General features: G+C 41.5%; 1 protein-coding gene and 1 long non-coding RNA gene across 9 annotated transcripts; one reads left to right on the top strand and one right to left on the bottom strand.

The window, feature by feature from the left end:
- Positions 1-9,819: 9,819 nt before the first annotated feature.
- On the top strand, positions 9,820-10,801 carry LOC135982638 (uncharacterized). The gene is made up of 2 exons (XR_010600117.1): positions 9,820-9,987; positions 10,219-10,801. It is a non-coding gene; the product is annotated as an uncharacterized LOC135982638 (long non-coding RNA).
- PHACTR2 (phosphatase and actin regulator 2) lies at positions 10,235-218,319 on the bottom strand. Of its 8 annotated transcripts, none has more exons than XM_005280397.5 (13): positions 217,987-218,319; positions 84,392-84,559; positions 65,821-65,901; positions 61,758-61,916; positions 52,677-52,910; positions 44,112-44,664; positions 41,252-41,448; positions 40,038-40,194; positions 34,365-34,420; positions 24,200-24,261; positions 21,761-21,898; positions 17,308-17,384; positions 10,235-11,113 (listed from the first exon to the last, which is right to left on the bottom strand). In XM_005280397.5, exons 1-13 carry the CDS (start codon positions 218,144-218,146, stop codon positions 11,098-11,100), a joined length of 2,058 nt encoding a protein of 685 aa, XP_005280454.2. In that variant the 5' UTR covers positions 218,147-218,319; the 3' UTR covers positions 10,235-11,097. The 8 variants fall into 8 exon arrangements, 7 of the variants coding, with proteins under 7 accessions (XP_005280454.2, XP_042704146.2, XP_005280457.2 ...); XM_005280399.5 differs by lacking the exon at positions 217,987-218,319 and adding an exon at positions 172,811-172,979 and having other exon boundaries at positions 10,237-11,113; XM_005280398.4 differs by lacking the exon at positions 217,987-218,319 and adding an exon at positions 128,409-128,680 and having other exon boundaries at positions 10,238-11,113.
- Positions 218,320-231,837: the final 13,518 nt, after the last annotated feature.

The following is a 231,837-nucleotide window of genomic DNA, read 5'->3' as shown; positions in this document are numbered from 1 at the left end:
CAGTAGGTGTCACCAGAACTTCATAAGCTTCCACATTTTCTCTCTTTTTACTCTGTTGATACTTTCTGAAGTCTGGAAGCTTTACCATGATTTAGTATGCAATGTGCTCTCTTCACCGGGAGATTCACTATTTCAGCATAATGGAAATTGATTAGCTAATTTGATTTGATACTGTGTGTTGTCTGGTAATGATTTTATAATAGCTCCTGTATTACTGTTATTTACTGGGAGGTGACTATAGTTGATGCTATACAGATCATGGAGGAGACACAGGACCTGCTCTCAAGAAGCTCACAAACTGGGACCTGATTCAAGTCCTTGGGCAAGAATTCAATAGGACTACTTGTGTGAATAATGACTATTGCTAAAATAAGGATTGTCAGGCTCACACACAACAGGAGCAAGTGCAACCCACCTCACTGTTGCTGCTTCTCAGCCTCATTATCGTAATATGGCTAAATGTTCAAAATCATGACTTAACCCCCAAAATTATGGTCTAGGAGGTAGGGTGTTGTCTTGGAAGTTAGGAGAACTGGGTTCTAGTCCCTGCTTAGCTTGTAACCTTGAGTCACATTTGCATCTTGGGCACTTCACATCTCTGTGTGCCTCCATTTCCTCTTCCACGCTTTATTTGGTCTTATAGTGTAAAATCTTTGGGGCTGGAACTATCTCTTACTATGTGTTTGTATAGCGCCTAACACAATGGGAGCCCAATCTTGGATGGAGGCTCTGGGTGAAACTGTAATCCAAATAATGTTAGATTTGTTTTGAAATAATGAAATAGAAATAATACTTAAATTGCACTGGTGTTTGGGCTGCCTTCTAATTGTTAAACTTTAGGGGGAATTCAGCTGCCTCCGCCAGTGTGTGGTCATATGAGATTCAAAATTCAATTTTACATGTACACAAAATGCACATGCAAAAATGCAGGCCTCCCTCCTGCCTGCTGGGCCACAGGCTCTACTTATGCTCACTTAACCCCTAGGGTGTGGAAGGCGTCATTCCTTTCTTCTCCAGTCCCTTCTCCCAGTCCCAGCAAGTCACCCTTCCCTCATCTGCTTGCTGTATCCACCCCTTTATATTTTCCTTTCCATTCTTTTTAGTTTCCTAATGCTCACATTCGACATCTCCGCCTCTTCATCCCAAGCCTGCCCATCGGTCGCTCTCCCACACCACACATTCCCCTGTCTCCTCAGGCCCCTGTCCGATCTGAGACCCACAGGGAATGCTGGCCTTATTCAGCATGGTGGCCATGGTGAATAAGGGCAAAAGCTTGCAAGAGAAGCCTCACAGTTTTTGAAATGGTAAAAGGCTTTAAAAAACCCAAACTCCTTCTCCCTGCCAAAGTCTGTTCAATCGTAAGACTCCCAATAATATTGTCAGTGTTGGCAACTCTGATTTAGGTGCCAACATCTAAAGCAGATATCCTGGTATAACAAACAGAAAGGAACCTAGAGCTGGAGTTGCTGGAATGGAGTGTGCTGGTTCACACCTGAGGAGTTTTTTGCAACTTCCATACGAACTTTTCAATTCTCAGTGTCCCAAAGAGTTCAGCAAAGCAGCCTGAACTCATGGAGACCTTGTCCTTCCCTAAACAGCATCCCTTCCCTAACAGGCTCCTTCTCCTCCTTACCAGTAGTTGTCTTTTTTTTTTTTGGGTGGGTGATGGGTGGTAGTGGCTAGTGACGTGCCTTCTCCCTAGCTGCAACATCTTCAGGGAGGAACAGCAGGTCCATCTCCCACAAGGTGTCGCCGGATAGCATATCCTGCATGCTCTGTAGCAGCTGGGCCTCTCCTGTTCTCCCCTGCAAATTGGGGAGGTTTAGGATACGCCACTGCCACCCAATCCTTTGTGTAATCCCTGCCCATACTCCACTGTCTCCCTGAGTGTTCCCCATCCCCATTAAATCACTCTCCCCACATTCACGGTCTCCCCACTGTGTTGTTTCTTCTGCATCCAAATTAACTGTCTCCCCTTAATAAACCCTACCATTCATAACTGCCCTGCAACTCAATCTCTAGCCAGCCAGTCAGGACCATCCCTCCAAATAGTGTCTTTCTACTGTATGTACAATAACCCTACCCAGCCACAACCTTTTGAAGCTTGAGTATTGATACTTATGTTCAAATCACTTTACGTTTCCCCAGGATTTGCACACAACCCCCTTCATTTCCTGGGCTACTCCTAGAGCTCTGGCTCTTCAGAATTGTCCCAAGAAAATGTTAGAAGTGTTAGCAAATACAGCCTTGCTGCCTGTATTCTCTACCAGCGTCTTCCCTGACTGCTGGCTCTCTTTGGAGCCTCCCCTCATAATGGGCATTGGGGGTGTGTGTGTGAAGGGGTGTTTCACAAAGTAGAAGAGGAAGCAGTGTGCTGCAAGTTACTATAGTAGTTACATTGGGCCCCACTGATGAATATCTAGACCTGCCAGCATCACTGTGCCTCCTGCCCCCCCATCCTTTTTCTGTCACCAGTTGCAGTCTGAACCCAGCACAGGGGGTTTCTAGAAGGAAGGAGCATGCCACTGATGTGGCACTATGCTCTTCCTGGCCTTCTTTCAAACACGATTTGTGGGTGCAAGTTCCCTTCTGCTTAACGGTGCAGAAGGTTGAATATTAAAAGCAGTCTAGCTGTGGAGGGTTTCCCAACTGTAACAGTGGCTTGTAAAATAACATTTTGGGGCAGTTCATATGCATAATTTTCTATATTTTTTAACTTGATACATTACTTAAAAAACCTAAACTTTAAATATATACATAATTAATAGGAGGAGGAAGATGACATTTCCTCCATTGTATGTATTACTCCTTATGGGTAAAAAAATATGTACTATTAGTATAATAAAAAGACACCTCAAGTATACTGGCCTATTTTCTGATTTCAGTTAAATTCAGAGAAACTCCTAACTTTATTATAGTTTACTTCAGTGCAAAGGAGATGAGAATAAGGTTGCTAAACATACATTTCTCATATACATAATCAAGGAACAGCCTAGATGTTCTGAGACAAATCCATTTAAGAAAATTGTTTTGCTAGGTAATTGTTTTGCTAACTCTTCCAATAATACGAATGCTGTGCTCATAAGCATAGAGTTGTTCTTTCTCTTGCAGTACTCTAATGAATGCTACTGCTTGTGAAATGTCAAGAGTGACAGGCATGTGGTGGCCTTCTGTGAGCTCTTATGCAGTTCAGATAAACATTGCCAAGTTAAATACCTGGGGCTTGATTCTGCTTTGACTGATATAAATCAAGAGTTACTTCACTGAAGTCAGTGGAGGGAGTCAAATGGATATAAAACTAGTGAAACAGAGTAGAATCATGCCCCTCAATTCAGTTGAATATAACCATACAATCTAAATATTAACTCACCAGAATGACTGAGCACAGCTCTTAATGGGCCGCACTATCTACAGAAGAGCTGTCAAATCAAAGATGTGCGAGGAGCTTCCAAAAATTAAAATGGAGACCAGAAAGCTAATTTTACTTAGTATGTGCAGGAAAATGAACCCCCATCTGCAGTAGAGTCACTTTTAAGATAACCATCAGAGGTAAACTTCCTACAAAGTAAGGCCTGTCAGAAACCAGATCCATTACACTTGCATATGTACTTACTACAAATTCAAGAAGAAAATGTTTGTGTTTTCTGAACAGCTTTATTGAGGTAATTTTTTCATTTTATATATATAATTAAGAGCTAAACAGTTTTCTAAGGCACTTGAAACTGTGCACAGCAAAGTATCCTACAACATTGTACAACTAGGCAGAACACATTTTTGCTTGTTAAATAACAGCATAAACACAAAGGAAAGATGGGTACTGTATAAAAAAAAAAGGTAATACATACTCTTTTCAGATGACAGTAGTGGAAAATATGTGCAGAACAGATCAAGAACCAAGAAGAAACTGTGCTGTTAATTAATGTGTAGTTCCAGTTATTTACATTCACAGATCTCAATACACCTGTGTAATATGGAGTATCGGATTAGTCACTGGAAATTATAAACTCATTCATTTGGTCTGATATTTTCATCAAAGTTGCCATAGTCAGTCACTAACTAAAGCTGTTACGATACAAAGGGAGGCATACAGGTCTTGTCTTTACAATCACAATTATATAAAGTACACTGTATAAGTTTAAGACTTGATTGTTTGATTCTCCATTGCTTTGCACTTTGTATGGTCTCCTATAGCTGTGCAAAATGAGTGTAAAATGCCACAGTTATGAACTGGTGACATTTTACACCTACTTGGCATAGATACCAATGACTACACAACTGGCAAGGCAGCCGAAAATCAACCCTGGAATGTTGTTTGCTTCTTTCTTTTGAGTTTTAAGTATGGAACTTTGGTGAAATTCAGGCAGGATACTTTGAGCACAACTGAGCATGTTTTGTTTGTGTTTTTAATCCAACTAATAAGAAAGTGAAACTGTTCTAGTGCCTGTTGATATATATAACAACCTTGATTGTTGCCATATAATGACAACCTCGATTATATTCTGCAAGAGAAATCCTGATCCCAATGAAATCAATGACAAAACCTTCAGTGTAGCCAAGATTTAACTCTGGGTGACTATGGGCCCTAACCTGCTTATAGAGAAGCTGATGGCAAAACTTGCATTGACTTCAATGAAAGCCTGATCAGCCCCTATAGGAATTCTATCACTAGCTCTAGCTGGATGTTGTACATAGTGGGTTTTATTCCTTTCTATTGTTTTAATGCTTGGCTAACTCGGCAAACCCCTTGCAAGGGAGGCATCCCTTTGAAGTGTCCCAGTGGACTTCAGTGGAAAGAGTCACATGAGCAAAGATTTGCAGTATCAAGCCCTAACTGTGGTGCAGTTCAATTCTGCATCAGAGAATACTTTTTCTTGAAAGTCCAGTGTACTTCTAGGTCTGCAACACAATGACATATTGATATTGTCAGGGTATGCCAATAGCCAGAGCAATTGGTCAGTAAAGAAAAAAACTGGCAAGTGGCAGAAAGCTATTGGTTCTTCAATGTACAGCAACGTCTGTGCCGATCCATCTACTTGCCTAGATTTAACATTTTGCTGCAAATAGAATTCTTTTTCTCTTTAAGAAAAAGAAAAATTCATAAGCTCTATTTTAATGGATCTATTAAATTAGCTTTTGCTATATCAAAATCCAAAAAAACCTGGTACACCTAGCTGTCCATCAAAGCAATGCATTTAAGTCACGGATTTTGTTGTTTGGCTCAAAATCATACCAATTAAAATAACTGTCCAAAACAATGTTTCTTTAATTCCAAAATTTATACAAATTTACAAATCAAAATACCACCACACAGAATAGCAAAAGGAAGAGAAGATATGTTCAGCATCATTTTACTCTATTATAACAATACTTAACCATGGTTAAATTTGACATAGTATTGCAAGATGGTGAATCAAGAAATAATGATAGAGTAAAGACAGGCATAGAATATCATTAATTCCTTTGTTCCTACCCAATACAGTATTTAGCTTCTAGATGGAAAAACAAATAAAAAACAAACACACAAACAAACCTACTGGTATAAAAACAACTTTCTTGCGTTGCTACAGTAGCTCACATGAGCTGTATTTTCATTAAAGTTCTGGAGCAAGATATAGAGATTGACATAATAAAACATGACCTCATTCATTAAAATTAATAAATAGAAACCTGCCATAATATTACATTGAAGTTTGTTTTTTCTACTGCATCTCTCCCTCTTGATCTATATCTATACTTTCATAAGATTTTTCAGATGCCTATTTCTAAACAGACGATTTAAGCTATTCAAGGGGATTTATTGTCTTTCCTTTTTATTTTATTCTCAAAATATTTCACTAGCAACCTAAAAACATTTTTCACAACTGGTTTCCTAAATACCATTCTTGTCCTCCAAAAGCTAGTTTTTAAGTCCCAGCAGTGAGTATTGCACTGTGCTTTGTACAATAAAAATACCAATATCAACAACAGTAGAGCTAAATCTGGTGGCTCCTAAAGGCAGGAGGCAAATTTGTTTTTCACCCTGAGAACATCTTAATTTTGATTTACAGCAGCTGCACAGGTTTAACTCCTTGAGATACAAATAAAAAAGGTGTTAAAGTATTAAATGATGCACTGTGACGTGCCAGGACAACCAGTGTGCTGATGGACACAGCATAAGCCTTTAACTCATGCTACCATCTGACAAAAGTACTAAAGTGGAAATTAAGGACAAAGGGCCAGATTGTGATTTCTGTTTACAGCACCATAAAGTTCTATATCTATACTACACACAGACAGTCATGTCAGGGCATCTGATTACAACTCATTTGGTCACTAACCTGATTACAAACATGGGGCCTGATCCAATGCCTACCAAAGTGAAGGGAATTCTTTCCATTGATTTCAATGGATGCTGGATTGGGGCTATGGTTCCCCCATAGACTGTAATATAGACTTCGCTGTAAATGCGTTTTTATTCATGCTATATCCTTGATCAGACCAGGTTTGTAATTAGGTTGAGGGACAACCATGTTGTAATCAGGTTCTTTAAAATGGATGTAGCATAAATGTTGACAAGACTTGTATGTGAAGCAATTCCATTGAAGATGGAGTACTGATGAAAGTGAGTCAGAAAGGGCATCTACCTTTGAATTTTCAGGATTTTTTTAAGTTTGGGTCACAGCTTTCATTTGATTTTAAAGAAAAACATTCTTTAGAGTTGATCTGAAAAGATCTGTACCTGCCAATGAGTGAGTTCAGTATTTCTTCTGTAATAATTGACGTAAGCTTCACTAAAGCAGGGCAGGGCGTGGCCTTAAATTTTTGCACTGCTTTAGGAGTTAGTAGTGTCATCTATAGGAGAGCACACATGGAACTTTGAACTTTGGTGTTTCTAGATAAGTGCTTGATCCTTCAAACACTTACAACCCTGTAAACCCACTGTATGTTTTATTACGGCAAGTAAGCTCATTGACTTCAATTAGACTACTCCTGGCAGTAATCTCTGTCCTTGGTAGTGCTGTAGGATCGGCCCTAACAGACTTAGGCCTGCAATCCCTGTCCAAAATGATTTTTAGCTACTGGTATCTTGTCTTAAAACAGGTTTAATTTTTAAGTCTACATGTATTTCCTATTAATTATTTAGGATTTTATACAATTTTTATAAGCTTCTCAGTTCATCCATAAGGAGATACAAATGTCATCTAAGAGGTCGGAGTGACTCCTTCAGACATTTCAATCTGCTTTGTACATAAGAGTTTAGGATTTTATTAAGGACCCAATCCTGTGTACCCTCAAGTACAATACAGTGGGATGTCTGGGTGCAAGACAAATGCAAGATTGAGACCTGAGCCTATTATATGTCCAATAATTTTGAAATGGTTACTCCAGTCTACTGAATGTGTCTATATATATATATTTATGTCCACTTGGATTGCTGAACACAATACAGGTAACTAAGCCATGGTCAAGTATCCTAAAATAGGAGTTGAATTAATTGTCTATCTGGACAGAAGTTCAAACTAACATTGATCACATCACCCATTTCAGCTAATTGGATTGTGTTTGGCACCAGGGTGGGAACTTTTTCACCTCTTTTCCCTCTCATTTTCTGCCTTAGGGACTGCCATGTTGACCCTCTTCAACCAGTTTTTCCTTCTCTAGGCCTCATGTTACAGTACTTGTGATTATTTCTTGCTGAGTTGCATGCTGCCAGCCCCTCTGGGGCTTAGATACGCATCATATTCCTTTCCACTACAGCAATTTGAAAGACTCTGAGGCAACCTGTACAAAGGACCAAGAGACATATCTGACATCTGAAGCTGTGTAGCTCAGCAAGAAAAAGCAAACTTGCCTCATCAAGCAGTACAGTGTATCACAATCTCATTAACTTGTCTATCGCTTGGTCAATACTTTACAGCTTTTGTCCTCCAAACCTGTTGCTATTTACAATATATAAAATATATGTACAGGCTTAAACGTGTATGTATATTATACATAAACAATTTGTAAGTTCTAATTTAGCAAAGCACTTCAGTGTGTGCATAAGTCCTACTGAGGTCAACTTCCTTTATCCCATTTTAAGCATGTGGATAAGTGCTTTGTTGAATTAGGGCCATAGTTTGTACCTTATTTTAACAGTGGAGGCCACGGTAGCTTCTATTAGTTGTCAAATATATAAAATGGCATATGTTCTCAATGGCAAAGCCCACCATTGATTACACTGGGAGTAGAAGGGGGCCCTAAATTCCCAGTCCTGCTGGCTTTAATTTACATGGGTAGTCATTACTCAGACAGTGATATAAATGGGACTTCTATCTGGCATAGCATTTCCAGGGTCAGGCCATACATTTGTGAAAATTTTTACAGGGCATATATCATAGCCACTTTTCTAAATTTAATCCCTTTGTAATTTTTTTTAAACTATCAAAGTGATTAGGTCGTATTAAGGACCTGTCAGTTGTCCCATTTAATTTTTTTGAAACAAAAACTCAAATTGTATGGTTCAGTGTCAAAATAGTAAACTTCTACTTTATTTTGCACTCCATATTTTCTTCTAAATTTGGCAACAAACAAACAAAAAAACAGTCTCAGGAGAAGAATTGTTTTGCCAAGCTTTAATCCCAGGTACATTATTATGGCTGGGTTTTAAACCCTGAAAATAAGGGATTTTAATAGGAATGCTGTCAAAACTATAACTAATGGCTTGCACATATCTGTATGATTTAGTGTGGCATACATTTTCATTGCTTCGTTGATGTAAAAATGCTGCTTCCATCGTTACAAAATGATGGCATTGCAGAAGCTAAATTGTTTCCTACTAATTCTATTTTTAATACACCTAATTGATTCCAGTAAGAGGTGGAACAATGCTGATTATTTTTATTTGCTACAAGCTTGTAGTTGGCTGTTTTACTAGTTATTGATATTTTTGGGTTCTTACACTGCATTTTGTAGGATTTTTACCAAAATTAAAGTGATCTAAAAGGTTCTATCAACCTATTTCCTTAAAATGTTTAAATCAATCTATATAAAAATAAACAGAAAGCCAGCTCATGGAAAGCACTCTGCTATTACTTGAATGCCCTTTACAAAAATAATCCATCCCATTTATGCAAACCTGGTCTTGTTGTAAATATCAGTAAAGAGATAGATCTAATTTTAGCCACTAAATTGCATTCCGCCTTTAGGCTGACATCTAAAATGACAATCTTCAATTTTATAAATTAAAAACACTCCACAAGAACCTATTGCAGAATCTGAGGTAAAAATCACTCTGCACAGACCTTTTATTGCCTGAAAAAATACCTACCTTTCATAATTAAAAACTAAACAGGGCACATAAAAGACAAAAATAAATTGTAATTATGTACACATATAAAAAAGGATAAATAGTATATATACTGTAATACTGCATTACATATATGCTTATGTGTACTCCAGGCCCAGAAAAATCATTGTGTACATAAATCAAAGGATAAATAAGTGCCAATATAAGACAGAGAATTTTTTAGTGTAAACAATGCCAAAGGCTTGTAATAGGCCTTAGGGCTGACATAACAAAAGCACATATTGCCTTTCACGCTCCATACCATTTAATTTTAATAGTATTGTATTCATAAATACAATTTCAGAAGTTGTGAGTTAATAAGCATTCTTTGCATACAACAAAAACAGGCTGTGGACACTAAGGATTTTCTGTAGCTTTTACAAGGCCCTTGATGAAGATGTACTGATCCACATGTTAATTCTTTCTAGAAGCAATCCAAGGGATCCATCTAATGTTGCTCTTAAAGTTAAAGTCACATTGTTAACCACTTTCCAAACCTACTTATATGCAAATTCATGGCCGATTTCAGTTCTAATTTTGGATTCAAATTAGAATGTCATGATTGTCAATACTGTCTGCCATAGTTCACAGAGATATTGGTGCCACTACTTTGACAACAACGTGAGTGACAGACAAAAGAAGAGTGTTTCAAAACCTGAATCCTTTCATTGCACTCACAAGTTTCAGAGTAACAGCCGTGTTAGTCTGTATCCGCAAAAAGAAGAACAGGAGTACTTGTGGCACCTTAGAGACTAACAAATTTATTAGAGCATAAGCTTTCGTGGACTACAGCCCACTTCTTCGGATGCATCCGAAGAAGTGGGCTGTAGTCCACGAAAGCTTATGCTCTAATAAATTTGTTAGTCTCTAAGGTGCCACAAGTACTCCTGTTCTTCTTATTGCACTCACAGTGTCTTATTTGTCCTTTGAAACCTACTCATGTAATTCTGATGCATCATCATGGAGAATCCAAGGTGTAATTGTATTAAAAAAACACCAACCATATTTAGCTGTGCTATATGAATACTCAATGTATTTTCTTTAAGCATGCTTTTCAGAATTTTAAAAAATACATCTGAATTATAACAAGAATATTTTCTGGCAAGTAGGTTCACTGGCACCACAAAAATTACTGTACTTCACTAAAGTACTGATGAAATGAGGACTTGGCGGCTTACTGTCTTGCTAGGACAGGCTGACGTCTCTAGAAAACACACACACACTTGCTCAAACTCTCAGATTTACAAATTTTTTCCTCCTGCCATCCAAATATATAATTAAACCAGTTTCATAAAGAATTTACTATCAGTTTGTTCTAACTTTTTTCTGTTAACTGACAGGTGAAATCTCTTTCCCCGCCCGCCTCTTTCTGTGTTCCCACTGTACCCACAATTACCCTCAGTCACAATTACCCTCAGTCATGATGTAAAGTCTGATGAGCTCCTGGCCACAGGCTGTCAAACGATTGTCTTCAGCTCTTTCTGTCTGCTCAAGCTTTGATTGAAAAAATATCAACGTATCTGTGTGAGCTAGCCACAGAACCACAATCTCTCTTACCATCGAGACATTGCTTAGTTAATATGGAATGCTACCCCACTTTCCCTGGGTTCTGGTCCCAGTCAAATCTCTTGTTCTCCAATAAAGATGAGAGCCACATTCTTCATTAACCTCAGGGTAAGCTGCAACACACACTCACACTCGTTCAAGTTCCAGTGCAATCTCAGGTCTTCATGATGCAATGATTTTCCCAAAGGAAACTGGGGTGTGAAGTATGGGATACTGTCAAACAATTATGGACGATGAAACCTGAAACATTAAATCAAATAAAAGTTATAAGTGTTATTGTTTCATTGGATAATGGCATTGGGCCGGGTTCTGATTTCACACCTATTTTAAATGACTAATTCATTCTCTGCCCCAGAGTCACTTGTCCGCGATACTATTAGACCTAACCCAACTTTTGCTTTTTCAGTCCAATGTTATTCGTGAACTACATGAGATATTCCTTTTAACAACAGGACCTTGAGGAGACTAAAGCTCTTTCCTTTCTCCCAGAATTGCAATCCTACAACATCTGTGCCTGATTCTGCTCTTAACAGCAATGTTTTTTCTCTGGTGTTACACCACTGACTTCAGTGTAATTACTCCTTCCTGCCACAGACCAATCAGAGAGAACAGAGGGAACTGATTGGCAGGATCCCCTGGGAGGCTAATATGAGGGGGAAAGGAGTCCAGGAGAGCTGGCTGTATTTCAAAGAAGCCTTATTGGGGGTTGCAGGAACAAACCATCCCGATGTGCAGAAAGAATAGCAAATATGGCAGGCAACCAGCTTGGCTTAACAATGAAATCTTCAGTGAGCTTAAACACAAAAAAGGAAGCTTACAAGAAGTGGAAACTTGGACAGATGCCTAGGGAGGAATATAAAAATATTGCTTGAGCATGCAGGGGTGTAATCAGGAAGGCCAAAGCACAATTGGCGTTGCATCTAGCAAGGGATGTGAAGGATAACAAGAAGGATTTCTATAGGTATGTTAGCAACAAGAAATGGTCAGGGAAAGTGTGGGACCCTTACTGAATGGGGGAGGCAATCTAGTGACATGATGATGTGGAAAAAGCTGAAGTACTCAATGCTTTTTTTGCCTCGGTCTTCACAGACAAGGTCAGCTCCCAGACTGCTGCCCTGGACAGCACAGTATGGGGAGGTGAGCTGCTCTCAGTGGTGAAAGAACAGGTTAAGGACTATTTAGAAAAGCTGGACATGCACAAGTCCATGGAGCCGGATGCGCTGCATCCGAGGGTGCTGAGGGAGTTGCTGATGTGGTTGCAGAACCATTGGCCATTATCTTTGAAAACTCGTGGCGATCAGGGGAGGTCCTGGACGATTGGAAAAAGGCAAATATAGTGCCCATCTTTAAAAAAGGGAAAAAGGAGAATTCGGGGAACTACAGACCGGTCAGCCTCACCTCAGTCCCTGGAAAAATCATGAAGCAGGTCCTCCAGGAATCAATTTTGAAGCACTTCGGGGAGAGGAATGTGATCAGGAACAGTCAACATGGATTCACCAAGGGCAAGTCATGCCTGACCAACCTGATTGCCTTCTATGATGAGATAACTGGCTCTATGGATATGGGGAAAGCGGTGTACATGATATACCTTGACTTTAGCTAAGCTTTTGATATGGTCTCCCACAGTATTCTTGCCAGCAAGTTAAAGATGTATGGATTGGATGAACGGACTATAAGGTGGATAGAAAGCTGGCTAGATTGTCGGGCTCAACGAATAATGATCAGCAGCTCGATGTCTAGTTGGTAGCCGGTGTAGGAGCAGGATTTTATATTGTACTATGAGAACTAATGTATGATTTGATTTTATCCGGTCAGCCACTCTTTTTGAATAGCAGAAAGGAATGACAGACCAGAACAATCCTTTTGACTGATTATGATCACATTTCTTTGTTTTAAGGTAAGTAAGAGACAGGATCTTGTACTGTATCTATGTTAAGGAGATTAGAAGAATGTTGAGGGCCTGAAGCCCCAGTGTGAATCGTTTTAGTTATAAGATTTAGCAAGGCTTGATTTACAATGTATTCTGCTAAATATACAATACTGCTGTCTGTATACCTTTGAAGGTTTCTGTAAGAGATTGTTTGTGTGAATGAGGAATGCCTGCATCAGGAAAAGATAAGGCGTGAAAGCCATCACAAATGTCCAGATGGTTAAGAAGAAGTGAGAGACTTGGAAAGACCAGAAGACAATCAGAAAACATCCATTGTATCCGATGCTAAACATGTTAGCAGCATTGACAACCTCAGAGGTGAGGCAGGCACCCCCAAAGGTGAGACAATAAATAGGAGATAACGATGGGAAGCCTGACAATAACCATCAAATGATAACACCACTTAAGGACTAATGATTACAGGATGACATTGCAAAATGCATGAACTCAAATAGAAATTTACAACTATAAAGCTGGGGTGTTTTGCCATGGAACTCTGGGTTCAGTCCTGCAAAGCCTCGGAGCATTGGATCGCGACCGACAAGAGCCCAGTTCCACACTCATGCTCAATCTAACTAGTCATTAGATTGACTCGAGCCACAACAGACTGGTAACTATAAACATCATTGGCAGGACTCTGTGTGTATGTGCGTGTGACTGAAGAGCATATGCTAACTGTTGTATTTTCAATAAATGCTGCGTATTTGCCTTCCTCTATAAAGATCCTGTGTGCTTTGTATGAGCATAACACCGGTATCAAGTGGAGTGCCCCAGGAGTCGGTCCTGGGGCCGGTTTTGTTCAACATCTTCATTAATGATCTGGACGATGGGATAGTTTGCACCCTCAGCAAGTTCGCGGATGACACTAAGCTGGGGGGAGAGATAGATACGCTGGAGGGTAGTGATAGGGTCCAGAGTGACCTAGACAAATTGGAGGATTGGGCCAAAAAATCTGATGAGGATCAGCAAGGACAAATGCAGAGTCCTGCACTTAGGATGGAAGAATCCCATGCACTGCTACAGGCTGGGTACCGACTGGCTAAGCGGCAGTTCTGCAGAAAAGGACCTGGGGATTACAGTGGATGAGAAGCTGGATATGAGTCAACAGTGTGCTCTTGTTGCCAAGAAGGCTAACGGCATATTGGGCTGCATTAGAAGGAGCATTGCCAGCAGATCGAGGGAAGTGATTATTCCCCTCTATTCGGCATTGGTGAGGCCACATCTGGAGTATTGCATCCCGTTTTGGGCCTCCCACTACAGAAAGTATGTGGACAAATTGGAAAGAGTCCAGCGGAGAGCAATGATTAGGGGACTGGGGCACATGACTAATGCAGAGAGGCTGAGGTAACTGGGCTTATTTAGTCTGCAGAAGAGAAGAGTGAGGGGGGATTTGATAGCAGCCTTCAACTACCTGAAGGGGGGTTCCAAAGAGGATGGAGCTAGGCTGTTCTCAGTGGTGGCAGATGACAGAACAAGAAGCAATGGTCTAAAGTTGCAGTGGGGGATGTTTAGGTTGGATATTAGGAAACACTATTTCACTAGGAGGGTGGTGAAGCACTGGAATGGGTTACCTAGGGAGGTGGTGGAATCTCCAGTCTTAGAGGTTTTTAAGGCCTGGCTTGACAAAGCCCTGGCTGGGATGATTTAGTTGGGGTCAGCAGCGGCTCCAGGCATCAGCGCTCCAAGCGCGTGCCTGGGGCGGCAAGCCGCAGGGGGCGCCCTGCCAGTCCCTGTGAGGGCGGCAGGCAGGCTGCCTTTGGTGGCATGCCTCCGGGAGGTCCGCCGGTCCTGTGGATTCGGCGGCAATTCGGCAGCGGGTACGCTGAAGCCGCAGGACCGGCGGACCTCCTGCAGGCAGGCCGCCGAAGGCAGCCTGCCTGCCATGCTTGGGGCGGCAAAAAAACTAGAGCTGCCCCTGGTTGGGATTGGTCCTGCTTTGAGCAGGGGGTTGGACTATGACCTCCTGAGGTCTCTTCCAACCCTGATCTTCTATGATTCTAACAGGGAGGGGACACTTTGGGGCTGAATCTTCCTCAGGCAGTAGCTCCTGAAGGACCATATGGACTCATTGGTTACGTGTACCATGGATAGGATTGGCATCCCTGTTTCAAGCCCCTCCCCTAAATAGTTTTCTCACTGAGTTGCTGCAGTATTGGATCGCCTCAGACCTCTGGGCCCAGCTTCTGAGAATCCTACTGTAATCTGTGTCCATCAACTGCTGTTTTCAATGTTAGTGAGAAACGCTTCCAAGTTCCTTTTTGGTGTCTCTTGTACAAATATGTGCTAATTTTGCCATATAATTTGTAATGATGTAATCAAGGAGTTACATTCCAATTGTATCAGTTCATAGCACAGAATATTCTCTCTTGCAATTTACTTTATATTGCACTTTGCTAAACCTGTATTTTTATATATCCTAAAGATTAACCGAAGTACAAGGAATACAAGACACAAGGAGCCAAATGGAGATACACTAGTTATGCACTTGGCCTAGTGATCTGTATCCATATTCGTGAGGGGCATTTTCTAACAGTCTAAGCAAAACACTGGGTTCTAATCCATACCTGCATGTATAGTTATAATCCATGGCTCCGTTTTTCCATTTGTAAAAATGACAATGTTTTCTTACCTGCTTCGTGAAGTGTTATGAGAATCAATTAGTTCATGTTTATAAACTGCATTGAAGTGCTAGGTATTATTATAATTATATTAAAAACCTTTTTAAAAAAGATGATTAAAGTTGTAAAGTCAAGCACTCAAAAATTAGGAAATACCAGAATTAAAGTTGATCATCTAGCCCAATTCTGTCTCATTGCGAGTATGCATTCTGATACAGGCTAACTACAGGATCCCACACAATCACGCAGTTGTGGCAGCAATAGCAGTAGGAGGAAGGGACCCAGTTATGGATCAGTTTTTGTATGTGTCTTATCTGAAGGTTCAGTTTTGATAGAATCATAGAAATGTATGGCTGGAAGGGACCTCGAGAGGCCATCTGATCCACAACCTCCCTTGATAACCTATTCCACTACTTAGCTATCGTTACAGTTAGAACGTTTCCCTAATATCTAACCAAAATCTCCCTTGCTGCAGATTAGGAGAGCATGGTGTATGCAATGGTGAATGCAGTGCTTAATTTGTGCTAGAGCTTGCCAGGGCAGAGCCCCAGCACCCCTAGGCGTGGCAGTTTATCGCCCAAGCACCTCTGGGCTTGCTGCATCAGTTATGAATGTAAAAAAATTGCTTGAGCCCCGGCATCTTTTTAATTACAAATCAAGCACTGGTTGAATGATTTTAGCAGCAAGATCTACTGGGCATAATGCAGACGGCTAAATGCAATCTTCAGAAGCTTAGAATTTGGATAAATCAGAACAGATTTTCATGGGGACAACAAAAAACACACACCTGACCTCCGGAATAACCCTCTGCCAAATTTCAAAATCCTGCTGCAAATCATAGAGACATTACAGCGCCTCAAAAAACTGTCAGAAAAAATAATTATAATGGGAATTGTTAGGTAACCTAAACCTAGGCTACCACTTTCCCTGTAGTGATCTATTTGATAATTATATAGTGGTTTTAAAAATATCAGGGCCTTGTTTATTATTAATACAATAACAATATATTGAGTAATCCTTATGGAGTTGCAGTAGCTTGAGTGGAAAATTGATTTCCACTATTAGTACCTTCTGATTCCTAATTTAAAATCCACACTAAAACTCCTATTAGCTTCACATTTATTTTGTTTGATCTGTAGCCAGCAAACTATTTTTAGACCAAATTTAAGGTTATTTGGACATGCCCTTTTAAAGATATGGGATTTAAGAAAGACAGGTATTAATCATAGTTTGGAAATCCTTTTAGTTCTTTTTTGCCACATCCTAGCTGCAAGATAACTTATCCTGAATACTTCAAACGAGGCTTATTTGAAATATCTAGGTGAGATCTATGGCACAGGTCCAAACAGAGATGCATATTATAATGTTATTTGTGTCAAATTAGGAATGTTAGAATGGAATGTCTGAATCTGGCAAATTTCCGAAAGATTGCTAGGAGCTCTGGCGATTGTTAGGAAGTTCTCCAGAATGGGGATGGACTTTGTGAAGTTTGCTAGACTGCTAGCTTGATTCCAGTGCCCCAAAGCACCCACTAACACATACTTTCATATGGTTTTCAGTGGTTCTGTGGAAGCAGGGCTCTCCTCCCACACATGCAGACTGTTAATTTCATCTGGGACATGCTGAATCCAATAAAATGTATGAAAGGATTATTTCTCAGATTTCATAAGCAATCTTTTCCATTTAAAATCTATTCAATTCTGGTTACCCTCATTGCCATATCAATTATATGGTTTCAGTGATCACATCAGCAACACTGGGAAATCCCACCAGCTAAGGGTCAAGGAATTAATTACAGTACAACTCTAGAGGACTTGGGAAAGGCGGAGACTAATATGATACATTCACCTCTCATTGGCTTTACGCCAAAAAGTACTTTTACTCACCTTGTAAACTGTCGACTTTCCTCATGTACTTCCATTTCTGTGCTTTTAAATTCATTCAGTTCTTTCCGTATTGCTGCCTAATTAAAAACACACACAAACATCAGAAAGATGAACATCCCGTAAAAATACATTAACAGAACAAGGGCCCACTCCTCTGAGGTGCAAAATACCCTCATCTCTATTGTTTTCCGTTTACTTTTCACTTAAATCCTTTAATTTAATCCATCACTCTTGCACACTTCTGATCCCAAGAACATAATGGCTCTTACAGTTATGGTTATTTGAAGTAAAACTATTTTTAGGAAAGCCATAAGAAAATATCTGGGCCCAGAAAATCCCTCCCCCAAAACATGGCATTTGCTACAAAAGAAGCAGGGAAAGGGAATTTGTCACCCTCGACAGCCACCTGTTTAGTATGCATCTGCAAAGAGATTATCACAGCATACAGCCCTGGAGGGGAGGATGAGTCATACTTCATGCATAGCAATTGCATAAACTGCAAGATTCCTATAGCTCCCGACTGGAGACAAGATTTTAGGAATGTGAGATGAATGCCACTTTTCAAATGGAAATTAGTCACTCGGTTTGATCAATTTTATGTAACATTCCATGAGGTGTTTGGACATTCCAGGGCCGTGTTTTCAGCTGGTAGATACTAAAGAACAGCAGAAATTCGGCACACTTTAAAATGTCAGTCCTTAATGCCTATGTAAAAATAATGGTAATCAATTTACTTCACTATATAATTCATATAATTTCTTAAATGGCCAGCACTCTACACACACAGGTATTGCTATAAATGCTTTTGGTTCAAATCTATAAACATTTTAAACCACTGCTTTCAGACCCTGCTGTTCAGTGTAAGGTTTATTCTCTCTTTCTCCTTTCCGTGTTTCTAATACAAGTAATACCATTTGAGTAATCCTTTTAAAAAGCAGCTCATTAAAGAGCAATGTCTTTCAAAGCAGGACAGAATTCCAGTGTGATAAGTTTACGCTGTGTCAACAGAATGCCATCTCCTAAATGATAAATCTCACATTCCAGCAGGGGACTGTCCTGCTTAACCCCAATGATACACAAGGCTGCTGCAATAGTAAGGAAAGACACACAGCTCAGATATTGCAACCCCCCCACCTTGCTTTTAAGCATATGCCTTATTGATAGACAAGATACTGGAGTCCTGAATCCACAGAACTGGTATAGCGCTGACTTTATAGAATTATAGAAGATTAGGGTTGGAAGAGACCTCAGGAGACCTCTTTTCCACTGATGTGCTTCAACTGGACCTAGAGGGACTACTTCTAGGGAAAAGAGGTAATGGAGTCTCCAGACTCACTGGACCCTTTGCTTCTCTGCTGAGACTGAAAACATGGGGACCAATTTGTGCCAACTGTGCTGTGGAAACCTGTTCATTACAAAATGTATTGAGCCTAAAAATGTATTTTAGGTGGGTAATAATGTATGCAGTGTTGTTGTAGCCGTGTTGGTCCCAGGATATCAGAGAGACAAGGTGGGTGCGGTAATATCTTTTATTGGTCCTTGTCTCTCAGGTGGTGATAATGACTTTCAGCCACTATTTGCTAGACCTGAGCAGGTGACCTACAAGTGAAAAAGTTCCACTGCTATCATGAACAATCAAGCCCTTCTTGTATCATTTCTAAATGTGGCACTCTGATTTACTGTGACTTGAGGCCTCGTCTACACTGATTTGACCTATCAGCGCTAGCTACCAGTGTAGTTTGCTTGGTGCAACTCCCGGTGCAGATCGATAAAGTCGCTATTTGCACCAGGACTGCGCACCTCAATTTCCTGCAAGGTGCTGAGTGCACTTAGCTCCTGAAGACTTCATGGGGAATAGAGAATGTTCAGCACCTGAAGCCCAGGGCCCTGAGCCTCGCCACTGGGGGATGAAGCTGAAGCCTGAGCAATGCAGCTTTGCATGGGCCCCTGTGGTATGGGGCCCCAGCAATTGCCCTGCTTGCTACCCACTAACGAGGGCCCTGGATTTTATATACAGAAAACCAGCTGTTGTGACACAGGTGGGCTGTGGAGTTTTTATAGCACGTTGGGGGGGAGGGGAGGGGAGCTCAGAAAGAAAAAGGTTGAGAACCTCTGCCTTACTTGGTATTGCAGGATCTTGAATTTTCTATACAATTTGGTCCAGAAACAGCGGTTGGTAAACCACCCATTTCTAGCAGCGAAATCCTGCAGGTATCGGGGGGGGGGGGAGAGCGGGGTCAAAGAGGGGAACGGGACAGCTGAATAGATTTTTTCTGAAATGCCCTACTGATTTGTTTAAAAAAAAAAAATAATAATTCTCTCCAGAAAGACAGAGGAACAAGCAGCTTAACAGAATTGCACCCAAACAGTGTGCTGTACTGTGTAAGGTACAAACCTCCCGAAGAAAACAGTGCTCTTCACAGTATGTTCAATAGTAACGGGAATGACCAGCTCTTTCCTCGTGGGCTAACGTCGTAACTGGATCCTGCACTTTACGGCCATTTCACAACAAAAATCTGAGGATTCAAGCCAGCTTCTCTTGCCTCTCTTCCCACCCCTACATTCACCTCTCTCAACTTGCCCCCTTCTTTTGTGCAGGTTAGAGATATCCAATAACGTGAAGCACCCGGGATTCCTTCAGACCTGAGCATGGCATGGAAACACCATGGCTGAGGATCTCCTCAGGAGACTTAAGGCCAAATGTCTTTGATGACTCTACTTGATCTTTCAGAGGCCTTTAAGACAGTTGATTATGAGGCAGTGGTTCTCAAACTTTTGTACTGGTGACCCCTTTCACATAGCAAGCCTCTGAGTGCGACCTCCCTTATAAATTAAAAACACTTTTAAATATATTTAATACCATTATAAATACTGGAGGCAAAGCAGGGTTTGGGGTGGAGGCTGACAGCTTGTGACCCCCCCTGTAATAACCTCATGACCCCCTGAGGGGTCCTGACCCCCAGTTTGAGAACCCCTAATTATGAGAGTCTGCTGAAGTAACTGCAGGCTGGCAAGAGTAGATGGGATCACGTGATAATTCATCCACTCATTCTTTTCAGAGGAATAGTGACGGGATGGTGTTGGGCGACTGGTCCTCTCTTTCAGGGCTTTCAATAGTGTGGTCTTGCAGGGCTCAGTTCTGACAGCCCTATTGTTCAGCCATTATAAAACCACGAGGGGAGATTCTGAGGAAATATGGGCTACAGTGAATTCAATGTACTGGTGACTTTCTGCTCTAGGGCCCCTTTTCATCAGACTCAGATGTACCAGTCTGCATGCTCTCCAATATTTGGCATATATTGGGCCTGAACAAAAGCCAGTTGACCTAAACTCAATTCTGAAAAAAGTGGTAATGCTGGTTGAAAGTATTGTGAGGATCTGGCAAGGTATATAACTGCTTCCTCGTTTGAGGGTGTCCCTCAGCCTGTTGTGAAAGCAGAAAGTAATATCAGGATTTAATTAGTGACACCATTGCACACAGATGCTCAGATGGCATCAGTGAGCACAGTCATCTTTTTTTCCACTTGTGGCTGGCATGGACTGCCCTTTCCTCTCTGATGCAGATGCTGCTACAGCCCCTCAGGTCTTTGTTCCCTCTAGGCTAGAACAGTGTAACTAACTGTACTTGGAGCGAACTGCTAAAGTCACTTGGAAGCTGAGACTAGTAGCTACCACGGCCTTCTGAGTGGGAGCTGGTTCCTTATACTCGGCCCTCTCAAGTTATCTGCAGCCACAAAGAATGAAAACACTTTGCTAAAAAATGGATTCATGTCCGAGAACAGAGTAAGCCTGAAATATTTTATGACTTTTCACCAAAAAAGCATGATCTTTCTTCTGAATTATTTTACCTACTTTTTAAAACTCTACTTATATAAGTAAATAAGCAACCCAGTAGCTTCTCTCACTGTTTAAAGTTCTCTCTACTACCTAGTTAATCTCACCGCTCTGTTAAATTGCAGGGTAAAGATGCAGGATTTTGACGTTGAAGGCTGAGTTTATTCCCAATGGTGCATGCATGCAGTTGGTCACCTGACAACTGTAGTGATGGTGTATTCATGTGGTCAAGCATTTTTACAGTAGTGGGAGAGCCCGTTACATTTCACTGTAATTAGTTTTAAAAGCAGCACTTAAGGGCCAGCATGTAGGCCTCTGACTGCAGAAACTTTGGTTGAATTCCAAGGACTTCAACTAAAAGCTGATAGCAGTGATGTAACTGGCCTAGGAGGGATTTTAAAAATGTGAGAAATTCATCTCTGAACTGCCACAAGTGAGCTGGTAAGTACAATTTTAATAGGCACCTGAGTGGGTTCTGCTATGTGTGGGCAATGCATGGTACCATGACAATGTCACCGCCTCAAGAAGATGTAATTAATGATACTGGTGTGGAGGGATGAAAATAAGACCGGAGAAATATTTTGAAATTTATAGAATTCAATCTCTATTTGTCCCTTGCCTTGTCTGCAGGAGTTAACCTTGCCCAAGGCTTGTCTGCTCGGCGATCATAATCCGGGGAATCCGTTACCTCCACATACTCATTGAAACGTAGGATTCTTCTTGCCTGCAGTTCAGCCACTGTAGGTCTCAGACTGAGCTGTGAACAGGAGGTGGAAAAGAGTAAATTGAATAAGCCAAAATAAAACCTAGGGTATGATGTAACCTCAAGAGAACATTAAAGGTATTTCTAATCAGGGTCACTTTCAGGTGTCTAAAAAAAGGCACCATCTTGGGAACATCAAACAGGAACTGGAAAGCAGTGCAACCTAGTTTCTTAGAGTATAAAATTAATCTTTGTCAGACAGGCCACAAAGAATCTTGACAGATCATCTCCAGAACATTAATTTTTACTTTGCTACACTGGTGCTATTTACCCTCTTAGACAATGCTAGTATTTACATTAATACCTACAATCATCTGTTTTTCAGTACAAAAAAAAAGAACAGGTTTTTGATGGGTTTCTCTAACTAAAAGGAATTTGTGAATCAGAGAGTCTATCTTTATTATGATATTGAACCAAATGATCTGAGTCACCCCAATCAAAGTACAAATTAATGATTGTCACAGTAAACAAAATTCTCCTATTGCACATATATTTTTGAAAGTGTAGGAAAATTCTATGTCATATTATGGGGCTTCCTCATCTCAAAAAGGATATTGCAGAACTGGAAAGGGTACAGAGAAGAACAATGAGAATGAACAAGGGTCTGGAAAAAATTCTCATATGGAGAGAGATTGTAAAAGCTAGGACTGTTTACCTTAGAAAAGAGACCCATAAGAGGGGACATGATAAAAGATAACAAATGGAATAGAGAAGGTAAATTGGGAACTTCTATTCTCCCTCTCTCGTAACCCAAGCGCACGAGGATATTCCATGAAATTAAAAGGTCGCAAATTCAAAACCGATAAAAGGAAATACTTTCACACAGAATGTTTGATTAAACTGTGGAACTCATTGCCATAGGAAGTCACTGAGGCCAAAAACTAAACAAGATTTGAAAAGGGATTGGATAGTTATATGGATAGCAAGACTATCCAACATTATTGCAATTAATAACACAATTTTGGAAGGGATATTAAACCTTCTGCTTCAGGGTTTAATCTGTAACTATTAGGGACCAGGATGAGCTCAGGGTAGGGGGCAGATAATCCCACATCTGTCTACTATGGGGTTCTTACACCTTCCTCTGAAGCATCTGGTGCTGGCCATTGTCAGAGACAGGATATGAAACTAAATGGACCTTGGATCTGATCTAGTATGACAATTCCTGTATTCCCAAAATCCAGCTGAAATTATTGGGGTTGCATTGGTTTAATGGAGAGCAGAATATAGCCCTAATCTGCATAACATGCACATGTGTACAAGCAACTTAAGACACAATTAGAAAAAAAATAAATTTTTATGTGCTTGTTGCTTCAGAATCACATATATATGTGCACACACATATATAAAATGTGTGCATTATATATATATATATAATTTTTTTAAGGTTTTAAACTTCTCATTATTCAGAAAAAAGAGACATTCATGAGATTAACAGGAAGATCATAATCAAAAAAGTCAATTTAATAATTGACTTGGGCACAATGATAAATATTTTGTATATTGTGGTTCTCTCTTGTATTGACTAGACTAGGAAAGACAAGCGAAAAGGTATACATTACCTGTTGGGAGAGTCTTGCATTGCAATGTTTTACCACTTTGGTCTTGATAATCAATTTTAGTGATTTAGATACACTCGATGAATCAGGACTGTGCTGTTATCCCACTAAGAGCTCTGAGAGACACTGTGCGTCACTGAGGCACTGTGGGTGGGATTTTCAAAAACCCTCAGTGTTGGCTTACGTCTGCTACCATTGAAGTCAGTGAGAGATTTACCATTGATTTCAATGGGAACAGAGTTAGGCCAACCCTGAACAGGAGAATGCAGTATGTGCTCCCATCTGTGATGGGCAAGCTCTACTGGCTTGTGTATGGGATAGTGGTGGAGGGCTGTTCAAAGCCTCACACCTCTTCCAGCACTCTCCTTTTCCAAAAGAGGCAAGTACCTACACCTGTGGTTGCACGGGTGTGTGCACGCGCACTCGGGAAAGCTCCTGGTATTCACACCCCCTCCTTGTACACACATGCAAAGGCTAACCACAGTCGGGCCCTACATTTCCTTCAAAGGTGGCAGTTCTGCCTTGTAAAAATGCTAGGGAAAATTGGACAGACTGCATTTATACCAAGGATGACTTTGGCCCATTCTATCTTTTAAACAGGGTTTACCTTTTGGGGAAATGGAAATGGGAGAGGGAATTTTGTCAGTATGTCTGAATATACTTTAGAATAGTATAAAGAAAAATTCTCATCCTTTATTATACACACAAGTATATTACACATAAAATATTTTATCACCTTTCTGCTGAGGCTGCGTTTTAATTCCCTCCTGGCTTCCTGTTCTTCTTCTTCATTCTTCTCTGGTTTTGGAAGAGAGAAATAAAGGGGATGACTAGGGGACTATAACTGTATATGGTAAATTTCTCTTGGCAGTAAGTTTCAGGCCTTGGAATATTGCTCATGCATACTTATATTTCTGAGCTATCCTAGTTTTTGTGTGTGTGTGTTCTCATTGCCTTTCTCTGTCCTCTCTGATTCCCAACTCTGCAGCCTTCTGTAGTTATCACCCTGTGCCTGGAATATAGCAGAGAGGCTACAGTCATTTCCACTCTGTGAAATAAAAAACAAGGAGTTGCACAGCTGCTTCACCTACCTGCCAAGAGACTAAGATCATCATTGCCTTTATTCCCAAGGTCCCCTTTACCTTAGTCTAGAATCAGAGTTTAATTGTGAGAAGAAAATTGCAGAGAAAATAATTGGCAATGAATAACCTATCTGATGAACCTAATCTCTATTTTTTGCTCCCAGAATATCCATGAGCAGAGAGCAAATTCCTCAAATTTGTTTGTTACTGGAAATTAGTCAGTGACTTGTTTTGTTGTTGATTTTTGTTAGATTCCATGGATTGATCATTAATAGTTCTCAGTATGTGATTTTCATTATTTGAGCTGACTTTGGTTAACTGTGTGATTAGTCAGACCAATCACAATTTATGATTTCTGTTCTTTGGTCAGATGGGGCAAATAATTGCCTATGCAACATTAAAATTTCTGCAGATATTAGTGCATGTAACTGAAATTTGTTTTCCAGAAACTTTTGTGCCAGTGAAAACTGATTGCCTGAATGTCTGTGGAAAGCAAATTAAAAAGGGGTACAAATATGAGTGAAGCAAATTGTTTTTAACTGATGAATGTTTGCAGAAAATTATTTGTATGATTTGCCCAGCCCTGTTGCTTATGTGTGAGTGTATCTTTACTGTGGATGAAATATTCCAATCAGAGATGTTGGCTGAACTGCAAAGTTCAGATCTGGATCCACATTTCCCCAAGGTCACAAGTTTGGATTGAGGGTTTTGGTTCAGGACCAACTCTAGTTCTAAAGGAGTTTATCTGTCCACTGTGGATGTGACCAAACTGCGTTAGAAGAAGGTGAGAGCACAGTTTTGAACACTTGTTCATAATGATTTGCTCTCATCCATAATAAATGGCCAAACTGTGAACATACAGTGTGGCCAAAACTGAGTTTGAATCTCGCGTAGGCATTAGGCTTATGGTTGTTCAACAGGTACACCTGTTGTACATGTTTTCACTGGGAGTGGCCCGGGTATCACTGAAGATATTCAGTCCTTGTAAATTTCCTTTGATAAAGCATGAGATGGAGAGAAAGAAAAACAACAAAAGACAGCATCAGAAGAAATCACAGCAACAGAAAGAAAGTGTCAACACCAGCCCTGCTCCTCAAAAAGATTTTGCCACCAAACTTCAAGTGAGATAAAATCTTGCAAAGACTGCCAAGGCTAGATTAACTCTATGATTGAAATTACGTTTATTGAGATACAGAAGTGAATATTTTTCATATGACTTCTTTAAGTAATCTAACTAAAGCTCTCTTTCCTTTACTGTATTTCATAGAGTTTAGCAAGATCACTAACCTTTGCCCATTTAATAGCTGTTTTAGTATATTTATGATAACTCACATGGAACTGACTTACTTTTAAACAAACTTCCCTTTGTAATCAATAACCATAATATCTAAGGTAACTAAACAGGATCTATTAATTTAGGGATTAATTTACTTGGTTTTAGGTCATCTAGAGAAGACTGCCCCCTACAGGAACTGGATCTCCCAGGTGTAATCTCTGTTGCAAGCTCTTCATGAGGGGGACAGCCCAGAAGAGATTGTAAGTGAACACACACATTGTACTGTTGCCTGTTTTTGTTATTTTCTTTCTAAAATTAATTATTCATAACTTTGAATTCTCTTGCTTGTCTAAATCCCTGTATGTCCTAAAGCATGGTAAGTATCTTCACATGAGAAATACTGGGATCACGTCTCTGAATTTATATCACAAGGAACCATTATTAATCAATTTAGTCTTCCTGATCTTTGTTTCTCTAGACCACAATTCTTTTAAATTTGGGGATACAATTACTTGGCAGTGGGCACAGGATGTGCTGGCCTTTTAAGGGGGTCAGAGCTCAGCTGCCCCCTGTGCCACCAAGGCGAAGGGAATAAATCCTGGGGTCACGTGGTTGAAGATTGTGACTCAGAGCCAGGCCTGTCGGGAAGCTTGAGTTCAGGGAGATGGCTAGAGATGAGAAAAGAGCAGAGAGTTTCTCCTTAGCAACCAGGCCTGGGAGTGCGCACCTTGAAGGGAGCAGGCTAGAAAGGCTGGCAGTAGAACTGGCCAGAAAGAATTCCATTTTGTGAATAATTTTGAGATTGGGATATTTGTTTTGCATCCGAGTAAAAATGAGACCTTTTGAATTCTTCTGTGAAAAATTACTAACAGGAGAGAGACTGTCCCCACTAGTAATAGCCCAGTTGTTAGCGATATGGGAGATCCAGGTTTGAACCCCTACTCCGCCTGATTTGGAGCAGGGACATGAATACATGTCTCCCACATCTCAGAGCTCTAATCACTTGGGTATTGTGTGTGTGTGTGTGTGTGTGTGTCTGTTTCTCTCGCTCTCCCCCACCACCCTTGTTCCTTCACCTGAAATTTCATCCTGGACCAAAGAATCTTCCCACTGCAATTTTAGTTGAAACAGACATTTCCACAAGAACGTTTTGGTTTTGATGAATCCAAAGAAATGTTTAGTCAAAAAATTCCTGAACAGCTCTAGCTGGAAGCCACTCTGTTGGAGGAAAGCTGCAGCAGAAGGGACTAGAGACCCTCCTTTATACCCAGGCAGAGGATCTGAAGAGTGAGACCTGCATTGAATAGATGAGCTCCATCAAGAGACCCTGCGGTCAGGGGGAAGGACATGGCTTATATATTGAATTTATGTTGAACTGTTTTATTTGGAGAAATAAAACTCAAGCCCTAAAGCACAAGGACTGAAATCCTGTGGTTACGTACAGTTCTTTGACACACTGCCTGAGGAGCTGGCTCACTGACTTAAGGCACTCAACCCTGTAACTCACACATAAAACACCCTTTTCACGCTGTAACAGGGTGGCTTGCCCCTTCAGGGCTGGAGGGCTACAGCTAGTCAACCCTGATTACAGAATGATCCCCATCTGGGAGATTAGGGATTTGCCCTACAAAGAGCAGCACTGGGCTGCTCTGCAATGAAGGGGAGAAGCTCAGGAAGCTGTGGAGTCTGCAAAAGGTTCTGCGAGAAAGACCCTCAGACTATGGGATTTGACCATAGTAGGGACCCCTGGGAAACATCCAGTCTATGCAGGAGAGAGAATGCAAAAGGCCCCAGGCAGGAAGGGCTGGGGGAGGAAGAGAAACCTTGTGTTGTGTGGGATTATGAATGGACTTTGTTTGGGATTTTAAGTTTTATTTAGAGTTTATTTTATATTAATAAACCCAGACTCCAAGGAGGGATCTTTCTGACCAAGAAAATGCCTGGGTGAAGTTTTATTTGAACAGTCCAAGAGGGAAAAACGGAGACAGGCTGCCCGTAGCAGGACCCTAGACCACAAGAGGATGCACAGGCGATGGTTGGGCAAGAAGACCAAACATTGTTTTATTGTAATTCCTACATAAATACTGTCCTTAAAACAGTTCTCAGCAGTAGAGTAATGTTTTTGTTTTCTGTAATTTGCCATTCAGGGTGAGATTTTGAAAGATGCCTAAGTGATTTAGGAGCATGATCACCATTGAAAGTCAGATGTGCTCCTAACTCCCGTAGGCACTTTAGAAAATCCCTCCTTGGTGCCAAATTCTGGCTGCAGGTATGAAAGTGGTTGACTTGCCCATGAACATTCATGCTGCAAAAGAAGTGTTCATGGAACCACAGCTTGACTGCTCTCCACCCTAGGAGCAAAAATCTGTATGGGGCAGAGTGTTAAATGCACGCAGCATGCTCACAATCTGCAGGCCCTATCCTGGAATGTCCCTCTGCAGCTCCACCTATGACGACCTACAGAGTCATCTCCTCTGGGTTGAAGGGCAGCTGGAATTTGACCGGAAAAACTATTCTATGGTTTCCTTCCTCTCCTGGCTGCTGCTTCTGGAACATACATGAAGGCACTGCCCAAGCCAGAATTTGATCCTAGATTAGAGGAATTTTAAATTGAAGTCAATTATGGGATATTTTGGTGTCTCTTTAAATCAGTGACCTTGGAGAAATAAACATCTATGCCACTACCATGAGAGCAAATACTGGCATTTTAGCCCCTGGCATCATTATGGGACATTTAATTCACCACAGAAAGTCAGGAAGAAAAGAGAGAAATCTTTCTGCATAAGGACTGTTCTGTTTTCAACTATAAAGTAATCCAGGAGCGTAAAACTGAACTTTCCACTGAGTCCCTGTGGGGATTAGCTATGTTTAGATTACTTTGTAGGATTGCTAGGGAAATGAAAAAGAAGGCAAACAAAGCACTAGGATCCTGGAATGCTGTGGAAAGCAAAAAGCAGTTTCTGTTTTCTGTTTTCACATACAAAGATAATCATTAATATTCCCTAACTAGCACCAAAAGCTACATCATGTTTCTAAAAAGCCAGGCTTGGCAAGAGGACAGGCACACAGTCCAGAAAGCCTTGCTATTCTTCACAGCTACAGAAAAACACAACGGCTGTAAACTTGATTCCATGTGAGAGCTGAAAAAGCTTCCTTGCTGTAATGCAATACTATAATTGATTCAAGGGTGCACATCTAAAATGTTTCAGTCAGCATGCAAGAAACCAGTCTGTGTTAGAACTCATTCAAGTTACTGCTTAACTTTTTATTTTTAATGTGGAAGGGTACAAAAGTCTGGATGCTTATCCACACTTATCCAAGGCTCTGTGATCTAGAAATCAGGCTAGAATCTCTGTCACAGGATTTCCAGTACTTCCTGGTTTAGCTGAAACTATAAAAATAAAAAATATCTTTTGACATAATAAATCCTTGCTTTAGCTAGAGGTGCAAAAAACCAAAGTATTAAAACTTTTTTGAACCTTATGAAAGGTTTGGATTCAACTTAATTTTGGGGCAAACATTTGGATGAATTTGATCTGTGCATCAGCTCATCTATCCCAAATGTATGCTAAAAAATAAATCAAATCACAATTTTTCTCCAGCTCCAGTACTGCTCTGTTTATGGGCAGTTCTAACACTAACACAACCCATGACAGCAGAAAGGAAGCTTTATGAAAGAAATTCTGACTCGTTCACAAATCCTGCACACAGCAACAACACAGGAATGTGAGGGATGTAAACATTTCAGAACTGTCCATGGGAAGTGGGCAGAATAAGCCCATAAACAATACATTTGATTTAAGAGCTAAGAGAATTTCAGAAAACCTACACTGGTAATGGGCTACGAGCACTGTCAACATAAACAACACACCTATTTGGCATTTAAAAGACCACCATCGACTTGAAATGTAGTAAATTTTAAAAATGAATAAAAAGTAGTTTCAGATACTACATGTGCTCTTGAGTGCCCACGCCACCTTTTACAATCAAATTTTCCTAAATTTTTGAAATGTTTTTCTTTCTCCTGCTTCTCTGAGCAAGACTCACACAAATACCACAGGAAAATGAGAGAGACCAGGTAGGTGAGGGTATGTTTACACTTAAAACACTACTAAACAGTAGAAGAGCACTTCAATCTCCCTGGACACGCAATAACAGTCTTAAAAATGGTCATTCTTCAACAAAAAAACTTCAAAAACAGACTTCAACGAGAAACTGCAGAACCGGAATTAATTTGCAAGCGGGACACCATCAAATTAGGCCTGAATAAAGACTGGGAATGGCTGGGTCACCACAAAAAACAATTTTCCTTCTGTTGATACTCACACCTTCTTGTCAACTGCTGGGAATGGGCCACATCCATTCTAATTGAATTGGCCTCGTTAGCACTGACCCCCCACTTAGTAAGGCAACTCCCATCTTTTCATGTGCTGTCTATTTATACCTGCTTACTGTATTTTCCACTCCATATATCTGATGAAGTGGGTTCTAGCCCACGAAAGCTTATGCACAAATAAATTTGTTAGTCTCTAAAGTGCCACAAGGACTCTTTGTTGTTTTTACAGCAGTGTAGACACTCATTACAGCAATGGAAGGGATTCTCCCATTATTATAGTTAAGCCACCCTCCCTGAGGCCATGTCTACACTTACAAGCGTACAGCAGCACAGCTGTACTGATACAGCTGTGCCGCTGTAAAAGCACTCATGTAGCCGCGTTATGCAAACGAGAGAGAGCTCTCCTGTCGACATCATAAAACCAGCTCAATGAGTGGCAGTAGCTATACTGGTTGGAGAGTGTGCCCCGCTGACATAGCGCTGTACACATGAACGCTTATGCCGGAAAAAATTATGTCTCTCGGGGTGTGTGTTTTTTTCACACCCCTGAGCAACAAAAGTTTTGCCGACAAGTTTCTTTGATAGAATAACGAGCCTTGTGGATAAGGGTGAAGCGGTGGATGTGGTATACCTAGACTTTAGTAAGGCATTTGATACGGTCTCGCATGATATTCTTATCGATAAACTAGGCAAATACAAATTAGATGGGGCTACTATAAGGTGGGTGCATAACTGGCTGGATAACCGTACTCAGAGAGTTGTTATTAATGGTTCCCAATCCTGCTGGAAAGGCGTAACGAGTGGGGTTCCGCAGGGGTCTGTTTTGGGACCGGCTCTGTTCAATATCTTCATTAACGACTTAGATATTGGCATAGAAAGTACGCTTATTAAGTTTGCGGATGACACCAAACTGGGAGGGATTGCAACTACTTTGGAGGACAGGGTCATAATTCAAAATGATCTGGACAAATTGGAGAAATGGTCTGAGTTAAACAGGATGAAGTTTAACAAAGACAAATGCAAAGTGCTCCACTTAGGAAGGAAAAATCAATTTCACACATACAGAATGGGAAAAGACTGTCTAGGAAGGAGTACGGCAGAAAGGGATCTAGGGGTTATAGTGGACCACAAGCTAAATATGAGTCAACAGTGTGATGCTGTTGCAAAAAAAGCAAACATGATTCTGGGATGCATTAACAGGTGTGTTGTGAGCAAGACACGAGAAGTCATTCTTCCGCTCTACTCTGCTCTGGTTAGGCCTCAGCTGGAGTATTGTGTCCAGTTCTGGGCGCCGCATTTTAAAAAAGATGTGGAGAAATTGGAAAGGGTCCAAAGAAGAGCAACAAGAATGATTAAAGGTCTTGAGAACATGACCTATGAAGGAAGGCTGAAAGAACTGGGTTTGTTTAGTTTGGAGAAGAGAAGACTGAGAGGGGACATGATAGCAGTTTTCAGGTATCTAAAAGGGTGTCATGAGGAGGAGGTAGAGAACTTGTTCACCTTAGCCTCTAAGGATAGAACCAGAAACAATGGGTTTAAACTGCAGCAAGGGAGGTCTAGGTTGGACATTAGGAAAAAGTTCCTAACTGTCAGGGTGGTTAAACACTGGAACAAATTGCCTAGGGAGGTTGTGGAATCTCCGTCTCTGGAGATATTTAAGAGTAGGTTAGATAAATGTCTATCAGGGACAGTCTAGACAGTATTTGGTCCTGCCATGCGGGCAGGGGACTGGACTCGATGACCTCTCGAGGTCCCTTCCAGTCCTATAATCTATGATTCTCTATGATAAGCACTAGTGCAGACCTGATCTGAGATGTGGTAACTAGGTCAACGGAAGAATTCTTCCATCGACCTACCGCTGTGCAACAGGAGGGTTAGTTCAGCATAGCTACGTCACCAGGGGTGTGGATTTTTCACACCCCTGAGAGACAAAGCTATACCGATGTAAGTTTTCATTGTAGACCAGCCCTTCTTCAAGTCTGGGGAAGGTAACCTGAGTGTTCAAGCTAAATTCAAGGTGGGAAAGATTGTTAAGCATAACAATCCTGCATAGACACACTGTAGGAGACCACTTAAAACAAAGTAGGCAATTAACACCTCTGCAGTTGTAGAAAAATGGAGTGCTAGCAGGCAGTAGAGTGTATTACAAATTGTAATGAGCCATAAATCCAGTGTCTCTGTTAAAACCATGGGTTTTAGTGTCCAGCAGAGTTATAAATTTAAGTTCCCAGGCTTGTCTTTTCATGGAAAATGACTGTTTATACATGAAAACAGTGAAAGTTACTATACACAAAGTGCTGTCAAATCCATAAGATAAACAAGCTGAAACGACAAAGAAAATATTTATCTTCTGCTAATCTCTATCATCTATATTCATCTTTGGTGTTACATGTAACAGTAGTAGGTCAAAAATTAGTTCTAAGTGTGATTTTTAGTTTGATTGTGTACTTTGACATGTTGATAGATCATGTTTATTAGACCTGAACAGGGAAAGTGTAACTGGTGTCCTCAAAGTCAGCAGAAGTAGTTTGTGATATACTCGTACGAGTTTTTGGAATTATCTTTCTCATGTGGTCAGGCTTAAATTCAGCTGGAGCTGTCCAGAGTGGAGGTCTGGTAAATATTTTCAAAGGCTTTAGGAAGAAGCTCCGAGCCCTGGTGTCTCCCGCAGGGCAGGAACCCTGAGCCCCTGCAAGCCCCAGCGCGCCCCTTAGGACAGGAACTCTGAGCCCCGGTGTGCTCTGCAGGGCAGAAGCACCAAGCCCCAGTGTCCCCTGCGGGGCAGAAGCCCCCAGCCCTGGGGCTCTGGGAAATACTATATGAGAATTTAAACCTGGTATGTGGTCCAGTGTTTGCTGACTGGTTATCAGATTAATATGGTTATACTTCACAATTTATCTTTATTACATTTGATAGTGTAATGTACAGATTCCAAATTTTGCACATTACAAAATTTATTGCAGATCACCTCTTGGCTAGGACTTTGTTGAACCCTCTTTTATGTACCACAGTGCATAGAAGATAACCAGAAGCTACAGTTTTAGTAATTATCCTAGTTAACTTTTGAGATGCTGGATGACACCAATGGTTGACTATGTGCTTGAAAATGTAGCATTTCACACATAGTATCATTTATGTGATGGTTAGAAAATTTCGACACATCAGGTCTAGATGATGGGTTTTCTTGGTTGTAAATGGACTAATTTTCCTATTATTATTGCTGTCATTTATTACTCACTCATAGGCTCGTAGAACCCATAATATGGTAGGTATTGAGTACTCACAAAGGAAGACACAAGTCTCTACCCCCAAGAGCTTACCCGTTTGAGTAGGCGAGCAACATAAATAAGGGGAAAGATGGGCAAACAATCCAAGTATGTACAATATACTTCATACCCATTGGTTTTTTCAACAATTAAACAACACATCAGCTATACTCAGCCTATTCAGGATGACTGGCCAATTTCTTGTAGCTGTCAGGGAAGGTGTGAGTCCTGAGCAATGAGTGGCAGCTTTATGGATCAGTTGAGTGAGGATATTCCGTGCATAGGGGCAATATGGAAAAATGCACAACTATAATTATGGGAGAAGCGGATCTGAGGGTGGGCAGGGCTGCCGTCACTGGCGGCGTGCTGCCTCTCCTCCTCCCTCCCCATTACACAGGAACCCAGCAATACTAATACAGCTTTAGGGAGGCAATGGTTTCTTTGACATCTACAAGAAGCTGGAATGTATTGTCTCCTCTCCTCCAGGACGCTTCACCTCTCTTTTGCTCTTTGTACTTTACTCATTCATATCTACCCTTGTTTGGGGGGCACAGGATATTTCCCTTCCTCCTTATAAAAGTTAGTGGGGAGTGATTAAAAAGTATTAAAATACCTTTAAGGAGTACCTGTCTGACTGATTTTTATAACAGTAAGAGCAGATTCTGTGCTCAGTCACACTCATGCAGCTCCACTGATGTCAAGGGAGAGAGTATGGGTATGACCAATGATGACTCAGTTTGTCTCCCTGAATACAGCCTGTATTTACTGCTGCCATTACAAATTTATGATGGGTCTAATGTCAAGATGCTACTTCACCAAGCATCATTTCTCTCCACGCATGAATCTAGCATGTTATATTAACTGTCAAGGTTCCTAATGAATCCCACAGTTGTGCTTTTTTGCTGAATAAATAATTACACTAATCTGCATAGAATACTTACGCTTCAGGATATTTCTCTGCTCTAGCTCTTCAGTTGTGGGCCTTTGGCTAAGTCTCCTGTGAGTACAAATTAAATGACCATTTATAAGCCAAGATTTCTCAATCAAAGGTTAACAATAAAAACAGTAGGTTTCAGAGTAGCAGCCGTGTTAGTCTGTATCCGCAAAAAGAAGAACAGGAGGACTTGTGGCACCTTAGAGACTAACAAATTTATTAGAGCATAAGCTTTCGTGGACTATAGCCCACTTCTTCGGATGCATATAGAATGGAACATATATTGAGGAGATATATATACACACATACAGAGAGCATAAACAGGTGGGAGTTGTCTTACCACCTCTGAGAGGCCAATTAATTAAGAGAAAAAAACTTTTGAAGTGATAATCAAGCTAGCCCAGCACAGACAGACAGTTAGATAACAAGTGTGAGAATACTTACAAGGGGAGATAGATTTCAATGTTTGTAATGGCCCAACCATTCCCAGTCCTTATTTAAACCGGAGTTGATTGTGTCTAGTTTGCATATCAATTCTAGCTCAGCAGTTTCTCGTTGGAGTCTGTTTTTGAAGTTTTTCTGTTGTAATATAGCCACCCGCAGGTCTGTCACTGAATGACCAGACAGGTTAAAGTGTTCTCCCACTGGTTTTTGAGTATTTTGATTCCTGATGTCAGATTTGTGTCCATTAATTCTTTTGCGTAGAGACTGTCCGGTTTGGCCAATGTACATGGCAGAGGGGCATTGCTGGCACATGATGGCATATATCACATTGGTAGATGTGCAGGTGAACGAGCCCCTGATGGTATGGCTGATGTGATTAGGTCCTATGATGATGTCACTGGAATAGATATGTGGACAGAGTTGACATCGGGGTTTGTTACAAGGATAGGTTCCTGGGTTAGTGGTTTTGTTCAGTGATGTGTGGTTGCTGGTGAGTATTTGCTTTAGGTTGGGGGGTTGTCTGTAAGCGAGGACAGGTCTGTCTCCCAAGATCTGTGAGAGTAAAGGATCATCTTTCAGGATAGGTTGTAGATCTCTGATGATGCGCTGGAGAGGTTTTAGTTGGGGGCTGAAGGTGACAGCTAGTGGTGTTCTGTTATTTTCTTTGTTGGGCCTGTCTTGTAGGAGGTGACTTCTGGGTACTCGTCTGGCTCTGTCAATCTGTTTTTTCACTTCAGCAGGTGGGTATTGTAGTTTTAAGAATGCTTGATAGAGATCTTGTAGGTGCTTGTCTCTATCCAAGGGATTGGAGCAAATGCGGTTATATCTTAGAGCTTGGCTGTAGACAATGGATCGTGTGGTGTGTCCTGGATGGAAGCTGGAGGCATGTAGGTAAGTGTAGCGGTCAGTAGGTTTCCGGTATAGGGTGGTATTTATGTGACCATCGCTTATTAGCACAGTAGTGTCCAGGAAATGGACCGCTTGTGTGGATTGATCTAGGCTGAGGTTGATGGTGGGATGGAAATTATTGAAATCATGGTGAAATTCCTCAAGGGCTTCTTTTCCATGGGTCCAGATGATGAAGATGTCATCAATGTAGCGCAAGTAGAGTAGGGGCGTTAGGGGACGAGAGCTAAGGAAGCGTTGTTCTAAGTCAGCCATAAAAATGTTGGCATATTGTGGGGCCATGCGGGTACCCATAGCAGTGCCGCTGACTTGAAGGTATATATTGTCCCCAAATGTGAAATAGTTGTGGGTGAGGACAAAATCACAAAGTTCAGCCACCAGGTTAGCTGTGATATTATCAGGGATACTGTTCCTGATAGCTTGTAGTCCATCTTTGTGTGGAATATTGGTGTAGAGGGCTTCTACGTCCATAGTGGCCAGGATGGTGTTTTCTGGAAGATCACCGATGGATTGTAGTTTCCTCAGGAAGTCAGTGGTGTCTCGAAGATAGCTGGGAGTGCTGGTAGCGTAGGGTCTGAGGAGAGAGTCTACATAACCAGACAAGCCTGATGTTAGGGTGCCAATGCCTGAGATGATGGGGCGTCCAGGATATCCAGGTTTATGGATCTTGGGTAGCAAATAGAATACCCCTGGTCGGGGTTCTAGGCATGTGTCTGTACAGATTTGTTCCTGTGCTTTGTCAGGGAGTTTTACACCAATATTCCACACAAAGATGGACTACAAGCTATCAGGAACAGTATCCCTGATAATATCACAGCTAACCTGGTGGCTGAACTTTGTGATTTTGTCCTCACCCACAACTATTTCACATTTGGGGACAATATATACCTTCAAGTCAGCGGCACTGCTATGGGTACCCGCATGGCCCCACAATATGCCAACATTTTTATGGCTGACTTAGAACAACGCTTCCTTAGCTCTCGTCCCCTAACGCCCCTACTCTACTTGCGCTACATTGATGACATCTTCATCATCTGGACCCATGGAAAAGAAGCCCTTGAGGAATTTCACCATGATTTCAATAATTTCCATGCCACCATCAACCTCAGCCTAGATCAATCCACACAAGCGGTCCATTTCCTGGACACTACTGTGCTAATAAGCGATGGTCACATAAATACCACCCTATACCGGAAACCTACTGACCGCTACACTTACCTACATGCCTCCAGCTTCCATCCAGGACACACCACACGATCCATTGTCTACAGCCAAGCTCTAAGATATAACCGCATTTGCTCCAATCCCTTGGATAGAGACAAGCACCTACAAGATCTCTATCAAGCATTCTTAAAACTACAATACCCACCTGCTGAAGTGAAAAAACAGATTGACAGAGCCAGACGAGTACCCAGAAGTCACCTCCTACAAGACAGGCCCAACAAAGAAAATAACAGAACACCACTAGCTGTCACCTTCAGCCCCCAACTAAAACCTCTCCAGCGCATCATCAGAGATCTACAACCTATCCTGAAAGATGATCCTTTACTCTCACAGATCTTGGGAGACAGACCTGTCCTCGCTTACAGACAACCCCCCAACCTAAAGCAAATACTCACCAGCAACCACACATCACTGAACAAAACCACTAACCCAGGAACCTATCCTTGTAACAAACCCCGATGTCAACTCTGTCCACATATCTATTCCAGTGACATCATCATAGGACCTAATCACATCAGCCATACCATCAGGGGCTCGTTCACCTGCACATCTACCAATGTGATATATGCCATCATGTGCCAGCAATGCCCCTCTGCCATGTACATTGGCCAAACCGGACAGTCTCTACGCAAAAGAATTAATGGACACAAATCTGACATCAGGAATCAAAATACTCAAAAACCAGTGGGAGAACACTTTAACCTGTCTGGTCATTCAGTGACAGACCTGCGGGTGGCTATATTACAACAGAAAAACTTCAAAAACAGACTCCAACGAGAAACTGCTGAGCTAGAATTGATATGCAAACTAGACACAATCAACTCCGGTTTAAATAAGGACTGGGAATGGTTGGGCCATTACAAACATTGAAATCTATCTCCCCTTGTAAGTATTCTCACACTTGTTATCTAACTGTCTGTCTGTGCTGGGCTAGCTTGATTATCACTTCAAAAGTTTTTTTCTCTTAATTAATTGGCCTCTCAGAGGTGGTAAGACAACTCCCACCTGTTTATGCTCTCTGTATGTGTGTATATATATCTCCTCAATATATGTTCCATTCTATATGCATCCGAAGAAGTGGGCTATAGTCCACGAAAGCTTATGCTCTAATAAATTTGTTAGTCTCTAAGGTGCCACAAGTCCTCCTGTTCTTCTTTTTAATAAAAACAGTAGGTTGCTTTGTTAAAGTGTGCAATGCAACTCCTTTAATCAGTCTTTTAATGCTATTCATTTACCACTGAGGGGTAGGTGTACAACTGCATAGTTAATCAGAATGCAATTTCTACAACTGAGCACATACACGGGGTACTGAGCCGGCATATGTCTAGTTTGAGGCACAGTTGGCCACTTAGGCATGCCAATGACCAATGTGTGGATGCAATCATGGTAACTGTGTGTGCAAACCTTTAAAAAAAAGGCTCTAACATACTCCATTTTGGGATCTAGTTTGAAGGAATAATCTGTACAAAAACTCTCTGTACTGTATTGTAATATACTGTGCAACTGTTGGAATATTTTCATGCATTAATAAATTCTTTCAATTTCATTTGTTTTAAACACAGCAAAATGCACACTACTGACTGAGTGCTACATAGATGCAAAGTCTGGAGATTTAAATCAAAACTATTTTAGTTACCTACCCAAAAAGTATCTGAACATTTTAAAAATGTCTCAAAGCTACTTATTTTCAGGCTTGTATCCTATAAAACATGGCTAATATTGTCATAAATTTACTAAAAAAATTCACTTCTGGGCTGCAAAGAAGCAGGAGACATTTCAACAGGAAAGTTAACATTGGGTATCTGTGAAAGTTAGAAGATTCAGAGGCAGCTTCTCTGTCTAGTAAACCTCCTAGGATTCACCAGGGAGCATCACTGGCATAATTAATCTCATCATGTCCATCTGATTGGGAACCTGCACTAGATAATCTTAGCAGGTCTGTGGGAAAATGGAAGGAAGGGGCAAAGACAGGGTGGGCGAGTGCACGAAGCTTCAGTGAGGGGCTGGAGCCACAGAGGAAGGCTGGAGAGTGGGGCTGAGCAGCTGAGCTCTGCAGGATGGACTTTCTGGTAAGAGAAGCAGGAGAGATGTAGCTACAGGGGACTGGCATTGAATAATGGAAGTTGCCCACAAACACATTGATTTGCATTGTAGAGAAGAAATCTGTTAAGGCAATGAGCTGCACTAACTGTATATACATATTAAAGTAGCCTATGTCAATGGAGGACTGGTTATGTACAAATTTTCAAGTGTGCACATGACTATTTCCAGCTTATAGAGTTTGAACAAAGTCAGATAGGGTTAAAAATGAGTGATTTTAATCTGTTTAGCAATCACTCATTGTGAAAAGTACATAGAAAATGTGGACCTGATCCAAAGCCCATTGAATAATAACAATATTAATAATATAAAATAATATAATACCTAGCTCTTATATAGAGTTTTTCATCAGTAGTTCTCAAGACTTTCATTGACTTCAATGGGTTTTGAATCAGACCCTTAAAGTGCCAGGTGCTGACTGAAATGTTAAAAGTTTGATAAGAATAAGTGTTAAACTTCATAGTGATTTCACAGGTTTACACTCCCCTTTGAGTGTAAAGCTCTACATGAACATAACCATGTAGCCACTAAGGTGGCTTAATAATCTATTATCCATGGCCAAAATGCAGCCACCTCTGGAGTGGAGCACGTCAGTACCACCAATACTAAGCAAGGCAAGAAGTTAAGGACAAGAAGTTAAGAACAGTGTATTCAGTTTAACCTATGGAGGAAATGTAGGTAAGCACAATATGATTACTGGAGTTGGAATTTGGCCAGGACAGCAGTGGCAAGAACCACACGCCTATATTATTATTAAAGGGATCGTGCCCCATGAGTTCTACACACATGATGCACCACACCTACCGTTAAGGAATAAAATGTTTTTTATCTGGCTCTCAAGTGCACAAAATAATTTAGTTCACATCATAAGAATATATTAGGTGCTCACAGACCTGGCAACCCAGAATATCTTGCACCAAATACCGTGGCTGCATTTAAGATGTGATGCCAATGTTCTTGTTTTTTTCCCTACCTCCCAAACCCACCCTCAGATTGCAATGGATACCTCACTAGCTTCGTTCCAATCTGATGTCGGATTTCCTGCCTCTCCTCCTCAGAGGTACGCTGCAAGATGTTTTTGTCTTCCAATTCTTTTTTAGATGGTCTGTTGCCAAGTTTGATAGCAAGAGTATCCCTACGACGGATTTTACTTGCCAAAGAGCCTGAGGAAAAAAGGAGGGGGATAGACAGTTCATTCACACTCAGGTTACAGCTGCAAACGATCAGCAAGAACTTTTAATACATTCCCACAACAGCCTTTTTTTCCACATGCAAAAGAGGAATTTTAATGAACACCAGAAGAAAAATAGTTTCAACTTGGCTCATGACGATAAAAGGCTGAAGGACTCAGAAAAGAACAAGCTGACAGCTAAGATGTTAGAAGATAGTGAGTGAATTTACAAGCTTCACCCATCTTCTGTGAACTGATATGATAAAAATGAGAAATCTGGGCTTGAGGTTCCCTGAAATCTGATACATTACAGGTTACTTTATTTCCTTTTTTAACATGTTTAGCAAACTGCTTTTCTTTTCTTAAGCCTTACACTGTTCAGTCTAATTCTCCTTTTCTCCCTCACTCCCCCTCATTTTTTTAATGCTACTTAGCACTTTTATAGTGCTTTTCATCTTCAAAGCACTCTGCAGACATTACCTAATTTGTTAAATTATCACAGAAGAGAAAATCCATTTTTTAAAAGTGCATTTAGTGCTTGTAAAGTATTTTAGATGGAAAGCTGTGGGGGCTGTAGTCATCTATTCATCCAAAAACCAGATACAGCATGGACAATGACAATGCATGCCTCCCAACACTGCCCCACCAATATACTTCAATTAATGGTGGGACCCAATCTCAGTACAAATCCACTGAGCTACACCGGACCCCTATAAATAATATTTTTAATACTGCTTGCCTTGTATTGGACCAATGGCCAAATGAATGAAATACTCAAGCAATCGTGTAACCGAGACTGCAGTTCCCCTGCATCCCAACTCAGCACGGTGACAAACAGCTTCCTCCTGATCATTCCAAGATAGGTCACTCAGATGAAATTTCAAAACTTTCACACACACAGTGTATCATCTGTGCTAAGAGAGTCAAATGCCTGAGAAGTCCATAACCAAAATAGCTGAGTTAAACTACCTGCTCACTGATGGGTTACTTTTGCCATTCATATAAAGTGACCATCTCTCCCCCACACATCCCTCTTTAAATTGTCTTACTTTCTGCACTTGTGTTGTCGTCGTCGTCATCGTCATCATCAGTGTAGAGTATTGGCCCATCTGAATCGGAGTCACTGGTGTGGCTCTCTTTGCTGCTCTCACTTTCCAGACTGGCCATAGGCTCAGGAGGTTCTTCTGTTGGTTGAGGACTTGCTAGGTTAGGAGTCTCCTCTTCCTGATCTTCTTTGGTAACTGAACTGTTGATACATAATAAAGACACTGTAACATTAAGGTAAGCAACACAACACCAAAAGGAGACTGCCTGGATAAGCAAGCATGAAAATACAAGCTATTTTATTCAGACTGACTTAATCTTATATATAAAGAGATGTGAATGGTCTTGATGAGCTGCACCAGTAATACATAAAAAGTATTAACAGCCAACAATTGGAGATGTATACAGTATACGGGAGATTCTCTCCTGAGCCAGAAGTCTGCTTGATGTAGGGGGATGGGATGATACAAAAGGGTCAGTTCCAGCTCCCTGATCTGAAGGCAAGCCTGACTCCATCACTTACTGCTGCTACCAGATAGTTCTAAGTTACACCACTTGTGTAACTTAATGGAGCCTAAATCAGTGGAGCACTGGGGCAACTGAGCACAGCTGCCCCATGCCCACTGCCCTTCTACCCTCCGTGTGGGATGAGGGGGAAGGGCAGAGGCACAGGGGCTTGATCATGGCACAGATGTGCTATCCGGGAGTTCCTCTATGCCAGGGGAATTCTTTGCTGGTGATTAGCATCTGGATTACAGCCCCTTTATGCCACCTAAGTGCAGAAACTAGAACTGCTTAGTGTGGTTGTGAATGATGTTGATTTCTCTTGCGAGGAAAACAGAGCACTGTTGTGAAAATGGGGCTGACAAGTTTACCCTAATTGTGAGCTCAGTCCATAAGATGTTACAATAACCTAGAATAACAAATGTTGATGAAAAGTTGGTCAAGTTGATTTTAGTAATGAATGTTATAAACAAGTGCAAGAGAACCAGACATAGACACTAAATTAGTCCAAACAAAGAAAAGACCACATTGATATGATTCAAGAACTCTGTTGAAATCATGGTTGGTAAAAACAGAAGCTGTAGAACCAGAAATTAATTAACCAAAATTGGTGTGTCGGATACTAGGCCTAATTGGTGGACAAAATAATGAAGGGATGGGCTATTCCACCCATCATTCCCCCTTTTTTTTAAAAAAAAAAAGAAAGACTTGGGGGCGGGGAGGGGAGAATGGAAGAATAGATGGAGGTTACTGGAGTGAGCTTTACCCTCATGGGTGCCAACTCCACCATATGCTGGGACCCCCCCAGATCTTCTTCATCCTAATCCAAAGGGATATTCTGACAAGACTGGGCCAGAGAGAGGGACCCAGATACATCACCGCCCCAGATGAATCCCAAACACCACCTGAGATGAAACCGGATCAGACTTTAACAACAGGAGCTACAACAGCAGCTTCAGCCCATCTCAGCTCACTGCTTTTCCTTTCCCCAGTTTTGGACTTTAAAAATAGCAATACCAACAGCAGCTCCAGCTCATCTCAACTAACTTCTCTTCTCCCCAAATGGACAATTATTGCCATCTTCGATACCATCTCAGAGACTGTCAAACAAAGGGTGGGGAGGTTGAGGTTTCCTTCTAAATTTTCTCCAGCTAAAGGGAAAGGGGAGAAGAGACGTTGTTAAAATGAAAGCCTTTCTTAATACTTTACATCAGTGGTTCTCAAAGCTGGTCCACCGCTTGTTCAGAGAAAGCCCCTGGTGGGCCTGGACGGTTTGTTTACCTGCCGCGTCCGTAGATTTGGCCGATCGCAGTTCCCACTGGCCGCGGTTCACCGCTCCAGGCCAATGGGGGCTGTGGGAAGGGCAGCCAGCACATCCCTCGGCCTGCGCCACTTCCCGCAGCCCCTTTGGCCTGGCGCGGTGAACTGCAGCCAGTGGGAGCTGCGATCGGCTGAGCCTGCGGATGTGGCAGGTAAACAAACCGGCCCGGCCCGCCAGGGGCTTTCCCTGAACAAGCGGTGGACCGGCTTTGAGAACCACTGATTACATTTCCAGTGCTTTAACTGTTTTTCCTTCTTCTCTGTATCTTTGATAAAAGGTTGAATGATTTTTAATGGTGTGCTTGCCATGGTACTAAGCAGGCTAAGGTTTCTGGATACCAAACCACAGACCTTGTTTAACACTGTTTAATGCTGACAGTGACTGGGTTCAGGGGCACCAGAACGGGGGGCAGCGGGGGAGGGGCAGGGGGCCATGGCCCCATCACTTTTAAAAGTTGGGGAGCTATGGGGGGGCAGACAGGAGCGAATGGGAGGTGGGGCCTTGGGGTAAGAGGTGGTGCAAGGGCAGGGCCTTGGGGGAAGGTTATTTAGGGTTTGGTATTGATGCCCATCACTGTAATATTTGGGCCCCTTCCTTTTATGCAGAATGGCAATAGTGAAGTCCCTTCTGGACTTTATAGTGTCTCTGATTCTTCTTCCTTTCTGGTTGATAGAAAGATCTGCTCGGGTATTATTTTTTTATATTATTATTCTTATAAAATTCTTATAAAAGGGTGGCAGAGGGGAGCAGTTGCTATTGCAAATGTCGTTCTGGTTATGTTGGGAAAGCATTTTTGAATTTTGTTCATATATTTTGCCACTTCTACTTTTGGTTGTGCTTGGGACATGGAAGTGTAAAGGCAAGTGAAAATGAATAATAATGAAAAACAAGTTAACTAAAGTTTTGGATCTGATAGGTTTAATTCAAGTATTAGGCAAAGGTACAAGACTGAGAGCATTCCTTATTTTATCTGAATAGTTTCGCCACCCCTGGCAATGCGCTGTGTACCTTATTGCTTATAAATGAGAGCAGAGTCTTACCATGTTGTATTTTCTTCACTCCTATCCAGGCTATTGTCTAGGGCGATACTGCTAAGGTCTTCATTGTCTGTTTCATGTTCGGTCTGGAGAAGAGGATTAGAATCTGAGCCTGGGACAGACAGGCCTGCTTCGGTGCTAATGGGTACATCTGGTGTTTCTGAGGAGTCAGTGGACTGACTGGCTGAAGGAGAGGAAGGCAGCAGCGGCGGTGGAGGAGGAGGAGCAGTGGGAGGAGGAGGGACAATCAGTGTGTTCTGCTGGTCTGTAGCTTCAGATTCAGAAATTATGATGGGAGGTTGCTCTGGCTGAGAGTTTTCCACCTTTGTTTCTAAACTGTTTGCTGCTGCATTGGAGGTGGAAGAAACGTCCCCATCTGCACGGGTTCGTGGGGTTGACTGCTTCCCGGGTTTTTTCTTGCCCCTGGAAGTCCCTGATGTGCCCGTTTTACTAGGTGCTGTCTCCTTAGAGGCTTTTGGATGAGATGATGTGGATGAAGGAGATTGTGAAGAAGATGACTTGGAGACGGGTAATTTTTTTACGTGAGAGGAGCTAGCTAAAATGAGAAAAGACAAACATTTTACAACCTCAGAAATGCAGTTTTTCTTAAAACCATTTGAACTGTATCTTGAATTGATATTTTAATAATAAAATAACTGTACTTAGTACTTCTATAACTCTAAGCATTTGACAAACATCAGCTAACTAATTGGTCCTCACAAGTCCCCTGTGAGGTAGGTAAGTCTTATTACTTCTAGTTTTAGAGGTGGGTAGAGGCAGAAGGTGTAAGTATTTGCCCAAGGTCGTTGGAGCTGAGGCTAGAGATCCTGACTGTCATCACTCTGTGGTGACCACTAGGTCAATGCCTGGTAATAATCTTAAAAATCCAGTTGTTTAAAATAATAACACAGTTGTCCTGACTGAATTGCTAGCTACACATCAGGACAAATTTTCAGAAGTGCTTGGGTGACAGAAGCCTGTCTCATTTTCAAAAGTGACTCAGAGACTTATGAGCTACTGACTTTCAGTGGGACTTAAGCATATCAGTGCTAAGTCACTCTTGAAAATGAAACGTAGTTTCCTAAATCGTTTAGGGGCTTTTGAAAACGTTACTATGTCTGTGTATAAGTCTTGTTTCACAATCATTAAAGCATGATTGTACATCCTCCTGTAGATGTACATGCACATAGAGCATTTGTGAGAATTAGTTGCATGCATTCTGTGGAGAACGAGCTCCAGTGAAAACTTCCCTAGTCCCTCTTTTCTAAACAATGCTGGCCACCAAAAGATACAAATAATCCCAGTTAGTCTGCAGCTAAAGTTAACAATCTTTACAACTAACCTTTCCTATTAAGTTTTTTTGTCAGAGTATTATAGACTATCATCATTATTGCCATTCCATAGCACCTTTCATATGAAATATCTAAATGCACTTTATCAATATCATCCAATTATGTCTTGCAATGTTCTTGTAAGGCTTTTCTCCCCCACTTTACAGATGGGGAAACTGAGGCACAGCTAGCTGTTTTGCCCAAGGTCTCACAATGAGTCAGTGGCTAAGCTGGGAGAGAATACAAGAATTCTGACTCTTATTTAAAAAAACAACAACATACAATTAAATCCTTTTAATCAAAACACTTTGATTAAAGTGAAGTCAAACACTTTTGTTGTCAAAGGAAATGCATTAAAATTAAGACAGTGAATGGGAGCATTTAAGAAAGAATCACATAACAGATCAGTGGATTAACATTCCAAGTATGGAATGGGGTCAACAGGCCCCACACTGAACCAGGGAGGGGAATAGAGCAATACTGTTCTAGGAGGCCCTGCTCCTCAACAGATGCAAAGCATGTTCCCAATGGAGGAACATTTTAAGGACATTGGCAGCCCAGAAGAAAGGGGGTGGGAGAATTAACTGCACTGCATGTGGCACCAAGAAACAAGGCTGATGCTGAGAACTGTGCAGGGAGTGGCAACAGCTTTGTGAAGGGGGATTTGGGTTCCCTTGCTCTTTGAGAGTTGAAAGCCCTGAAACAGATTGACTAACTGAACTGAACACTGAGGACTTGTCTACATTGCCGTTAGACACCCAGGGCAGGCCCATGCTAGCTGACTTGGTTTCCTGGGACTCAGGCTGAGGGGCTGTTTAATTGCAGAGCTTGGGTAAGCTCTGGGACCCTCCCACCTCACAGGGTCTTAGAGCCTGGGCTCCAGCCAAGGCCTGAACATCTATGCCACAATTACACAGCCCCTTAGCCTGAGTCAGCTGGCACAGGTCAGCCGCGGGCTTTTAGTTGCAGTGGTAGACATACTGTAAGAGACTGAGGACAGTCTGCTTAGTCCACAACCATGCCCCAAACTGAGGAGCATCAGACTGATAGGAAATGACCGGGGGGATACATACTTTGGGATAACTCAGTAACTGGGCTGGCCACATTGAGAGACTCCTGGGGGCCCTGCACTGATACCTGTTGGAGTGGGGGGGGTCCCCCCATGTTGCCTTCCCCCCCAGCTCCTTTATAGTGATGGAGCAACTGGAACATGAGGGGGTAATGAGGTTGCAGCTGGGGCTCCCTCTGGGATGACTAGACTGGCAGAACTTGTAAAGTCATGAGCTGACCACTAGGCCAGATGGTCACCAGACCTTCCTTCTACAGCAGACGGGGGCAAACTATGGCCCGCGTGCCACATCCGGCCCGCAGGACCCCTCTCTCTGGCTTCCTGTCAGGGAGAGGGGTGAGAACAGGCTCGCGGAGGAGCCAGCCCAACTCCCCGGCAGCATGGTGGGTGGGGCAGAGGCTAGCCCCTAGCCCTTCCCCTTCTGCTCCCCTCCCTCCCTCACAGTCACAGTTCCCCCAGCGCCTGGGCCGCGTGGCTGCAGCTCCAGCCGGGCGGCACTTCTATAGAGCCACCAGACCTGGTGCTCCAGGATGGTGCGGTCAGGGGACAGGGAGCAGGGGGTGTTACAGGGGTGTTGCAGGGGGGCGGTCAAGGGGCCTGGGCCCTGCTGCCGGGGACAGGGGCAGAGAAAGCCAGGCCCCTCCCCCCACCCCCAGCATGCTTGGCCTCTATCCCCAGCAGCCTAGCCCAGACAGGGAACGAGCCCTGCCCGACTGCCAGGGAGAGCAGCCAAACGAGCTGGGGAAACGCACAGGGAAAGGACTGAGCCCCCTTTCCCCCACGCCACAGGTAATGTGGGGTGGGGAGAGCAGGGAGGGTTGGATAGGGAGCGGGGGGCCCCTGGGGGCGGTCAGGGGGTGGGGATTGGATGGTGCATGGGCCTCCTGGGGGAATGCTCAGGGGGCAGAGAGCAGGGGTGTTTGGATAGGATGCGGGAGTCCTGGGATGGTAGTCAAGGATGGGGAGCAAGAGGGGTTGGATGGGGGTGGGGGCTTTGGGGGGCTGGATAAGGGACAGGGGCCAGGCCATGCCTCGTTGTTTGTGGAGGCATAGCCTCCCCCAGCCTTTCCTACCCGGCTCTCTATACAATTTCTGTACCCGATGTGGCCCTAGGGTCAAAAAGTTGCCCACCCCCGTTCTACAGAGTAGAACAGAAGGCTAACAATGTGTAACAGAAATTCACTTAACTGTATCTTTAAAACAGCAGATTATGATGGGAACCAAAATACAGCTATTGACCAAACTTATTACAGTGAAATAAGCTCATGATACAAAAACTGCTTCCATGCTTAGGCTGTATGAAATCTGAAACAGGAAAATAACAGAGAAAGCCTATTAGGCCATTTTCTCCTCTAACACAATTTTATGGGGTAAAGACATTTAGAAAGTTCTCTGGTATAGGGTGATGAGCAGTGCATCTGGAAAAATCTGCAGAGACTCAGCTTTGTGACATTACACAAATCACTTGCTGCTTTTTTTATGTCACAAACTAGCTGTAACATGCATAAAAGCAGGATCTCACTGTAAAGCAGGTATTGCATATGAGCAGAGCTTTAGGGGTGACTAATTTACAAATCAATCAATAAAAATAAAAAAAATTTAAAGGCAGAAGTGGGAACTTGCAATGGAAACAAATAGTATCTTATTCCTGCACAATATTTAGTAGAAACCTCTCTGTGACGGTGAGGAGTGCTTACAAAGGGCTTAATCCTGCAAGATGCTGAGATCCAGCAAAGGGCTTGATCCAGTAAAGCATTAAGCACAGGGTTGAAATCAGTGAGGCTAGACACATGCTTAAAGTTAAAAATCCCAACATAATATACAATCAATCTATAATTGTCACTGGTTAATAAAGGTGAGAGTATTGAAAAATCTTCTCTTTCTTAGAACCCCTCTGGACTTGAAATCAGGCTGGAAAACCTGCAAGAGTGTTTCCCTGTGACTTCTCCTGCCCAATTTCAGCTGGGTCAGAAGTATTACCATTCTTGTTATTGTTAGGGCTGGCTGAAAATTTTCCATCAAAACTATTTTTTGGATGGAAAATTGGCTTTTCAACTAAGTACATTTTTGTGTGTGTGTGTGTGAAAAATGTTTGCTTTCCATGGAAATTTTCCATTTTTCATCAAAAAAACAAAATAGTTCAGCTAAAACCTGATTTTTTTTTCCAATTTGGAAATACTGCCATGGTGCCTCATAGGAACAGAAGTTCAGTTGACTCATGTCCCCATTCTCCTCCATGGGCCGGGCTCCCTGGCTGGACTATATATTCTAAGATGTATCGTAGCTGGGGATTCCCATGATGCATTGCCTCTCCTCTCCAAGAGGCATGACCATGGTTCCTCATTGGAGAAGTAGTCCAACCAGGGAACCTTACAACTCCCATGAGGCACCACATTAGCACTGCAATTTTTGTATAAGATATTTCACTTTTAAATAAATTTACATTTTCCATGGAACATTTAAAAGATTTTTTTTTCTATTTTCATCATAATTTGTGATGGAAAACCCCCTATTTTCAACCAGCTCTATTTATATGTATTGCCGTAAGTGTACTTTGGGCCTAACAATAGGTATAGTGTGCTAAATATTTTCAAAACCACCAGTGTAAAACAGATAAATTAGTATCTACCATCTTTTAAAGGAACATGATATATCTAATGTTGAAATAAATTATTAGCACACTATCTTTTGTAATTGCCAAAAGATCAAATGCATCTTTCAGTTATACTCATGCAATCCCAATAATTTTATGGAGTTACTTACTCCTGACAGATGGGCGCAGAATTCATATGGCCCGCATATTTCTGTGGCCTCCGTGCAGAAAAATGCAAAAGATCTGCGGGGGGACACGTGTCTGTTCCAGCATGCCTGGAGCAGCTTCAGAGACGCAAATCACTGCAGAGGGAGGGGGACTGGGCGTGTGTGCCTGCAGGGGAGATGTTGATCACCGTCAGGGGGCGGGGCTGGCCAACAAGCAAGAGAGACTCTGTCCCTCTCTCTTGATACTGCGGCTCGAGGGGCGTGGAGGAGGGTAGATCTTTTTGTTATGTAGGAGGAAGGCTCTGTCCCCGAGGCAGAAGTGTAGCAGCCTGCCTGCCTAGTAAAATGTAACTTCTTGAGAACTGAAAAAACACTTAATTAAATATTAGTATCATGTTAATGAAAATTGTTTGTTTTTAAGTTAAAGAAAATAGCTTTTGTAAAAAACCCCATATTTTGTTAATGTTCCTGTTGATGGTTAATTGAGCTCATTCTCTGAAGCAGAAATGTAGCAACCTGTGTGCACAGTAACATTGTTAATTATTCTATTGTTAGTTAACTGTTCCCATTCCCAGTCAATTCCCCCAGGAACATAAAAACCTGTAGAAGTTTTAAGGCCCCTACATTGTCAGAATGATGTAAAGCCTTATAAATGACAGTAAGAGTATGTCTATACTTGCAGAGTTTTTGTGCTGTAAATTTCACTGGTGATAGGGAACCACTGAAAGTAAAGCGCTGGTTTGTGTACTCACTTAATTCCTCAGGTGTCAGACAGTGTTTACATTAGCAGCACTTCCATCACAGTTGAGAGCAGAGCTCTAGGGCAGCTATCCCACAGTGCAGCTCTCTCCAGTTTGAGGATGGGTCTTGTGGGAAGGGAGGGGGTGATCGCGGGGCATCCGGGGTCCCTGCACAGCCTCCTCTCCCTAAACATTGATCAGCTCCAGTTACTCAGCATTGCTCCAAGCAAGGGATCATTTGCTCTGTGGAGCAGGCATTGTCACCTGGCCAGATATGTGAGCACTTGCCAAGAAAACAGGAAGGGGAGTTTCAAAGTTCCTGGGGCTTTACAGGGGAAGGGGTGGACGTCTGTTTACCTGGCATCAGAGCAGCAGAGCTGCTGGCCAGAGTGGTCACGTAGGCACTGTGGGATATCCTCCAGAGGCTAAAAGCTGTGTAAACAGGAAGAACATGTCTTCACTTGCACATCACCGCAAAAGCATCACTGGTAAGAGCTGTATGCAGGGCCGGCTCCAGGCACCAGCTTGGCAAGCAGGTGCTTGGGGCAGCCACTCCGGAGACGGGCGGCAGGTCCAGCTATTCGGCGGCAATTCAGCAGACGTTCCCTCACTCCCGGTCGGAGAGAAGGACCTTCCGTTGAATTGCCGCCGCAGATCGCGATCGCGGCTTTTTTTTTTTTTTTTGGCTGCTTGGGGCAGCCAAAACCCTGGAGCCGGCCCTGGCTGTATGCCTCTCATGGAGGTGATTTTCTTTTTGCGATGAAACTTCTGAATTTCACTGTAAAAAGTCATTGGCAAGTGTAGACGCTCCCATGGTTTTTGTGCAAAAAAAGGGATTTTTTCCGCTTTAAATGGCAAGTGTAGACATGCCCTAAGGGAATGAGCTAGGAAGATCTATGAGCTTTCTCACTTTTTCCTGTGCCAAAGTGGCACAATGGGGTTAGATTTTTACTTACCCATTAAAAAAAAAAGGGGGGGGGGACTTTTGAGGGCAAATAAAACATTTACCAAGCAGTCAATAAAATGTCAGGATAATCAGAACCAAGCAGTTCCCAAAGTACCCAGCTAGGTCCAGGACAATGATTAGCAAAACTGTATGACTTTCATGTGTGAAAGCCTGAGCGATTTAAAATGACATTCTACTTTTTTTTTTTTCCTGTTTGGTGTTCTGTAATGTAATTTAAATGAAAATCCAGGATTATAACTGGAATGCAGGGTATTAGTTACCAAGTTTTGTAACTTAACTTTCATGTGTTTAGGAAATGCTGAATAGTTATTGTGACCTTTTTCCTGTATTGTAGTTTAAATAACTTACCCAAAACAATTGAAACTGGTGTGATTATATTGCATTATTTTGACAACATTTGCAGAATTTTGCCGTATTTTTTAATTTTTTGGCTCAGAATTTTTAATTTTTTGGCACAGAATCCCCCCCCAGGAGTAGGAGTACCACCACTGAGGACAGAATCCGGCCCCAGGATAGCACCTATTTTAAGTAAACAAATAAGATAATTATTATTTACCTAAATTCAAAATATGGATCTAATCACCTTCTTCACCTGAATCCCCTGCTTTATTTCTATAAAAATCTATTTGCTTTACCTTTTCAGAAAGTTTCTCAACCCTGTAAGAACTTAGTTTTCCACCTGAATGTGGAGTACAAGCAATGCATTCTGGGTTAACGGCAAAAGTGAACATTTAGGTAACTGGTGTAGTTAATGTCAAGTTCATGAATGAGACATTTTCTGGCAACATGACTATCAAAACTTTAGCAGCTTTGTAGTGTCTTCAATAGGATTCTTCTTTCATGCTTCAAATACAAAACCTGCCAACATTTGCAATCTATCAATGGTGATATATTTGGAGAGAAAAATGCAGGCATTGGATGAGCTTTCCAGTTGGCCTAGTGCATAAACAAAGTGCACTGATTATAAACTCACTAGTGTTTTAATTGCCTTCTGGTGGTTTTAATTTTTTTTGTCATCCTATAATTTATAACCACTCTCAGTCAAAGGCTATTAGGGTTGTAGGCTTGACTGCTTACAATATCATTGCTAAATGATAGCTAAGCAGTATCCCAGAGGGTAGGTATATCTGTGATTTATCTGGCAGCATATTTTGTCGTGATAAGGGTATTCTGTATCTTTGAAAACTATCAATCAACTGAGGGAATAGTTGGCCTTTTTCAATGAGCTGTAATCCATTCTAGCACCTAGAGGCAAATATATTTGACAGTCTTTAGGGCTAATTTAGTGGTTTTAGATTCTGCCCTCTTAAGAGAGCTTGTAGTCTTGTAAAATGTATTGAATTTAGTTATTTCCAGGAGAAATATGTAGTGATACATTTCCCAGAGCAATATTTTTGGGGAGTAACTAAGATAAATTTTGTCTTGGAACTCACCCTTTCCCCTGCAGCTTCTCCCAACACCTCTACCCTCATTTTTTGCTGTTAACTGGGTATTCTACATCACCTCTGTATAACACTTAATCTTACATATACAGAAGTTAGACAGCAAAGTGATTTCTCCATTTTCAGAGGAGCATGAGCCCAATGGAGAGCTAGTAAGGTGTAGATTCATTAGTAATTACAATTTACACAGAGAATAATTAGTACAAGCATCCCCATGCACATGCACCCACCATTCTGGCACTGCCTATCCAGTACTCACCAGCTCCTCGATTTGAATCGTGACCTGTTGGCTTGGGAGGTGGGACAGGGGGCTGCTTAGCAGGAGCCTTGACTTTTTTTTTAACATGAGGTGCTTCATTACTCTTATGGCTGGTGGCGGTGGCAGCAGCAGTAACAGTTTTTGGAGGTATTGATGCTTTTTTAGGTTTAGGCTTAGACTTAGGCGGCGGTGGAGCATGGGATGCCGGTTTTTCAGGACAGTTAACAGTGCGCTCTATAAAGAAGAAAGTGAACAGAAGCCGACTGACACGGACATACACAATGTAAATGCAATGACAAGCTAGATGCTGCTGCTTAACCTCTTGGGAATCGGAAGAGAGTTCCTCTTCTCTTATTTAATAACAATGCACCACCCCAATTAAATGTTACACTAGGTCTCAACTGAAGACCTTTTTATGGAGGATGGGGCACTTACCCTGCTTCTCTCAATTTTAATCTATCCCATAGTTTTCTGAGTTCTACCCTTGACTTGCAGTAGCACTGATTGGCCTGCTAACTAAAGCTTGGTCAGTGTTAGAATCTAGGAGCTCCATTTTCCCCTCAAACAAATTCCCTGAGGTTCTTTTTCCTTTCCTTGAGAGCAGCAAACCATATAGTCCTGTATTAAATTTGTGACTGTTCTGTAAACTGGGTCATTTCCACAGTCACAGGTTCAGTGGTTACCAAACCTGGCAGTGGCTGGAAATTTCAGCTGCAGCAGCTCCTTCTCCTGTGCCACAGCATGTTTACTAGAAATGGGTATCTTCCTCACGGTACTTCTATTCTTCAGGCAGAACTGAAGCCAAACTAAATGGAATGTTATTTGGCATGGGAATATTCATCTGCCCTTGCACTGACTCTGATTGTGACTGCCAGCACTGACAGTATAGGAGCAAAATGCATAGTTAAAGTATTTCTGAAAATAGCTAACTTTGACATTGGAGGTAACTATTTTTGGTAATCAGTACCAGCTCTTACAATTAAGATCATATTAAAACCACACTCTCTGCAGGTCAAGTGGCCATTTCTGGATCTCTTTGTCCTGCCTTCCACCCTCTAGGTTACTACATCTCTAATCCATTCCCAAAAGATGAGCAGCATTTCTTCACTGTAAAGATTAGTAGATGAAAGACAAATAAAGTGTTAGACAACAATTACACTGCTTTATCTCAGGATTAGGACCAACGCTATGGTCTAGCAATGGTGAACTTGAGCCCAATGTGTCATTGGTCATCATTACACACAGCATGCACACTTATCTGTTCTCACATGTTGTGGGAATGAAAACAAACAGTTTATTCCTTTTCACTTACTGGGTTATCTAGCACAATCACTTTACACTAACTGTTGATTTTGTCATTCTTTATTTCCAGCCTAAGCTTACAACATTATGGACTTGGCTGTTCTTGCTAATGCTTTTGATACACTATTATAACAACCTTTTACAACTATTAAACTGAGGGCTACTTCTGCTCACTGACCCCTTGAACTATCTCTCTGCTCTCTTGCTTCTTGTTCCTGGATCAGACACACTCAGGGAGAAGGAGATATATTTATTAAACTTTCCTCTCCTCTTTTATAGTACATTTTCTGTGCATATCTATCTAGTCCTTACAGCACCTTTGCATCTGCCTCAAAATTCTTCCCAGCTTCCCTCTTTGATGATGGCTTCTGCTTTGATGCAATGGACGAAAGTATCAGGACAGCAGTAGAAGATATATGAAGGAAGCCCACCTATTTTTAAAAGGCAAGATTATGACAGAAGCTGTGGATGCTGTCAGTGGGAGAGAAAAATCAGATGAGAGATTTCAGTCCTATGGCTGCTTCAGTGAAACTACCAACTGGACCCTTTCTGAAGTCAGCCATTTAAAAAAATCATTAGTTTCTCTTCCCCCAGCTCTGGACTAAGGGTGCAGAACTTAAATCAATTAATAAAATATCTTCCATTAGCTCCATGCTGCCTTCAGGAAGCAGACAAACAGATTGGTCTTTAATACCACAGTCACTGGTCAGCTTTTGTGGTGTTTATCTTATGATTGATAAGAAAAACTGATTAGCCAAAATTAGATGTGATCAGCATAGGGAGGTTTCCAGTGAGCTGTGGCCAGACAAAATCTAATATACAGGACAGAAGGATGGTACCCCTTCTTCTCAAATTGCTTCTACACTGACAGGCACATACACGTAGATCTGTGTCAGGCAACCAGTTACTCAGGTCTGTAACCTGGACATTACCTTCACCCACACAGCCAGGCTATATCTAAGCCTTGCAGATTCATTTTGGACACCATCTCTTAGATATGGCCTTTCCTATCCAGCCACACAACTAGAAATCTCATTGTCTCACATCTCAATTCCTGCAGCATCCTTTTCTCTGGTCTTGATGAGTGCAATCTTGCCCCAATCATATCTATTCAGAATGCTGCTGCAAGGATCATTTCTCTAGTCCATCACTTTGACCATGTCACATCTCTTTTTGCATACAGTAGAACTTCAGTTACGAACACCAGAGTTACGAACTGACCAGTCAACCATACACCTCATTTGGAATTGGAAGTACAAAATCAGGCAGCAGCAGAGACAACAACAAAAAAAGGCAAATACAGTACACTACTGTAATGTAAACTACTAAAAAAAGTGGGGGGAAAGCTTAAAAAAATACATTTTACAAGGTAAGGAAACTGTTTCTGAGCTTGTTTCACGATGGGCAGGGATGGTGTCCCTAGCCTCTGTTTGCCAGAAGCTGGGAGTGGGCGACAGCGGCTGGATCACTTGATGATTCTGTTCTGTTCATTCCCTCTGGGGCACCTGGCACTGGCCACTGTCGGCAGACAGGATACTGGGCTACACGGCTCTTTGCTCTGACCCAGTATGGCCCTTCTTATGTTCTTAATTGAGTCCCCCAGTGTGATTCTGCTTGTACATTAGCCCTTAATCTTCATGACTATTCATTCTTTGACACTCAGCTGAGACTGACAACAGCAATAGCCATCAGAGCCAACTCTATCTGTTTCTCCATAACCATCTCAACGGTATACCAGCACCAGCTAGGAGGTGCTGTTTTCTGATTTGGACATCTGTCCACTAGGAACTGGACCAAGATGACCAACTCATTTTATAAAGACAGGTTTCAGAGTAGCAGCCGTGTTAGTCTGTATCCGCAAAAAGAACAGGAGTATTCGTAGCCCACGAAAGCTTATGCTCAAATAAATTTGTTAGTCTCTAAGGTGCCACAAGTACTCCTGTTCTTTTTATAAAATGACCTGAAACAGCCATCAGATGGGAGTAACTTTTAGTCACTATCACCTTGTAACAGATTCGGACAGTGAGCAAATCACTTGGACCAAGGCAATCCACCCATCAATTATCCTTTTAAAAACAAACAAAAACAAAGCAAATGTTAATGCCTCATTCAGAGCTTCAATCAATACTGCATTTATATTTAGAATAGATTTTCATAAGGGCCAGATGTTCAGATGCTGAGCACCCACAACTAGAGCCAGAGAAAGCTCTGCTCCTGCTGTGTAGACACCTAAATGATGTCCAGGTTTACAAAATGTTCACCATCCAGCAGCTCTTACTGTGACACTGTGGCCTGATTTTCAAAAGGACGTGATACCCAAATATGCTGAGCTCTTATGAAAATGTGACTATTTATTTTGAGTGGTAAGTGGTAACTGAAGTCTTTTTAAACCGGGGTCCCAATGGTGGCTGTTGAATCCTTCTGAAAATTCTGGCCATAATGTTTAGAAACAACTCCCTGCATATTCATAAATTTACTGTTAACTTGTTGTTAATTGCTAGGGATATTTACTAATGAAAGACCAATGTTTTTCTCAATCTATCACAGCATTATCTCATACTGTTCTAGTAGTATTATTTCTAATGCTACAGGAGCACCACAAGGAAACAACAACACAGCAGGCTCAGGAAGAGAGAACAGATAGAGCTGCAACTCAGGCATCTAATCCACATCAACAGCAAAGTCATCCCCTCCAGGAAGAGAAGTGTAACTGGGTGATGCTATGGAAAATGAGTGTTGCAAACAGCATATGGTTATCACAGCTTACTGCAAAAACGAAACTGCTGTGAGAAGAGGGATTTTTCCCTATGACTGCTTGTGTACAGAGCATTGACATAGTTAATTAAGAACATGGGGGTAGCCACTTGTGGACCTCTAACTCTTTGTCACCACTTGTATCAGCAGCACAGCGTGCAAGAGGCCTTGTGGAAGGAATCTGCAGGAGTCTTTGGGTCAGGGGAGAGAGGCTAGTTTACATATGCCTCTCAGTGGACTGGTCTGCAGAGTGTAATTCTGCAGGGAGCAAGTTCTGAACGAGAAGGAAGCAGAGAGGCTCGCCTTGACTCAGGCTCCGCAGGTCTGGAATCCCAAAGGGTAGATAGGCTCCTGCAGAAGTCTCTGGGAAAGGGGGAAAGGATGTGGTTGATATATTGAACTTGTGTTAAATAGTTTTATTCTGAAGAAACCAAAGCCCTGAAGAAAACAGAACTGAAAATCTGTGGCTGGAGAGTGTTTTTTTTCATGCCTGAGCCAGAGAGTTAGCCCACTGGCTTACATGCTCAAATAAAAGACTAAGTTAAAGGGAGGTGATAGATCGGTGGACAAATAGAAGGGGTAAGAAGCTGCATCACAATGAGTTAAAACTTAGAGCTTGGAATAGAATTCTCCGTTGGAAAAAGACCCACAGATGTTGTGAAATCCAGCTGGAAATCAACATGCAAATTTCCTGCAGTGGGGGACATGCAGAAATCCACCAGAACACACAGCATTGTTCAGCTGATCTACTGTAAATGCTTAGGAACATTTCAGAAGCTTGTGCTCAGTCTCACAGCATCCAGAACACAGCCCTGGCTTCCCACATTACTATTCTTTTTCACAGCACTAATAATCACGGCTGGCTACCAGGCTGCAAAATTAAACTTCTCAGCTCCCATTCCCATCACTATCTTGCTCCTGGGTATTCAGCCAAATATTTCCTCAAGCCCAAGATAACCATGAAGTGTGAAATTAACTAGCTGAGATAAAAACAGATTGCATCAGTTTTGTAAACTAAACCGAACGGTATGCTTAAGGGTCTAAACTAAGCCAGTGAGCCAGAGATGGAGAAGAAAGAGTAATCCTGCCAGGGGCACCGGAGGTATTATGCTGTGTAGTGAGGAGTAAGCACACTGCCTCAGGGGTGCTTGGGGAAGGGAAGGGAGGATGAGGATCATCCGTAGCAGTTACAATTCTGACACTTTTTCTACAACAAGTGTAGCCTGTGCTCTCCCTAGTGCTGCTCCCTGTCCAGGGGTGGGACAGTGCACATGAAGGGGAGGGGAAAGCAAATCCATGGCTATATCCCTCCTCCAGACCGCTGCCCAATCTGGAGCACACTGGCAATCTCCCTGCTTAGCACTTCCATAGCTTCAGCAACCCAATTACATCTACCTTCTGTGTGGGTGAACTGGAGTGGGGAGGTACTTAGAAGCTCCCTATGCCCTCTTCTCCACTCTAGTGTACCTACACAGGACAGCCATAATTAAGCTCTTCATTTTCTTTGAAAGGTGCTGGGTCATTTTCCTTTTAAAAAACTTTGGAATTCACAGAGTAAATAAATGATCTATAACAAGATCCAGGTTTCTCATCTGCAAAGGCTGAATAATCAATTACCCGTTGTATGTAAAAACTGTCAGCAGCTCCTCATTATCCTTATGCCAGGGAGGAATTTCCTTTTAAACATGCCACTTGGATGACTGACACCACATCATTATTTCAAATAGCAACAGTTACATTATTAAGCTGCCAAAGGGAATTTTTTTTACAAAATGTGAGAAGCATCTGTAAATTGACAAGCAGCAGATGGGTTTATAGTTTAAAGAATTGTTTGGCAGCACACAGGACAGCTTGGAAGTTTTATTTTGTTTCACACACTTTTGCTTAACTCATTTTACATTGTATGTTTCAATCTATTGTTTGCCCCTGTTTCTCTAACTCTACACATCACCATGGGATGGTTCTTCCTTTAACTCCTAACATATTCCATTTTCCACAGTGTTGCCAACTCTTGCAATTTTACTGAGAGTGTTGTGATACTTGTTGTTTTTCTTAAAAGCCCCAGATCCTGGAGTCATATAAGAATCTCACTATTTATTTATTTATTGATTGATTGAAAAGTTCCTAGCCCTCCTGGTTGTGGGGAAAACTTGAAAACATGAACTTTACAGGCTCAAAATCCAGAAGAACCCTCCACATTTTTTTTAATCTCATGATTTTTTAAAAACACTTTGGTCTGTCAATATTGATTACTGAAGTATGCCCTGATACTAAATGAAAGGAATTAATCCTGCCTCCAGTCCTCAGATGCATGTCAAGTGGGCAAAAACTCTCTTAAGATTTATTCACATGTACAGTACCTCTAAAATGCTTAAGAGCATCTGCCATGGGATTGTACTTCCTGAACACGTTACCCCTGAATTTTCTAGCTAACTCTGACTCTCTCATATCTTGATTCTTATGACGGAGTGAGAGTTGTGATCAGAGAGAGTGGCATGTTCCATGACCTGGGCATAGGACAGTGAGCCAGGAACTTCCGCATTGCAATTCCAGTTCTGACACAGGCTCTTTCTGAGGCCATGAGCACGTCATTTGCCTTAAACTCCTACTGAAATCAATAGGCCCAATTGTCCTCTCACTTAATGTGGTGTAAGTCAAGAGTAACTCCAGTGAAGTGCAATGGGCTTATAGACTGCTTTTGCTCAGAGCGTTCACCACTTCTTGCAGGATTGGCCCTCTAATATTTCCATCGTACTATTCAAATTCAAAGTGCTTTATGTCCCCTATGTAATATTACTAAAACTTTATTGAAGCTAGAAGATCAAAATCCCACTTTTCTTGTTATTATTACATCTCTTCCCCAATGCATTTCAATTTCTCAGAGGAATTGGAGAGAAGAGGTATCATAATAACTTATTCTTCTATTCTCAGATAGCTTTTGTGGCAAGGGTTTGGAGTGGCTCTCTACAAAGCAGTCACAGTCGGTACAGAAGGTACCAAACATATGCAGACGTTGAACCTTCCATTTTAACTAGAACTCTAAATTCTGCAGGACCAGCCATGTAGGATCAAAGCACAATTAAAATAAAATGTTCTTTTGCTCTTAAATGTTTCACGGGAAACCCCGGAGTAGGAAAGGATAAAATAATAATTGACATAATCTTCAGCCACAAAATCAACCTGAACTCTTTTTTGACAAGTTTTCCCTTCCCATTATTTTCCATTCTACTGAATCTACGTATTCCTAGTCCTGGCTGGGACCAGAAGCTGGATGTGCCAAAATGCCACAAGAAAGGCTGGTCTTGTTTTTCTGGCTCAACTGAAGGCAGCAAGTACTGGAAATCTCACAAGAAAGCCAGTTCTTAGATTTCCAGCCACATTTTGCAGCTCCAAAAGGTTTGCACAGTTTGGAGAAGGATCCAAACTTTTTGAGTGATTAGCTGAACTGACACACTCAACCTTCTGAGGAGCACTTCTCACTAGAAAAGCCTACCAGAATATTTTGGAAAGGCCGTTAAATCGAACAGCCAGAAATAAATAGATCCTGACCCTTTGCATTCCTGATACTTTTCAGGAAAGTCCAATAAACAAGTTGTAATTCAAGAGTAATTTTCCTGACAATGTAATAGCAGTGTGCATTACCAAATATGTTAGAAAAGAAACAACAATTACAGGACAAATCCTGTGACCCTCACTCAGTGTTCATTCTTCCTTATTCCATCAAACTCTTAACGAAATCAATAGAAGTTTGAGTGAAGACAGTATAAGCTAAACTGACTTCAGGATTTGGCCAAATAATAATGTTTAGCATGTATATGTTGCCTTCTACAAAGTACCTTACAGACATGGGATCAAATTTTCAAAGCTCGTAAGTAACTTAGGAGCCTAAGTTCAATTTTCAGAAGTGACTTAGGGTACATCTACACTACAGAGGGGGAGTCGATTTAAGATACGCAAATTCAGCTACGTGAATAGCGTAGCTGAATTCGACGTATCGCAGCCGACTTACCCCGCTGTGAGGACGGCGGCAAAATCGACTTCTGCGGCTTTCTGTCGGCGGCGCTTACTCCCACCTCCGCTGGTGGAGTAAGAGCGCCGATTCGGGGATCGATTGTCGCGTCCCGACGGGACGCGATAAATCGATCCCCGAGAGGTCGATTTCTACCCGCCGATTCAGGCGGGTAGTGTAGACCTAGCCTTAGACACTTAGGTGGCTGAGACGCATTGAAAGTCTATGGGACTTAGCTTCCCAAGTTACTTATGACACCGAGACATAAGCTCATAAATCACTTTGGGCACTTTTGAAAATTGTACACATGAACTAATTTCTTCAACAATCCCGAAACGCTAATGAGTGTGTATAATGGGGCCTAACCACCATCAGCTGCAAGGCAAGGGGAAGAACCCCAATTAGTCACGCTCTATAGCAGGGGAAGTGATTAACTAATTACCTCCTGCCTAGAGAAGGCAACATTAGGCCTTATAAGTAGCCTGAGGGAGCTCAATTATGGAGAGGTCTCTCTAGTCGGGGGGAGAAGCCCTGGGTTAGGGCTTAACAGACAGGATATAACAGGGGAACTAGTGAGAGGTATGGAAGGGCCATTCGTTTGAAGACTTGTTTGAACCTCCATTTGGACTTACTCATGCTTCCTTAGAAACGCTTTAAACTTTTATGTGACTTGACCAGAAGGCCAAGCCAAGAATGCCCTGCAGGGCAGTTAAACAGTTGCAGATTTGAGGAAAAGCTTTATAGAGGGTGCAGGAGACAAGGACTCTGTACAATGCTGTGATAGGCAATGAGGGGGTACCCATGAGGTGAGGATGCACTCTTACACTATCTATTATTATCCCCATTTTACAGAAGGAGAATCTGCAATAAAGACTTGCCCGAAGCCAGAAATGGACTCAGCACTGGAGTCAGGGATTAGAAATCAGACCTTCCTGGCTCCCACTTCTGTGCTCAGACCACTTTCCCCTTTATGACCCATAAAGGTTTGTGAGAATAAGAAGGATTTGTTTATTTACCTTTTTTATCTTCTTTATTTCCTTCCACAGCTGAGGCTTTGGCAGATAAAGAGCCATTGTCTTCTGTGGTCTTTATTACATTCTCTTCCTGGATGGTTTCTTCACTGATAGTTATGGTGTGCCCATTTGAGGTTTCAAAATTTACTGTTACATCACCAGCTAAAATGAAGATTAAAAAGCTGTTATCCAATTTTACAGCCCGCTCAAGAGCTAGTTCTCCATTTGTTGTCAACTCAGTGCTTTTTCAGGTTTTAAGTTTCCACGAAAGAAAAGCACAATTTCACATTAATTTATTTTATGTATAAAACATTTTGATGAAGTTCTACTCTAAGTGACTCTTAGAGTCACTTAGTAATACAGGGGTAGGCAACCTATGGCACACGTGCCGAAGGCGGCATGCGAGCTGATTTTCAGTGGCACTCACACTGCCCGGGTCCTGGCCACCGTTCCGGGGGGCTCTGCATTTTAATTTAATTTTAAATGAAGCTTCTTACGCATTTTAAAAACCTTATTTACTTTATATACAACAATAGTTTAGTTATATATTATATACTTATAGAAAGAGACCTTCTAAAAACGTTTAAATGTATTACAGGCACGCGAAACCTTAAATTAGAGTGAATAAATGAAGACTTAGCACACCACTTCTGAAAGGTTGCCTGCTGTAATAGTATGTTTTAAGGCTCCCCATTCACTGAGTTTGTGACTTCCAGATCACATGTGCCCAGTTAACAAGTAACACAGATTATTATCATCCAACTTCCAGCCCTTCAAACTGAACTTTGAGAGACGAGATGAATTCTAAGTCATGCATCAGACAAGTAATAAAGATTATGCAGACCAAATTTTGCCCTAGCTCTTACAACAGATTATCTTTACTTACTAATATTTAACTATGGTTTCCTCAATCCTCTTAAGAACCTTCCCTTAACACACACACCCTCCCTCCAGTGCATCTTGCACCACACTCTTTGCCTCCAAACATCTGGAGGATGTTAGCTACTTATGCTGTCCTTGACTAACTACAATCTCATTTCCACTCCTCCACTTCTGTCCTTACTAAGATCAACAACAATGTTCTTTCTGGTCATTTCTAAGACCTTTCTTTTACCTTTCTTCTCAGGTGTCTGCTGCCTTTTTCCTCCTACTGAATTCTCTCCCTACTAAGATTCTATTACTCTTTCTATCTCAGTTCTCTTCTTCTGTCTCCAAATGCTGTTTTGTTGACTTTTTCAATAGCTTCCTTTCCTCCACCTGCTCTGCTGGAGTCTTGTGGCATTCAGTTCTTGGCCTACCCTGCCTTCCCTTTATTTCATCCTCTTACATAGCTTTTCTTACCATCCTTATGAATCTCAAATCTTGGTCTTTATCCTTGATCTCTCCCATTGCCCAGTCTTATGACTCTGATTGTATCATTCTGGCTATCAAAACACCAGCTCCCACTCAACATGATAAAAATAGAACTCCACTTTCTTAAATTCTTCTTCCTTTCTTGTTCATTACTGCGGATAATTCCACAATCTTCTTTTTCACCATGCTGTCATAGTTGACTCTTCTGTCTCTCCTTCTGTCCTTCTTACACGGAGACTGTCACAAAAACCCATCCTTGCCTCTCCACCTCCAAAGTTAAATACCTTCCCCCACAGGCTGTTCACCTGCTGCCTTCACTGCTATAAACTTGTTCTGGCTGGCCTCCCACTTCCTCCCTCACTCTTTAAGCTACACAAAATGCCTCACCAAAATTATCTCCCTCACTGATTGCCCTTATCATGCTGTCCCCTCCCACCACCACCACCTTCCACGTCTGGTTCAGACTTCTCATTCTCACCTTCAAGACCTGGCAATTTCTTTAACCTGTCTACATCTCTGTGCTCATCCCTTCCTCCTCTCCATCCTGCTTAACCATTCCCTTCCTTCCAACTTTTACTCTCCTGTCTTTGTGTGCCTTCTTTCTCAGAACATCAAGCGTCTACCCTGTCTTCTTTTAGATTGCTCTTTAAAACATACATGCTTATCACATGTAAAGCAAAAAGCGTTCTAGGAAGCATAGAAATGGACAGATGCCCCTTCTTAAACAGGGGAGAAAATATTTCACCTTCCCATCCTTTTCTCTTTTTGTACTGACCCAATCTGAATGAGAATACCAAGTACTGTGGGGTAGGGGGAAGGAAGGCTAAAGAAATAACTGCCATTGTATGTCCATTTTTAGCTCATTTATTTTAAATCTGGTTCTAATCAAAGATAGAGATTAAAACATTGCACTTACTGCCCTTTCCTACCAAAATGCAATTTAAAAACATCAATCAACTAAGCCTCACAGCACCACAAAAGATGTATTTTTAAAAAATCGGTTTTACAGATGAGTAAACTGATGCACAGAGCAATTAAGTTCCTTGCCCTAAGCCACAGAGCAAGACAGTAGCAAAGACAAACTTAAAACCCAGATGTGCTGAGTGTCATGCTCTGATACACACACACACTGCAATGGTGTCTAGAGACACGCCTCAGCACTAGCAGGTATCAAAATAACCCCGTTTCTAAATATTAATGTATATGAAACTGCAGGGAGTATAAATATTAAGCTATCCCTGACTTCACATCTAACATTCACTACACTGATTCCTTGGGTCAGTCAGAGTCAAACTTTTTTTTTTTTTTGTTAGTGGAAATCTATTTTTAGAAATATTATCCGAAACTGTCCTCTAAGACTTTTATATTCCACTAGATTCTTAGTCAGTGCCTTTTACTGTTGTCTTTTTAGTCTTCATGACAAATGGATTAATTTTAGGAAATGGAAAAGCATTGCAGTTACTAAAATTATATTAGACTAAGATTTTATTAGATCTAGATTTTTTTTTATTAAATCAAGAATAGTACAAACACTACCACTGTGAATAGCAGAAACAAACAACATTTTAAAGAGAGATGTGCATACTGATGAAAACCTTCAGGTATAGTTAGGGTGACCAGATAGCAAGCGTGAAAAATTGGGACAGGGTGTGGGCGGTAATAGGAGCCCATATAAAAAAAAGCCCCAAATATCGGGACTGTCCCTATAAAATCAGGACATCTAGTCACCCTAGGTATAATTGGACTTGGGTAACAATGCCTTACACATGCTTTACATAATACATCTTGCTATGTTTACCATTTACTAAACCTGGTTGTGTTTTTAAACAAAAGGAGTTTTCCCCAAAGCTCCTTATGCCTCTGTTATTTGAATGTAGCATATGTGATGGTGGTGGAGTGTGTGAGATCCTACACCTGCTACCTCTCAATATTGGAAACACCAGCTGTTGAGTTGCTTGCTTTGGTTTACACTTGTGACACATAGGGTATTTCTACTCTGCAATTAGACACCCGTGTCTGGCCCGTGTCAGCTGATTTGGGCTCACAGGGCTCAGGCTAAGAGGCTGTTTAATTGCCATGTAGACATTTGGGCTTGGGCTTCACTCTGAGCTGTGGGACCCCTAACCCCACCTCGCAGGGTCCTAGAGCCTGTGCTCCAGCCTGAGCTCTAATTCTACATCACAATTAAACAGCCCCTTAGTCTGAGTTAGCTGGCATCGGCCAGCCATGAGTTTTTAAGTGAAGTGTAGACATACCCCAAATGGTAAGTGGCAGGGACCCAAAGCCTTTAGTTTTCTCATCCATAATCGCCATATCCTCCTCCAGCTGTTTTGGAAAGAACTGCTCAATTCAAAAATATAATCTGAATCACTGATTCCAAAAAGTAACAATAAATACTTGGCACTTTTCATCTACAGATCTCAATCTGCTTTACAAAAGTGCTAAGTATTACAGAGACCACAGAAAGGTTAAGTAACTTGTCCAAGAACACACAGCAAGTCAACAGCAGAACCAGGAACAAACTCCAGGTCTTCAGACTCCAAGTTTGGTGCCCTATCCACTTGGTCAAACAGCCTCTCCCACTTGCTGCCAGTGTTTCTCCAATCTGCCTTTTGATAGCTGGATAGCGGATATTCATTATAAAATGGAACAACATGATAATAATGCCCATGCTTAGAGTTTAAGATTTAAATGTTAGGTTATTTGTCATCACCTTGCTCAGGCATTTCCTTCAGAACTCCCTTTCTTATCAGCTCTTCTCTGCTTTGTCTTGTCGAAATCTTCCTTTCCAACACTTAGAAAAAGAGAAAGCACAGTTAAGAATACATCCATTCTGGTACTGAAAAAAAAAAACACCACCACCACCACCACCCTGCACACTCCTTGATTTTGCTGGAGAAGAGGGCTATTTTTTCAGATCTCACACACTGGGAAATATTCTTTATTTTATTAGTCAGACAGTAACCAATATCCTCAGCGATAATATTGCTTAACATAACCTGAGAGGTGCCCTAACTGTATGGGAAAAACAGCTTTAAAAGAAGTTAATATGGCCTGTTATAAACAGGAACAAAATCATCATTTGTCACAGCAAAAAAATGCAAAGTCATGTTTTTAGGTTGGGAAAAAAATCATGGCACACATTTTAATTAAGTTTATTTTTCATTAAAAATAAACAGCTTTGTAGTAATTTAAAAACATATAAAGATAGCAACATACCCACACAAACAAAACACACACCAAAATAGAGCGTAGGGTAAAAATTGATGGAGACATCTTGTTAACAGCAGACAGTGCAAGGTGAAAGAGACCATGAGTGAAATTTTCAAAAGCACCTAACTGACTTATGAGCCTCAATTTCATTTTTAAAAGTGCCAGGCACTTACAGCCAGATTTTCAAAGGTATTTAAGTGCCTAAAGAAGCAGATAGCATCTACTGGGATTTTCAAGAGCACCTGGGCACCTACTGCAATTGAAATCAAATTAATTAGGTGCCTAGTCACTTTGGAAAATCCCACTAGACACCTATCTACATCGTTAGGTGCCTAAATACCTTTGAAAATCTGGTCCTTTGAAATCCTAGGTCTCACTGAAAGTCAATGGGACTTAGGCACACAGGAGTCTAAGTCACTTTTGAAAATAGAACTTAGGTTCTTTTGAAATTCACAAAAATCATGGCCATGACAAACATACAGACTAATGCCCAGTTCTTGCAAAGAGATGTGTGTTGGTGGACACTGCCTCTGAAGAGTATCATTAAAGTCAATGGGACATGACAAAGAAATAAAGGCCCACCTGTGCACATACTGTTGAAGGATTGGGGTCTTAATCATCATAAACCATCAGGTTTATTTATGATGATAGTACTGCATTGAATGTATCATTCTATCACATAGGTTCCAGGGACAATAAAGAAGGTATGTAAAAGCTGCTTACCTGTTTTACTAATAACAATTTAGATTAAAATAAAATTCTTGCAGTTTTCAAAATCTAATTCACTTAGTTCTTACCATTTATGCTTACTGCTTCCTTTTTGCATTTCACTTGCCCTGGACAGTGAAAGTAGACTGATCATTATCATTTTCTGCTTACAGGGCCTGATCCAATCTCCACTGAAATCAACAGCATTCTTTCTACTGACTTCAATAGGCACTGGATTGGACCCATAATCTGGTTTTACTCTCCAGTTCTCATGTTGTTTTTCCAGTGCTACTGGGTAACACTTGAATTAAAAATAGTTTTAAATGAAAAATTAAAAGAACCATGAAACACTTCCTTTCATATTAGGATGTAACTCTTTACACTTTCAAAGCACTATACTACCATTACTACACATACTACCTAGAAGATGATAAGGTGATAAATAACAGTCAGCATGGATTTGTCAAGAACAAATTGTGTCAAACCAACCTGATAGCTTTCTTTGACAATGTAACAAGCCTAGCAGATAGGACGGAAGTGGTGGTTGTGGTATATCTTGACTTTAGTAAGGCTTTTGATTCTGTCTCGCATGACCTTCTCACAAACAAACATAGATAGAGCTCCTATAAGGTGGGTGCATAACTGGTTGGAAAATCATTCCCAGAGAGCAGTTATCAGTGGTTCACAGTCATGCTGGAAAGGCATAATGAGGGGGGTCCCACAGGGATTGGTTCTGGGTGCGGTTCTGTTCAATATCTTCATCAATTATTTAGATAATTGCATAGAGAGTACACTTATAAAGTTTGCGCACAATACCAAGCTGGGAGGGGTTGCAAATGCTTTGGAGGATAGGATTAAAATTCAAAATGATCTGGACAAACTGGAGAAATGGTCTGAAGTAAATAGGATGAAATTCAATAAGGACAAATGCAAAGTACTCCACTTAGGAAGGAACGATCATTTGCACACATATAAAATGGGAAATTACTGCCTAGGAAGGAGTACTGCGGAAAGTGATCTGGGGGGTCATAGTGGATCACAAGCTCAATATGAGTCAACAGTATAATGCTGTTGCAAAAAAAGCAAACATAATTCTGGGTTGTATTAGCAGGAGTATTGTAAGCAAGACACAAGAAATAATTCTTCCGCTCTACTCCACGCTGATTAGGCCTTAGCTGGAGTATTGTGTCCAGTTCTGGGCGCCCATATTTCAGGAAAGATGCAGACAAATTAGAGAAAGTCCAGAGAAGAGCAACAAAAATTATTAAAGGTCTAGAAAACATGACCTATGAGGGAAGATCAAAAAAATGGGTTTGTTTAGTCTGGAGAAATGAAGACTGAGAGTGGACATGATAACAGTTTTCAAGTACATAAAAGGTTGTTACAAAGAGGAGGGAGAAAAATTGTTCTTCTTAACCTCTGAGGATAGGACAAGAAGCAATGGGCTTAACTTGCAGCAAGGGCGGTTTAGGTTGGACATTAGGAAAAGTTCCTAATTGTCAGAGTGGTTAAGTACTGGAATAAATTGCCTAGGGAGGTTGTGGACTCTCCACCATTGGGGATTTTTAAGAGCGGGTTGGACAAACACCTGTCAGGGATGGTCTAGATAATACTTAGTCCTGCCTTGAGTGCAGGGGACTGGACTAGATGACCTCTTGAGGTCCCTTCCAGTTCTATGAGTCTATGATTACGTAAGCTTCACATCACCCCTTAAATAAATTTATCATCATTTTACAGACTGGGAAATTCATGCATAAGAAGGCTATGTTCTTGATCCTTCATCATTCCTAGTATTAGCTGACAGTGTTTTATAAATTACTTTGAAGAAATTATGTTCTGTTAGCCCAGCATGATAATATAATTTTCTCAATTTATTTGATTCTTGGAAAGAATATTAGAAATCACGTTAATATTCGCTATGAATTTAGGGTTCCTATGAACAAAAAAGGTTGCATAACAAATACATCTGACCAAGATTCTATACTCTTGTATAAGAGTTATATTATGTCTACTTATGTTACCTTAATATGAAGAGACGCCAGCATCTAATAAGGTTGAATCTTAATAATAATTTATGGCATATCACAGATATTAGATTATACATTACACTGCATTTCACAATCCAGTATTTTCAAAAAGTAAATGCACTTATGCTGGGATTCATTCACTTAAGACAATAATTAAATAAAAAAAAAAACTATGTTAGAAGACTGTTAAGAATGCACAAGTCAAGCACTCAAAAGTTAGGAAATGCCAGAACTAAGGTTGCCTGTGCCTTAATTCAGCCCTCTTGTGCCTATGTGCTATGACAAAACCTTTCATTACATGATCACATGCTATTTTTTTCCCCATAAGATCTCTGCCTCACTCAGTGCCTGGGATGAATGGTGCTTACTGAACAAGTGGTTGTTCTTTCTTTTTCTTTTAATCCTTACTATTCAATGTGTGGCCCCAAGCCTTGTTTACTGCACACCATTCAAACACTGCTCTGAAAATTATTAATTTCCTCATGGGCATTTCTATGGTGATCTCACCACAGAATCTGAGCGCATCCGAAGAAGTGAGGTTTTTACTCACGAAAGCTTATGCCCAAATAAATCTGTTAGTGTTTAAGGTGCCACCAGACTCCTTGTTGTTTTTGTAGATACAGACTAACACGGCTACCCCCGGATACTTCACAAATATTAATGAAGTTACCTTCACAACACCCCTGTGAGGTCAGATGGTATTATTGTCCTCATCTGTAAAATGGGGAAGAGAAAACAAGGCCAGAACTGTCAAAAGAATCCACTGATTTTGAGAGACATTTTTGAATGTAACTTCCTAAGTTTAAATATGCAAACTGAAAAAAAAAACAAAAATTCTGTCATGTGGATCCCTATTGATACCCACATGGTTCATCAGGGTCAGAATCTTTAGATGCATTCACAGACCTCCACCATTAGAGCTAAGGGAGTTACTGAAAGAGGTATCAGGCTGTTGTCTATGTGGCCCAGGCACTAGAGGCGACAGGATGAAACACATTTTCCCAGTTGGTTTTGCTATTTGCTGGTAGCAGAGAAATATCAAGACAAAAATCTCCTCGGTTCAAGTTCAGATTGTGGAAGGCGGGCATGGTCTAATAGTTATAAACCATTTTGCCCCATCTCTAGCTCCTGCCCTTGGGCCCCCCTGCTCCTATCCTACTTCCTACCCTAGTTCTTACTCCTGTCTCCCTCCCCGTTGGTTCATTCAGCTGGCTCCTACTCCCCTCTACTCGTTTTCCCTCTTCCCATCCCCCTTCCATCCATTCTCCTGCACGTGTCTTTCCACTTCTGATCCCTGCCCCTTGTACACACTGCTTCTATCCTCCCCTATGCTATTTCCCTCCCTCATGCTCCTGCTCCCTACTTCTCAGCTCTTGTTCCTGCCTGCCCCCCACTTCTCTCACCCCTCTGCATGCTAGTCAGGTTTCTTCCTTCTTCTCTTCCATGATGCCCGGCCGCTAGTGTAGCTCAGTTTCTCTTTGGGGATGGCACAGATCCAGTTCAACCGGCACACAGGCATTTAATAGGCAGCAGGTTTAAAGCAAACAAATAAAAGGAAGTATTTCTTCACACAATGCACAGTCAACCTGTGGAACTCCTTGCCAGAGGATGTTGTGAAGGCCAAGACAATACGAGGGTTAAAAAAAGAACTAGACAAATTCATGGAAGATAGGTCCATCAATGGCTATTAGCCAGGATGGGCAGGGATGGTGTCCCTATCCTCTGTTTGCCAGAAGCTGGGAATGGGCAACAGGGGATGGATCACTTGGTGATTACCTGTTCTGTTCATTCCCTCTGGGGCACCTGGTATGGGCTACTGTCAGAAGACTGTATACAGGGCTAGATGGACCTTTGATCTGACCCAGTATGGCCGTTCTTATGTTCTTACTGTGAGAGGATGGAGCATGCTCAGTGCAGATAGACTCTATGGAGACTGTATCTGCCAAATTTCAAGAAGTCTCTATTGAGCATGTGCAAACTTCAATTTTCAGGGGCTTATAATTTGGCCAAATTTGGCTGTTTTTTCATGGGATGATAAACATTCCTGACATCAGAGTGACCTCCCCCCCCCCCCCAACACACCAAGTTTCAAGCTCATACTCCAAATCACAAAGGTGCTAGAACTTCTCAATGGATAGTGGTAAGATTTTTTTTTTTAAATGTGGGGAAAACAATATATATTTTCTCATTCTCGGAAATGGCTGAATTGTTTTTGGATGAAATTTAAAACAAAAAGAAAAAGCCCCCACACAACTCAGACTGAGTCAGATACCCAGCATGGAAAATTTGAGCCCCAAACAGCTTAAATTTGGCAAAGTTATAAATAATCAAAAATAGTGGTCTTGTAGTGGAATGTGTTAGGCAGGCTAAACTATAGCCTATGCGATGGATGCCGCTTACAATACACCAAGGGAATATGGACACAACTAGAAGTCTCATTCATGCCTGATCATTTCCTTTCTTGATTGTCTTGATTACAACAAGGCTTCCCTGATACTCAGTCAATTAAAAATGCAGTGGCTAAAATTATAGAACCATAGAAATATAGGGCTGACAGGGACCTCAAGCGGTCATCAAGCCCAGCACCCTGCGCTGAAGCAGGACCAAGTAAACCTAGCCTATACTTGACAGGTGTTTGTTCAACTTATTTTTAAAAACCTCCAGTGAGGGGAATTTCACAACCTTCCTTAAGCGCTGGAATAGGCTAATTACCCTTCTAGTTAGAAAGTTTTTCCTAATATTGATCCTGAATCTTTCTTGTTGTAGATTAAGCCCATTACTTTTTGCCCTACCTTCAGCTGACACAGAGAACAATTGATCACTGTTCTCTTTATAACAACCCTTAACATATTTGAGGGGAAATCTGATAACATTAAGTCTTCTTCTTAAGATTAAACATGCCCATTTTTTTTAACCTTTCCTCGTAGGTCAGGTTTTCTCACCCTTTTATCATTTTTGTTGCTTTCCTCTGGACTCTCTCCAATTTGTCCACATCCTTCCTAAAGTGCGATGCCTAGAACTGGACACAGTACTCCAGCTGAGGCCTCACCAGTGCCAAGCAGATTAGGACAATTACCTCCGGTATCTTAAATGAAATCCTTCAGAATATTAGCCTTTTTCACAACTACATCACATTGTTGACTCTCATTCAGTTTGTGATCCACTATAACCTGTATTCCTTGGCTGTTGATTTAACCATGTTGTTCCCATCCACACCTTTCAATACTTCTGCTGGCTCTTTCTCCTTCACTACATTGAGCTTAAATTTCTTAAATTTACCTTGCCACAACAGGGGTACCCCTAACTCACCCAGCAATATCGTCAATTTATCCAGCTACACACTCAACCCAGCAGAAGAGTCTGTCCTATCTCGGGGACTCTCCTTTTGCCCCAGCACCCCCACGAATATGATACAGTTCTGTGGTGATCTGGAAGCCTACTTTCGCCGCCTCCGACTCAAAGAATACTTTCATGATAACACTGAACAGCGCACTGATACACAGATACCCTCCCACCAACAACACAGGAAGAAGAACTCCACATGGACTCCTCCTGAGGGTCGAAATGACAGTCTGGACCTATACATAGAATGCTTCCGCCGACGTGCACAGGCAGAAATTGTGGAAAAACAACATCGCTTGCCTCATAACCTAAGTCGTGCAGAACGCAATGCCATCCACAGCCTCAGAAACCACCCTGACATTATCATCAAAGAGGCTGATAAAGGAGGTGCTGTTGTCATCATGAACAGGTCTGACTACCAGAAGGAGGCTGCCAGACAACTCTCCAATACCCAATTCTACAGGCCGCTTTCCTCAGATCCCACTGAGGAATACACCAAGAAACTGCACCATCTACTCAGGACACTCCCTACACTAACACAGGAACAAATCAACATACCCTTAGAGCCCCGACCGGGGTTATTCTATTTACTACCTAAGATCCACAAACCTGGAAATCCTGGACGCCCCATCATCTCGGGCATTGGCACTCTCACTGAAGGACTGTCTGGATATGTGGACTCCCTACTCAGACCCTACGCCACCAGCACTCCCAGCTATCTCCGTGACACCACGGATTTCCTGAGAAAACTACAATGCATTGGTGACCTCCCAGAAAACACCATCCTAGCCACCATGGATGTAGAGGCTCTCTACACAAACATCCCACATACAGATGGAATACAAGCTGTCAGGAACAGTATCCCTGATGATGACACAGCACAACTTATTGCTGAGCTCTGTGACTTTATCCTCACGCACAATTATTTCAAATTTGGTGACAATATATACCTCCAGACCAGTGGCACCGCTATGGGCACCCGCATGGCCCCACAATATGCCAACATTTTTATGGCTGACCTGGAACAACGCTTCCTCAGCTCTCGTCCACTCATGCCCCTTCTCTACCTACGCTATATTGATGACATCTTCATCATCTGGACCCATGGGAAGGAGACCCTGGAAGAATTCCACCATGCTTTCAACAGCTTCCACCCCACCATCAACCTCAGCCTGGACCAATCTACACGGGAGGTCCACTTCCTGGACACCACCGTACAAATAAGCGATGGCCACATTAACACCACCCTATACCGAAAACCCACCGACCGCTACGCCTACCTTCATGCCTCCAGCTTCCACCCCGGTCACACCACACGATCCATCGTCTACAGCCAAGCACTGAGGTACAATCGCATCTGCTCCAACCCCTCAGACAGAGACCAACACCTACAAGATCTTCACCAAGCATTCTCAAAACTACGATACCCACACAAGGAAATAAAGAAACAAATCAACAGAGCCAGACGTGTACCCAGAAGCCTCCTGCTACAAGACAGGCCCAGAAGAGAAACCAACAGAACTCCACTGGCCATCACCTACAGTCCTCAGCTTAAACCTCTCCAACGCATCATCAGTGATCTACAACCCATCCTGGACAATGATCCCTCACTTTCACAGACCTTGGGAGGCAGGCCAATCCTCGCCCACAGACAACCTGCCAACCTCAAGCATATTCTCACCAGCAACCACGCACCGCACCATAACAACTCTAACTCAGGAACCAACCCATGCAACAAACCTCGATGCCAACTCTGCCCACATATCTACACCAGCAACACCATCACTGGACCTAACCAGATCAGCTACAACATCACCGGCTCATTCACCTGCACGTCCACCAATGTTATATATGCCATCATATGCCAGCAATGCCCCTCTGCTATGTACATTGGCCAAACTGTACAGTCACTACGCAAGAGGATAAATGGACACAAGTCAGATATCAGGAATGGCAATATACAAAAACCTGTAGGAGAACACTTCAACCTCCCTGGCCACACAATAGCAGATGTAAAGGTAGCCATCTTACAGCAAAAAAACTTCAGGACCAGACTCCAAAGAGAAACTGCTGAGCTCCAGTTCATTTGCAAATTTGACACCATCAGATCAGGATTAAACAAAGACTGTGAATGGCTATCCAACTACAGAACCAGTTTCTCCTCCCTTGGTGTTCACACCTCAACTGCTAGCAGAGCACCTCACCCTCCCTGATTGAACTAACCTCGTTATCTCCACACTGATATATACCTGCCTCTGGAGATTTCCATTACTTGCATCTGAAGAAGTGAGGTTCTTACCCATGAAAGCTTATGCTCCCAGTACTTCTGTTAGTCTCAAAGGTGCCACAGGACCCTCTGTTGCTTTTTAAATTTACCTTGTAGACCCAACATAAATCTATCCCCTCCTGCTCCACTAACATCACCAGCCTCAGTGCACCATTCAGCTGATCCTGCCACAAGCATTTCGGTATCTTTATTCATGCTGTCTCTCATGTTTGAAATGTCTCCCTTTTCTGATTTTCCAAGCTACCACCTTCTCCTCATTCAGAAGGGTCATAATATGAAATACTATCCTTGCAAATGCTTTTAAACTTAACCACGAGGATGTGCACATGACTAGCTAAGTGACCACCAGATCGTATTGCTGTTACCTTTGTTCGCCCTTAGATCCCTTCTGTACTGTTTTTTATCCCCACCCCATACACTATGTCTGATACTAAAGCCCCAGTCTTGCAAAGGGATCTGCCCTGGTAGACCTTTACACTGACTTGGAGTCCTGTTGAAGTCTAAAGGACTCCAAGTGGACACAGGGGTCCACATCACTGAATCTCTTTCCAGGTTCAGGGCTTTAAATTATACAGTTTTTTGGGACAAGACACCAGGGCTTTCTACCTGTACTGTAAGCCACTTAGCACATTCCTGGAAGCTGTAATGCAAACCACAGTAATTCTTCTATATTAAATTCCATCATCAAATATGGTGATTTTAAAATAATATTAATGTGAAACAGATATGGTAATATACAGTATTTTAATATAGCATGTTTTATATACTCATGCAGTACAACTAAATCAGTGTTGTTTGCTAGTCTAACTGACCTTGTTGACAATAGCTGCCTTTTACTTGATATTACGATCCTTGTGGTTTTACAGAAATGTAAACTCAGTTTGGAGCTCTAGTAAACTTGATAGCATTGTGCCCCATACTCATGTTATGAAATGCAACCAATTCCATAAGCACAATGTGCTTGCCTGCTAAGAAATGCTAATGTGATACAAACTCAGTTCCCAGAGGCCCTTCTCCAACAAGTTCAAAAATCTTAGGGTGAAATCCTGGCCACTGAAGTCAATGGCAAAATTTTCACTGATTTCAATGAGGCCAAGGCTTCATCCTTAGATGGGAAGGGTTGGGTTTTGTGACACAGTGCGTGAATATAGCATATTTTGTGTAAGCCTAATCCTGCAATCGCCATTCACCCTGGTAAACCCTACTCGTGCAAGGGATTTCACTGACTACTGTATTTTTTGCAGTAGCCCAATTCAACATAGGACTTACTTTTCATGGAAAGGTAAAGAATCAACGTTATTTATTTATTGCAAAAAGAATGCTTCGTGCCATTCAGTAACGGTAAGCCTCAAGCAGTCTTAAAATCCCCATTCTTCCATTTAAAAAGTAATCTGAGAGCCTAGATACCTGCCAATTTTTTGTTTTGGTCTTTCCAAGATGAGCCCCAGCTGATTCTGATTTAGTTTTGAGTTTTTCTCTGGGCTTAATCCTGATCTAATCAAACTAAAAATGGTTTCTGGCCCCAGTTCCATACACTCTTACCATGGGGCTTTGAAGTGGCAGCTGCTTCATGCCAAGATATGAACTTCTGCCTTCTTTTCCTCTACAGCAAATAGACACGGAGAGGAAAAATCTTGAGTTGATGCCATTCACTGTTTGTTTTTACATTATTTTAAAAGCCCTTTATACAGAAAGTGCACAACTGGGTTCACAGTGAATGGATTTTATGAGATACAGCATGGAAAATATGTTGCTAAAGGGAAAAATTCCAGCCATCATTCCCACATCAGTACAAATATTTCCATATCTGGTTCTCCATCTTTTTAAATATTTGCACCATATGTTATGTAGATTTTTCAGCTCTTAGTACAATACAATTACGTGAAGATTTTGTAAGAAAACTCCATGGTACAGCCCGGTCAAGCCTATACACCAAGGCCCTATTTCAAAGGACTGATCCAAAGCCCAGTGAAGTCAATTGAAAGACTCTCTGACATTCTATTTTCTGACTGAAAACAAAAGTCTTCTCCCTATACACGTATTTACCAGGGTAGGATATTTGTTAGGCCTTTAAGAGAACAAGCTAAAAACAGGACAATAATTCTGCTAACAATCTTAGGCCAGGTGCTACCTTCGTAGTTGTAACACACACACACACACACACACACACACACACACACACACACACACACACACACACACACACACACACACACCCCTCTCTGTCCAAAACATAGGTAAATCTCCCCTCCCAGCTGTTTGGGGAAGAGGCCCTTCTGCCCTGCACCTGTGAACTCCCTGCTCCTTTTCCATCATAGGTCAGCAGGTAATGTCTTTCCTGCTGCATTAATTGGTGGGGCAACAAGAGTCACCTGCTAAGCAAATGCAACTTTTTAACTTCTGCTTGTCCTGGGAATCTCTCTTCAGTAGGTATAAGGATGAACTTTTTATCTCCAGGAAGTAGCTTGTGATAGGATGCATTCAGCCCAAATGGGGTTTCACTTCAAACCCCCTCACCCCCTTTAAGGGAAAGTACTATAGAATTTAATATGAGTCTATAAAAGTTACTCTACATATTTAGAGAATTTAAGAGCAAATCAATGCTTTCCTATAGGTCTTCTGAGTGTACACGTCTTGACAACAGGCTCCATAATAGATAAGAATATTTCTTCACTGCAGTTAACTTCAGTGATTGGCACCTGGGCCTGAGCACCCAGGTTAGCCTAGCCTGGGTGGGAGCAGCCACATTGCTAAGCCCTAGCCGAGTTACTAGGTCCTCATTGGTGCTGTGCTCATCTAGGTGTTTGGTTGCTAGGACTTCTGGTAGCATGGCCTAGGGTTCTTTGTGCTGCAGTAAGCTGAGCCGCTCTGTGGTTCTTTCTCAGTGAATTGTGGGAGAACTTGTCCCTCCTTCTGGGCACACAGGCGGAAATGTGGGAAGGCACTGGAGTGATTTAGCTTGTGTCCTTACTTCAGATTGGGTGGGTTACTAGCCCGAGTGATGGCAACACCTGAGTTCTAGCCTGCAGCTCTCAGACAGGCCAGCTAGCCCAGATTGAAAGCACCACCACACTCAGCTGAAGAGGTTTTGTATGTAGACAGGAGGGATGTTAGGGAAAACAGTTGAGTAAGAGCCTGAGGTATCTGTGCAGTGAAGAGAGACACTAAGATTCTTCAGTGTAAGGAGATGTGGCAGCACTTAGGAACAAAGTAATTAATGTTAAACAGTTTAATACTACTTTACACTTTCAAAGTGCAATACAAACAACAGAATGGGTTTAAAATGGTCTAGGTTTAGACACGCTAGCTTTGCCTCTAACTCCTTTCTTTTGTGCATTTGTTCGACTGTTACTGCTATCTGAGTAGTGGGAGGAGGAGGAGGTTTGCAATCCTATTTTCCCTACTGACATTTCTTTAAACAACAACAGTGTGCCTGAGCCACAAAGTTCAGCTCTAAATTTGGTTCTAAATTTTCCCATATTCCATTCCAGAGGTTTATTTGGGCTCATCTCTATTAAACATCTTAAAGAAAAGGGAAAAAATAAGAATATCTTGTCAATGGATCAATTTATGTGAATCAGAGTGGAGTGTTTTCTTGACAGGGCTCTGATGGAGGCAGTTTAGCATGGGGGCACCTCTCTTAATGTACTATCTTGTTGTCCAGAATCTCAGCTTTCATTTTTTTTTAAACAAAGCAAGTCTCTCTAGCTGTTATGGTTGTGAAGAAAACCTCAAAAATGTAATTGATGCAGAAATGTTTTCCTGAGCCTGGAACAATAGCTCCAAGATGTGAAAGGGCCCAGTCATCACAGGGAAGTGTTAATTCAGATGCCTAGTGATAATTTAAATGTTCTGATAGTTAACTAGCTCATTCCTCATGCAAAAGAACAAAAATATCACAAATCTGTGCAATTTACTATGAGTGAATATTCATTTGGTATCATGTGCGGGTAGCATTTGAGACACTATCACCCCTCATTTTCTGCCCCAAATCAAGAAGCCAAGCCTAAGGACTGTAGCAGATCCAAGGGGCATAATCAAGCCATTCCAAGGGGGACTCAAGCTGAAAGAGCCCAGAGATCATGCATGGTCATATTTTGACATTTCCACAATGTACTGTGAGCAGCATCTCATTTTGGTGATTGGCAAGGGTGTACCTTATTTTGTACGCAGAGGTTGGAAGTGTACCAGCACCAGTTTCTCCTCAATTCAACCCCTGCTTCTTGATATGTTTTGTGCTGTGAAAATATATTTGCAGACAGTAAAAACCTAGAAGACTATGTAGTGTATATTTAAAGATGTGCACTATTTGATTATTTAGTGCTGCTTAATCAAGCAAACACCAACAGAACCCAATGAGAGTTTTGCTTGAGTAAGGACAATAAGATAGGGCCATTAGGTAATCTAAATTTGCTACCTTATGATTATAGATTTATTAAAATTGTATGCATATTATAAAGTATTTTATTAATGTAGACGGATAAATAAAAAAGTTAAATATTTCAGGCCAGATTTTCCAAAATTCACACACCAGTTTTTGTGAACCTAACTTAACAGCACACAAGCTACAGTACTGTACATGTGCAGTATTGCAAAACCCAAGCATTCAAAATCATGAGTCAGACTCCCGAAAATCATGGAATGTATTAAATTCAACTTTTTTAAAAATTGGGGTTTTTAACTTTTTTGAGCTTTTCAGGTTCACATTTTCAAGCTTTTCTCTGCAACCAAGAAGGCTAGTAACTTAAATTTTCTTTAAAGTAAAAGCTGAGAGTCTCAGGAAATAACATGACTCCAGGAGCTTGGGCTTTAAAAAAAACAGTAAATATTGTGAACATTGGCAACAATGTATTTTTGTGCATATGTTCATTACAAATAAATACAAAAAATATATTTAAAAATCTGGAACTTGATCCGCCATTCTATCATAATGGTGTAATTGCATAGAAGTAAATGGAATTTCACAGTCATAACATCAATGAAATAGAGTGGAGAATCAGGCCCTTAGTCTTTAATTAAAATAGAATATATGTACTCACTAGGAAAAGTAAAAAAATTAACCAGTCTACTAAATATTAAAGCAAATACCACAAGTTCCTGGGTCTGCTGTTTACAATGTCAACTTCATTTTCTATAGAATATTCAGAGAATTTTCTCTGTTGGCACTTTGTGAATAAGAGAGGCACTGAAATATTATAAATTGTATAACCCAACACTTTAGAAAAACATTCGCTTTTAGCATTATTTTTGGTAAACATTCAGTAAAAAAAAAAAAAAAAATGGCCTGAATGCTGTATACTGGCTTGAATTGCATATTGTAAAGGCTTGTAGTAGGAGGCCTTAGCCAAATGCCAAGTTAAGATAATGAAATAAAAGTTAACAAAAGACAACTCTGGACCATTTCTGAAAAATTCTATGCACCTGAAAGTCCTTTTGGGAGTGGAGAAAAACTTAGTTCAGAAGGTGCTTTACAGTCAGGTCCACTATTTGGTTGTGGCTAATAAAGCCAAGTTATTAGGGAAGTTCAGCTGCCAACCTTGTCACTGAGGGAAAGGGATTTATATCCATGCAGGTGCTCGATCCTAAACTCCTTTCTATTTCTGTCATTCCCTGCTAGAGGGATCTTTACATTAGCATTGCCTTGTTCACGTCATTAATTTCCACAGCTAATTAGAACGCATAAAAAGTCTTATAAAATGGATTTGATGAAAACAATGATCCAGTTGACAGAGCTCTCCAACAAGAGCTCTCAGATCCATGTAATTATCTGCTAACACATACCCATGGTCTATACTCCTTCATTAACAATGACATTGTGTGTCTGCCACTTTTTCAATGTAAAATCTCTTAACCTGTATGTGAGTTCTGCCTGCAGAATAGAGCTCTATACTGTAATCTGAAGACAAAAAAGTTAAAAAATTGAAATCCTGAAGAGGCAAAACATTAAACCTAATCTATAATACTGTTTTGGTCTCTCAGACCTGAAGGACTGTGCTGTGAAATCACTGCTGAAATGAAGAAAACAGTTTGCATGATTTAAAAGTGTTTCAGGAAAGTGATTCTGCTTTTCCCTTCTCCTACACTCTGCTATATCAAACAAAGCCAAACTGCCAGAATAGAAGTCCAAGAGGTGGTCTTCATAAAAAGATGTTAGCTTACCTATTTCAAACCCTCTCCTCTCTGCCCTTAAAAAAAAGTCTGATAGATTACTTTTATTTGTCCTAATGTTTTCCCTCTGCAGCCAGTGTGAGCAGAGTATTCAAAATCACAAGTAATGTGTAGAACATGCAAAAATGTTATAGAATTTAACAGAAATTGATTTACTTTCCATGTGTTTTTTTGCACCATGATATACAATACGATAGGGAATTATAGTCCTTCTATAGAATTCTAAGAATGATTAAAAAACTACTTAAAAAAGAGATCACCCTCTGTTTTGTTATATATGTTCTGTGTTTGTACAGCGCCTAACACAATGGGGTTCTATTCCATAACTAAGGATCCTAGTTGCTATGGAAACACAAATCATAAATGATACATAATAATAAAAACCCTATTAATTTTTATAGTACTCCATACATTTAATTCCCGGGCCATTCCGTAGACTTTTTCCATATGGGGCAAGACAGGCCTTTCAGTCTCACAATGGCCTTAGCCACAATATTCCCAATTTTTTAGACCTTTTAAATGTTAATCATAGTTTCCATTTTAAGACAAGTTACAAGGATAACTTCCAAATATAATGCATCTGCCTTACCGGGCTCATCCTTACAAGACAGCCTTTACATGGTAATAATTTACTGTCACTGCCCTCCTGGTCTGGAGTCAAACCACTGTCACAGAAATTAAAGGTTCCATATCCAATTACCCAACATTTGTGCATCTAGATCCCTGTGCATTGTGTTTACTGAATGTGATGTATGTTTGTGTGGGGTTTTATTTGCTGGAATATCAATGATATGGGTTTAACATATTAAGGGATCAGATAACATTAAAAATAAATCTTTGGATTTCTTATTTCCTGCTTGTTAAAGAAAAATGATACATACACGTAAATACCCAATTTCAACAGTAGCCATCTTACAAACAGCTCTTATGTCACTATCAGATCAAATCTGAATCAAGATCTGACTAAGCAGCCTCTGCTTTCTCTCTCAAGCTGGACCAGAGCCTGGTGTTATGGTTGCTGGTGCCTCAAACTTGGTGCTGTGCCTTTGATAGCCGCCATCTGTCCTAGTTATCAGCAGACTGGACCGATTTTAATGGGACTGTCGTATATCCTGCATGTTGGTTCAGTCCTGAAATGTCTTTGGGCAGGTGAAATGCCATCACATCGTAACATCATGTCACGACACAATACAGTGATGTTCACAGCCTGACACATCCCGTCCTGGCAATGCACTCATATACTCAGGACAGTTCCTAAAAGGCACAATCTATCTCTACATAAATTGGACACAGGGACAAGGAGAAGAGTTCCTCCAACTTGGCCACAAAAGGACAAATTCACCACTGAAATAACTCAGCTGAAATAAATGAAGTTAAAAGGAAAAATAGTTTTGGCCAAAGTAGGTTTGTAGGAATAGAAATATCCAGTCATTAAAATATCCTCTCTTTAATCGGTAAGGTTTGGGGAAAGAATGATTAGACTGTTTAGATTTTAAAACTGTGTAATTGTTAGGATTAGGTTTTAGGTTAGACCCAGTTTAAACTTTAACTCTAATCATGGGGTAAACAGCTGCTTTGTATTATCTGTTTGATTAAATCCAGACAAGGAAGGCTTTTAAAACCAGAAGTGCCACAGGTCAGGAATTAAAACTTAAAAGTTAGGTCAAGTGAAAATTGATGCAATTATCCTTTACATGAACACAGCAGAATTAGTTATTCAGTATTTAAAATGGTCACTGCTTCATAATAATCTCATTATTATTAATAAATATAGTTGTTAATCAGGTAATAATTATTGACATATACATAGGAACAGAACCTGAATCTGAAATGTTACCTGTAGTGTAACTTTAAAACACAATTTTAAATTCTAGTAAATATGGATTGCTCATTATATCGGCATGATAACTAAGTTACCTCATATCCTAGCTGTACCTTTACCATAGTATAGTGATATTTCTTATTTGAAATAACAGTTATTTGAAAGCTGTTTTAAATAATCTATAGGAAAATAGCCCACTACATACTAACAATCAAAGTAATTTAGAAATAAAGGGAAGATTTGCCCTATTTAGATGAAAGTTTCAGAGGATGATAGGTCTCTGAAATTTCTATGATTCAAGAAACAAGGAAGGCACTTAGAAAAAACATGACACCTAGGAGTGAAGTGAATTTCAGAATTCCAGGGCCCTTCAAGGGAATGAACTAGTAACTGTAAGAAAAAATAAATTGTGAGCAAATGTCCATGAAATCTTAAAAACAAACCAACAAAAACAGAAAGTTTCCATTTCACTCCATTTATAGCTGTGTAGAGCAGAACCTGCAATGTTTTGATGGTGTGAACTCTGGCCCTGGTCCTGAAAACACTTACACCCAAGAGTAACTTTATGCATATATTTGTTCAGTTAGGGACAGAGTTCATGCCATCAAAATATGGCAGACTTTGTTCTACATGGCTATAAATGGAGTGAAATAGGAACTTATTTCTTTTAAGATATATGTCTGCCAAGCATCTCATCACCTTGCAGGATCAAGCTTTTGAGGCAAATTCTCTGCCCAGCAACTGGCCAGGCAAGACACGGCTCTGATTTGCACTCAATATTAGGTATTTGCGGTACATAAACTGGTACATGTCAGATTATGAACATGCTTTTGAAAAATATGTGCATAGAGCAACATTTTCAAATACCCACTGATTTTGGGTAATTGAGTTTACAGACATCCATCTTGAGATAACTTGGCTCAGGCCCAACCTAATGGGAATCACAGGTCTTAAACACTTTGGAAAAACTTGGCCCCAGGTATCTCAAGTTAGGCCCTCAAGAACTAAGGAAGCTGACTAAGCAGACACTATTGAAAATGTTAGTCTTAACTTCTGTGCCTCATTTTCCCTATCTGTAAAATGCGACTAATAATACTACTTATCTATCTTGCATGTGAGAATTGATATTCCATTCTTGTAGAAGTGGTTTGATATAGAATACAAAATGTTATTTAATTACAGACGTATTAATAGTATGAATTTGTGAAAAATATCTGCTGAGGTACATAGTGTGTATTAAATCAGTTGTTTGCTGATGATGAGGACTTGGTCATTTATTACACATTCTGTCTGGAAGCAGCTACAGAACAAATCCTAGAGTACAGAGTCACTGACTGGTAGGGGAATATTTTACCTATCCATCCCAAATTTCTCTGGGGGAAGATAGCACATGGCCCCGTGTTCATCAATAAACATATATTTTCTATGTTAAAAGAATATGAAATGCGGTAGGTAAAAAAAATTGCTGTTTATTTAGCAAAGTTCTTAGTGACAGAACTGATGATAGAATTTTAATTAGGTTATTCCTCACCTGGTAAGAATCAGTTAAGGTATGTCAAATATTGGGCCTAAAACTCTTTACAATGTCTCTTTAGCATCTTATAAACTTCAGTACCTTTTGAAGTATTACCATGTAATGGTCACTTCTGGCCTTAAAAAAAAAATCGAGCAATCTATGAAAGCAATTTTTACAGTTAACAAATGACCATACACATACCTGCTGATGTTTCTTTAAATTTGTCACTGGTCTTCTTCTTCCGCCATTTCCAAGGTTTAAAGATTTTGCCAATGGTAGAGAGTTTGCCTTTTCTCTTGAAAGGAGGGGTTTGGGATCCTGGGGTTGGCCCATCAGAATTTGCAATTGAAGCCTTGTCTAATCCATCAACTATATAAAGAAGAAAAGTAAAATGTTACTGAAACAAGCAGGACAGGGAAGTCATATTCTAAATCTAAACCTGCACGTTATTAGATTGCAGAGTGCAGGGTGGGTGGACTCGCTTCTGAGTCTAGATTGAGATTGTTTCAGTGGACTCAAAGCAATCATCATTTCGGGCCCCTTCGTTCCATAACTATTCAATAGCCTAGTTAGAACTGGTCAGAGCTTTGTTATAAAATATTTCTGATAAAAGCATCAACATTTTTTCAACAAAAATGTGTGATTTTTCTCCCCCGGTAGCTTGAGAGCCTAGTCAGAACATTTTATTGGGGGGGGAGGGGGGAATATTCCACTGCAAACTGGAACATTTCCCATAGTTAAAATTTTAGCTGAAAAAAGAAATCAGTTTTTCACCCAGCTCTAATATTAACAATTCTGGCAATGGAATGGGACACTTAGAAATAGGTCAGTTTGATATCCTTCATATTCATTAATTCACAGTGGAGTCTGTCATGACTAAGGCTCCTTATTAACAAACAGAATTTAACACTAAGCTTTTGGGGCTGAATCCAAAATACTGTAGGCAAATATGCAAACAAGAATTACTGGGTTTGGTCAGCAAAGATTTACTGACAATATCAAAGTCAGACCCAATATTTACCACAAGTAACCTTAATGCTGGGGTTTGTGGACCCAATTAGGAATAACCATTCTGCAGAGGGGGATGGTGTAGAGTTAAATGTATAGTGGTATGAACTTCCATATGATATCACTTTGAAGTCTATTATTATTTTTTCTTATTACAGTAGAGAATCAGAAGACAACAGGTAGAACATTCTAGCCTGATTCTGCAAACACCTAAATATGTGCTTAATTACGCTATGTGAGTAGTTTAATTGAAATCAATGGGATTGTTTATGCATATAGAGTTAAGCACATGCGTATTTATGGGAGAATGGCTTCCGTTAGTACTTTGGTTTATTTACATATTCCAGTTATAACTGGTCAAGAACACACTTGATGCCACCACTGACAATAATAATAATCACAGTCTGTACATCTCAAAGTTCTCTACGAAGGGGAGAGGGAGTAGTGCTATCCCCATTTTATTGAGAGAAAAACTGAGGCACAGTACAATTAAGTGCTTAGTTCTAAGATTGGAAAGTGAGCCAGTGGCAGATCCTGGAAAAGAACCCAGATTTCCTGAAAGCTGATCTTGTGCCTTGTCTACTGCCCCATGCTGCTTCTGGCCCATCACATCAGTATGGACTGTTGACATCATAGTTCCCAGGCAATCAGTGTTTGTTTGATAAGATCTATACTTGCCCTAGACTTCAGTATTGACCTTGGATTTTTAAAAAATTCCTTGCTGTAAGAGACTTTTGAAACACTGACATCAGCCAATCCGAAGGCAAGAAATATTATTCCCAATATTCTGTAGAAGATACTTGGCCAAACTGATCCCTCGTCCAACTATATTGAAATCTATGGAGTTAAAAGCAAGGATGAATTTGGCCCAATATGTAGCATTTAATCAATAAATCTGAACAAATTGGGTCATAAAATGCAATAAATCTTGCAGGGGCAGGAAGATGGAGCAAATAACATAAAAGGGCTTTTCCAGCTTAATTGCTGTTATTTAAACTCTTCAGAATAGTAATTCTATACTCAGTTTTTATTTAAGTGTTATCCTTGGTCAACCTGAGTATTTGTAAAATAGAAAGGCCACTACAGTTGGCTTTAACGAATCTTGCGAGCCTTAGAGCTAGATTGTGACTGGCACTTGCATAGGGCCACAGGATGGGCGGACACAAGTGATCTCCCCACTTGGCTATCCCATGCAGCCAGTCACACTCTTTCACTTTAAGGAGAGTTGGGCCCACTCATAGTCAGTGACTAATCAGCTGCCTCTCAGCTGAGGCTGCAGGCTAGGAATTGCTGGAAGATCAGATGGTCCTCATAAAAAGCATTTCAGAATGAGAGCAGCAGGGAGTAGTTAGGCTCCTACAGGAGTTTCCAGGGCAGAGCAAAGAACCCAGTTTATGACTCTCAGGTGAATGTAACCCTGCAGGAGAACCTGGGTCAGGGAGGAAAGGGCACAGCGATATGTTAAATAGTCTGAAGAAACAGAACTGAAGTCCTGAAGAAAAGGGACTGGACTCCTGAGGCTAGAGAGTGGTCTTTGGGACTGTCATAACTATAAAGGGAAGGGTAACCGCTCTCCTGTGTACAGTACTATAAAATCCCTCCTGGCCAGAGACTCCAAAATCCTTTTACCTGTAAAGGGTTAAGAAGCTCAGGTAACCTGGCTGACACCTGACCCAAAGGACCAATAAGGGGGACAAGATACTTTCAAATCTTGGGGGGGAGGCTTTTGTTTGTGCTCTTTGTTTGGGAAGTTGTTCGCTCTTGGGACTGAGAGGGACCAGACATCAATCCAGGTTCTCCAAATCTTTCTGAACAAGTCTCTCATATTTCAAACTTATAAGTAAACAGCCAGGCAAGGCGTGTTAGTTTATCTTTGTTTTCTCAACTTGTAAATGTACCTTTTGCTAGAGTGTTTATTTCTGTTTGCTGTACTTTGAACCTAAGGCTAGAGGGGGGTCCTCTGAGCTCTTTAAGTTTGATTACCCTGTAAAGTTATTTTTCCATCCTGATTTTACAGAGAGGATTTTTACCTTTTTCTTTAATTAAAAGCCTTCTTTTTAAGAACCTGATTGATTTTTTCCTTGTTTTTAGATCCAAGGGGGTTGGATCTGTATTCACCAGGAGTTGGTGGGAGAAAGGAGGGGGGATGGTTAATTTCTCCTTGTTTTAAGATCTAAGGGGTTTGGATCTGTATTCACCAGGGAATTGGTGAAGGTCTCTCAAGACTACCCAGGGAAGGGAATTAGCTTTGGGATGGTGGCAGCGGACCAGATCTAAGCTGGTAGTTAAGCTTAGAAGTTTTCATGCAGGCCCCCACATTTGTACCCTAAAGTTCAGAGTGGGGAAGCAGCCTTGACAGGGACATGGGCCAGTGAGTAGCTCCTTGGTTTATACAGAGTTAAGTGACTGCAGGGACAGCATCCTTCATACACCCAAAGTCGGCAGGGAGGAGGTACAACCATGGCCCTGCTCTTTTCTTCACTAGCCTGAAGAACAGACTGGGCTCATTCCAGTGAGCAGAGCTCATGGAGAGACTGGGGCTCCTAGAGCGCCCTGTAGGACAACATAGTTCTGCACTGCCCCCTACATAGGGCTGTGCCTACAGGGCAACATTTAGCTCTGTAACACAGCTTTACCATCAGCTTTAACTGGACAAATCTCTCTTCTTCAAGTGAGAAACCATTTTTCATACACAAATAAGAACATCAATTTAGCTGCAAATACTATACAGGAAAAACCACAACTTTTGAAAACAGGATTCAAAAATCAAATATTTTTGAAGATATATGGAGAAGACTTTCATTTAATAAACAATTGCCCCTGTGTTCGTTCCTTCATTTTGAAAGCAACCCATCAAAGAACTGGCTGCAACAAACAAGAATGGCCAGACCTTGCAGGCGGTTTCTAGAATTACCCCATGATGAGGTATTTGGTAAAATTTCTGGGCTAAAGAAAATATCAACATTCCAATTCAAAAGTAATAATAAATTAATACATTTGATTTCAAACTAACGGACCACCAGGAAGAAAACTATTTCACAATGAAATTCCAGAGCATTTATGGAGAATTTTTTCCATAACTATTTCTCTTCAACTTTGTAATGCTTTGCAGGAAATTGGTGTTTAAGATTTACACTGTTTGCTTTATAGGTCAGGCATCAAAGGGTATAATTATACCTCAAAGTGCCCATGGATCTTCTATTAATCATTGTAAACAGTACATTTATGAGTAGGTGCTTAACTCTCCATGACTGGATGTTGTTTGGTTACTTAGCTCTCTCACTTTTACTCTGGAACCTTTGCCTTCTCTCCCATTGTCAAAAAGCCAGTGAGCAACTCATTTGTCCTCGATAACTGTCATCTATTAAGTCTGATGTTAGGATTTTTGACAATACAATATGCATGGATTTAGTTTGACATCATTTCAATTGTTTACCCCAGCTACAGATTTTTCATCTGAAGGCTTAGGTGGCAAATTCCACTGAATGCAGGAGAAAATGAAAGGCAGTTCATTTTAAATTAAGGAGCTGGCAAAATAGTTTTATTATGGGAGAACTAGATGCACTTAAACATTTTTATGCTATTTCACTGAAATTCATTTCTGGAAAACAGTAATGCAAGGAAATTCCCTCTGTCTGGCTCTAGTGCAGGAAAACACCTAACAATATGCTTAAATCTATTCAGGAAAGCACTTAAGCATATCCTTAAGTGCTTTCCTGAATAGAATCTCTACTGGGAAATTCTAGAACATGTTCGTTATTAAAGAGCACTTGACAAACATTATGGACACAAAGTGGTTGCCATTAAAAGTCAACTGTTAACCATGTTACTAAACAGCAGTACTTTAGGCCCTGATCCTGCAATGAGCTCCACAAGGGTAGATCCCTGAGCTCTCATGCAGCCCCACCAAATTCAGCAGGGTGCTGCATGGGCCCATGGGTTGCCTGTGCAGAGCCACTTGCAAGGTTGGGGTATCCGTTACAGTGGGTAAATGTTTACTTTTAATGGTGCACCAGTGCGACAGCCATCTGTATTTGTGCATTTCAATCAGTGATAAGAAAGACATAATTTAAACCAACATTATCAGGAACCTGTCAACCCAGTGAAGTAAAAGATTTAGGGCTATTTACAAGGGAAATCAGCGTTATAAATAACATGAATCTCTACACATATTGGCTATTTCAAAGTGTGCCAAGCTGAAGTTTGCCATCCTAAGCATTTTCTATTTTGTTAAGGTTTGTAAAAGGTCAAATTGTTAAAGATCAACTAAAAGCCCGAATCACCCCTGCACTGGTGATGAGCTAACTGTAGGAACCAAGAAGGGAAACAACGCACCTCCCTGAGCCTGGTGCTGCCAGCGCACATTAGAGCAGCCTCAGGGGCTGCCCTAACTTGTACCTCAGCTCTAATGGCCCCTATAGGCTGCTCCAGGGAGAGCCAAGGCCAGCCTAGGCACACCTCCTATGCTGGGTAACAGAGAGCCAGCTATGCTGTTCGTGCAACTCATCTTTAATATCTGCTGCCAGGATGAGTTTGTTTTGTTTTTTTCCTAACTGCTAACACTACAAAACCAAAACATCTTTTTACTTATAAATTGAACCAATTTTATTTGGAATAATTTAGGGAAATATGGAACAGCCCCATGCCATATTTACAGTCACTGTTTAGAAAAGAGCCACCTTTTAGTAGTTAACTGAAAATTCCTTGGTTATAGTTTGCTTTTAGTAACTTGAGTTATTGCTTACTAAAAAGGAATATAAAACAAGAGTAATGAAGTAGCTAACAACAATAAACAGTGTACACAAAGCATTTTTTCTACATAAAAGAAGGCTATTGAACTTGCATAGTCCTTGCTTTTTATAATCCTCTTCTTCTCCACCTAAAATAGCAATTCCATATTAATATGAACGGAACTTTGAGTTACATGGGTAACATCAGTGCATGTTTGGATGTCATTTTAATTCAATCCTACAGAGACACGGCATTACCAAGATAATAGTAAGCAAAACTTATAGTACGCAAATATATCGAGATTTCATTATGCATGTATATGTTGAGCTACAGGAGCAAAACATATCTATATAGACTGTAATATGATGTCAAATTACAATTACATCAGTAATAGTCTAGTGGAGCATAAGATTGGGAATCAGACCTTCTGAATTCTTTTTCTGGTTATGCCACTGACTCTAACCATGGACAAGTCAGTTAAGCCATTTCTGCCACAGTTTGTCCATCTGCAAAATGGGGATAAGATTTACATAGATCACAAAATCATTGTGAGCCTTAGTTAATTAATGATTGTGAAGAAGGATTTTGAGATTCTGAAGTGAAGGCACTTAATGGTAATAATACTTAGCATTTATATGCTGCTTTACAAAGCATTTACTAAACTAATGAATCTGTGTGGTAGGGTAGTATTAATTATGATGATTATTATTATCAATAGGAATACAAACACTAACGCTAAGACTTCAGCCCACAAAAACAAAGAAGTAATTCTGAATAAAGGCTGCTACAGCACCTTGAAGTTTGCCCCATTTGTTTAAGCATTATTGCAGAAACGCAGCTTGCTGGAACACCTCGTATATGGACTGGATTCATGTGGTCATTCCTGGTCCCACTCTATTAGACTCATACCGCTCTGTTAGGTCAACCGCTATCAAAGAATTCATTTCAAAAATGGAAATGCACATAAATAGTTGGTGCATTCCCTGTGAACACCACACATGAAAAATCATCCATGCACGGTGTGATGGGGCGTGCACCCCACACTGTCCTTGCAAGAGTTGAATTAAGCCAGGTGGACCCAATCAGCTAATTAGGCTGCAAACAGAAACTTTAGGCTGGAAGCAGCTAATTAGAGAGAGGCTCACCTAGAAAGCCAGGTAGTGGGCTACAGACAGGACTGCTAGGAAAGGCTGCAGGAAGGCAGGCAACAGCCACACCCTGGGAAGAGGGTTCTTTGAGCTGGTACACCCAGAGAGAAGGGGAACCAGAGCTGTAGGAAGCAGTCTACGGAAGGTGCAGTGAAGGCGGATAGAGAAAAGCCAAGAACTGCTGAGCTGAGGGTCCCTGGACTGGAACCCAGAGAAGAGGGTGGGCCCAAGTTCCCCTACCAGCCACTGAGGGTGTGGCATGGAGCTGAGGCAGTGAATGGGAAGACTGCCTAGGACTGATGCTAGACTGTATTCCAGAAGTGGGAACACCGAGTGACCTAGTACCTAGCTGAATGACGTATCAATTCAGTGTGGTGAACTTTTTTTTTTTTTTTTAAACCGATGATCACAGACACTACTATGTCTAACCATAAAAGGGTTGAGATAAGCAGGGGAGGATGTGCCAGCCTGAAATCAGACTTACTTTATTTTTGTGGATTTATGACTTAGTATTTTGTATATTTATTATTTATCAACCAGTCTGCTAGAAATCCAGTTTTGAATGTAGTTCTCTCTCGCTCTCTCTTCCTCTGATCTTACCCTCTCTCCCCAAAAGGATATGCTACAAAAGCCATACTGGTATATTGAGACCTCAAATCTTCTTTTGAAGATGTTGTGACTTCACATACAGCCTTGCTAGAGGGTGCCAGAGTTTGACGTCATGGTCTCTAACCCTGCAGAATCAACATGTTTATGCAGCTGTATGTTATCCCAATTCAACGACAAGAACAATAACTCCTGGACTTGGTACAAAGTAAATGATGCTGCTTGTTTCTAGAGCTTATTGGAAAATCCTTTTGAATGGAAAATGTCTGAGCCTCTGGTTAAAAGGTTACTTTTGAGATTATCAATGCAATTTTAAATAAAACTCAAATTCTATAACATCAGTTCTTCCTGAAGCAAAAACAGACTGAAAGATAGATTTTTTCTTCCTTGTTGTTTTCTTACTTGGGAAGAAAAAGAATGCAATTAATCCCTAATAGATAAACTGACAAATGGGGGAGCTGTAATGCACCTCTGAGCAACCCAATCAATTGGCATTGTATGCATTTGCCTTGCCATACATCTGGTGTTTTAACTTTGGGAAACAATCATGATGTAATTGACTTGATTGTATTTTAATTAAATGGAAGGGAACAACCAAAGTTTTAATGTGGGTGGCTGAATGGTAGTTTCCATACCGGGCTGCCAGTACTGCAAAATGTTAATTAGACCTCCTGCTAGCAATGTGCTCAACAAGGTGGGTAGTGGCTACCTCAGATTAATTCTGATTGCTGTCTGAAAATAACCGAAGTGGGTAGTGGATATATTCCCTTGGGATAGCCACAGCTGGAGCTGAACACCTGAATGTCACCATCTTGCCACAGGGACAAAACTGCACACTGGTCAGGCTGTCAGCGTGATGGTCCTGCAATGCACAAGTTCAGAAAGGGTTTCACATGGCCGATTCACGCCTCTCCACCTCATGAGAAGCAAAGTGAAATCTTGCTGCAGTAAGTCCAACTCCTAACAGAAGAGGCAAATTTGTCTACGTTTTTTAAAACGCCAAACAAAAAGCCAAATTCTGCTCCTGGATCAGCAACTGCATAGGGCTGCAAAGTACCCTTAGTAATGCACATGTGCTTCACAAGCACTTAGCAAGGATCTACTGGAATTCTGTGCTTCCTTGACAGTGCTACTACAAATGTATATGGCCTCTATGCTGTTATCCAGACATCTCAGAAAAAGTCATAGTATCCAAAGAGGTGGGCAGAGTATATTACAGACATGATTTACACTATCCTCATATCCCCTCGGTCTCAGGAGTACGTTACACAAACACACTTCCTGGCTCTTTTGACAACAAAATGTTATGTACAGCCACAACAGATGCCTTTCACAGCTGTACAGGACATGAGCATCTGCAGAGCCACATGTCTTAGGCATGAATATAACCTGAACAATGGTTCCGTCTTCCACATGCACTTGCTACCATTTTCTCTCTCTCTCTTCTAAAGCATAATTTTTCTCACTATCTTCAAGCATGTATTTAGAGTCAGCGTTAGAAAAACCAGGTACCCTTCTGTGGTATGGTGGGGAGGCCTCTTCCTGGCTGCCCGGAAGAAGTTAACTTCAGCTCAGTTTCCCACTACTTTGCACAGTTGCCGTGGGGAAGCTAGAATGATGGATGTTCCAGTGGTTTGGGTGCCAGCCTGGGACATGGAACCCACAGTTCCAATTCCCTGCTCTGCCAGAATTCCTCTGCAACCTGCAGTAAGTCACTGAGGGGTTGTCTTCACTGACAAGTTAACTTAGTTTTGTCCCTAACTCTAGTCCTGCCCCACACAAACTCCTAACTCACATGTGGTGATGCTTTTAACTTGAGCTGACTGGGTGTAGGCTACCGCATGAGTTATTAGCAGCTGACAAGTAGTGCTACATCTAATGTCACTAACAGAATCACTCTGTGCAGCCCAACTGTAATTTCACAATGTAGTTGGGCTCATGTGAGCTCAGCTCATTTGAGTATAGAAAATTCAAATTATCTTTGCAGTGAAGAACTACGCTGAGTCTTTGTGACTCTGTTTCTCATCTGTAAGATGGGGATAGCAGCACTTCCCTACCTCAGAGGTGTTGTGAGGATAGATATATTAAAGATTATGAGGCACTCTGATACAGTAGTAATGGGGTCTATATAAGTAACATAGATAATGAAGCTGGGCTGGAGAATGCAGGGTAATCAAATAACAGAGGACATTGCATAAGAGCTACTGCACTGGCTTGGAAGACAGCAGCAAAGAGGGCTGTGTAGTGAGTCAGACTGGGATTTTTCCTATTATGTTTCCAGGCAATAAAAGACCAGTCTGTCTTGTCCTTTTGTAAATACTTCATCCTGAAACCCTCAGGAAGGAAAAAACCATGAGGAAGGATGCAGGAGGCCAGAAACACTGTTTTGTTTCATCTGTCCCCTCAGCTGATTTCCACATTCAGTGCACTGTGCAGTATGTTGCTGGTGGTGCTCACGAGGGCATCCTGACTGATGACATTCTTTAAATTGGAAAATAATGAGCAGACAAAGAAACAGGTGTGACAAGGAAAACCTTGAGCACCTTACTCAGACTTGTACTTTGTCCTTGAACAGGCAAACCCGCACTGAGATCAGTAGGAGTTTGCCTAGGACTGAATACAATGCACCTCCGGATTCGACTTCATAGTTGTAGTACTCACACATACCAACCTATCACAGACTAGTTATTCGCATTCCGGAACCATCCTGTCTTCATTAGAGCATCAGATTGTCCTACATCCTCATCACTTACTCCCTCTTCAACCAACTGTTCAACTTCTGTCCTTTTTGGCTTCTTTCATAAGGAACGATTAAGAGCTTATTGTTCCCAGAACACAGACATTAGAACCCAATTTGGATGAAAATTAATAATTCCCACCTGTTACTTGCTCTCTGATTGGAACCCAGTTGGCTCAGATCGGAAAAGAGTAAAGTTAGAATCACAATAAACTGTATACTTTCCTTTCCTCCCTCCAATGATTTGTTTAAAAAAAGCAGATGGAAAGCTTCCAGACAGTAAAGTTTTCCAGATGTAATAAACATCAAGATAGATCCTAAATTTGACCTAAAAAACTACACCAAGCAAGCAAGCATCCATAGTAAGGAGAAAGGGGGATGGAAAAAAAAGAAAAAACAATTGCTGCACACATGAAATCACAACCCAACTGCTTTGTTTAACTGAAGGCTGAAAGTTATTGTACATCATGTCAGGAAATAAATCTCCTCACCCTGAACCACAGTGATAAAGTTTTCTAATATATTGGTGGGGGGACAAAAAGAGAAAAATCTGAGAGAATTTTGTGATTCAGCCTAAAAATAAATTTAATTTTACTTATCCTGTTGAATTTTATAGCGATATATTTCAATGCCACATCTGAGAACAAATACAGTACTGCAAAATCAGAAATGTTTCCTTAAATTGATATTTCTTGCTTTATTCCAAGATGAGAGAAAAATCAGTGACGATTAGTTTATGGAAAATATATTTAGCAACTGGCAAGTGACAGAAATTCTCATCAGAGACTGAACAGGAGTGTGAAAATAATTTGAAGTAAGTATATGGCCACCCTACTTTTGTGCTAAAATAAACAGGAACTAAAAACAAACAGTTCTGGAGTAAATGAAACATGTTTTACAGACGATAAAATGAGACCAAGTCAAGTGTATCACATGGAAGCCTCTGGACCCATTCCCATTTCTCAAGCTAGTTCCAAAATTACCTTCCAGCTGCACAAAATACAGTGGAAACCCTTCAATGGCCTGTCAAAACATGTAGCACTAAAGCAAGGAAAGATGGGAGAGAGCTGAGACCCTCAAACTGGGCTGGTCTTCCAAGAGAAAACACATAATAGATACACTATGTAATTTGCCTAAATTAGGACTTCCTATCCCCTGTAGTTCACAGAAACCTGAAAAGACAACATAAGAAACACAATATGCAGAAATTAGTTTAAAAAATATTGAAATGAGTAAGTCAAGTGAGCACCTCCTAGCAACACAGCACAGGTGCTGCTCATAGTCATTCCAAAATGCCAGATCCTTCCTGAGTGCCAGAGTCCTAAACCTCCAAATACAAGATTTTCAAAAGAGCTCAGAGCCAGATTATCCAACGCTCAATACCCACATTTGGGTCCAGATTTCCAAGAGAGCTAAACTCCCATTTAGGCATCTAAATAATGATGATATAGTTTCACCATATGGCAATAACTCTTTCAGTTCCACTAGTATCTCTAGAGGATGTTGACCTGCAGCTACTAAAGTCAGACATTTTAAAATCAACAGGTATAGACAACTTGCATCCAAGGGTATTAGAAGAGCTGGCTGAGGAGCTCATTGGACCATTAATATTGATTTTCAATACGCCTTAGAGCACTGGGGAAAGGGCTGTCAGCGTGACACCAATCCTAAGTAAGATAATGGAGCAGCTGATACTGGACTCAATTAGTAAAGAATTAAAGGAGGGTAATGTAATTAATGTGAATCAAGATGGGTTTATGGAAAATAGATCTTGTCATACTAACTTGATATCTTATTTTGATGAGATTAGAAGTTCGATCAATAAAGCTAATAGTGTTGAGATAATCTACTCAGACTTCTCTACAGTATTAGACTTGGTACCATAAAAATCCAACGATATAAAATTAACGTAGCACTCGTAAAATAGATTAAAAAGTGATTAACTATAGGTCTCAAAATGTAATAGTAAAAGGGGCCCTAGCACCTCCAATCAGGGATGCCCTGGGGGCTCATATATGTGCTTGTCGAAGTACGTTATCCCATCCCACATGGACTATGTCCCTTGGGCAAGTGGGTCTTTTTTCGAGGCAGATCAGATGAAGGACAGCAGGTCTCACTAAACTGTGGCATTGGCAAAGTTACCAGGCTCGAGGAGGTAGGGGGGCTTGGAAGCCGATTCTTCGCTTGCCTGGTAGTATTCCCCCTTCCACGATAGAGCATTGGCTTTTCCTTTTCGCTTTCCTGGGTAGTCGGTAATTGTGAAATTGAACGAAGAAAAGAACAGCGCCCACCTTAGCTGTCTCTGGTTCAATGCTTGGGTCTTGCAAAAATACTTAAGAAGTTATTCAAATACCGTTTTTATAGCAAGAGGCTCCTTGTCCAGTATTTTGTAGTTCATCTCTGGGGGGATAAAATTTTTGAGAATAAAATGTGCAAGGGTGCAGAACTGACTGGGGTCCAAGTCACTGTGAGAGTACTGTCCCTATGGCCACATTGGATGCATCTGCTGCCAGTATGAAGGGATGAGTCAGGTCAAGGTGTGCCAGGATTGGGGAAAAGTGGTGGTGAAGGCAGCCTTTAGCTGGTCAAAAGCAAGCTAGGCTTCAGATGACCAAGTGAATCACATGGCTTTGAGGAGGAGGGAAGTCAGGTGGGTTATGAGTTGGGAGTTTGGTGACGAATCTCCTATAAAAATGTGTAAAGTCCAGGAAGTGCTGAAGTTCTCACAGCACCACTGGGGTGCTGTTCAGTTGCAGATGGCTTCCACCTTCTGTGAATCATCTGGATTCCCTCCAGGGAGATGATGCACCCAAAAAATTCAATGGTGGTCTGGTCAAAAGTGCACATTTCCAGTTTGGCATACAAACCATGCTTCCCTAACCTCTCCAAGACAGACCGAACATGCTGGTAACACTGCTCCAAGTTTTTGGAAAATACCAGTATATCATTGAGATAGATGATCATGTACTGGTCCAGGATATCCCTGAACACATCATTTATGAAATGCTGAAATGTTGCAGGGGCATTAGTTAAGCTAAATGGCATTAGCAAGTCTTTGAAGTTTCCATATCATGTACGAAAAGTGGTCAGGCCACCTCCCCTTTCCTTCTTCCGCTCATGCAGCAGAGTCTCGATGCGTAGGGTGAGGTCAATAACAGTGCCTAGACAGGTGGAGTTTTCAACATGGGCTAGCTCGTCTTTTATGTCATCACTGAGCCTCCACCAGAACTGGTGAAATTGGGCTGCTTCATTCCATTCAACGTCAGCCATGAGCTGTCAGAAATGGCCAGCATAGGAGGTGGCCGGTCCTTACCCCTGGCAAAACCTTCCAAAGGGCAGCCTCTGCAGAGCAGATACAATGTGGGTCATCAAAGATGGTTGCAAAGGCTTTCAGGAAGGCTTTCCAGTCAGAGAGTTCTGGGCTGTTCTGCTCCAACAGAGGGAGGCCCAAACAAGCGCTTCGCCAGAGAGCAGGCTGACAACAAGCCCTACCTGAGTCTGGCCTGTGGGGTACAGTTGATGGCAGAGCATGAAGAGCAGCCCCAGACTTTCCAATGATCCCCACTGAACCATTTGGGCAGCAGCACAGTGAGGGGTGGTTCTCCCTATGAGTGTACAAGCTGCTTGTGTAGGGTTTATGCTTTAGCAGTGAGCTGCACCACATGAGCCTGCAACGGGGCTAGTTGCTTGTGCAGGGTCTGTGCTTCGAGTGCAGACTGCATAGCATGGTCTGTAGTGTGAGGTTCTCTGCCTGCAGATGAGTGACTTGGTCCTGTGGACCCTCGGGGAGCTGCTGGTTGGAGGGCAGCCAGCCCCTTCCATTGTCCGTGGAAGGGTTCGATGGATGCAGGGGGAGAGGGGGACCCAGAGGTGGTCTTAGAAAACTCTCATGACTGTGACGAAGGTGATCAGACATAGTGGTCAGAGAAGGAGTCAGGCCGAGTCAAGTACCCGTAGGTCAGAGTCCAAGACAGATCAGAGGGCAAACCGAGTGCCAGGTGTGAGGAGGCAGGCAGGGTCAGGCACCAGTTGCAGACAGCAATCCAAGAGCAAAGCCAAGGACAAACCAGGATCAGAAGCCAGAGTCTAGGGTCTATCATGAGCAGGGTCTGGAGCAAAGACTGGCATGCAGTCTGTTGTTGCTCAGACAGCTTCCCATCATGACTTCCTGGTTTAAGTACTGGAACCATCCAATCAGTGGGCTGCGAGGGGCTGCCACTCAGGTCCTGCTGGGCGGTACTTTCTTCCAAGCCTAGCCTCACATGGTCATTCTGTGGGAGCCCAGACTAAGCCTTCAGTGGCAATGTGGTGGTACCAGCAACACAGAACTCCCAGGTTCCAGCCCTGCAGGTTTTTACACTTATAGTGATAGGCTTAAAGAGTTCAATCTATTTCGAGAAGGTTAAGAGATAACTTAATTAAAGTTATAAGTATCTACATGGGGAACAAATATTTAATAATGGGCTCTGCAATCTAGCAGAGAAAGGTATAACACAATCCAATGGCTGAGTTGAAGCTTGACAAATTCATATACATTTTTAACAGAGAGGGTATTCAACCATAGGAACAACTTGCCGAGGTTGTGGTGAATTCTCCATCACTGGCCATTTTTAAATCAAGATTGGATGTTTTTCTAAATGAGATCTGCTCTAGGAACTACTCTGGGGAAATTCTAAGGCCTGTGTTATACAGGAAGTCTGACCAGATTATCATAATGGTCTGTTCTGGCTTTGGAATCTATAAGGTCCAAGATTGTCCATAGTGTGCAGCTCCTTCTGTGACACTTTGGGCCATACTTTCAAAAGAGTTCTGTACCAATGTGCTGAACTATTTGAAAAATCTGGCCCCAAATGTTTTGTCTCCTGCCTGTTTCTTAATGCTATAAGAACAAGATAATTCATCCAAATAAAAAAAAAAAAAAAGGGGGGGGGGGAAATGCATGGAAAGAATGGGCATAACCCCCCCGCTTCTTCTAGAAGGAATAAGAGACACAATAAAAGCTCATATATAGTCATCCTTCCCATGAAAAAAAGGAATATAAGATGACTGTTGGTTATGAAAGCAGGACTGGAAGAGGGAAGAGGAAAGACACCTCTGTCAGCTCAACACGTGATGTTTGATGCCTCTTCCTCAGCAGACTAATACACGTGACAAGTCTTGGGTTGAACGGGTACAGGGTAGCATAAGTCAAACCTGATGCAAAAGGTTTCATGTTGTGCCCCAGTTGGCCACAAAAACCTAATGAGGAGGTCAAGGGGAGGTTTAAAATCTCACTGGTCAATTTCTGAGCTTTGTTATTGCAAATGGTTATGGAGCCTATTAGCTCTGCACTCATAAAAAGGACTACATTTAATTTAGTTTAGTTCTTTAACTCCCTTGAAAATGTCTGTCTTCGTTGCTAGATACTACCTTGGGTAAATGGTAAAGTTTGAACATGATCACAAGAAATTTATCAGTTATTAATCACAACTCTTCTTGGTCTAAATCCCAATTTGTCAATATGAGGCACATGTTCTAAAGCGATACAGTTTAAGATCATGTTTTTCTCCACAGTAATATCAGGATCCTGGGTAAAACCAAATCACTTAGTTGCTGTGAGGAAATCCAAGCCAACAAGTTGCAGATGGCTTTTATTCAGCATCATGTTTCATTGCTCTCATCATCCTTAGCTGCATGGCAAACAGCTGTTGTATTTACTGTATCTAGCTCTTCATTAAGGAAAGGGGGAGAAATTGCATACAGGATGAAACATTCTTCAACCCAGCTGCTTCTCCTACTCTAAGCACACATAAAAATGCAGCCTGTGAAGGGATTCAGTTCTATTTTAAAGGATTATAATAAAAAGTTTAATGTGCTTTTATTTATACATAATAACGCAATAATAATTCCATCAAGGGATTCTGGTGACGTCATGAACCATGAGCGCAAAGCTCCAGCTCTGCTTTATGCTGATTTGAGGAGTGCATTAACGTGAGATGGTTTAGGTTTTTTAATTTTGCTATGGAGCTGGTGGTTATGAAAGTGGGGGGCTAACAACTAATACAACCAACACTGGCTAGAATATATTGCAAAGCAGCAACTGCACAAGCTTCCTCCACACAGCTGTCAGTGCATCTCGATCCTGTCCTCCAGCACTTTCTGTTCTTCCATTTCAGGTTGCCCATCCTGCCAATTAGCATGGTAGTTTTATTATGTGGAGCACAAATGACAAGGCATTTGGAGATCTTAATCCGCTTTCTTGTTTGGAAAATAGATGAAGATCTTTAAACCCACTGTTATTTGGGTCTTAAAGCAGGATTTGAGTATAGATCCCCAAAGATAAAAGGCTAAAGGACTAACCATCTTGCCACCTTCTATCCCTTTTTATTTAACATATCGATGTGGGCTTTAGGCTAAAATAAAATCTAATTATGTACCTTTCTTTAACATTTTAAAGTTAATTTAGTGCTTCTGTTAGCCTGGTGCTGGATTGGCAACCCTGGCAATCCAAGATAGCTACCCACTGAAGCAACGCAATATAAACAGCTCATCTTTCTCCAGTAATGTAGCCCTAATGTGTTTCTCTCCTATCTGGGAGCCCACCTCCAGGGGTGGCTCCAGGCACCAAGCGCGTGCCTGGGGTGGCAAGCCACGGGGGGCGGTCTGCAGGTTGCCGTGAGGGCGGCAGTCAGGTTGCCTTCGGCGGCATGCCTGCAGGAGGTCTGCCAGTCCTGCGGTTTTGGCGTCAATTTGGCGGCGGGTACGCCGAAGGCGCAGGACCAGCGGCCCTCCCGCGGGCATGCCGCCAAATCCGCATTACCAGCGGACCGCCCGCAGGCATGGCGCCGAAAGCTGGCTGACTGCTGTGCTTGGGGCAGCAAAATACATAGAGCCGCCCCTGCCCACCTCTTGCAGAAAGTCACCATGTATATTCAGTCAGAGACCACTCACTCGCTCCAATATAGATCATCAGATGGTAACTTTTGGTCATTACCAACCTGGGCCAGCTTCAAACCTGGCAATCTAGAGGTCACTGTATCCCATTGGCAATCTCTTGGGAACCATTTCAGTCCTCCACCAAGTTTATTCAAATAAGTTCTAAATGATAATAAGTTTTACTTATGTTTACACAAAAAATAAGGATCTTTTTAACAGACTTCAACAGTCATTTAAAACCTACTTTGGCCAAACTATTGTTGCCAATCTCATGATTTTATTGAAAGTGTCATGATATTTGATGTTCTTCTTAAAGCTCTAAACCCTGGAGTCATGCAAATACATTAAAATCCCAGCTTTGATTTAAAAAATGAAAAGCAAGTTTCTAGCCCTCCTGGTTGTTAGATAATCTTGAAAACAGAAACCCTAAAAGTTCAAAAGCTATTAGGCAAATCGAAAGAACTCCAAATGTATTATTTTAAAAATCTCATTAATGTTAAGCCAATCGTCATTTTTAGGGCCTGACTCATGACTTCTGAATGCCTGAATTCTGCACTCGGATGCAATAGGCTGCAGATTTTGTGGCAGCTTCAGGAAATGGAAGGTTTAGTTGAATTAAATATGCAAATGAATAAAACAATCACAACAATATTCACTGTTATTTTATAGTACAATTATTTATTAATTTTCTGAGTGCTGCAGAAACTTGCATTGAAAATGGATAGCTTCATTACAGAAGTTGATAGGGGAAGCTGGAGGTTCTGGCACAGGATACAGTTGGGGTTCTGGGCACGCAATTCAAATAAACTGGGACATCTCACATCTCTCAGAGCAATTATTTCAAGCTGTCTGCGGAATCAGGAGGACAAGACTATGAGTTAACACTCTATTAATGTTTGCAAGGTGTCACGATTCAGGCCTACTAGCAAAGGCACCGACTCTGGGCTCCCAGCCTCTCAGCTATCACCTCTCTTGGGAGGAGACCCCCCCCATCTCTCCCTCCTGACTCGGGTTTTTCCAGGCTGCACAGTTCCTTGCCTATGCTGCGAGTTCACCAGCAAGACAGACTGCCTAAACAAGCCTACTTTGCTTTCTCCTTGGAAGCTATACACAGTGTAACTGCCAGCTGCAATATATTATCACAATAGCCCTTTCTACAGCACAGCACATTTTTTAAGGTGAAAGCATTACAGAGAAAACACATTAAAAACAATAAAAGAATCTACCTTCATGCTTATAAGCTTACCAGAGATCACCCCAGCTCCAACAAGGGGTCTGGCCCGTTTTTCTGTGGTAACTAGTTCATAACAGCAGTTAGCTCAGAACAAGCACCCCCATAAATCTGACAGTCCCTCCTTTATGCCTTTGATCTTGGGACTCTGAGAACAGGTGATCAGTAGACAATCTCCTTCTCTCAGGGCGTAGCTGGGTTCTTGCATAACCAGAGGGAATACATTTGCATCTGGCTAGAGATTACTTGGGAACCCCCGTTTAACTTTGTTTGCACCTAGGGTGACCAGATAGCAAGTGTGAAAAATCGGGACGGGAGTGGGGGGGGGGGGGGTAATAGGCCTCTAAGTAAGAAAAAAGCCCCAAATATTGGGACTGTCCCTATAAAAATCAGGACATCTGGTCACCCTATTTGCACCAAAAGTTCATTCTTGTCTGTCATATTTAAATTTGTCCTTTGAAGCTCATAACACTTCTTAGGCTTTACATTTAGTTGGGGTTGGTCCTGCTTTGAGCAGGGGGTTGGACTAGATGACCTCCTGAGGTTTCTTCCAATCCTAATCTTCTATGATTCTATATCTGCCCCCTAGGGAAGTTACATTCAATCTGACAATAATACATAAAACTTGAATTTACAATACAATCGACTCCAAAGCTATTTAAACTTAATCCAATAAGACCTCCCAAAGATATTGCAGGAAATTGCTATTTCTGTCACACAAGGTTTACTTCGCCACCAAAAGGGTTAGAAATGTATTTAAGTGAAATTTACATTTAGGAGCACCATTCTGTGTCAAAGGGTCGATTCTGCAACACAATCTATAGCAGCAGAATTGTAGAATTTGGATTTTTTTTTCTTCTTTGCCTTAGCTTACAGGCTAGTTAGTAGTAGGCTGACAGAACATGACTGAGGACAAAGAAAAGGTGCGAGAACAATATTATGTAGCTAATTCTTAGTTGCATGTTTAAAAATACCTTAATAAAGCTGTGATAATAAGAGGTAGAGACAAAAAGGCAGAATACTGCTCAAAGGCAATGGACTTTTTAGCCACTTGCTGTTGTACAAGTTAAGAATAAGCTCCTCATCCATAAAATTCAGGCCTAACAAATTCAACTTTGGCTTTAATTTAAGTTTTGTGAAGTTTTCTTTTTTAAAACTACTACCAAATGGTTTCCAAAAGAGGGAACATTATGTGACAGAGCAAGTTTCGGTTTCCAATGTCCCTGGGAAAGTGAGCCACGGCTCAGAGAATAGGAATACTTCAAAAATTCTGGGTTGCTAGTGTTTTGCCTGTCCTAATCTTTTTAGCCTCCTCCTGGTCTTTTATGTAAATGGTCTGGCAGCTCAGCACAAAAGAGGAAAAGATTTAGAAAAAAATAAAATAAAATGGGCTGAGAGCCATATTGTGCCCTGCATAGGATATTGCCCCCAAAATCACTTGCAAATCCTGAGTTTCCATGGTATCTTTCTATCAGCAATTTGCCCACACTCCCACACACGGAAGAGAGGGGGTAGCCAACACCTAGAAGCAAGAGATCTCTGGGGCTACTGTGCCGCTTCACAACAACCTTATCAGGCCTTCCCTCTAGCTGGCAGCATGGCTCCTCTAGGAGTCCTGTTGCCATTCATCGACTCCTTAAATCATGACCAGATTTCTGACTTGGAAATGTGCAGGCTCATCAGGGAAGCAGACTGTGGAGATCAGCTACTTTCTGACTGCATTCCATCCCACCCCTTTCCCTCAAAAACAGTGTAGCGGAAACCCTGCAGGGGAGTCTTTTTACAGGAAGACAAAAAACCATGGAGACTGTGCATCATGGATGATCTTGACCTCTGCTCATGGAAGCAGAAATAAAACTATAGCCAGGTGTTAACAGTAACAAGTGAAATTTTGCGCTGTATTAATTTTGCAACATACAGCTTCTTTTCCAGCTGTTTCTAAGTGCTACCCTTATTATGTTATATTTGAAGCCCATCCAATACCACATTTCATACAGCGTGGACTGACTAGAAACCTTCAAATAATCAACCACAATTTAATTCCCCCGAACACATACCGAGAAAATATCTTTTCCAAAATTACCTTCAGGTAACTAATGATAAATGTATTCCAAACATGAAACTACACGGGCTGAACACAGATGACGAGTAATTAGATTCTGATATAAAAGCATATTTTGACATAAAAAAGCTAACAATTATTTTTGAAAAGAACATTTACAAAACAGCTTATAAATGACTGCTTCTTTCCAGTGCTTTAAGGAGTGGTTGGTGACATTTTTAAAATGCAAAGGACTGAGGGAGGCGAAGTCACTGCTTTTGTAGCTTGGAAAATGTTTATAATTTCTCAAACTTCCCTCCCATTCTTGCACACATTGCTCAACACACATTCTGCATTTTAAAATGCTGCACTCAGGCTTCATTTCATTCCATCCCTAATGAGTGACAAACACAAGGAAATTATGGCAATTTTCACCCCAGGAGCTGCCCCCAAAGACTGCAGTGTGCCATTCTATACCACCCATTCACCACGCACAAAATCCTGCCGTACCCACACAGAAGCCTGCAAACACCACCACGGGGAACAAACAGTTTCTAACCTGATGGCAATGTAATGCAACAATCCATTTTGTTATGGTAGAAAGGACAAACGGGTAGCATTGTTTAATTATATTTGATTCTTTCCAGAGCAGTGCTTTCTTGAATTAAGATATTTCAGTGTAAAAAGGTTAGTGACCTGGACAGCCAGAGGCCACAGTACAGTAAGATAGAAGTTGTTTTGTTTTGAACTAAAGGTTATGTCTTAGACTGGAGGTAGAAGGTGTAATATCTAGCTTGGGTAGACATGGTAGTGCTAGCTACAGTGCTAAAAATAGCAGTGTAGCCGCAGCAGCAAGGGAGGTGGGACAGGCTAGTCGCCTGAGTACAATCCAGGGGTGAAAGTAACTTACCGGTACGCAGGGTGGTCGTGGTCCTGGGCAAGGTTCAGGGGGTGGGCAGCTCTGAGCCCCCGGAAGGGGCAGGACCTCAGGCCAAAATCCCCCAGCCAGCCCTTCAATGCTGCCTGGGGCTCTGGCCGCAGGCACGGTGGCAGAAGCAGCAGCCAGGAGCCCTGGGCCCTTTAAATCACTGCCAGAGCCTTGGGGCAGCTGCCCCTTTTGCTCCTCTGCCTCATCAGTGGCCCAGCCGGTATGGTCGGCACTTTTTTACCGGTACGCCATACTGGACCGGCTTACTTTCACCTCTGGTACAATCCCATCTGACAGTATGTCTACGCTACAAACTTTGCCAATGCAAATTACAATGGCACAAAGCTGCCACAGTTTATATGTTGTTTATGTGCATGCATACTTGGCTCCTTGCGTTGGTGCTGCGCGTACTAGGCAGGAGTGCTTGTGTTGATGCACAGTGCGGTGCATCATGGGGAGGTATCCCAGTGTGCAACTCACACCATCCAGGGCACTGTCTTTTGGGAAGTTTTGGCAATTCATGGTGGGGCAGGGGTGAGTGTGTGGTGAAGTTTTATGTTCATGTTTCTACGACTGGTCAGTAGCTGTGCTTGAACAGCCTCTCCTCTCCCCTGGCCAGGAGCTCCAGTATCTCCTGTCTATTTCAGGCTGGAGCACGTCTGGAGCATGTAGCCGGCCTGGTCAGCTGAGCAGTTGCTCACACCAATGAAGATCTGATAGGTGTGCTCGCCAAGATGGACAATCAGGAAAAGGCATTTCAAAAATTCACAGGGAAGAGGGACTTCTGGTCTCCATGACCCCGGGGCAGTGGAGTTCACAATTGTGACCAAAGCGGTCAGTGTTGAGCATTGTGGGACAGCTGCTAGAGGACTGTTAGGGTTGACATAGGTAACTCAGTGTCTACACTTGCTCTGCATTGACTGCCACACATCAACTTTGGCTCAGTGCCACTCAGGTGGTGTTACTATGTTAGCATAATGGAGAGCTTACATCGGTGAGAAATAAATTTCAGGTGCAGACATATGCACAACTAGGTTGATGCAAGGTGGCTTACGTTGACCTAATTTTGCAGTGTAGACCAAGCCTGAGACATGGACTCAGGCAGCTAGTGCGAGCAGCTGCCTGCATTGCCATGGTTACATTATTTTTAGTGCACTAGCTTGATCAAAGCTAGCACTTGTACATCTACCCAAGTTGGAAATTACACCTCCAGCTGCATTGTAGATGTAACCCCTGTGTAGCTGCACGAATGTAAACCCCTACTGTAGACAAACTGCAACAGTGCTACTTACTCCAGGTAAAAGAGCATCAAAAGTTGCACACTATCCTTCAATCAATAGTTCCTTGCTCTGGAAAAAAACTATATTCAATTAAAACTTGTTATTAAATCAAGGATTTATTTTTAAAGTAAAAAATTATTGCCCCAGATTATAATAGTAAAATAAAACTAAACAGCACAGTCCCAGTGGTGCCATCTCTTGAAAAGTTATTGTGAGTTTCAGGATACTAGGTGTTGTTTCAGCTCCTGAAGTCATGCTATTATGTGAGAATCTCAGTTTTCATTTAAAAAACAAACATTTGTAGCCCTCATGGCTGTGAAGAAAAGCTGGAAAATGTGATTCCTAAAGGTTCAAAAAGCAGGAGGCAACAGAAAAAAAAGCTTCAAACTTTATACCTTAAAATCTCATGATTTGGGGGGCATGACTCAATTTTTGAATGCTTGGGGTTCACAGTATTCCAGACATGCAGCAATATTTCCATGGCCAAATAAGACTTCACAGTTATTAGCCGAGTTATCACTGGTGTGGCCACAAAGATATTGCAGTTGTCAGCAGGACAAGAACTGAAGATCTTCTGGCTCCACATGTTCCTTGGGCTAAGGAGAATCTCCATAAGCTGCACTACTATTAAAACATGTATTGTAGATCAAGATAGTAAAGAGAGAAAGGACCCAAACACTTGAATTGGTCCACAATCTTCTACAGCAGGGGTCGGCAACCTCTGGCACGCGGCTCGCCAGGGTAAGCACACTGGTGGGCCGGGACACTTTGTTTACCTGCCATGTCGGCAGGTTTGGCCGATCGTGGCTCCCACTGGCCGTGGTTCGCCGTCCCAGGCCAACGGGGGTGGTGGGAAGCCTCCGCCAGCACACCCCTCGCCCGCACTGCTTCTCGCCGCCCCCATTGGCCTGGGACGGCGAACCGCAGCCACTGGGAGCCGCGATCGGCCAAACCTGCCGACACGGCAGGTAAACAAACTGGCCCGGCTCGCCAGGGTGCTTGCCCTGGTGAGCCGTGTGGCAGAGGTTGCCGACCCCTGTTCTACAGTATAACCGATCAGTGTTAGTCCACCTCTTACAGAAGTGCTTATTTTATTAATGTATTTCTGCTTCACTACATGGTGGTTCCATCTCCTAATCACAGTTATTTGTATCTGAACTGGTTGTTATTTTCATGGCACACGTACAGAGAAATGGAAGAAAAACATAACTATGCTTTCTGGGAAGTTTTAATGCGACACTACTTTATTTCTCAGAACCTAGAACTCTAAGGGTATGTCTACACTACAGCTGTTACAGCGACTGCACTGCAGATGTGCTGCATTATAGATGCTTCCATATCCACAGAAGGGATTTTTCTGTCAATGTAGTTAATCCACCTCTCCAAGAGGCGGTAGCTAGGTTGGTGGAAGTAGTCTTCCATCAAACTAGCCACGCCTACACTGGGGTTAGCTCAACCTAACTACACTTCATATGTTGCAGAATTTTTCACAGCCCTGAGCGATGTAGCTAAATTAAGTGTAGACCAGGCCACCCACCCACACCAGGCTGCTTATTTAAGGCAGAGATGCACAACACGACCCACCTTGCCCCAGTCTGGCTCTTTTCAGTCATCCAAGATGACTCAGGTCACATGGCTTCTCTCAGAGCCCCTTAGCCCTGGAAGCAGGACTAGGAAACCTTTTATAATTTAAGTGATTTCTTGTAATTTTTATCCAGTTTCAATACATCACATTGTAATTAAAAATCTACCAACAACAAACTCTTTTGAGCAGTGACTGATTTTCCCTTATAAGTTCTGTACAGCATTGAATAGTAGTATCCTTTGCACTCAATCAATAGTCATCAGCTAATATGTAGGTAGGACAGTACAGTGGTACACATGTACAATCCACTCAATTACAATTAATGCCAGACACTTGGAGCCAGGCTCTGCTTTCAGTTACTCCTGTATTCAGTTGGTCAAATTTCAAAATATAAAAGGGAAAATTTTCAGTTACATTTTGGGAATTTTTATTCTGTTTTTTGATCAACACCAAAACTAGTTCAAGTGTGGAATTCTGAAAATAAACACAAATGCATTTTTAAAAATGAATGATTTCTCCCCCTTTCCCCGCACAAATAAATCTAATCTTTTGGAACTTTACTGAACTCAATAGGCAGAATTTGTCCCATACTCTTTGTATTCAGTATAGTTGAGGGAGAAGAAAATCCCCAACACACAGGTGCTGAAGTTCACAATCCAAACTTTTCACTCCTTAATCAGCTCCATCACTACCATTAGCGTCCCTCTCTAACCTACATTTAGGCTGAGACAAACAGACCAATATTCAACTTTCTTTTCTCCTTTACTTTTTGTAAAACCAAAAAACTGCACGAAACTTAATTTTGTTTTATTTGTAACTTTTAAGGCATCATTGTACTAAAAGGGAGGTTTATAAAATGGGAAAATTAAAAACAAACACTCATGTTTTCTTATACCAGTTTTAAAAAAGCACGTTAAATACTTTAGCATTTACAGGAAGATAACGGTAGTAGGGTTTTATTTACTAAACCTGTAAGTTTCATGATCAATATTCTAATATTTTCAAAAATTGGTAAATACTGTATCTGGAACGAAAGAAACCTACACAAATGATACAAGTCAATAGCTATGACTCACTCAATGAAGGCTCTTAAACAAATCTAAATCTCCACTTCAGTGGTTACAGAAACAACTGTGCAGTTTCCTTTTCCCATCTGTGACACGCATTAGCAGAATGCTGGCTTCCTGGGGAAGCAGTAGGGTACAGAAAAACAAATTTAACATAAGGACTGTTTAGATGAGAACTTCGTTACACTAGTTGCGGTGAACTCCATATCCTACAAACTGGCTTTAAAGAAGGGCCTTACCCTCCAAGAAATACTTTTACAAGGATATATAGGATTATGAATAAGACTTGGCACATACTATATATAAAGATCCAAATATGGATTTATATTTGAAACAGTTCAGGTTTCAGAATATAAACATCTGTTTGCCTCCTGTACACAGTTCAAATGATTGTAATATAATCTGATTTAAAATACTGCATTTAAAAAAATTGTTTGTTTGTTTGTTTTGGCAAGCATAATGTTACATTCTAACTATAGTGAACTATCTCAGAATGATATCAAAAGAAAGCTAAGTCACTTCCTGTGACCAGATACAACATCTGACTCATCCTCATTTTCTGGCCCTTATCTCTGAAGGCCTTAGTTTTCTTTCAAGTCCACAACATGTACAGTACTTCCATAACAAGGTGCAGTTTGAATAGTCCAGTGGTTAATTCACTGGACTATGGCCCAGGAGACATGTGTTTAATCGTCATTTTGCCCGTGGCTCACTGTGTGACCTTGGGCAAGTCCTTTTAAGTGTTGCCATCTATCTGTTTCTTTATATGTAAAACAGAAGACAACACTGACCCACTTTGTGAAGGGTTTCCAGATATTCATATGTTTGCACAGTATTATTACTACACTGAAGTACCTTGAAGAAGCAAGAGCTTTTAACCGACTGGAGAAAGTACATAATTTCAGAATACAGACTTACTGAGCAATTGGACTCTCTCCTATGGTCTGAGAGGGTCCATAACAGAGAGTGAAATAAAATCCAGTTATTCTATATCCCAGTCCCTTTCCTGGAGCTTAATTTTGGCAGACAGATGACTAGTGACTGTACATTTTAAGGTTCTGTCCAGTTGGAAGCAGAACTTTTCACTCTACAACGATGTTTAAGTACAGTTGTTGCTAGCAGAATTCTACCTTTAAAAAAATTTATATATATTATAGGTAAGGGAGTACTTTGAGAAATAGCATATCGTTTTCATAAGACCCATACGTCAGTAGATTCTAGCACAGGGATCGGCAACCTTTGGCACGTGGCCTGTCAGGGAAATTCGCTGGTGGGCTGGGACGGTTTGTTTACCTGCAGCATCTGCAGGTTTGGCTGATCGCAGCTCCCACTGACCGCGGTTTGCTGTTCTAGGCCAATTGGGGCTGCGGGAAGCGGCGTGGGCCGAGGGACGTACTGGCCGCCACTTCCCGCAGCCCCCATTGGCCTATCTAGATTTGCAGCCTCCTATCTAGATTTGCAGATTTTCCCCTTGCTGACATCTGTGCTGACAAATAACTGCCTAAGCCAATAAAAATGTTCTACACATGCTGGTATTTTTGTGCAATATTGAACTAAGTTTGTCTGGTGGTTTTGTTGTGTTTTGTTTTAGAAGCCACTAACTAAATTTCCTCTCTTGCTTTCTGTTCCTCCAAGTGTGGGGCTTGCAATATAAAAAGGACAGGGGAAAATGCAATTGGGAGGACTGTGATGAGAATTCTATGCCCAGAGGTATCAATCCTCACAGGAGATGGACAAGGCTAAAGTAACCTACCCTGTGCTGTCAGACACCTCTCTAGTCATTGTCTGCGGAGAGGAAGAGTCCCCTAAGACTTGGAACATTCCCTGTTGCTGGTTTTATATCCCCTGAAACACCCCTTTAGGGTGAAGAAATAGGTTACCAATTATGCTAAACAGTAGCAGCTCTCCCTTCGGGGGATGGCTGCTGCCTAATTAAGTTATCAGCTGGACTGCAGGCAGGGGCGCTGGAACAATTTGTATAGAGGGGGTGCCAAGAGCCTATTCAACCAAACTGTAAACCTTGTATATGATGGAAACCACTTCAAGCCAGGGGGTGCGGCAGCATCCCCAGCACTCCTAGTTCCAGCACCTATGACTGCAGGCAGTAAGAGTCTTCGGTAGCTTTCCCATCTGAAAATTAACTCAGTGCCTGTTCAGAGTAAGAGTTTAATTTACGGGCTACCCCAGGCCTCATTCAACCACCATGATGAATTCATCTCACAGGGGACCGCCTCTATTTGTTCTCATTTGCAGTTTTCTGAGGCTGGTTTTTACAATGTTTTTCCTGTATGGCTGTGCATGCTTTGAATGCTCTATGGGGGTGGAGAGGCCAGAAGAGAGAGAAGTTTAATATACAAAATAGGGCTGTCAAGCTATTAAAAAAAGTAATCACGATTAATCGTACTGTTAAACAATAATGGAATACCATTTATTTAAATATTTTTGGATGTTTTCTACATTTTCAAATATATCAATTTCAATTATAACACGGAACACAAAGTGTACAGTGCTCACTTTATATTTATTTTGATTACAAATATTTGCACCGTAAAATACAAAAGAAATAGTATTTTTTAATTCACCTAATACAAGTATTGTAGTGCAATCTCTTTATCCATGAAAACTGAACTTACAAATGTAGAATTATGTACAAAATATAACTGCATTCAAAAATAAAACAATGTAAAACTTTAGAGCCTACAAGTCCACTCAGTCCTATTTCTTGTTCAGCCAATTGCTCAGACAAACAAGTTTGTTTACATTTGCAGGGGATAATGCTGCCCGCTTCTTATTCACAATGTCACCTGAAAGTAAATGTAAACAAACTTGTTTGTCTGAACGAGTAGTAGGACTGAGTAGACTTGTAGGCTCTAAAGTTTTACATTGTTTTGTTTTTGAGTGAAGTTATGTAACAAAAAAAAACCATCCTACATTTGAGATTGCACTATGGTACTAGTATGAGGTGAATTGAAAAATACTATTTCCTGTGTTTATCATTTTTACAGTGCAAATATTTGTAAAAAAAAAATATAGAGAGTGAGCAGTGTACACTTTGTATTCTGTATTGTAATTGAAATCAATATATTTGAAAATGTAGAAAAACATCCACAAATATTTATTAAACTTCAATTGGTATTCTATTGTTTAACAGTGCAATTAATATTTTTAATCACGATTAATTTTTTTGAGTTAATCACATGAGTTAACTGTGATTAATCGACAGCCCTAATATAAAATTATTAGCCCTGGTGGACAGAATGGGGGAGGGTAGCTGAGAGGAAGGGGGACAAAAATTCCTGAGCTTAATTCATTTATTTTTGCTTAGTGTAGGGGTGGGCAAACTTTTTGGCCCTGGGCCACATCGGGGAATAGAAATTGTATGGCAGGCCATGAATGCTCACAAAATTGGGGTTGGGGTGTGGGAGGGGGTTCGGGCTCTGGGGTGGGGCTGGAAGTGAGAGGTTTGGAGTGCAGGTGGGTGCTCTGCACTGGGGCAGGGCGAGGGGCTTGGAGAGCGGGAGGGGGATCAGAGCTGGGGCAGGGCGTTGGGGTGTGGGGAGAGGCTCAAGGGTGCAGGCTACAAATGGCACTTACCTCAAGCGGCTCCCAGAAGCAATGGCATGTCCCTTCTCCAGCTCCTGCGCAGAGGCGCGACCAGGCGACTCTGCGCGCTGCCCCATCTGCAGGCACCGTCCCTGAAGCTCCCAATGGAGCACTGGAGTGGGCCATTGGAGCATGTAGGAGCTGGAGCAGGGCCATGCCGCGGCTCCCGGGAGCTGCGTGGTGCAGCCCCCGACCCCGCGCCCCGGCTGACAGAACATCGAAGTCCCAAGGGTTCTATGGGTACCATGGCACCAGCCACTGCGCTTGGGGCCATGGACAGGTTTCGGTGCTGATAATGTAGTCGGCACCGTCAGTACTGGGACTTGTCCCGCAGTCAGGGAACCTCGCCCCTAGCTGGAGCCACCAGCAGAGCAGTCGGTGCCAGGTGACCATGATCGGGCTGAGCAGTAGCTCTTGTCCGACTGGTGCCAATCACTGCATCCCAAAGCCGATCTGTTTGAGTGAGACTGTCTTGGTCGGGCTCTCGGGGACCAATGGCATTCGGCGGATCTGCGTTGGATACCCAGCGATCCACGCCTTACGCTACTCAACCAGTACCGGGAAGTCGAGCGGGACTGGGAGCTACTACGAGCCGGTTGCCAGGAGGATCGTCCTGAGTAGGGCGACCTTCCTTTTGGAGACAGGCAATGACAGCCCGGTGATCAGTGGTCTCTGGTGCCCGATCACTCCTGGGATCAGTACCGGGCCCTTGAAGATGGTTGGGGCCGGTCCCCGAGTTCTTGCCAGGTGGTGCGTGCCTCAGAGGGTCTGCGCCAATCTACCGGTGAGGTACGAGGTACCTGCCTCGAGTCCCTCGATCGATGCCCCTAGTGCGAGGACTGAAGAAGGCTCTGCTGAGCCTGCCTCTCCTGTCCTGAAGCATCACGGCTGCAGGTGGGCAAACGCTGGTGGGACCTCCCTCTCGCTGGGGAACGGTACTGCTAAGACGGGGACATACACATAGGTCCCAACACGGGTTTTCCCCGAGAGCAGGGTACCGCAGGAGCCGTTGAGGGTGGCACAGGAAGCATCAGGATCTCCTGAGCTGCTTGAAGGACTTTGGGTGTCAATGGCACCTGAAGCTGGAGTCGCAGGCAAGGCATGGGATGGGCTGCACCGCTTGACTTGAGCTGGGGCCCAACTTCCCAAGGGGAATGTTGAGTTGCCCTACACGGGTCTTGGCTCTCCCACTGCCCTCTCTTTTCCCTACAGAAGGTAGGAGATCTTCCCCTCACAGTCTTTTTCAGCTTCTTGACCGGAGCCATGGAGGAAGACCGGTGCTGGCTTGTGGATGGCGCCCAGGGAGCAGTGCACACACAGAGGCCACGGTGCTCCGGTGCCGGAGTGAGTGCTAACTCCATTAGGAGCGCTCTTAGATATCGCGCTTCTTCTTCATCCTAGGTTTGAAGGACTTGCAGATACGGCACTTGTCACTTATGTGCCCTTTGGCTAAGCACCTTAGGCAGCTGGTATGTGGATCACTGACGGGCATAGGCCCGCATAAGCGATCGCAGGGCTTAAAGCATGGGGACCGGGGCATGCCCCGAACCCCAGCTGGGTCCCGTTCGGGACTAATGGAGAGTTTGAGAATTACTACTATGGGTAACTAAGAAAACTACTAACTACTTATAGCTATTTTACAGGATTTCAAAGTTCGCAAGAACAGAGAAGAAATCAATACTAGCTGAAGCAGCAGATGTTCCAGCACCATCACTGGCGGCAAGAAGGAACTGAGGGTGGGGAGAGCCAGTGGCGCCTCTTATACCACGCCATGAGGGCACCACTCCAGAGGGCGCCAGAGCCGGTCCCCTACAGATACTGCTGAGGGAAAAACTTCCGGCACCGGTGCATGTGGCAAGCACACACACCTAATATGGAATGGACATGAGCAAGCACTCGAAGAAGAACCAACACTTTCCTCCACTCAAATGTGTAATAAATTAATAAAATTTCAAGAATCACCCAGTAATCTTCAGACACATTGAATACATTTACAGGAACAAAAATGCATGACCTAGAACTATTAGCAATGAAATAAATTATAACACATTGTGACAAAGTTCCTCCCCTATCTTGGTGGGTCCTGCGCTTATTGGCGGATTTTCTTGCCTCAGAGATTCACCATGTGGGATGGGGAACAGCCCAGAGACCTTCCCCTCTGGAAGAACCCACAGTCCAGGTCAATTGGGAGGTTTGAGGGAACCCGGGCCCGCCCTCTACTCCAGGTTCCGGCCCAGGGCCCTGTGGACTGCAGCTGTCTATAGTGCCTCCTGTAACAGCTGCATGACAGCTACAACTCCCTGGGCTACTTCCCCATGGCCTCCTCCAAACACCTTCCTTATTCTCACCACAGGACCTTCCTCCTGGTGTCTGATAATGCTTGTGCTCCTCAGTCCTCCAGCAGCACACCCTCTCACTCTCAGCTCCTTGTGCCTCTTGCTCCCAGCTCCTCACACTTGCACCACAAACTGAAGTGAGCTTCTTTTAAAACCCAGGTGCCTGATTAGCCTGCCTTAATTGATTCTAGCAGGTTCCTGATTACTCTAGTGAAGCCCCTGCTCTGGTCACTCAGGGAACAGAAAACTACTCATCCAGTGACCAGTATATTTGCCCTCTACCAGACTCCTGTACCCTACTGGTCTGGGTCTGTCACAACATATATAATTTCTTGGCAATGAAATGTTTTGGGTTATTTTTTTCCCAGTAAAGATAGCTAGAATCCAGAAATCACTTCCCACCAGATTAGAACAACTTTCAGTGGTTACATGAGCTAAATTACTTTACTGTGTCTCACTGAATAGATGTGTTTAATAAACGTGCTGAAAAGTGTCATTGTGTTCGTTCCAAGTATCAGGAACGATAGTGTTAGTCTGTATCTACAAAAACAACAAGGAGTCTGGTGGCACCTTAAAGACTAACAGATTTATTTGGGCATAAGCTTTCGTGGGTAAAAACCTCACTTCTTCAGATGCAAGATTACCACGAAGTTCGTTCCCTCACCTAACAAAACCAAAACACATAGAAGATTAGGTTTCATACTGAGCTAGTTGCTTGTTATGACTTTAAAGCTTTGCATACATTATACTGCAGGAAGGGTTGGTATTCGGGAAAGAAATAACAAAAATGATGCAGTCACTACAGTCCCTTGGCAAAAGACAGGAAACATATTTTAACACAGCACATGAGCTGTCCATGCACCACAGGACAATGAATGAGTAGAGTACTTACTGAATTGGCAGTGGTCTGGCCTCTAAATTTCCCTTATGAGGTTAGCTACAACTTACAAACCTATAAGGATTCATTAGATGATAGAGCTAAGGAAACCAAAAGTCACAGAAGAATGCATGTATGGGAAATACAGGGATGCTTAATTGGTGGCTCATGGGAGAACTTAGGTTTTGGGAAGAGCATCCAATGTGTCTCCTAGTCTCTTACTCCCTATTGTACCTGCAAAGTTTGATTTGTGAGCACAGATGCATGTACGTAGGGCCCCAGCATAGTCTCCACTGAACTGTGATGATTCAGTGCACCCCAGATTCCAATAGGCATAAGATTGTGCAACAGGTCACTGGGGATGATCATATTGCCTTGCCACAGAGTCGGGATATATAATTTATAATTTAAACAGATGGCGGGTCAGTTTAAAAGAATTAAGTGGGCTACACTGAATTTAGATGAAGTTGTGAAGGAGGAGACTCCAATCCAGCTGTTTTTTTTTTTAAAAACCACACACCCATGAGAATTGGCCCCACTGTGAAATCTCGTGCACACCCAACCCACTTCCCTCATGACAAGTGCCCTCTTACTTTGGTCATGGCTCTCAACATTCTTATCAAACAACAATTTGGCTCTATATTGTTCAGCTTTGGCCATCCTTGGTCTAGAGATATATGGGCAAAGGAGAAAGGGGAGATGCCTTATTTCTTCATCAACAAAAATACAAATGGTTGAACTGTAACATTTACAATATATCAGATGGCAGCATTAAAGTTCTGGGTAACAAACCCCAGGGACATTGTCCATGGAGGTTGACCCCAGTCAAGAGTCATTGAAAAAAATCAAAAAGAACCGGAGTACTTGTGGCACCTTAGAGACTAACAAATTTATTAGAGCATTAGCTTTCGTGGGCTACAGCCCACTTCTTCGGATGCATATAGAATGGAACATATATTGAGGAGATATATATACACACATACAGACAGCATGAACAGGTGGGAGTTGTCTTACCAACTCTGAGAGGCCAATTAAGTAAGAGGAAAAAAAATACGTTTCAAGTGATAATCAAGATAGCCCAGTACAGACAGTTTGATAAGAAGTATGAGAATACTTACAAGGGAAAAAAATCAGTAGATTGTGTTCAGGTCTCAGCCAAAGCTACAGCCATTTAATAAGAAACCTTAGGACTTCAAAAGTGTCCCTGTCTGCCTCTAGCTATCACCCCAGGCAAATCATGGCTTAAGCTGAAAATGTAATGGATTGGTCATGGTGAAAATATCAAATTTCATTGTCTGTCACAGAATAGAACAATCATTCTAGCTGTTAAAATTATTTATTTATCCTAAACAAATACTTAGCAGAGCCTGCGCATATTTTGTGAAGAATGATGTTCATTGTAATTTGTTTATATTTACAAACTGTGTGATGTTAATTCTTTGCACAAGTGCTGTTAAAACCCCAAACCTTCTACCAATATCAAGTGCACCTGCAATGCTCTTGGATCTTGATTAGGCATGACCCTGAAACCAAAGCCCCAGCCCATTCAGACACAGAAAATACAAAAATGATTTAATAATATACAAACAGGGAGATTTCCTCTACTCAATTAGTTTTGCTGCTGCTGTTTGGCCTGTTGGCCACAGTGAGCATCTCTCAGCATCAGTACAATTGATGTTCTTTGTGGGGGATGAAAGTTGATCTTACAGTGTACAGTTTGCCTTCTCAGCACAGTTTCAAGTGTTAGGACAGCTGTATCATACCCCCGATTCCACTCAATAACACTGCTCAAATTCATAAACAGGTGAAGTGGCAATCATGGGGAAACAAAACAATGTTTATGGTCTACATTAGAGCCCTGTGCAGCACTGTTTTTTAAATCTCGCTCCCATCTCACCCCGCAATACCTACTCCCGCTCCCACCTGCTCCCGCATTGATTCTTGCATTTTTATCCCGCTCCCACTTGCAAAAACCTTAGATCCCGCAAATCCCACAAGAGAGACAGACTGTTACTAGAAACAACAAACAAAAACAACGATCAGTTAATATATTACATATATATAAATGGAATTCAGACAATTTTTATCACTAAAAGAATAAAACAAATCTTGCTTAAACCATGTAAAAATACTTTAATTCCTGTTATAATAGAAAAAGATTTGATATCTCTCGCTTAAATTTAAGCACGAAAACCTTTATTAAAAAAAGATTTAGTATTTTCCTGTAAATTATTGCAGTCTGGGTTTTTTACTCACCCAATCCCACCTGCAACAAAGTATGTTACCCACTCTTGCTGTTATGGCAGCAGGTCCTGCGGGATCCCAGGCCCGCTGCAGGGCTCTAGTCTACATCTTTTGATGTAACAATGAATAGTATTATAAGGATGTCACTCACAAACAGCTTTACCTTACCTTACAGAGCTGCTTCACTTGTCAAATAATAGAAAATATTATTAGCCAGTCCACAATTAACCAATCCCTTGCCAATACAACATACACAGATCTTCACCATTTTTTGAATGTTTTTCTCTCATTTTATTCTTTATGCAGTCTGACACTCTGCCCTGCCGCACTATGACTGGGATGCCTGGGGGCCTGCTTCTTTCAAATCCTCCAACACTAACAATTGTCCATCATAGCTGTTCTAAGCAGAGAAAAAACATTAAAGTGATCGAGTCTGTCATCTTTGACTTTCTTGTTCCCAAGTGGCCTATGGATTGAAAGCTATGTTAATTGGGTGAAATTCATTCCTATGCAGAGAGCTTGCATAAGGCCTGTAAGCCATTCAAGTCTCAGGTAACCACTCAAAATATAGTAAGTGTCCTGGAAAACAGTCTCCATGTGACAGCGTAACCCCCTATTGCCAGTATGGGTTGGGACTCCTAAAGAGTTGTATGGTTTGACTGTGAATGGGGAAGGTTGAATTGTTTCAGGTAACACAAAGAACCATTGCTGCAATCTGTGTAATCCCGTCAGAGGTTGGAGGAGGCGAGGAAACACTTGCAGGCCATTTTCATGCCCTGCAATCAACCTGATGTTCACCCTTACACCCCTGCATGTCTAGTTCTTACTACCAGTCCTGCTGCAGCATTGGTATATCCTGCCCATGTTACTTATCGCCTTCCAGAGCCTGAGAATAATTCTAGACTTAGGATAGTGGTATAGGAAGAGCATGTACTGTTTGGACTCAGCTGTCTTACCGTGCAGTAGATGTGACAACAAACACTTGCTTGGAGGATTGTGGGACTCACTTGACGGTAGGACTATGAAAAACCTGTGAATGGTTTTTTGTTTGCTTGTGTTTTTGTTTTTTTTTTCCCAGGAAAAAAAAAAAACCCAGTGTGTGTTTGGTTTGGGGAGAAGGTTTGTTTTAATTTTATCAGGTTTTCCTCACTCTCCTACTCTAGGTTCTCTGATTTTTTTTTAATTTATCTCTCTCTAAATGGCCTGACATGACTTAAATGAAAATCCCCTTCTCTCCCCATGCCATATTGCCACAGCTGCAGTCAGCAAATGTACATGATCTGGAGCCCCCTTTGTACAAGAGAATGCAGGCAGCTAGCAGGTTATTCTCCTTGAGGGCCCCATAGCTTTGGAACTCAGTCCCCAGCCTGGTTCCAAATAATCCTATTTTATTAGCTCTCAAGGGAGATCCTAAAGATCAGAGATATGTTTTTAGATGCTGGATTATGACTGATGATAATGGTTATTCTAAAAAGTTAGAAGGGAAGAGATGAGGGCCAATAGAGATAGTGTGGCCTAATGAACACAGGAGCGGGACTCAGGTGTTCTGGGTTCTATTCCTGGCTCTGCCACTTGCCTGCTGGGTAATCTTGGGCAACTCACTTTGCCGCTCCGTGACTCAGTTTCCCCATCTATAAAATGGAGATGATGATACCTCGTTTCTAAAATGCTTTGAGATCTACTGATGAAAAATGCCATCTAAGAGTCAGGTATTATTACTTGATCTCTATTAATGTTTATTCAGCAATGCGAAAGTTATAGAACTGTGTCTAGAAAGGAAGGAGAACGGTGACTGGAGAGAGATGTGGGCTATGGAGTAGAATCATCTATCATGAGATACTGAAAAGAGGGGTATGTGCACGGAGTTGAGAACTTGTAGGGGTTTGGACTTGATAGAAACGTCTGGAAGGTCATTTGATAATGCAGTTCTATAGAAAACTAGACAGCTCATCTTATTTTTCAGCCTTGCCAGTATTGAATTTACTAGCTGGTCTTTTCTCTTTCTAACTGTAGTAAATCAGGAAGCTGCTGATTAATGCTGCAAACAGCTGATTAGTGGTTAGGGATTACCAAATATCACGGTACGAATTTATCAGACTCAACATACAGTTGAAGGCAGTGGTCGGAAACACATGCCTGAAAGGACTGAAGTAATGAAAACATTTTTTTCTAAAGTGAAATGTAAATATGGTACAGAATACTTAAGTAGCAAAATGGAAAGGATTCAAGCTCATCTTAAGAGCTGCCTCAAAGTGAAAGAAGGTGGGAACACTAGGGTTGAGATTTGCAGGGCATTAAGCCTACATTTGTCACAAATACATTGGCCATTCCTGTGGAGTGGTTATTCCTCCACGGCACGACAGAGAGAACCCCTACTTTCCACTGCAGCTTAACACTGCAACCTCATCTGTAATGAGTAATTGCTGCAGCAGAGGAGTTCATTCGGGGCCAATCAACATTAACTGCTGTGGCATCTTGTGCAGTGTTTTGCTCAGGGAGAGGATGGCATGTATGGAAGTTACTGCAGTTTCTCCCAGCAATATTTCTGCTTCCCTTTTTGCACAGGCCCCCAGTCCATTTGTTCACACTTTAGTCTCGACTGGCAGCAAAAAGCTTTAGGCACGGAGACCTAAATTTTCCAAAGTGGGTATTTAATTTTGGCTTCCCAATTTGACACACAAAGGTACTGATCCTTCAGCGGGTCTGAGCACCTGCAGCTCCCACTGATGTCAGCTGGAGTTGTGGCTGCTCAAAATCTCAGAAAAATCAGTGCCAAGTTGGGTACCCAATATTGTAGTAAATTTTTAAAAATTTAGGTCCTTATAAGTCAAGATTAATAAACATATGAACACAAGGGGTTCAGACCTCAAACAAACCTGTTCAGACCAAAATCCACATATAGGCAAAAGCTCCAGATAATCAGAATTGATCACTTTCTCACTGATGTTACTAAGGAAGCTAAAATTCAGTAAAAATTGAGAACAGTAGTCTCCCTACATTTTAGATATACATTCCTCCAGAATTAGGGCCCTACTAAATTTACGTCCATGAAAAACACGTCATGGACCGTGACATCTGGTCTCCTCTGTGAAATCTGGTCTTATGTGCTTTTACCTTATACTATACATATTTCATGGGAGAGACCAGGGTTTCCCAAATTGGGGGTCCTGACCCAAAAGAGATTTGCATGGGGGGGGGTCACAAGGTTATTTTACAGGGGGTCACGGTATTGCCACCCTTACTTCTGTGCTGCCTTCAGATCTGGGCGGCCGGATAGCAGTGGCTGTTGGCTGGGTGCCCAGCTCTGAAGGCAGCATCCCGCCAGCAGCAGCGCAGAAGTAAGGGTGGCAATACTATGCCATGCCACCCTTACTTTTGCCCCGCTGCCTGCAGAGCTGGGCAGCCGGAGAGTGGCAGCTTCTGACTGAGGGCCCAGGTCCGCATGCAGCAGCGCAGAAGTAAGGGTGACAATATCCTACCATGCCATCCTTACTTCTGTGCTGCTGCTGGCATCAGTTCCACCTTCAGAGCTGGGCTCCCAACTAGCAGCCTCTGCTCTCCAGCTGCCCACCTCTGAAGGCAGTGTTGCCGCCAGCAACAACGCAGAAGTAAGGGTAGCAGTACCACAACCCCTCTACAATAACCTTGTGACCCCTCCACAACTTCTTCGTGGGTCAGGGCCCCTACAATTACAACACCATGAAATTTCATATTTAAATAGCTGAAACCATGAAATTTACAATTTTTAAAATCCTACGACCGTGAAATTAACCAAAATGGTCCTGAATTTGGTAGGGCCCTATCCATAATTACATAAGGGTACAGTGCAAGAGACAAAAAAGGATAGAGTTCCAATTCTCAGGCTTGGTCTATGCTTAAAATGTATCCTAGCATAGATGTGTCTGTTTGGGGTGTGAAGAAAACACACTCCTGACTGACACAGTTATGCCAACAAAAAACCCAGTGTAGACACAGCTATGCTGACAGAGGGTTGTTTCTGTCAGTACAGCTCATGTCTTTTTGGGAGGTGGTGTTTTTATATTGGTAGAAAAATTCCTTCCGTCAATGTACTCTTAGGCTACACTAAGGGGCTCTGCCAACATAGCTATGCCAACACAGGCACAGTCCATCATGTACCCATAACCTCAGTATTATGAGGGCACAATCCTAAATTTCCCATTGTTTGGTCCTCTGGGGAAAAAAATTAAGATAAAATCCTACCGATCCTATGTTGTTTAAAACTTGGTTCAAGTCAGCATAGAGGCGGCTATTGTTCATAATTACAACAAAACTATTAGCCTTCCTAGTTGTACTCTTATGCTGCACCTCTTTTGTGACTCCAGACATAAGAATGAAAAAAATGGAAAAGTTGTTTACTGTACTTGAAGTCCAATCCGGTTTATTTATGGCTGAAAAGAAAGAGTTGAATGAAAAGAATGTTTCTGAAGTGCAGTTTTTCTTAAACAGCAAGGCAGATAGCATCTTTCTTTCAGGTAAAAAACCAGATGTGTGTGCCAAGGTTCAAAACTGAAGAGAAGCAGTGACTTTCACTTCTGAAGACTTGGGTTGAAATCTCAACTTAGTTGGCAAAGGAAAATGAATTTTGTGGTCACATTCTAATTCCCATTTGTCTATACCCCAAAATTAACACAAAATCCTTCACAGTTAGAAGGCTGTGTGTGCAAGAGCTACAGAGTGGAATTGCAAGCTTGTTGAGGCTTGGATACATTGGGAGAGTTAATGGGAGAAACCTTGTGATGTGCGTGCTTGCAATCCCTCTGGCTCAAAATCAGCACTGAGTCCTTTACTTTCATGAGCTTTAAATGTCCTCACAAATTCTAAAGTCAAAACAAAAGACAAACCCAAACAAACACACACACACACACACCGCCCCCTCCCCAAAGGAGAATCAAACATTCTGAACAAAATATGCACTGGACATTTCCAGAACGTATGTCTGTACTCAATGGACTGCAGTACCAGAACACTGCAATATAAAATATTATGGGAAAATTTTTCAAACACACCTAACTGACTTAGATTCCTAAGTCTCGTTTTCAAAAATTACGTAGGTCACTGCCACGTGTAGGGGTAACTGGGTGTTATTTAGAAGACCAGGTTATGATCTAATAGTCCCTTCTGGCCTTAAAAAGTATGAACATCTAATGTGTCTTTAGCTTTTTATATGCATTTTGGAGATACTAAAAAAAATGAGATGTAGGGTAAAATTTCCAAAGCTATGACATGGTTAAAGCCATGGCACACCAGTAGCCAGGTTTCAGCCCTGCTCCATAGGCTTTGTCTACACTACACAGCTTTCAGAGACACTCAATATCTAATTGGGTTGCTTATTGATACCCAGCTTTGTTCTTTCGCAGAAACAAAGACCATCTTTTCCAATGCATTCTGAAAAAAAATTGCTGCTGCCTGGTCAAAACAAGCTGCAAGTTCTCTGGCCAGCCATAGGAAAAGATGTGACTGCTGTGTCAACTAACAGGAAGCCCCTAGCCCCAAGAGAGATAAAAATAAGCAGGCTGAGAAACAAGTTAACTTTTGACCCGTGATAAAGCCTGCACAGAATGCCAAGCTCAACAAATAGCAGGATCCAATGGGCTATAGTTTTTCAGCTCCAGGATAAGGGCTTTTGAGTGCTACATTCCCAGTGTGACTCCCACTCTTCCATTTGAGAAGTCTCCAGCCTCGTGTGCTGGCACCAAGCAATACAAGAACTACTTATAAAAGCTGCTTCCCATCTGTGCTCAGCAGCTCTTCTCCCTTCTTGAAAGCCACTGATCTGCTGGGCAGAAAGCAGAAGTGATAGTTGTACTGATCAGTTCTTGAGTGCAAAGCTAAGTCCCTGAATGCCACTCAGTGAATGGGAACAGAGCGCTGATTTGGCAAGTCCTGTCAGGCCTGGGGAAAGATCAGAGAGGAGGAAGGAAGAGGAACTAAGGCAGGATGTTCTCAAACTTTGTTTACAGTGTGGGCCACGTTTCAACACAGAGGTTGTCTACTGGACCCACTGTCCCCCTCGCCTTTTACAACTGCACTGCCCACTTTTTCTACCATTGACATTTACAGAGCATCCTCGATACAGCTAGAGCAAGGGCCTACATGGAAGAAGAACTTTAGAAAAACCTTTTAAATGTGTTTGAGCAGCTGGAGCAAAGGTGGAGAAGCCAGCTCCATGTGACCAGCCAGCTCTCTAAAGACAGCCAGCAACTGCTCTGCCAGTGGTCTGCAGACTGCAGTTTGACTGCCTCTGGGTTAGGGGAAAGAACAGATTCCAGATCTGATCCTCCTCTCTTTTACACCAGTGTAAACCTGAACTAACACCAGTGAAGGCAATGTGTGTAAACAGAATCAATGAGAGCAGAAACAGGCCCTTAATGAGAAGAAAGAGTAAAAGAAATAAGCTAACCAGAGGGAAAGAGACACTAAAATTACAGGGAGGGAAGATATATTTACGCAAAGAAAAAATAGTGAGTGGTTTAAGAAAATAAATAAATAAATAAAGGTGTGTCACCTTAAACATGTGCATAAGTCCCATTAAGTACTTTGCTGAGTCTGGGCCACAACAAGTGATTTTATTTTTGTAGCAAGTTTGATGTCCAAAATAGTTTTCTCTCTCGCTGACAATGTCTAGATAATGTAAGGTGCTAGGGAGCATCGCTGTATAAGATGATGGAGGTTTGGGAGATATGGTTATGGATGGGAGACATGGAAGTGCAGACGGGAAAGGGCAACCTGTTGCAGAATTGATGCTACCTCTGGTTTTAGGTTTAGACCCTGATCTTGCAAGACACTCATGGGAAACACTCAAAATTTATTTGGGGCTCTCCTTTCTTGGGTCTATTCATTTTAAACACACATTTCCAGATAAATACCAAACAAACTTACTTTTCAGGGTCCTCTCCCCACCCCTTTAAAAAAAAAAATCTTTTGATTTAAAATAAAATAAATAAATAAATGTAGGACATTACAACTGATACTTCCCATTTTCTGGGCAAGAACCCTCTGGAACCTTCATTTTAATTTTTTTCTGTACTGAACAAATTTCTGCTTCTTGAGCAAATCTAAGGCCTCAATTCTGAAATGTGATCCTGTAGTTCAGACCTCTGGTACCCTTAACTCCACACAGGCACAACAGTCTGCACTAGGAAATCGTACTGCACAATCAGATCCTAAATGTTAGCTTGGATGAGAAAGAGGTTGGAGTAGGGTTGCCAATTTTGGTTGGATGTATTCCTGGAGGTTTCATCACATGACAATCTTTAATTAAAGAGTAATCTTTAATTCCTGGAGACTCCAGGATGATCCTGGAGGGTTGGCAACCCTCATTGCAGCCCCAGGCCAGGGTATGCTCTTTCACAGTTGCTTTTGCTTGGTTGGCTAAGGGTCTGAATGCCCTATTGATTCCTTAGCTTAAAAAAGATTATCAGCCCGGTGTATAAACAGTAAAGCTCTCCTTTAACTCTCTAATCTCTAGCAACTGTCAATGGTTTATACAGCTTGTAGCTGGCTGGTATGCCAAACTGAATGAAGATTTTTGGACTGTCTATTCATGAGGGGGCAACCCAGCTCCATTGGAGTCAAGAGGAAGTCATTTCATTGACTTCAGTGGAACAGGATTTGGCCCCAAAAGCTTATGACCTTTTAAGCATCCAAACCAGACCTGTAAAATAGACTAGATAGAAAAACAGACTCTATAGGACCTACCCACCCACATATTTATCTCAAGGGTTTCTTGCTGAAAATATACTTCCCAGACATTTTCAGAAGCTTACTGCAGTTTTGTGAAACTTTCTGAAAGCTGCATCAATGTTATATTACTAGAGTATTCAGACAAAGCTACCTCTAACTCAAAAATCATAAGGATAGTATGCTTGTCAGTTAAAATTTTCACAATTATCATAACGCATCTGCAGCACCACAAAGTACCATCAAAAAGTACATTGTCCAGCTGGTTTTCTACTGTTGCTCTGAAGTGAAAATGCTGTTTTCAATTAAAAGAGGATTCTGAGATTTTTTAAAATTAGTTATAAAACCAGTACAATTATTCTTCATTAGTGTGCACCCGGGAGAATATAGACACAAGTAACATGTTTCAAGATATACAAACTCCGTCACCTAACCACACCCAAAACACATTTACACATAAACTTCCTTTACAAAAATGTGTTCAAAAAGTTAACAAAAACTTTATCTAAGGCTTCCATTTTCTTAAATTTGTTTCCTAACAGCTATCTTGATGAAATTCTAATGTGTTCGCTGTTGGGTGAAACCTTTAAAAATATGGCTAAAAAATTTCTCTAACATATCGTCATAGAAGATGAAGTGGGTCAAGAGAAGGAATAATCAAAGTTTTCTTACACCAATAATTTTACTAGGCTCGTGCATGGTGGGAACTGAAAAAAACTGTACCATCTGCAACATGATATACTTTTAATGAAAATATGGAGGTTTTCTGGAAAATGTTCTCTTCTACCCCACAGCACCATGAATAAACTGACAGTAAAGAAGGGAAAAGAGAGTTTGATGTATAGTCTCTTGATTTGCAAAAGGTTTCCATATCTGTATCACTAAACACACTTGGAAATAAATGCAAAGTACACAGAGTGGTCAGCCTCTCCACAGTTTATGTTTGTTTGCTTATGTTAAACGATGACAAGAGTAAGAGGTGTTAAAGAAAAAGCTCTGAGCACAGTGAAATTTTTATTGGAAATTTCAAACCTTGCTGGTATTAATTTAGATTCTACATTCCCTTCTCTTTTATTATTGTTGGGGTTAGCTGATCTTTTGTTCAGTAACTAAAACACACCAGGTTATATCAACATGCTTCTGCCCCAAAATATCAAATATATAATATTATTCTTCAAAAAGTTAATTTGGAAACAACCAAAATTTTAAAAAAATTCCACTAATGTTATTTCTTTTAATAGTCAGCTTACACATAAAATGTCAGAGAGCCAAGAGCAAACAGATGGGTGGGTTCTATCCATACTGCTGGGATAAGTGCCAGAGGTCCCCTTCCTTCCTTTCTTTTTTTAATTAAAAAAAAAATTGCAGGGGCGGAGCGGGGGAGAGGAAAGAAACAGTGCATTGCAACTCAGAGAGAGCCTGTTAATGTTTTCAGAGAAACACTTTGGTTACATGAAAGTTGTGCCTTCTTGATGGCTTTTTAAAAAATTCAAATGAATGATGAGTAAAGAGAATATATATTAGTGCAGAATTAAAAACCTTTGTTACGGCTAGACAGTGTTTGTATTCTGTGGAAGCAGAGCGGGGGGGAAAAACAGAAGGAAATATATGCATTAAACCAAAGCTAATACATTTAGAATAGGCGTTAAGAAGCGCTGTAGACAGCAGAACTCCATTGCATACTGTTCTTTTCTGTATGTTTCAAAACAGAACAAAAGCACTCTTTTCTTGCATCTTAGACAAACAGTTTCTGCTTAAAAGAAAAAAAAGTAACAGTAAGGAATGTGTGATTCCCTGAGCTATAGATATATATGATGATCAAGTTAACTTTTTATTTTCAAAAAGGGTAGTTCCAGATCTAACCAAGGTTAAATCAGTAAAGGGGTATTCAAATAATGCCAAACTAAGGCATGCTTTTAGGAAAAGAGTGCCCTGTGCCTTTAAGATAAACTCTGCTGCATGCAACCCCAAAGGCATTCTACTTTTTCTTGACAAAGAATTTGGTGCAGCGCTGCTGTTCCGTCCATCTAAGGGAATTAGACACGCTGCAGCTTGTTTCACTCACTGCAATTTGACTTTTCTTCACCTGAGAAATTAGCAGTTCTAGAGCGCACCCAACACCCCCCGTGGGGAGTCCGGCGGAATGGCTTGCTCGCTTGTTGCTTTACAGGGCTACTCACCGCTGGCTTGCTCAGACAGAGAGGAGACTGAGGTCTGGCCCATTTCTTAACCTTTAAGAGGGCCGGTGTCCAACAATCATGCAGCTCTCTTGGTCCTTTGGTCATGTATTCTCTGCCACAGACATTTCCAAGGGTTCATTTCACCTTTTCCCTGGGCTTGCTGTTTTACTACCCGACTGGAACTTCTGCCTCTCGCAGGCTGGTTTGTAAGTCCACCTCCTCCGGCTGCAGCCCAGCTCACGACTGTTCCTGCTCAACTGAATGCCTGTCATTCCTCTATGCAGATTATGGGGGGTCAAAGGTCACGGGGAGGGAGTCCCATGCTGGTACAGCCACACAGAGACCATCACAGGAACAGTTTGTAGTTTTAAGCTACTCTCCTCTAACATAAAGGGGTCAATGTTAAATGATCCTATAGGGCTTGAAGGAGAACGGGTAAAGTACTTAGACATGGTACTTAAATTTAACAAGGTCTGGTTTTCTTTAGTGGTTTTATCCCCCCTCTTTATCTCCCCCACCTCAAAGGATTGAGTTCTCTGTGTTCTGGTGGTGCTAGTTATAGGATGGAATAGCAATCACAGCACAAGTACACACAGAGAGAGGCATTATACTTCTCCTCAGGGCTCCCTGTACTTTCTAAATGGGTAGGGTCTTAGGAAGGGTTTTATTTTGTTTTTAAAAAATCTTAACTAAAGATACATTCAGAAAAATAAAGTTTAATTAGTAGAACCTCCTGATGCCACTAGAAGCCCAAATCCATTACCAACCATTTCCCCACAGCCCAAAACATACCCATATTTTAATTGTAAAAGACATCAAAGTTAAATACACCTCTATCCCAATATAATGCTGTCCTCGGGAGCCAAAAGATCTTACCACGTTATAGGTGAAACCACGTTACATCGAACTTGTTTTGATCCACCGGAGTGGGCAGCCCCCCCACCCCCGCCGGAGCACTGCTTTACCACATTATATCCAAATTTGTGTTATATCGGGTCGCGTTATATTGGGGTAGAGGTGTACTGGATGTCCTGAACTTACCTGGTATGTTAAAAAATGGAGACTAAAATAACTGACCCTGACCCCACAAGATGCTCCATATAGGAGAACTCCTGGATCCATGCAGAACCCCACTGATTTCCACAGTACTCTATGCTGGTATAAGGGACTACTCTTGTGCTGCATCTTGTAGGATCAGGATTATTGAGAGTCGCTAATTTCACCATAGCTGGATGTTTTTGGCAGTTTTTCCATGATTTCCCACCTACATACACTATATTCCTAACAAAAGAAAAAGGCTCTGTGTACTTCAGATTCTGCATATGTGGTGTGGCTATGGGGGAGAGTTTTGGCAATATCTGGAGTGATTAGGACAAAGCTGTATTCATGAATTAAGATGAATAAAGATGAACTAATCACTGGATTGGAAGATGGTGATTGCCTGAGACTAGTGATCATGTCCTGATTACTTTCAATGTGGGCAGAGGAGAGTCCCAAACGGCTATATATATATATATATTAGGGCTATCGATTAATCACAGTTAAATCACATGATTAACTCAAAAAATTAATCACAATTTAAAAATTAAATCACAATTAATAGCAGTTTTAATATCCCAAATTAAATTACATATTTTTGGATGTTTTTCTACATTTTCAAATATATTGACTTCAATTACAACACAGAATACAAAGTGCACAGTGCTCACTTTATATTATTTTGATCATCGTTTTACAGTGCATATATTTGTAAACAAAAGAAATAGTATTTTTAAATTGCACTTCAGTACTTGAATGAAGTGAATTACTTTAGTGTGAAAGTGCAACTTACAAATGTAGATTTTTTTTGTTATATAACTGCACTCAAAAACAAAACAGTGTAAAACTTCAGCGCCTACAAGTCCACTCAGTCCTACTTCTCGTTCAGCTAACTGCTAAGACAAACAAGTTTGTTTACATTTACGGGAGATAACGCTGCCCCCTTCTTATTTACAATGTCACCTGCAAGTGAGAACAGGTGTTCACATAGCACTTTTGTAGCTGGTATATCAAGGTGTCAAATATGCTAAACATTCGGATGCCCCTTAGTGCTTCAGCCACCATTCCAGAGGACATGCTTCCATGTTGATGATGCTCATTAAAAAAATAATGAGTTATTAAATTTGTGACTGAACTCCTTGGGGGAGAATTGTATGCCTCCTGCTCTGTTTTACCTCCATTCTGCCATATAGTTCACGTTATAGCAGTCTCTGATGATGACCCAGCACATGTTGTTCATTTTAAGAACACTTTCAGATTTGACAAAATGCAAAGAAGGTACCAATGTGAGATTTCTAAAGATGCTACAGCACTCGACCCAAGGTTTAAGAATCTGAAGTGCCTTCCAAAATTTGAGAGGGACGAGGTATGAAGCATGCTTTCAGATGTCTTAAAAGAGGAAATTCCGATGCAGAAACTACAGAACCTGAGCCATCAAAAAAGAAAATCAACCTTCTGCTAGTGGCATCTGACTCAGATGAAGAAAATGTACATGCATTGGTCTGCATTGTTTTGGATCGTTATTGAGCAGAACCCATCATCAGCATGGACACATGTCCTCTGGAATGGTGGTTGAAGCATGAAGGGACATATGAATCTTTAGCACATCTGGCACGTAAATATCTTGTGACTCCAGTTACAACAGTGCTAGGAGAACGCCTGTTCTCACTTTCGGATGACCTTGTAAACAAGAAGCAGGCAGCATTATCTCCTGCAAATGTAAACAAACTTGTTTGTCTGAGCGATTGGCTGAATAAGAAGTAGGACTGAGTGGACTTGTAGGCTCTAAAGTTTTACATGGTTTTATTTTTGAATGCAGTTTTTTTTGTACACAATTCTATATTTGTAAGTTCAACTTTCATATTAAAGAGATTGCACTACAGTTCTTGTAATGGGGAAACTGAAAAATACTATTTCTTTTGTTTTTTTCAGTGCAAATATTTGTAATAAAAAATAAATATAAAGTGAGCACTGCACATTTTGTATTCTGTGTCATAATTGAAATAAATATATTTGAAAATGTAGAAAACATCGAAAATGTTTTAAATTTAAATATAAATGATATTCTATTATTGTTTAACAGCAGAATTAATCGCACAATTAATCGCATGATTAATTTTCTTCATCACTTGACAGCCCTAATGTATATATTATATATGGTGCTTCAGAGGGTTAATTTCTGAAAGCTGAGGAAAATCATGAACAAAATTGATTGGGAGGAAAAATGTAAACAGAAAAATGTCAATGAAAATTGGGAATTCTTTAAGAAGAGTTTATTAAATGGCCAAAAAAAGATGATAACTTTGACTAAAAGCAACATCTATCAAATGGGGAAATAGATAGCAACCCATATAAATTAGAAGTTATGGTGTGCAGAAAATTGATAAGGGAAGCTAAAGATGTCAGGGAATTTTCCATAGCTGTCAGGACTAAGGACAATAAGGAGCTTAAGTATATTAAGAACAAAACAAATCCTAGCAATGTTATAAACCCATTACTAGATGGTGATAGTAAAATTCTTAGTAATGATGCAGAAAAGTTAGAAATACTCAATACATATTTCTATTCTGTATTTAGAAAGAAGCGGGATGAAGTACTCATATCACATGTAAATGATGAAGTACTTTCCAGTCCTTTAGTAAATAAGGAGGATGTTAAGTAACATCTATTAGGAATAAACTTTTTAAATGAGCAGGATTGTATAATTTGCACCCAAAAGAAGAGTTGGCTGATGAGATCTCTGGCTTGCTGATTTTAATTTAATAAATCTTGGAATATCTGTGTAATTCCAGAAGTCTGGAAGAGTCCTTTTGCTGTGCAAGTAACCAAAAAGGGTAAATGGGATATCTCAGATAGCTATAGGACAGTTAATCTAACATCACCCCCAGACAAAATAATGGAAAAACTGATGACATTCAGTTAATAGAGAATTAAAGGATATTAATATAATTAATATCAGTCAACATAGTTTTATGGAAAAAAGGTCTTGTCAAATAAATCTGATTTTATTCTTTGACGAGATTACAAGTTTGGTTGATAAAGGTAACTGTGTAGATGCAATAAGAGTATTTAGATTTTTGTACTCCTGTTCTTCTTTTTGCGGATACAGACTAACATGGCTGCTACTCTGAAACCTGTCATTATGCAAGGCACTGCATTTAGCCGTATGGAGTGGAAATCCATCAACCTCATAAATTTGTTAGTCTCTAAGGTGCCACAAGTACTCCTGTTCTTCTTTTTGTAGATTTTTGTAAGGCATTTGACTTAATACCACATGGCATTCTGATTAAAAAGTTATCACTATACAATATAAATATAGCATGTGTTTAATGGATGAAGAACTGGTTAATTGACAGATCTCAAGAAGTAGTTGTCAACAAGGAATCATCATAGAATAGGAGGGAGATTTTCTAGTGGGGTTCTGCAGGGATTGATCCTAAATCTGATGCTATTCAATATTTTCATCAGTGAACTGGAAGTAAATATAAATTCACTGCTGATAAAATTTGCAGATGACACAAAGATTGGTGGAGTGGTAAATAATAATAAGGACAGCAGTCATGCAGAACAATCTGGTAAACTGGGCCAAGTCAAACAAAATGTGTTTTAATACAACCAAAAGCAAAGTTATATTTCTAGGAAGGAGGAATGCAGAGTGGAGGTCTGTATCCTGGAAAGCAGTGACTCTGAAAAGAATCTAAGGATTAGAATATACAAGCAACTCAACATGGGTTGCCAGTGCAATACTCTGGCAAAAAGGGCTAATGCGATCTTGGGATGTATAAACAGGGGAGTAATTAGTAGGAGTATGGAGGTGATTTTACCTCTGTATACAGCACTGGTGAGACCGATACTGGAATGCTACATACAGCTATGATGTCCACTTTTTAAAAAAAGATGTGGAAATAATTGGAGAAGGTGTAGAAAAGAGCCACAAAAATTTGAGGGATGGAGAAAATGCCCTACAGTGAGAGACTTAATCTGTTCAGATTATCAAAAATAAATAAATAAAATAAAAAGTTTGAGAGGTCACTTGATTACAGTGTATAAGTACCGTCAGAGGGAAAAAATACTAGGTAATGAAAAGTTCTTTAATATAGTAAAGAAAGGCAGAACAAAAACCAATGTCTGGAAGCTGAAGCCAGACAAATTCAAATTAGAAATTAGGCACAAATTTTTAACAAGCAGTTGGATTAACCACTGAAACGAACTGCCAAAGGAAGTGGTAGATTCTCTGTCTCTTGAGTTCTTCAGATCAAGACTGAATGCATTTCTGGAGGATATGCTTTAGTCCAGGGTCGGCAACCTTCGGCACACTGCCCATCAGGGTAATCCACTGTGGGCTGCGAGACATTTTGTTCACGTTGACTGTCCACAGGCACAGCTCCCAGTGGGCATGGTTCGCCATTCCCGGTCAATGGGAGCTGCCGGAAGCAGTGGCTGCGCTTCCCACAGCTCCCATTGGCCGGGAATGGTGAACTGCGGCCACTGGGAGCTGTGGGGGGCTGTGCCTGCGAACGGTCAATGTAAACAAAATGTCTCGCAGCCCGCCAGCGGATTACCCTGATGGCTGCGTGCCGAAGGTTGTCGACCCCTGCTTTAGCCAAACACAAGTTACTGCACTCAATATAGAGTTAACTGGGTGAAATTTAATGGCCTGTGATATACAGGATGTCAGACTGGATGATCGAATAGTTCCTTTTGGTCTTAAACTCTATGAAAAGCTGTTTTGGCTATACTGTCTCTTAGAAATAATAGCTGTAATTCATTGATTTAAAAGTCTTAACACTTGTTTTTCACATCATTTCCAAAACCTTCTTGTAACTTCAGGTTTGTTTCCTACCTTGACAAGATCTAGTGCACAGGATAATTTTTGAGAACTTATGCTTATTTTTGGAGTTAGTTATCTTGACAATGAGAACATATGACTACTCTGTCTACCGCTGGTGACCCTGATAAAATTTGTCAAAGGCATTTATGTCCCCTATGTTATGTAAATATCCAGCATACTTTGCAAAATTTGTCAATAGTCTGCAAGGATTTCTGTGAAGGTGAAAAACTCCACAAAGACTATTGCTGAGATTGCATGATGGGTAAGCCTCCAAAGCAGGTCTATTAGCTGGTGATAACAGGGTAGCAGTTTTTTCCTTTTAGAGATTAAAAAAGGTCACTGCCATCAAATAGACCTTATTTTTGTTTAACAGGATTTGTTGCTAAGTGTTATGTCCTTATACTGCTAAACATGTTAGTAGTGTGTTTCAAAGGTGGTCAGATCGGACCTAGAGCTATCTCATTTCCCAATGACTGCTCTGAAAATTAAGGGCAGTAACCACTACGTTAGGGAAGAACAAATATTTCATTACAAGTCTAACAAATATTTACAGACACGTTATATTAAAAAAAATAAGCTTTCAGAAGTAATTTCCAAAGTTTTTTTTAAAAATGTAAATAACTAATATATAGAAAAAGTGAAAATAACTGTCTTGTCTATTATAAACAAATACTAATCTCCTTAACTAGATTCCTGTGTTACCAGATACTTCCACCACAGCCTCTTCCTTTAGGAGTCGGTAGGTAGCTGTCTGTGAACTGACAATGATAAAAAAAATAAAAAAAAAAAATCACAGAACCACTTTCTTCCAATACTGAATAAGGAACTCTATTATAATAAATAAAACAAGTATTATCCCTAGAACTATTCTGTCCCCTTCTGCTTCACTTCAAAATCTTCTCCATTCTCTTTTCTGCGGAAGTGTAAAAGAATTATTCCTCCTTTTAGGCATTTAGATTCAATTATGATCCTAAATATCATAGCCACAAGTTATAAAGAAAGGCTATGATATTTAATATTGGGACTCATACAAAGTGTGTGCAACTTTATAATAGGAAAAGCTTTATCATAGCCTGGTAGCTATCAAGATATACCAGCAGAAGGTCAAGAACAGTTATTCAAATACAGATTTAATAGTGAACTCCTCCCATTTAGAACTTAGGCAGTTTTGTAGAGTTATTAGTAGTGTGACAAAGTTCCTCCTCTATCTTGGTGGGTCCTGCACTTATTGGCAGATTTTCTTGCCTCAGAGATTCACCATGTGGGTTGGGAAACAGCCCAGCGACCTTCCCCTCTGGAAGAACCCACAGTCCAGGTCAATTGGGAGGAACCCAGGCCCACCCTCTACTCCGGGTTCCAGCCCAGGGCCCTGTGGACTACAGCTGTCTATAGTGCCTCCTGTAACAGCTACAACTCCCTGGGCTACTTCCCCATGGCCTCCTCCAAACACCTTCCTTATTCTCACTACAGGACCTTCCTCCTGGTGTCTAATAATGCTTGTGCTCCTCAGTCCTCCAGCACCACTCACTCCTTGCACCTCTTGCTCCCAGCTCCTCACACTCACATCACAAACTGAAGTGAGCTCCTTTTAAAACCCAGGTGCCCTGATTAGCCTGCCTTAATTGATTCTAGCAGCTTCTTCTTAATTGGCTCCAGGTGTCCTAATTAGCCTGCCTGCCTTAACTGGTTCTAGCAGGTTCCTGATTACTCTAGTGCAGCCCCTTTCTCTGGTCACTCAGGGAACAGAAAACTACTCATCCAGTGACCAGTATAGTTGCCCTCTACCAGACTCCTGTACCCCACTGGTCTGGGTCTGTCACAGTAGATAAATAAATGCTATATTGTACAAATATTAAATATTCTTTAAATATTGTCAAAATAAACAGGAAATGTGTGGTAACTTCTGAGTTATGGTAAACTGTAAGGATTGTAAAAAACTTTTTTGAATACATATTTAAAAGGACACCATCAACATAAAAACGATGGGCCATATAAATTTATAACAATGGAGTTACATCAGGGATGAATTTGATCCACTGGATTTTTATATATATATATATATATCTGCTTTAATATCACTTTAGATTATTTTAAAAATTCTTTCATTTGGAAATAATTAACTTTTCATAATTTTTGATGTTTGTCTCCTTTTACCTTTTGGATTTTCATTAGCTTGGAAACTTGACTGGTCAGAATCAGTCCTTAGTTCTCATGCATGAGCACAATACAAGAGCATATTTAAATCCCTACTGTAAAAAAAAGTTTCAGTCTTTGAGAGAGATCACCACAAATCTGTCATATTTTATAGAGAGCAGAATTAAGACATTTATACAAAATAGTTAAGAGAGGCCTATAGAAGAACATTGGGAGTCCTAGCTGGGAAAAGTTTATGGCATATGTATACAGAGGGTCAGACTAGATCATCACAGTGTTACTATTGGAAATATTAATCTTTTAAAATTCAGATATGAGGCAGACAGGAATTTGAACTCAAGTTAAAACCTCCAGCCAGGGCAATTAATATGCAAAAAGCAGACATACCTTGGAGGAGAGCTGCTTATTTAGAAGTAAAATGTATTTGTGCTGGGAGCCAAGCAGTCCTTGTCTACATTAGGCTCTCCATGAAATTTCCCCCGGTTGGTTGGAAAGTTAGGAGGTGCAAGGGGGAAGAGGGATGTCTGGTGTGGACACAGTGCATATACACATCATCAAAAGAACTGTTTAAATTGAGTAGGAAAAACAACATCCAAAACTAATTGCTCAAAGCAACAAAGAATCCTGACTGGATTGAGGGGACAGACATACAATGGATATTTCAGATGAGTGTGTGCTAACCTTCTAAGTGGCCATCTAAGTAAAACCCTTTGTGGAGAATGCCTGATATAATAATGAACAGAATAACACCTTTCATATCAGAAGAATCAGAGTCTATACTTGGGATGATATGATAAATGTATTGGAAGAAGACACCTACCCAAAGAAACAGAGACCCTGGGCTCAACACTGGGGTGCAATATTGGTCACATTTCACCATCTAAAAAGCTTACCAGTGAGCTTTCCAAGGATCGGCTAGCATGCACCAGATGTACTTCTTGACTTCAGGGCAGAAGGTAGAACAGGACAAGCTGGGGGGGACAAAACCCATATTTTGGACCTGAACTACTCTGAAATTTTTCATTTAATCACCAAGTAGAAATATGTTGTTAGTGCAGCTTTAGCAGTACTTGGCTGAAAAATCAAAATCTACTTAGAACAAGCTGTTTCAGTTGCAGAAAGAACAGTTCGAGTAATACCAATAATACTTAGGACTTAGAGTGCTGAAAGGGACACACTCCCCTTCCCATAACTTGAAATCTAGTCAGTTTCAAACAATGAGTCATTTCAGGTATTATGCCTTAGTCCTCCTGCCAGTTTTTGTGGTTTTACAATCATATTTTCCTATTTAATTCCCCTCCCCCCCCACACACACTTCTCTATGGCTGCAAGACCCACACATACATAAAGGAAAACTGATTAACTGAATGACTACACAGTCGGGGAATAGTGAAACTGACTATAGCCAAAGTGCTGTCAAAAGCACAAAGTAGCCAAACTGAAAAATAAATAAAAATAAAAGGATTTTCCCCCTCTCAAATCTGTTTCACTTGTAGTAATCTTAGGTATTACTTGTGATACTGGTAGAGGAGAACATTTCAGGCAGAAGTGGCAAGCTATTCCCAGTAATTTGACAAATTTAGCCCCTCTTTCTGCATATGAATTATCTAAAAAGAGTTAGATTTTTACAGATTTGTTTGCTATTCAAACTTATTCACTGATCAATTTGTAAACAAATTTTAGCCAACTGGCAGCATTTAAATAATCCACTGCAACAATTTTATCAAGTATTTATTATCCACACTGTGTGACAGGTCCTCTAAGCTACCTGGTATAGTTTCTGTTCTCTAACTGGAATACTTCTAAACCTACAAAGAGCAGTTGGCTATTTGAACATGATTTACACAATTGTGTGTATGCATGCATGTTGTGTGTGTGTGTGTGTGCGTGTGTGCGTGCACATATTTGTCTGAGTATTTATAACATTTTTCCTTTTTACAAACATACTAAGGCCTGATTATGTCACTCTTACTCATGCTGAGCAGTTCCTCATTTCACAAGTGGTTCTAGTGATTCTTTACATAATGCTTGTACAAATGTTAGGAAAAGCCAAAAAATCCAAGCAACCCCAGAAAATAGTTGCCAATATCATAGAAGCAAACTAGCTATTTTTATATGAATGAACATTTCCCTACAATTTTTAGCAGTATTCACCCAGCTTTGAGTGTAATACAATGTGCATTATTGTAAATCAGAGGACAGAATGGCTCCTAACATCAAAATCTTTGTAATACATTGTTAATTTTTTAATTAGTAATGACCTCCAGAAATTGATGCAGTCCCTCCCTGAACTCTTCCTGACATTTCTTTAATTCTTGAAAGCAGAGACAAAAACACTGCACTCAACATACTCACAAGGGAAAAACAAACAAGAATTAGTAACGAGTCCTAAACATTTAAAAATGAAGTGGAAAAAAAAAAACAACCCACCACTTTTTGACCCTACCTGCTCTCTAATAGTCAGATTTTTATTACCTTGCCTCTTTACAACTAATGCAATTTGCATATCGAATTCAAAATCCCACTCCTAGTTCTGAGAAAATTGTATAACAGCTGTATTCATGCACACTCTACCAAGACATGTTTTCAAAACCTCCAGCAGATCCAAGGGAAGCCAAATGTCAATACGGCATTGCATCAGCCATACTGTATATATTTGGAGCACTTGACTTTGATGCACTTATTTACATAACATGGATCAAATTGTCAAAAACTGACTGTGTACTCTGCAAGCCTAAGAAGCACAAGAGACTGTGACTAGGCAAGTAGGCTATTTAGCCAAGAAAACACAATAAACCAAGTGATTTTACGAAACATCTTCCACAAATGAATGTGGATTTTGTTCTTATGCCATAGAGTATATGGACATATTTTTTTAGATTTTCATTGAAAAGGTGTAACTAGATCAGGTTTCTTGTTAATATACCTAACTGTACTTCCATGTTCCCATTCAGAAAAGTGATTGGTTGTTTTTGTTTGTCTGTTTGGATCACTTGGACTTATAGCTACTGGGTTTGATACATTTGTTTTAAGCCCGAAACTGTCTTTCGTTTTTTAATAATAATGTTGCTCCTAATTGGAGGGAATTTCCTCATTACTAGTTTCTTTGTACTGCCTTTTCTAAAACCATTCTCCATCTTGAGAAAATTTTTATACTAACTTAACTTTTAAGATACGGAGTGGCTGGGTCAAGATGCAGATCTACTTTCTGGTTTTGCACAATAAACACCATTTCATAATCTGCCAATACATCCTTGAATAGCAGACACTTCCTCCATATTTCATACATATACCATATGGAAACTGTCTATAAACATCAGTAGGATTTAACTTAGCACAGGTCAGTGAGTCCAGTTGCATCACACAGAGGGAGAGTTCTCTAGGTTTTTGTTCGGTCAGAAATTCTGGCCAGATTTGCCCAGAAAATTTACCAAATGAACAAACTTGGGGCAATACATGGGATTGGGTGGAAACTAGTTCATGCACTAGTTCATTCAATCATGAAACCCCAAAGAAAATTCAGGGGTTTTGAACCCTACAAAAGAACATCTTAAGAGTTCATGTGAATTAAACCATGAATTTTGTACAGCTCTGGTTGTGAAAATCACCTTCACCAAGACTAAGTGTCAATGCGGCACCTTTTCTACCATCACTTTTTACTCACACCAAACTTAGATACTGAAACATACCAATTTTTGCTAAAATTTAAAATTAAAAGGAGAATAACTGAAAATTATATGGGTGCATAGGTTTTCAGTACAACTGTATATTTGATTTTGTAACTAAACCACAATTCAATTAAGTAATATTGAGGGAAACGCTTACAAAGGTTGAAAGAAAAATAACTTGTAGTTGAGAAACATTTTATTCAAGAAAAAATAGTGGATCAGGTACTTGCATTGTGCTATGCCAGTGGTGCAAAGCAGCCCTAAAGTCAACATAGAGGGATCCTCTTATTTCCTTTACCAGGCATATTACTTATTTTTAAAAGGGTTTGACTGTTCAGTATTTATTGTAAATGTTTTGGTGTGAAAAATTCACTCAACCTGGTCTATTCGTCAAGAAGGAAATTCTCACAAGAAGGGCTCAGCATGAGTAACCATGTTGAGTGCTCTGGTATGTGTGGAATCCTCAGTCCCATCCTGCAATTGCTAATGCATATCTGCTGCACAGTTGCTATTGCAGGGTATTGGTGTGAATAGCAGCCATGGGCCACTGCTCTCTCATGTGTATGGTTTGGAGTAGATTTTCCATGTAGCTCACAGACTCTTTGGCCACAACCCCAGTCTATGACCCTCCCACTGTAAAATTGGCTGCTGCAAAATTCATTTATACAATCCCCCTGTGTGATCATTCCTGCATTTTTTTTTATCTAAGGTAATTATAGTGAACCTATAAGCATAATATTTAAGTGCTGGCCCTGCTGCGTTATATGACCCTTCCAAGGTCTCTATCCAGCCCCAAAGAAAAAAAAATCACCCATAACTTATTTTACTTTTAAAACTGTGAAAAAGTAGAGCAGGTTAATTCCATTTGATAATGACAGGAATGCAGTAAATAATGTTTGGTACTATAATAGTAAATACAAATCTATATAAAGATCAGCCACTAATCATGTAATGTACCAGGACGGGGATTCCTCCATGATTCTCAAACACAGATCCTCACTTGCCTACACTCTATTCAAACATAGCACAAAGCATGAGAGTTTTCATTTTCTCACACACTGCACCATAACTACAAAACTGCATCTTGATTCCAGACACAGTAATAAAACCTGGTGTCTGTAAATTTATTAATTTGACCCATAGTCATTAAAGTACATTATGTAGTGGTCAGGCTGATGCCTGTTTCTTTCCTTAATCGTTCTCTTATTTAATGATCTATTGTTGGAAGCATGCCAGATATTTTCAGGAATGTTTTATGACTTCTTTATTTGACCGAGAAATGTGTACCGTATTTACCATCCAGCCTATCCTGACTTACTGAAAATAAATCAGGGTATAATACTTCGCAACTTTATGCATTAGCATTTAAAAAAAGGCAGATTTTTAAATATGTTTCAGGACAAATGCACGCATCATACGATTACGTCTCAGGGACTGAGCATATGTCAAGGAGGTTGCTCTTTTGATTAAGGCACAACACAGGAATGCAGAAGATCTGGGTTTGGTTCTTGGCTCTGCCACAGACTTTCCATATGACCATGGATGAGTCATTTAACCACTCTGTGCCAGAGTTTCTCCATCTGTAAAACAGAGGTAATCTTTACCTATATCACAGGGGTACTGGCTAAACTGATTGTTTGTAAAGCATGTTGAAATCCTTGAAGACAAGGCAATATACACACGCATGAATTATTATTTATGGAGAGATAATATATGCAGAATATCCCTACATGCTTTGCATACTAGCTAGGGTAGGCCAGAGCACAATTGATGGGCCAAATTCAGTCTATAGAGTTCATCTTGACCACTTTCATCTTACAGAGCTGCAGACCACCAAGGCTATAGGTCCCACCATGTAGTGTTACATTTTGATCCAAGCAGTCTTCCATTTAGATCAAGATGGAACGTGCCTCGCTTGATAGAGCATTCCCACTGAAGAGGACAGCAGCAGACTGCTCAATTTGACAGGAAGGAGGTGCAGTGAGATCTTTGATTAGCTGTAAAAATTCAGTGTTTAACCTTGTCTATTGACTGCCAATCTGCTTTCAAACAGAAGAAAACAAATGGTAATTTCTTCTAAGGACTACTGATGTTCTAGGGACCATCCAACTTCCTTTGCCTCACTCTCAATAAGGGGAAAAAAGTTTTGGCTTCTCACTATTGGAAAAGTAATATAAAACAATTGGTTATTTCACACACACATCTACAAAGGCCCTTTCCTTAAAGCAGCAGCTAGTAGACCTCATCAATGCTCTTCCCAAAATACTGCCAGATAAGGACATTTATTTTTACCCAGTGCTCTGATACTACCTTTTATCTGGCTAACCACCCACAGATGTCCAATCTTGTCAACACATAAAGGCTGCAACAGTTTAACTCAAATTGTTTTGTACATTATTTATTTCCTTAAACCTGTGCAAACTCCTGAATGGATACACTTAAATCAGTTTATACCTGGCTTATAATCAATTTAGCTGAAATCAATACAAGCCAGTTGTAAAATTATTTAAATTAAAGCAGTGCAACTTCTGTGTTTCAGTCAGCCCTGGCAGGAAATTTCCACATTCAGTCTCTATCCTGATAGCTCATACTGCCAGCCCCGCTGGATTCCTAAACATCTCAACTTCATCCCAGAACCATAATGCTATCCACCCAGCTTAATGGATAGGATACTTGATTGGGTGCAACAAGGACAGGGAGGCAGGAGTCCTAGGTCCTGTCCCCCCTCACACATACCTTCACTGTAGTCACTACTACAAATTCACATGAATGTCCTTGCTGAGCCACCATCTCTCCTTCTGGAACAGGCCCAGAAGTGGAAAAGGTAGAGGAGGCAGCATGAGGAAATGGCAGCCTGCGGTTCTAGGTAGTGGAGAGCTATGGCCACTGGGTCCTGGGGCTGCAAACCCACTGCCCATGCTCTGGCTGGTCGCTGATAGCTTCAATTACCAGTTCTTCCCCACCTCCAAGGACCACCCTGGGAGAGAGCCCTGGACCTAGATCCCTGCTTCCCAGAACATGGGGCCGCCATCTTCACACTGCTTCCTCCTGTTCTTCCACTTCCAGGCCTACTCCAGAATGAGAGATGGTGGCTTGGCAAGGACATACATGTGCCATGCAGCAGGGTGGCCCTTCCTCCTCCTCCTCCTCCTTGGGCTCTGCCTCCCATAGGCTAGCCAGATGGAGATGGGAGCTGATTGGCTCCCTGCTCCCCTCCATTAATTTAAACTCTTGCCCAGGGTTTTTGGAGCCTCTTGTTTAGGTCAGATTTAGTCTCTTGTTTCTGCCCTCAGATTCTAGCCTGGTAGTATATACTATTTGCCTTGTTGGATTCCTGACGGTTTAAGCTTCGGACCAGAACCAGAATGTGGATGCATGTCAATCCAAATCCATGCAGGAAAGGGGCAGAAAGGGAGAAACATACCTAGAAAGAAATCTCTTTACCTGTCCAACAAAAAGACAATCCAGATTCAGACATTTATTGAAATTATTCATTTGAAAGAGGCAGTTTACATTTATTTGCCCATTAGTTGAAATAATGTGCCTTACAAAAGATTAGAAGCAGTTCAAAAACATTTTCTCCATCAATTCTGCTGAGTTCATATGCGGGACTCTTTGTTTGTATAGGGTTTCATATTTATACTTTAAAAAAAATCCCCCATGTGAGTTTAGTAACTAATTAATAGGCTTTGAACGTAACACCTTAAGATGAACGAAAGAAATGCACACCCCAATGGGTTTAGTTTAGCCTTGTCTGTCTACAAACTTAAGACAGCTGCACATGGGATTTTGTAGTGAAGTTTGTTTTTCTGACCGCGAGGTTAAAAAATTTTTAACCCCTCAGATGCTACATGGTCATGTACATCCAAATTAATGCTTTCTAAAAGGTGTGCCAGTCTAACATGGTGGAGGAACACCCACAGCGTATGTGAATTACATGTAGCTCTTTATTTAGACTCAGCAGGTAAAGTGTATGTGGTATGTCAGTACTAACAGATGTCATGAAACTGCATAAAGGAAAGTTGAAATTTGGGATGCAGCCAGTGGAGAGACATAATCCATGAGCTTTCCTAGTCCCTACCTCTATTTGTCTCTCATGTTGGGTGGCCATTAAGATAAAGCTCAAGTTTAATCAAATTCATCACTGATGCAACTTCATTTGAGTCACAGAAATGAGGTGAAAACATATGTTGGAGATGCCTACATTATGTATAAATTATGATGCAGAAAGTAGCTGTAATTCCTTTGGAGTTATATCCAACCTAGATTAGACCCCATGAATCTGATTCTCTGCTCTGAGCTGTGTCTGGCCAGCTCACATCTGGTTGGATACCTGGTTAGAGCACTGACCTACTTTCTCTCTAATGTTCATGCTACCTACCAGAAAAAGCCAACTGGATTCCACTCTACAGTAGTTTCCTAGGTGGCCCAACTAGGCATAGAAACATACTGCCAACCTCCTCCCCCCCAAAAAAACAAAACTAAAAATCCTGCAGCATTTGCTTATTCTGTAGACTTTGAATAGTTTAAAATAACGTTAAGATATTGTGTTCCTAAACAATACTGCTTAAGAAAAAAATACTGAGGAGATGGAGCCCTCATGACAGGAATGCCCAAAACTTCACCTTTGGAGAGTTAAGGCCTTTTCTCAAAACTGGTTTATAATTCTGAGTATAGTGCTTTTACCATGCATGAGGAATATTCTCCTTTAACTCATGGAGTAGAGGCATGTGTTTTTGAAACATTAAATCTTAAGTTCGCTTTTCCCTCCATATATACTATTGATTATAATGATTACAGGTGAAATACTCATTTTCTTCCAGAAAGTATGCAAGCTCTCTGGGCTACACCACACCTAATATGCACTCCATCTTATCTGATTTATCTTTTTTTAAATTTGCGATTGCCTCAAACTATATCCCCTCCACCTACGCACTCTCCCTTTCATACATACCAATGACAGTGTGTATATAAACAACTGGGAATTGTTATAGTGAATAATATTTTATGTTATACACAGAAAGCTACATTAAAAGAATGTTAAGGTTGCAAAGCCAAGCGCTCAAATGTTAGGAAATTGTAGAATTAAGGTTGCCAGTGCAACCTTCATATGCATGATGATACAGTCATCACATACTATTTTCTCCACAGGAAGTTCTTTTAATGTATTTTTTTGTGTAATATATAATACACTGTCCCCTGACACAGGCTTGTAAACTGTAGACTTTTATGGGCCTGTATTTTACAGTGTGCTGCCTCATGGTATGTAATATATTGTTAGAGGTCATGGTGACATAGTTAGAGTAATAGAGTCTGATCCAGATTTCCAGAAAGCCTTTGACAAGGTCCCACACCAAAAGCTCTTACATAAATTAGGTTGTCATGGGATAAGAGGGAAGGTCCTTTCATGGATTGAGAACTGGTTAAAAGACAGGGAACAAAGGGTAGGAATTAATGGTAAATTCTCAGAAAGGAGAGGCGTAACTAGTGGTGTTCCCTAAGGGTCAGTCTTAAGACCAATCCTATTCAACTTATTCATAAATGATCTGGAGAAAGGGGTAAAAAGTGAGGTGGCAAAGTTTGCAGATGATACTAAACTGCTCAAGATAGTTAAGACCAAAGCAGACTGTGAAGAACTTCAAAAAGATCTCACAAAACTAAGTGATTGGGCAACAAAATGGCAAATGAAATTTAATGTGATAAATGTAAAGTAATGCACATTGGAAAAAATAACCCCAACTATACATACAATATGATGGGGGCTAATTTAGCTACAACAAATCAAGAAAAAGATCTTGGAGTCATCGTGGCTAGTTCTCCAAAGATGTCCACGCAGTGTGCAGAGGCAGTCAAAAAAGCAAACAGGATGTTAGGAATCATTAAAAAGGGGATAGAGTATAAGATGGAGACTATATTATTGCCCTTATATAAATTGATGGTACGCCCACATCTTGAATACTGCGTACAGATGTGGTCTCCTCATCTCAAAAAAGATATACTGGCACTAGAAAAGGTTCAGAGGAGAGCAACTAAAATGATTACGGGTTTGGAAAGGGTCCCATATGAGGAGAGATTAAAGAGGCTAGGACTTTTCAGCTTAGAAAAGAGGAGACTAAGGGGGGATATGATAGAGGTATATAAAATTATGAGTGGTGTGGAGAAAGTAGATAAGGAAAAGTTATTTACTTATTCCCATAATACAAGAACTAGGGGTCACCAAATGAAATTAATAGGCAGCAGGTTTAAAACAAATAAAAGGAAGTTCTTCTTCACACAGTGCACAGTCAACTTGTGGAACTCCTTGCCTGAGGAGGTTGTGAAGGCTAGGACTATAACAGCGTTTAAAAGAGAACTGGATAAATTCATGGAGGTTAAGTCCATTAATGGCTATTAGCCACGATGAGTAAGGAATGGTGTCCCTAGACTCTGTTTGTCAGAGGGTGGATGGCAGGAGAGAGATCACTTGATCATTACCTGTTAGGTTCACTCCCTCTGGGGCACCTGGCATTGGCCACTGTCGGTGGACAGGATACTGGGCTAGATGGACCTTTGGCCTGACTCAGTACGGCCGTTCTTATGTTCTTAAGCACCAACAACTCCAAATGAAGTCTAACGATTGTGAGCATTCGGCCTCTCTGATAGTCCCGTAATGTTTACAAAGGAATTCTAGCTATACTGCAGCATTGTCCCCAGAAAGAACCTCAATTTTTCTGGTCTTCCTGATGATTAGAGAAAAAATATGCAGGAGAACAAATAAATGAAAACATACGTAGTAAAAAAATGTTAAATTGCTTTATTTGCCTTGTGTATTACTTATAATAAACTACACACAACTGCTGTATTTAAAATTCTTGCACTTCTTAACTTTTGAGTGCTAAACTTCGCAACTGTAATGACATTCTTTTAACATAGCTTTTTGTGTGTAATTTCCTAGGTTTTTAAAAAGACAAACTGGAAAAAAAAATTCATCATATGACATTATATGGACACTCACGTGGCTCATCAAAAGTGTTAGAACCTTTAGATCCACTGTAAAGTGCTCTGCCACTTGCACTAGAGGAGTCACTGACAACAGTAGTAGATTGTCATCATCTATATGGACCAGCACCAGTAGGGATGAGACACACACTTTGCCAGTGGGTTTCACAAATATTTCCTGACAGCAGGGAATTGTGAGACTCGGGAATTTGGGTTCCATTCCAGGCTCCGGAGGGGAGTGTTCTCTAGTGGACACAGACATTTCTGCCCATTCCCCACAAGATGTCGGTTTCCTCCCTTTCTCCCCATTCCCTGGAACCTGTCCCTGTTCCAATTCCATCTCTTCCCCACCCTCGGCTCCTTGTCCCAGTCTTCTTATTGACCCAGTCCCAGCAGTCACTCCTCAGGCTTCTTGTTTCAGTCCCAGTCTCCTTCTCCAGCCAGTCCTAGTGTCCCCATCATGGCTCCTTGGATGATCTGTCTCTCCCTTCCTCCCTACAATGGCTCCCAGTCCTAATCTCCCTCTCCAGGCTTTTCACTCATTATCATTCTCCCCCTCAATCTCTTCCTCCGCCCCATTCTTTGCCCCAGTCTCTTTCCCCAGCCACTCTTAGCTTCCCCTTAGTTCCTCATCAGATCTGTCTACCTCCCTCTCCATCCCCACTGATTCCTAGTCCCAGTCTCTTTGTCCAACCAGTCCCAGTCTCCTCCTGCCACCACCTCCTCTTCTGATCTCAATGTCCTCCCCCAGCCAACTGACTTCAGTTCCCCCCCATTTCCCTCATAAGCTCCTAGTCCAACCCTCCTCCTCACCCATGGCTTCCAGTTTCAGCCTCTCCTCCACCTTTGGATTCCCACTCTCCTTGCCCAGATAGTACTAGTTGCAGTTTCTCTCCCACACCCTCTCCAGTCCCAGCCTCAACAGACTCCTTGTCCCAATACACCCCTTCACCTCTCCCTGGCCCAACTTTTGTCCCCTCTGCATTCAAATCATATGGGACCCTCCTCCACATTGCCTGGCTGCCAGCAGCAACGGGAGAAACAGGTTTCCTACTCTCACATCCAGTGCCCAGTCTACACTGCCCGTAGCAGCAGGAGAGTGGGGCTTTGCCCCTGTAGCCCTTGGCTGGAGCATGCTCAGTTGCTCTGTGGGCATGGCTCATGAGTAGTCTGGACAGCACAAGGAGTTGTGAGAGGCTCAAGCATCCTGAGTGAGGATGGAATCTTCAGAGATTTTTGCTGCTAAAATCAAATAAGTCTCTACTGAGCATGTGAAAATTGCAATTTTTCAAAGGCTGGTAACTTGAGGCATATTTTCACAGGTATGGGAAAAGACACATTCCTGACACAAAGGCCACCAATTTTCAAGTCCTTGCTCCAAAGCATGGGGGCGCTAAAACTGTTCCAAAAAAAGGTCACCAAAATTTTGTAACATGGGCAAAACATTTTTCCTTCGCCTCATTCCCAGAAATGGCTGAACCATTTTGGTTAAAATTTCCCAAAGAATTTCAGCCTGATAAAGACACCTGGTATGCAAAATTTCAGCCCAAATGGTTAAAGTTTGGCAAAGTTATAAGCATCTAAAAACAGTATCTTATAATGGGAAGTGTCAGGCAATCTTTACAACCAGCTGGGCTACCAGCCACACCTATAATTAATCTGGCTCACAGACTGAAACCAGAAAAGAATGACAGCTGTGTTTGACCTTTTCTCCTATTAGGAGTAGATCCCTTTTGAACAAACAAATAGGAAAAATGAATATAGATTCATCCTTTCAAAACACAAGTTTTAAAAAAATCATTACATTAGAACAGAGGTTCCCAAAGTGGGCGATACCGCCCCCTGGGGGGTGCTGGAACGATCCAGCGGGGCAGTAGTAGCCTCGGATGCAATTGGGGGGCGTTGAATAAAAATAAGGGGGCGGTGGAAGCATAAAGAAAGAAGAGAATATAAGAAAATTTTGAAAAACCGTTCATACATGTTTCATCTGTTGTGTAACAGAGTTAAAGTTGTAGTGATTACTTTATTTTCCATATAAATTCACAAATAATAACCGATCAGGTGTCAAGTCCGTCAACAGCTCTTAACAAGCAAGTGTTGGCAGGTGAGCTTGTCGCGCATTGTTGGGAAGTCCAGCATGCATCGGCAGGAATATGTGCATGTAATGACTTGTTTACAATACGATACTATAAATAAGCGACATGTATGAAATCTAATTTAGATTGTTTCTGAATTGTGTAAAAAGCAGTTAACAATAATGCAATAAGTATTTAAACATTTTTATTCATATTCGATACCTTCGATCTTTACAGATTACGGATCACATACAAAGCAAATTGTATTATTGTTGTTTCAATAAAACAGCAATTTACACGTGAGTATTTTTATACATTTTCTTACATATCTACCATACGTTTTTGTGTCTCTAGTGCTTGCTAATAATAAAATCGTAGCAGGCTTATGTCGGCACAGTACTATTTGAAGTGTACAGTCAATATATTTGTCATATTTTTTATTTCAATATTAACAAAAACAGGGGAATGAAATCGTAAAAAAACTTATCTATCGAATCATCTGTGTTAATTGGTAAATAAGGCGTGTGTTAATAAGGAACAATTCTTTAAATAAGGGCAAACTAAATTAAAGCTATTAACTGATTTTTAATTGCATATTGATTATTTTTTAAATTAATTCTTTCTTGATAAATTTAGTTTGATATTTGACAATTTAATATCAAATACATATATCTAATGCTGAGCAAAGAACAAAACCCAGTTTATTAGTTTCATTAGTATTTTAGTTTGGTTGTCTTTTGCTGTCTTACGCAAAAACCACTGTATACCTGATGTCGTGGGTGATATTCTAATAACACATCTTTCTTTACTATATTGTAGGACGTAGGTAGAAATATAGATACATAAAAGAACGCAAATTTGTCACTGCATCTTTCTGTTTGTTCGCTTAAAGAAGGTAGATTTCCAGGGGGGCGCTGAGTAATTTTTTTTCTGAAAAGGGGGCGGTAGGCCAAATAAGTTTGGGAACCTCTGCATTAGAATATACTTTTAAAAAGCTAAACATATTGTAATGCTTAACCACACTCAGATTATTTGTACATGCCTACTAAAGACTATAATTGAAGCGAGTTATTTTTGAATGAAAGTGAAAAGGTAGTGGAGACAGTTGCTTTTTCTTTGATCTGAGCTCTTGTCTCCAATCTTTTTTGATATGGCGCAATTACGTGTAGTATGTAGCGTACTGTCAGATTATTTTCATTGTGCTCAAAGTCTTTCATGTGGTTTGTCACAGGACAAAAGAAAACAAGATATAGGATATTATTTATTTCTGATACACCATTTCAATGCAAGATTGTCATAAAGTGTATCACAAGAGTTGAACATTTATCTATGGTATTTATATGGGAATTATCATTATCCCCATTTTACAGATGGGGAACTGAGGCACCAAGAGACTTAGTGACTTGCCCATGGTCAACTAAGAAGTCTGTAGCAGACTAAGGAATTGAGCCTGGTTTCTTGAGCCCAGTGCTTTTAAACCATCCATTTGATATAAAGCTTTGTATACTAGAAAGAGATGCTGCTGAGGCCAAAATTCACATCTGGTTATTGAACCTAGTTCAGAGGCCCTCAGATCTGGGGTGGAGGGGGGTTCATTTTAGTATGACCTGGTGTTGGTCATAGTTAGGCTGCAATAAAAGCAAAATTCAAATCCACATCTGGGTTTAGATTCCAGATCCTCCAAAATGCCAGGGTGCTCAGGCCCAGTGTTCTGTTCATAGCTATCTGTTCAATGCCGTCACATGTTTCTAACCAAACCTTTCTCGAGCACCGTGGTTCCCAAATTGTTTAGTAAGGCAACTCACCAGCTGTATAATGTCTTTTTTTGTGACCCATCCAGAATCCAAATTTTGGGGGGCCCCCAAAATCATAGGACTGCGCTCTTCTCCTCTGCTTCCACCTCCTCCTCATCCTGCTGATGGGATACTGACCACACACAGCAGCACCCTCCATCCTGGTACCCCAATCATAATCCTGGCTCAATGCAGAGCAGAGGCCCTGGGGCAGGGGGGTTGGAGAGCAAGCCTGCCCCACACTAACCCCAAAATGGCATCTCCTGTCCTATGGAGCTGAGCCTAGGTCTCCACTCTGGGCATTGCAATCTGATGCATTTAGAACCCAGCACCACTTGGGTTTGGCCCAGCCACCCCTCTGTCATAAAAGAGGAGTGGCAGGGCCAAATATGTGTGAGTGATCTGGTGATTCCTTGTGCCAGGTCACGAATTTGGCCTGGCAACCCCTCCATCATGACAGAGGGGCAGATGGGCTAAACCTGAGTAGCGCTGTGACCCTGTTAAAACTCCTGGTGCAGGGAACCAGGCCCAGCTTCGCAGGAGAGGAACCACCACTGTGGGGGTGAGTGCGGAGTCACTCTCCAACCTCCTCGCCCCACTCAGGGCCTTGCCACCACACTGGACCTGTGACCTCCCTAGAAATGTCACGCGATCCACCATTGGGTGGAAACACTGCCCAAGCAGCTTAGGGGTGTTTGGAGCCAAGGTTTGTTTTGAATGCATTTCTAAATTAAAATTTTAAATTAAAAAAACCCTAAATTGCATTGGTCTTTCTTCTCTTATGCACTCTAGAGTGTTATGGTGTGGTGTTAATGTAATTGAGAAAAGAAATCATACAGTAGACAAAATTATTAGTTGTACAAAGCGTAGGGGTTTTGGTTTGAAAGAAAGCCTTCAAACCTTTATATAGTTTGCTAGGCTTGTATTCTCACTCCTTGAGCCTTGCTTTACATCTAGGATTTCAATTAACCTAAAAATTGAAACTAAGCTCATTATAAACTGTCAGATTTTGCCTGGTTTGAAGTGAAAACTACATATAACCACAGTGCATAGATGCAAATAGTCACGTCTATATGAAACAACCGAGGTATCATTTGCACCTGTATGTAGAGAGGACCAAGCGCCAGGGCAGCATCAATAACTGGCATATTTAACAGCTAGATTTTCAGTGAATAAGCAGTGCTCAGTAGGTAAGTCACTGAAGAGATTTATAGCCCACCCGTTAGATTGCAGCCCTGTGTAACTTCCAGCCACAATGTCAAGCTGACATCTAAAATGAAAATGTGGATGTTTGACTTCAGCAACTCTGGAATAATGCCAAGACCTCTGCCCTCCTTTGGCATAAATGGAGATAAATCATTTAACTGGCTCTTGCTTACCCATCACCAGACCCACTTGTTGTTATTACTTATCTCATAAAAGGAACACGAGCTGCTCTATCATACATGAACTACAGCTAGCACTGAGTCCAGACTGATAGAACAGAACTGAGCATCTCTCTTTTAACTAGACACACACAAACACACTCCAAAATGCAGTACAGTGGGCAGTATTTTCACAAGACTCTCTCATCCTGAGCAAATACCAAGATTTACATGTACCAGTGTGACCACTTTGTAGTGTCCAAAAGGCAGCAATTCGGGCAGATTGAGTTAACTACACTATCAGAAAGAATTTTGAGCTCTGGATGTTGAGACACCTGACTCCCATCTCTGAGCAGTCTGTCTGGTTTAACTTGTATGGCACTATTTGTCCCTGATAGTACCCAATAGTCATCTGGAATTTTCCAAACCCAAATATATTCCTAACCATCCCTTTCCAAGAGCATATTTGCATGTTTGTGCAATTGTTCCCAACAACACCCATCTACTGAGGAGATCACGACACTATCTAGTCATAAAACTAGAGAGAAATAGTCCATTTAACAAACAAAATATTTGTCAATCTTCTCCCTCATAGGATTATTGTAGTTAGAGAGGCAAAGATTCATAAATTCTAAGGTCATCTAATCTGACCTCCTGCATGACACAGGCACATAGGACTTCCCTGAATTAATTCCTGTTTGAAAACTAATAGCTGTGATTGAACTAGACCACCGCTTTTAGAAAAATATCTAATCTTGATTAAAAAATTTCCAATGATTGAGAATACACCCCCACCTTTGGTAAATTGTTCCAATGGTTAATTACCCTCACTGATAAAAAAAATGCATCTTATTTCTAGCCTACATTTGTCCAGCTTCAACTTTCAACCACTAGACAGTTGTTATACATTTGCTTGCTAATTGGAGAGCCCTTTATCATGTAGGTATTTAGAGACTGTTATCAAGTCATCCCTTAGCCCGTCTCTTTGATAAGCTAAATAAGCACTATAAGGCATGTTTCCCAATCCTTTTATTATTCTTGTGGCCATGGACAGCGCCCCCCCCTTCGGGGAGGCTAGCCTACAGGCTCCACCCCTTCCTCCCGAGGCCTCACTCCCCCCCCCCCCCCGAGTCCTCCCTTTCCCCACAGCCAGAGCCCCAAGCCCCCCGCGGCCCAAGCTGTGCCAGCCGGTCAGCCCCAGCTGGCCCGACCCTGGCTCGCTTGCTCAACTCCCAAGCTGCCCCAAGCCACGCCGGCTGGCCCAACCTCCAAACTGCCCCAAGCCACGCCGGCTGGCCCAACCTCCAAACTGCCCCAAGCCACGCCGGCTGGCCCAACCTCCAAACTGCCCCAAGCCACGCCGGCTGGCCCAACCTACAAACTGCCCCAAGCCACGCCGGCTGGCCCAACCTCCAAACTGCCCCAAGCCACGCCGGCTGGCCCAACCTCCAAACTGCCCCAAGCCACGCCGGCTGGCCCAAACTCCATCAGCCAGCCCGAATTGCCGCGGGCCGCCAGCCTGACCCCCAGCCCATCTCATGCTGCCCCTCTCCGCCCTAGCCCCTGGCTGCTGGCTGAGCTGGAGCTGAGCCCCCAGCTTTAGGGCTGGGGGCGGGGGTAGGGGAGCATGGGTGGTGCCACAGCTGTGGCCAGGGAAAGCTTAGCCTTCCCTGGCCTGATACCCGCCGTCCCTGCTTGTGGCTCTTCTCTGAACCCTCTCCAGTTTGTCCAACATCCTTCTTGAAGTGTGGCCTCCAGAACTAGACATAATTTTCCAGTAGTTGTCATACCAGTGCCAAATATAGAGGTGACATAACCTCCCTACTCCTATTTGAGATTCCACTGTTTATGCATCTGTGATGATTCCCAGGAGTACTCAGGGGCTGCAAGGCACCTTGCTATCACCTGCCCTGAGTGTAAGAAAGCCTTGCCTATGCCTCCCGTGGGTCAGCTCCCCAACTCCATCAGCCATGGGCAACACAAGCACTGCCCTTTAGGCCTCACAGTCCCTGATGTTACTCTACACGTTAGCAATTGACATATTCCAATCTTTGAGCTCTCTGAGCAGCTCCCTGCACTTTCCAGCCCCTGGTCCACTAGACCCTCGCAGTATTCACAGATCTGCAGCTTCCAAAGAAACAGTACAACTCAGCTTACCAGTTCCACCTCTGATCAGTGCTCCACTTAACACATCACTTAGCACAGAGTTTCAAGTAGTAGCAAGTAGAAGTATTGGAAACAAATGATTACATAAAAATAAAATCATAATACACATTCTAGAGCCTTGATTTAATTAACAAGATATTCTCATGTCATACAGAATATTGCTCACCCAAAATCCTTGCTGCTCCATACAGCCAGGCTAGCTGTGACCCTGTTTACATGAAGCAAGCATGCAGTCAATTTGCATCCTAGGTGAAGGACCCAGTGTGTCTCTTTGCCCCAGGCTTAGTTTGCAAAAAAGCAGACATCGTGTAGTTTGTATTGTATGCCTCACAAATGGCCAAATAGGGAAATAGGTGCCTTACCCGCCTTAACTGCAAGACCTTAAGAACATAATTTTAAAGATAGATACATAACGCCTTAATTATTATCCATCCATACATTTTGCAATGATTATGATAACCAGCAGGCAACTGGCTCTTGGTAGAGATCTCAGATATTACCCTGGATCAGATATCTACATAATAGTTCACCAGAGGGTATTCCCGTACAACCTTATGCACCCCCAGTACTAATTACCGACTGTGACTCCTAAGTCTACTTTAGAGTCACTGCTTCCCAGCATAGAGTCCCCCATCCTGTAAAGATGGCCTACCTTCTTTGTTCCTAGCTATATAGCTATACATTTGGCTGTATTCAATGCATATTGTTTGTTTGTGCCCAGCTTACCAGGCGGTCCAGATCATTCTGTATGAGTGACCTGTCCTCTTCATTATTTACTACTCCTTCAATCTTTGTGCCATCTGCAAACTTCATCAGTGATAATTTTATGTTTTCTTCCAGCTCATTGATAAAAAGTGTTAAACAGTGTAGGGCCAAGAGCCAATCCCTACAAGACCCCACTAGAAACTGCACCCACTCAATGATGATTCCCCAGTTACAATTACCTTTTGAACCTATGAGTTAGCCTGTTTATAATCTGTTAAATGAGTATCACATTGATTTTGAATCTTTCTAATTTCTTAATCAAAATGTCCTGCAGTACCAAGTCAAACTCCTTACAGAAGTCTAAGGGTATTACATCTACACTATTACCTTTATCAACAAAACTTGTAATCTCATAAAAATTATATCAAGTTTGAGCTATTTCCCATAAACCCATGTTGATTGGCATTAACTGTATTACTCTCCTTGAATTCTTGTATCAGCTGTTCCATTATTTTGCCTAGAATCAGTGTCAGGCTGAAAGACCTATAATTACCCAGCTCATTCTGTTTATCTGTAAGGTCTCAGACCCAGGCCTGGGAGTCCCTGGAAAACTGCCCTATGCTGGCTTCTACCCACTGGCTACTGAAATTAGGTGGTCTGAGAAGCTACTAGGGCTATAACCTTAGCCAAGGCACTACTCAGAGGAGCTCTGATTGGAGGATTGCCTGGCTCCACCAATTGGTCCAACTATGCTATTTAAGCCAGGAGGAGGAACAGAAAGTTTGTCTGGGCAACAAAGTGGTTTCCTGTTGTAGCTGTATTGGCCCTTGCTTGTGCCTGCTCCCTGCACTCAACCCTGTTCCTGCTCCTGCCTTACCCCGCCTTTGCTCCTGCTCTGTGCTTGATCCTTGCCTCTCCTCCTGTCCTTATGCCTGGCCACCAGTCCTGGCACCAACTCTGGCCTCCAGCTTCTGACCCTGACTCTGGCAATTGGCATCTGACCTTGGCTTTGACTCTGAGCTTCGATTCCTGGTTCTGACTCTGGGTTGACCCCTGGCTCTGGTAACTGGCAGTTGACTCTTGTGGTGACCCTTGGCTTCGTTCCCCAACCTGGGTGCCTGCTCTGCCCACTAGACCTGACTCCTGCTCTGACTACTAGACCTGACTGCCTACATCCTGGTCCATAACATTACCCTTTTAAAATATTGGGACAAGGTAGCTCAGTTCTATCCTCCTGCAAGAGCAGGAAATTGTCCACTAGACATGTAGTTCTCTCACAAACAGGAAAAAACTGTCACATCACATTCTCTGTACAGTTAGCTTCATGAAGGGAATTATTCTGAGGATAGAGAAGCTAATTTCACTCTCCTCAACCCATGGGCAGAGTGCAGGAGAGCTTTGCTACCCTTCTGCAGCTGTTGCCTCAGTCTCTGGGTTAGAATAGGGTTAGTCGTTCTACATGGGGTTTGTGACCATTGGAACTGCATAATCATGGACTTAGTGGCCAACTGTTCACAGCTCTCTTGGACAGCATTCTCCCCACCCCCACCTCTCTGTACCCTAGCATGAAGCCTAGCATGCAGAGGATGTAAAGTACCTCTGTGCACTGACTCCACAGCTACCCAGCCCTCCGTGTAGCAGTAACACCACAGTCCCTGCCTTCCAGGGCCCCTATACCTTGGGTGAATGTCACTCAGGATATGTCTACACCCAGCCGCTAATTCGGCGGCTGGCAATCAAAGTTCTGGGTTCGACTTATCGCGTCTTGTCTGGACGCGATAAGTCGAACCCGGAAGTGCTTGCCGTCGACTGCGGTACTCCAGCTAGATGAGAGGAGTACCGCGGAGTCGACGGGGGAGCCTGCCTGCCGCGTGTGGACCGAGGTAAGTTCGAACTAAGGTACTTCGAACTTCAGCTACGTTATTCACGTAGCTGAAGTTGCGTACCTTAGTTCGATTTGGGGGTTTAGTGTAGACCAAGCCTCAGAGAAGAATCCTTCCTATTCTGAAGAGTGCTATGAAATTGTTCAGAAAATGCTGTTCGTACATATTCACAATACTCCTGAAGTCTAAGAATCATAGAATCATAGAATCATAGATTATAGGACTGGAAGGGACCTCGAGAGGTCATCGAGTCCAGTCCCCTGCCCGCATGGCAGGACCAAATACTGTCTAGACCATCCCTGATAGACATTTATCTAACCTACTCTTAAATATCTCCAGAGACGGAGATTCCACAACCTCCCTAGGCAATTTGTTCCAGTGTTTAACCACCCTGACAGTTAGAATGCTAAGCTATGTACAACAGATCTCCATGTATCCGCATGTGAATAATATAAAGAGAAGTGGTTGGCTTTGTAGGGGAACTCATACGTACAGTTGTAATTTAATGTCCACTAAAATGGGAAGAAAAAAACTTGGGGGGAGGGAAGATCAGAAAGGTGTTTGTTTTTAAGATAGGTAAAATCCAGGGCTTGTCAATCGTCGCCCTGCCTCACTCAATTATCTGAAATTATCAGTCAGCTCTATTCTCAGTTATGCTGAGTCATTTTTACATCACTGTGGCAGGTGCTTTAAATTTATACCCATCTTAAGGCACTTTTACAGTGCTTGAGCAGGGCCTGATTTGTTACCTAATTTTAGTTTTCTCATTATAGTAAACACAGTATACCCAAACTGTGCAGTAAATCAGGATTGCTATATTTTTGGACAATGTTTTCTCCGGGGCAAATTCTGAACCCATACCTGGATCCAAATAACTGGATGGGTGGGACCAGTTGTGGAAACAGATGAGTAGCAGCAATCCTCTTCCCAGCCTGTGGTATCTCTCCACAGAGGCTATTTCAGCTCAGTGGCTGAAGTAGCCACCATGGCACTTACCTCGCCCTTCCTGGGGAGAGGATGTGAGGATACACAAAGGAGCATGTCTTCCAGCTCCACCATTACTCCAGCAATCCACTGTGCATTGCTAAAATGCACCCCACACCATGGATGTCATGGGGGAGGGGGCATTGGAAGGCACTGCCCTCCCCAAACTGCAAGCCTCAGGAAGGCGTGGAATTCCCCTCCCCCCACGCCTGACTGGAAGTCCCCCCGCAAATATAAAAGTCAAACTACACCTATGCCCCACATCTACATCCAGCTACCCCCTTACCCGATAGTACTGCATCACTTCCACCCCCAAAGGGAAAGCCTGTGTTGTATTTGGAAAACCCCCAATAACCCCAATGGATAATGAATATTTTAATTCCTTTTCAGCAGTCAGTTAGAGGGAAAATTTTTTTGTATCCATACCACTTTGGGTGCTTTTAATTAGGTTGTACAATTCCACAAGCTATTTCCTGTTAAGTATAATAATAGCACAGATAACACTTCAGATTTAATGTGAACATTAGCTTTTCTACTATTAATTCCTAATTTATTATCTGAACCCTCCTTTTCATTGGATGGCATACAATGCTACGTTTACTTCTATCCCCTATGTTATTTCCCTGTTGAGCTTGTCCCACCCTCCTATTTTGGAAGCACCTTAAAAAAATAAACAAGTCTCCTGGGCAGACTGTCAGAAAACTCTTTTCAGTATTCTTCAGAAACTGCAGTGTGCAATCAGTTTAAGATGATGCAATTGCATGCTGATCTGTTTTTCCTTCCTGTGTGCATTAAAAAAAAGAAAGCAATATTTATTGGTGGTCAACTTCCTAAAATTATTAGGTGACAGTTATATAGCATCTTTCATACCAATGCACCTTACAAGTTAATTATATGTTATATTATATATGTCCAGAGTTATTTATTGCTTGTGTTCATTTTTAAAATGCATCAGCAAAAACAGATCCATACACATCTGCATAATTTAAAACTTACATATATAGCACCGCTGCAAAATCCTACCTCAGTGCCTCATCGTGGTGCAGCAGTGACCCTGGCCGTCTGACAACTATGGTAGCGAGGCGTATGCCCTGGTAGGTCTAATCATGCTACAAAGGTGTCAGACTATCCAATCCAAGGAGGGGGATTGCTCTATCAGAGGAAAGAGCGTTTTTCCTTCTCCTTAGAGGTTGAAGGCTAGCTAAGCTTGAGGAGGTACGTATGCCTGCCCGCCTAGCCAGTGGAATGACTTAAAGTTAACAGTTAAAACAACACGAGTAAAGGGGTCTTAGTTCCCTGTGTGTCATCAAACCGTTCTTCGGTGGTGGAGTGGAAATTGAGCGACGAAAGGTTGCTAAAAATGTCAGGTGCTAGACCAAAATGGAAAAGGACAACACTCGCTGTATGTACTTACAATTGTAGGTCGCTGGCGAGAGAGGAAACGTTAAACCATCTGATGGAGGAGAAGAAAAGGATAAGATGCGATAGCTTTGGTGTCTGCGAAACCCGACGAAAGAAGAAGTTGGAAGTCAACTGGAAGGATGGAAGGATGGAAGCACTGTGAGGCTCAGAAAGGGAGATGGCGCTAGAAACTATTGGAGGAGTCAGATTTATCGTCAGTAAGGATTGGGTTTCGAAAGTCATATTATGCCAGCTAATATCATCACGTATTGCCCGCGCGCAAAAGTCCACTTACATTGTCCCGATGGGAGATTTCAACGCTAAGGTCAGGCGAGGGAAAGCTGGCGAAAAGTTCATAGGGAGATATGGCAGCGGCGAAAGAAATGAAAGAGGAGAAAGGCTGGTAACGATGGCAGAAATGAAAGAACTCTAGGTGGCAAACACCTAGTACAAAAAGAAGATTGCAAAAAGGTGGACATGGATCGCGCTAAACACGAAGTGTAAGAATGAAATCGACTATATTTTAGTCAATAAAAGGTGCATTGTTCAAGACGTCTCTGTGGTGCAGCCCTTCAACACTGGCAGTGACTATCGCCTGCTTAGCGCGAAGTTGATTTTCGACGAAGTAGTGGAAAAGAAAGCATTACAGATGGCAAACAGGAAACAGCACCTGAAGACACTCGATGAAGCAAAGCTGAAGAAAGCAATTTCTGGGTTTGACTGGAACCAGACAGAAAAGTGTGATGAGGACTATAGTATCTTTGCTGACAAGCTGTGACGTTGCATAAAAGCATCTGAAATTGAAAAGATGAAGAAGGCAAAGGGAAGAATCTCGAATGAAACGAAAAGCTTGTTAGAGAAGCGGAGAAATATGAAAAGGAGCTCGGATAACAACCTCGAGTACTCCATTCTGTGTAAGCTTATACGGCAAAAACTGAAGGACAACTTTGAGAACTTCCAGAAAGAAAAACTCCTTAAAACAGCTGAATCACACAAGAGCCTCAGAACATGCAAGCGGGAATTGGCACAGTATTGATTGAGCGTAACAGCATTGAAGAACAAGGATGGAGAGACAGTAATTTACAGAGCAGGGATGGAGGAGGTCTGCAAGGATTTCTATACAGAACTGTTCAAATCAAGAATCAACGTCCCTCTCCCAACGCTCCAAGAGTCAGAAGAACGTGTCCCCCCAATAATCATCAGCGAAGTCCAAAGTGCACTACACCAGATGAAGAAGGGAAAAGTTCCAGGCAAAGATGGAATAACGTCAGAAATGATTTCCGCAGGAGGCGAAAAACTTTGGAAGGCCCTCGCTTTAAGATTCAGCCGATATCTCGAAGAAGGAAAAATACCATCAAACTGGAAGGAGTCGAATACCATCTTGCTGAACAAGAAGGGGGAAATCGAGAAAATCTTAAGAACTATTGACCTATATGCCTGCTCTCTCATATCTATAAACTCTTTACAAAGGTGATAACGAACCGACTCTCACAGAGTCTGGATGAACAACAGCCGAGAGAGCAGGCAGGGTTTCGAAGAAATTTCAGCACGATCGACCATATATTTACCCTTAGCCAGCTCCTAGAAAGAGCGAGGGAATACAAACTCCCGCTGTACATTGCTTTCGTCGACTATGAAAAGGCCTTCGATAGCATCAAGTAAACGCAATATTAAAGGTGCTCTCAGAGCAGGGCATTAACACGCAGTACATCAGTTTGTTGAAGGAAGTGAATACTGGATGTACAACAGACATTACTCTCCTCGAAACTCCCCTCCGCATCCCAATCGAGAAAGGCGTAAAGCAAGGAGATACAATTTCAGTGAAACTATTTACCGCCTGCCTTGAAATGGTTATGAACAAGACCAATTAGAGGAGTGGTGTTAATATAAATGGAGAACGATTATCTCATCTCAGATTCGCGGACGACATCGTACTAATTGCCGAAAGCACCAACCAACTGCAGAGCATGCTACGAAGACTCGACAAGAAAAGCAGTCAGGTTGGTCTGAAAATGAACCGTTGCAAAACGAAATACATGCGATCAGACGTCTTACGAAAAGCCCGAATAACGGTAACAGTGGAAGAAATTGAAGAAGTGGAACAGTACATATATTTGGGCCAAGAAGTTAATATGCGCCAAGACATAAACGGAGAACTCTTGCGAAGGATTCGGGCAGGATGGTGTGCGTTCAATTCCATCAAGGACATCCTCAAAGGAAAAATCGACAAGACCACACGTACAAAAATCTTCCATTCAACAGTGCTGCCAGCCATCCTGTATGGCAGTGAAACGTGGGCACTGACGAAGAGAGAAGAGCGGCTGTCAGTAGCTGAAAGGACAATGGAACGAGCTATGTTGGGAATTTCCCTTCTGGATCGTATCCCAAATGAAATGATTAGAGAACTCAGCGGTGTGAAAGATATTGTTGTGGAAAGCAGATATAATAAGATACGATGGGTGGGCCACATAGCACGGTTCACGGACAATAGGTGGACCGCAATCATTACTGAGTGGTACCCGCGAGAACAGAAAAGACCACCTGGTCGGCCTCTAAGAAGATGGGAAGATGACATTGTAAAACGTTTCAGACGAATGTGGAGAAGAAAGGCAAGAATGCGAGAAGAATGGTGGACGTGTTGTGATCGGTGCTGTCTTAACAACAGCTGAAGACCAATCGATCCAGGTGATCGATCCTGGTGTGGTGATATATAGCTTTTATAGCTGGTCAAAAGCTGCTCAAAAATAGAGACATGAAGGGCCTAACCCTGTATGGTAGCAAAGTACCAAGTGTCTCTTTGAGATGCTGAGAACCTTCAGCTCCCACTCACTTCAGAGAAAGGAGCTCAGCATATAAAGAGGCACCAGCATCTTTCACAATTGGGCAGTAAGTGACTTTCTTAAAGTCACATAGGAAGTCTATAGCAGACAGTATTAGAAGCCACATCTCCTGATTCCCAGTCTTGTGCTTCCACTACAAAACCATTCTTGTTCCCATGTACTGCATTACTGTTGTAGTTATACATTTGAAGCCATCTAGCCACATCAGAAAACCAGACAGCAAGTTTTATCTACCTGAAGGCACCAAACTAAACCTTCGAGATTTGCTGGTAAAGAACATATTTATCCAGTACAAAAATCCTATAATGGGTATACAGCATTATGACTGTGAGACAAAACCAGGGAATTTAGGTTACTTACCATCCTTACTGTATGATACTGCTCTAGTTATTTCACAATGTCTCAATTTAAGGATAGCACCCTGGCCCTAATTTTAAATTGCTTGGTTTATGACAGTTTGCGTCACAGCATTAATGTTAAACAATTTTTTTTAAACTTCCTTCATGAAAGCTTTGCTGATCATGTAATGCTTGACAAAGCAGAATAGCTCCATTAGAATTATGATTCATTGTAAATATGGAAGTATTAGGAATGACTATTATGGATCGTAAAACTGCATGGAAAAATCCATTGAATAACAAATTATGTGAGCTGTCATATTTATCAAAGCTCAGTAGTTCTATCATATGCATTTCTTTTTAAAATGCCAAAAGCAATTAAACCACACCACATCTGCTTGCCAAATTTCACTTGAAATTAGACAGGCTAGTGCATCATGTCACTTATTTTAATATTAAAAAATAGAAACAAAGAAGAGAGGCAGGAGAAAAAGGAAGAATACAACAAAGCCAACTACATACAAAGTAGCCAAGACAGACAAAAGCAAATAAATATTACACAAAGTTTACATTGCATACTAAATAGCATTCACACAGCCTTTATGCATTAGCAATTTTTTCATTTGAAGTTAAGGAGCTGATTCAGCAAAGCACCTAAGCACATGATTAATCTTAAGCATGCAATTGTTTTTCTGAATTGGGCTCTAAATGAGCAAAGGCCAACGCTGGAGCAACATCAGCATTCCTCAGGTTTGACATAATCAAATATTTTCATTTCTTCAAATCTCAAAGCTGGTTTCCACACAAGAATTTATATCCAAATACCTTCTGAATCAAGCCCCGGTGAGGATGTTACATGGTCCCTGTGAGTAAGTGGTAAATTTGAGCTAGAACAAATCCAGACTGTGACTTTGTTAACTGTGGAAGTACTAGCTGCTGCCATCTTTGAGTCTAAGTTGCACTGTGCAAGGGTTCTCAAACTTTCTGGAACAAATCTTCAAAAGGGATTCTTTCATAAACTGTATCCACCTCCCTTTTATGACGGAAGAATATGCCCTGTGGATATTGCTACACAAAGACATGAATTTAAAGATATTTTTCTGCATAGTAAATCAGGAAATAAGTGGAGAAGTTACAGGTGTGTTGGTATCAGGCAAAAAATATGCAGCACAGTTCAACTCAGCCTCTTTTAGGCAAGTAGACAAGAGCATTCACGCTGGCCTTTATCTTTTGTTAATCAGATTCCATCAGGTCCACAACAAACTTATTTTGCTTGGACCAAACATTCTTTGGCAGCCCAGACATCCCACTGGAGGGGCTGCTATGCATAAAATAATTCATTCTGGCTTTCAAATTTTTGCAGTCTTCCTGTGAGAAGATCCTCACTCTACTAGTGCCACCCCCACAAGGTTCTTGGAGAGGGCAGCTTTGTGCTGGTTTCTACCAATGGTAGATTCCATCCACCAGCATCTGTAGAAGACATCGGGTATGTTATGGTGATGGTATTGTAGAACCTGCCAGTTTTAACTAGAGATGGCTATCCATTATCTAACCCTTGTGCTTCCTGTGACCCGATGGCATTCTCATACTACCCAAAGTATTGTCTATATACTCCATATAATGTCAAACTTACCACCTTCCTAAGGTTTGGCTTTATTGGGCACTCAGATAATTTAAAAGTTTATGAACCTCAGCCTAAGCGTGCTCTCCAAGCCTGGCAGTTTTAAAGTTTTTTTGCAGAACCTCCCTTTCTTTGTCCCTAGTTCCTTCTCATGCTCATTTCTTATGTCCTGGTAAGTTATCAAGTCACACCTGCCCCAAATCAGCAGAAGTGACTCAGCAGTTTTATGCAATGTTCTAGGATGGTGGGTCAAGAAAACATTCCTGCATCCCTATACTATATTATATTCAACTCCAATTACACTTTAAGAAAAAGTCTCATAAAAAGTTATATATGCAAGTATAGTTAAAAAGAACAAATCCATTAACAAACCAAGAAATTCTTGTGTAAAATTCCAAACAATCCAGACTATCCACTTTTACACCCACAGCAAGCCCGGGCAAGTAACACCATGATCATCAAACTTTCCTAAAAGATTCACAGCTAGACAATGAACCATGAGAAAAACAACTATATGTTGGAGCCTCACTATCAGTTACCTGCTCTTTGGTCACATTTTGTTTCTTCCCCTGTGGCTAACTTCCTGCCTCCACAAATTCCTGCCTTGCAATGCCCCAGAGTATGATACAGTCTTCTTGGAGGAAGATTTTGGGCTGATGCTACTTTTAGTATATTCTCTTTCGCCCTGTGCCTAAAGTGCAGTGCTCCGACTTGCGGTTGCTAGAAATTTAAAGGGAACAATAAATGTAGACTGTTTACTTTTTTTGCTATTCCCATACATAAAACCAAACACAACACAAAAGGGAAGTTGTGATCATTATACAGAAAACAGAACAACCAGGCAGTTACAGTCACCTGCCATCTTGGGACACTGCATATTTCCATCTGGTTTTTAAAGCATGGCTTCATCACCCTTGTGGCGATCATATTCCATCTTAGCATGTCTGTAAGTTTCTTGTCAGAAAATGAAACGAGAGCCTTTTTTAGGCCACCATTTACAACATGTCACCTCTTTGTATTAGCAAGAGCTGATGGTTCCTGTAGCTCTGGATACTGTGCTGCAGGTACTAGGGCAGTAGCTTGAGATACAATACTGTGGGCTCGTATCAACACAATGCTGCAGCCTCCCCACCATGAGCCAATAGCTCTTTCATAGAATGCCTGGATGTGGAGTGGAACGAGCTGCTCTCAGGTGCATTTTTCTCACCATCCATTAAAAGCAATCAAGGGAAGGAGCAAGTTTAGATCATTGAACCTCAGCATGACCAAGGTTACCTGACAACTCAGTCTCGACCTTAGGTAGCTTTTTCAGGAAGGGGCACACCTCCCAAAGATAACTGAGCTGGTTACTGAGATAAGAATCAAGTTCTCCTGGCCTGGTCTCTGGAGACACTGTTGTAATCTGCTGCAGGAAGGTTTAGTAAACAGGCAGAATGGTCAGGGCACCGGACTGAGTCCCAGGAGAGATCAGGTCTGCCCCTGACTTGCTGGGTGACTTCAGGCAAGTCACATCACCTGTTTCCCCTCCCAGCTTTTGGATGAAATCTTAGCCCCAGTGAAATCAATGTCAAAACATCCAATGACTTCAATGAAACCAGTTTCACCTTTTATTAGTCTGGTGACACTAGGCAGAAGGTGATTAATAAGGCAACAGGAAAGAAGGGATAAATGTATTTAAAACATGATTGCACAGTGATAATTCAAGGTGGCCATCAACCAAAGAACTATGAATAGAGTACAGCAAAGAAGCAAGTGGTATTAGGTTAAAATAATATTTCCCCCCATATCAATTCAGTGCAGAGCATTACTTTACATACAAGCAGACTGAACAACTGTCCTCTCTTAACATATTCTACTCTTTGATTAGAGATAGAAGCAAGGAAAAAAGGACAGACAGTAGTGAGAGATTGCATAATGTCATCTTCATGGATGAAGAAACAGTGGAAGTGGATTACCATGGCAATATGTGTTTCTGGAACGCCTGTATTTAGCACCTGAAGCCACAAAGTTACCTGTCTGGGAGCCATTTCAGCAATGGAGAATGGCCCCATGGTTATTTTGGAAGATGCAGCATGGCTTTATATACTCCCATTAAATCTTATAGTACTTGTTTTGCATCTGTGCAACTACTGTACTGTCATTTCAGGTGACATGGACCAATAATCCCTTTTGTTTTAAAGCAGAATGCTGGAAGAAGTGGTACTATTCCTGAAGAAGTTTAATCCTCCCAGATGTTTTTCCAGTGTGATGGTGTCATGTACATTCTGTTCCAGTTTCTAGGTAAAGGGCTATAGGCCTTGTCTTCACTTACCGGAGGGTCCGGCGGCAGGCAATCGATGTTCTGGGATCGATTTATCGCGTCTGGTTAAGACGCAATAAATCGATCCCGGAAGTGCTCGCAGTCGGCGCCGGTACTCCAGCTCGCTGAGAGGAGTACGCGGCATCGACGGGGGAGCCTTCCTGCCGCGTCTGGACCGCGGTAAGTTCGGACTAAGGTACTTTGAATTCAGCTACATTATTAACGTAGCTGAATTTGCGTACCTTAGTCTGAAGTGGGGACTTAGTGGGGACCAGGCCATAAAAACAACAAGTATTATTCTAATCAAAATACAATAAATGAAAAATTTAATTTTCTTGCAGACAGTGACCCAACGATGGGAGCTGCTTTCACCAAGAACCATGAGTGCAAACAGCTCCTAATGATGTATTTTGGTACAAATTAAAATATGCAGAATATAAGAATGTTGGGTTTCAGAGTAACAGCCGTGTTAGTCTGTATCCGCAAAAAGAAGAACAGGAGTACTTGTGGCACCTTAGAGACTAACAAATTTGTTAGTCTCTAAGGTGCCACAAGTACTCCTGTTCTTCTTTTTATAAGAATGTTGATCACTGCTTTGCAATTTGCTGTCTACTTACAATCTCTTTTTTGATCTACAGATAACTGGATATGAACACAATACAGCTAGTGTGGCATCATCATAGCTCCATTATATATAGGCAGAGGCTAAAGTCAGCAAAAAAGGGGGAACTGAAGGTCATTCAGAGAACATCTCCACACTGTCGAAAAATGTAAGAGACACAGAAGTCATCTGGCCATATCAGAGAGAAAAGGAGTTGCCAGCAGGATGTAGCATTGATTTTGTTGCTGGACATTAGAAGTGTCACAGAATTTCAATTGAGACAATGGATTTTGTTACAACATGAAAGCTAGTCATCCCACTCCACAACCATGCATTCTATGCAAATCTCAACTTTCATAAGGCGTTTGATACTGTCTCACATGACCTTCTCAAACAAACTAGAGAAATACAACTGGTTGGAAAACTGTACTGAAAGAGTAGTTTATCAATGGTTCAGTCAAGCTGGAAGGCCATATCATGTGGAGTCCCACAGGGATCTGTCCTGGGTTCAGTTCTATTCAATATTTTCATAAATTATTTGGATAATGGCATAGAGAGTACACGTATAAAGTTTGCATACCATACCAAGCTGGGAGGAATTGCAGCACTTTGGAGGACAGGATTAGAAATCAAAATGATTCTGACAAACTGGAGAAATAGTCTGAAATAAATAGGATGAAATTCAATTAGGATAAATGTGAAGTTCTATACTTAGGACGGAATGATCAAATGCACAAATACAAAACAGGAAATGATTGCCTAGGAAGGAGTACTGCAAAAAGGGATCTGGGGGTTGTAGTGGATTAGAAACTAAGTATGAATCAACAATATAATATTGTTGTAAAAAAAAAAAAACATCACTTTGGGATGTATTAGCAGGAGTGTTGTAAGTAAGACATGAGAAGTAATTTTTCCACTCTACTCAGCACTGATAAGGCCTTAGCTAGAGTACTGTGTCTAGTTCTGGGCACCACACTTCAGGAAAGAGGTGGACAAACTGGAGAAAGTCCAGAAGAGAGCAACGGAATGACTAAAGGTCTAGAAAATATGACCTGTGAGGAAAGGTTGAAAAATTGGGTTTGGTAAGCCTGGAGAAGAGAAGAGTGAGGGGGTACAGGAAAACGATCTTCAAGTATGTAAAAGGCTGTTATAAAGAGGAGGGCGTTAAATTGTTCTCCTTAACCACTGAGGACAGGACAAGAAGTAATAGGCTTACATTGTAACAGGGGAGATTTAGGCTAATCATTAGGAAAAACTTCCTAACCATAAGGGTAGTTAAGGAACAAATTACCAAGGGAGGTTATGGAATCTCTGTCACTGGAGGTTTTTAAGAGCAGGTTGGACAAACACCTGTCAGGGATGGTCTAGATAACATTTAGTCCTGCCTCAGTGCTGGGGACTGGACTAGATGACCTACCAAGGTCCCTTCCAGTCCTACATTTTTATGATTCTGGGGTTCCAATTTGAGGCAGGATATTAACCAGGATAAAGTCTTGAATATCCAAGAATCTCAACCTGTATGACATGCAAGTATTATACGAATCTTACAAATTGGTAAACAAATTGGTAAACAGCGATAGAAAGATTGAAAAAAGGCACTTGCACTCAGGGTCAAACAGGGAGCTGGTGGCAAATTCAGGTACAGATTCCGAGTTCCATTGCTTTAACTGCTTGAATACACGTCTTCCTTAAATCTTAAATAAAATGTATACTTTTATGTTAACATATAACATCCTATATTTAATGTAGAAATGTTGCTTGAGTTTGAGGCATTCAGTTAATATTATGCTTAAAAATGATAAAATATCAGTTTAGGGGTCAAATCTTGACCAGGTCAGGGTTTGGCCCCAGTTGTATGCTTCGTATTGACCTTGTGGAAAATAAATTAAAAAACGCATGAAAAGCAAAATGAATTATGTTTGGCAAATTTCTACTCTACTCTCAGCCTTCCTCTTTACAGTAGGGGTATATTGGAAAAATGAATTTAAATTAATGCTTTAAACCAAGTCTGCAACACTATTTCAGGATTTTCATAAATAGTCATTAAAGATCACTATTCTACAAGAACTTAAAAATGTTTACCACTGGTGAAATATTGAATCTAATGTTCAGTTAGACAGTCCTCAAAAATGATATGGCATTTAGTGTACGTCTTGCATTTCCTTTAAAAGAGACAATTTAATGCAAGGCATGGCCCTCTGCTGGAGCTACCCCCACAGTGGCACTATGCAGTCACTCATCCCAATATAAATACCTCAAGATCTTTCAACATTTCTGGCTAAAGTGGCAGTCAACGGTCTAATGCAAGTGAGAATATTGCTTGAATGCTACTTGTCTGCTTTGCTGTAGGCTTCCTATCCAGGAATAATATAACCGTTTAACACCTGCGGGGGAAGGGATAAGGCTGGTCTTACATATTTTTAAAGAAAGTCCAAGAATTGCTGTGTTTCCTCAGCCTCACTCCTCCTGCTATCACAATGCTCCTGCTGTTTTTATAACCTCCCCATTAGTCTCCTGTCAGTTTTTTCTCTGTCTTCCATCTTTTTATTTCTTTAAAATATGCTTTATTGCCACCATTCCTGACCCCAGCCACCAAGCAAGCAACACAGGCGCCATGATGACTTTACAGTTGACATGCCCTAGGATTGGCTGCGGGAAGGGAGAAGAGAGAGAGCTATTATATAGCCTTTTCAAACATATACACTGGTAGCTGTAATTCAGAAGAAAACACCACTGAATGCTTCCAGCTATAACTACAGATATAACAACTATTACCAAAACAGGTGCCAAACAATGCTGGAACTACCCTGACACTCCATACACTATTTAATGAATATTTTATTGTTATTCCAGGAAAGGCTTTTAAAAGAATACAGAAGACAACAATTATGCAGAGCTGTCTCACTAACTGAGAGAGCAAGAATGTAAGCTCTAACATGAAACTGAAAGATGGACACTTTTCACAAGAGCATTGTTTCTTAAAGCTACAACATAGGATGGACTGAAACTGCAAAAAGTGCATACAGCTGACCCCAAGACAACAGTGGTCATATGCAAAACCATATTTGCCTAGCAAAGTATTCTGGTGTTGGCACGCTGTTTGACTGATAAATTACAGAGCTATATATCTGTTATGCAGAGCAGTAGTTGGAGCTCTGCCTAACAATTATCCGTAGTCTGACTCTGAAAGTTTATTTGGCAGAAGGATGAATTTGATAACAAAGGCCTGATTCACTGACATTGATAACCAAATTGGTATTTCCAGCACTCAATGGTTAAAACCAGCAGCTGTGCATAAGACTCTATAATTCTATAATGCCAGAAATAGCATCGACTCAGGAAATATTCAGGCAGGTACCCAATGTGTCTCTATCATTATCTTGTTTATATATAAAATGAAAAACTACCAAAGTACAAGTTAATTAGGCACTCTGGTTTACAGATATTTTAGACCTTACAGATATTTTAGACCTTACAGTTGTGTCAGCAGTTATACTCTGAAGTTAAATATGAATTCTGAGATATAGGCTGAAGTGAATTTGCAAAAGAACGCCCAAATCCCATTAAAAGACAATAGGCATTGGGTGCACAGCTCTCCTTTAGCTCCTTTGAAAGCTATTATACATTTACGTGTCCAAGCAGACACATACTCCTGGAAAAGGTCCCTAGTTCACAAGTGTAACTGAAGCTCATTTAAGGCTCAGTTCTGCACAACTGAAGTCAATGAGAATTTTGCTATTGACTGCAATGGAAGCAGAATTAAGGCCTTACCCATTATGTGAGGCTCTTCACAATATTTCATTTGATCTTTTTATCTAATTCTTAACTCACCATTCAAAGGTACAATTATACAGTTTATCTGTCTGTCTACATTTCTGAAAGAGAGAGATTACCAATCACGTTTTTGGGGATTGATGATCATATCAGCAATATGGGACCTACTGACACTGGCTGGTTAAAGAGCAATGTCCTATTTATTTTTAATTCCAAAATGCTGCTGATTGCAAAGCAATGAGGAATCAGAACTTAAAACCTTCCTAAGGCAAAAAGGAAACAATACAGGAAAAACTGTTTCTATGGTTTTCAGATATTAGCCTTTCTCCTCTCCCCCAAATGGCCTTTAAAATAAGTATGACTCATTCCAGAAAAGGCTCTTACAGATGGATTAAAGTGATAGCTCGGTCAGGATTTCAATAATATTAATTGTTGATGGTGGAGAGTTTAAAGCCAGGAGAAATTAGCAGTTTGTGGTATCTCTCACCTACAGGCATTCTATACTGTAATAAGGGAATCCTCTCACCTGACTGGAAAACTCTGCCTAGTCATGGAATATCAAGTATGTGTCATTGTCTTTTATTCCAGATCTATTGAGTATACTTAAAAAGACAGGAAACATGGAGAGTGCAAAGACTGCCCCCAAATCTCTCATCTAGCTTATTTAATAAAAGCTAATGTTAAACTTGCACCACATCAGTTTAGGAATTCACTGGTACTGTAACGGACCATACATTGTCAGTAGTACTAACACTTTAATCTCTGGTAGTACTTTTTATTTATCTTAAGAACAGGATTTCACAGAAATCAAAGCAAGTTTTTCTAACCTGCTTATCCACAAAAATCAATCAAGGTACATGAGAGATGAATTTGGCCACTACAGCTTAAAGGCACAAACAAAAGTACACTCTTATTATAAAAATAAAATACAGTAGTATCGTCTTGTAGTATCTTCTTTCAATTGTACTGTATAAAGGTGTGTGTATACACAGTATATAGTGAGTCATCTTTTTAAGTACTGAGCAAACCAAATGACTTAAGCCAGGTGCAATGGCAATGATAATTCTGTACCTTACTTTATTTTTTGCTGGTACAATAAAACAACGAGCAACAGACATGTGCAAGTTGCACTGCAGTTAAAGCAATATGTGAAATGTTCATCACAAAGAGTTGTCTTTTTGCACTGATCAATATAACCATCAAAAAGTGAAATGCAAATACTCTGTTTCTCAGAATAAGTAAAGCTATTATTGGGTTTACCTCCTTAGAAACCCGTAGATGCATTATTTGGCATTAAAATGAATGCTCTAAAGATGAAACATCAAAGGAAACAGAAAAAAGTGCAAATATATTCAATGTTTTATCTTCTAATTGATTAGAGAGCAAAGTGTTTTTACATAAAAGAAAAAACATCTTAAAATAATAAATACATGTGATGAGTATGAATGTTAATGCTATTTCAGTTTGCTCTGTTAATTACCTATACAGACCTTTTGCCATCTGTCAGATATTTTTCTAGTTAACTGTATGCATTTTTCCCTCCTCTACTGTGGTATAGAGAGATTAAAGTCCACACTTTCTGCAGACAGATTCTGAAATCATAATATTTCTGCAGACAGATTCTGAAATAATACTGTAATAATACTAAAAGATGAATTTTCAATTACAGTTTATATTCACATTTCCAAAACCCCCAAACTTCAGCAGACTATTAAAGGGTTAAATGAGCATGTCACATTTTACACAATAGAAATTCAGTTTAATAAACATAACATTTTTAATAGCAGAACTGCAAATAGCAGAATAGCAAACATCCTGCAGCAAATGAGACACAATACAAATGAACCCTTAGGGCAGCTAAGAATTAAGATCCGTTTTCTTTCACTTACCAGCGTTATCCATTTTTTCTGCACCCGCCAGCACTCAAGAAGCAGAGTTCTATAGAAAAGCAGCCGGTGCTGCTCTTTTTCTCTCTAATGAAGCTCACTGCCCTTCTCCTGATTATTAGACCTTGCTGGCAGTCAGAGCATACTTCATGCACTGACTGCAGTAGACACCACCAGGAAATTTATATCTCCAAGGATGACAAACAGCCATTAGCTCCATTATAGGCTGATTAAGACTGTGTGAGCCTATCAAGTGGATACTTGAATCCCCCCTGGATTTTCACCTTTCCTGGGGAGAAAACAAAAAAACCCTCCAACTATGTAATATTGAATACACAATTTTGCAAAGTAGAAAAAACGTTGTTTTAATGAGGAAGTGTTTAAAAGGTGGGGGTAGGGGGCAAAACTCTAAAGAAAAAGATGTAGATAACAGAGTGGAATGAGCCTACATTATAAATGGCAAAAGTTTTGATTCTGGGAGGAGGGAGGGTGGGGAAAGGCAGCCTTTTTCCTAAGGCATTTTAGCTTTGAGAAAAATGTATCACTGAAAGAGGTTACTTTTGCTGCAGTCATTAATTCTGGCTATGCGTTAAATCCTACAACTTCTATGTCTGATGTTCCATATTGTTTACCAGAAATGCATTTATAGCTGTATCGATAGGCATACGCAGACAAGCAATTCATCCATTGGAGACATTAATTATTTTACTGCCATTTGCAGGCTAAAAGTAACTAAAGGGTCAGAGCCTATTAGTCAAGGGCAAAACTGTCATCAGATGTCAGCAGAATCAGGCCCAACAAAAACTGATTGACATATGTAGAAATGAAAAGCCAACTACAGACATTTCTGCTAGACTTCCCATACCATCTGAGATTCTGATGCCCAAGATTTTTCCACGATAATGTAAAATAATTTCAGTGGAATTGGATTTTTAAACATTTCCCTTTTCTATATTATCAGAAGTTCTCTTCTTACAAATAATACATATTTTTATGTTCACACAAAGATATTTCTCCTGCCAGCTAAGGTTGAATGGATTCAATATGGGGATAGGCATCAGGGGACTTGGTTCTATTCCCAGACCTACCATCTGACCAGAGGGAAGGAACAATCTTTACCTCAGTTTCCTCATTTGTAAGAGGGAGATAATCCTACTTACTCACTTTTGTGAAGTTCATTAGAGTCCTATATGAAAAGGTATTGCTACCTAGTCATGAAACTACATAAATACTACACATTCTGCTATTTTCTCTTTCATTTAAATAATTCTGTGAGCTACCATAATCCTCAGTAGTGTTGTAAAGAAAACAGAATGTTTTTATGTCTTTTATTGATGTAAGATTCTGCTCACCACCAATGAGTGTATTATAGGAGCAGCAATATACATCTCTGCAATTACTTCCCACCCTTACCTCCCCCCTTTTTAAATAAAAAATGCTTAGAGCCCTGATCTATTTGCACTGATTGGGGGTGGGGAGACAGAATCAACTGCTGAGAGTGAATGTCATCAGCAAAAATGGAGACTATCTAGGGCATGTTGGTTACATTCTGTATTGTAGAAAGGAAAAGCTTGAAGGGCTAAGGAGAGGCAAAAGATTAAAAATATGTCACACTTTTATTAAAGTTCTATTTATAAATTGTTTATAAAGAGCCTATCAATGACAGATGTCATAAGCATGTTGAAGTACTATGTGTGATAGAAGGTGAAAAACACGTCAGTACAAGGTGTTCTATATCATTATAAGCCATGGTAATTAGCAACCTATTCACCTGTTGGACTCTATAATAATTCACTAACAAATGATTAACCAAGTAATAACTCATTGAGTATTTATAAATGAATCCTTAACATAAAGTGTGAATCTCCTCTTCTAGGTCAAAACTAGAAAAGAACTTCTAGAAAAGAAAAAATAAGTTACAGAACCAGAAAAGGTACATATGTTGATTAGCATACGCTGCTACATGTTACTTCTTAATGAAAACCCATGAGCAGATGTAACTATTACATTACAGCATCAGAGTGACATCTCACTTATCGTTTGGCTGCCAAAACTACTAAGCTTTAACTATCCATTTTAACTTTAATTTTCTATGGACATCTCTATCGTTGGTTGAAAAGTGTAAAAAGTGGTATTTTTTCAAAATTTTCCCAAATTTTGAAACCTCAGAATTATGAAATTTGAAAATCTTTCAGCGAGATCTACTCAATTTCATTCCTTTTTCTGCTTTATTCTAAAATAAATAATAAATAATAATAATTTGAAATTAGGGATAGAATAAATCCAATTTTTTTCATTCAACCAAATAACAAACAGTACTACACTGATATGAGACACACTGAATCCAAACGCTTTCTGTCCGTGAGGCCATACTATAGTGTTAAGATTTGGCCAGTAAATAGGGCTACTTAATCCAGTGGTGATCTGCACATGTGCCTTTAGTATGAGAGAAAGACACAAAATGATTAAATGGGATGCTGCGATTCTTTTCAGAATTTTCTCAGCTACTCCACTTAATTTGATTTAACTTATTTTGCTCTTCTTCATCATAGCTGATGAAAAGCACTATATAAGTGCTAGATATAATTATTTAGTATGGGTCTGACACTGTGCCCACTGAAATTGATAGCAAAGCACTCATTGATTTCAATGAGGGCAGGATCAGGCCCTAAATTTAATGCTGTGAATTGTATCACTGTAGTCACTGACAGGCAGGGTGGTCCAGTGGAGTCCTGGGCTCACATCCCTGCTCCACCACAGATTCCCTGTGTGATCTCAGACAAATCCCTCAGCCTCTCTGTGCCTCAGTTCCCCATCTGTGAAATGGGGATAATAAGCACTTCCCTATGTTGCAGAGGTATTGTGAGGATAAATACATTAAAGACTGTGCACAGGGACTACTGTACGGTGATGGGGCCATATGGGTACCTAAGATAGACAGATAGTCAAAGCTATGACTTATGATTATAAACATGACACCCAGAGGTAAGTATTTTGCAGAATAGGACCCTAAGTCCCAAACCTGCAATGCATAATGTGTAGGTGGGCTGCTGCACCTATGTGGAGTCCCAGCAAAGTCAAGTGGTTCCAGTTCACCCAAGTATTGTACATTGCCGGCTTGGGAATTAAGTGAGTAAATAGAGCAAAGGGGGTAAATAAACCACAGCTCCCACTCAAAGTTAAGACTGAATAAGTGAACCCAAATAATCGATTATAGCTTCACAGGTGTATCCAATAATGAAAAATAAGCCTAAACACACATGTAGAAAATGTAAACAATGGCTCAGCATAAATATATCATTATAAAGGATTTGATTTTTTAAAACAATTTCCGGTAAAGTACAGCGCTTCATTTCACTGTTTCTGTTTCTTCCCAAGCAGAGGCCATAATGTAAATGTCTCTGGGAGAAGCTGTATTTGGTTTTAGATGCTGTGGGTTTTTTAGCCAACCTCAAAGTTCTAAATATACAATGTCAAGTAATTCTGTAAAGCATCTTCCAATTCCCAGGATAGTTTTTGTGATCGCATGGGAATTGTGGTGTTCCATACAACATATTCATTCTAGGGAATTTTCCTTCCTTTCCCTTCCCTGCCAGAGATGGCATGATTCCAGAGATAAAAGGATGAAGGATGCTCTGAAAACACAGGAATCAAAACAGCCTTCCTGTGTTATCACCTTTGGGTACATCACTTAACCTTCTGTGCCTCACTTTCTCTGCCTGTAAAATGGGGATAGCCACTTACCTCACAATGGTATTTTGAGTCTTAATTAATGTTTATAAATCACATTGACATCCTTGAATGGTAATATCTATATAAATGCAAGGTTGTTATTAATAATTTCCCCTATCTTCTTCTGTATTCACAAGGCCTTACATATATGAAAGCCATTCCTCCTGGGCTCATTTTTGCAAGGGGCTGGTCACTCTGACCCAGTCCAGTGAAGTACTTAAGCAAGTGTTTAACTGGAAGGGCAGAAGTAGTCCCAGTGGGTAAAGCTAAACACATACATAAGTGCTTCACTGGATCAGGCTTGAGAGCTCAGCATTTGTCAGGATCAAACCCCTACTGCACAGCTTTCCCTTAAACCTCTGCAACCTCTACCCACGTCTCAGCATGGGAAGGGAAGCAGGGCTGCTGCTCCCCACCTTATACTGGTGGCTGGCTCAAGGGCAGCACAACAATGTGCTGCTCTTTGCTTGGGGCCAAGCCACGAATCAGCCTGAAATGATTATTTACATAATGCTGTAAGCGCACAGGATACTTTGCAGTACATAATGTGCTAAACAGAGAACAGAGTCCTTGCAAGAAAGATTGTTTAATCTAAAAGCATGAATGAGTACATAGGGCCTGATTCTGCTCTCAGATTGGAGGACCAGGAGTAACACCACTGAAGTCAACAGATTTAGAAAGATGTAAAAGTGACATGAAAAGAAAATGGAACCCATTTAGCAATGTGCGGTGTTTGTAGGTGGGGAGCTTCACAGAACAGAAGGATTTTCAGAGGAACAGGAAGGGGCTTGGCATATGTTAAAACCGGGGACTGTCAAAATGGAGAAGGTGACATGAAAGATGGCATGAAGACAGTGGGGGTGGAAAACAGAGACATAAGGAGAGGTCAAGAAAAAGCTTGAGTGTAGTCTGGGGAAAGACACAGCAGAAGATAAGCAAAGATGTAGGCAAGAATAACATCTTTAAACGCAGTGTTATTTAAGTAAACTCTAAATTAATTCTGAATTATGACTTTTAATAAACTCAGATCTAGAAAGGAATATGAGAGGTGCTCACTTTTCATCTCAGACATACATTGTGGTGTACAGGCAAGCTAACTGCCTCAGAAGCAAACCCCACAATTGCACCAGGAAGAATTGTGAAACTTCGGTGCATGCAGAAAAGGACTCTTGAAAACAACTCTTTTCTTCTTCTCTTTTTAGAAAATGATGTTCTGTTACTATGTCAGGCAGCTCTGTACGTGCACAGTTGCATACTTAGTCCTGTGAAACTTTAGTGCACTCACTGAGGACGATTACATACAAACGCTTTAGTCACAGTCTAAACTGGGGAATTTTAGCAAAAACTGTCCACTCATACTACCACCAAGTGTGATGCACTGGTGAGAGCCAGAGAACTGAAAGGGTATGTCTACACGGCAATTAGAAACCCATGACTGGCCCGTGCCAGCGGGCTTGGGCTCGTGGAGCTTGGGCTACAGGCTGTTTAATTGTGGTGTAGACAAGGGCTCAGGCTGCAGCCCGAATTCTGGGACCCTTCCACCTTGTAGGATCCTAGAGCCTGGGCTCCAGACTGAGCCTGAACATCTATACTGCAGTTAAACAGTTCCTTAGCCCAAGTTCTGTGAGCCCAAGGTATGTGCCTTCTGCAGGTCTTTAATCTGAGTGTAGACATGGTGGCTTCTGACACTACTACTACTGTGTCATTTAAACCTGCTCAGAGCATTTGGGAGTTACTGGCAAGCTGGCAGCCTCCAGAGCACATTTCAATCTACTCAGAGCAAGGTTTAATTACAAGAATTAAATAATGGTAAATAATGCCAGAAGTCTTATCTATACCAAGGTGCATCTTTTAAAATAACCAGCCATTACTGTCAATGGAACATACTATGCAGAGCAATGGATAGAGAATGCCCACAATGCCGTGGTGTTCACGCAATGCCGTCTGCCACTAAAGGTCTAGCTCTTTATTTATGTAACTCCCACAGACTTCAGTGGGAGCTCTGCACATGGAGGGCTTGTGTGACTGATCCCTTAGGTAGCAACTATCACAGGTTTCCCTCACAAATTTGACATAAGTTTTAAAGTATTTTTCTTGAAGAAACAAAGTTCTTCTTCCCTTCAGATTCTTATAGGCATCTGGAGTCACTCTTGTTAAACCTTTAGGTAAAGAAAGGAGACAAACATCTTGGAAAAGCAAATGGCCATTGAGAAAATAGAGCTGGGTCTTTGCCAAACAAACAAAAAAGTTAAATAAAATGGTACAGCGTCCCTTCTTAACACAAAAAGGGTACATGGCCAATAAAAAAGACTACAAGATCCCGGGTAGCGCTAATGTATGTCTGGCTATTCAGTTCCTCATTATACAAACACAATATATCATTTACACGTCTAGCACATCAAAATAGGTAACATTATACTCAAAAATAAATGCTTTCTCCTGCCTTGTACTAAAGATAGATTAAACATTACAAACAAGTGCATTAAAACACATGATTTTCCCAATGAAAACAGAGATGAGCCTGAAACAAAATCTTGCAATCTTTGTTTCACCAGTTGTATCTGGCGACATACAATTATATAAAACAGACAAAACCAAAACCCTGGATCCAAACAAACCCAAACTTTATGAAAATTTTGGATCTGGATTTGTATCAAAAATGTCTGGCTCTGTTGAGCTGTGACCAGGGCCGGCTCCAGGCACTAGCATTCCAAGCAGGTGCTTGGGGCAGCAATCTACAAGGGGCGTCAGTCCGTGTGTTTTTGCCACTCCAAGCAGAGTGCTGAATTACCGCCGCGGACAGGAGGGGCAGTCCATGTGCCACTAGGGCGGTATGCACGTTTCTGCGGCGGCGGCAATTCGGCGGCAGCTTCTATGTTCAGCTGCCCGTGGGGGCAATTCGGCAGCTTCTGTTTTCCGGCTGAAGACAGAAGCTGCCGCCGAATTGCCGCCGCAGCGGAAACTCGTGTGCTGCCCTAACGGCACCCAGACTGCCCCCGCCGTCCGCGGCGGCAATTCGGCGCGCTGCTTGAGGCGGCAAAAACAGTAGAGCCATCTCTGGCTGTGACTGCTACACAGCACCTTTTCACCAGTGTTGGATGAGCAGTCTGACAGATGAGGACAGCTAGTACAAAAAAAGTTTCAGCTTATAGACAAGTGTTTTAAATATATAAAGTGATCATATAATTAAAGTTATAAGGGAGAAAGCACCAGGTAGTAAAGGGAACTTATATCTAGCAGAGAAAATTGTAACAAGAACAAATAGCTGGAAGCTGAAACCAGACAAATTCAAATTAGAAATGAGACACATTTTTAACAATGAGGTGATTAACCACAGGAACAAACTACCAAGCCATGTGGTAGATTCTCCATCCGTTGATGTCTTCAAATCAAGATATGCTGTAGCCAAACATAAAGTTATTCTTTACGCAATTACAAGTTACTGGGCTCAGTACAGGGGTAACTGGGTGAAATTTAATGGTCTGTGATATATAGGCGGTCAGATGATCTAATGGTCCCTTCTGGCCTCAAACTCCATGAATCTATGAAAATGACCTGACTCCATAGTCCTTAACAGCCCCTTCCATCCTCACAGGACTGAAATACTGGACTGTTTTGTCAGGCTTTTACCACTGAATTACAGAAATGTATTTCATATATTTACATCAAAATGCATTTTACCCTATCCACAATATTGGGACTATAGTCGTGCCTTTTTGCCCTCCACTTTCCCCTCTGTTTGGTCAGCAGGTTCATCTCCCATGTTTTATGGCCTCACTTTTGGTAAAAGAGGGAAATTTACATTAATGTTAGGCATATAACAAAGCAGACAGTAGCAGGAAAAATACATGGCACTAACAGTGGAATTACCTATCAGGAGAGAAAAACAAAGGGAAGACAACATAATTTTGTTCTGAGGACTGAGGGTACAATCCTAGTCCCATTGACTTTAGTGAGGCCAGGCTTCCACCCTTGGCTTTAAAATATAGAGAAGAGTGTGTGTTAGGGATGGGAAATGTACAAGGGGCATGAGTTTTTATTTGTGTTAAATGGGAGGGTGAGAAGGAAGACTTGACACAGAAAAGAGGGAGGTATTTGAGGTGTTTGTTGGCATTCATTTTTCTCAATCCCTCCCTGTTGTAATGAGAACATTGAAAGAAGAGGGATCCTGATAATTACTGTGTGTAAGTCTATCTCCATCCTAAGGAAAATAGTGGAACAATTATTAACAGTTCTGGAGGGTAATGTAACCATGAGCAGTAGGCAACATGAGGTTAGTTATAAAATAACATTCCAGGATTCAGAGTAGCAGCCGAGTTAGTCTGTATCCGCAAAAAGAAGAACAGGAGGACTTGTGGCACCTTAGAGACTAACAAATTTATTAGAGCATAAGCTTTCGTGGACTACAGCCCACTTCTTCGGATGCATATAGAAGAAGTGGGCTGTAGTCCACGAAAGCTTATGCTCTAATAAATTTGTTAGTCTCTAAGGTGCCACAAGTCCTCCTGTTCTTCTCATTCCAGGATTGTCACTCTGTGTGTCACTCTGAAGCTTAGAATGTCTATTGAGTCACAGTGAAGAGACAGAAACAATTACAAGCATGGTTGAGAGCACTTTTCATTCAGAATATCACCAGGTTCAATTATCACTGGGATTCACAGTCTGTTATGATCCAGTTTTGACAGATGAATTACAGCTGTGCAACAGCACAGGCTTTCAGCTACAGTAAAGCATGCTAGACCATTGTGATATCAGGGATAAATCAACCAGTCACTGCCCTTACCCTACAGTTAATTTGCATGCAACAGTTTCATTGGTTGTATGAGGGAGACCACAAAGATTGTGGATTACTTGACACAATTGCCACACTCATGCAACAGCAAGCCCTCTCATCCACTAGTAAAGTATAAATCTTGCTAGACAAACTTGATTGCTTTTTTTTTTTTTAGTATTTACTCACTTCATTCATGAGATGGGAAAGTGAAAAATAGTACATTAAAGACATTTTACAGGCAATACTAAACTGGGAGAACTAAAGATGCAAATCCCTCCACAGCCTGTTGCCCAATTGTCTCGCTCCCTGCATCCCAACATTTGTACTCTTTGCTGAATGGTGCTGGCTTTTGTGTTCTCCATTGCAGATTAAAAAGTGAAATGCGTCAGTCAAGGATCATTACAAAATACTGGATAACCATTATGTGCTGTTCTATGTCTGGTGATATCTGGGCACAGAGAAGCGGAAGAACAAAACCATAGCTTGAAAAAGGACACTATTCAGTGCTATCATTCCCAATAATTTTAAAGAACTTTTATTTGTGGTGCTTCAACCCAATTACTGTTACTGAGCAGATATATAGGTATCCCAATTAGGGATGGGAGAGACACACTTCATTACTTCAGGTGCAGGGTTACTACTGTGTCAGCCCATGGGTGTCTATAAAACCATGCTCACACCATGTGGGCTGAGGGTCAGGTCACTGGATGGTATAGTTGTGATCAAGCCTCACCCTCAGGCATGTTAGCCTATGTAGCATCAACAGGAAAACCCCTTTAGAAAACACAGGGGATGTGAGGCCGACATCCTGTCTTCTGCAGTAGCACCAGCTTAGGAATGTAGGAACTACCATATTAGTTCAGCATAATGTCTCCATTAATGGCCAGGACCAGTTGCCTCAGAGGAAAGTAGGCAATTATAGAATAACCCACCCACAAGGAATGTTTCCTCCTAAACCCCAGTAGTCAGAGGTTGGCTTAACCCAGGGGTGGGCAAACTACGGCCTGGGGCCTGCATTTGGCCCTCCAGATGTTTTAATCTGGCCCTTGAGCTTCTGCTGGGGAGCGGGGTCCGGGGCTTGCCCCGCTCCAGCCATGGAGCTGGGTCGGGGGCTTGCCCCGCTCCATGTGTCTCCTGGAAGCAGCAGCATGTCCCCCCACCAGCTCCTATGTATAGGGGCAGCCAGGGGGCTCCACACACTGACCCCGCCCTAAGCGCTACCCCTGCAGATCCCATGGGCCAGGAACCATGGCCAATGGGAGCTGCAGGGGCAGCACCTGCAGACAGGGCAGCGCACAGAGCCGCCTGGCTGTGCGTACGTGTAGGAGCCGGAGGAGGGACATGCTGCTGCTTCTGGGAGCTGCTTGAGGTAAGCACCCCACAGAGCCTGCACCCTTGACCCCCTCCCATGCCCCAACCCCCTGCCCCACACCTGATCCCCCTCCTGCCCTCTGAACCCCTCAGTCCCAGCCCGGAGCACCCTCCTGCACCCCCAATCCCTTATCCTCAGCCCCACCCCAGAGCCCGCATCTCCAGCTGGAGCCCTCACCTCCCCCCTCGCTCCCCACGCCACAACCCCCAATTTCGTGAGCATTTATGGCCTGCCATACAATTTCCATTCCCAGAAGTGGTCCTCAGGCCAAAAAGTTTGCCCACCCCTGCCTTAATCACTAAAACATGAGGAGTTTATATCTCTTCCCAAACACTTGTGCATGGGGGTGGGAGAGTTCATAGAATCATAGAATCATAGAATATCAGGGTTGGAAGGGACCTCAAGAGGTCATCTAGTCCAACCCCCTGCTCAAAGCAGGACCAATTCCCAACTAAATCATCCCAGACAGGGCTTTGTCAAGCCAGGCCTTAAAAACCTCCAAGGAAGGAGACTCCACCACCTCCCTAGGTAACACATTCCAGTGTTTCACCACCTTCCTAGTGAAATAGTTTTTCCTAATATCCAACCTGGACCTCCCCCACTGCAACTTGAGACCATTGCTCCTTGTTCTGTCATCTGCCACCACTGAGAACAGCCGAGCTCCATCCTCTTTGGAACCCCCCTTCAGGTAGTTGAAGGCTGCTATCAAATCCCCCCTCATTCTCCTCTTCTGCAGACTAAACAATCCCAGTTCCCTCAGCCTCTCCTCATAAGTCATGTGCTCCAGACCCCTAATCATTTTTGTTGCCCTCTGCTGGACTCTTTCCAATTTTTCCACATCCTTCTTGTAGTGTGGGGCCCAAAACTGGACACAGTATTCCAGATGAGGCCTCACCAATGTCGAATAAAGGGGAACGATCATGTTCCTCGATCTGCCAGCAATGCCCCTACTTATACAGCCCAAAATGCCATTAGCCTTCTTGGCAACAAGAGCACACTGTTGACTCATATCCAGCTTCTCGTCCACTGTGACCCCTAGGTCCTTTTCTGCAGAACTGCTACCTAGCCATTCGGTCCCTAGTCTGTAGCAGTGCATGGGATTCTTTTGTCCTAAGTGCAGGACTCTGCACTTGTCCTTGTTGAACCTCATCAGGTTTTTTTTGGCCCAATCCTCTAATTTGTCTAGGTCCCTTTGTATCTGATCCCTGCCCTCTAGTGTATCTACCACGCCTCCTAGTTTGGTGTCATCTGCAAACTTGTTGAGAGTGCAGTCCACACCACCCTCCAGATCATTAATAAAGATATTAAACAAAACCGGCTCCAGGACCGACCCTTGGGGCACTCTGCTTGAAACCGGCTGCCAACCAGTTCTGTTGTAACTCTGGGTATTCTTCTTAGTCATCTAAGAGTTTAATCCCTTTTTTGAATCCTGCTAAGCGCTTGGTCTCAATGATACCCTATGGCAGGAATTGGCAAGCTTTGGCCCGTGGCCCGCCAGGGCCGGTTTGTTTATCTGCTGTGTCCACAGGTTTGGCCGATCGCGGCTCCCACTGGCCGCGGTTCGCCGTTCCAGGCCAATGGGGGCATCGGGAAGCGGCAGCCGGCATATCCCTCAGCCCGTGCCGCTTCAGTGGGAGCCACGATCGGCCGAACTTGTGGACACGGCAGTTAAACAAACCGCCCCGGCCTGCCAGGGTAAGCACCCTGGCGGGCCGCGGGCCAAAGGTTGCCAATAAGAGGAATCGAGATCCTTGTACACCTGGATGAATTTTACCATGAGTGTAAATATTTCTAAAGCCATCAGAAAAAATTAGGGCTGTCAATTAATCGCAGATAACTCACGCGATTAACTCAAAAAAATTAATCGTGATTAAAAAAATTAATCACAGTTTTAATCACACTGTTAAACAATAGAATACCAATTGAAAGTTATTAAATATTTTGGATGTTTTTCTACATTTTGACATATATTGTATTCTGTGCTGTAATTGAAATCAAATTGTATATTATTTTTATTACAAATATTTGCACTGTAAAAATGATAAACAAAAAAATAGTATTTTTCAATTCACCTCATACAAGTACTGTAGTTCAATCTCTTTGTAGTGAAAGTGCAATTTAGAAATGTAGATTTTTTGTTACATAACTTCACTTAAAAACAAAACAATGTAAAAGTTCAGAGCCTACAATCCACTCAGTCCTACTTCTTGTTCAGCCAATCGCTCAGACAAACAAGTTTGTTTGCATTTACAGGAGATAATGCTGCCTGCTACTTGTTTGCAATGGCACCTGAAAGTGAGAACAGACGTTTACATGGCACTTTTGTAGCCGGCATTGCAAGGTATTTATGTGCCAGATATGCTAAACATTCGTATCCCCCTTCATGCTTCGGCCACCATTCCACAGGACATTCTTCCATGCTGTTGATGCTTGTTAAAAATTTTTGTTAATTAATTTGTGACTGAACTTCTTGGGGGAGAATTGTATGGCCCCTGCTCTGTTCTACCCGCATTCTGCCATATAGTTCATGTTATAGGAGTCTTGGATGATGACCCAGCACAGGTTGTTCATTTTAAGGACACTTTCACTGCAGATTTCACAAAACGCAAAGAAGGTACCAATGTGAGATTTCTAAAGATAGCTACAGCATTTGACCCAAGGTTTAAGAATCTGAAGTGCCTTCCAAAATCTGAGAGGGACGAGGTGTGGAGCATGCTTTCAGCAGTCTTAAAAAAGCAACACTCCGATGCGGAAACTACAGAACCCAAACCACCAAAAAAGAAAATCAACCTTCTGCTGGTGGCATCTCACTCAGATAATGAAAATGAGCATGTGTCGGTCCGCATTGCTTTGGATGGTTGTCGAGCAGAACCTGTCATCAGCACAAACACATGTCCACTGAAATGGTGGTTGAAGCATGAAGGGATATATGAATCTTTAGCGCATCTGGCACGTAAAAATCTTGCAACGCCGGCTACAATAGTGACATCAGAACACCTGTTCTCACTTTCAGGTAACATTGTAAACAGGAGGTGGACAACATTATCTCCTGCAAATGTTAACAAAGTTTTTGTCTGAGCGATTGGCTAAACAAAAAGTAGGACTGAGTGGACTTGAAGGCTCTAAAATTTTACATTGTTTTATTTTTGGATTCAGGTAATTTTGGACATAATTCTACATTTGTAAGTTCAACTTTCATGATAAAGAGATTGTACTATTGTATTTGTATTAGGTGAATTGAAAAATACTATTTCTTTTGTTTTTTTACAGAACAAATATTTGTAATTAAAAATAAATATAAAATGAGCACTGTACACTTTATATTCTGCATTGTAATTTAAATCAATATATTTGAAAATGTAGAAAACATCAAAAATATTTAAATAAATGGTATTCTATTATTAACAGTGCGATTAATCATGATTATTTTTTTAATTGCTTGACAGCCCTAGAAAAAACAGATACGCAAATGCTCTAAAGATAATTAAACTAAGCAAGGGTATTTTTTTTAACTTCTACAATGATATATATTTGCAGTTAAAGGGGAACAGTCTGCAGCATCTAGTTATTTTTTATCATAGTTCTGTAGTTGATAGCTTCACCATGATTTCCTCCAAAATGTATTATGACAAGCTTACAGCCAAACGGATATGAACAAAGCACATTAAACAAATTGGCATGTTGGTGAGGTGCCATAAACAGGTTTGAGAATAACATGCATCAGAAGGAACCTGCCTGCCTCTGCAGAGCTAGCTGGGGAGGCAAAAGGTTTATAGCCCAGTCTGTAGTAGTATCACCATGGGCTGTGATTTTATTGGATCCCACAAGCTAAGCAGGGTCAGGTCTGGTCAGTATATTGAAAGAGAGACCAAAGAAATCCCAGTTGCTGCAGGAAGCGATGATTCCGTAGCTGGCACTTGTCACACTGAGTTAATGCTGAACCATTACCCAGCATACCATTAGGAGGTACTGCGGTGTTAGAGATGCCACATAACAGCTTTTGCTGCAAGTATATAAAATCATGATCAACAACAAGCAGGAAGTCAAGTACTATATTATTTTAAGTCCTTGGTACTGATGTAACCACATGATCAAATATATATATTATAAAAGAGCTGGTGGCATTTCTTTCCCTCTCTAGGTATTACAAAATACCTTCTTTATTGCAAGATTTCTTTCACCTGGGCATCCATTCCCAGCACATCATGTAAAGCCATCTATTCCTTTTGTGGAAAACAAGTCATCGCTGTACTCCTGGGGTGATAATCAGACATAAAAAGATACCGAAGTGACATTTGTACACCATTGTTCTCTTTCTTTCCCCTTCACAATAGCACCTGCTTGCAGTTGCACACCAAATAGGCACTGCAATCTAGGATGCTGTAATTTTCTTACAAACGCAGGTTTTTGTATTAAGGCACCAACAAAGCTGGGGGAGGGGAAATGATACACCCTTCATCATATATTTCTAAGAATAACCTTCAGCAGGAGCAAACTGTGCAACATGTGCTCTAAGAGCATATTTAGACACCCAAAGGGGGGGTGGCCTCTTGAGCACCACATCAAAAGGCACATTAAAATGGTTATGAAAAGCTGTTTGGCATTTTTATAACTCTGTTCACCTTTTCTTTACATCATATGGCAGTGAGAAACTTAATCTGCTCGGCTTCAACCAGGGTGTGAATGACATTAGAAGGACCCTGTCAAAATAAGTATTACAATGTTCTTTCTCCGCATTACTAATAATGCTTGAATTAGTAAAACATAATGTATTTGAAATAGCTAATTCACTTTTTCACCACTTAAACCATTTTTTTTGGCATATCACTCAGCATAAAGAGTAAAAGTAGGCTGGGGAGTTTTCACTTTCTTTTTATGCTCAGATTCACTTTCTGGTATTTATGCACTAGCACTGTGGCTCTTAAATTTCCCCCTCCTCTTGAGCAATATGGAAAGGGAAACCTGATTACAATCCCCTGAAGCTTCCATTCCCCTGCCCCAGGAGGTCATCACCCACAAGTTGAGAACCCATGTATTAGCACATAGTTGTTGTGACGTTCTGTACCTCGGGGGAACACCCTGCATCCCCGTGTTCATCCTTTATAATATTGTTGTGTGGTATCCAATGCAAAGTTTGTCATGTCAGGTGTCTTCGGAAGGCTCATGATGCACTGAGCATTGTTGTTATAGTAATGTTATAGGTTGTAATTTCATGTATATAGTTATGAGGCTGAAAATGTGTCCTCATGGCTTAAAACAAGCCCAGGCAAAAACTCTCCAGGAGCAGAGGCCCAGGCAAAACTCTTCAAGAGCAGAGGAGCAGTTCACACCTCATCAGGGCATGTATGGGACAAACCCAGCCCAGCCTCACAGGAACAAAGGACACTGGCCTAGACAGCAACAAAGGATCTGTTGGACTCTTGAGTGAGTCACCCCCCTTCCCTTGGTCAGTTTGGAACTACGATGAGGTAATGCTCACCTGACTCTGAAGGGAGGGGGGCAAAACCAAGAGGGAAGAAAGAACATGATAAAAGGGAGAGACGTTTGCCATGCTCTTCCTCTCTCTTTCACCTCCATCTACAGAAACCACCACCAAGCGACTGAAGCGCTGATCAAAGGGGACAGCATGGCTGAAGAGCAACCAGACAGCTTGTGATGAGAAGCATCTAAGTTTGTAAGGGCATTGAAAGTGTTAAGATCAGCGTAGAATGCATTTTGCTTTTATTTCATTTTATCAAATCTGACTTATTGTGCTTTGATTTAGAATCACGTAAAGTCTATCTTTTGTAGTTAATACATTTGTTAGTTTATTCTACCTAAAGCAGTGCATTTGGTTTGAAGTATGTCAGAGACTCCCCTTGGGATAACAAGCCTGGTACATATCAATTTCTTTGTTAAATTGATGAACTCATATAAGCTTGCAGTATCCAGTGGGCGTAACTGGACACTGCAAGACGGAAGTTCCTCTCCTCAGGGTAAGACTGGTTCCCAGAGTCGAGGATTGGAGTGACCTAGCAGATCACTGGTCCAGATAACACCAGGGGAATGTCACAGTTGTGTTTGGGTTTCTTACACTACAAAACTTTTAATTAAAATTCAAAATGTTTTATGTTCCTGTACATACTTCCAGAGATTTTGTTGGGCACCTATTGCACAATTTTTATTTAAAAATAAACTAAAACCTAAATGCTGGGCCTCAACGAATTTCACCTGGAGTTCTATAATGGATCCTATGTAGGTTCCTCTTATGAACAAACCAGTCAAGCACACACGAGAGTATCAGTGAATATGAAACTATACGAGTATTTCAATAGATCAGAATTTTGTTCCTAACTCTACACCTCTCCGTCTAAAGACAAGTGCAAAAACAGTTATTCTCACAATCATCTCTCACCATGAAAAAGCCTACAGGATGTGGCACTGAAGGAGGAAATCTCCACTAGGAACCCAGTGTTGAATATTCTTTGCAGTGTGGTGTCAGGAAATCAGGATTTGCAAAACAGACTACAGACAACCTCCCTCCCCCAAACAGGTGTATCCTCCAGAGTCCATGAGAGGCCAGGGCCATATGTGCAGAGGTTCTGCCCCCCCACCCTCCCTGGCAGTGTACTCCATTGGAGCTGAGCTACTAGCCACCTTCCCCCCAGTCACTGCTTGCCTCCAGGACCGATGTGGTGGTGGTGCTCTATGGAGAAGACAATAAAAGCACAAGTAAATAAAAGCACCTTTTCTGCTTAAGTTTCCCAGGGTTGGGGGGATGAGGCAGGGGCAGAAGATTTACATCCCCTTCCGCCCAGTACTTAGCGTCTTGATCCACCCAGTCTCCAACCCCTCCAGATGATCCCAGAGATGCAGCAATCCTCTGTGGTGTCCAGATGAAGGACGGGGATGTTATGGAGACAATGACCTCCCCATTTTCCATATGGTAAGGGGGCAATCAATGTGCAGAGAGTCCCCTGCATGTGTGGATTTAGGGGGTGCGTGGAGATGATCCAGGCCAATGTTCTTCTGACCAAGGGTTGCAGGACTGGATCCTATAAAAACTGCACATTTATTCACTGTTCCAAGAGTTGAAGAAAACACTTAAAGAAATCCTAAAAATTCAGTCAGCAAAATTATGATACTACATTGTAAAGCAGGGGAGGATTACTTTTTGCCTACTTCTAAAAATATAACTTTAAGCTAAAATGACTGACATTTTAACATTATCTGGAAACAGGAAGCAATGTAGGAGACCTGCTTATGCTAGTATCTTTAACTGTAGGAGGAATGAATTCATAGCTTAATTAGAAATCCTTTCCTAGCCATTTAATTTACATTTCAATTAGTTCAATTTAACAGCTGTCTTGATACAGATCTATAAAGGCATAACACACACAGCCCTGGAACAGGATTTGTTCTTAGATTAGCCAAGTTTGTCCTAAACTCATCTAAGTGGAAGTCTTCTCTTCAAAACTGCCCTCCTCTTTCTAGTCATAGTTATTGGCAAATTTATTATTTTGACTACAGTAGTGCCTAGGGGGCCAGTCATAGATCAGGACTCTGTTGTACTAGGCACTGGGCACACACATAACTGAGACAAACCCTGCCCTGTAGATCTTGCAATCTAAGCATAAGTCAAGAGACAACAGGTGGATACACAATCAGATAGGGGGAGAACACGGTAACATCAAGGTAATTATGATCAGCAATGATATAAGCAGCACTCATTGCACACCACCTGCCTAGCCATTGTCTAGCACTTTGTAGGCATCATGGAAGAAGTAAATTTTAAGGAGGACAATATGGTGGCTTTTCAGATTTTTATGGGGCATGCCTTAAATAAAGGACTCACCCTGCAAATGCTTAACCTCAAGAGTAACTTGACTCAGGCAAGCAGTCTTATTGACCTCAAACGTCCCATTCATATGAGTAAAGTTACTCACATAAGTGATTACAGGATTGGACCCTAAGTGAAGAAATATTCAGAGGTGTTCATGCTCTTGCTCAGCAAAGACTAAAATGCTGCAGTTAAAAAAAGACAAAATGTAATAGGCAAGCCTTGAATCTGCCTTCCTGCCACTCACCAGAACTCTTACACGCTTCTACTTCCAAATCAGACAGAAAAGCAGTTTGGAAGATGTTCTCAAGAATTAACTTAAAATTAGACATTCAAATTATCTAGTTCTTTAAAGCAACATTGGGTCAATGCTGTGTCTGAATCTAAAAAGGGGCAGGATAATGTTATAACCATTAGAAACAGTGATATTATCCATGCTAACAGATGGAAAATTTCACCCATAAATTTGCATGGGAGGAAGGAATTTTACCAGTCCTTCTTCCCCATCTCCAACATACAGAACAAACTGAGATGCTAGATCCTCTTGTGCATTAAGGCAACTTTCCACAAAACCGCGCTAAAATGTTCCCTGTGTAGTACTCTTAAGTAGCATAGATGCACTGTAGTTATTCCTATGCTGCTACCACATACTTCCTGTGGCTGGTACGAAGGAGATGAAGTTGGGGCTTCCCCAGCTGCTGAAATGACTCTTTAGAGCTGTTGGCAACTGGTATGATAGCACACTGACTTTGGTGTTACTATATTTTTTTCTCCATCAAAATCTAGCTAGCTATAGCTACTATGACTAATTTTTTTATGTTTATCCCATTAACTAAGCATGTCTATTTAGGAGGAGAATAAGGTCAATGATATCATTTATTTGCTCTCTGTTTTTACTTATAATTGATGTATTCCACAATCTGGCTAATTACTTCTCCAATAACTGGATTACTGTGATAACATCTCTAGGCTCTCTCCATTTATTTGCTCTGAGAAGTTTAGGTAATGATAATGAATAAATAATTGAGCAATGTTTTAGTAATAGTGATTTTTAATGCTTCGTTTTAGAAAACACCAAAATTCAGTATGAAGTTATTCTATAAGAATATAGCTCCCCTTTTCTTCTTAATTACACTCTACATAGGTTTACATTTGAATTTCACTGTGCAACAAAATCTCCTCTGTCTTATTCACCAACACCCACACATGCATGCACTATTTATGTCATCTTTTGAATTTGATCCTCATGTGACCCATTTAATCACTTACTGTTGTAATTCTTCTTTTTTTTTTTTTAGAAATAAATCCCCAAACAAAACAATGTCTGATTTTTGTCATCATTTCTGATGAGGTCCCCATGCTTGGGAATGGACGGATCAGATATGTGAAGTTTACATGGCCCTACATATCACTCCACTCATCCCCCACCCACTGAAATTCATTTTCATTCATCAGTCCCTCATGGCCAATGCATCAGATTGTATGCTCTCTGGGGCAGAGACTGTGTTTTGTTCTGTGTGTGTACAGTGCCTAGCACAATGGGGCCCTGGTCCATGACTGGGGTTCCCACACACTACTACAATTCATATAATAAATAATAATTACAATAAATCATGAAAGAAAGAGGGTTTTTTGTTTTGTTTTTTACTCTACTCATAAGATGCTATGGAACCATACAGGTAAAGGAATGCACTCCACTTTCTTCTCTCATAAGAATGGTCATACAGGGCCAGACCAAAGGTCCATCTAGCCTAGTATCCTGTCTTCTGACAGTGGCCAATGCCAGGTGCTTCAGAGGGAATGAACAGAACAAGTAATCATCAAGTGATCCATGGTCACTGATTTAAATTTGATGTGATTGATACTGATCAAAAATCATCACTATACGGCAGGAGCTCTGTAGCCTATGTGTATTTAGTTATGGGACCCAGTCCAATTCCTAAAGCGTACAGGTATCTGCATCACAGAACTACTGTTCTGTGCTCATAAACCTGCTGCTTTAGCTCAGAAACAAAGCACTTGGTGTATATGCTAGAAATCCTGGTTCTAGTAACAGCAGACTTCTTTCCCCCTCGTGAACTGAAGTTCATTAATACCATAGCTGTGCAACAACCTCAGGATGGAGAATATCAGCCTCTGATGATTCCAGCACAGTACAACACAAATAGGTGTCACAGAACTGACTTCTCACCTGCTCCTCACTCAGTTTCTTTGAAGATCAATATGAAAAGCCCAAACCTTGGCCAAACACAGCAGAATCAAATACTACAAAGAGCTCATATTTCACTAGCACAACCAGTAACGTAAGGCTCATTACATTACATCACACTACGTTGGCTGAGAACAGTAGCACTGACTGATAATTACTTGTTTTAATTCAGTAAACAACCTTTGCAGATTGGAACACAAATTGCCTTTAGGAATTTTAAAAACAATGCTGTCCCGTTAGTTAGCTTTTTATTCTCTTAAAGACAGCTGAATTGGTGTTTAAAGAAACCAAACCTAATAATGACTCTGTGTGACTTCAAATCATTCAGATATGAATGAAACCTAAATGTTAAAAATAATTGGAGTAATTAATTAATTCTGCTACACAAGGACTCATGTACTTTATATAACTTCATAAAAGAAAGAAAATATTGTTGTGTCGTCATGCCAGCAATTTGACATCAGTATAACAACCACCCCATCTAGTGTGTCAACTTCACACAGCAGCAATTTCATGTGCCATCTCACATTTTTCCTTGTAATAATCCCTGATCAATCAGTCTTGCAATTAGAAAGGATATATTAAAATCCTAATCAGAAAAATATTTAAGAATATAAACAATACTGTGTATATCTAAACTAATAGCCTGGACAGCAGGTGAATCATACAAAGTACTCCTGGACAAAATAGGAATGCTTGATATAAGATGTGCTGCCTAGTCGGCAGATAGCTGTGTTAGCTGTGGTAACAGCAACTGAAAGGGCAGACACTTCAAAGGCTCTCTCATGTGGATAACCTGTACTCACAAGAGGAGTCCTCCTTTTTTGTAAAGTCCTGCTCCTCCTCCTTTTTGCTCAGTGCAATAAAAATAACTGGACTTCAGGCTGAAACATGCTACTTCATTCAACTACATCATAACAATCTGAGTGTGGAAGTAACTTCCACTGAGAAGCCGGAGAAAGAGAGGGGTAGAGCATGGCTCCATCTCCTCATACTCTAGGTCAGGGATTCTCAAACTGTGGGTCAGGACCCCAAAGTGGGTCATGACCCCTTTTTAATGGGGTTGCCAGAGCTGGTGTTAGACTTCCTGGGGCTGAAGCCTGAGGACCACTGCCCAGGGCTGAAGCTGAAGCTTGAGGGCTTCAGCCCTGTGCGGCAGGGCTCAGGTTACAGGCCCTCCACCTGGGGCTGAAGCCCTTGGGCTTTCACTTTGGGCCCCCCCACCATGCAGGGCAGTGGGTCTCAGGCTTTGGCTTTGGGCCCCCCTGCCTTGAGTGGTGGGGCTTGGACTTTGCCCCCACCCACCGACCCACCCACAGAGGGCAGTGGGGCTCGGGCAGGCTCAGGCTTTGGTCCCACCTCCCGAGGTCATGTAGTAATTTGTTGTTAGAAGTGGGTCACGGTGCAATGAAGTTTGAGAACTCCTGCTCTAGATAATTCAATGATGACCACTTTCCTACACCACTGAAGTCAACTTGTATGAATAAGAATTGTCAAAATTCAACATTAAAAGAGATTTAATCCTAGTTCAGGGTTGTGCAGAATTTCCCCTTTCAACATTGCCAGATTGTCATTGTGAAAACAAAGTTACTCACAAAAGCCTTACCTCTATGGCATTTTGCCATTCCTTCCCGCGCAACAGAAAAATCACAGGAGGCCAGGGCCTTGTAAAACTAGAAAGGTCATGAAAGAAGCAAAGAGCTCCTGCAGTCCTTACTCAGTCAAAACTACTTTTAGGAATAAATATTACTCACATGAGTGAGGCTCCTCCCAGGTAACTTTAATGGTTCCAAAACATCACAACATAGATTAGTGAACTAGAACCACAGGTCTGCCCATTCCATGGGTTTTTCCCTACAGGCTATGGGTTTTCAGACCCTTCTATGGATCTGCAGGTAAAACTTCTAGCCTATGGGCAATTCCCTTTCTGATTGCCTGGCAAATGGCAGCTAGTCTGAGTGGCTGACATCTTCGTCTCTTGGCAAATATGGCCACCAGTCCTTCCCTACAAACAAGGGGCCAGAACATTACTTGGGTCAAATATGCCATGTCTCCTTGGCACTCCCCATCCAGGCTGGGGCTCTGCCAGGTCTGGGGAGTTGAGGAATGAAGGTCCTACTCTGTGGATGCCTCCCACAGATAAACTGGATCCACTGCTCTTTTCATGGGAGGGAAGTCAGAGCAAGGAGCAGGGTTTAGAGCACTAGAGAACATCAGAATTGGAAAAAGGTAGAGGCAGGCGTGTGGGGGGCTCCAGAGGGCAGAAACAATTGGGTGGGTCTGTGTAGAGGGAGCAGTATCAAGTGTGAGGGCTTGTGAGGAGCAGAACCAAATGTTTTTTTCAGGGTAGAGTTAATTTGTCGGCATATTGTGCTATATGTGTGTACAGGGAGGAGGAGTGAAGTGTAGAATCTGGCGACAGAGTAGAGGAAGGAGTGGAAAATTTGAAACGAAGACAATAAATCACTTCCCCACCCCTCAAAATCACTTCCCCACCCCTCAATCTCTCACACTTATTCCATTTCCCCGCAAATCCACTCTCACTCTGCTATTCAGACGTAACCCTTCTTTCTCCCCAGGACATTTCCTCCCTTTTCCTCTTCCATTTAATAGGATTAAGGAGGGCAAGCTTGAAAGAGGGCAAAGGGGATGTAGGCACAGAGCACCCTTCACCAGAGGAGAGAGCAGCCAGGAAGCCAAGCAGCACTCACCACCACTCAGAAGAACCACCACTGACACCTATCACACCCAGTTCCTGCCCTTAACTCAGTGGGAAGGAGCTGTTACATATGAATTATATAGAAATCTGGGCAACATTTTTTTCAGTGAGTAGCTTTCAGAAAAAGGTCAAAATATTTCAGAAATATCTAAATTAAACATTTTTTGTTTCATGCTCATTAAGTTTCTCTTTTCAATTTGGGGTATTTTGACAAAATCAAAGGAGGACTGGAGTCACAAAATGGCAGGCTGGGGGAGGTGGCCTCCCTTATAACCTTTAGCCCAGTGGTTAGAGAACTCACCCAGTATATGGGAGACCCTGCTTCAGTTCCCCCTGTGCTGCATGAGAAGAAAAGATTGGGTCTCCCATCCTTCTTAGGTGAGTATCACTGCTATCTTAACTCACAGGTGGATGCTTGCACCCCCCTCCCTGCCCCAACTCCGTCCCCTCCCTGCCCCTGTTGGACCCCTCCCCAAATCCCCGCCCCATCCCCGCCTCTTCCCTGAGCGTGCCGCATTCCTGCTCCTCCCCCCCCCCCCCCAGCGCTTGCCATGCGAAACAGCTGTTTCGCGGCGCAAGTGCTGGGAGGGAGCGGGGAGAAGCAGGATGCGACGGCGCGCTCAGGGGAGGTGGAGGAGGCGGAGGCGGAGGTGAGCTGCGGTGGAGGGGCGGGGCGGGGAGCTGCCAGTGGATGCAGAGCACCCACCAATTTTTCCCCATGGGTGCTCCAGCCCCGGAGCACCCACGGAGTTGGCGCCTATGTCTTAACTAGCAATGTTTCTTTTTTGAAAATGAAAGCTGATATTCTCAAATAATCATGTGACTCCAGGAGCTGGAACTTTAAAACAAAACCCCACCAAATATCACAGGAGTCACAATGAAATCATAAGAGTTGGGCACCCTGAAATAGGCCTTAAGGGCAGAATATGATGTTTAAAAGGAAGGGGATGCATGGTAGTTAAATATATGTGTGTGGACAGATCATAATAACTGCGTGATAACAGAACTAAATCATTCTTTCACAGTTATCCTCTGAACTGTATTCATGTTAAACATCTCTTTTCTATGCTAAGAGTTCCTGGTTATAATTATCTCTTTTCTTAAAACATACACTTTTGCTCAACAATCAAATGTCTCTTTGTCAAGGATATTATTATAACTTCACACTAAAATTGTAATATTAAACACTCTAAAATTAGGGTAAAAGTATCTAAAGGCTTCTACCTGGAAGCATCTCTAGTGGGAGGAAATCACATAGCTATTCCTGCCCCTCATTCTTGCTCTCCCCAGGGTCCAACAGCCTCTGGCCATTTCTCTATACCCCCCAGGAAGAGGGGGTTGCTCCCACTGGGGTCTTTAGGAAGAAAAGACCCACACAGCCAGTCTCCGGTCCCCTCACCCACAGCATCTGATAGCTCCCAGCTGGTTCTCTCCCTATATCCCACAGTGATCCAGCATAGTTCAGCAATGTGTAGGTGGACTGTTGACAGTGTTTCAGAAAAATGGCATTTTAAGTAGAGGATTGCGCGGATACAACATTTGTATCTGCATCCAATCTGTGATCTGTAAATGTAGTCAACAGAGATAAAGTGGATATCCACAGATTTGCAGGGCTCTAGATATAAAATGTGTATCCGCATTCATCCACGATCTGCGAACATGGTCTGCAGATATCCGCAGATTTGCAGGGTCCTAATTGAAGATGGATGTTTGTAGATTGTTATAAACACACACAAATTATACCAGCCAATCTAAAAGGATCTATGACCAGGGCATACACAGTATATAATTATTCTTAACATTGCAAAATTTTCTATATTACATATTGTGAATCTTCACTACAAAGCCACGTACAAGAATTTTACATTTGCCTTACCTCTGCTGTAGTGTGGCTTCCAGTCCTATATCAAATTCTTACAAAGCTCCCACCTGTACAATATCGCACAAGCAATGCTATTACACAAATTCCTGGCCTAAGAGAAAACCCTAATGGAGACTGTGCACTGTAGAGTGATACCAAAGAAAGATATTCCATTAAAGCATCAACTGTCCAAAAACAATGGACTTGAGTAGCAGTAATCAGTTCCAGAATGAATATTTTAAACATCCGGCATCCACCAATAGCCACTGTAATTGGTTTCTGATTTTTCCTCATTAAACGCATTACACTAGCTTTGCCTCTAAATATGAAAAGCCATTCTTGCAAATGTTTCAAAAGGACTAAACACCTATCGATGTTAGAGATTAGGCTCATTACAATGTATGCACATGCTGGTTGCCTTTACTATGCTAAGCCTTTTTAATGTAAAGTAGCATTACAAGTTGATATTAGCATTGTTTTGTGTGCTTTTTTCGAACTACAGTGTTTTCTTTCTAATGTTCATAAACCCAAGCATCTAATCCTTGGTCTGAGAGAGTGATACTTACTTGTCATTTACACAGTGGGTTCTAAAACTGTTTGGATTTATTTTTTAAAACCACAAGGCCAGGTTCTACTCTCTATTACATTATAGTCCACCTAGATTAATTCCAGTGAAGCCAGAAGTACAGTGTTTTAATGGAGATCAGAATTTGTCTTAGTTATTTTTGCTTGCATTGAAATCGCTTTTGACATTTTTTCTATCCTTCACATTAAACATAGAAAAGAGCATAGAAAATAGCTAAAGCCACTTGGTTCAGCAGAATTGCCATTACCAAGACCCTTCCCACCTTTGTAAGCTTCATATGATAGTCCCAATTTCAGACATAAGCAGTTGCCTCTGACTTGTTAGGTGGTTTATCTAAATATAGTTAGCATAATCCCAGGGTTAAGGTAAAGTGGAATGCAACTCTCACTCTGTATTTAGCAGAGGAAGAGTCCTCTCCCTTCTCCTGGGCTTATTTTCAGTTCAGTTCAATGAGATTTTATTGGCATGACAAGCTATATAAGTGTTGCCAAAGTGTAAGAAAGATCGACTCCTCAGGTGTCTACTAGAGATGATTTGCACACAGCATTTTGAGTTTGATCCTGTGTCCATTTGTCATTATTGGCTATACCTGATCTAGTGGCAGGTTGCTTCATTGCATAATGCCACCTCTGCCATCACTCTCCTTTCTCTCATCTCTCTTGGCACACCCCTGCTCCTGCTTCTTCACTGGCTGCCTCATCAGGCAGGAGACTCTAAGTGGGAACTGCAGGAGGAACTAGTGCCTGGCTGAGAGTTTATATGTCTCCAAGCCCCCCATCAGCAACAGCAGCCTCTAATGGGGGAAGACTTCCAAATTGTACAAGTCCCCTGTCTGCTTCATTTCTTCTTCAGGAAGATTCCTGTCCCCGCTACCAGTGGATCCCTCCAGAGGGGCAGAGAGGGATAGAGGCAGAGTCTGCCTGCCTTCAGCTCTCCCCCACTCCAGTGGAAAACTGCCACCAGTTCTGAATTTCCAGCAGAAACCCAGACTCAGGGGGCTTACAGCCACAGAAGACCTGTTAGGTCATCTAAGCCATCTCTCTGCTGATGCAGGATTGTTCCTTTCTATATATTTTTCTAGTACTTTACCCAGTCTGATTTTAAATGTTGCAAGCAGTGCAGCTTGCACAATTTCTCTTGGGAGACTATTCCACAGTCCAATGGATCTCACCTCTCAGAAGCTTTTTCCTAATAACATTTGATCTTTTCCCCCCTAAATTTCATCCCAATACTCTTACATCTGACCCCTTGTATGTTGTACCAGATACCCTTTGTTTGGTCTCATGCAGGTGAATCAAATATCAATTCCTCTCCACCCCCTCCCCAAATTCACAAAATATTACAATGATTGCAAAATGATTGCCAACATAGTGGATGTGAAACTGCTTTTCTAAACTGTATTCTTTACTACATGACTTGGGTTGTTTTTACTTCTAACTTCTGTGATATTAGCTTGTGTATGTTAGTACATTTCTTGAAATATACTTTTTGCAGCAACTTTAAGAAATGCAATAAAAAAAGACAAAATTAGAAAAGGAAAATAATCGTGATTACCCTGTTATTATAACAGTTGCTTCATTTAAAAGAGTTGATTTAGCAACTGCTAAAAGAAAGCGCAACATATGGAGAAAATAACATGAACATGGGAAATTACAGGTAAAATGTCTTTTTTTTTTGTACCTAGGGTTTCTTTATGTTCTCTGCTTATTATGTCAGAGGTTCAGGGGATAAAACATAGTTTCAGTGAACAACTACAAGCACTGCAGGTGTCCAAGGTTTTAAGGAGTCATTAAACAGGGTTTTGAGAGAAGTCACTGGAAATGTATATTTCGTAGAAAGTAATTAACTCTGCTGTTCCACTCAAGGTCAGTCAGATCCTCTGCTACAAGGATGCTATGGTCAATTGGTACCGTTGATAGGCTACCAGCTGAATGAGGGGGATGTAATACAGTGAGTTCTTTCTGAGTACAAATTATTATTGTCAGATATGGAGCATTGGCAGGGAACCTTCTTCAACATAATTGTTTCATTCTCTTGAGAGCCACATTAGAAGCCTTCTGAATTGCTTTCAGGACTCTTTCTGTTCTGACTCCTGTGCAGACTGTGCAGTGACTTGAGACAGAAGGCATTGGTCCTTGTGTAAATAAATGACAGGCATGTCTATTATGATATTTGAGATTGTACTTAGTCTCTAACACATGTATGTCCTAGAGAGAAACTGCATCCACTATACAATGAAAAATATCCACACTACACAATGAAATATATGTTGTTGTATTGTATGCTAAAATGCACAGCACCTTGCTCCACAACACACAAACAATCCTACATATTCAAAACTGATCACCATGTGCAGATTCTGTTGGATAGCTGTCTTGTTGATTCTCTACAAGACAGGAGCTACAAAGATAAATCCATTTAATCTTTCTCTCTCTAAAACCAAATATGCTTTTTGCAGATCAAAAATCACCATTATTTCAACTTCCAAGAAATCAAACAAAAATTTCATAGCAGAACCAGTTCCCAAGGGGAAAATAGCTGGGTGGCAGCAGCTCTGTTGGATTTACTTTTCAATAAGGTAGCCAACATGTGAGATTTTACCAGCTCAGATTTGTTGGCAACACGACAGAACAGAAAGACACTTTTAAAAAAATCTCCTGCCATTTACATTCAAAAGGATAGCAGGAGGATGAAGCACTCTTGTGCAGGTACAGTCCCTCTCACCCCCTAGGTATACAACTGGAGACTCTACTGAGGGGAAAATCTCTAGAGACCTCTGTAGTCCAGATAAATAAAACAGAATGTTATGCTTCCTCTTTGGTGCCAGGATAAGTAATATCACAATAGTGGTATGGCATATCCAGGAGCGGCGCCAGGGTTTTTGCCGCCCTAGGCAGCAGCGCTCCTCCTCTGAGCATTCGGCAGCGGGAGTCCTTCCACTCCGCGTCTTCGGGGCACTTCGGCACTTCGGTCCCGGAGCGAGTGAAGGACCCTCCGCCGAATTTCTGCCGAAGACCCGGAGTGGAAGGACCCCCCCCCCACTGCCGAATTTCCGCCGAGGGCGGCAAAATGCCACCCCCCAAATCCTGCCGCCCTAGGCGACCACCTAGGGTCGCCTAGTGGAAGCGCCGGCCATGAGCATATCCTCAAAACTGATGAATTCCCATGGATTAGAGTTAGGGCTATGATTTTGTCACAGAAATGTTTAATAAATTTCACAGCAGAGGCGCATGACAGAAAGACAAGTCACAGAAAGGCAGGGAGTGGAGGGCTCATTGGGGTGGGAAGTTGGAGAATGTGCCCAAGTGGCTCCTGTCCCACAGAGCTGGGCCTAGCTTCACACTCTGGGTGCTGAAGCCTAGCACACGTGTTTGCAACACTACTCAGTTTGGTGACAGAAGGAGACAGAAGGGCAGTGGGACAAATTTGATTGGTGTTGCGACCCAGCGTACGGAGTCGCAGTGCCACTCAGGTTTGGCCTGTCCATCCCGACATCTCCATCTACACAGGGGCAGATGGGCCAAACCTGAATGACTGTGCTACTCTGTGCGCTAGGTCACAATGCCTGTTGATTTGGATGAATTTCATGGACTTTAACCAAATTCACAGCTTCTGTGACCACCATGACAAAATTGTAGTCCTAATTATAGTTGACATGGAAACCAAAAACATTGGTGAAGAAAGATGTAATCAAGTTTTGCCCCTTTTTGATGTGAACGGCTAATCAGAGTTTGGGGTCCTGGGGATGTTACAGTTGGGAGCAGAAATTGGTGATAGTCAGGTATTTCTTTGATGCAGCCTTGTTTATTTACAAAGAACAAACAAAGTCCTGTGTCTCTGAATGCAGAAGGAATCAAATGGCAGAAAACAGGTGTCCGGTTCTCGACTGGAACACCGGTCGAAAAGGGTCCCTGGTGGCTCTGGTCGGCACTGCTGATCAGGCCATTAAAAGTCCAGTTGGCTGTGCAGTGGGGCTAGCTGTGCAGTGGGGCACAGTTGGCTGTGCAGTGGGGCTTGGTTCTGCGTGGCTCCTAGAAGCAGCATCAAGTCCCCCCTCTGGCTCCTAGACATAGGGGCAGCCAGGGGGCTATGCACACTGCCCCCGCGCCAAGCACCAGCTCCCATTGGCCACAGTTCCTGGGTGGGAACTCCATGTAGGAGCCAAAGGGGGGACATTCCGCTGCTTCAAGGAGCTGCCTGAGGTAAGCACCACCCAGAGCCTGCACCCCAACCCCTCCTGCACCCCAACCTCCTGCCCCAGCCCTGATTCTCCCCCAGCCCTCCTCCAGCCCTCAATCCCAGCTTGCCACTATTCAGTTCTTAATTTCAGTCAGAAGTAGGTAATTGTAAAATGTAAGTACTATTTTCACATTGTTTATTGGGAGCAATTGCCATTTGTGGATGAAAAATTTCACTAGACTATCTGAAATAAAGTTACTTTAAAATGAGTTGTAAGCAATGAAACTAGGCTATAGTAAAAATAAAATAAAATAAAAGGATCACTACTAATTATTCCCTCACTAAGTTTAAATATAGCTGTGTGTGTTTGAACACAAAGAAAGCCTGCAATTAGGACACAAATTTTCAACTGCAAATTTGCCACAAACTATTCTTTACTGTGTCCATAGACAATAATGAAAAAACCCCCACAAAACCAAACCCCCACATCTACACCAATTCAACTCAATGCCTATAATTTACTTGCATGTAATGTACATTAGTCACAAATGTATTTAGAAGCTATGATTCTCTACCAAGAATGGAAAAAAGAAAGTGTACATGTCTTTACAAGTGGTATGGCACATTGGTTCAATATACTTTTTTAGGGCCTGATCCTGTCAAGTTCTGAGTATCCTCATCCTTTAGACTAGGCATCCAAGATCAGGGCTTCAGTGATTAACTCAAAAAAAAAAGAAAATGGCTTTAATGACATTTTCACTAGACAGGTGAACTGGTTTAGTTAGAGCTGGTTGGAAAATGGCATTTCTATCCCATGGGAAAATCTGATATTTCTATTTTTTTTGGTCCTTACAATATTTTGCATGTAATTAAAAGTTTACACAAACTTGGATCTGAAACATTTTAAAATGTTTTGTTTGAGTTCTTCCCACTGAATTTTCGAAAATGTATTAGAAATCAAGATTTTCCTGTGAAAAAAAACATATTTCATCAGGAAATGTTTTTGGTCAGAAAACTACAACCAATTCTAGATTTAGAAAAACTAAGAATCTTGCCAAAGCTTAGCTTTTTTCCTGAGCCGCCATTACTCTTCTTATGGTTCTGAAAGATCTCCCCTCTATTCCCACTATTCAGTCTTCTTTTTTCATGACTCCTAACATGCCTTTTGTTCCTTCCCCATGATCTCCAAAAGGTCTAATGGATCTCTCCTTTTATTGTGCAACTTCCAGCTATCCCTATTTATCCACAATCTTAGCCAAAGGCTATCTTTAGCTTTAATGGCCCTTTTGTGGAATCTAACAAATCTAGCTCATGTTTGCTGGGTCCCAGCTCCATTCAAATCTCATTCACTGAAGCTTCCTAGTCAAAGGGTCTCTAGAATGTAAGTAGTATAAGGGGCCTACCATCAATCAAACATAGGCTCCACCCCGACCCCCCAGACCCTTCCCATCTGTCACCCTAAGACCCACCCCCTGAGGTATTACTTTTGGGGTCAAGACCGACACATGACCAGAAGCAAAGGGTGTCATGTGACCCCTCTAAGAACTCCTCCCACCGCCCTCTACCAATCAGAATGGGTTTCACCCCCCGGAGGGCTGCCCCAAGAGGAAATTTGACCGATCAAGGGTGTTCTGGGGCATGGTGATACATAGAATCATAAAATCATAGAATATCAGGGTTGGAAGGGACCTCAGAAGGTCATCTAATCCAACCCCCTGCTCAAAGCAGGACCAATCCCCAGACAGATTTTTGCCCTAGACTCCTAAATGGGTCCCTCAAGGATTGAACTCACAACCCTGGGTTTAGCAGGCCAATGCTCAAACCACTGAACTATCCCACCTCACAGTGGGTTGTGTGACCCCTCTAAGAACTCCTCCCACTGCCTTCTATCAATCAGGAGGGGTTTTGCCCCCCATACGACCGCTGCGAGAGCGGATTTGACCAATCAGGGAGTATCCTGACTAACCTGACTATCACCAATTTCTGCTCCCAGGACCCCAAACTCTGATTAGCTGCTCACGTCAAATAGGGGCAACACTTGATTACATCCTATCTAATCAGGAGTTCTGGGGGGGAGTGACCTGCGCAGAAGAGGGTTGTGTGACCCCTCTAAGAACTCCTCCCACCACCCTCTATCAATCAGGATGGGTTTCAGATGCAGAGGACCTCCCCAAGAGTGGATTTGACCAATTGGGGGGAGTTCTGGGGCAGAGTGAGACACCCAGAACGTTCATGTGACCCCTCTAAGAGCTCCACCTACTGCCCTCTACCAAGCAGAGTGGAGCACCACCCCCGGAAGTTCCGATGCCATGGGGAAGAGGCCATTTTGTTCCAAGAACATGTGTTTTAGAAATCGTGGAAACGCTGAGAGGAAACATCGACTTCTTCACCATCCTGGTGAGAACTTCAGAATTTGTTTTAGCTCTGAGGGCCTTCGACAGCCTGTGGAGGAAGCGCTACATCAGCGACAGTTCGGAGGAGGAGGAGGGAGCAGCCGAGGGGAGCTCTTTGGCCCAGCTGTGGATGGATACACCAGAACCCAACCCCGAAACCCAACTGATTGTGAGGAAGACCAACGTGCGTGATGGCATCTCGTTGTCCACCCCATGGAAGAAGGTGACCACGGTTCATGGGAGTCACCCATGAACCAGGTGAACGGAAAAGATGTCACTCAGGTAAATGAACAATTAAGAAGTGACGGTCGAGAATGGGGTGTAATGGGATTAGAAACTCACCTGGGGTTGCATAAATCTAAAAAACAAGCAGTGGGAAGGTTTACAGTTGGTTTTTTTCTGAAAATCTATCGATAGCTCAACGATGCCTTTCTAGAGGACCCGGAGGCCCTGGACAGCGTTGCATCAGACAACAAAGACGAACCCGGCCCATCTTGTTTTTGCTCAACACCGATAGAAATCATTGACGAGGATGCCGAGGATGATGGCTATATGGATTTAAGGAGGAGGCTTGGCATCGAACCAACTGAGCCAGAGCCATGTCGTGAGAGTAAAAAAGTCATGCATTCTACTGTACGTGATGCTGTTTCTGCTGTTCTTAATCACTGCCTTAGGGAAAAGCTTTTCGAAGATTGTGAGGGCTGTGTCATAGACGCGCCAGCCCAACGGCACCATGACAGTGTGAGTTGGATATAAACTGCAATCTCCGGGACCTGTGCGCTGAGCTGTGTTTGGAAAGCTTATTAAACACTGTAATTGCCATAGGTTATGCTTTGCAATGTCTGTGTCTAACCCAAGAAAATTTAGTGCAAGGGGTGACCTTGGTAAATGCTGTGCAATTCGGTGGAGGCCCTGACAGTAATTTAAAGAAAATGACCAAACCAGAAGATGCCGGCTTACAGCGTTATATTGACTGTCTGGTTCGCACAAAAAGCTACAGAACCCTGCTTAAGAAAAAGACTATTGGTAAGAAATCTAAAAGAATTAATTTAGAGAATGGTGAGGGGACAAACATGCGATATAAATCTTGGTAGTTGTAAATAAAAGTATCTATTGAAAAGGGATTTGTGACTATCTGTGTTTCTGTTAGAAGGTCTGTGTGGTCCTTAAGTAAGATGAAAATGTTGGTGGAGCATCTTGGTTTGTTTTCAAGGGGCTGTATGTCTTTTAAATTAAAAAATAGTTTGTGAGAAACTAGCTTTTGTGTCTTTGTAAAAGAGACCCATTTACCCAAAAAGCTGAAATGGGTGTAGTAGAATCTTGTGGGGGAAACCTCCCCCCCCAAATGTGTTTAAAATAAAAGCAAAAAAAAAAAAAGCTTCTATATATACAGGGATGTTTGAGACGTGTTTTTGAATACAATAGAGCTGATGCACCCTGTTGAGCTGATGGTTTAACCACACCCCCACTGAATAGCAAGGGTGACTCTATTGAGTCTGTAGGTCTCGATGTGATTACCCACCCTTGTCCCCATCAGGATTAAACGTATTCGTGATTAGTAATTAAGTTTGATGGGGGAACACCCACAGTAAGGGAGGGAGGTGGGTGGGGATGGTGAGCTCTGATTAATATTAAATTAAATAAAACCTCAGGAGTTTGTAGATGCTGTTGGACAGTTTAAATATAACCCCAGGAGTTTGTAGAATGCTATTGGACAGTTTAAATAAAACCTCGGGAGTTGGTGAACTCTTTCTAGCAACTCAAAGTCATTACAATAATATATTTACAAAACTAAACAAGGGTCTAGCCCAAAACTGAAATGCTTCAAGGGTTCACAAACCTTCACCATTCTTTTATAGAACAAGCATTTACTGTAAAAACATTTAAAAGCTGTGGGTATTTGTAGGGTTTTTACTGTGGTTGTGATACATCCATTTTGTTTCAAAACAACCCAAAAATTTAAGCATGAAATAAACATGTTTAAAAACAAAAACAAAACCAAGACATTCACTATCAGTAACATTAAGGATTGTTGTGTATGGTGATTTACGGTTTAATACTGTAAGAAGGCCCTACAGTGCTCTGTTTTTTCAATGAAACAGAAAAATGTATTTTAACTAAAAAAAAAAAAAAAAAGCAGCCAATTTACCGTAATCTCCCCACCCCTCCGATCACAAAAGGGAACTTTGGGGAGGGGTGCCTAATTTCCTTAACTATCTATTAATTCAGAGTTGTAAGTGATTGAATCAACCTGCTAACTACAAACTCTGAAACAAAGAGTTCTAGGATGGTATAAAAACCTCGGTTTTTTGGCGACTATCCTCTTTCAACAGAAATTATCTTGAACAGAATAGCTGCTGGACTGCAAGACTAGGTATGCTGTTTGTTTTTAACTCTGAAAACATATATTATATAATGTCACTCGTTGTGCATGCTGTCCTTACTAAATAATGGTACCTATCTGTATTGCAGTGTGATCTGTTTAGCATGGCAATAGCAACTTCAAGCGGCTTTTCACCAGGGCCAGGTAAAACCTCATTTTTAACTATAGTTGAGCTTAATACTGTTAAATTAAAAACACCAGGTATAACACAGCTTGCATAGGGATTTGATACAATTGGGGAATAATACTAACTATTAGTATTGTTCTTTAATCCAAAGGCCCAAATACATGGGGGAGGGGGGAGAGACACAGAATAGCCATGTGCCAGCATATCTTTACCCTGTTGTGGAAGGTAACTTTCTGCAGTTGGCTTTTAAAAGCATGTGTGTATTTTAAAATGTTTTTATATTAGTTTTAATGTTTAAATTGTGAGTTGGGGTCTGCAAGACATAGGTGTGGGACTTTTTAAAGTATATGGTTGCAAACAGTTGGTTTGGTTTGTTTCAAACTAACAGGGGTATTTTTACTCTGAAAAATGTGAAGTTTGTTTTTAAAATGGGTTGATTTAAAATTAGTTAGTGTTTAAATTGTTGTTGGTGATTAGGGTGACCAGATGTCTCGATTTTATAGGGACAGTCCCGATTTTGGGCTCTTTTTCTTATATAGGTTCCTATTATACCCCATCCCCTGTCCTGATTTTTCACACTTGTGTCTGATCACCCTATTGATGATTCAGGGGGCCTATGCTAGAGATAAGTGTTGTTTTTTTTAAAGTATTTGGTTGCAAACTGTTGGTTTGGTGGGTTTAAAACTGTTGGGTTTTTTTTGTGAGTTAGGGGTCTGTGCAAGACATAGATGTGGATTTTTTTTAAAGTATTTGGTTCCAAACGAAAAAGTATCTGGTAAAATACTTTTTAAAAATATTTGGTTGCAAACGGTTTGTTTTGTTTCAAACTAACAGGGTTTTTTACTCTGCAAAATGTGATGTGTTTTTAAAAATGGGTGGTTTGTCTTTTTAAAATTAGTTTTAATGTTTAAATTGTTGTTGGTGATTCAGGGAGGTCTATGCTGGAGATACATGTGTGGAGTTTTATAGTATTTTGTTTCAAAACAGTTTGGTTTTTACTCTGCAAAATGTGATAAGCTTTTAAAATGGGTTGTTTTAAAATTAGTTAGTGTTTAAATTGTTGTTGGTGACTTTGGGGGGGGGCTATGCAAGACATAGTTATGGTGGGGGGGGTTTAAAAAGTATTTTATTGCACACTTTGTTTTTGAGTGCATGGTGGAAACATGTGCTTGTATTAAAAATGTCTAGGTTTTAGAGAAACACTAGTGGTAGAAATAAACCAAAACCTGTGTTTGTTGTACAGCCTGAAATGGATTATTTTCTTTTAAAGCTATGACTTTTTAAATAGAAAAACATCCTAATGAGTATTTTATTTTTTAAGTTTACAAGACAGTTTCATGTGTTTTATAATAATAATGTTGTGTGCTCCACAGTACAATCAAAACATGAGAGATCTTTAGGCCAGAGGGTAGACAATCTCAAAAGAAAAAGGAAAGAGACAGCTGAAAAGGAAAATTCACCAGCATCAACAACTGACGGATGGATGAAGCCCAGTAAATATATTTTGCTTATTGGTTTGGTTTTATGAGGTTTTGTATTTTAAGCAAATATATAGGTGTGGGTGAGAAAGATGGTAAAGTTAAGTTTTGTAAAATGTTTATTTGATGATGAATTGAAACATCTCTGTTTTCCTTAATCAGGCATAGGCAGCTCTCCTGACAATACTGTAGTGAGAGCTACTGGGACATCTCCACCAGAAACCTGCTCTGAGACTTTTAACAACAATGCCAACGCAAAACAGCACAAGAGCACAGATGAAGCATCAGGGCAGTCCAAAGCTTGTATACATCAGACCCAAGGACAAAATAAAAGACTCTGGTAAAAAGCAACCACACAAACACAACTCCAGTTCCTCAGTGGTCAATACCACACCAAACCCTGAGAAAACTCGGAGTGAAAATACAGACATTCACAAACCCGGAGCATGCGCTTGAGGGGTTGTGAATAAAAAAACAAGCACTGAAAGCTCCTTATGAAGTATCTCCTTATGAAGTATCTGAAAATTATTACGAACCATTCTCCCAACACAATAAGCTCAGCACAGCTCTTCAGTATTCTAAAAAGATTTGGGGAAAATATGACACTTCGTTCAGAAAGCTGATGGACGCTGTATCCTCAGGGTCTCTAAAAGAAAGGAGGACTAAAAACTACATCCAAAACACAAAGCTCTTGCAGGTGACTTTTTGAGAAATACTTCAGTTTTTCCAGAGGGTGGCTCTGAGCAGGTGTGACTAGTCGTGGAAAGGGGCCTGGGTAAAAGGGGCATCCTCAAAGGTACACATCAGCTAAGGCATAAATAAAAGGGGGGGATAAATGGACAGCTGCCCAGAAGTTACAGACCAGGGTCTCTGTAAAAATTTTGAAAAAGGCTAAAGAGGTGATGAGGAGGAAAAAAAACAGAGATGCCCCCTATTGGAGCTCCCAAACTGGTGTGTCTGAGAATGGCGAGGCGGAATCTGACCTGCAGAGTGGTAGTGACTCTCACACAGAGTCTGATTTAGAAAATTCTCCAGAAGGCTCTCTAGACGGGTCCCTGTCTACTCCTGATGATCCTCGCGGTGGCACCTTGGAGTCTGACTCTCAAATAGTGTCTGACGTAGAAGATGCAGCTGATGGTCCCATAGAGGAACCCCCAAGTAACCCTGAAAATGCAGATGCAGACCCCCAAACAGACGTGTATATGGAACGAGTGAGACGTTGGCAACGGGAATTACCTAGATTTGGGGGTTCAGTGTATTGTGAGGAATTTAATTTTGTCAATCTTGAGCGAATAAATTCAGCATACAGAGGGGGATACAGTTAGTTCTCGATGAAGTTCACATTAGGGTAGCCCCTGATGATTACGTTCAGTTACGTTTAGAGAGTCGTAATTTAACCAATCCTTTGTTTTCGGTAAGAAGAACTAGGGATGAGCTGTCTGCTGAAGACTTTTTAAATCAGACCTCAAAGCTGTTACAGAGTAATAGAGAGATGCATGTCGATGGGATGTTGCACCTCACTGTGACAGTTGTAAAAAACGTGTGCGGCAATGGCCGTAGAATTTTAAATTCTATCCTCAGGAGTCAAATCATCCATAAATAGAGATAGTGTTTAGTAGACCTGACTTACACCAGTACCAATCTGTGTTTTGCGGGCGGGCTTTGCTGTCATGTCCGACGGTAAACCCACAGACGCAGAATTGTTAGACAGGGCGAGAAAGTTGGATGACAAACTGGGGTGGTCAGATCAAAAAAAGATTATGCTCAGTGACGCAGCAGCTTTTGAACAGTATTTAGGAGTCAACATACAGGTGGTGCTTTATGCGGCGAAAGGTGGTTGGGGATTTTTTAAAACGGGAGGCCCAGTGTTCCCCAAAACTTTTTTCATTCTGTTGCACGATGAGCGTTACTATAGGGTTCTGGATGTGAAAAACTTGTTCAGTGTGAAAAATTATTGAGTTTTGCCACACAGTGTACAGTCATGACCACTCGTGCAGGTCTTGTTGCCACTTCTGCTTGAGTGCAACGTGTTCAGACAATGTGGGCGTGCAGCTGAGGTGTCCTAGCTGTAGACTGTATTGTCGCTCCAAAGAGTGTTTAGACAGACACGGCGACTGTGCATCGAAAAAACAAGTCGAATGCCTGTCTAAAACGTTATGTGATAAGTGTCAATCTTACGTGGAAAAGGGGCACAGGGGTAAAGGGAGGCGTTGACAGATGATAGAAAAGCATGTCATTACCAAAGTACACAGCAGGCGATGCTGCTGTTTAACAGAGCTGTACTTGAATGCTGTTCACATGAGGGCAAGGGAAGCTTGCGAGGACTGTTGACATTATTTTGATAAAGCTTCTGGCCGAATGAAAACAACAGTAACATTTCTAAAGCCATCATACCTAGGATTTGATTCCTATAATATTTAAGAATATTTCAGTGCTTCAGCCTTTCATAAACTCAGAAATCCTAATGTTTTTACAGGCTTTCATAGTTATATAGCCTGACTTTACATATTAAAGGCCCAATTCTGATCTCATAAACAAGAACAAGTCCTCAGAAGTCAATGGTATTGCAATGATTTAAAACTGATGTGAGTGAGAGTAGGACCAGGCTCTTACTGTCTGTGTATTTCTTTTACAGTCTAAACAGCCTAACTCTTTACATATGTTAAGAAGAAGACACAGCTTTCCACCTGAATGACAAGCAAGAATGCCTCTTGTCATTAATATTTCTATGACAGGATATTTCAAAGACAAGTAAAAGGCAATGGAATCCAGGACACTGAACTCAGGATTTTTTGGTCCCCCTCTGGAAACTCTTCCAGATGAGCTGAGTGGTTTAACGGAGTACCTTTAGGAAACATTGACTTATTCATCTGCAATACACCTAGCAACAAACAATACTAGGCAAATGTAATGATTGCTACTAAAGGCTACTTTGTCACATCATACTGATACTGACTTCACTTTGTAAAGTGCTTTGAGATCCACCGACTGCTATATAGGACCTAGATATTATTATTATTAGCCAAAGTATACTTGACAATGAGCAACCTGGACACCTGGATAACAATTGACCACTTCCATGGGCTCCACCACTGTGAAAAACAAAAATAGCCACAGGGTGCAGTCTTCATCTTAAAATTCCACTTTGAGTGCTCCTATTTACTATATATAATGCACAAAGGAGCAGGACACAATTTCTCTTGATATTCTGTATCATAGATGGCTTACAAATCTCACATTGAAGCTTACAAAGTACATGTTTCTATCATAATATGTTTATGGCCCTGTGACAGGGTATAACCTGGCCTTTGTGGCTCCCTAGGGAGGTCCCATGGTCCTAGTACACCCCGCTCCAGGAAGGTGGGAGGAAAAGGTAGGTTCTTCAGCCCTGCCTAGAGAGGCCTTTTTGGAGCAGCCATCTTGGAAGCTAGAGAGACTTGGGCCTTAGTGATGTCAATTTTAGTTGGACATATTCCTGGAGATTTCATCACATGACATAACATTTAATTAAAGATTAATCTTTAATCCAGAGACTCCAGGACAATCCTGGAGGGTGGTCCTCCAAGGGCTAGAAGGGCTAGTGACAGCCAATCAGAACCCAGCAGGCCAGATAAAAGAAGCTGCAGGAGCTTAGCAGATCAGTTCCTGGCTGGTACCAGAGGGGGGGAGGAAGGGTGTTTCTCTCTGCCTAAAGGAACTTGAGGGATAGCCAGAGTTTGTTTTGGGCTGCATTTTGCATAACTGGATTTGTAGGGAGAGAAAAGACCTAAGAGCCTTAATCCTAAAGCTAGAGAGAGGGGCCACGTAGGGAGAGACCCAGAGAAGAAGAAGCAAAGAATTGGATGAAGCAGTACATGGCAGCTGTGTAGAGGGTTCCTGGATTGGAGCCCATACTAGTGGGCCTGGGTTCTCCCACTGGCCACAGGTAAAGTGGCATAAACCCCAAGAAGGGGATGGAGCTTATTTGGGAGTCTGAACAATGGTAGCTTTTTATAGCCCACGTACTTCTAACCACATGCAGTTCTGATTGCCACAAAGGGGCTACTATTTAATGAAATGAAATGACAAAACAACAAAGGAATAAATAAATTTAAGTCAATGATGAGTTCAATCCAATGCAATATTTAGGGTTTGTTTTTTCAAAACCTTACGTGACTTATAGTCAGCAAAGATAAAAGAGTGAAAACTCTTTTGCAATGTATCTTTTTAATAGCCTACGCAGACTTCGTACTTCAGATGTGATCTGCTATTAAATGATTACTCAGTAAAAGCCTCGCTTTAGCAGGAAGTGAGAAATGCCAAAGGCCATGAGAAACTAAAATACACAGTGGCAAAATGCTAAACAGATCACACAGCCAGTAGCTGAATCATTGCCACAAATGCATGTTACATTGTGTAGTGAAAATGTTTGTAACCAGCTTTCTACTTAGCTAGCCGTGGAGATCATTACCGCATATAGATAATGTTTTTCATCCTGGGCCCACATCTAGAATTGATTTTAAAGTGCTGCACTGGAAATCATTCCACTTGTAAAAATAACATAGTATTTTGTATGTTTAAAATCATGGTGCTCCCAATGCATCCACACTTAATCACTCTGTGTTATTATCAGAGACACAATTGTTTTCTACAAGCTTCAGCAGACAGCAAGATTTGCCAAGTCCAATATAAAAAATTGTTAGATTCTTACCTTGTAGACAGTAATGCATAAGCCCATATATCAGAAATCAGTGGATAAGTTCTAGTGCACCTAGCTTCCTTGTGCGTACTTCAGCTAACATAATCAAAGATAATGATTCACACAGACTTCATCTTTTTCAATAAATGCAGTATGAAAAAATGTACACCAACAGCTGATATTTTTCTTAGAACAACTTTGAAACTACAAATGATGTGTAATGATGAAAACAGTCAAGTTTAAGGTTACGTGACAATGGCTGCAGTATGTTTCCCAATTACAAAGAAATAGATCTATGTATTTCATAAACATTTGCTTGTCAAACAAAATACCGGTAGGTTTATCTCCTATTCTCAATAGTCCAGGTTTTAAATATAAGGAAAAAAGATCAAGAGCCTACCGTCTTAGTAAAAGGATGTGCAATTTCTTAGAAATCACACCGGTTGTTCCTAGTTGCTGATCTTAAACAACAAGTAACTATTTGTCTTTTCTTCTACTCTAATTTTCCACCCCAAATTACCTGTATTAACCCTCCTGTAATTTCTGTTCTTTAATCTATGTTGTAAACAAATCCTGCAAAAGCCTGCTCAATAAAAGAGTATATTTCATTTATATTTTTCTCCTTTTTCAATTTGTATGTAATTTTCATACAAACACTTGCAAAAGTAATTACTATACACACAAATATATTCCCCTAGCATGAGAGAGATGCCCCCCAAACTTGCCATCTCCCTCATCCACAGACTTAAAGATTCTCTCTGCCGAACAGCCCCACTCAGTGTATGTGTGACATGATTTTTTGGATGCACTGAACATCTGCAGCTCCCATGGACTTCAGTTACAGTATTGATTGTCTGTGAAAATGAGACCCCAAAATTATGGAACGCAGTCTGTAGCCCCTTCTGAAGACTTTGGCCTAAGTGACTTAACCAACATCAAACACGAAGGGCCAAATTCAGAGATTAGTCTAAATTAGCCAAAACAAGCCTAAAGAGCTAATCAGCACATAATCTCTCCCACTACTGAGACAGTCTGCCCTCAAAGCGTTAAATCATTCCATTGCCTGTGAGTTCTGGGATCCAAACTGTTTCTGGACACTAAAAATGTTAGGGAATCATGCAGGCTATGCCTTGCAGAAGCCCTCTGAACTTGGATGACTTTAATCTTTTTTGAGGGTACAAGTCAAATTGCTACCAGGGGCCAGATTATGATCATAGAATGTCAGGGTTGGAAGGGACCTCAGGAGATCATCTAGTCCAAACCCCTGCTCAAAGCAGGACTAATCCCCAGACAGATTTTTGCCCCAGATTCCCTAAATGGCCCCCTCAAGGATTGAGCTGACAACCCCGGGTTTAGCAGGCCAATGCTCAAACCACTGAGCTATCCCTCCCCCCTCATAACCTTATGCCACTTTTATTCACTGTTAAATCCTACCTCACTCCTCAACTAGTCCCGCTGAAATGAATGAAAATACTTGAGGATAAGGTATTACTCAGTGTGACTAGTATTGACACAGTTTGGCTAGACAGACAAAGAAAATAACCTGCCATCACTTATCCTAGGATAGGTTCCTTTTGAAAAAAAAGTATGTATTTTAAATTGTATTAGCCTAAAAAGTAGGACAGCAGTTGATGGCAAGCTGCTGTAAAGAGATGCCAGGAAACTGTTACTTCCAGGATATAGAAAAAGCTTAGATTCATTCATCTGTTCAGATATATAGATTGCTTGCCTGGAATAACAGACAGATGGATTTTGTGAGCCATTGCCAAAACTGCTTTTAGAAAGCCTAGTATAATTTTCATAACTAGACAATCTCCATTAATATTATCCCTCAACAACTGATGCAGTTATAATGGCAAATTCAGTGGTGACTAAAATGGCGGAACAACCTTCTTATAGGGTACTGATTTTTCAGAAAATGGATCAAACTGTGCTCTCATTTAAGTCAGCACAACTGAGATCAGAGTCTGGCTGAGGGGACAAATGACCTCAACAGGCACCATTTCATTTCATTCAAATATACTGGGGCTGGACAGATTTTGGGACTGACAAAGGGAAAAAAACGTACAGATTGTTTTAAAAATCCCTTCTAAATAGGGACACTTGGTGTGCATGTGATATCTTTGATGTGAATGAATGGCCTATTTTAAATAAATAAACTGATAAGGCTACAGGAAAAGACAGGGGCAAAAATAATAATCATTGTCATATTGTACCTCCAAGCACCCCACATTTCAGTCCCAGTTATGTTTGCTTTCCAGGTTTTTGGAAGAATGAGAATGCCGGTTATTTTTCACAGAAATACTGTATTAAAAATATTTCTAACCACCATATTAAAAATGTAACAGCTTTGAATTTTTTATGCAGGTGTTCCCTTTTAAAAATGGAATCAACAGTTGTGTTACCTGACCTTTTGTTGTGCACATGCACAGCTGGAAAAATCCAGGGAACCAGCAATAGAGAAAATAAAGAAGTGGTTTAAAAAATAAATCAGAAGGAATTATTTGTCAGTCGCTGGCAGGGACGCTGGCACGTTCTTGAAAGGTTTTGGTTTTGTAAAAAAACAGACAAGGGCAGGAAGGGAGGCCTAATTTGCCTCACATAAAGCAAGAAAACTACAAATAAATCATACTGTTGAAAGGAAATGTCCACATCACGGTAGTCACCGCAGTTAACACTAATTCTTTGTTGGCCGTCTTGGCAGACAAACTGAAGACCAAACATACAAGGAGACTGAACACTATTACTCCTAAACGTGGTTCTTCTAGGCCTGGATTGAGGCATATTAGGCGGGCAGCATGGGGAGCTTGCAGGGCTGCAGTCCGTACTGTACCTGTTCTGGCTCTTATCTCACTTGCTTAACACAAACAATTAGTCCCTATACTTGCAGCACCCTTCACCAGCCTGGAATTTGCTTGAACATAGTTCAAAAAGAACAAATATGAAAAGAAAAAGGTAAAAAGAAAGATGAGATGCAGAAACTGGCATATGTTTTTTGTCAGTAAAAGAGTTTCAGACTGAATCTAGATTTTGTTTTGCTTCCTTGTGAGTGAGTGTGCAAGAAGCCTCCTCTCCCACTTGTGCTCTTTGCACAGCAGCCAGATGGACTCACAGTTTCTGCATTCCCCAACCAAATAACTACTCCCACCTAGCATTTCCCATAGTGAAGCTGCACTAGAGGGCAGTGCCCTTCATACCGGGCAGCATTGCTAGCTCAGTGCAGTATGCTGCTCTCCCTACATTATCTGAATAGATGCTGCAGCAGATGTGCTCGCTCTGTACACTTGGGAGCTCCAGAAGGCACTATGCCTCCCTGAAGCATAATCCCTCATTGTGGTTTGTCTCCACATCAACCTCAGTGTATAAATAGCATAACTGAATCCAAAAGCATCTCAGGCCAGATCCTCAGCTGGTGTAAACTGGCATAGTTTCATTTAACTCAATGGTGTAGTGCTGACTTACATCAGCTGAGGATCTGGCCTTTCATTTTCCAAATAAGTGAAACATATGCAGATCTGTGCTGCAGGATGCAACTGGGTTTTGCTCTTTTTAAACTGAGCCACAAGAAATGGCCTAAAAGACTAGGGAATAGCCCCAGTTTTACTTTTGCCACTTTACAATTTCTACAGTGTAGACTGGGATCCTCATCTCCCTTAAATTTCTACTTGAAATTCACCCTGGACCTTCTTGGAAGCCTCATGTGTCTCTAAGGCTCAAATTACACACAGAGATATGCACCCGCAACTTCCACTAAAGTCAGTATGTTGTGCACTCCTAGCTGTGGACAAAATTTTGTGTAACAAGTTTTTGTCCCATTGGAAACCCCACCTTTGTTAGTGAAACAGTAAGTGTGAGAGGTTTGAAGGTAGTACATTTACTTAGGAATCTTCAAAATAACATTTTAATAGAAAGTGTAAGGCAGTAAAACAATATAGTGCAATTTCCACTCCAAGCCAGAACCTGCAGCCTTTATCAAGCAATGCACTCTTAATGAGGACAAATTGGGCCTTGTGTGAGTCATGCAATCAGTCCCACTTCTTTGTATTTGGGGTTCCTTTCAGGGCATTTCATTGTCTCTTCACAAACTTCCTGAAAACACTTGCATAAAATATTGTATATTTGAGGAAAGTCAGTTTGAAAAGCTCTAAAGCCAGGTAGCAAAATGATAACTGCACTTTCGAAACAGAAGAAGGGAATACCCGAGCAATGAATAATGAGGGTGATAAAGGTGTTTACAACTCATAAACAGACAATTTGCATAAACAAACAGTAATATTAGCCATAACATAGGATGATCTTGAGGGCCCAATCAGACTGAAGTCAAAATGAATCTTAGGGGCTCTTTGCCTCTTATGATCCTCCCCATGTTGTGAGCGCAGCTTAGATCTTATAAACAAATTGCAGACTCATTCAGGTCTTGAAGCATGTCAGATGGAGTACTACACTGCCTTTCCCTCTTTAGATACACTTTGGATGGTAGAAACAGACACGGAACAATACAACTTTCAAGGTGATGCTCCTGAGTCAAGCTGGAGAGAGAGCTGGCATTAGGTTCGCTATATAAACCCAAGTTTTTGGTTGCAACACCCTGCTGGCACCTTCCGCCCTCAACACTTTGGAAGTTTTTTAAACCCCAGTGACCAGCCAGGTACAAAACCCAGATGGATCTGTCACTAACACAGCTCCCCTTACCCCACATTACCTCCAGGACACCTGCTGCAAAAGCTCCCAAGCAGAACAGAGTACTGAGTATTAAGAGCCGGGGTTAGCTGGCTGCAGGCCACCTAGACCAGCTTCTTGCACCTGAATCAGACTGGAACACATTTAACTAGAAATCCACCAGAAAAAATACCCCACTCCACTGCTTACCTGAGCCTGTGATGTTGAACCTGAACGGGTGGCTTCTTCTGGAGGAACAGAAGGAGGAGATGTCGCTTTGGGAGCGGCCCCTGGGGCCAGGATCACCGGGTAGCAGCCAAGTGGCTGGAGGAACTGCCTCTGCAGAGCTCCCCTTCCTACCCTCCATCATCACCTCCTGGGCAGACAGCGCCGGCAGCCCTGCGACCCGCTAGCCGGGAGCGTGGGGCAGGGAGCCACCCCCCGACCGAGTCTGTCTGAGGAGGGCGGTGGAATTTGAGGTGTCTTCAGCACAGAGCCGCGGGCAACGGGAACAAGCTAAAGAGGCTCCCGCTCCCCTGCAAGGCACTGAGATGGACGGGGCGGCGAGGGAGGGAGGCAAGAGAAAAGTTTGCACAGGAAGGAGCCGCCCACTGGCACAAAACTCCTCTCAGAGACACAGCGTGCTGCCTCCAGAGATGTGCCTGAGTGCAGCCCTGGCTGACCTCCCTCACACACGCAGGCAGCTTCAGTCATGTCCCCTTTGATAGGGTTTTCTGTGCATCCCTGCGTTTGAAAAGATGGGGCTAAAAGGAGGGGTTTGCATCGCGGCGGATAGAGTATTAATGAAGAAACAGAGAAGATTGTCTCTAAAGTTTTCATGCACAAGATGTGTGTGTGTTTAAATACCCTTACTTATTACACAGACGTATATCTACATGTATCTGCAGAGAGGAAGAGAAGATGTGTGTGTGTGTGTACATAACTAAGCACGCACACAGTCAAAATAGATATAGCGGTGGGTGGGTTCATATGTAATACACTGTTATCGCTTTTTCAAAGTTCAGCCTAACCACTCTGTTGTGGCTTTTTTAGTTAGCCCTTCTTGGCTGTCTCAGAGACACCTTGGGCCTGATTCTCCACTACTTTGCACCTGCTGTAGTCATTTACATTTGCACAAAGTGGATGTAGAAGCTTACTCAGATCAGACAGGTGGCATTTTATACCCACTTTGTGCAAGTGTAAATGACCACATAAGGGGCAAGTCAGTGGAGAATTATGCCATGTCTGTGTAGGAGGAAAAAAGAACTCATTCTAGATTCAGAGCCTGATCCTTCCTCACTTATGCCAGCAGTCCCAGTGACACAATAATAGTTTTTCACTTTGTTTCCTACTCCCAGAAACAAACTGTAATGATCAATGAGACAAGAGCTAAGAAATTGACAGTATCAATTTTCTTCTGTGTACAGGATGCCTTATTTCTCCGCCTCCTGACCTATACAACAAAGAAGTTGCCTGCTGCATCACTCAACCCATTGTTACTGTGATGAGTCAAATTTTCTGCCTAACATGAAGTTTTATGTTAAAAAGGGTGTTTTACCTTTTCTTGATATAGTCTCTTGCTGCTGCTCTATGTAACATAAATTCTAAATACATTAGAAATCATTCCTTCTCCCCTTGAAATCAGTTGTGGAATTCTCATTGATTTTAGTGGAAGCAAGATCAGGCCCTATGATTTCAGTATTTCTCTCCCATTTAAGTATTTTTGTAATATTAAGCAACATAAAAATCATCAATGGAAAATCCAGCTTCTGTTAGATAAATAATTGCAGTTCATTATAGTAGATTAATGTTAGCCAGAAAAAGACTGCTATGAAAGTCTAAAGCAGTGGCACCCAACCTTTCCAGACTACTATATCCCTTTCAGAAATCTGATTTGTTTTGCATACCCCCAAGTTTTACTCACTTAAAAACTACTTGCTTACAAAACCAGATATAAAAATACAAAAGTGTCACAGCACAGTCACTATTACTGAAACATTGCTTACTTTCTCATTTTTACCATATAATTATAAAACAAATCAATTGGAATATAAATATTGTACTTATATTTCAGTGTATAGTATATAGAGCAGTATAAACAAGTCATTGTCTGTATGAAATTTTAGTTTGTATTGACTTCACTAGTGCTTTTTATGTAGCCTGTTGTAAAATTAGGCAAATATCTAGATGAGTTAATGTACCCCCTGGAAGACCTCTGTTTACCCCCAGGGGTACGCATAGCCCTGGTTGAGAACCACTGATCTAAAGTGTGCCCAACCAATATTACAGCCATTACAAAACATGGATTGTGGAAGTTCTACTAATGGCAGTTGTATTTCACTGGCTGTATGTGTGACTAGGAACAGGGGTTCTAACCGCTTCTCAAGCCTTACTTCTTAGGCAGCTTAAAAGGGTGCTGTGCTTACAGCAGCAGAAGGGACTAAATTTTAATCTCTACCATGTATTGGCTTTTCCACAGATGTCATCTCACTTTGGTAAAATCCTGGGTCCATTGAAGTCAGTGGCAAAACTCCTATTGACTTCAATGGGGCCAGGGTTTCACCCTTTATGTATTTTTAATGCACCAAATATCATAGTATCTAAGCTATAACATACAAAATTAAGTGTCACATTAAAGCGGTATGAAAAAGATTTTATTCAGCAGCTGCTACTTAGAGATTATCTTCATTTTTTCTCCATTTCTTCCATTCATTGACAGGCCATTCTTTATACTTCATTATTGCAAAAAGCTCCAGCCCCAGCCCAAATGTCTACACTGCTATTTTTAGCACCACGGTGCTGACCCTCAGTCATTTGAGCAATGCTGTGAGACTTGCTGCCACAGGTTTTTTTGTGCTGCGTAGATGTACCCAGAGTGACCTAAATGCTGTCCCTATTCAGACAGCTTCCTGTGTACCCATCAGAATTGCTCTAGTATTACACAAAAACCTGACTATTCAGTCTTCATAGGCAACTAGTGAAATGTAATACATTATTTTTATTACTAGTTTCCAATTGCATTTTGTATCACTGCCGACCTTCTTTCTTACCATGGATTTCAGTGTCTATCCTGGGGTCCTTGTAACTTTTCTTGGACACAGTTAACTGAGTTCCTGTTAATCAAAAATGTATTTTTGGTCATAATTAATATTTATTCAATGGTTTTATTTTTTAAATTTCAATTGATTCAATTAAATTAAGTTAACAAAATACACAGTGTCTGATCCAAAGCTCTTGGAAGTCAATGAGAAATTATTGACTTCAATGGGTTTTGGATTAGAGCCACAAGCTATTTTGGGACTATTTTTTTCATTCAAAGCATGTAAGCCATAGTGGTTGCACCTCAGGTGTGCTGCACAGCACGGTGCTATTTTAACAGAGTACACTTAAAAAGACCTACAAGTAAGGAGCACTTACGTGTTTGGAATCTTTTAGTGAAGGGCAAATATCGAAGGGAGAAGACACAGGGCTGCAGAATGTAAGAAAGCTAAAAGAACAGAGAAACTGGAAGAGTAAAGAAACAAAGTAACAAGAGAGAAGGTGGATGATAATACGTGGTGAGGAGCAAAGTGACATAGAAAGGAATAAAGTAAAAGAAAATATCTTGCAGAAAGTAGGTCAACTTTGAGAATAAAATAGGCAGATACCAAGATGAAAAGGCAGGCTGAAAAGTAAAAGTTCAGGTGCTCGTATTTCTTAATTTAAAACACCATTAGAAATCAGAGTAATGTGAACAATCAGAATGAATGATGCCACGGGAACCACAATGTTTTAATCAGCCAATAACTTGATATTCTCAGCAAGACATACAACTGAAAATATTAAATGTTATGTCCTTGTTTTTTGAGGCCACTGAATTTTTTGGGGGTGAATATAATGTTTGTGATTGAAAGCTCTGGAGACTGAAGTCCTCTATCCACAGAACAGGAAAAGCACACACAACAAAGTGAGGCACAAACTTCTTCATATTGCCCTACCAGCCCTACCATGAAGGAGGGGCCATTCTAATGGGGAGAGATTACTTCAATTGCCTGTCAATTCAGTCCTGGGGTTTTCTGACAAGATTGCCAACCCGGGTCCCAGTTGTGCTGCTGATTTTTGGAAGTGCATATTTGTTCACTAGGAAATGGGATTAAAGCAACTAATTTGACAGAGGTCATCCCAACAGCCATTAGTGGCCTCAGACAGAAGAGAGACAGACAGTAAGCAGTAGCTATTGGGTCTAAGGCAGTGGTGGGCAACCTGCGGCCCGCAGGCCGAACACGGCCCGTCAGGGTAATCCGCTGGCAGGCCGTGAGACAGTTTGTTTACATTGACCGTCCGCAGGCACAGGCTGCCCACAGCTCCCAGTGGCCGCGGTTCGCTGTTCCCAGCCAATGGGAGCTGCGAGAAGCGGCACGGGAAAGTTTCCTACAATGGGGGAAGGAACAAAGCAGCTCTGCCACGGAACTGTCGGCAGAGGATTACCTCTCCTCTATGTGCAGGGACCAAGGCGGCACATAGGCAAGCAGCATAGGGAGCAGGGCAGAAGCCACAAGCATGGAGTAGATGTACCCTCATTTCCCTGCTTACCCTTAACAATGAGATGTCTGCTAGAATTACCCCTGCTTGTGGAAAAGTGTGGGAGAATTTTCGAATTTGTTCCCTAGAATGCTGCGCCACAATCCTTGCAAGGAGTGTGTGCTCTTTTCCCCATGTGGAGCGCCTGCCCACCCCCCGCCAACACTCACCATGCTTTGGGTGTTCGCAGAGATGTGTGCCTGGCTAGGGTCAGTGAGAAAGTGATGGCAATGTTGCAAAAGGTGTATTTAACAGAAATGTTTCAATGCTGTGCGTGAATTTAACAATCCCGCTTCTGTGCATTGTGCCCTGTGCTTCACCAGATGTGGCCATCCAGGCTGAGTGTCTCCACCAGATAAGAAAGTGCCCAAGACGCAGCAAAGAAGACATGCTCTGGGAGGTCCTGCAGTGCTCCAATGCAGAAAACAGGGAATGAAAGAAATGCTGGGAAGCCCAACGGCAGGACAGAAAAGAGAATCACATGTTTGTTAAGGACACCACTGAGCGGATGATTAAAGTAATGGAGGAGCAAACACAGATACTGAAGTCCTTAATAATGCTGCAGACTGAGCATATCAGTGCTCAACCTCCACTGCAGCACATTCAGAACTCTTTTCCATGTCTCCCCACAAACTCCGCTTGCACAATCCTTTCCACCTTTCGGGACCTCTCGGTTTCCTCTTCACTCTACCCCCTCAGACAACTTTCACAATGATAGCTCGACCTACACACAGTTGTGAAAGTCTGCCCTTCCCTGGTTCCTCCTTTCCCGCCAAGCATCTGTGCATTTGTGTGTGCTGTTTCTTGTGCAATAAAAGTAAACTTTTATAATGGTAAATCATCTTTATTTTTTTTCTACAAGGTGAAATTGTAGGCACTGCCAGTACATGCACAGGCATTTAAATCACTTTATTACAGGAATATAAGGCCCCAAATGTCACCATTGCTCCCTAGGAAAACTACATGTCATGGAACACTGAAGCAACTCAGACATAGATATATGTTACTGGTGGTCATTGTCAAAGTGCTGCCTCAAAGCCTCCCTGATTCAAATAGCTCCCCTCTGGGCTCCTCTGACAGCCCTGGCATCTGGCTGCTCAAAATCAGCAGCCAAGCGGTCTGCTTCAGCACTCCACCCCGAGCAAATCTTTCGCCCTTAGCTTCACAGAGATTATGCGATGTACAGCACGCGGCTATGATCATTGGAATATTATCCTCAGTGAGGTCCAACCTGCCATAAAGCCATCACCAGCGCTCCTTTAATCTGCCAAAGGCACATTCAACTGTCATCCGGCACCTACTCAGCCTGTCATTGAACCACTCCTTACTGCTGTCCAGGTGTCCTGTGTAAGGTTTCATGATTCACAGCTGTAAGGGGTACGCAGGGTCTCCCAGGATCACTATGGCCATTTCTGCGTTCAACCACACTGTGTTGATGTCAGTGAAACACCCACGGTGATCCACAAGCACCTGCAACACCATGGAGAAGTACCCCTTTCTATTGATGTACTCTGTCGCAAGGTGGGCTGGTGCCAAAATTGGAAGATGTGTGCCATCTGTAGCCCTTCCACAGTTAGGGAAACCCATGTCTGCGAAGCCGTCCACTATTTCACGCACATTTCCTACAGTCACGGTCCTTCGTAGCAGGGTGTGATTTATTGCCCTGAACACTTGCATTAACATAGCCCCAACGGTCAACTTCCCACTCCAAATTGATTCGCGACTGACCAGAAGCTGTCTGGCATTGACAGCTTCCACACAACAATTGCCACACATGCTTCTCTACCGAGAAGGCAGCTCTCATTCTGGTGTCCTTGTGCCGCATCTGGGGCAAGCTCCATGCACAGTTCCAGGAAGGTGGCTTTCCGCAGCCAAAAGTTCTGTAGCCACTGCTTGTCATCCCACACCTGCATGATGATACAATCCCACCATTCAGAGCTTGTTTCACGAGCCCAAAAGTGACGGTCTACTCTATGCGTTTGCTCTGTGAATGCCAAAAGCAATCTAAAGTTGCTTATATCCATATCACGCAGAATGTTGGGCACCTGCGAGTCTTCTTCAATTAGGAACTTCATGATTAATTGCATTGCCATCCGTCATGTCTTCATGGCAATTAACAGAGCATAGGAGAGCAGTGCAGGATCCATCCCTTCTCACAAAGATACCGGGGTGCACAGCAAAGAAGGGCCATTGAAAAAATGCCATGAAAGAAAGTCAGAAGCCCATGGAGTGATGGGACAGAAAGCAATGCATCATGGGACATTTAGCACTGTCCCAAGATGCACCGCAATCCGCTCTGTTGTCCCACAATACCTAGTGACAGAAGGACTGTGGGATAGGTACCCACAGTGCATTGCTCACACTGTTGATAATGGTGCCCCCACTGTGGACACGATCTGCCGACAGAGGGAACAAGGGTGAACACGGAATTGCGATTTTTATTATGTCGACTTTTGGGTGTCGACATCACTTTTGGCGACAAAACTTGGTAGTGTAGACAAGGCCTTAGGAACCCAAAGGAGGAGGTGGACCAGGGAGACAAAAACAGCAGCCAACTGGCCCAAGCCCCAGTACCACAAAGGCCCGGCTTATTGGAAACAGTTTTGCAGGTGACCAGTGAATGAGGAATGATCAATAAGACAAACAGACAGATACTGATGGATAGGCAGTGAATATGCAGATTTATTGCAACAGGCATGTGGCTAATGCAAAAACAGCTGACCAGTGATAACTGGGTCCCTGTGGGAGGGGAAGGAGGTGAGGGAGGGATAGGATGCTGATGAGGAGGCTAAAAGTTGGTTATGTTTTTCTTTTGGGCCCTTGTTCAGCTGCTGCCTATACCTGGTACTGGATCTAGGTAAACGGACACTGAAAGATACAGAACCATGTGGTTGTTCATTAAGGAGGGGCACCATGATGTTCTGTCATGGTAGATGCAGGAATAGGAGAATTAAGATTTGGAGAGAATGTGGAGAGGCAGAGGGAGGGGCAAGGTTGGGTAACATTGGTGCGGATGTAGAGTCATTCCCTGAGGCATCTGGAGATGTTGGGGAGAAAAGTAAAGGATCAGTTTGTTTATCAGTCTCACTCTATTGTGGGGTGGTAGGGAAGTAAGATTTGGAGAGGAAGGGGGAATGCCTTAACCAGTCACTCAGCACCACACAAGGAGAGGTGGAATAATGAGAACAGGGATACTGCACTGCCTGCCCTTGTAAATGTGTGTTGGCACCTGAAAAGGATGCTGTTGATTCTGCTGTCATCTTTTGAGACAGCATCATGAGAAACAGTGCCTGGCGCATTCCTCAAGGGTCACTTTGCTCCTTCACTGCCAGTGGTCCAAGTATGAGTCAATGCTAAATCAGACTGGGGCAGTGCTCTATTTTTCAGAGTCCTTTCAAAAATGATCTTCCTTCCAAGGTGGATAAAAATCAATTTTTTTTTTAAATAAAAAAATTGGATTTTTTTAATTTAAATTGGATTTTTTTTATAAAATGCTTTTTGAGGAAAATTAATTAAGATACATTATAGCTCAAAGATAGCTCATCATGGAATAGGGATTATAAATTCTAATTCTATAGTATGAGACCATATATTAATGTAATATTTAAAAAAAGTTTTGTAAATGAGTTCCAATAGTTCATGGATTAGGGACCCAATCTTATAGGGTTCCAGGGGCTTCTGTATAGATTATTTAGTAAATATTTCTATCTACCCAATGGGACTCAGTGCTCAGTCTAGAAGATACCATAAGAGATACTTAGTTTTGCAGTTCTCAAATCGTGGATTTGTGTCTCCAGAGATAACATGTTTGTTAACAGCAAAAATGTTTTAATTGAATAAATAATATATAGCGGTGAGAAATAACAGACCTCAACCCTATTGTTCCTCTGCAAATTTTTGTACACAGAGTCAATCCCTTACCTCGCTCTAAGAGTGCAAAGTTTCAAAAAGTTCAGTGAATAGAAGATTGTTGGGGGCAGAATAGATCTGGACAAGGAGAAGTCTGGAGATAAATGTGAGAAGGGAGGGACAGGCAGTAGAAACAAAAGTGAAACTCTTTGAGCAGCATATTCCAGAAGTCTTGAAGTCTTTCTGAGTGCAGCCTTCATTGATTTGAGATCTACCATAGCATTCTCTCTCTAGAAGGGAAAACCTATAGCAGTCTGTAAAAGAGACCCAGTTTGGGAATAATTTAATGAAGTTCCTCTACCTGTGGATAAGAGAGGCATGCGTGCAAAATGCAAACAGTGCAACAAAGAAATGCAAGGCCTGGTTGCCCGAATGAAACAACATCACAAGAAGTGTTCCTTTTCAGGAGGAAGCTGCGTTAGAGATGATGAAAGGAACATGTCTGAACATGCAGGATCTTAGGTTGGTTAACTTTTTTATTTCATACTTCTTTCTTAACGACTGCCGGTCTTCCTTCTGGACTATTCTTGAATTCTCATGTTTGAGCAAAAAATATAGTTGTTACTCTACGGTACTATCGTTTTAGATGCAGTTGTGATAAAAAATAAATAGCTGAAATAGGCAAATCTTCCTTTTACAATTTCACCTTTAAAGTAGTACTGAGTGTCAGTGAATGAAATGAGTAATACTAAATTGTATGGTAATAATAATTAAATAACTGCATTGACTTATTTTGTTTAGGAGAATCCATCCTCAACATACAGGATTCTGAAGACTATTCACCTTCAAGATCACCATAATTTTCTATAGTTTCAGAGTTATCCGCCAATGATAATGTTTCAATCACATTATGTATGTCACATAGCCACAGTATATCACCTGTAGCAAAAAGAGAAAAAAATCTCCATCACCCAGAAACAACCAAAGATAAGTTCGTGATAAGAACCAGCAGATTACAAAAAGAGGTAATTGATGAAAAAATTGCCCGGTTTGTTTATGCAACAAACTCTCCTTTCCATATGATTGAGAACCCCACACTTCATTAACATGGTTCAGTCATTAAGACCAGGATACAGTCCACTCAGAAGAGCAGATGTCACAGGCAAATTGTTGGATAAAGTGTATGAAAGAGAAAATAGCAGTGTGCAAAAGGTCTAGAGGGTAAAATTGTTAACCTGAGTCTTGATGGGCGGAGCAATGTCCACAATGATCCTGTTGTATGTGCTCGTGTGACAACAGAAGAAGGGAATGTCTTCCTTATAGAAACAATTGATACATCAGGAAATGCACACACAGCAGAATACTGACAAGAAGTAGCAGTAAAAGCTATAACAAACTGTGAAAAAAAATTCAAATGTCTAGTACACAGCTTGGTCACAGACAATGCTGCAAATGTGTCCAAGATGAGAAGAAATTATTTAGAAGAGAGTCCCAAGCTAATAACATACGGTTGCAGCGATCATTTGATGCACCTCCTAGCCAAAGACTTCAGTGTTCCAGAAACAAAGGCTAATGTTGTTGAAATTGCAAAATACTTCCGTAACAACCACTTTGCAGCAGCTGCTCTGAAAAAAGTGGGAAGAACCAAGCTAACTCTCCCACAAGACGTGCGATGGAACTCAGTAGTGGACTGTTCTGAGCACTATATCAAGAACTGGTCTAATCTGATGACAGTTTGTGAACAAAATCATGAAAAAATAGATGGCACTGTCACAGCCAAAGTTCTCAACATTGGGCTTAAGAGAAATGTTGAACACATGTGGAGTACCCTGAAGCCTATTTCTGTAGCCTTGAACAAAATGCAGGGAAATAGTTGTATTATTGCTGATGCTGTTGAAATTTGGAAGGAACTGAGTGAGATCTTAAAAAGAGAAATATGCAAAGACAGAGTTAAATTACAAGCATTAAAAAAAAATGGGACAAGCACTATCTCCAGCTCATTTTCTTGCAAATATTCTCACTAGCAGGATCAAACCTTAACTGCTGAAGAAGAGGAGTTGGCTATGACATGACATCCAGCAATCATCCCTCCATGATGCCAACTATAATAAACATCAGAGCTAAGGGTGAACCATTCAAGAAATATATGTTTGCTGATGATGTTTTAAAGAAAGTCACACCAGTGAAGTGGTCGAAGTCACTTAAGCACTTGGATTCAGAGACTGGTCAAGTGATAATCTCACTTTTAACAGCAGTAGCTTCTTCTGCCAGTGTAGAAAGAATATTTTCTTCCTTTGGACTAATTCATTCCAAACTGAGAAACTGTTTGGGACCTGAAAAAGCAGGAAAGCTTGTTTTTCTTTTCCAGATTATGAACAAACAGGAAAATGAAGGTGAAGACAACGGAGTTAGCTGCAGAAGCCAATATTTTAAGTTTCTCATGTTGACCTGGCTGACATAGTCAATTTAATTTTGGGTTTTTTTTTTAAATATATTTCATTTAACTATTTTAGTTAAAAACAATTTTAACAAAAACCAACCTGATCTTAAAAAACTTGAATGTTTAACTAAATTCAAAAATTCATATGCTTGTTTTCTTAAAATATTATATGTTTGCTGTTGAAGAAAAAAATCCAGAATACATAACGTTGTTGTTTTAGTTAAATAAAACAATTTAAATGTCTGGTGATATTCTCCTCCTAATGCAGCATGGCAAGAAAATCCTCCAAATATTATTAACCTGTTGAATTGGAGATAGTTCACCTCCCAATGACTTCATAAATATCTGCTTCAATTACCTTTGGTAAATGAAATAACCAAACAATCATTCATTTTCTGATATAGCTGTAAAACTAATCTGAAAAGTTTTCAAAACAAATCACTTAAAAATATATAATGTGTACCTTCTAAAAATGAAACTTACATCTATCTCTGAGTTTTGAAGAATATGTATTAACAGGGCTGGCGCAACCCATTAGGCGATCTAGGTGGTCGCTTAGGGCGCTACAATTTGGGGGGTGGCGACCGCGGCGGTATTTCGGCGGCGGGATCTTCCGCCGCCTCTGTGGGGGGTGGCATTTCGGGGTGGGACCTTCTGCCACATAGGTGGCAGAAAAGCTGGTGGCGCTCCTGTGTATTAAGGTTATAACAACCAACAAGAATGCATTTTTATGTAGAAATCCACGACTAAACTGAGTCTTCCTCACTAGTGACTGATTTAAATCAGGATTTTAAATCAAATCCACCCTGCTTCCTTCAGACTTGTTGGAGTCTGCTAAAGGTATCCATGGCACTCCATGAGACAAGCCTCCCATTTCCATCTGTACAACAAGAGCTGTCTTGTCTCCTGTCTTGCCCCACGACAGGCATCAGCTATTGGAGAGTGTGCTGCAGCAATGCGCCCTGGGTAGCTCTGCAGAGACCTTGCCTCTGGTGAAATGTCAGCCAGATTAGGGAACAGACGAATGACTAGGGAGGGAAACAGGGTGAGTTTGGGGAGGGATTCCTCTTTCTTTCTCTTCTCTTGGGGCAGGAGAGTATTTGGGGGAGAGCCTGAGGACTATTGGAGACTCCTGATGAACCTGATGGTCTTCTGCAGACAAGTGAGGACAGGAATTAGAAGCTGAGTGGTGGCTAGAGAGGGTGTATATGGACCAGTAAGTAGAGATATCTGTGAAAGCGTGACACAGAAGCAGCACTGAAGAGTTAAACCCATCCTTCACAGATTGCACAGCAACCAGCAGCGATCATGACCCAAGTGGACTCCTTGATTCAAAGATATAGCAAGGTATAGGAGTGTGGTTAGAGAATATGGACAGGTGGGGCAGTGAGGTAGGTGGAGAGTTGTGATTAATGCAAATGACTGGCTAGGGACTGTGCACGCAACTAGTCTATATCAAAGCATCCTATTCTTTTCTTTACCCTATCCTTTTGTTACCCTCCCCATAACATTTATTTGTTTCATCCAACTATTGTATTATGTCTTGTCTTTTATACACTATGCGATTTGAGGAAGGGATTGTAATTTACTATATATTTGTAAACTCCCTAGTATAATGGGGCCCTGACCTGGTAGGGGGCTCTAGGCACTATAACCATATAAACAATGATGATAATAATACAAATGATGAATGGTGCAGCAGGATCTCAATCAGCACAATTTCTCACTTATGAATGCCATCAGAGTAGCAAAGTGTGGGACAGCTGGGAACTGAGTGTCTTAGTGTGTTTGTTATAATTGGAGCTGATTGGAGGAGAACAATTTTGTTTCATATCCACGTTCAAGGTTTCAAAATCTGTTTTTCTTCCATACTGGAACATTTTCACACACACACAAACAAAAAAGGGAGATAAAAAGAGATAAAAAGAGGGAGAGTGTGTGGGACACACTATAGGTACTGGCCAGGGGTACATCTACACAGCAAACCAGATCCCACAGTAGCAAGTCTACAGACTTGGGCTTGTACTATGGCAGTGTGGACAGTCAGGCTTGGGCTGGAGCTCTAGGGAGGAGGGTGGGCTTCATAGCCCGAGCTCCAGTCTGAGCTCAAACACTTACATTACTATTTTTTGCACCATAGCGTGAGCCCTGTGAATCTGAGTCCATAGACCCAGGTTCTGAGACTCACTGTCCTAGAATCCTGCTTGCTGTATAGACATACAGCATAAAAAAGATGTGGAGAAATTGGAAAGGGTCCAGAGAAGAGCAACAAGAATGATTAAAGGTCTTGAGAACATGACCTATGAAGGAAGGCTGAAAGAATTGGGTTTGTTTAGTTTGGAAAAGAGAAGACTGAGAGGGGACATGATAGCAGTTTTCAGGTATTTAAAAGGGTGTCATAAGGAGGAGGGAGAAAACTTGTTCACCTTAGCCTCTAAGGATAGAACCAGAAGCAATGGGTTTAAACTGCAGCAAGGGAGGTCTAGGTTGGAAATTAGGAAAAAGTTCCTAACTGTCAGGGTGGTTAAACACTGGAATAAATTGCCTAGGGAGGTTGTGGAATCTCCATCTCTGGAGATATTTAAGAGTAGGTTAGATAAATGTCTATCAGGGATGGTCTAGACAGTATTTGGTCCTGCCATGCGGGCAGGGGACTGGACTCGATGACCTCTCGAGGTCCCTTCCAGTCCTAGAATCTATGAATCTATGAATCTATACCCTGGTTCTGCCTGACTCAGAGCAGTTTTCGTTGTCCCAGATCACTCCAAATCAGCACATCCCAGGCCAGTACCATCACCATCCAGCTACAGAGTCTCTCTCTCACACTGTCTGTCCTGGACTCAAAAATCTTCTGAAACCACTAGGTCTCCCAAAACATTTCAGTTTCAACAAAAAGCATATGTTGTTGAAATTTAGTTTAGTCAAAAATGTCCTGTCCAGCTCTAGTTATGATTACAGGGCTGCTGTGTAAGGGGGAAGTGGAGTGCAGGATGCCTTGCAATTGCAAAGCAAATCATAGGCAGAGGAGTGTTGAAGTAGGGGTAGTCAGCTACACCTCCATGTTTTTGGGGGTATGTCACTCAACATATATCTTATGTCAATCCCTATGCTCAGAGTCTCCAATGAGAGAGCCCTATTGCTTCTCAGTCACTATGCTTTTGTCCATTGGTTGCATACATGCACGCACGCACGCACACAAACACACACACCTC

This window comes from Chrysemys picta, chromosome 3, assembly GCF_011386835.1.
Source record: "Chrysemys picta bellii isolate R12L10 chromosome 3, ASM1138683v2, whole genome shotgun sequence".
NCBI classification, from domain to species: domain Eukaryota; kingdom Metazoa; phylum Chordata; order Testudines; family Emydidae; genus Chrysemys; species Chrysemys picta.
The sequence above is the reverse complement of the archived record's forward strand: the minus strand, read 5'-3'. Positions and strand labels throughout refer to the sequence as shown.

What these genes read in the sequence shown, in the direction of transcription:
- PHACTR2 (XM_005280397.5), bottom strand. Translation starts at nt 218,146, where the DNA reads ATGATGGAGGGTAGGAAGGGGAGCTCTGCAGAGGCAGTTCCTCCAGCC. An exon ending in CGATTCAAATCGAGGAGCTG is followed by an intron (nt 44,665 to 52,676) that starts GTGAGTACTGGA and finishes TTCTCATTTTAG; the next exon opens with CTAGCTCCTCTCACGTAAAA. An exon ending in AACGCAGCCTCAGCAGAAAG is followed by an intron (nt 21,899 to 24,199) that starts GTGATAAAATAT and finishes TCCTGTTCACAG; the next exon opens with CTCAGTCTGAGACCTACAGT.